Source organism: Rhinopithecus roxellana, chromosome 13 (genome assembly GCF_007565055.1).
Source record: "Rhinopithecus roxellana isolate Shanxi Qingling chromosome 13, ASM756505v1, whole genome shotgun sequence".
NCBI classification, from domain to species: Eukaryota; Metazoa; Chordata; class Mammalia; order Primates; family Cercopithecidae; genus Rhinopithecus; species Rhinopithecus roxellana.
The window spans coordinates 106,158,778-106,402,570 of NC_044561.1; the positions used below are offsets into that span (position 1 = coordinate 106,158,778).

The 243,793-nt window shown below is 45.4% G+C and overlaps 2 protein-coding genes, 1 long non-coding RNA gene and 2 pseudogenes across 7 annotated transcripts; 2 read left to right on the forward strand and 3 right to left on the reverse strand.

Annotated features, from left to right (window-relative positions):
- Positions 1-23,324: 23,324 nt before the first annotated feature.
- LOC104660297 lies at positions 23,325-24,470 on the reverse strand (annotated as a pseudogene).
- A 55,043-nt stretch (positions 24,471-79,513) lies between these two features.
- LOC104660274 lies at positions 79,514-79,840 on the forward strand (annotated as a pseudogene).
- A 29,292-nt stretch (positions 79,841-109,132) lies between these two features.
- On the reverse strand, positions 109,133-110,412 carry LOC104660273. The gene is made up of 2 exons (XR_004052887.1): positions 110,290-110,412; positions 109,133-109,800 (listed from the first exon to the last, which is right to left on the reverse strand). It is a non-coding gene; the product is annotated as an uncharacterized LOC104660273 (long non-coding RNA).
- Positions 110,266-204,023, forward strand: RALY (RALY heterogeneous nuclear ribonucleoprotein). Of its 5 annotated transcripts, none has more exons than XM_030915793.1 (10): positions 110,266-110,789; positions 148,783-148,865; positions 195,900-196,164; positions 197,370-197,442; positions 197,631-197,678; positions 199,634-199,800; positions 200,437-200,550; positions 200,761-201,005; positions 202,271-202,319; positions 203,668-204,023. In XM_030915793.1, exons 3-9 carry the CDS (start codon positions 195,909-195,911, stop codon positions 202,313-202,315), a joined length of 948 nt encoding a protein of 315 aa, XP_030771653.1. In that variant the 5' UTR covers positions 110,266-110,789; positions 148,783-148,865; positions 195,900-195,908; the 3' UTR covers positions 202,316-202,319; positions 203,668-204,023. The 5 variants fall into 5 exon arrangements, with proteins under 5 accessions (XP_030771653.1, XP_030771651.1, XP_030771654.1 ...); XM_030915791.1 differs by lacking the exon at positions 202,271-202,319 and adding an exon at positions 134,344-134,435 and having other exon boundaries at positions 203,668-204,019; XM_030915794.1 differs by lacking the exon at positions 197,631-197,678.
- A 10,616-nt stretch (positions 204,024-214,639) lies between these two features.
- EIF2S2 (eukaryotic translation initiation factor 2 subunit beta) lies at positions 214,640-237,982 on the reverse strand. Its single transcript, XM_010379131.2, has 9 exons — positions 237,722-237,982; positions 231,017-231,194; positions 229,114-229,217; positions 224,317-224,452; positions 222,960-223,060; positions 222,192-222,340; positions 219,205-219,261; positions 215,730-215,815; positions 214,640-215,119 (listed from the first exon to the last, which is right to left on the reverse strand). Exons 1-9 carry the CDS (start codon positions 237,734-237,736, stop codon positions 214,944-214,946), a joined length of 1,002 nt encoding a protein of 333 aa, XP_010377433.2. The 5' UTR covers positions 237,737-237,982; the 3' UTR covers positions 214,640-214,943.
- Positions 237,983-243,793: the final 5,811 nt, after the last annotated feature.

A 243,793-nucleotide genomic window follows, 5' to 3' on the forward strand; every position in this document is an offset into this window, starting at 1 on the left:
CTGCCTCCCCCTACAAAGGCAAGTCATTCAATTGCCTTGCTCACTGGTATAGCCCCAGCTCCTACAACAGAGCTTGGTACATAGTAGGCACTCAATAAATATTCACAGGATGAATGAGCAAATGCTAATTCCATGAAGCAGAGAGTGTCATATGAAGATCCCTCCAACGCTCACAAGCACATGTGTGAACGCACCCACATGTATGCTCAGACGTGTACGTGAAGAGCTGGGCACTCACACACCTGCATCCTGCCCTGTATCTCTGCCTCTGACCGTGTCCACTTTATGGCGAGGGCCATGTACACAGCCTGCAGGCTCAGCAGATGGCATGACTGTGCCTGTTCCAAGCTGGCTGTGCCTCTGAGCTGCCCTCAGAAACCCACACCTGGCACCCCTGTCAGGGGTGTGCTTGGATGCTGGGCCTCCCAGAGGGGTCAGAAGACGGGGAAGAAGAATCTCTTTGCAAATGGAAATCAGAATAAACTCTGGCAGGCACAGAGAACAGGGAAAGCAGTGGGCAGAATATGAGTTTTCCCAGCCCCCAAAGGGGGTCAGAACAATCAGCGAGTTCCTTCTGTGCCAACCACAGGACAAGTGTATTATGCCCTGTGAAGTAGTGAGTTATTCACTCCCATTTTACAGATGAGAACACAGGCTGGTATATCCAAGCATTTTGGGAGGCCGAGGTGAGATGATTACTTGAGCCCAGGAGGTCTGGTTTGCAGTGATCTGTGATCGTACCACAGCACTCCAGCTTGGGAGACAGAGTAAGACTCTCTCTCTCTCTCTCTCTCTCTCTCTCTCTCTCTCTCTCTCTATATATATATATATATATATATATATATATATATACACACACACACACACACACACACAGGATTGGAGAGACCAATTCAACACATAATAGTGAAACTGTCATATACATGTGTGTGTGTGTATATATATATTATTTTATAGAGTATAAAATACTCCCTCAGTATTTTATTTTTTTGAGATGGAGTCTCACTCTGTTGCCCAGGCTGGAGTGAAGTGGCTCGATCTTGGCTCACTACGACCTCTACCTCCTAGGCTCAAGCGATTCTCCTGCCTCAGCCTCCTGAGCAGCTGGAATTACAGGCCCCCACCACCACACCTGGCTAATTTTTGCATTTTCAGTAGAGACGGAGTTTCACCATGTTGGTAAAGCTGGTCTCAAACTCCTGACCTCAAGTGATCTGTGTGCCTTAGCCTCCCAAAGTGTCCCCCAGTATTTTATAGAGGCCCTAGGTATAACAGTGATTACTCACTTATTTTGTTGAAGCAGATGATATGGTGATTAAGAGCCTCAGCTTGGGAGCCAGACAGCCTGGGTTCAAATTCTCGCCTGATAATTACTAGCTGTGTGACTTTGGGCAAATCACATCACCTGTCTGGGCCTTCCTTTATCTATAAAATAGAGTTATAATGGTACCTACTCGCTTGGGTTAAACACATACAGGGCTTCGAATGGGGCCTGGCATATAATAGGCACATTTCTTGAGCAATAAATGTTAGTCCTTATTCCTTATTTCTAATTGCATCATGATGTTGACACTGAATCCTGCTCCTCCTCCAGGGCTGTGCCAGCTGCCTCTCTTTCAGGCAGACCTTGAACCATCTTTGCTGTAACAAGGTATCACAAACTGGAAGGCTTACAGCTACAGGAGTGTATTCAGGAGTGTCAGTGCTGGAGGCCAAAAGTCTGAAATCAAGGTGTGCGCCGGGCCTGCTCCCTCTGAAATCTTCCTTGCCTTTTCCTAGGGGAATCCTTCCTTGCCTCTTCCTGGCTCCTGGTGGTTTCCCGGCAATCCTCAGTGTTCCTCGGTGTGCGGGTGTGTAACTCCAGTCTCTGCCTTCTTCATCACAGGGCATTCTCCCTGACTTCACATAGCTGTCTTCTTAGAAGAAAAGAGTTCTATCAGATTAGGGGCCCATTCTACTCAAGGATAGCCTCATCTTAACTAATTAAACCTGCAAGGACACCATTCTCAAATCAGATCACATTCTGAGGTCCATATCTTTTTTTTTTTTGGAGGGGTTTGGAGAGAACAATTCAACTCATAATAGCAAATCTCTGTTGTCCCTGGGGAAGCCGTATCTTTAAAAAGAGCCAGATGGGCGGGGGGAATAAAGAGATTTCAAAGCCAACAAGAAAAGTGGTTTTGCAAGTGAATGCTCTGGTTCTCCATGTCTCTGGTTTATTGGCTGTACTGAGCTCCCTGTGTAGTTTTATTCTCCGATCGCTGCCGTCACCCGTGTTCTGTCATCCCTGTCCCTTCTTGGGTTGCACGGACTGCCAATCACACTGGAGCATCAGGGAGTCCAGGCCAGTGTGGCCCAGTGGAAAGCCCCACCTCGCCTCTGGGTCAACATGAAGGAGGGAGGGCACAGGGAAAAGGTCTCTCTCCTAATAGCTTCCTGTTGGGGACCCCCTTGCCTCTTGTGGCCTATGCCATCTCTCAGGCCATCCCCAACTGGCCACCAGGGATTTCTGTGTCATTAGGGCCAGATGGTGACTCTGGCATGGGGTGCAGGTCCTTTGGGGGATCCTTGGAGGCCTCTTTACCCTGCATTCTCACAGCTGACTCTCTGTGCCCTCTTTTTCTCCCATAGCTCCCCTTCCTGCCTGTTTTCCTCTGGGCCTCCTTCCCTGGTCAGTAGCCCTCTTTGCTGGCCGAGCAGCAAGATGTCTCCCCTCCATGATGCCCCCTTGGCTCCTGGAAACCTCCCACTCCCTTGCTAACCCAGTTGTTGGGGTGTGGGCTGTTCCATGTGTCCTCTCTGCCTGCCCATATTTTTTCATACTTCATTCACAGTTCTTCTTCCCAAAAAGAGAGGCACAAGAGCAGGGGAGCCCAGGCAGAGCCCCCACTGGAGAACACGGTGCTGGACTCTCCTAAATGCAGCCCTGCTTTCTGAGATTTCGCTTGGAACTCCCTGCATTTGGCTTGAATTGGGGAAGTGAAAGTCCTTCTCCCTTCCCAGGGGAGGGAAAAGTCTTAGTACTGCCTGCCTTCTCCTCAGGCTGGGACACTTAGCTCCAAAGACCTCCCCCAACTCCCCACCTGCTTATTTAAAGGGGGCCCAGGGGAGGTAGAAGAGCTGGTCTGGCTGCCCCTTAATTAGTCCTGAGGTGCCCCCCACCACCATCTTGGTGGTTATCTTGAGAAAGGAGTTCAATGCCCTTTTGTCCTCTGCCCTGGGTCCCATTGCACTTAACAACCCTTGGCATCTGCACTTCAGTGCATCCTCTATAACCTGAAGACTCCAGAAAGGAGGAAGGGCTAAGAGTATGGGATAAGCTACCCCCAAATTATTGGTGCTTCCTCTGTACCAACTTTGTAACAGGTGTTTGTCTCCATGGACCCACTGGATGCTCTGTGAGCTCCATGAAGGTCCCATTTTCCCAGGACCAGGCCTGGATCCTGGTACATTATATATACTCACGAAACATCTGTTGAGAGAGTGACTGTGGTGGCTTTTGTGGTTGTCCTAGGGTTTACAATATACATATTTAATTTGTCAGAGTCTACCTTCAAATAATATCATACTACTTTACATGTAGTATAAGAACCTTACAACAATATACTCTCCATTCCTCTCTCTCATCCACCATGCTACTCTTATCATGCATTTTATGTTTACATTTGCTACAAACACACAGTACTTTGCTACTGTTTTGCTTTAGATGGTCAAATATTTTTTAGAATAACTAAAAATATGAAAAAACAAAATTTATATTTATCTTCTTTTGTGCCATTTCTAGCATATCTTATTTCTTTGTATAGATACAAGTTTCTTTCTGGCATCATACTCCTTCTGCCTGGAGAACATCCTTTAACACATCTTGTAGTGCAGGTCTACTGGTAATTAATGCCCTGATTTTGTTTGACTGAAGAAATCTCACACTTCTTCCTCACTTTTGAGAGATATTTCCACTGGGTATAGAATTTTAGGTTGACAGTTGTTTGCTTTCAGCACTGTTAAGCGGTCACTCCACTCTCTTTTGCTCTGCATAGTTTCTGATGAGAAGTCGGCTGTAATTCTTATCTTTTCCCCTCTGAATGTAATATGCCTTTTTTCTTTGGCTGCCTTCAAGATTTTCTCTTTATCTTTGGTTTTCAGTAGTTTGAATATGATTGTGTCTAGGGTTGTAGGGTTTTTGTTTTCTTTTTCTTTTTTGGTCTTGCTTAGTGTTTTCTGAACTTTCTGGATCTGTGGTTTGGTGTCCATCATTAATTTTGAAAAAATTCCCAGCCGTTATCTCTTCAAATATTTCTTCTGCCCTATTCTCTTTCTATTTTACTTATTGGATTCTAATTATGTATGTTAATTCGTTTGATATTTGACATTCTTTCATAGCTCTTAGATGCTCTGATCTGTTTGTTGGTTCCCCCTGCTCTGCACCTCCCACTGTTTGGATAGTTTTTAACTGACCCATGTTCAAGTCCACTGATTCTGATTCTTTCCTTGGCTGTGTTAAGTCTACTGATGTGCCCATTTAAGATTTTTTTTTTTTTTTTGAGACGGAGTCTCGCTCTGTCGCCCAGGCTGGAGTGCAGTGGCCAGATCTCAGCTCACTGCAAGCTCCGCCTCTCGGGTTTACACCATTCTCCCGCCTCAGCCTCCTGAGTAGCTGGGACTACAGGCGCCCGCCACCTCGCCTGGCTAGTTTTTTGTATTTTTAGTAGAAACGGGGTTTCACCATGTTAGCCAGGATGGTCTCAATCTCCTGACCTCGTGATCCGCCTGTCTCGGCCTCCCAAAGTGCTGGGATTACAGGCTTGAGCCACCGTGCCCAGCAAGATTTTTTTCTTTAAGGGACAAGGTCTTGCTCTGTCACCTAAGGCTGGAGTGCAGTGGTGCGATCATAGCTTACTGAAACTTCAAACTCCTGGGCTCAAGTGATCCTCCCACCTCAGTCTCCAGACTGAGGTGAATACCACCATGTTTAGTGAAGTTTTTATTTTTCATTTTTACAGAGACAGGGTCTTGTTGTGTTGCCTGTGCTGGCCTTGAACTCTTGGGCTCAACTGATCCTCCTGCCTCAGCCTCCCAAGTAGCTAGGATTACAGGTGTCTCCCAAAGTGCTGGGATTACAGCTGCCAAGCCCAGCCCATCTAAGACACTCTTTATTGCTGATACTGTGCTTTATATTTTTGGCATTTACATTTGATATTTTCTTCTAGTTTCTACCTCTTTGCTGAAATTTCCCATTTATTCATGCATGTTGTCTATTTTTTCCATTAGAGCCTTTAACATAGTAATCATAGTTATTTAAAAGTCCACGTATGATAGTCCCAACATCTGGGCCTTATCTGAGTCTGGTTGTTGATTTCTTTTTTCTTTTTCTTTTTCCTTCCTTCCTTCCTTCCTTCCTTCCTTCCTTCCTTCCTTCCTTCCTTCCTTCCTTCCTTCCTTCCTTCCTTCCTTTCTTCCTTCTTTCCTTCCTTTCTTTTTTTTTGACACAATTTCACTCTTGTTGCCCAGGCTGGAGTGCAATGGTGTGGTCTTGGCTCACTGCAACCTCTGAGTCCCAAGTTCAAGCAATTCTCCTGGGGCGGAGACGAGGTGCCATACAACTGGTAAAAATTCAGCTAAAGTTTTAATAAGTTGCTAAGGCTGAGTATGGCTGGGATAGAAATATGGATCCACTGGGAGCAGCAGACACATGGGGAATTTGCACCTGCTCACAGGCTCATCTTCATGGACAGCATTGGGTGCTATGAGAAAGACTGGTGGTAGAGTGAGAGATGAGAGAAAGCTTGCATTGTGGTGCAGGCCTAGGGGAGGGGAGTAGCAGCCACTGCTGGAGAAAAACCATAAGACACTGGGAAAGGTTGGCAAATCCTGTCACCCTCAGTGCCCATTGCAGCTGGGAGAAGGGAAAAGAAAATTCCTGTCCCAGTGGGCAAGGAGCAAGGGTAAGAAGGCCCCACCCACAAGACCCAGAGACACAGTGCCTGCCTAAAACTGAAGCAGTCCCAAGACAGCAGAGAACAATCTCCACACAGTATACACGCACACCTTCCAGCCCCAGGCTAGCAAGTATCAAGTAACAAGTAGCAGTCTGCTGCTGGAGAAGGATCAAGAGCACATAGAGAAGCCAGGCATGGCGGCACGTGCCGGCAGTCCCAGCTACTCGGAAGGTTGAGGCATGAAGATCACTTGAGCCCAGGAGTTCAAGACCAGCCTAGGAGACATAGAGATGCAGGATCTCTGAGGTGCAGGATCATAGACAAAGTCTGGAGCTGAGGGTGGAATAAGATCATTGAGGAAAAAACCCCACCTGGTTCTACCTTAAACACAAAAGAATGCTAGAAGAATTTGAAGCCCACGGTGCACTGATGGTAAGCCAGTAACAACAAAGGCCAAGCCCAGCTCCATTCTTGTCCCCTACACTTAAGGCCTAGCAAAAGAAAAGGCATGCCCATTTCCAGTCGTAAATACCATTTACCTCATCTCCACCATCCTATGCAAGATGTCTGTAAACAAAAAATTAGAAGACATACAAAGAAGCAAGGTAAAATAACATACTGTCAAGAGACAAAGAAATCAACAAACAAGGCCGGGTGCGGTGGCTCATGCCTGTAATCCTAGCAAGTTGGGAGGCAGAGGAGGGTGATTTGCCTTAGCCCAGGAGTTCAAGACGAGCCTGGGAAACACGGCAAAGCCCCTCTCTACAAAAAAAGACAAAAATTAGCCAGGCATGGTGGTGTGCACCTGTGGTCCTAGCTACCTGGGAGGCTGAGGTGGGAGAATCACCTGAACCCAGGGAGGTCGAAGCTGTAGTGAGCTGTGATTGTGCCACTGTACTCCAGCCTGGGCGACAGAGCAAGACCCTGTCCCCCCCCCCCAAAAAAAATAAAAAATAAAATAAATAAATAATAAGAAAAGGTACAAAATTGTAGATTATCTGGCCTTTTCTCGTTGTGAGGGTGGATGTGATACTCTTTTCAGCTTTCTCCATCCTAAGAGGAGGCTGGAGAGGAAACTGGGACAGTGTGCAACATGCACACACATTCTTTGAATGCAGTGGAAGTGACTCTGCATAGCTTCTGAGGTTGTGTCATAGAGGGCGAGGCAGCTTCCACTTTGCTCACTGGAGTTCTGAACTACTATGTCAAAGGTTCAATCACTCCAAGATAGCCATGCTGTGAGGAAGCTGATTCTTAGCTGGTGTATTGACACACCTTATCTTGGAGTTCAAATCAGCTCCTCATCAAATTGGATTTTGTATTTCTGGCCATTAAGAAATCCAGGGAGATCAATAATAATAACAGAGACATTCAGAGAAGCACAGTGCCTCTCTGGAAAAATGAAGGGAGTTTCATCCTACTCAGTCACGGCCCAGACAAAGACAGTTGTGAGCAAATGGAGGTGATGACAGTTTTGTTTAACTGTTCTGGCACATCAAATAGTCATTCCAATTCCCCCACACAACAGGGGAATGCAGAATATCCTGATTGCTCAGTGGGGCCCAACTCTTATCACTAGGGCTGCAGCCATCTAGTGCATGATGTGATCATTAACTAGCCTGTGACAGAACAGCTGATGGGTACAAGCTTTGCTTGAGGGCTGGGAGGAAATCCTCAGGGACTTGAGGAAATCCTGGAATCCTTGCTACAAATTACTTGGTCATCTATCTATGAGGTCCTTTGTAAAGTTTCTGTTCTTTTGGTGGATTCAAAGGAGATTGGAGTGAGCTAGAAGATCCCTTCCTCTGATACTGCTTTTGGGTCCAAGGTGTAGCTGTGTGGTTTCATCTCCTGTGATGAATGGCAGTCTGGAGTGCTGTGTTGAGAAGGATTCTGAGGTTCTGTCCAGGTTCAGCAGGAAAGAACTCTGTGATCAATTCGTGATGTATCCCACCGAGGCAGGGAGTGGAAGAGGCATATTTGCTCCATATTTGTAAGCTGTCTTAGGTTGGTTCCAGGGAAGCAGACTCTGAGGTGGGGATTTGCATGCAGGAAGTTTATTGGGGAGTGCATTCAGGAGCATTTGTGAGAGTGAGAAAGCCAGGTTGGGTAACAGAATCCTCCTCAGTCAATCCTACGGGCTTCTCTGGAGTTGTCTTCCATTGAGGCCAGGCATGAACCAGCCATTGATGCAGCCAACACTCCTGAAAGTTGGGGGAATTAGGTCCTTTTTTGTCTAGGCAATCATGTGCCCAGCTGCAAGGGATGAATGATGGGTGATCCAAATTATTATGACTATTCCATTCCTCCTTGCTAGTGACCAGTCTAGAGGTGGGTGTGTGACCTCATCCCGTCAATGACATTTAAGGGCAAGTATGCTAGGGGCTCCAATAAAGAGTCTCCTTCTTGATAAGGGAGACATTAGAAGGAACGCTTTCTCCTCTCCTTTCTTTGTTGGGATGTGAAGCTTGGAGTTTCAGCAGCTATTTTGAGAGCAGGAAGGAGACATTTCCCACACATCATGGAAGTCAGAGTGAAGGGCCTGAGTCTGGGTGACCTCACTGAACCATCGCACCAATCCTGATACCTCTCACCAGCAGCTTCCTTGGCATGTGAAATTAACAAAGCCTCATAATGTAAGCACTTTAGTCAGGCATTCTGCTATTGCAGTGGAACCCTTCCTAACTGAAGCAGTTTCCTTCATAGCAACACAGTTGAAAGAGTACATGGCTGCCTGCATACAAACTGAGTTCTGTGAGCCATGAAATAAGGGAATGGCTTGAGGATAGGACATCAGGTCTCCTGGAAACATTTCTTATTTTTGTTTTCCTAGCATAGTTTGCATCAGAGAAATGTACCTTCCATACTCCACATAATCCTGGAGGGCTGTCAATCACAGCCCCACAGCCCCAGGCCAACAGGGCAGGCACCGTTACCCAAGATAAATCAATCAGATGTCATCTCCTGGGAATTCAAACCTTAAATGAAGACACAGGGTGGGGACTTCCATGCTGTCTCTCCCAAGAGCCTTTTGTTGGGTCCTTTTCTACCTTCTTTTTCTTTTCTTTTCTTTTTTTTTTAGATGGAGTCTCACTCTGTCACTAGGCTGGAGTGCAGTGGCGCAATCTCAGCTCACTGCAACCTCCGCCTCCCGGGTTCAAGCCATTCTCCTGCCTCAGCCTCCTGAGTAGCTGGGACTACAGGTGCCCGCCACCATGCCTGGCTAGTTTTTTTGTATTTTTAGTAGAGACGGGGTTTCACCATGTTGGCCAGGATGGTCTCGATCTCCTGACCTTGCGATCTGCCCGCCTTGGCCTCCCAAAGTGCCGGTTGCACCCTCTTTTCTCTCTACAAGTCTAACTCCACACGGCAGGCAGAGTGATTATTTAAATGCAAATCTGATCTTGTCACTCTCTTAAAACTCCTCAGTGGCTCCCCAACGCTTTTGGGATCAAGGCCATCATTCTTCTGGTGGGCTGTGGACAAGTTGATGGACATTCTGTGGGATACATCACAGACAGCTGGAGGCATGGTTTTATAGGTGAGGGATGGCAAGGATGTGAGGGTGTTCAAAGGAGGAGAAGGGACCGTGGAATAAATTGTGATGTCATTCAGGACTACAGGGTAGGCATGAATGGAAGGGATATGCGTTGGGTAATTACTTTGTGCCAGGCACCTGTCAAGTACAAGCACACCTGAGTAGCATGACTCTCCTCATTGTGCAGCGGAAGAACCAACACTCAGATGGGTTAGATAACTTGCCCAAGGTCATACAGCTAGTCAGAGGTAGAACCCAAAATTGAACCCAGATCATTGTCCTCAATTTCAGAGTCTGCTCCTTTATCTACAAGTCCTTCCACCGCTTTTGTGACAGACATTGTAATGTGCTCCCCAGGACCCCTTTAGGAATCGCTATGGTTTGAATGTTCACGTCCCCTCCAAAATTTATGTTGAAACTTAATCACCAATGCAACAGTATTAAGAGGTGAGGCCTTTAAGAGGTGGTTAGGCCATGAGGGCTCTGCCTGCAGGGATGGGATTAGTGCTTTATAAAAAGGCTTGAGGGTGTGTGTTCACCCCATGCATTCCTTCTGCCATGTGAGGACAAGGTGTTTGTCCCCTCTGGAGGATGCAACATTCAAGGCGCCATCTCGGAAGTAGAGAGCAGCCCTCACCAGACACTGCATCTGCTGGCACCTTGATCATGGACTTCTCAGCCTCCAGAACATGAGAAGTATATTTTTGTCTTTTATAAATTACTTAGTCTCAGGTTTTTTGTTCCAGCAGCATAAATGGACTGAGACAGAAATGAAGGATTTATTCCCATGGCTTCTGGGAATGCTGCCAGAAGACAGCCCTCAGCTATTAGCCTTCTTTGGAGATTGTCTCAAAAGAAGAAAACAGTCTCATCCCAAAGTCAGGCCTCCTTCCAGAGGCGGCCTTCATCCAGCAACTGACCAAAGCTGGGGTACAGAGACCTGGTCCAGTTGCCCTAGTTCAGGTCAACTCCAAAGGACCATCCCAAATGGAAAGCCCCTTCCAGAGTCAGCTGAACCTGCAGTGAGACACTGCAGCCCCACCGCTCCCTCTGCCCAATCCTGCCTCTGTCCCCTCCCATCCACAGGTGTGAGCCCAACAGCACACCCCGTAAACATCCTGCATACTCATCTCCAAGGTTGCTTCCTGGGGAACCCAGCTTGTGACAGCCCCCAGATTTCTTACCAAGAATTCGTTTCTGCTGTTTCCTCTAACTGAAATGTGGTTCCCCCAGCCTCTCTCTCTTTTTTTTTTTTTTTTTTTTTTTGAGATGGAGTCTCACTCTGTCACCAGGCTGGAGTGCGGTGGCATGATCTTGGCTCACTGCAACCTCTGCCTCCCGGGTTCGAGCGATTCTTCTGTTTCAGCCTCCTGAGTAGCTGGGAATACAATATATTTTTGTCTTTTATAAATTACTTAGTCTCAAGTTTTTTGTTCCAGCAGCATAAATGGACTGAGACAGAAATGAAGGCCACCACACCCAGCTAATTTTTTGTATTTTTAGTAGAGATGGGGTTTCACTGTATTAGCCAGGATGGTCTCGATCTCCTGACCTCGTGATCTGCCCGCCTTGGCCTCCCAAAGTGTTGGGATTACAGGCGTAAGTGACTGCACCCAGCGCAGTCTCTCTTTATCAAGATGTTCCTGCTCATTCTCTGAGTGAGAGTGGTGTGAACACAGCTCTGCCACAGTCAGGCTGGTTTCTAGCCACATAAGCCATGACTGTTCCTACTGTAGTGCCTTAGCTTGTGGTATATCCCCAGTCCTCCTGGAATGTTCCTCACCATCCTAACTCTACCACCTTTGCTGGACTCAGAGGAACAAATATATAGGACTGACAATTACAGTTGCTCAGGATGGTCACTGCACAACTCCCAGGGGGCACCATTCCCAGTTCAGCAATCAACCTGTCCAGCATCACTTTGCAAATTATGCTACAGGAAGTTGAGAGCCAGGCTTTGGGTCAAAAGGACCCAGATATGAATCCTGGTTCTGCTGCTTATTAGCTATGTAGCTTTAGAGAAAACATTAATTCTTGTTTCCTTGGTGTTTTCCTCTGCAAAATGAGGGTACACCATATCGTATTGATCCTTTTGTTTTGTTTTGTTTTGTTTTTTTGAGACAGAGTCTCGCTCTGTCAGCCAGGCTGGAGTGCAGTGGTGCGATCTCGGCTCACTGCAGCCTCTGCCTCCCGGGTTCCAGCGATTCTCCTGCCTCAGCCTCCTGGGTAGCTGGGATTACAGGTGCACACCACCACGCCTGGCTAATTTTTGTATTTTTAGTAGAGACGGAATTTCACCATGTTGGCCAGGCTGGTCTCGAACTCCTAACCTCAGGTGATCCACCTGCCTTGGTCTCCCAAAGTGCTGGAATTATAGGCATGAGCCACCGCATCCAGCCCATATTGTATTGATTCTAAGATGCACAGTTTTTCACTGTCACATCTCTGAAATTAGGCTATGTCTTACAATTGCTGGTATGCTGTATTTCTAATCAGTAGCATTTTTTCTTTCTTCGTGTTGATAAAATCATGGTGCATATTATAATTAATGCCATGGTAGACTTGCTGAAAGATGGAAAGTATCTATCTCACAGGAGGATGGATAAGACCAGCATGGGATGCCCAGGGTCTCACCCAGCTTGTATCCCCTCAGTCTACCCTGAGGGTCACCTGAAGCTTCTTTGGAAGTTCTTGTACACCATGTATATGGGGCAAGTCATTTCCAACCCCTCTTTCTCAGTTTCCTTGTCTATATAAAGGGTACATAATACAGGGTTTTTTTTTTTTTTCTTTCTTTTTTTTTTTTTTTTTGAGGCGGAGTCTCGCTCTGTCACCCAGACTGGAGTGCAGTGGCGCAATCTCGGCTCACTGCAAGCTCCGCCTCCCGGGTTCACGCCATTCTCCTGCCTCAGCCTCCCGAGTAGCTGGGACTACAGGCGGCCGCCACCTCGCCCGGCTAGTTTTTTGTATTTTTAGTAGAGACGGGGTTTCACCATGTTAGCCAGGATGGTCTCGATCTCCTGACCTCGTGATCCACCCGTCTCGGCCTCCCAAAGTGCTGGGATTACAGGCTTGAGCCACCGCGCCCGGCCTTTTTCTTTCTTTTTAAAGAGAGAGTCTTGCTCTGTCACTCAGGCTGGAGTGCAGTGGCACAATCACAGCTCACTGCAGCCTTGAACTCCTGGGCTCAAGCAATCCTCCCACCTCAGCCTCCTGAGTAGCTGAGACTACAGCTAATTAAAAAAACTTTGGTGTGTCTAAATGCTTAGGATGGTCTCGAACTCCTGGGCTCAAGGGAACCTCCCACCTCGACCACCCAAAGTGCTGGGATCACAGGTGTGAGCCACTGTGCCCAACTCTCATACAGTTTCATAAGGACAAAATGAACTCGGTATGGTGAAGTGGGTGTGCCCTGTGTCAGCCTGCATGCCCTGCCAGGTGCAGCTCTCACAGCTTAGGCTGAGGCCAATGGCAATGGCAATACAGTCTCGTCTGTCTGTCTGTCTGCCGGGCTTTGGTTCATCTCTGGCTGTTGGGAGACTCGAGGTGAGGTAGGAGGTAGCTCCTCATCCCAGGTAGGCAGGAGGACCTGGGTGGCAGTCCTCGCCCTGCCAGCGTGGGTGAGTCTCACCACCTCTCTGAGGCCCAGGTTCTTGTCTGTATTACTGATCTCTTGGGCTTATTGTAGGACTAAAAGATCGTGAAGGTAAAGTGCTTGGCGCATGGTAGATGCTCAATTGTAAAACAGAACTTCTGCCTGGCCAAAGGAGAAGACTGGCTGGGGGCTGACATGGAGGCATATTGCCCAGTGGCCTACTCCTGAAGATGGTAAAGATAGCGTAAGTGTAAGAGCCCACATGCAGAACCTGTCCCTACCTGCTGAGACTCCAGGATTAAAAATCTGAAGTACAGCCGGGTATGGTGGCTCACACCTGTAATCCTAGCACTTTGGGAGGCCGACGCGGGAGGATCACCTGAGGTCAGCAGTTCGAGCCCAGCCTGGCCAACATGGTGAAGCCCCATCTCTACTAAAAATACAAAAATTAGCCAGGCGAGGTGGCAGGCACCTGTAACCCAGCTACTTGGGGGGTTGAGGTAGGAGAATCGCTTGAACCTGGGAGGTGGAGGTTGCATTGAGCCAAGATCGTGCCTTTGCACTCCAGCCTGGGCGACAGAGTGAAACTCCATCTCAGAAAAACAAACAAACAAACAAACAAACAAACAAACACCTGAAGTACCACAGGCATCTCAGATCGTTCCTGCCTCCAGACTGGAAGGACTCTGTGAAGCAATATTATCAGAAATACACGTCTGTAATCCTGGCACTTTGGGAGGCTGAGGCAAGCGGATTGCTTGAGCTCAAGAGTTCAAGATCAGCCTGGACAGCATGGCAAAATCCTGTTTCTACAAAAAAAAAAAAAAAAAAAAATACAAAAATTAGCTGGGCATGGTGGCACACACCTGTAGTCCCAGCTACTTGGGAGGCTGAGGCAGGAGGATTGCTTGAGCCTGGGAGGTAGAGGCTGCAGTGAGCTGAGGTCATGCCACTGCACTCCAGCCTGGGCGACAGTGAATATATACGTATTTGGTCTCTGACTATGGTTCCTGAGATAGAACTCCTAAGACCTTGGAGTTTCCTGAGCAATAGGGGAGTGAGGAGAATCTTTTGTTCTGATATTTGGTCTTTGACCCCAGTTCCTGACACAAAGCTCCAAAAACCTTTTTAATTGCCTGAGTAATGGGAGCTCGTGGCACAGCTCCTAAATCCCTCAGGATTCCCCAGGTGATAGGAGCTTCTTTTGTTCTTACCAGGTGATTCTTGGTGGGGGGCTCCTGGACAGCCTCAGAATGGGGGTTGGTTGCCAAGGGAACCAACCATGTGATTAGATAGCTGGAACTTTCAGCCCCACCCCCTATATCCAGGAAGGGGAGGGGGCTGCAGGTTGAGTGGGTAACTGGTGGCCACTGATGTGATCAGTCAAGCCTATGAAATGAAACCTCCATCAAAACCCAAAAGGATTGGGTCCAGGGAGCTTCTAGGTAACAGAACATGTGAAGGTGCCTGGAGGGTGGTGCTCCTGGAGGGCGGGGAAGCTCTGTGCTCCCTTACTCCCACGTGCCTTGCCCTGTTGATTTCTTCACCTGGCTGTTCATCTGTCCTGTGTAATACGCTTTGCAACAAACCTGTAAACATAAGTGCTTCCATGAGCTCTGTGAGCTGTCCCAGCAAGTTAACCTGACTCAAGGAGCGAGCTGTGGGATTCTTAGTTTGCAGCCTATCAGTCAGTGGTGACGACCTATTACTTGCAACTAGCCTCTGAAGTGGGGGCAGAGTTGTGGGACTCTGTGTGATCTGATGCTGTCTTCAGGTAGAGAGCATCAGAATGCATCTGAATTGAATTGAATTAGAGGACACCCAGTTGGTGTCTGCTGGAGAACTGCTTGGTGTGTGGGGAAAACCTCTCACTCACACATCTGGTGTCAGAAGTGTTGTGTTGTGTGGTGTGTGAAAGTTGAAAAAGATTTTTTCCACTTACCTCTTTCTCTCTCTCTCTCTCTCTCTTTTTTTTTTTTTTTGTTTGGAGACAGGGTCTGGCTTTGTCACCCAGGCTGGAGTGCAGTGGCTCGATCTCGGCTCACTGCAGCCTCTATCTCCCAGCCTCCAGCCATCCTCCCACCTCAGTCTCCTGAGTAGCTGGGACTACAGGCACATGCCACCATGCCTGGTTAATTCTTTTTTGTAAAGACAGGATTTTGCAATGAACTCCTGAGGTCAAGCAATTACCCACCTCAGCCTCCCAAAGTGTTGGGATTACATGTGTGAGCCACTGAACCCGGCCTCCACTTACCTCTTTTTTTTTTTTTTTTTTTTTTTTTGAGACAGAGTCTCGCTCTGTCACCCAGGCTGGAGTGCAATGGTGTGATCTCGGCTCACTGCAAGCTCCGCCTCCCAGGTTCAAGTGATTCTTCTGCCTCAGCCTCCTGGGATTACAGGCAAGCACCACTACGCCTAGCTAATTTTTGTATTTTTAGTAGAGATGGGGTTTCACCACGTTGGCCAGGCTGGTCTCGAACTCCTGACCTTGTGATCTGCCCGCCTCGGCCTCCCAAAGTGCTGGGATTAGAGGTGTGAGCCACTAGGCCTGGCCCACTTATCTCTTATAGACCCCAATCCTCCAAACAAGTTTCATCTCTGACCAAAAACTTCTCCTCTACCACCTTGCTGTATGGACCAAGATACCACCATTGTCACTCATGCTTTCCTGGCATCTCAGGCTGGCACATTCCTTATCTATTCTAATCTTCTTTCAGACACCGTTTCTCTCCTGTGATACCATTAACTAGGAGTTGTCCACTCCCTACTTGAATGCTCCTAGCCATGAGGATCTCCCTCCCTCCAGAGACAGCCTCCTTCAGCAGAGTCCAGCTGTCTCCTGTGCAGTTCTTCCTTATATTCAGCTCCTGCCTGCCTCTCCCAGGCCCCCACGCTCAGTCCTAGGTCTATCCCTGGGGCCACCCAGAAGTGGTCTGCTCCGCCTACATCCCCATCCCCACAAGGATGAAATGTTCTGTACAGGACAAGGTTTATCCATCATTTCTTTTTTTTTTTTTTTCTAAGACAGCGTCTCACTTTATCGCCCAGGCTGGAGTGCAGTGGTGCAGTCTCGGCTAACTGCAAGCTTCACCTCCTGGGTTCAAGCGATTCTCCTGCCTCAGCCTCCGGAGTAGCTGGGGCTATAGGCACGTGCCACCACACCTCTTATTTTTGTATTTTTAGTAGAGACAGGATTTCACCTTGTTGGCCAGGCTGGTCTCAAACTCCTGACCTCAGGTGATCTGCCCGCCTTGCCCTCCCAAATGACTGGGATTGCAGGTGTGAGCCACCATGGCCGAGCCATCATTTCTTCAAGAAAATAAAACACCTCTCTCTTTAAATATATGCCTTTCTTTTTTTAAGTGGAAAAGTAATCCATGTGCATTGTGGAAAATATGGGAAATTTATGTCAAAGTAGAAAGATTAAAATTACCCATAATTCCAACTCCCAGAAACAACCACTATTAACTTTTACTTCTGTCTTCCTATTTGTTTTTCCCATAATTGAGTGCATAGTACATAGACAATTTGGTGCTCTGCTTTTTTCCACATGACATTATTACAGGAATATTTCGCTGTACCATTAAAATTTCTTTGCAGACATGATTTTTATTTTTAATGATTATGTAGTACACCATTGTCTAGACAATTTACTGATCGCTCCCAATTGTTAGATATTTGGGTTATATTTAATTTTTAACTATTACGTCACAATGCTGTGGTTAAAAAAAAAGTTGTATATAAAGTATTTTACCACTTTCAAATTATTTCCTTAGACTTATGTCCTAGAAGTGTTACCACTAGGCCCAAGGGTTGTAGGTATTTTAAAGATGACATTCTCCCAACTTTTTTGTCTTTAACAGCTTTAATGGGATGATAAATACAGCTTGGGAAACATATTGTGTGACAAGATGTCACACCAATAGCCAGACTGTAAAAATGTGCACAACATCCTTTTATAAAGTTTTATCATTTGTTTTCAATTTTATAAAGATGTCTTACTGTACTGGTCATTTACAAATCTTATCATTCACACACCAGCAGTACAGATCCCAGGGATAGCACCTAGGACTGAGGTGCTCCAAGGAGGACAGAGGCAAAGACATGGCATTCTGCTGAGAAAAAAAATTGTAAGAGCAATTTATTATTTTATTTTATTATTAAAAAATTTTAAATTATTATTAAATTTTTTTTTTTTTTCATGACTGAGTCTCACTCTGTGGCCCAGGCTAGAGTGCAGTGGCTCCATCACAGCTTACTACAGCCTCCACTTTGAGGGCTCAAGCGATTCTCCTACTTCAGCCTCCTGAAGAGCTAGGACTACAGGCGTGTGCCTCTACGCCTGGGTAATTTGTTTTAGTTTTTGTAGAGATAGGGTCTCACTATGTCGACCAGGCTGCTCTTAAACTCCTGGCCTCCCAAAGTGCTGGGGTTACAGACGTGAGCTACGATGCCCAGCCCAATTCATTACTTTAAAACCAATTTTTACTCATGCTAAAATCATATGAGTGTCCATTATATGTACTTTTTCCAACATTGAATACTGTTTTTCAATATCTGCTAATTTGATAGGTAAAGATGAATACATTTTTCATTTTCTTCAAATGTTTTAAATTTTAATAATATGGAATACTTTAATATTTATTGGTCATTTGTATTTCTTCTTGTGCAAACTGCCAAGGTCACTTGTCTCTTTATCTGCTAGGGGTCTTACTAGGTGTTATACTTGTTGATTTGTAAGAACTCTCTATATATTAAGGATGTTTTGAAACCAACTATTATCTCAACTTGTTTGCCTATATGTTTCATTTGTGAATTGTTTCTGTAGAGATCATTTAAATTTCGTCTATCAGTCTTTTATTTTGTGATTCTTGTGATTCTTTTTTTTTTTTTTTTTTAAGACAGGATCTCACTCCCATTGCTGAGGCTGGACTGCAGTGGTGCATTCACGGCTCACTGCAGCCTCAACTTCCTGGGCTCGGGTGATTCTCTCACCTCAGCCTCCTGAGTAGCTAGGACTGTAGGTACCTAGCACCACCCCTGGCTGATTTTTTGTATTTTTGGTAGAGACAGGGTTTTGCCATGTTGCCCAGGCTGGTCTTGAACTCCTGGACTCAAGTGATTTGCCTGCCTTGGCCTCCCAAAGTGCTGGGATTACAGGTGTAAGCCACTGCACCCTGCCTTCTCCATTGCTTTGGAATTTAGGAAGTCTTCCCCAACTGGATGAATATCTGTTTCTATTTTCTTCTAGGTTTTAAATGTTTGCTTACATTTAACTGGATTCCATCTGGAGTTTATTTTTGTATACATTTTGAGGGGAGGATCTGTGTGGATCTTCTTTTTTGTTTCCCCAAATAGTAAATCAATTATGCACGAAATACTTTTGGGTGCTCCCACCAGCCTCATCACCCATGGAAAAGGCTCTCATTCTTTCGCGTCCTTCCTAAAGTGTGGGGAACAGAACAGGAATAAATAATTCTTTTTTTTTTTTTTTGAGACGGAGTCTCGCTGTGTCGCCCCGGGCTGGACTGCAGTGGCTGGATCTCAGCTCACTGCAAGTTCCGCCTCCCAGGTTTACGCCATTCTCCTGCCTCAGCCTCCTCAGTAGCTGGGACTACAGGCGCCCGCCACCTCACCCGGCTAGTTTTTTGTATTTTTTAGTAGAGACGGGGTTTCACCGTGTTAGCCAGGATGGTCTCGATCTCCTGACCTTCGTGATCTGCCCGTCTCGGCCTCCCAAAGTTCTGGGATTACAGGCTTGAGCCACCGTGCCCGGCCCAGGAATAAATAATTCTTAAAAAATTAAATGAAAGCCTAAGCTAGATTCGTTTCAGCCTTCTTCTAACAACCCTGAGAAGGAGATTGATTGTCAGTCCCATTTATGGATGAGAAAGCTGAGGCTCAGAGATGTAAAGTAACTTTCCCGAGGTAACACAGCTAGTCTGATCTGGAATTAGAACGTACATTGTTTGACTACTATATCCCAGGGCCTCAGCATTTAGAATTGGTTTCAAGTTGATTTAGCTCTGGGTTCTCTTTACAGAGGAACGATCTGACTTCTCTACTGGGAGAGGAGCATCCAGAGCCCAGCCACTCAGAGAATGGCTTGGGAACCTGAGCCCAGAGGAAACACCTGCCAAACCAGTTGGTGAATTTGTTTTTATGTATTTATTTTTTTTGAGACAGAGTCTGGCTCTGTTGCTTAGGCTGGAGTGCAGTGGTGCGATCTCGGTTTGTTGCAACTTCACCTCCTGGGTTCAAGCAATTCTCCTGCCTCAGCCTCCCAAGTAGCTGGGATGACAGGTGCCCACCACCACGCCTGGCTAATTTTTGTATTTTTAGTAGTGATGGGGTTTCACCATGTTGACCAGGCTAGTCTTGAACGCCCGACCTCAGGTGTTCTGCCCGTCTTGGCCTCCCAAAGTGCTGGGATTACAGGTGTGAGCCACCACACCCAGCCAAATTTGTTTTTCTTAAGTTAGCAAAATCCTACATTTTCACTGAAAATATTTTGGGTGTTGCAACAATCTTCACATCTCCAGTTTCCTTTAGGATGAATTTGGTTAGGCTGGTTTGTTTTGTTTTCTTGTTGCAAGGTACACGTTCCCACTCAGTGGTTGTTGCCCAGGCTGGAGTGCAATGGCGTGATCACAGCTCACTACAGCCTTAAGCAATCCTCCCACTTTAGCCTCCTGAGTAGCTAGGACTATCGATGCATACCACCATGGCTGACTAATTTATTTTTTTGTAGTGAGGCAGTCTCATTATTTTGCCCAGGCTGGTCTCGAACTCCTGGGCTCTAGAGATCCTCTCGATCCTCCCACCTCAGCCTCCCAAAATGTTGGGATTACAGGCATGAGCCACCTCATGCAGCTGAGAGTCACTCTTTTTGGTGTGTAGTTCTTTTTTTTTTTTTTTTTGAGACGGAGTCTCGCTCTGTCGCCCAGGCTGGACTGCAGTGGCTGGATCTCAGCTCACTGCAAGCTCCGCCTCCCGGGTTTAGGCCATTCTCCTGCCTCAGCCTCCCGAGTAGCTGGGACTACAGGCGCCTGCTACCTCACCCAGCTAGTTTTTTGTATTTTTTTAGTAGAGACGGGGTTTCACCATATTAGCCAGGATGGTCTCGATCTCCTGACCTCGTGATCCACCCGTCTCGGCCTCCCAAAGTGCTGGGATTACAGGCTTGAGCCACCGCGCCCGGCCTGGTGTGTAGTTCTATGAGTTTTGAAAAATGTGTAGAATCAGAAACCACAACCACAGTCAAGATACAGAGCCAGTTCTGTCATGTGGCCAGGGCCCTCTGAAGCCAAACCTTCTCTTCACCCTGATCCCCTGGCAACCACTGATCTGTTCTTCATCACCATAGTTTTGCCTTTTCCAGAGTGCCATATAAATGAAATCACACAGTATCTTTGGCTTCTTTTAGGTAACACAATATCTTTGAGAGTCAGCCACATTTTTGCTTGTATCCATTGCTTGTCCCTGTGGACGTCTTCAATAATCAAAATGGAGTCACTTATGTTAACCCCTAACAAAATGGAGCCCATGGGCCATGAAGGAAAGGCTCTCATGCACATATGCCTATGATTGGAATGATTGTAAGGACTCTCTGAAAACCACAACAATTTCAAAAATTTCAGATAAGGCTCTTGCACAAGAACATTTGACTGACGATGGCTGCCTTCGCCAATGAGTGGATGCCAACTATCGCAGCAGGCCCCTATAGCCAATCGTCCTTGTTTCAAAGCAGCTTTTGTGAACTTTTCCTTTTGTCTTTAAAACGAAACCCCTCAGTTGCACCTCATATGCCTGTGGTTCACTATAGCATGCATATCCCTCCTCTTATTCCCAAATAAACTGTTTTAGGTAACACAATACATTTGAAGTTTATCCAAGTTTTTGCATGTATCAATTGCTTGTCCTGGAGAACAATTGTTCTGGAGAGCAGGTCTCCTGTTTACTTTAGGTAGACATCGTTTTTTTAATTGCCGAATAGGGTTCCATTGAATAGCTCAACTACAGTTTATCCTTCCTCAATGTGGAAATATTTGGGGTTTCCAGTTTTTCATGATTATAATTAAAGCTGATATGAACATTTTAATATTTTGTTTTGGTTCAACATAGGGTTTTGTTTCACTTGAGTAAATGCCAAAGAGGTTTCTGGGTAGTTTGTTAAGTGGATGTTTATCTTTGTAAGGAACTGCCAAAGTGTTTTCCAGAGAAGTTGAACCATTTGGCCTTCCCACAGCAACGTGAGAGTTCCTATTGCTTAACGTCCTCACCAGTGCTGTACAGTCAGGGTTTGTTTGCTTGTTTGTTTGGGTCTTTTTTCAGACGGACTCATTCTTTCTTTCTTTCTTTCTTTCTTTCTTTTTTTTTTTTTTTTTTTTTTTGGTTTGAGACAGGGTCTTGCTCTCTCGCCCAGGCTGGAGGGCAGTGGTGCAATCTCGGCTCACTGTAACCTCTGCCTCCTGGGTTTAAGCAATTCTCCTGCCTCAGCCTCCTGAGTAACTGGGATTACAGGTATGTGCCACCATGACTGGCCAATTTCTTTGTATTTTGGTTAGTAGAGATGGGGTTTCACCATGTTGGCCAGGCTGGTCTCAAACTCCTGGCCTCAAGTGATCCACCTGCTTTGGCCTCCCAATGTGCAGAGATTACAGGCATAAGCAACCATGCGTGGCCTGGTTCTTTATTTCAAAAAGACACTCATCAGTCTTTAGTATCAAAGCAGTTGCAGTATTGATTTCTCTTTATCCCAATTGTTGTCAAAGAGGCATCAAAGGAGAGTACATTGTAAGCCAATAAGCTGCAGTGTGTACGCCTAACAGACCTCCTAGAAAGTTTACCAAAAAGTGGGGATTAGATAGGGAAAGAAACTTTAAAAGATCAGCAATCTGCCATCCCACAGACTGTAGAGAGCTCTCACAGCCAGAGCGGGTAGCCAGGGTGCCAGAAACCCAAAGAAGCAGAGTTTCAAAATAATACGACATTTAAGAAGTTTTGTACACACTGACTGATACAAAAGCACAACGAGATGGCACTTCTAGAGATAGCAGCTTCAAACCCAGAAAAGGGTAATGAGATGAGTTTCATGTGGCTAAATCAGTGGCAAAAACATAATCTTCTTTCTTTCTTTCAAGGAGGCAGGAGAGCAATCAAGTGGTCACCTCAATCTAAGGGGCACATTAGCCACTCTGTAAGCGGCTGGGAAGGGGGTGGAGATGGGACAAAAATTTGGTCTCGGAGATCTCACTATCTTAATTTGGTCACTTCTTTTTTTTTTTTTTCCCCCAGATGGAGTCTCGCTCTGTCACCCAGCCTGGAGTGCAGTGGTGCGATCTTGGCTCACTGCAACCTCCGCCTCCCAGGTTCAAGCGATTCCCCTGCCTCAGCCTCCTGAATAGCTGGGACTACAGACGCACACCACCATGTCTGGCTAATTTTTGTATGTTTAGTAGAGACAGAGTTTCACCATGTTGGCCAGGCTGGTCTTGCACTCCTGACCTCAAGTGATCTGCCTCCCTTGGCCTCCCAAAGTGCTGGGATTGCAGGTGTGAGCCACCGTGCCTGGCTTAATGTGGTCACTTCTAGTGGAAAAAAAAAAAAAAGTAAAAATAACTTTGTCCAAAGACATCTTAAAGCTGAAAACCTGAACAGCACATTTTTTGTTGCTGTTGTTTTTGGGCTAACTCCTGGAATCACCTTTCTGGTTTGGCTGGTACTTTGTGCAAAGCTATGATTTCTCAGAGTAGAGTCCTTCCCTGGGCTCTGTTTGGTTTTCAGTAAGGCAGGCTCATACCTTTTTCCCTCTTCTCTAGAGGAAGTAATATGCAGTAAGCTAAACAGTCACCTTCCAAAAGGGAGAAAGGGATTAGATAGCTGCTTCAGAGCTGTGGAGCTATTTGGACTGTGTTATCAATGGTTGCTACAAAGCAACAAAAAAGGTAATTACAAAATGTGTACAACACAACATGCTTTTAAAAACATTATGTGTTGCACTCACATTCGCTTCAATGTTGTTCCGGAAGGTGCTCAACCTCTAGCCCAGCTGGAATCTCTGGGAAGAGGCAGAGACAGTTTGGCACAAAAGACACATGGGGGAGGTGGGGGCGGTGAAAGGAGAAAGCAGCCTTCCAGTTAAAGATCAGCTCTCAGTTTAAGAGCAGCTTCGGGCAGGCTGGCCTAGGTGGAGTTGGGGTCAGAGGCAGGAGCAGTGGCAAGGTGGGACTGGGGTGCTCTGCATCTCATTCAGTCAACAGGTCTGGTCCAGCCTCCTTTGTGTGCAGAGGTGCTCCTCTCTGGTGCATTTCAGTTTATCTTCCAAGTCATCAATCATCTCTTCCAGCTTGATTACTGATGTCTTGGCAAACTCAGCCCAGGTCTCTGCCTCCTTGCACTTATCAGTAGGAATCTCGGTTGCTTCCTCATTTCTGTTGTCTTTGTGAGTGTCCTTTTCTTCGGCAGCACTCAGCCACTTCAGGTTCTGGTCCATCGATCTGATCTGCTCATCCATCTCTCGGCCACAGAACTCTGCCAGCTCAGCTCGTTCCTCTCTGCGTCCCAAGTTTCCTTCAACAACCACCAATTTATGAGCCGAGCCCCATCTTCATGCTTCCTGCCTGTCTTCTGCAATGTGCTTAGCTTCTTTGAGTTGGATTTCCTGGAGTTTCATCTTTCCTTCATCTTTTTTTTTTTTTTTTTTTGAGACAGTCTCCCTCTGTTACCCAGGCTAGAGTTCAGTGGCGTGATCTCAGCTCACTGCAACCTCCGCCTCCTGGGTTCAAGTGATTCTCCTGCCTCAGCCTCCGGGGTAGCTGGGATTACAGGTGTGTACCACCGCACCCAGCTAATTTTTGTGTTTTTAGTAGAGTTTTACCATGTTGGCCAGGCTGGTCTTGAACTCCTGACCTCAGGTGATCCACCCACTTCAGCCTCCCAAAGTGCTAGGATTACAGGCATGAGCCACTGTGTCCAGCCTTTTCTTCATTTTTTAAGGCTCGATTTTCAATAACCTTCCTACCTCTCCCACTCTCATCAGCAGCTTTTACCACTTCTTCCAGCTTTTGCAGGGCAGTGGCCAGGCGCGCCTGAGCACAGTTCAGCCCCTTTTCAACCAGCTGGATCCTACGGTTCAAGGAGGCCACCTTGGCCTCAGCCTGTTCCAGGACCGCCTTGCTCCCTCTACTCCCTGCTGGAGGTGCTCAGCTCTCTCCTCTGCATCATCTGCCTGCTGCTGCTGAACCTGGCTCTTACGTTTCACCGCCTCAATGGTGGCGATCCCAGTCACGGTGCCCACCCAGCCCCTGCTTGTGCTCCAGGTCCTGCCTCTCCACTCAGCACTGCAGCCATTTCTCCTACTGTCAATTTTTCCCCCCGTATTCCAATAGGTGTCCTCCATTTTAAAAAATCAGGTCAGTTGGGTCATGCCACTTCTTTGCTTCCACTTTCCAATGACTCATATCATGCTTAGAATAAAACCCGAATCCTTATGTGGCCCGTAGGGTTGACTAGCTCCTGACAGCCCCACTGGCCTCTTCTACTCTCCCAGTCCAGCCATCCTGGTTTCCATGCTGTTGCTCAGACATGCCCAGATGCCCCACCTTGCAGCCAGCGGCCTTGCAGCTTCCTTATCTGGAATGCTCATTCCTCAGGTTTTCCCATGGGCTACCTCCGGAAAAGGTGGCATCTCAAAGCTATGTCTGCAGAAGGGTCTTTGCTGGCTTCTCCGTCTAATACCGCTGCTCCCCCACCCCACCCGCAAGGAACTCCCCATCCTGTGGCATGGTTTTATTTTCTTCATGTCTTTCATCACCATGTGAAATTATCTTAGCTATTTATTATTTTTAAAATTTTTCTTATCTCATTAAAACGTTTGCTTTAATTGAAGTATAATATTAAGTATATAGCTCAATGACTTTTTTTTTTTGAGAGAAAGAGAAAGTTTCGCTCTTGTTGCCCAGGCTGGGCTGCAATGGTGCAATCTCGGCTCACTGCAACCTCTGCCTCCCAGGTTCAAGTGATCATCCTGCCTCAGCCTCCCAAGTAGCGGGAATTACAGGCATATGCCACCATACCAGGCTAATTTTTTGTATTTAGTAGAGATGGGGTTTCACCATGTTGGTCAGGCTGGTTTCAAACTCCTGACCTCAGGTGATCCACCTGCCTCGGCCTCCCAAAGTGTTGAGATTACAGGCGTGAGCCACCGCACCTGGCCTCGATGACTTTTTACATATATGTGCTTGTAACCGTTTCCCATATCTGGACATAGAAGGTTCCCAGACACCCCAGAAAGCTCACTCGTGCCTCTTCTTCCCAAAGGTAGCCACTATTCTAATTTCTATTTGGTTTCTATCATAGATGAGTTTTGCCTGCCTTTGAGCTTCATGTAAGTGGAATTGTATAATCTGGACACTTTTTGCCCAAATTCTTTCTTTCATCATTGTCTGTGAGATACAGCCACATTTTTGCATGTGGATAAATGCAAGAGCAGTTTGTTCTTTTTGTATTGCTGTTCCATGGAGTACTGCATAGCAATACTCCATTGCATAGCAGTGTTCCGTTGTGTCAGTATAACACAATTCGTTTATTCATTCTTCTGCTGGCAGACCGTGGGTTGCTCCTGACTGGTTGCTGTTGAATAATGCTGCTGTGAACATTTTTACACGTCTTTTCATGGAGAGATGCACTCATTTATTTTGGATATATGCCTGAGAGTAGAATTGCTAGATCATTGAGTAGGCATATGTTTATTGGCTATTTTTTCTTTTACTTGTTTATATTATTTTTCTCCTCCTGGACTATAAGTTCCATGAAGGTAGGAAACAAGCTTGTCTTGTTCACTATTGTATTCCCAGTGCATAACACAGTGTCCAGCACATAGTAGCTGCTTAATAAATATTTAATTAATGAACAAACTTAAGCTACTATCAGCTCCAAGTAAGTTGTGACAAAGAACCCAGGACTAGCTACAAATCCTCCTGACATTCGCCCTTCGCAAGCTGATATTTGAGAGCCCAGCTGACTCAGAAGGAGGCAGAGCTGCAGGCGCTGGGTTATTCAGCATCCTGTTATTCTTTGAAGTGGCTCCCCCTCCCTCTCTTGGCCTGCATTGTCACAGCTTGAAATATTCTTTTGATTATGAGAACATTTCCCATTAAGTGTGCATCTCCAGCTTCCCCCCAGCCCCCCAGTATTTATGAGCTCATAACTCCAGGATCTGTCACAATCAGTGTTGCAAAAGTGTATCTGAATGTAATGAAATAATTCGATGAGAAACGTGGCAGGGAGACAGTTGGAATTTTCTCCTGCCTTACAAACCATCCCCAGGGGACGGGTGTACATAAATCAACACCTCCTTTAATTAAGTAAAGCATTTTAGGGAAAAAACAAATTAATTACCACTTCATGGCACCACCCCAGCCGATTACCCAAATGGTTCACATTCCATAAACCTCGCTTGAATTCAGAACTAATTATCAGTCTTTTGGTTTGTTTATGCTTCCCAATCTACAAAGATCTGTATTAAAAGTGGGTAGTGTGGTGTGGCTTTTTCACTTTACTTTCAGGATGATGTAAGCTGTCAAAATAATCAAGAATTAAGTCTTAAAAAAAAAAAGCTGAAAATGAAGGGAATGTAGAATGTGGAACATTTAGGATAGGAAATAAACATCACCTTGGGGTGTTGCTGGGGTGGGGTGGGGAGGAGCCTATAGAGTGCAGGATGTATGGGGTCTTGGCCTGGCTGAGTCCCTGACTTGCTGCGTAAGGTTGGGCAAGAACTGGACGTCTCTGGTCTCTTATCTGGGGACCATTGTCCGTTACCTGCTTGGCCCCCAGGGGGCGCACTCGCCTCCTGGCATGTGATCCCAGCAGGGAGTGAGAATCCTGACATCTTTGAGCCTTCATTGTCCAGCCTGGCCTGATGTCTCTCTTAATTATCCTTCCTGCTGGCTCTGGCCTCCCCCTTGCCCTGTGGGTCCGATCAGTTCTTATCTTTGATCCTGCAGAGCCCCGTGGCCAGGATAGCTGCTGACTAATAGCTTATCCTATTCCCAGTCCGTCCAGCTGCCTTCTGATTGGTCCATTCCCCCAGTGGAGCCCAGGCCTGCCCTTGGCTCTTTTGGGCTATGTGTGGGAGTGGGGGTCTCAATGGCATCAAGCACAGTTGGCCTTGGTAGCCCCCTCCAGCTGTAAGCCTTGTAAGTCAAGAGTCCAGTGCCAGGCTAAGCCAAGGCCTCACCTTCCCTTGTTTCTGCCACTTGCCCCTCTTGAGTGGGTGTGTACATTGTAAGCGCTCAGTCAGTTCTGAATCACTATCCGAATCTTAATGAAGGACATGGATAACTAGAAAGAAACAATCCAACTCTTTAAAAACATTTTTAAGGCATGAATTGCACATAGTAAAGTGCATAAGTTATACATGTACAACTCAGTGAATCTTTACTTTGTGTACACCCGTGTAATTCCAACCCATGGCAAGACACAGGTCATTCCACCTCCCTAAAAGGTTCCCTTCCAGTCAGCACTCCTCAAAAATAACCATTATCCTGACTTCTATCACCATAGATTGGTTTTGTCTGTTCTTGCATTTCATATAAATGGAATAACCTGGTATCTAGCTTTCTGTGTCTGGCTTGTTTTGCTCATTCACTGAGTCTATGAGATTCATTCTTGTTGCAGATAGCAGTAATTCTTGAACTCCTTTTTAGACTGAAGTTTTAAAAAGCGATTGCTCGAGCGATTACTGGTTGTTGGTATCTAGCTTGACAGTATGTTGTCCTTTTAAAAAATAACCACATGCCAAGGTATTTGTGGGTCTAATACTGTCATTACCATATGTACAAAAAGAGTCATTTAGCTCCTGCGAACACGCGAGTGCCTTCAAGTTCCAAATGGAGCAGGGATGAATTTGATTAGGAAGGTGTCTGACTACAGCCCTCCCGTCTTGAGAACCTTCCAGGGCATTTTCTTATTGCTTTACCTCCCATTTGCTGAGTGCTGTGGTTTGAATATTTGTCCCCTGCAAAACTCATGTTGAAATTTAATCTCCAGTGTGGCAATATTGAGAGGTAGGGCCTTCAAGAGGTGATTGGGTCATGAGGGCTCTGCCCTTATGAATGGATTAATCTGGAATAATTCATGGATTCATGGGTTAGTGGATTACTGGGTTATCATGGGAGTCAGACTGGTGGCTTTATAAGCAGAGGAAGAGAGGGGTGAGTGTGGTGGCTTGCATCTGTAATCCCAGCACTTCGAGAGGCCGAGGATAGAGGATTGCTTGAGCCCAGGAGTTTGAGACCAGCCTGGGCAACACAGTGAGACTTCATCTCGAATTTTTTTAAAAAAGAAGAAGAAGAGGAAGAGAGACTTAAGTTAGCACGCTCAGCCCCCTCGCCATGTGTGATGCCCTGCACTGCCTTGGGACACTCCACCAGCAAGAAGGTTCTCAGTAGATGCAGACCCTTAACCTTGGGCTACTCAACTTCCATAACCGTAAGAAGTCAATCCCTTTTCTTTGCAAATTACTCCGTTTCAGGTACTCTGCGATAAGCAAGAGAAAACGAACTGACATTGGGTTACTAGAGAGGTTTAGTATCTTTTCTTAGGGTCGTTTGTTACCTGTGTAACAGGCAGGTCCTGCTGGGACCCTTTCTGAGGACTCCAGGGAGGGCTTGAGGAAGTTGGAGGCTGCTCCCTCCAGGTCATGTGTGAGAGGGTGGGAATAATCTGGGTACACCCTGCAGGGTGTCTCCAAAAGGGTCAGTCACCCCCAAACCCAGGGAACATCAGTGCTGGGGCAGGTGGGGGAAGAGTCAGGGTCTACTGTCTCTTGGGCTAGACCTAGGCAATGTCTGTCCCCATGGAACCCTCAGCTCCAATCCCAGCCTTCAGCCCTGAGAGCTTGTTAGCAAGAGGCTCTGATCTAGCAGGTCTGGGGTGGATCCAGGAATCTGATATTTTCAAGCTCACCAAGTGATTCCAGGGAGTGGCCTGGAGCCAGACTGCTTGCATTTGAATTCCAGCTCTGCCTGTTATCACTGTGACCTCAGCCAAGTAACTTTGCTTCTCTTGCCTTCATTTCTTCATTTGTACAATGGGGATTATAATCGTGTTGGAAGAATAAAATGAATCAATGCATTTATGCTTGAAAAGCACTTAGAAGAGTAGCTGGCACAGAGTAAGCACTCAAAAAGGGTTGGCCACCGCCGCCATCATCACCATCATCAGCCCCGGCAGTGCTAATGCTTCACCAACACTTCTGCTTTACACACAGAAACTGAGAACCACAGAGGCGTGTGGACATAACCAGAGTCACACAGCAAGACACAGGTGGCACAGGGACCAGAAGGCCAGCTCCCTCTCCCCTTGGGACTGTGTTCTCTCACACATGTGGCTGGCTAGCCATCCTGCCCAATGTCCCAGTCACATGCTGGGGGACAGAGTGGGGAAGATAGTCTACAGAGTGGGGACTTTCTGAAAGATTATATTAGGTTGGTGCAAAAGTAATCACGGTTTTTGTCATTAAAAGTAACGGCAAAAACAAAAACTGTGATTACTTTTGCACCAACCTAATAGAACTGGAAGTGTTGGCATTTGCCTTTCGCCCACCATAGCAATTCTCTATCCTCCTCCTCACCCTTGAAGGGACCAGCCAGGCCCTCTTTCACACTTTTGGAGTAGGAGGACGGGAATGACCTGAGTCACCTCTAGATTTCTGAAGTTAGGACGAATGTCATGTCGCCAATGATCAAATCCCACCAATTCCACCTCCACAATGTATTTTGTATCCAAGCCCTCTGCCATACCTGCGGCCAGGCCACCATCATCGTGTGCACCTGGCAGCTGCATCAGCCCCTCCCTGGCCTCCCTGCTGCCAATCTGGCTGCTTCACTTCACTCTACATACCACCCTCCTCACCACCCCTTGGAGGGTTTTTTTAAACCACCCTCATGGGCCGGGCACGGTGGCTCATGCCTGTAATCCCAGCACTTTTGGAGGCCAAGGTGGGTGGATCATGAGGTCAGGAGATCGAGACATCCTGGCTAACACGGTGAAACCCCGTCTCTACTAAAAAATACAAAAAAAAAAAAAAGCCGGGCCTGGTGACGAGCGCCTGTAGTCCCAGCTACTTGGGATGCTGAGGCAGGAGAATGGCGTGAACCCGGGAGGCAGAGCTTGCAGTGAGCTAAGATCGCGCCACTGCACTCCAGCCTAGGTGACAGAGCAGGACTCCGTCTCAGAAAAAAAAAAAAATCCTCATGTATGAGTGGATAAAAATGTCATATCTAAGTAAAATGGAACATTATTCAGCCTTTTTAATTTTATTTTATTTTAGTTTAGTTTGAGACAGGGGCTTCCTCTGACACCCAGGCTGGAGTGCAGTGGTATGATCCCAGTTCATTATAGCCTCGACCTCCTGGGCTGAGGTGATCCTCCCACTTCAGCCTCCCAAGTAGTAGGGACTACAGGCATGCACCACCAAACCCAACTAATTTTTTGTTTTTGTATTTTTTTTTTGTAGAGACAGGTTTTTTTTTTTTTTTTTGAGACGGAATCTCGCTCTGTCGCCCAGGCTGGAGTGCAGTGGCCAGATCTCAGCCTCACTGCAAGCTCCACCTCCTGGGTTTACGCCATTCTTCTGTCTCAGCCTCCCGAGTAGCTGGGACTACAGGCACCCGCCACCTCGCCCGGCTAGTTTTTTGTATTTTTTTAGTAGAGACGGGGTTTCACCGGGTTAGCCAGGATGGTCTTGATCTCCTGACCTAGTGATCCGCCCATCTCGGCCTCCCAAAGTGCTGGGATTACAGGCTTGAGCCACCGCGCCCGGCCCGAGACAGGTTTTTACCATATGGCTCAGGCTGGTCTTGAACTCCTGGGCTCAAATGGTCCCCCTGCCTTGACTTCCCAAAGTGCTGGGATTATAGGCATGAGCCCCCACACCTGGCCTACTTTTTTTCTTTTTCTTTGAGGCAGGGTCTCACTCTGGCACCCAGGCTGGTGTGTAGTGGTGCAATCATAGCTCACTGCAGCCTCAACCTCCTGGATTCAAATAATCCCCCCACCTCAGCCTCCCAAGTGACTGGCACCACAGGTGCACACCACCACTCCCAGCTAATTTTTTACTTTTTTGTAGAGATAGGGGTCTCACTATGTTGCCCAGGTTGTCTCAAGCTCCTGGCCTCAAATGATCCTCCTGCCTCAGCTTCCCAAAGTGCTAGGATTATAGGTGTGAGCCACCATGCCTGACTATTCAGCCTTTAAAAAGAAAGAAATCCTGGCCGGGCGCGGTGGCTCAAGCCTGTAATCCCAGCACTTTGGGAGGCCGAGACGGGTGGATCACGAGGTCAGGAGATCGAGACCATCCTGGCTAACACGGTGAAACCCCGTCTCTACTAAAAAATACAAAACACTAGCTGGGCGAGGTGGCGTGCGCCTGTAGTCCCAGCTACTCGGGAGGCTGAGGCAGGAGAATGGCATGAACCTGGGAGGCGGAGCTTGCAGTGAGCTGAGATCCGGCCACAGCACTCCAACCTGGGTGACAGAGCGAGACTTTGTCTCAAAAAAAAAAAAAAAAAAGAAAGAAATCCTGTCTTATACCCCAAGGTGGATGAACCTTGAAGACATCATGCTAAGTGAATAAGCCAGCCACCTACATGAGGGACCTAAAGTAATTGAACTCCTAGAAACAGAAAACAGAGTGGTGGTTGCCCAGGACGGGGGAAATGGGAAGTTGTTCAAGGGGGAGAGAGTTTCAGTTTTGCAAGATGAAAAAGTTGTAGAGATCTGTTGTGCAAAAAAGGTAAATACACTTAACGCTACTGAACCGTACACTAAAAAATGGTTAAGATGGTAAATTTTATGTTATACGTTTTTTTCTTTCTTTTTTTTTTTTTTTGTATTTTTAGCAGAGCTGAGGTTTCACCATGTTGGTCAGCCTGGTCTCGAACTCCTGACCTCAGGTGATCCACCTGCCTTGGCCTCCCAAAGTGCTGGGATTACAGATGTAAGCCACCATGCCCAGCCTGTTTGTTTGTTTTTTGAGACAGAGTCTGGCTCTGTCACCCAGGCTGGAGTGCAGTCACAGGATCTTGGCTCACTGCAACCTCTGCCTCCCAGGTTCAAGTGATTCTCATGCCTCAGCCTCCCTAGTAGCTGGTATTACAGGCATGTGCCACCACGCCTGGCTAATTTTTTATGTTTTTGGTAGAGATGGGGCTTCGCTATGTTGGCCAGACTGGTCTCAAACTCCTGACCTCAGGTGATCCACCTGCCTCAGCCTCCCAAAGTGCTGGGATTACAGGCATGAGCCACTGTGTCCAGCCTGTTATATGTTTTTTACCACAATTTAAAAAAAACCCAATTAAAAAAAACACCCTGTTATATGTTTTTTACCACAATTTAAAAAAAACCCAAAAAACTCAAAGTCTCCCCATCGCCTTTAGGGTGAACCCAGATCCCTTGCCTGGACTTGGAGACCCTCTGCACTGTTGCCACCCTCCCACCAGGCCCCTCAAGCTGCCATGTCCTCAGCCCACGGAGCTCTTCAACTTTTCCCCGACACGACTCACATTTACTCACCAGTGAATTTCTCCGTGGCAGCTTTCCATCTGGAATGTTCTTCCCTCAACTTGTCAACCTTTTGAAATTCTCATCATCCTTCAAGAACCAGTTCAAATATATTCTCCTCCGTGACACCTTCTCTTAACTCTCTCCTTCAGGAAGAATTAATGCCCAGAGTGTGTGCACCCTGCTTTTTTTTTCTTTTTGAAACAGGGTCTCACTCTATTGCCCAGACTGGAATGCAGTGGTGTGATCACGGTTCACTGCAGCCTCAACCTCCAGGGCTCAAGTGATTCTCCCACCTCAGCCTCCCCATTAGCTGGGACTACAGGCATGCACCATCATGCCTGGCACATTTTTGTAAATTTTTAAGTATAGATGGGGTTTTGTCATGGTGTCCAGGCTGGTCTCGAACTCCTGGGCTGAAGAGATCTGTCCACTTTGGGCTCCCAAAGTGTTGGTTATAGATATGAGCCACCATGCCCAGCCCCCGATAACTTTTTTTTTTTGGGGGGGGGCAGAGTCTTGCTGTGTCGCCAGGCTGGAGTGCAGTGGTGCGATCTCGGCTCACTGCAACCTCTGACTCCTGAGTTCAAGTGATTCTCCTGCCTCAGCCCCCCGAGTAGCTGGGACTACAGGTGTGCACCACCACACCCAGCTAATTTTTGTATTTTTAGTAGAGACAGGGTTTCCCATGTTGGCCAGGATGGTCTTGATCTCTTAACCTCATGATCCACCCACTTTGGCCTCCCAAAGTACTGGGATTACAGGCATGAGCCACCACGCCCGGCCCCTATAACTTTTCACATCACCACCACCACCACCACTGCTGTTGAATGGGGGCTTTCTACATGCTGAGTCCCATGCCAAACAAGCTGTATGCATCAGTGGCTCAGTTAATCTTCATGAAAACCCACACCATCCCCATCTTACAGACGAGAAAACAGAGGTCCAGATAGGGAATGTATCATGCTCAAGATCACACAGCTAGTAAATTGTGGCACTGAGACTTAAATCTTCCTAATTCTAGAGAAAAGCTTCTGACTACTCATTTCTGCTCCCCGACACACCTGAATAATTGCCTTGTCTGTGTAATTATTTGTTTTTCTGCCTGCCCAACTAGGGGAGGGCTGTGCGTGAGCCCTCCTGGCTCTGATGCCCCATGCCTGGCCCCGGGACTGGCACAAAGCAGGTGCTCGTTTTGTGGGAGTTGTTTTGTACCCCTTGGAGTAAATCAGTGTCAGTGCTAACTCCTCTAATTTCACCATTTCTATTTCCCCTCCAGGAATTGGCAGGTCGGGGATTGCAAAAGAAACATCCCCCAGCCGATCAATAAATAATAATGTTGGAGAATTTAAAATAAGAATCTGGATTATTAAAGTTACAAATCTTTGGTCTTTATACCTTTAATAAAACATGCGTCTATTAATAATGAATACTGGTTCTGGCCTGCTTAGGCTGAAAGGGAGAAAAAAATGACCAGTCAAAAGATGCTCATATTTTTTCTCCTTACCCAGTTTGGCTGCCAAGATGCTGCATCCCTGACAAATGGCTCATCATTTAAAAAGGTTTAAAAAGTTTAACTGCACGAAAGGGAAATTGAAGATGGCTTGTTCAGCCTGTGGGCCCTCGGTGAGGAGAGGTTGTTTCTTCTCGAGACATTCTCTCTCTTTGGTTTTGGTGGGCCCACCTTCTGCTGGTCCTTCTCTTTGACCTCTGGTTGTCTTTCTCAGGCTCCTCATGTTTTGGTCTAACTCTATCCTGGGTTCCCTCACCTCCCCTCCCCTCCCCTTCTCTTCCTTCCCCTCCCTTTCCCTTCCCACTCAGCTCCCTTACGCTGAGTGACCTCGCTCACTCCCGTGACCACCAGTCATATCTTTTGCATGAGGGAAGTCACTCAGTAGGAGAGATGGTCACAGCAGTAAACAGGGAGTCAGACCATCTGGGGCCTTATAGGCCAGGATGAACTTTGGCTTTTACTCTAAGAATCCTGGTGCCACTGGAGGCACAGAGGATGGCATGAAACAAATCTCTTTGGAGGCCTTGATTAAAATAGACTAAAGGGTAACAAGGGCAGAATTAGGAAAACCAGTTAGGAGAATATTGCTATAATCCGGGCAAGAGATGATGGTAGTTTGGAATAGAGTGGAAGCAGTGAGGAGCTGAGGTTGGAGACAGGATATATTTTATTTTTTAAAATTTTAATAGAGACAAAATCTCACCCTATCACTCAGGCCGGAGTGCAGTGGCATGATCATGGCTCACTGCAGCCTCGAACTCCTGGGGTCAAGTGATCCTCCCACCTCAGCCTCCCCAGTAGTTGGGACTACAGGTATGTGCCACCGTCCCCAGATCCAGGATATATTTTAAAGGTTGAGGTGATAGGATTTGCTGATGGATTGGAATGGGGTGTGAAAAAAAAAGGGAAAGGAGTTATGGATGTCTCCGGGGTTTTGGTCTGAGCAACCAAAGATGAGTGTTTTCATTTTCTGAGATGAGAAGCCTGTGGTAGAGAAGCTTTGATGATAAGGAGTTGAGTCTCGGATGTGTGTTGTCTGAGATACCTGTTGGATATCTAAGAAGAGACATCAAATTGGCAATTGGATTTACAGGTCTAGAACTCAGGAGAAAGGCCCAGGTTAGAGGTATAAATTTAGGCATCATCATCAAAGATATGGTATTTAAAGTCATGAAGCTAGATAAGGTTGCCAGTGGAAGTGTATGGCAGAGAAGAGCATGAAAAAGGACTGGACTCATGACGTTCCTATGCTTAAAGTTCAGAGAGATGAGGAAGAATCAACGAAGAAGAATGTGAAGAGGCCAGTGAGCTAGGAGTAAAACCAAGAAAGTAAAGGATCCTAGCAGCCAAATGAAGAAAGAGTTTCAAGAGAGAGAATGTCATTATGTATGTCAAATATGGAAAATGGGTTAAATAAGGTGAGGACTGAGGACCGACCATTGGTTCTAGCAACATGGAGGTCATTGGTGATCTTGACGAGGGCATTTAACCTCACTTTGGGCCACTTGATAGTGAAAGTAAAAGGGAAAAAGTCAGTGGATTCCATAACTCTCATTATTGTCCCAAAGGAAATCTACCAATTGTTCAAGACACCCCAACTCGTCCTGGGAGCTTGTCATGTGAGTTCTTCAAAGGAGGCATTGAATAATACAGCTGACCCTTGAACAACACGGGTTTGAACTGCATGGGGCCTCTCATTTGTGGATTTTTTTTCTACCAAATGCAGATTGAAAATACAGTATTCGCAGGATGCCAAATATGCATATATGCAGGGATGACTTTTCCTATGCAGGTTCCTCAGGGTTGACTTCAGGACATGAGATTGTGTGGATTTTGGTGTACACAAGGGAGGGAAGGTATCCTGGAACCAATTTCCCGCGTATACTGAGGGACAACTGCATAATGAATATTGTTAGTAAGAGTTTTACAGCAGAGCCATAGGTCAACATTATACTCCCAGGATATAAGTGGTGCTATGGGAAGCATGGAGTGGGGGAGATTGTCATGTTGATTATTTATCACTCCATTGATACATGGAGTGTTCCATCCAGTTTGAGACTGGGCTCTGCCTCCTGGAGAAGCGACAGCAGCCAGGTGCCACTCTCGTGGAGACCAAGAGTTAGTGACGTATGTGGAGGGCCACAACGCTGCCCTGTTACACAACTCCAGGTGACACATCTACATCATGGTCTATGTGAAATGAGTTTTCTGGTGTTGTGCAGTGCACAAACTGTGCGGCTGTACGAAACAGGCCCGATGTGACAAGAGGCAGCTAAGGGTATCCCCAGAACTCCCAGAGGGATATTGGACACTGTTGTCCGAAGAAGGGAAAGTAAGTGATGGAAGGCAAAACAAAAGATGCTCACATCCTAAAGCGAAGGACGAATTCCAGATGGAAATAAGCCACATGCTGTCTTTATTCTTTAATCTCCCAAACTTCAAAAGAATTTTATTGTTTTCTTCCTGCCATCAAATCTGTGACTTGTCTTAGGGGAAGGGCAAGGTACGTGTGTGTGTGTGTGTGTGTGTGTGTGTGTGTGTGTGTGTGTGTTGGGGCACGGGGTTACATAGCCTCTACCCTTCCCTCTTCTTTCTCTCCAAAATTCCTAACTGGGAGGAATTTTCTAGTCATTGGAGGAGAGGTTTTTGGGAATATATTAATTCGAGCAAGCCTAAGCTGCTGTAATAAAGACGGCACAAAATATAGTGGCTTGAAGAAAATAAAAGTTTATCCACTCTCATGTAACAGCCTCAAGGTAAGTATTGCAGGGTGGGGAGATGGCTCTGTTCCATATGATCACTCAGGTATTAAAGATCCTTTCATCTTGTTTCTCTGTATCCTTCATGGTGTTATCTTCATCTCCATTGTCAGAACTTGGTCACAGCACATCTATGTTCAGGGAAGGAGAAAAAATGTTAGGAAAAAGGTGCCCCATCCCTTCTGTTCATATGCCCTTGGTGACAACTTAGCCATGTGGTCACATGGCCACAAAGAAGTCTGGGGTGTGTTGTCACTAGCTGGAGAATCAGCATTTGTTCAGTTTAAACTCTATTACTATGGAGGAAATTCAGAATGGGTTAAAGTAAGTAACTGGCGAAAACTGGTTCTTTTTGCTCTCATCTCTTTTCTTTTTCTTTTTCTTTTTTTTTTTTTTGAGATGGAGTCTCACTCTGTTGCCCAGGCTGGAGTGCAGTGGCACGATCTCGGCTCATTGCAAGCTCTGCCTCCTGGGTTCACGCCATTCTCATGCCTCAGCCTCCCGAGTAGCTGGGACTACAGGCACCCGCCACCACGCCCGGCTAATATTTTTGTCTTTTTTAGTAGAGACGGGGTTTCAATGTGTTAGCCAGGATGGTCTCAATTTCCTGACCTTGTGATCCGCCCGCCTCAGCCCCCCAAAGTGCTGGGATTACAGGCGTGAGCCACCGTGCCTGGCCACTCTCATCTCTTTTCTAAGCATTTTTATCTCTCAAATTTAGAAATGGAAAATTTGGGCTGGGTGCAGTGATTCACACCTGTAATCCCAGCACTTCAGAAGGCTGAGGCAAGAGGATTGCTTGAGGCCAGGAGTTTGAGACAAACCTGGGCAACAAAGTGAGACCCCATCTCTCCAAAATAACCTTAAAAAATCAGCCAGACTTGGTGGCACATACCTGTGGTCCCAGCTACTCAGAAGGCTGAGGCGAGAGAATCACTTGAGCACAGGAGTTTGAGGTTGTAGTGGGCTGTGACTGCACCACTGTACTCCAGCCTGGATGACAGAGTGAGAACCTGTCTTTAACAAGAAAAGAAAGGAAAGAAAGAGCGAGAAAGCAAGGAAAGGAAGGAAGGAAAGAAGGAAGGAAAGAAAAGGAAAGGAAAGGAAAGGAAAAAGGAAAGAAAGAGGTTGAAAATTTGAAGATTCTTTCCGTGGGTCCCTTTCTGACCATGTGACCTTGGTACACGTGTCAGCCCTATGTATCCATTCCAGTCATAATGTGGAGGGTCCTGGGGTTAAAGGGTACGTGGAAAAAAGTCTATCAGTCAAGCTCACATGTCAACCCACAATAATGACCATAACAATGAATAACAACAGTTGTAATTGTTAACATGTTTAGTTTACAATAGATGTATCACTTATAACGCTCTGTAGTTTATTTTTAGTAATATATACATGACTTCTGCCATAAGTCAAAAGTCGTGAAGGACTGACTTTCTAGGGAGAAGAAGTGACTCACTTTGCCTGGAGAGCTGGGAAAGAGGAGCCACTGAGATGGGCTTTGAGAGGATGACTAGGAATCTCCAGAGAGAAAAAAGAGAGCAAATGGCATTTTACGAATGAGAAATATTAATAGCACGTACAAACTCTAGCATGCACTTTCAGTAAAACAAAATTTTTCTTTTTTTCTCTGTTTTCATGACTTTGTTTCTTTTCCTCTCTCTCTCTCTTATACCCATTAACGGACACACCATGTAACTGTTAGAACTCTTGTTTGCAAGTGACAGAAAACTCACCTCAAAAATATCTTAAATCAACAAAGGGAATTTATTGACTCATGCAATTGCAAAGTCCAAGGGTAAATTTAAGATGTGGCTAAACTCAGGGGCCCAAACAATAGTACCACGACCTGATCTTTCTCCACCATCTGACTTGGCCTTGCTGTGTGCTGGATGAGTGTTCACACTCCACATGGTGCCAGGATGGCTGCCGGCTACGCCAGGTCTAAGTCGTCTTCATCTCAATGGAAATGAATGGAGAGACTCTCTCTCCATTGTGTCCCATTGGCTCTGACTAGGTCAGGTGATCATCCTTGCGATGCTCTCACAGGTTACAACTGAGACACGTGCCAACCCCTACCAGCAGGGGTAGAGTCAACTCTGTCTAAAGCTAGGGATTGAGAACTGGGAGAGAGTGATCTGCTGAAGGAAAAATTTGTTACTGAAGAAGGATGAGGCCAAGTGCATGGTTTATGCCTGTAATCTCGGCACTTTGGGAGGCTGAGCAGAAGGATCACTTGAGGCCAGGAGTTCAAGACCAGGCTGGGCAACAAAGGGAGGCCTTGTCTCTATAAAAAAATTAAAAATTAGCCAGGCATAGTGGTGTGTGCCTGTAGTGCCAGCTACTAGGGAGGCTGAGGTGGGAGGATGGCTTGAGCCCAGGAGGTTGAGGCTGCAGCAAGCTAATTGTGCCACTACACTCCAGCCTGGCAACAGAGCAAGACCCTGTCTCAAAAAAAGTAAAAAAAAAAAAGGCCAGGTGCGGTGGCTCACACCTGTAATCCCAGCACTTTGGGAGGCCGAGGCGGGTGGATCACCTGAGGTCAGGAGTTCAAGACCAGCCTGACCAACATGGTGAAACCCCATTTATACTAAAAATACAAAAAATTAGCTGGGCATGGTGGCGTGTGCCTGTAATCCCATTTACTTGGGAGGCTGAGGCAGAAGAATCACTTGAACCCAGGAGGTGGAAGTTGCAGTAAGCTGAGATCGTGCCACTGCACTCCAGCCTGGGCGACAGAGTGAGATTCCGTCTCAAAAAAAAAAAAGAAGGGTGAATGGCCCTTTGGCCACAAAAGCTGCTTACGTCCACTTTCATGGAGTGGGATGTTGAGGATCTCACTGAGATACTGGATTCCTACCTATTGTGGGGAAACGTCAGTCTTAATGATTGAATGGCCCTCTGAGCAGGGGAACCTGCCCGTGAATTGAGCTCTGAAGCACAAGAAAGTGGAAGGCTGGGAAATGCAGCTGGTCCAGGGCTCAGCAGTCATCCAGCCTTTCCACGGGACAGATGAGGAAACAGATCATAGAGGGTGAGGGACTTGTCTGAGCAAGTCGAGACAGAGCTGGGACCCAAACCCCAGTGATGAAAGCCAGAGCCAGGCTCTGTCTGTGAGTCTGGCAGCTGCCACATTCATTAGCTCCCTGATATCTCCTTGTTTCCTTGTATATTTTTACAAGGTTGTTAATTACCAGCCATAAAGCTCGGCAAACATTTTGATAGGCTTTAAAGGCTCATGAAAACAGCATTACATTTTAAGGCATGGCTTCCTTATTAATCTAATTGTCAGCCTCACATCCTGCTGGTTTCCAGATGAAGCGAGCTGTGCCTTTCAGCTTCCGATTCAGCCCCAGTGGACAAGGCTTGGGGCTGTCATCGTCACAATCTCTGAGCCAGGAAAGCAGCTCACACAGGCCCAAGGTGTAGGTTGCTGAAGCGCTGTCTAGATGCTCAGTGTCATGCCGATTTATATCCCAGGATGATCTATCTCTAGAACAAAGACACGATGGCTTGGAAATAGCCCAGATTACAGCAAGCACATGGATGCCTCAGCTCAGGAGCCTCCCAGGCCACGGTGCAGACACTTTTGGGTGACCTTCCCCAGTGAGGCTCCCTTTCCAGGGCTCTGTCCTCATTTACAACCCTGGCCCTGGCACCCTGCTCTCCCACAGCAGCTGATTGGACTGAGATGGACACCTGACCCAAAGAAGACTCAGTCACCTCTGACCTGTAGCCTGGCTTCAGAGAGGGGTTGGGTCAACCAGAGGCAGAAGTGGAGATGGAGAACTAGAACTGGGAAAGAATGTCTTCGTTTATGAGGGCTGCCATCACAACATACCACAGATTGGGTGGCTTAAACAATAGAAATGGATTTCTCGCAGTTCTGGACACTAGAAGTCTGAGATCACAGTGCCAGCAAGGTTGGCTTCTCCTTTTCTCTCTCTCTCTTTTTTTTAGGTAGGGTCTTGCTCTGTCACCCCTCAACCTTGTCAGGCTCAAGTGATCCTCCCACTTCAGCTTCCTAAGCAGCTGGGGCTGCAGGCATGTGCTACCATACCCAGTTTTCTTTTTCTTTCCTTCCTTCCTTCCTTCCTTCCTTCCTTCCTTCCTTCCTTCCTTCCTTCCTTCCTTCCTTCCTTCCTTCTTTCTTTCTTTCTCTCTCTCTCTCTCTTTCTTTCTTTCTTTCTTTTTCTTTCTTCCTTCCTTCCTTTCTTTTCTTTCCTTCCTTTCCTTTCCTTCCCTTTCTTTCTCTCTCCCTTTCCCTCTCCTCTCCTCTCCTCCCCTCCCCTCCCCTCCCCTCCCCTCCTCTCCTCTCCTTTCTTTCAACTGAGTCTCGCTCTGTTGTCCAGGCTAGAGTGCAGTGGCATGATCTCGGCTCACTACAACCTCCACCTCTTGGGTTCAAGCGATTCTCCTGCCTCAGCCTCCTGAGTAGCTGGGATTACAGGTGTCTGCCACCAGGCCTGGCTAATTTTTTTTTGTATTTTTAGTAGAGACAGGGGTTTCACTGTATTGACCAGGCTGATCTGGAACTCCTGACCTCAAGTGATCCACCTGCCTCAGCTTCCCAAAGTGCTGGGATTACAGGCATGAGCCACTGCGCCCAGTCCCACCTAATTTTTTTAGTTTTGTAGAGACGGAGGTCTCCCTGTGTTGCCTGGGCTTGTCTCAAACTCCTGGGCTCAAGCGATCCTCTCGCCTCGGCCTCCCAAAATGGTGGGAAGACAGGCGTGAGCCACTGTGCCCAGGGATGGCCTCTCTTGAGGCATCCCTCCTTGGCTTGCAAATGGCCACCTTCTCACTACGTCCTCATGGGGTCTTTCCTCTGGGTGCACATCCCTGGTGTCTCTCGTGTGTCCAAATTTTCTCTTCTCACAAGGGGAGTAAGCTCTGATTATGGCTGACACTAACGACCTCATTTTACTCAATCCCCCCGCCCCCTTTTTTTTTATTTTTATTTTTTTAAATGAGATGGAGTTTCACTCTTGTTGCCCAGGCTGGAGTGCAGTGGTGCGATCTCAGCTCACTGACTGCAACCTCTGCCTCCCAGGTTCAAGCGATTCTCCTGCCTCAGCTTCCTGAGTGGCTGGGATTACAGGTGCGTGCCACCATGCCTGGCTAATACAATACCCTCTTTAAAGGCTCTATCTCCAAATATTGTCTTTGGATACGGAGGTACTGGGGATTAAGGCTTCAATATATGAATTTTAGGGGACACAATTCAGCCCATAACAAAGAGTTTGAGATGAAAATTCACATGGCATCTGAGCTGGGGCAAGGGAGCCACCATGACTGCTGCCCTGCTTATGTCTGCAAGACCCTCAGCCCTACCCCCTGAAGGTATAATCGCAAACACCTGCCACCTCCCACCTGCGGGCTTTTATCTGGCTTCTTTCTGCTGAGGGCATGTCCACCTGCGTGCAGGGAAAGCCAGTCTGCTAGAGGGTTAATGGCCAGGAGCCCTCCACCAATGACCGATGGGATACAGACCCAGCTCCCTTGCCTGGGGTGGGGCAACTCCACCTCCATGATCTACACTGTCTCCAGCATCCCCTGGCGGGATTGGGCTCCCATTGCCCATGGGGTAACTGGCTTGATCATGTACCTTTCTTTTCTCTGTCTCACTTTGCCCCTCCCCTACTGGTACTTCCTGGGATCACCTCCCAAGTAAATGACTTGCCCTTGAACCTCTGTCTCAAGGTCGGCTTCTGGGGGAACCCAAACAGTTAGGTGGCATGTGGACATGATGTGGGGGCACGGGCAGAGGAAGCTGGCAGGGGAGGGGAGAGAGGGAAACGTGGACTCCAAGAGAGTGAAAGGGTTTGTGGGTTCCTGGTCCCTGTGAGCACTGCCCTGTGCCTCTCCCTCGTGGCTCTCCAAGTAGTTACGTAAGTGGGATGTTAGGTGTTCTGGAACCTAAGATAGTTTAACCTCTTCCCTATCTAGATGCAGCAAATTCTCTTGGACTCTTCCAGATTCTTCCCTCAAATATGGAATTATCAGGCAAGTTGGTGCCTCTTGCTCTAGGGGAAAGGTACCCCCAAAGACATTCTGTGGCTATGTAAATATGCCCCCCAAAATAAATCCATGGTATGTAGAGTGAAAATTGGCAAATTTGCATACAGGCCAGGAGCTACCTGAAAGGTTAGGAATCGAGGCCCCATGCCCTTTTCTTTTGAGGTAAAACATGATCACAACCTTTCTGGTTAATTGTGATGAGCCCGACCAAAGCCCCTGGAGGGAAAAATGACGTAAAGACCCACAGGGAAAAGAACCATACCTGTGGGATTCTGCACTAATGACCAGGGTTAAATACGAACTTCTTCCAGAGCTGCTTCTGGTTGTGACTTCAAGTATGTTTCTCATTCCCAGTATAATTGAAAGTCGTCAAATGATTAACACCAGAGGTTAATACCTAGAACAATTTTGTGCAACCTGTGGGCTGCAAGCACCCCAGGACAGCTTTGAATGTGGTCCAACTTTCTTAAGATGTTATGAGACATTTTTGTGATATATATAAAAATATAAATAAATAGGCCGGGCGTGGTGGCTCAAGCCTGTAATCCCAGCACTTTGGGAGGCCGAGACGGGCGGATCACGAGGTCAGGAGATCGAGACCATCCTGGCTAACACGGTGAAACCCCGTCTCTACTAAAAATACAAAAAAAAACTAGCCGGGCGAGGTGGCGGGCGCCTGTAGTCCCAGCTACTCGGGAGGCTGAGGCAGGAGAATGGCGTGAACCCGGGAGGCAGAGCTTGCAGTGAGCTGAGGTCTGGCCACTGCACTCCAGCCTGGGTGACAGAGCGAGACTCCGTCTCAAAAAAAAAAAAAATATATATATATATAAATAAATATATAAATATATATATTATATAAGCTCTTCAGTTACCATTAGTGTATTTTACGTGTGGCCCAAGACAATTCTTCTTCTTCCAATGTGACCCAGGGAAGCCAAAAATTGGACACCCCGATCTAGAAGTTAAGAGTCTTTCAGGAAGCTAAGAATAACTTATAGACACCTGATTCTATAACTCTATGAAACTTCTTAGATTTTTTGGTCTTAAAATAGTATTGGCCCAGGTGCGGTGGCTCACACCTGTAATTCCAGCATTTTGGGAGGGTGAGGCGGGTGGATCACCTGAGGTCAGGAGTTTGAGAGCAGCCTGGCCAACATGGCGAAACCCCATCTCTAGTAAAAATACAAAAATTAGCCAGGTGTGGTGGCAGGTGCCTGTAATCCCAGTTACTCAGGAGGCTGAGGCAGAGAATCACTTGAACCCGGGAGGCAGAGGTTACAACGAGTCGAGATCATGCCACTGCACTCCAGCCTGGGTGACAAAACAAGACTCTGACTCAAAAAAAAAAAAAATATTGTAGTATGATCATAATCCCTGTAGGCAAGAGAGAGAAAGCAATGGAGCCAGCAGGGTCTGGAGTCAGAGAGGAGTGGTTGGGTTGGCTGGCTTCAAGACTAGAGGGGTTCTTAATAATATAGGGTGCTCTAGTCACAAGTAGGGGTGCACCCCAGGTGTCAGCAGGGTCCAACCCTTGGGTCTAGGGGTAGCATGATATTTATGACAGTAATGATGGTGAACATGATAATGGGCATGACCACTCCTGTTTACAGGTGAGAACACTTGACTCCTCTCAGCAGGACTGTCAGGTCCAAGGAATAAAATTGGACCCTAAAAAATAGGATTCAACAGTCCTATTTGGGTCCGGGTGAACTCTTGGGCAACAAGGCTGTGGACACTTCGAGGGTGAAGCCAGGTGGGGTGGGGCTGGCTCTGGGGAAGGGCTGGTTCTGGTGGCCTGAGGCGCTGCATGACTAAACAGGACTGTCCTTCCAGTAACCTCCATCCTTCCTCATCGAGCATGTCCCAACTCCAAACCTGTTTGACACTTGCCTGATGGATTTAAATTGATGCCCTCAAAACTGCAAAACTAGGGCCAGTTCTCCCCACTTTCTGTCCATTCACCTTCAAGAATTTAATGAGCTTGTCTAGGTTAAAATGTTTTATTTAAGCCCAATGCTTGTGGTATCACTGAGGAAGTAAATCCCAAACTAATAGAAGTTGAGTGTAATGTAAAATAGCAATTAATCTCCATCATGAAGGGTAAGAAAAATTAACAAACCGCTATTCAAATATTTATTAGCAGGAGAGACTGGACAGATATTCTTAGTCTATTACTGAGGGCAATTGAAATACAGGGAAACTGGGCTGGGCGCGGTGGCTCACGCCTGTAGTCCCAGCACTTTGGGAGGCCGAGGCGGGTGGATTACCTGAGTTCTGGAGTTCAAGACCAGCCTGACCAACATGGAGAAACCCCGTCTCTACTAAAAACACAAAATTAGCTGGGTGTGGTAGTGCATGCCTGTAATCCCAGCTACTTCGGGAGGCTGAGGCAGGAGAATCGCTTGAACCCGGGAGGCAGAGATTGTGGTGAGCCAAGATCCTGCCATTGCACTCCAGTCTGGGTAACAAGAGCGAAACTCCGTTTCAAAAAATAATAATAATAAAAATAGAAGAAATACAAGGAAACTGTCTGGTCCTTAACTGGGCATGGAGATGGGGTGGGCTTAGGAATGATTCCAGTGGGTAAGGGGTTCAGTGCCAGCCTAGGTGGGTGGGGAGGGGTAAGTCCTGTGGTCTCTGACATATTAGAGGGGTGGGCAACATCTGGATGATGCTTCTCCCCTCTTCTTGCTGAAATCAGATTACGGTTGTTCAGCCTGACATGATGGTCACTGACACAGGCAGGAGGATTCTGGCCCCTGCCCCAGCCAGAGGCTTAGCCCTGAACCCCAGCCTTGACCCTCCTACCATTGTCCTGCCTCTATGTTCCCTTCATCTACCTCCTCTTTTTGATGGCCTTGGCAATTCTTTTTTTTTTGAGAGTCTTATTCTGTAGCCCAGGCTGGAGTGCAGTGGTGCAACCTGGGCTCACTGTAACCTCCACCTCCCGGGTTCAAGTGATTCTCCTGCATCAGCTAGAGAATCGAGTAGCTGGGATCACAGGCACCCACCACCACGCCCAGCTAATTTTTTTTGTTTTTTTTGGTATTTTTAGTAGAGATGGGTTTCACCATGTTGGCCAGGCTTGTCTCAAACTCCTGATCTGAAGTGATCCGCCCACCTCGGCCTCCCAAAGTGCTGAGATTACAGGTGTGAGCCACCGCAATTGGCTTAGGCAATTCTTAACCATTCTGGATTTTTCCCTACAAATGCTGGCCCACTCCCACAGGATTAACAACCACCTGTCCTCCTCCTACCAGTACCCCACCTAAGACTTACTTAGATAAAGGTGATGATAAAGGCTGGCACCTGGAAAACAAGTGTTCAGGCTTCCTTTCCCAGCTGAAGGAGATGCCTCCAAAGATGGCCACCAACAATGCCGGGTGTAGTGCTGCACGCCTGTAATCCCAGCTACTTTGGAGGCTGAGGTAGGAGAATCGCTTGAACCCAGGAGGCAGATGTTGTCATGAGCCAGGATCTTGCCATTGCACTCCAGCCTGGATAACAAGAGCGAAACTCCGTCTTGTTGAGCGAAATGCCTCCTGTCCCTGGACACGCAGGCTCCTGTCAAGAGGTGGCACTATTTCTCCTCCCTAGAATCTGGGCTGGCCTTGTGACCTGCTTTCACTTGTGTTGGTTCCACGCCTGGCTTGTAAGAGGCCTAGCAGCTTCCGTTCTCTTGGAGCCCTGGGCCGCTGAGAAGGAAATCCAACTAACCTTCTGGAGAGAGGCCCAGCCAGGGCCCAGCCGGTCCAACTACTCCTTGACAACCAAGGCCTCCACGAAGACAGGGTAGAGGAAGAAACACAGAGACAGGGCAATGGGAGGAGCCGTTTCAGGCTGAGGTTCAGGGATAAGCCCCTGGATAGGGAAGGGGCCAGAACCTTTCTATGTGTGTCTTGAGTGTTCCAGCCCCAGCTGAATGTGGGAGTGATCCCCAAAAATTTCTTGTGGAGCAGAACTTTCCATCTGTGTCTGGACATCCCTTAGAACCATAAGAAATAACTCTAATGGAGGCTGGGCACGGTGGCTCACACCTGTAATCCCAGCACTTTGGGAGGCCAAGGCAGGTGGATCACCTGAGGTCGAGATGTTGAGACCAGCCTGACCAACACGGAGAAACCCAGTCTCTACTAAAAATACAAAATTAGCTGGATGTGGTGGCTCATGCCTCCCAGTTACTCAGGGGCCTGAGGCAGGAGAATCGCTTGAACCTGGGAGGCGGAGGTTGCCGGAGCCGAGGTGGCGCCATTGCCCTACAGCCTGGGCAGAAAAAAAAAAGAAGAAAGAAAGAAAGGAAGGAAGGAAGGAACAAGGAAGGAAGGAACTGCAATGGTTAATAGTGAGTGTCAACTCGATTGGATTGAAGGATACAAAGTATTGATCCTGGGTGTGCCTGTGAGGGTGTGGCCAAAGGAGATTAACATTTGAGTCAGTGGGCTGGGAAAGGCAGACCCACCCTCAATCTGGGTGGATAACATCTAATCAGCTGCCAGCTTGGCTAGAATATAAAGCAGGCAGAAAAATGCGAAAAAGTGAGACGGGCCTATCCTCCCAGCCTACACCTTTCTCCTCTGCTGGACGCTTCCTGCCCTTGAGCATCCAAATTCTTCAGTTTTGGGACTCGGACTGGCTCTCCTTGCTCCCCAGCTTACAGACGGCCTATTGTGGGACCTTGTGATCATGTGAGTTAATACTTAATAAACTCTCCTTTATATATATATATATATATATATATATATATGTATCCCATTTATTCTGACCCTCTAGAGAACCCTGACTAATACAATAACACATCATCATTTTAAGCCACTGAGGTCTGGAGTGGAGTAGCATATTAAATAGCAATAGGTAACTGAGACTCCAGCCCTGCTAGGACCAGAGTCTGGCTCCCCCCTGTCATTTTGCATGCTGCAAACTATTCTTGGCCAACTTCAGGATCCCCAATTGACACTTACGTGGGGTCTCCTGCTGCTGACCACCTGTCAGGGCTGCTCTGCCCACCAAGCTTCAAGCGGAAGCTCATGCCATTGTTCAACAAACATGGAGTCACACCTGCTAGTTAAGCCAAGCCCTGTATTGGCCGCTGAGGATTCAGAGACACACTCCTGGCCTCTGAGGAGGTCACAGGCCCGAGGGGAGTCAGGCAGGAAGATAACATGCTAAAAGTCAGCATGCAGAACGTGAAATAGTAGCAGGACACAGTCCCAGGCGAGTTCAGGAGGTAGGAATGGCAGCTATGCCCCAGTAGGCTTCATGGGGTGGGTTATTTGAGTGGTCAGCAGGGACTTCTCCAGGCAGGTTGATTTTGTGCTGTCCCCTGTGGCCCTTCTCAATGCCGTTGCCTGCCCTCCGACCCCCTGCTCCCCAGCCCTGGGCCTCTGTGCTTCACTCAGGCAGGTTTTGCCCTCGCTGGAGCCAGGCTCTGCAGCCAATGGAGGATTTTAAGCAGAATGACATAGTGGTTGATGTTAGGTGAGGATTGGGAGGAACCAGAGACCTGGCCAGAGATGGGGAGCTCAGTGACAAGGCAGGTGCAGTGGTTAAGGTAAGAGAATCATGGTGGAAAAGGGACAAAGATCTGTGCCGAGAATGGAGAGCCTAGGATTCAGAGGAGCCTGGCAACCAGGTCAAAGTGCGTGGACTCCCAATCCAGTGCTCATTCCACTGTCGAGCGAATAGAGTAATTTTAAAGGTTAAAAATACAGATGCGTATGTGGAGGTAAATACAAGGATGTCCTTGGGAGCTGTGATTGTGATGTTAAGAAGTTGGAAAGAATCTATCGAGAGGAAAATAATTACATAAATTATGGTAATTCTTACAATAGAACATCATCAAGGAGCTAAAAGGAATGAACTCAGGTGTATGTAACAACATGGGTAAGTCTTGCAAATACACTGTTGCATAAAGAAAAGCTGCATAATATATACGGTAAAAAAAATCCACTTATTTACTAAAATATACAAAACAATATTATATTTTTTCTATGGGTTCCTATGAAATGCGTGAATATATTTTTGAAAGCTCTGGAAGGCACTTGCCAAGTTCAATATTTGGAAAGGGGCCGTGGACCAGGATTGCAGGAAGTGGACAAAGAAGACTTGTGCTCCATTTATAATGATTTTTAAAGAACGGTTCCATTTTACTGACATAATTAAATATTAATTAAAAATAGAAAACAATGAATGAAGGTTTGACTCATAGGTACTGTTAATCCCCCAAAATAATCAGCTCAGACCTTCACCCTCTGATTCCTCGCGGAAGCTGAAGCCCTACTACCAGGCACTCATTCTGTGCCAGCGTCTGGGTGGCAGGAGTGTCACTGAGGAAAGGAGGGACGAGAGTGTACGGAGCCCCTGTTGTTTGGCATGTTGTTTGTGGGCCCATGACAAATCTTGTGTCATTGAATTGTCATAGCTACCCTAAGGCGGGGGGGTATGATGATTCTCATTGTACAGATGAGCTGCATACATTGCAGAAATTCAGTCAAATAAATAGTTCAAGATGACCCAGCATGCAAGTGGAAAGACTTGAACCCGGGTCTGTATTGTCCCAAAAGCCATGCCCTTTCCCCTGTACCAAGGAGGAACAAGAGGACAGACAGGCATGAAATCACCTGGGAGCTTTCAAAGCACACAGGTGCCAGATCCTGCCCTCAGAGATGCTGATATGATTGACCTGGGGTGGGGCCTGGGCTTTTTTTTTGCTTTTTTTTTCTTTTTTTAAAGCGGTGACTATGCCCTGCCAGGCTTGAGGACAACTGCCTTAACTGGAATCCAGCTCCTTCCTCTCAGATCAACCACCACGGGGTGACTCTTTCAACCATGCCTCCCATTACTGAAGGGCTGTCCTTTTGGACAATGACTTTGTGAGAAGTAAGTGTTTATTACACTTGGGTGCATTTTTAAAAGGTGGCTCACAAACCCTGTCTCAGATTTGAGTTCCCATTTTCTCAGTGCTTTTTTATTAGAGAATGCGAGATGGGTTCCTCAAAAAAAAAAAAATTACGCTAAGAAATAAATAACCACCTTACAGAAGGAGCAGGATCATGAATTTTAAAAAAAGAAATTAAAAAAATAAATAACCAGTAATAATTTTATGTATTTAATTTAATTTATTTATTTATTTGAGAGTTAGTCTTGCTCTCTTGCTCAAGATGGAGTGCAGTGGATTGCAACCCCCGCTGTAGATCTCGGCTCACTGCAACCTCCACCTCCCGGGTTCAATCGATTCTCCTGCCTCCACCTCCCAAGTAGCTGGGATGACAGATGCACACCACCATGCCTGGCTAATTTTCATATTTTAGTAGAGACGGGGTTTCACCATGTTGGTGAGGCTGGTCTCGAACTCCTGACCTGATCTCAAGTGATCTGCCTGCCTCAGCATCCCAAAGTTCTGGGATTACAGGTGTGAGCCCCCACGCCCAGCCTAATTTTATTTATTTTAAAGTCAGTGTTTCCTAGACCTCAGTCATTTGGGAGGTCTTTTTGCCTTCACATTTGCCATGTTTGTATCACCACTGTTCATTTACTTAGTATTTCACTTTAAATCAACACATATTTCATAAACTTAAAAACCTTTATTTTAAAAGATAACTGTGTATCATTGCTAAAAGTGAAAGGCAAAAATACTTGTAATAAACACATAACCATAAAAATAAAACATGGTTACTTGGTGTCCTACCTAAAATGAGCTCATATACCACCACTGATGTGTGTCCTGTATTTTGGGAAATAGTTATAAATACTAAATTGAAAAGACTGAAACTTTTAGATAAAATCTTAATGACTCCTAGGGCATCTCTCACCTGGATTATTGCCAGATCCTCCTAACTGACCTTCCTATTTCTAAGCTCGCCACCCCGATTCCCCACCTATTTTCCTCCCAGCCAATGGTATCCCCCTTTTTTTTTTCTCTCTTTTTGAGATGGAGTTTTGCTCTTGTTGCCCAGGCTAGAGTGCAATGGCACAATCTTGGCTCATTGCAACCTCCCCACCTCCTGGGTTCAAGCAATTCTCCCGCCTCAGCCTCCCAAGTCACTGGGATTACAGGCATGCGCCACCACACCTAGCTAATTTTTTGTATTTAGTAGAGATGGGGTTTCACCATGTTAGTCAGGCTGGTCTTGAACTCCTGACGTCAGGTGATCCACCCACCTCAGCCTCCCAAAGTGTTGTGATTACAGACGTGTGCCACCATGTCGGGCCTGATGTCCTTTAAAAATGTACATTAGATCATGTAATTTCTCCAAACCCTCCGTTGGCTCTCATCTCATTCAGGGTAAAAGCCATAGAACCTACTATAGCTGATACCTTTTCTACTCAAAGTGCGGTCCATTGGCCAGCAGTATCAATATCATCTGAGAACTGGTTAGGAATGCAGTATCTGGGCATGGTGGCATGCGCCTGTAGTCCCAGCTACTTGGGAGGCTAAGGCAGGAGGATTGCCTGAGCCCAGGAGTTCAAGGCTGCAGTGAGCTATGATTGCACCACCGCACCCCAGCCCGGGTGACAGGGTGAGATCCATCTCTTAAAAAAAAAAAAAAAAAAAAAGCAGAATCTCAGATCCCACCCCAGACCTGAATCACAGCCTGCATTTTAACAAGATCCCCAGGTGATTCATAATACACACTAAAGTTTCAGAGCACCTTAGTGGTCCCCTCACCTACCACAGTCCTTCTCTCTCTGCCTCAGCCACCTTGCTGTTCCTCTACCACACCGATCTTGCTCCTACCTCAGGGCTTTTGTACTTCCTGTTTCCCTGCCTAGAACACTTGCCAGAGCCTGGGTTCCCCAGAGCCAGAAGAAAGCTCATGGTTTGTTTCTTCTTTTTTCTTTTTTTCTGAGATGGCGCCTCACTGTGTTGCCCAGGCTGGAGTGCAGAGGTGTGATCTTGGCTCACTGCAACCTCTGCCTCCTGGGTTCAAGCGATTCTTCTGCCTCAGCCTCCTGAGTAGCTGGGATTATAGGCGCATACCACCATGCCTGGGTACTTTCTGTATTTTTAGTAGAGACAAGGTTTCTCCATGTTGGCCAGGCTGATCTCGAACTCCTGACGTCAAGTGATCCACCTGCCTCAGCCTCCTGAAGTGCTGGGATTATAGGCATGAACCACTGCGCTGGGCCAGCTTATGTTTATTACGTCTGTGTTTACTCGGAGTGCAATCCCAAGGAAGGAGGAAGAGCCAATACAAGGGTGCACCACCAACCAGGTCACCACTTGGTATCAAGCATGACTGCTCGATCTTCTGGCAATGTCTTCCGTGAGACCACACGAATAAAGCCAGCTCAGGACAATCTACCCAAGGGAACAAAGGGAAAGAAATTCATCCACCTGCTTCTGTTCCCACTAGGTAAAGGTTCACTAGTGTTGATAATGGCTTGGATTTGTGTCCCCACCCAAACCTCATGTTGAATTGGAGGAGGGACCTAGTGGGAGGTGACTGGATTGTGGGGGCAGATTTCTCCCTTGCTGTTCTCATCATGGTTATGATGAGAGTGAGTTACTGTGAGATATGATGGTTTAAGTGTGTGACGCTGTCAGATCTGATGGTTTAAAAGCGTGTGATGCTTCCCCCTTCACTGTCTCCTGCCACCATGTGAGGAAGGTCCTTGCTTCTCCTTCGCCCTTCCGCCATGATTGTAAGTTTCCTGAGGCCTTCCAGTCATGCTTTCTGTTAAGCCTGTGGAATTGTGAGTCAATTAAACCTCTTTTCTTAGTGAATTACGAAGAAATTCTTAGGTAGTTCTTTATAGCAGTGTGAAAACAGACTAACACTGGCACTAACCCCCCACTTTCCCAGTAGCTCAGGCACGGGCTCCCAGCAGGTCCCATGTCATCTCCAACCTCAGCGTCAACAGGGAACCTCCAGAGCAGGAGGCGAGGGCAGGTGGCCCAGGCATGAGATCAGTGAGAGCTCACACAGAGCTGGCCACAGAGCAGCGGCAACTAAGCTGGAACCAGTGGCCAAATCTGTGGAGCCAGGGAAGGCCAGGAGGATCCGGAGTGCCCATGAGCAGTACTTGCTACGAAGCTCCTCCCTGAGATGGCTCTTGGCTCGATCCTCACTTTCCTTGTGAGCGCTCAAACGCCGCCCTCGCAGAACCCTTCCCTGATCATTTTTTAATTTTCTTGTCTAATTAAATTTGTTTGTTTTGAGTTGGGGTCTTGCTCTAGCATCCAGGCTGGAGTGCAGTGGTATAATCACAGATCACTGCAGTCTCCATCTCAAACCATCCTCCCATCTCAAACCTCTCAGGTAGCTGGGATTACAGGCATGCAGCACCATGCCAAACTAAATTTTTGATTTTTAGTAGAAAGGAGGTCTTGCTATGTTTCCAGGCTGGTCTCAAGCTCTTGAGCTCAAGCGATCCTCCCACGTTGGCCTCCCAAAGTGCTGGGATTACAGGTGTGAGCCACCGTGCCTGGACCCCCGATCACCCTTTTAAACATTGCAGCTCCCCTGTCTATTTGAGTCTTCTCCAGACCACTCATCACCTTCTGATGAATGTGCAATTTACTTTAAAAGGAATGTGGTCTCATTGGGGAAAGAGATTTTTTCGGCCTGTTTGTTCACTGATGGGTCCTCAGTGCCTTGAACAGTACGCGGCCCCTAGCAGGTGCTTGGTAAATATTTACTGAATAACTCGAACAAAGGGTGGAACTAGATGGAGCTCTTGGAAGTCATTGAGTTTGCCAGTCTTTAGGTGTATTTCCAATGAAATCTGACATGGAAGCCCCATGTTGAAACAGATAAAAGAGAGCAACAGCTGAGGCCTCTCTGCAGGTGTCCTGGATATACCCTCTCCTATGCTGGTGACAGAAAAACTGCCCAGAGAGGGGATGTCCCTTTCCCACATAACTTTACCCTCAAAAATCACGGATATAAATAGGCGAGAGTTGTTTTTTCTGCTTGAAAGTCTTACTTGAAGGCCTAAAAAGAAAACAAGAATGAACACAGACTAAATGAATGTTCCCTGGGCTGAGAATTCTCCTAGTATCTGCAAAATCCTTTCCTGAACAGGAAAGCCCAAGTTCTCTTCACTGAACTAGATTCATAGGAAACCAGAGGGATCAGTTTACTGATGCTAGGAGAAAACTTGTTATTTTATTTTAATTTTTAAATTAAATATTATTATTATTATTATTATTGAGAAGGAGTCTCGCTCTGTTGCCCAGGCTGAAGTGCAGTGGTGCAATATTGGCTCACTGTGATCTCTGCCTCCCCAATTCAAGCGATTCTCATGCCTCAGCCTCCCTAGTAGCTGGGACAACAAGTGTGTGCCACCGTGCCTGGCTAATTTTTGTATTTTGTATTTTTATTTATTTATTTATTGAGATGGAGTTCTGCTCTGTTGCCCAGCCTGGAGTACAGTGGCACAATCTCAGCTCACTGCAGCCTCCACCTGCCGGGTTCAAGCTATTCTCATGCCTCAGCTCCCGAGTAACTGGGATTACAGGAGTGTGCCACCACGCCCAGCTAATTTTTGTATTTTTAGTAGAGACGGAGTTTCACCATGTTGGCCAGGCTGGTCTCAAACTCCTGACCTCAAGTGATCCGCCCACCTCAGCCTCCCAAAGTGCTGGGATTACAGGTGTGAGCCCCCACACCTGGCCTATTAATTTTTTATTATTTATTTATTTATTTTTTGAGACAAGCTCTCTCACTGTTACCCAGGTTGGAGTGCAGTGGCCCAATCACAGATCGCAGCCCCGACTTCCTGTGCTCAAGCGATGCTCCCACTTCAGCCTCCCGAGTCACTGGAGCTGCAGGCTCGCCACCACACCGGGCTGTTTTGTATTTTTAGTAGAGATAGAGTTTCATTGTGTTGCCCAGGCTATTCTCAAACTCCTGGGTTCAAGTGATCCTCTCACATCGGCCTCCCAAAGTGCTGGGATTACAGGCGTGAGCCACTGCACCCGGCCAAAACATGTTATTTATTTATTTATTTATTTTGAGACCGAGTCTCGCTCTGCCGCCCAGGCTGGAGTGCAGTGGCCGGATCTCAGCTCACTGCAAGCTCCACCTCCCGGGTTTACGCCATTCTCCTGCCTCAGCCTCCCGAGTAGCTGGGACTACAGGCGCCCGCCACCTCGCCCAGCTAGTGTTTTGTATTTTTTAGTAGAGACGGGGTTTCACCGTGTTAGCCAGGATGGTCTCGATCTCCTGACCTCGTGATCCGCCCGCCTCGGCCTCCCAAAGTGCTGGGATTACAGGCTTGAGCCACCACACCCAGCCAAAACATGGTATTTTTATTATTATTATTATTTTTGAGACGGAGTCTGGCTCTGTCGCCCAGGCTGGAGTGCAGTGGCCGGATCTCAGCTCACTGCAAGCTCCACCTCCTGGGTTTACGCCATTCTCCTGCCTCAGCCTCCTGAGCAGCTGGGACTACAGGCGCCCGCCATCTCGCCCGGCTAGTTTCTTGTATTTTTTTTTTTTTTTTTAGTAGAGACGGGGTTTCACCGTGTTAGCCAGGATGGTCTCGATCTCCTGAGCTCGTGATCTGCTCGTCTCGGCCTCCCAAAGTGCTGGGATTACAGGCTTGAGCCACCGCACCCAGCCCAAAATATGTTATTTTATATGCAGTGGGCGCATAATACTGTCTATAGGCAGATGTTAGAATTCTTCCTTGAGAAAGAACTCCTCTTGGGTTTGGGAAAATATTTCAAGAGACCTATTGATTATGCAAAGAAATGCCTGGGGAGCAGGTGAGACACCTGCTTGGGGGCCAGTGTTGCTGCGCTTGATTAAAGAACTGGGATTTTCAGCTCTCCCTAAGTACTTAAGTACTGTCTATGGCATTTGCCTCATGTATCTTTGCTCTTTTTTTTTTTTTATTGTTAACCTTTATTTAGCACTTTGTTTTAACTGATTTTTGTAAATGGCATAGAGAGGGGAGATTGGCAACAGGCCACGGTGAAAGGAGTGACATTCCCAGGTGGGGGACGTTGGCTACAGCAGTGTCTAACACTCAGTTCAAGAGATGATTTATTCTGTGATGACACCTCCTTGTGTTTGTTCTCGAATCTTCAGGATCAGTTGTAACTCTAGGGGTGGGTTGAATTGTGGCTCCAAAAAGATATGTTCACATCCAAATCCACAGAAGCTGTGAATATGACTTTTTTTTCTGGAAAAAAAAGACTTTCACAGGTATAATTAAGGATCTTGAGATGAAATCATTCTGGATTATCTGGGTGAGCCCTAAATCTAATGACAAGCGTCCTTATAAGCAACAGAAGCGGCTGGGTGTGGTGGCTCATGGCTGTAATCCCAGCACTTTGGGAAGCTGAGGCAGGCGGATAACTTGAGTCCAGGAGTTCTAGACCAGCCTGGGCAACATGGTGAGACCCTGTTTCTTTTCTTTTCTTTCTTTTTTTTTTTTTTTTTTTTTTTTGAGATGCAGTCTCACTCTGTTGCCCAGGCTGGAGTGCAGTGGCATGATATCAGCTCACTGCAACCTTTGCCTCCCAGGTTCAAGCGATTCTCCTGCCTCAGCCTCCTGAGTAGCTGGGAGCACAGGCGTGTGCCACCACACCCGGCTAATTTTTATATTTTTAGTAGAGACAGGTTTCACCGTGTTGGCCAGGCTGGTCTTGAACTCCCGACCTCAAGTGATCTGCCTGCCTCAGCTTCCCAAAGTGCTGGGATTATAGGCTTGAGCCACTGTGCTCAGCCTGGTGAGACCCTGTTTCTATCTATCTATATATATATATAGATCAGAAACAGAAAAGGAGAAGGCCATGTGAAGGAGGAGGCAGAGACTGGAGTGACACAGCCACAAGCCCAGGAATGCCCTGAGTCACTGGAAGCAGGAAGAGGCAAGGAATGATCCTCCTATGGAGCCTTTGGAGGAAACATGGCTCTGCCGACACCTTGACTTGGGACTTCTGGCCTGGGATCTGTTAGAGAACACATTTTTGTTGTTTTAAGCCACCAACTATATGACAGCCCTAGGAAACTAATCTGCTCTCTGATGGCCTTGTGTGAGTGGAGCCCTGGGAACGCAGGAATAGGCTGGGTGAAGGCTGCCGTGGACATTAGTGAGAAATACATTTTACTGAAGATTTCATGGGAGACAGAAGGTGGGTTGCCTGTTACACACAGCACATGCCAGGGACCTCCCACACTGCTCCCCTGTCTTTCTTTCTCTTCTCCCTCGGGAGTTCTTTAAAGTCCGCCTCTTTTCCAAGCTCTTTGGCCCTGCCCTCAGCTTGCTTACTCCTCTTGGCTGAATGAGAGTCCCATGGTCACCCAGCTGGTGATGATCTCTGACCCTCTCATGTGAACCCTGTTTTTGTTTTTTTTTTTGAGACAGAGTTTCCCTTTGTACCCCAGGCTGGAGTGCAATGACGCGATCTCAGCTCACTACAACCTCTGCCTCCTGGATTCAAGCGATTCTCCTGCTTCAGCCTCCCAAGTAGCTGAGATTACAGGCACCCGTCACTATGCCCGGCTCATTTTTGTATTTTTAGTAGAGATGGGGTTTCACTGTGTTGCCCAGGCTGGTCTCAAACTCCTGACCTTAGGTGATTCACCTGCCTCAGCTTCCCAAAATGCTGGTATTACAGGAGTTAGCCACCGTGCCTGGCCTACCCTCATTTTTGGAGTGTTTTTTTTTCTTCTAACCAGCAGACTCTTTACTAAGGCATGAGAGGTGAAAGGAGTCCAAGTGGAAGGAGGATAGAACCAGAATTGTTTCCTTTTTCTTATTTAATTTTTTGAGACAAGGTCTGGCTCTATCACCCAGGCTAGAGTGTAGTGGCATGATCGTGGCTTGCTGCAACCTCACACTCCTAGGTTCAAGCGATCTTTCTGCCTCAGCCCCTCAAGTAGCTACGACCACAGTTGTGCACCACTACACCAGCTAATTTTTTATTTTTTATTTTTGTAGAGATGAGGGCTTGCTGTGTTGCCCAGGCTGGTCTCAAACTCCTGGGCCCAAGTGATCCTCCTGCTTCAGCCTTGCAAAGTGCTGGGATTATAGGCAGGAAACACCACGCCTGACTGAGACTGACAACCCCAGCTCTGGGTTGGGCTCCTTAGGACGTAGCTCTTTGGGCTTCTCACTTTCTCCACACTCCCCAGCCTCCACCTACTAGCCCTGTCCAGAAACTGAGGTCTTAACAAATGCCTGCAATTCATAGAATACACCTCGGTGTTTCTTGTTATTTCATATTTATTGGAATGGAATGAAATAGTGGATGCAGGGTTTGTAAACAGATTCCTGGATGTATGGATTTCATAAAATGGATTTCGAATCTGTTGGAGAGGACTGGAGGAGTGGAGTGATGATAGGATGTGACCAGCGGGTAACTGCCCTGGTCACACCTCAATATGCAATGTTCTGTGGCCTCACAGATTTCTTATTTGTCTCGACCCAGCACCTGGCATTCAGCAGGTGCTCAGTAAATGTGTCAGGCTGAACTGTGAATCTGGCATGCCATGCACACTCAGTACTGTCCTTAGACCTAGGCAAGTGGGGACCCCTGCCCCAGGCCTCAGGGGCCCCATGCTTTGGAGTGCCTTCCTCAAAGGAAGTCTTTTTCTGGTTTCTGGGACCAGGTGGAGTGCGCAATGCTATTCCAGCCTGGTACCCTATGAGGTACTCAGTCAAGGTCGCCAGAAACACCTACCTCAAAAATTTCCAAAAACCCCTCTGGGGGCTGGGACTGGCAGTGCCATGTGGGCAGAGTCCCCTGAAGCTGAACTAGGCTCCAGAGGGGCTCCTTTTCCTATTTCTCCTCTTTGAAATGGTCTCCAAGGCTGGGCATGGTGGCTTATACCCCTAATCTCAGCACTTTGGAGGCTAAGGTAGGAGGATCGCTTGAGTCCAGGAGTTTGAGACCAGCCTGGGCAGCATGACAAAACTCCGTCTCTACCAAAAATACAAGATTTAGCTGGGCATGGGGGTGCACGTCTCTAATCCTAGCTACTCAGGAGACTGAGGTAGGAGAATCGCTTGAACCCAGGAGTTGGAGGTTGCAGTGAGCAGAGATCGCACCATTGCACTCCAGCCTGGGCAACAGAGTGAGACTCTGTCTCAAAAAAAAAAAAAAAAAAAAAAAGAAAAGAAAATGAAAATGAAAAAGAAAAGAAACCTTGGCATGGCATGCAAATATTTTTCTATCCTATTAGATTCATTATTCTTTTTTTTTTTTTTTTTTGAGAGATGGAGTCTCACTTGCTCTGTTGTCCATATATATATGATCATGCCAGAATGAATGAGTCTCTCGAATGCTCCCAACACACACAGTTTGGGTGACTCTTGGATCAGACCCAGCAATAGTTCAGAGCTCTGGGCTATCAATGGCCTGGCTTACCACTGACCCTTGAGTTTCACTCCTGGGTAGGGCCTATGCACTGGGTCTCACCCATTTGCATTCAGACTGTGATGCCACCTCTGGTCTGTGGCACCCATGGCTGCAGGGTGGCAACAGGCATCCTTACTCTGTGCACTCTCTGCTGCTGGGGCCCCACCCCTCTGTAGGCTTCAAGCCATGTGTCAAACAGTCCTCTGGTGCAGCTAGGACCACTCATTGTTCTGCAGCACCCATGGGCTCTTTCTACCAATGCCCTTTCTTGCCTCTGATTGATATGACAAGTCCTGCTGTTCTGGGTTGGCCTTAAGCTGTGCTGGATTGGAACAAACATTCCTCACATGGATGGTACGGTTCTTGCTCTATTTGTGAGCCCCTCACCTATGCTCCCCACTGGTAGTGGTGTGTGGAAGGCAGGGGATGAGGTCAGCATTGAAACAGATCGCGTTTTAGGAATGCAGTGCTTGTGGCACAAAGAGTTGAAGAGAAGAGATGGTTGGGAAAAGCGCTGTTCTACATTTACATGGTGTGTTCGTCCTTTTGTGTTACGGTATACCTGAGACTGGGTAATGTATAAAGAAGAGAGGTTTAATTGGCTCCTGGTTCTGCAGGCTGTACAGGAAGTGTTGTGCTGGGATCTGCTCCTGGGGTGGGCCTCAGGAAGCTTACAGTCCTGGTGGAAGGCAAAAGGAGCAGGTGCATCACGTGATGATAGCGAAGTGAGAGACAGCTGGGGAGATGTGCCAGGCTCTCTAAACAATCAGCTCTTGCATGAACCATCAGAGCCAGAACTCACTCATTACCATGGGGATGGCACCAAGCCATTCCTGAGGGACCCGTCTCCGTGATACAATCACCTCCCACCAGGCCCCACCTCCAATACTGGGAATTATGCTTCAACGTGAACTTTGGAGGGGACAAACATCCAAACCATATCACACTGTAAAATTCCAAATGGTAAATTTAATATGACCAGAAGACAAATGATCGTTCATATATTCTCCAGACTCTGGGGAAGGCTTCCCTTGTGCTCATCATCAATGAAGCACTGTCTTTGAGTCATTGGAAGCCCAGTACTCCCCAGTAGCACAACGGATGATGCAACGTAATGAGTAACCAGCATTCAATAAATGTTGTCAGGGAAATGCAGAGGCAAGAAGATCTCTATTGTTTCTATATAAACAGAGCCTGAGGAGCCTGGCATTGTGAGCAATAACAATGTTGCTGCTTTTTTCTTGTGCTTTTTCCTTGTTGTGGGCCATATGACACTAGCCCAGGACTGCACATTTGACAGTAAAGAACAGGAGGAGATGGTGCCTAGATACTGCAAAGAATCTTCACATACACTAATTGAAAAATACTCAAATACCTAAGTACTTCTTCCATATTCACAACTCTCAATGTTCATCAATACCTCATCATTCCTCACACGGGCTCAATAATTTTGTAATACATTTTAAAATCAAATTGTTTATATAGGCAGGGCTTCCAAAAACATATTTTCCAGGGTCCTATGCACCTTAGGGACAGCCCTGTTTTCACTTTCAGATGCAATGTCTTCCAGAAGTTCACACGTGGGCCCCACATCCATTTATCCTCCTTCCGGTATCCATGCCCCCATTTTCCTCTGAAAAAAACACTCCCTACCCCATAGTCAGCCTGCATGGAATCTGATGAAGCAGAATTGACCAACTCTGGGGATAAAAGTCCTGACTTAGCCCTAAGCCAGTCAGCATATCTCATCCTCTGGTTCTAACACTTGGTTCAGGAATGGGCATATGACCCCATCAAAGTCAATGAGAGGCAATGAAACTTTTATTTGAGATTCTGGGAAAGGGACACTCTCTTTCCTGCTGTACCTGAAACCTAAGAGCACATAAGAGCTGGGTCTGTTCCTGCCATCTTGTTGTCACATGAGGCCTAGAACTCAAACAGCAGCTGAAGAAGCAAGTGGGGACATGATAAGGGAGCTAGGATCTGGTGAGCTCATCTGTGTTCCTGATCAAGCTGCACCTGGAGCCAGGACACCCGTGGACCATAAGCCAATAACATCCCCTTATGTGGAAGCAGTTTTGGTTGGATTTCTTCTTATGTGCAACCAGATTAAATCAAATGGATTATCATGTCCGAGTGTAGATGCTTTTGTTGTCCATATATGAATGCCTTCTCAATTCTGATTTTTTTGGCTGTCTAACAGAATGATATCCTGAAGTATGCATTGACCTCTGCCTGGTTTTTTCCCTTCCCCTTCCCCTTCCCTTCCCTTCCCTTCCCTTCTTTCTTTCTTTTTTTGATGGAGTCTTGCTCTCTCATCCAGGCTGGAGTGCAGTGGTGTGATCTCGGCTCACTGCAACATCTGCCTCCCAGGTTCAAGCAATCCTCCTGCCTCAGCCTCCCAAGTAGCTGGGATTATAGGTGCCTGCCACCACGCCCGGCTAATTTTTTTTGTATTTTTAGTAGAGATGGGGTTTCACCACCATGTTGGCTGGGCTGGTTTCGAACTCCTGACCTCAGGTGATTTGCCCACGTTGGCCTCCCAAAGGGTTAGGATTACAGGCATGAGGCACCGCACCCGGCCCTGGTTCCTATTTCTGCCTCCTCCCTGCCCCACAACTGAGGCCTCTTGACATCTGCTGCAGACTCAGCCCTTTTCCAATTACCATGGAAAAATCCTGCCCTAAATTGGAGGAATCAATAATTCCAGCCCCAGTACAGACTCAGTTGAGACCTTCTCTCTCATTTCATAGCCTATCCAGCCTTTCCAATTTATAACTGTATTCCCCACTCACCAAACTCTAAGGTCTGAGTTCAAATCATGGTATCTAAGATCTTAAAAATAGAATAATCAGAATGACGCACCTTGCCAGTTTGAAGGTACAAATATAGCCACCTTTATTTCAATTTTCCACTCATTCAAGTTCTCACATACTTTTATTAATGCAAGGTCCCAAAACACCCTCTTTAGGCATCCCCTGATCCCTGGATTTTCAAAGTCTAGGGGATAACTTGGGCTTAGGGCATCAGTATGGTTCCAATGCCACCTACAGAGAGAACTAGTCTATCAGTCCACCACCAATAGTCATTTCTCCTCACTGCCACATGGTGTCGCTGTTGAAGACTGATTCTGCATAGTCTCATGGTCGCTTGTCCATTGCCGCCAGATGTCCTTGCTGGGTTCCTGCACAAGTCACAGTAGTGCCCCCTCTTGGTCTTAGCATTTATTCCAAATTCAATCACATATTTGTTTTCCTGCTTATTGTCTGACTCCCCTATAGGATGTAAGTTCCATGGGTGCAGTTCCTATGTATGCTTTATTCAGCACTACTGAATTTGTACCAGAATAGGTACTTTATAAATACTGCTGAAATCAATGAATGAATGAAGAAATGCATGCGTGCCTGCATGAATAAATGAAGTAAAGTGTCTGAAGCAATGGGGAGACAAGGCAGAGAAAGTGGTTTCCAGAGACAGAATCTCAGCCCACCTCTTGAGAGGGAGATGGCAATATTTGTTACACAAATGCTTCTACTCCCCACTTCTTTGTCCATACGGTCACTAATCAATTATGTCGTTCTTTCTTGCTGAGGTTGGAGACAGTTTCTAAATCCTCAGTACAGAAATCCAGCCATCTCTTGTAATGGATTGGAGGAGGCAGACAACAATGGAACCTTTTGTGGTAACAGGATGCAAGGGAAGGTTCTCACTGTGGCAGTTTTAACATATAGCGCCCAAATTCTTTGACATTCCTCTTATTTAATGGTGGGATACCTGACCCTTGCCCTTGAATCTGGGCTCTGCGAATGCTTGACCAATAGACAACGACAGAAATGATGTTCTATCAGTTTCCAGGAACAGGCGTTAAGAACCTGGTAACTTCCTCTTTCTGTCTCTTTAAACATTCATCTTGAAACCTAGCTGCCATTCTGTGAGGAAGCCCAAGCTGCTTTGGGAAGAGGCCCACCTGAGAGAAAACAGCAGCCAGTGCCAGCTTGCCAGCCATGTGAGTGAGCCACCTTGGCAACGGAGCCTCCAGCTTCAGTAGAGACATCCCTGGTGACATTACATGAACAAAGATGACCTGTCCCCACTGAACCCTGCCCAGACTGCAGTCTCATGAGAAAATAAATGGTCTCTGTCTTATGCCACTAAGTTTAGAGTGTTTTGTTATGCAGCAGTAGTAACTGGGACACTCACCAAACTTCAGCCTCAACTCTCCTACCATGGCTCAGTTCTTCTGTCTCAGTTTCCCCAGCTACACATGCCAGGTCCCCTTATGGGCCTGTGGCTTTGAGAGGAAGCTTACATCCTATCCCACCCATTGAATGGGATAGGAGCTTATTCTGCTCCCTACATTGCCAGTCGTGTAGGGGGATTGCATAGCCTGCGGCCACCACCCACTTGGTCTCTCCAGCAGCCCATGCTGAGAGCCTGAATATTTCATGATAGGCTGCAGCTTTTGAGCTTAGGAAGGAACTGCGGGTGTCATTTCGAGCTAGCTCTCATCCCTTTCATTTCCATGCCTGTATTTGTCAACACTTAGCAGAGGACTCGCCCTTGTGCGCTGTTTGGGAAGCTGTGTGCCATGTCCGATTCACAGCCCCCTGTCACTCCCTGTTACTCCTCACGGATGCAGATGCCCTAGACTCAGGGGGACCATCTTCAGAGCTTCTGCTAAGTGGTTCTCAAACATGTTTAGATGCCATTTAGCCGCTTGGATGAGCCAGTGACTGCCTCATTAATCTGACAAACGTTGGAAACAACTTGCTTCCTTCCCTCTTTCTGACATTAGGCACCAGCAGCTTCCTCACCTCTGGGACACTTTGAATTTTAGGAGGCCAGTGGAGCCTGCCTTTGGAGGTAGACAGAGGTGAATTCAACTTCCAGGTTTATGATGTGAATCTCTCATGTTCTTGTGATCTTGGGCAGGAAATATCATCTCCTTGATCCTGGAGTTTTACATTTTTTAATGGGGATAATGCCAGCCTCAGAAAGCTGCTATGAGGAGTCAGTGAGACAAGCTGCACAACTCATAGCTTAGTGGGGCCTGTTAGCCCCTTGAGATCAGCACAACATGAGTTCAAATCTCTCACTTGCCCTTCTAAGCAAGTTAGTGCTTGTTAGGGCTCAGAATAGTGCCTGTTAGGAAGCACTAGAGAAGCCGGGCATAATGACTCACGCTTGTCATACCAGTACTTTGGGAGGTTTAGGCCAGAGGATCACTTAATCCTAGGAGGTCGAAGCTGCAGGGAGCTATGATTGTGCCACTGCACTCCAGCCTGGCAGACAGAGCAAGACCCTATCTCAAAAAGAAAAAAAAAGAAGGAAAGAAAGAAAGCACTAGAGAAAGTCCTATGAATTTTATGGATCACTTTTGTGTGTCTTCAACTCCAGGCTTCTGGAATGTTTACCTTTGATCATAATTATTTTTCTTTTTTAGAGACAGGATCCCACTATGTTGCCTAGTCTGGTCGCGAACTCCTGGACTCAAGTGATTCTCCTGCCTCAGCCTCCCAAAGTGCTGGTATGACAGGTGTGAGCCACCACACTTGGCCTGGAATGTCTGTCTTGAGTGGTAAAAAGTGTGGATTCTAGACCCAGTAATTTAATAAATACTATTTATGTGATCTTGGGCAAGTGAACCTCTCTGGGCTGCAGTTTCCTCATCTGTAAAGTGGAAATGATAGTAATACCTACTTTTTTTTTTTTTCGAGACAGGGTCCAGTTCTGTCACCCAGGCTGTAATGCAGCGACACAACGACCATGGCTCACTACAGCTTTGACTTCCCATGCTCAAGTGATCCTTCCACCTCAGCCTCCCAAGTAGCTGGGACTAGAGGTGTGCACCACCACTCCTGGATAATTTTCTTTCTTCTTCTTCTTTTTCTTCTGGACATATAGGATCTTGCTATGTTGCTAGGGCTGGTCTTGAACTCCTGGGCTCAAGCAATCCTCCCTCTTCAGCCTCCCAAAGTGCTGAGATTACAGACATGAGCTACTATGCCTGGCTAGTAACACTTCTTAAGGCTGTGATACAGATTAAATAAGTCACTGTGTGTGAAGTACCCAGCACAGACATAGCACTATATAAAAGTTATCCTGCATAATGTTGATCCAGATGTGAAATTCCATCCCTTCCTTAATTCCCACAAACTCTAATTCAAAAACATTTTTTTTGTGTGTGAGTATATTAGAGCTTACAGAAACCTTTGGGTTTGTGCAATGGGTAAAGGAGGGATTTACTGCTTGTTTCACACACTGCTTCAAGTCGAAATGTAGACATGACCATTCATAAACTCCAGCCATGCCTCCATCTGTGGCAGCCCCTCACCATGTCACCCCATGTGGTCCCCACCCTCTCACCTTCTCAATGGTTCCTTGCTTCTCCCTCCCTCTACCTCCATCTCTTCTCCTCAACTCTCCACCCTGGATCATTCTTATCATCCCATCCAAATTCTTCTCCCTTGAGTATGCCAAGCAATTCTGTTCTCCCCAACCCTTACTTTCTGCACAAGCACGTGCAACACCCACCCCCACCTCCCATGTGCTCAGCAGAACACAATGACTGATATGATTTGGCTTTGTTTTCCTACCCAAATCTCATGTTGAATTATGATCTTCAGTGTTGGAGGTGGGGCCTTGTGGGAGGTGACTGGATCATGGCGGGGGAGGGGAGGTGACTGTTGTTCTTGGGATAGTAAGTGAGTTCTCATGAGACCTGGTTGTTTGAATGTGTGTGGCACTGCCAGGCATGGTGGCTCATGTCTGTAATCCCAGCACGTTGGGAGGCCAAGGCAGGTGGATCACAAGGTCAAGAGATCAAGACCAGCCTGGTCAACATGGTGAAACCCTGTCTCTACTAAAAATACAAAAATTAGTTGGGCGTGGTGGCACATGCCTATAGTCCCAGCTACTTAGGAGACTGAGGCAGGAGAATCGCTTGAACCCGGGAGGCAGAGCTTGCAGTGAGCCAAGATTGCACCACTGAACTCCAGCCTGGTGACAGATTCCATCTCAAAAAAAAAAAAAAAAAAAAACAGTAAAAGAAAAAGAAAGGTGTGGCACCTCCCCCTTTGCTCTCTCTCTCTCCTGCCACCATGTGAAGAAGGTGCTTGATTCCCCTTCACTCTTCTGCCATGATTGTAAGTTCCTGAGGCCTCCCCAGTCATGCTTCCTGTACAGCCTGCAGAACTGTGTCAATTAAACCACTTTTCCTCATAAATGACCCAGTCTCAGGTATGTCTTTATAGCAGTGTGAGAATGGACTAATAGAAAGAAAGACCTTCCATTTAAACTGGACCTACCCTCCTTGGAAGGCAGTTTGAGTTATAAAAAGCAATAAGGTTGGGCACAGTGGCTCACGCCTATAATCCCAGCACTTTGGCCAGGCTGAGGTGGGATTGCTTGAGTCTAGAAGTTCAAGACTAGCCTGGGCAACACAGTGAGAACCTGCTTCTACAAAAAAATTAAAACATTAACTGGGTACAGTGGAGTATACCTGTAGCCCCAGTTACATGGGAGGCTGAGGCAGGAAGATTGCTTGAGCCAAGGAAGTCAAGGCTGCAGTGAGCTAAGATCACACCACTGTACTCCAGCCTGGGTGACAGAGCAAGACCCTGTCTCAAAAAATACATGTAACCTCTTGTTATAGGCATGTAAAGACTATCATAGATAGAGTATAAATTACACAGGTTCAACTATTAGCTAAAATATACATGTATTATATTACATTTACCCCTTTACCTTCTCACCCCCTTCCTCACTAGACCTCAGCTCTCACTGTTCCAGGGAAAGGGAGCCATGGCAGAATGCGGAGAGAAACCAAGGAAGTTAATTTCCAAATATCCAGGTCCTGCTGATTAAAAGGCAGTTCACACAGAATCTTAGGATAATTTTGACAATCAGTAATTTTCGCTTTACAGTGTTGAAGTTAGGACATAACTCCCACATGAGATGGGCATCTACAGCTCAAAAAGTGTTGATGGTCTTCTTAGAAAAAAGAAAATTAGGCTTCTAACAGAGCAAGAGAGTAAAAGTGAACATGAAATCTTTGCACAGTTATTTGAAAGAGAAAATTCTGATTTTGGCAACGAGATCTACCATGCTTATGTGGATACTTGTTTCAGCTACAAACATAGGGAAATGTTCAATAAAAGTCTCGAAACAGAGCTGGTGTCTCACTCGGTTGCCCACGTTAGAGTGCAGTGGCAGGATCATAGCTCACTGCAACCTCCAACTCCTGGGCTAAAGGGATCCTCCTGCCTCAGCTTCCCAAGTACCTGGGACTACAGGCGCATGACACCAACCCCGCCTAATATTTTTAAATTTTTTTGTAGAGATGGAGTCTTGCCATGTTGCCCAGGTTGGTCTCAAACTCCTGGGCTCAAGTGATCCTCCCGCCTTGGCCTCCCAAAGTGCTGGGATTACAGGCATGAGATGCCATGCTGGGTCTAAAACACATATTTCTAATACAAAGCTGAGTTGAGAAGGAGGAAAGGGAAATCTCTAAGAGCCTGAAAATAGGAGTGATCTTCAAGCAAGAACAGTAAACTCTCAGCTGCTGTTGTGGCAGCTCCCAGGGCACATCCTTGGACTTTAGGGACAAAGGACAAGGGTTTTAATACCCATGCAGGTCAGGAGATGTGGCCCTGGGGCTCCGTGAAACAGTGATTGGGAACGAAGACCCATTCAAATCCAAGCTGAAGCCTGGAAGGACTCTTTCCCGTGAAATGGGGACCAGAAGTTCTCCAGCCCAGGCCCGGGCCTAACAGGCTGAGGACAGAGCAGATGACAAGGTCAGGAATCCAGACACACGGGCAGAGCACAAGACCATTTATCACAGTGTAGGCACAAGATTGGGGCAAATTTGATGATGAGTCTCAGAGCACAAGATTGAATAATAAGAATGAGAATAACAATGGCCATTTATTGTGCACTCACTGTGTGTCACATGCTAAGTATGTCACTGAATTCTCCTGAAGTAGTTGCTACTACTGACATTGTCACTGCGAAGCTGACCTTGTAGATTTGGACCATGTCAGGATGGGAAAGTGGTGGTCTACTGGCTCCAGCCTGGCAGGGAGCTTTAGTAGAAGAATTAAGAGGATACTTTTTCAACCCGGTGGCTTTTAAACTGCCTCGTGGAAGGTCAGGGGCTGCCTTAGGTAGCAAAGGGAAGGTCTTCTATTTGAAGCATTGTTCCACCCCCTCTTCAACTGAAGCGGTTTCACTTATATCTGTTTTATTATTTATTTATTTATTCTTTTTTTTTTTTGAGCCGGAGTCTTACTCTGTCGCCCAGGCTAGAGTGCAGTGGCGCAATCTCAGCTCACTGCAACTTCCACCTCCTGGGTTCAAGCAATTCTCCTGCCTCAGCCTCCTGATTAGCTGGGATTACAGGCACATACCACCATGCCTGGCTAATTTTTACATTTTTAGTAGAAACGGGGGGGGGGGTCTCATCATGTTGGCCAGGCTGGTCTCGAACTCCTGACCTCAAGTGATCTGCCCACCTTGGCCTGCCAAAATGCTGGAATTACAGGCATGAGCCACCACGCCCGGCCTCTACCTGTTGTATATATTGTGCTTTTTTCTCATGAGATCTGCTTCACTAAGAAGGTTTTGTAGCTAATAAGAATCATCATCATAAATAACATAACATGCCATAAAAGTGACAATCAGACGTGCTGTCTATTGCTGTGCACAGCCTGTCCCTGTCCCTTCCAGCACCTCACGATGCTACATTGTCAGCTCTTGTTTGGCGGCCACTGGACACAGGTTGAGCAGGGACTTTGTTCTCCCAGATTTCCCCAGCATCTGGCCCAGAAGAGATCCTCCACAACTGTGGAAGAGGAAATTACATTGGATTTCCACGCGCCCCAGGCTGACCCAGGAGTCTAAAGGGTATAGACTTGGAACAGGGCTCTGTCCATGGGACATGGGCTGCCCTCCAACCCCTGGGCACCCCACACATAACTAAGAAGAATAAGGGTCTGTTTCCTGCTCATTATATTCACCTAAAAGATAAAATAGGCTCTGCTTCTGGAAGCCCCTTAATTGCGGCTTTATAAAGAGGTCCCACATGCGAAAAAGGGGGGAAATTAATTGGTCTTCCAGGGAGCAGCTGAATGAGGTCTAGTAATTGAATTTCACAATGGATGCCTCCCTCTGGGTGGCCTGCATGTGATCTGGGATGGATATTTGAAGTTTTCCTCATGTAAACGGCTTGGGCTCCTCAAGGTTTATATTTTTTGGTAGGCATTACTCATTCACACTTCTATCTTGGACAAGATGAAGAGGAATTTGTACCATCTTACAAATTCCAAAATGATGGAAGGGAAAGAAGAAGGGGGCAGGGGCCTCTCCTCATCTTGAGATGCAATTTGCTAGATCCTTTGCAAAGGTTGGGGAAGGGCCAATTCAGAGAATAAATTATTACTCAAATGCCGGCTACCCCAGAATGAAGGTGCAGACCCAGCTGGTAGGTACTAGTGCTTGGGAGCTTGGCTCCAAAATGAGTTCTGATAAGTGAGATCCAGAGAGGCAAGAAACACACCATGTCGTGATGATAATTAATACCTTGAACAGGTAGCTTTATACTGAGATGCCCCCTGAAGATGTAACTAGCACCATGACCCAAATGGTTACTTAAGTCTCTAATGGGTAAACAATTAACTTGTGTGTTTTCTGTCTCAATAAAATAGTTACTAGTAAATCATTGTCCTTGGGCTGGACGTGCAAGGTAACCCCCAACCACTGCCACTACCAGGATAGGCATCAGACCTTTGAGGTTTTTAAAATCCAAGTCAGCGCTGAAAATACAGAATATATTTCTAGAATATATCAAATAGATGGAAATATAATACGAGCCACAAATGCAAGTTACATATGTAATTTTAAATTTTCCAGTAGCCATATTTAAAAAGTACCAAAAAGATGATATTAACTTCATAATAGGCTGGGCACAGTGGCTCATGCTTGTAATCCTAGCACTTTGGGAGGCCAAGGTGGGTGGATCTCTTGAGCCCAGGAGTTCAAGACCGGCTTGGGCAACACAATAAGGCCGCATCTCTACAAAACACACACACACACACACACACACGCGCGCACAAATTAGCTGGGTATGGTGGTGCATGCCTGTAGTTCCAGCTACTCTGGAGGCTGAGGTAGGAAGATACCTGAGCCCAGGGGGCTGAGGCTGCAGTGAGATGTGACAGAGCCACTGCACTCCGGCCTGAGTGACAGAGTGAGGCCCCATCTCAAAACAAAAACAAAAACTTAATAATATATTTTATTTAACCCAATATATCAAAAATATCGTTTCAACATGTTATCAGTATAAACATTATTGAGACGTAAACAAATGTAAAATGCGATGTATGTAATGTAAAAGAATTTACATTATTTGAAAATTTTTTGTTTATATTATTTACATGATTTCTTATTATTTGAGGGCTATAAGAGAAGGATCTGTTTCAGGCCTCTGGAATACACTAATTCTTATACTAAATACATTATTTCTTATACTAAGTCTTTGAAATCCAGTGTGCATTTTTTTAAGAGATCAGATCTCACTCTGTTGCCCAGGCTAGAATGCAGTGGAGTCATCAGCTCACTGCAACCTTGAACTCCTTGGCTCGAGTGATCCTCGCATCTCAGCCTTCTGAGCAGTCCAGCATGTATTTTAACTTACAGCACATCTCCTTTCACATGAGCCACATTTCGAATGCTCGATAGCCATGTGTGGCTAGCGCTACAAATTGGAGCATGCAGGTAGAGTCCTTCCTACAGACAGTGAAGCCAAAGAAACAGAATAAACCCTTTGTGATTCAAGGGCCACATAGGAAACTGAAGAGAGTTCTAGGTGAAGAAAGCCAACTGAGGTGGGTGCAGTGGCTGATGTCTGTAATCCCAGCACTTTGGAAGGCTGAGGCGGGTGGATCACCTGAGGTCAGGAGTTCGAGACCAACCTGGCCAACATGGTGAAACCTGTCTCTACTAAAGATACAAAAATTAGCTGGGCGTGGTGGCGCACACCTGTAGTCCCAGCTACTCAGGAGGCGGAGGCACTAGAATTCCTTGAACGCAGGAAGCAGAGGTTGCAGTGAGGGGAGATCGAGCCACTGCATTCCAGCCTGGATGACAGAGTGAGACCCTATCTCAAAAAAGAGATGTAATCTACCACAGTAGTGCCAAGATAACTCAATAAAGGAAGGAATTTTAGTTTAAACAAATGACGCTAGGACAATTGAATATCCACACGTAACGTAAAGTTGGATTCCTATTTGCACCCTAAAAATTAACTCAAAAAGAATCAAACACTTAAATGTAAGAGCTAAAACTATAAAACTCTTAGAAGGAAAAGATGTGAAAATCAGCCGGGTATGGTGGCTCACACCTGTAATCCCAGTACTTTGGAAGGCCAAGGAGGGTGGATCATGAGGTCAGGAGTTCGAGACCAGTCTAGCCAACATGGTGAAACCCCGTCTCTACTAAAAATACGAAAACTAGCCTGGTGTGGTGGTGCGCGCCTGTAATTCCAGCTACTAGGGAGGCCGAGGCAGGAGAATCACTTGAACTTGGGAGGCAGAAGTTGCAGTGAGCCAAGATCATGCCATTGCACTCCAGCCTAGGCAACAGAGTGAGACTCAGTCTCAAAAAAGAAAAAAAAAAAAAAGACGTGAAAATCTTTGTGACTTTGGATTAGGCAATGGTTTCTTAGACATGACATCAAAAGCACAAATGAACCAAAAAACAGATAAAATGGACTTTACCAAAATTTAAAACCTTTGTGCTACAACAGGGAAAAGATAACCCACAGAATGGAAGAAAATATTTCCAAATCATATACCCTTTTTTTTTTTAAAGAGACAGTGTCTCACTTTGTAACCCAGGTTGCAGGGCAGTGGAATGATCATAGCTCATTGCAGCCTTGACCTTCTAAGCTCAAGAGATCCTCCCACCTCAACCTCCCAAGTAGTTGGGACTACAGGCTTATACCACCATGCCTGGCTAATTTTTTAATATATGTTTTGGTAGAGGTTGGGATTTCTCACTATGTTGCCCAGGCCGGTCTTGAACTCCTGGCCTCAAGTGATCCTCCTGTCTCAGTCTCCCAAAGTGCTGGGATTGTGGTCATGAGCCACTACCGTGCCTGGCCTCCAAATCATGTATCTGTCAAGAGTCTAGTATCTAGAATATGTAAAGATCTCTTACAACTCAACAATAAAAAGACAACCCAATTTTTAAATAGGCAAATGATTTGAATAGGCATTGGCTATAAAAATTACCAAGAAGGCCTGGTGTGGTAGTTCACACCTACTAATCCCAGCACTTTGGGAGGCCAAGGCAGGCAGATCACCTGAGATCAGGAGTTCAAGACCAGCCTGGCCAACATGGCGAAACCCCATCTCTACTAAAAATACAAAAATTATCTGGACTTGGTGGCACACACCTTTAGTCCCAGCTACTTGGCAGGCAGAGGCAAGAGAATCGCTTGAACCCTGGAAGTAGAGGTTGCAGTGAGTGAGATGGTGCCACTGCACTCCAGTCTGGGTGACAGAGCAAGACTCCATCTCAAAAAAAGAAAAGAAAAGAAAAAAAAATAGTCAAGAAGTACATGAAAAGATTCTTAATATCATTAGTCATTAGGGAAATGCAAATTAAAACAAAACAGAAAAAATCAACTAACAACAACATTGGGGAGGATGTGGAGAAACTGGGACCCACATACATTGCTGATGGGAAGGTAAAATGGTATAGCCACTTTAGAAAACAGTGTGTTAATTCCTCAAAAGGTTAAACATGTTCATAGTAAAACTCATACACCAATGTTTATGGCAACATGATTCCTAACAGCCAAAAAGTGAAAACAACCCAAATGTCCACCAACTGATGAATGCATAAACAAAACGTTGTATATGCCAGACACAGTGGCTCACACCTGTAATCCCAGCACTTTGGGAGGCTGAGACAGGTGGATTACTTGAGTCCAGGAGTTGGAGACCAGCCTGGGCAACACAGGGTGACATCCTCCCCTTCCCCTGTCTCTACAAAGAACACAAAACTTACCTGGGCATGTTGGTGCGCGCCTGTAGTCCCAGCTACCTGGGAAGCTGAGGTGGAAAGAACACTTGAGCCCAGGAGGCAGAGGTTGCAGTGAGCCAAGATCGCCCCACCGCACTCCAGCCTGGGCGGCAGAGTGAGACCCTGTCTTAAAAAAAAAAACAGTTCTGAGAGGCCAGGCGCGGTAGCTCACGCCTGTAATCCTAGCACTCTGGGAGGCCGAGGCAGGCGGGTCACTTGAGGTCAGAAGTTCCAGACCATCCTGGCCAACATGGTGAAATCCCGTCTCTACTAAAAATACAAAAATTAGCTGGACGTGGTGGTGCACACCTGTAATCCCAGCTACCGGGGAGGCAGATACAGGAGAATCACTTGAATCTGGGAAGCAGAGGTTGCAGTGAGTTGAGATCGTGCCACTGCACTCCAGCCTGGGTGACAGAGCGATAATCCATATCAAAAATAAATAAACAAATCAATAAATAATAGTGATGGTTACACAATCTTATGAATATACTAAAGCCACTCAATTGTACAATCTAAAGTGGTGAATTTTATGGTATATAGATTATATCTCAATGAAAATACATGCATGCAAAAAATCCATGAGACTTCATTAGAAAACAGAGAAAAATTTAAAAATGTAAAAAAAATATAAATAACAAAAATTGGGATGTAAAAAGAGAGGAGGTGAGAGTACTAGTGCCATCATTTTCAAAATGGGGAGACAGACAAAACTAAAACACATGGTTTAAAATAAAAACATAGCGACCACAACTGTAATGTATTTGTAATCTCTCCTTTATAAATTTAGAGGGATATTTCAAAAAGTTATCTCTTGAAGTACAGAAACATTTGTTTGACTTTCAATAATTCCTTTAGTTTCTCTCCAGTTCTTTTTTTGTCTAGTAAATTATAATAAAATGTAATGCTTCTTAATTAAAAATTGAAACTATAATATAATCTCCTTTTAATAAAATATTTCTATCTCATCCTCCTAATTTTAAATTGGCACAAAGAGATGTTTCAAATAACGCACATCTCTTGTAATTTCTAGACCACAAAATATGATTTTTTTCTACTATCACCTTTACCCTTTCCCTTATTGTGTGAATTCTTTATAACAATGTTGTATCAGTTCCCTGAAACAATAGAGTTCAGGTTCTAAATGACTGGAAGAAAACATGCCAAGACAGGCCATGGTGAAATATAGATTATTTTTTTCTTCACATTATTTTGTATTTTTAAAATTGCTACCTCCACCATCCCCAGAGAAAACTGACCCAACCTTTAGGCTGGAAATAGGGAAAAAATAATTGTGGTTTTCATAAGGGAAAGATATCTAAATAGCTTTGGCACAAAACTTCCTGGGCGTCTGTACTCCAGAAGAGAATGGTTGATAGGGTACAAGAGCTGTGCCTTGCACCTAGTGTTAAACATGGCCCCAGAGCAGTGGCGGAACTCTGTCAAAGGACCACAGTGGTCCATGCTGGGACCTGGAAATAGGGACACATTGCTGCAGCCTAGACCAGCAGTACTCAAGGAGGTAGGAGGCTCATCATGTGACAGCAGCTTCTACTGGATGGGAAGTGACTCGGCAGCAATAGCACTCCTGGACTCTCCAACGTTGCTCCCATGGCTTTAGGATTTAATTTAAAGAAATAAAAGAGGGCCGGATGAGGTGGCTCATGCCTGCGATCCTAACACTTTGGGAGGCTGAGGTGGGCAGATTGCCTGAGCTGGGGAGTTCGAGACCATCCTGGGCAACATGGTGAAATCCTGTCTGTACTAAAAATACAAAACATTAGCTGGGAGTGGTGGTGCCCACCTGTAGTCCCAGCTACCCTGAGAGTCGGAGGCACGAGAATCACTTGAACCTCAGGAGGCAGAGGTTGCAGTGAGCTGAGATTGCGCCACTACACCCTGGCCTGGGCTGGAGAGAGAGGGAACCTCTGTCTCAAAAATAAATAAATAAATAAATAAATAAATAATAATAATAATAATAATAATAATAAAAATACGGCTGAGCTCAGTGGCTCACGCCTGTAATCCTAGCACTTTGGGAGGCCAAGGTGGGTGGATCACCTGAGGTCAAGAGTTTGAGACCAGCTTGGCCAACATGGTAAAACCCCGTCTCTACTAAAAAAACAAAACAAAACAAAATGGCTGGCCTTGGTGGCATGGGCCTGTAATCCCAACTACTTGGAAGGCTGAGGCAGGAGAATTGCTTGAACCCAAAAGGCAGAGGTTGCAGTGAGCTGAGATCACGCCACTGCACTCCAGCCTGGGTGACAGAGTGAGACTCCACCTCAAAATAAATAAATAAATAAATTTAAATAAATAAATAAATAAATAAATAAATAAAACAGGCCGGGTGCGGTGGCTCAAGCCTGTAATCCCAGCACTTTGGGAGGCCGAGACGGGCAGGATCACCAGGTCAGGAGATCAAGACCATCCTGGCTAACATGGTGAAACCCCGTCTCTACTAAAAAATACAAAAAAATAGCCGGGCGAGGTGGCTGGCGCCTGTAGTCCCAGCTACTCGGGAGGCTGAGGCAGGAGAATGGTGTAAACCCGGGAGGCGGAGCTTGCAGTGAGCTGAGATCCGGCCACTGCACTCCAGCCTGGGCGACAGAGCGAGACTCCGTCTCAAAAAAAGAAATAAAATAAAATAAATAAATAAATAAATAAATAAATAAATAAATAAATAAATAAAACAATCTATAGCAGTTGCTATCTACAGCTGTTCCATATACAAACTTACAAGTTGCAAGTCCCCTGTAATGTCTGTTATTTTATTGAATCCTTTTAAAACAGTCCTATGGGGGAAGGCAAGGATTAGAATCAGTATTTTATGGGTGAGAAAACTGAGGTTCAACAGAGTTCAGTGACTTGTTCAAGATGACACAGCTAGGCCAGGTGTGGTGGCTCACGCCTGTTACCTCAGCACTTTGGGAGGTCGAGGCTGGTGGAACACTTGAGGTTAGGAGTTCAAGACCATTCAAGACCAGCCTTGACAACATGATGAAACCCCATCTCTACTAAAAATATAAAAAATTAGCTGAGTGTGGTGGCACACGCCTGTAGTCCCGGCTACTTGAGAGGCTGAGGCATGAGAATCGCTTGAACCCGGGAGGCAGAGGTTGCAGTGAGCAGAGATCGTGCCACTGCACTCCAGCCTGTGCCACAGAGTGAGACTGCATCTCAAAAAGAGATCACACAGCTAGTTTGAGACTCAAAGTCAGCTTTGTCTAGGCTAGATGGTGCCTAGCACAGGAATCTGAGGGAAGCATGGCTACATTTAGAGTTTTTGGAGAGAACATGTAGCCAAAGGGACAGTAGGTGAGTGTGAATTAGGCACCCAAAGCGAGCTCGGGTCCCGAGTTGAGACCCGGGGGAATCAGTGAGCCCTCTTAGTGTGGGTCTTTTCTTCATTCTTATCAGAAGCTCCTCTGCTCAGATCTGCCTCTTTTATCAACTAATACTCACAGCTCTCTCATTTCCAGACACTTTCCTTTAATTGTGTGTGGGATCATATACAGTATCAGGGAAAACTATCCATCGCAAGCCTGATTATAGACACTGGGAAATTAGCAAAGAGAGAAGAGGTTCTGTTTTGTTTTGTTTACCATTTGTTTAACATATGTGATCTGCCTACCCGTGGTGTCAGTGCCTGTAACAATTATACATGTAACCCAGATGTTCCCCAGGGTCTCTCACCATAGGCAAGCTCAGTAAGATGGACTCAGATTCCATTTCCATGGCCTATACGTCCACAGAGCCCTTCCCAAGAGTCTGGAGACCCTAGGGGACTCACATGCTTGGTAACATTGCCTCTGGGGTCCTGATTCTGGCATGAATCGCTATGACCCAGATGTGAAACTCAGCCACACACTCAGACAAATAACCAAAAGCATTCATGGGTATAATTGGATTTTTTTTCAGTTGGTAAAAATCATAAATACAGAAAAAATAGAGAGCTGTCTAATAAATACCCATGCCCTCCAACTCTTTGAATTTAATGCTATTATTTTACAAGATCGGCTTTTGATTTTTTTAATCTAATAGGGTTAAAAGTGACATATTTTACGTACGTCTTCCTTCCTGGAAGAATCCACCATAGAGAATTTGGTGTCTGTCTTTCCTAATCTTGTTTTTATACTTTTATGCATAAAATGTATCCATAAATGTTTGTCTTATATGCTTTTATAATGCTATTATATTCCATTTTCTCCAAGTTTCTTTTTTATGCAATAATGTGTGGGTTTTGTTTGTTTGCTTTTGAGACAGTCTCGCTCTATTGCCTCAGCCTCCCAAGTAGCTGGGATTAGAGGCGTGTGCCACCATGCCCCCACTAATTTTTTGTATTTTTAGTAGAAACGAGGTTTCACCATGTTGCCCAGGTTGGTCTTGAGCTCCTGAGCTCAGGCAATCTGCCCTCCTCAGCCTCCCAAAGTGCTGGGATTACAGGTGTGACCCACCGTGCCCGGCCTGGTTCCTGTTTTTGTAAGGAGATTGGAATGAGATGCAAATAAACAGAGAAGAGATTATATCTGAGAAATACAAACAAGTCTCTCTGCCGCCCTCACTACACGGACATAGACCCACCAAGCAATTCCACCTGCTGCTTCAACTCGTATTATTCCCAGTCATTTACCTTCTGGCTGGCAACCTTCTCCTCCTTACCTACTTTTAATGTTCCTACCTCCATTCTGTTCTACCTTCTTCACAGGGGCAAAAAATAAATTCCTCCCATTTTCTCATGGAAAGCTCTTAATCATGTCTTCTGTTACTAGGGGCCTGGTGCTCCTGCCTCCAGTTTGTGGTTCCTCAAACACAGTTCCTTCTTGTATCAGTTAAGGATTGCAACGTAGCAAGCCCACCCCAAAACTTAACTGTCTTAAAACAATACTACTTATTAGCTCATGAATCTCTGGGTCAGCAGTTTCGGCTGGGCTCAGCTAGGTATTATTTCTGGTTCATTCAGGCACTGTGGTTAGCCAGGTGACTCTGCTTCAGGGATTGGTTGACTGTCAGTTGGAACAACAGCAGTGACTTGACCACTCGTCTCTCCTACTCCTGCAGGCTAGCCAGGGCCTGTTCTCACAGTAGCAGCAGGACTCCAAGAGTGACAGAAGCAGCATGCAAGGCTTCTGGAGGTTTAGGCTCAGAACTGGCACAATGTCACCTCTGCCTCATTCTATTGACCAGAGAGAGTCACAGGCCAGCTTAGATTCAAGATGTCAAAAAATAAACTCCATCTCTTGATTGGAGAAGCTGCAAAGTCACATTCTAAGGGGCCTGGAAACAAGGAGGATGGGAGGACTACGGGTTGGATTCTCTGGGAAGCCGAATCTGAGATGGAGTTTAACATGCAGGAAGTTACTCAGGGAGCACTCTTGGGATCAACACCGGGCGAAGAGCAGAGAAGAAAGCAGGATGGAGCAGAGGGAGAAACTGAAGTGCAATGTCAGAGCAAAGGCTTCCACTGATCTCATGGAGACCTCTGAAACTGGAATAGGTCTTCCAAGTTGTCCTGAGTAGAGGTAAGGGGACCAGGCCTCTAAGCTCCCAAGCTGATCAATCATTTATGCAGACTGCCCTGAAAAGGCAGCAGCCAAGGAAATTCCCAAAGAGGGCTTAGAGCCAAGGATCATCTGCCAACACTTCTCCCAGTAGCTGGTGGAATAAATCCTTCATTCCTCAGTGGGGGAGGAGGGGTGCCTGTGCCGAACATCACAGTCCACACGACTGCTACCTCTCCCTAAGAATGCTAATGCTTATGATAAAACGCTTGTCACTTGCTATATATGTATACATTAAATATTTATAATCACTTACTAAATGCATCGCCTAACTTGTACAGATTGTAGAAGATCACAATGCTAAATGTCACTCCTTTGAACTTAGTCGCCATAGTTTCATTGCTCATTTATCTAGGTCATCCACTCGAAACTTTAAGGGATGAGGAGAAACAGCTTCTCCCATCAGAAACCTAGGCAAGAGGCACTCGCTGGCTCCCACCCAGGGGGAGGGTCATCGTGCGCCTGTGCCTGAGTGGGAGGAGCCTTCGCACCTAGGCCTTTCCCTCAATTTTTCTTCTTTCCCCTTCCCCAACCCCACCCCCACTCCCGCTCTGGGGCTTCCTGGTCCGCGCTTGCGCAGGGAACTCGGCGCTGAGACTGTCTAAAGCCCCAGGAAAAATGGTGGAAAATTCACTGCTGCCAGGAAGAGCGATTTATGACTTTGTGCTTCTCTTAAGCTCCCAATCTGGCTTCATACTTTACCTCGTGTGGGCTTTTATTCCTGAATCTTGGCTAAACTCCTTAGGTTTAACCTATTGGCCTCAAAAACATTGGACAGTTGCATTACCTCTCCACCTCCTTATTACTATAGTAATTGGCTATGTGCTCTTGTTTAGGATTAACATGATGAGTACCCCTTCACTCAACTCCATTTGTACAATCACAGACAACTATGCTAAAAATCAACAGCCGAAGAAATACCAAGAGGTGGCCATTCCAGCATGAAGAGTTATTTCTACTAGTGAAGTAAACCAAATGTTATTTCTTGCAGCCAAAGACCTTTACACCAAAAACTGAAATGTATGTGGCCATGCTAATGAGAGGTGAAGCTGGCTGGGCTTCTGGGTCTGGTGGAGACTTGCAGAATTTTCTGTCTAGCTAAAGGATTGTAAACACACCAATCAGCACTCTGTGTCTAGCTAAAGGTTTGAAAATGCACCAATCAGCACTCTGTAAAAACAGACCAATCAGCACTCTGTAAAATGGACCAATCAGTGCTCTGTAAAATGGACCAATCAGCAGGATGTGGACGGGGCCATATAAGGGAATAAAAGCTGGCCACGGAAGCCAGAAGTGGAAACGCCCTGGGGTTGCATTCCCACGCCGTGGAAGCTTAGTTCTTTCCCCCTTCATAATACATCTTACTGCTGCTCACTGTTTGGGTCTGCACTGCCTTTATGAGCTGTAACACTCACTACGAGGCTCTGCGGCTTCATTCCTGAAGTCAGTGAGACCACGAACCCACGGGAAGGAAGAAACAACTCCAGATGCGCCACCCTTATGAGCTGTAACACTTACTGTGAAGGTCTGCGGCTTCACTTCTAAAGTCAGTGAGACTGCGAACCCACCGGAAGGAAGAAACTCTGGACACACCATCTTTAAGGTTTTAAGAGCTGTAACACTCACTGTGAAGATCCGCGGCTTCATTCTTGAAGTCAGCGAGACCAAGAACCCACCGGAATGAATAAATTCCAGACACACTAACACCAAGCATTTATTTATAAGTTTTTGCCATCATAATTTTGACCATAAATTAATTCAACCGTCTCTTATTAATAGAGGAGATGTGAAAAAGTAAGTTGAGCTTCTCTTAGGTTATGTTCAATGAATATTGTAAGTGCTCTCATGTGTTGTTAATGAACAGAATAAATAAAATACTGCATTACCATTAAAAAAAAAAGAAGTCTAAGCAAGAACCGTTTCAAGCCATGCTGGCAACAGAGTCACCAAACTGCAGTTAAGGTGTAGACACGATGTTCTTTGTAGTTTTTTGGAGCAAGAAAGACTGAGATCTGGGTTATGGAGAGATGATCGCTCAACAGGGAATGCGGGAAGCTGGGATAAAATTTGGCTGGCAGATCAGGTCGTGAGAGGAAAAAGAGACCAAGTGAGGCATTGAAAGATAAAGAAACAGACTGGGCAGGGTGGTTCATGCCTGTAACCCCAGCATTTTCAGAGGCCGAGGTGGGCAGATCGCCTGAGGTCAGGAGTTCGAGACCAGGCTGGCCAGCAGGGTGAAGCCCTGTCTCTACTAAAAACACAAAAAAATTAGCCCGGTATGGTGGCAGGTGCCTGTAATCCCAGCTACTCTGGAGGCTGAGGCAGGAGAATCTCTTGAACCCGGGAGGGGGAGGTTGCAATGAGCCGAGATCGCACCATTGCACTCCAGCATGGGCGACGAGAGTGAGACTCCATCTCCAAGAAAGAAAGAGAGAGAGAGAGAGAGAGAGAAAGAAAGAAAAGAAAGAAAAGAAAGAAAAGAAAGAAAGAAAGAAAGAACCCCAGGAGGGCAGCTCTTGAAATATGGGAAGACATTTTATGCCTTACAGAGGCAAGTTGTTTTGGTAAAATTCCAGGAGAGCCGTCAAATCAGAATTTGGGGACCTGGGTGGAGAATTGATTTCACCTGCAACAAAGGAGACTCCCTGTGACCACATAGAAAAGCCTCTGCTTTTTGGAAACCAAAGGCTGAGACCTTCAAATGCAGGCTTATAGATAGGAACAAACTAACAGGTCAGACCAAAAAGGAAGAGATGACAGAGGTGGCCAGTTGGAAAGTTCTGGGAGAACCACAAAATGCCAGAGTCTCTCAGTTAAAGTGGAAAAACTAGCTTACAGTGATTCAATGGAAAGACAAGGATCATGCCATGTGTTGTTAGCTGTTCTGTTTAGTCCTCTAGATCTACCCTTCACCCTCTCCACCAGTGGTGCTGTGCCCCAGAGATTCACTTTAATGGAATATATCAAAAGAATTCTTTACTCACTGGCTTACTATCAGGTTTGACCAATGGGAGACACATGGAGGATACTAGAGGATGGAAGAAGAGAGAAATGAGAGTATTTATTTACCCAGCTCCCCCTCCACTGGGGCCAAGGACTGGAACCATCATGGAAGATCCTTTTCGCAACTCCAGCTCTTTCCACATTCATGGAAGCACTCCTTCTCCCTACCCCATAATGTACCCCCCTCAACAGTTGCAGTCTTTGGGGTACTTCCCCCATTTCTGTTGACTTCCCTTAACCATTCTCACAACTTTATGAATACTTTCCTGGCCAGGCAGGGTGGCTCACACCTGTAATCCCAGAACTTTGGGAGGCTGAAGCAGGAGGATCGCTTGAGTCTGGGAGGTCAAGGCTGCAGTGAGCTGTGATCACACCACTGCACTCCAGCCTGGGAAACAGAGTGAGACTTTGTCTCAAAAAATTAAATAAATAAATAAATACTTTCCTTGATCACTCCACTTGAGTGTTCTCTCTTTTTTGATGCAATTCTAAATGCTAATCACTTGAGCTAGCTTATTGAAAAGGAAACATCATGGATTTTTATGGATAATTGTACCTTTTGGCTGTCCAGCCTCAGAAACGCATACTCACATCTGGAGAATTTCCCATCATATGAGTCTTGGTGGGAAGTAGAGCTCACTTCCCCACATAGAATGTGGAAGTGCTAGCTATTTGCTTTTCAGCCTCCCTTGCAGCTAAGGCTTGGGCACATGACCTAGGCTCAGCCAGTCAGAGGCATAAACTAAACTTTGAATGAGGAGTTGGTGATGTAAAGACATAAGGATAGTGCCGGGCATGGTGGCTCATGCCTGTAATCCTAGCACTTTGGGAGGCTGAGGCAGGTGGATTTCTTGAGGCTAGGAGTTTGAGACCACCCTGGCCAATATAGCGAAATCCCATCTCTACTAAAAAATACAAAAAAAACTAGCCAGGTGTGAAGGCGCGCACTATAGTCCCAGCTACTTGGGAAGCTGAGGCAGGAGAATCACCTGAACCTGGGAGGTGGAGGTTGCAGTGAGCTAAGATCACGCTACTGCACTCCAGCCTTGGCAACAGAGCAAGACTCTTTTTTTTTATTTTTTAAATTTTATTTATTTATTTATTTTTGTGATGGAGTGTCACTCTGTCTCCCAGGCTGGAGTGTAGTGGCATAATCTTGGCTCACTGCAACCTCTGCCTCCTGGGTTCAAGCAATTCTCCTGCCTCAGCCTCCTGAGTAGCTGGGATTATAGGCACGCACCACCATGCCTGGGTACTTTTTGTATTTTTAGTAGAGACGAGATTTCTCCATGTTGGCCAGGCTGGTCTTGAACTCCTGACTTCAAGTGATCTGCCCCCCTTGGCCTCCCAAAGTGCTGGGATTACAGGCGTGAGCCACTGTGCCCGACCAAGACTCTGTCTCTAAACAAAAGAAAACAGACAACACAACACAGCAACAACAACAACCCAACCCAGACCAAACCAAAAAAACAAAAACTTCCACCTAAATCTTAAAAGAAAAAAAAAAAAAGACATAGAGACAGTGGAGAGGCACAGTCTGGTGGTGGTGGCCATAGAAGCAGCAATATCCTGTCTCTGGGGCAGCCCAGGCAGTAGGGCCAGTGACTGTTCCTAGCATCCAGATGTGGAGCTTTAGCAGAGTCAGAGAGGCAAGTGGAAGGGTCTGGTACTCTGCACTGGGGACAGCAGGGTCCTCACAGGCCCTGTGTTTCTGCCATTGCAGTGTCCAGGTCTGGTTCTTCAGCCTTCCCAGCAATGCCAAAAACTCTCTGGTATCTTTTCTATGGATTCCTCTCTTGCTTAAATCTACCACAGTCAGTTTCTGTTGCTTGCATTATGAATCCCAACTGGTGGTTTGCCTGCAACCCGAATGTGGATTACAGCTAGGCTTCATGGGGAAATAGAAAACTGGGGCCAAGGCAGCTACTCACTCTGCTTCCCACTTTGGTGACTTAATTTCTCTCTACCTATCTATCTCTTTCTCTGTCTCTCTCAATACAACTCCCACATACTTCTTTCCAGCTGTGGTTTTGTCTTAATTCATGGAAAGACATTATAGCTTATTGTTTAGGAAGCACCCACTTGGAGGTGAGAATGCCTGGATTCAAATCTCAGATGTGCAGTTTACCAACCACAAGGTTTTGGTCAAGTTACTGATCCCCTTTGGGCTCCGTTTCCTCATCTGTATAATGAGGACAGTAGTAGGGTTTTTCTGTTTTGAGGATGAAATCACACAACGTGTGTAAAGCCCTCACCAAACTACTTAGGGAACCATTAGTAATTGTTGCTATTGTTATCTTCATTATCAGTGTTATTATCAGCATGGTTTGGGGACTTATAGAGACTACTTAGAGCAGACATCTTAAACTTTAAATGCCTACAGGAGCCAACAGGGATGATGAAAAGGAGCCATGTATATGAACACAGGCACACACATTTTCCATAGTCCCAAGGGAAGCTCTCCCAAGGGACTATGGAAAGTGTGTGAGTATGTGCCTGTCTAGAGGGAGCAGTCACTTGCCAGCAACAGCCATTTATTGCCGTGTGGAATATGAGCCCAGTGATGCCAGATTTTCCACTATTTCAAGAGAGGTCAGATATCCAGCTATTTGGGGGAAGCTCGATGTTTTTCAAAAATCTGAAAAAGCACTATCCTGGCCAAAGGAAAGCTTCCTGGGGCCATAGCAGGCTGCAAACGCTAATTTCTATGTTCTAATGCAAATTTCTGGATTGAGTTGAAATTGTCAGGGAGGGAAAGTGGTTAGGCCAGGTTAATTTCATTGGCTCAATCAGGTATGGCCATGGTCCACCACTCACCCAGTGGGGAATGTGGTGGACACTCTGACAATGGGGTGTGGGCAGGAATGTAGTGACAGGCATACTTTAGAGAAGGAGGCAAGGACCAAAGGGGTGCCCCAAGAGATACTTTCCTATGAATGCCAGCGCACTGAAAACAAATGCATCAGGAATGCAATAAGTCCCAATAACTGCAAGGTTAAGATAGGGGCTTGTTTATCTTGTTATTTATTTAAATAACAATGTGTGTGGTGGTAGGGCATAACGGGGCTAGCACAAAGGCTCAGATATATCCATGTGATTCCGGATTACTTCCACCTTTTCACACCTCTGTCCTGGCATGTAGGCCTTTGTCCTCATACTTGTCACCTCATGGTTGCAAGATGGCTGCTGTGACCATCACAACTATATTCCAGGCAGAAGGAGAGGAAATGAGAAGGAGTAAGTAATGACCCTTATGTCAGGACTTTTCTGAAATTCCCAGCATATATATATATTTTCATCTTATTGGCCAGAGCTAGTTCCCATACCCATACCTAGTGACAAAGGAAATTATGAAGGTGAGCATTTTTAGCTTGGTACATTGCAGCCCCAAAGAACATCAGGGTTTTTAAAAACCTTGTTTTGGAAACAAGGAGAGAATAGACCTTGAGTAGGAAATCAGCAGCCTCTGCCACCTCCTCTGAATATGCACCATGTGCCAGACCCCAGCCGAGTACTGAGATACCAGGTGGACAGACAAAGTCTGCACAGCAGAAAGACACAGAAGTGGGCCAGGTGCAGTGGCTCACACCTATAATCCCAGCACTTTGGGAAGCCAAAGCAGGCAGATCACCTGAGGCCAAGAGTTTGAGACCAGCCTGTCCAACATGGCGAAACACTGTCTTTACTAAAAATACAAAAAATTAGCTAGGCATGGTGGTCTGCACCTGTGGTCCCAGCTAGTCGAGGGGCTGAGGCAGGAGAATCACTTGAACCCAGGAGGTGGAGACTATGGTGAGCCGAGATTGCACCATTGCACTCCAGCCTGGGCAACATGAGCAGAACTCCGTCTCAAAAAAAAAAAAAAAAGAGAGAGAGAGATACAGAAGTTGTTGTGGAACCCAACACAGCTGGGCCAGGTTCCAAAGTGAGAAAATCAGCGCTTTGGCTCCTTACAGATCCTGTAGGCCCCCCATCCTTCCTGACCCTTCCCTGACCCTCCTGCTGTCAGTGCAGTCCCACAAAGGGCAGAGTAGGGTGGAAAGAATGTGTGACTAACACCGGTAGCAGTTTCAGGAGGCATCCAAGAGATGTTCCAGAGAGAAATATGTAACTGGCATATCTGGTTTATAATGTGTATTAATTCCTGACATGTAACTTGAGTAATATACGTAAAGCAAAAAGTCCAAGTGCTGATTTAGGGGCCTTATTATTACTCTGTCAGCAGAATTCATGTTCTATTTGTGCAGTGCTCTGGGCCTAGCATCTCGCCTGGGGCAGCAGGAAGGGGAAGGCTTTCTCATAGGTGCCAGTGGATGGTGGAGGCCCCTGCTGATGGCAATAGGGATGTGGATGAGTACTTGGAGCCCCTGGTAGGGTTGGCAGAAGCTCATTTGGCAAAGAAGATCGTGGAGCTAGACCAAGTGCCAGCTAAGGCTAGAAGCAGAGGCAGGCATCCTACCCCTCAGACAAAAGTAACTTAAAGTCTAGAAAACTGTGGGCTGTGGAGTTCAAAGTCAGCTCTGCCACTTCATTGCCATGTGACTTTGAGTAAGTTATTCCAGCTCTCTGAGCCTCAATTTCTGCTTCCGTCAATGAAAACCGTAATAGAGCCTACCTAACCAGACTCTTGTGAGGGTTAAATAAAAATAACAGGTGCTGAGCATTTACTATGGGTCAACGTAGTGTTGCAAGTGTTTGACATGTATTATCTCATCGAATCCTCACAGTAACCTCATGTAGATACTATTGTGATGCCTAATTTACAGTTGAAGAAATGAAGCACAGAGAGGTGAAGTAACTTGCTCGGGGTCACACAGCTAGTGACTGGCAGAGCTGGGGTTCATACCTAGACAATCTGGCCCCAGAGAACACCCACTGAGATGCTTCAACAGACTGCTATGTTTTATAGTAAGCACACAGTAAAGGGTAACTCTCTAGGTCAATGATGTCCAATGGAACTTTCTGTGATGTAAAAGTTTTGTAATTCTGTGCTGTCCAATACACGAGCCACTAGCCACAGATGACTATTTAACATTTGAAATATGGCTAGCTTGACTAAAGATGTGAATTTTTAATTTAATTTAATGTTAATTAACTTAAATTTAAATAGCCAGGCCTGGCACAGAGGCTCACGCCTGGAATCCCAGCACTTTGGGAGGCCAAAGCAGGTGGATTACTTGAGGCCAGGAGTTTGAGAGCAGCCTGGGCAATATGGTGAAACCCTGTCCCTACTGAAAATACAAAAATTAACTGGGCATGTTGGCGCACACCTGTAATCCCAGCCACTTGAGAGGCTGAGGCACGAGAATCACTTGAGCCTAGGAGGCGGAGGTTGCAGTGAGCTGAGATGGTGCCACTGCATTCCAGCTTGGGCGATGGAGCGAGACCCTGTCTCAAAAAAAAAAAAAAAAAAAAGAATTTTGAATATTGAACCAGCCTTGCATACCTGAACAAAATCTCACTTGATCATGGTGTATAATTCTTTTTATCTGTTGCTAGATTTGATTAGCTAATATTTTGTTGAGGACTTTTACATCCAAGTTCATGAGAGCTATTGGTTTGTAGTGTGCCTTCTTCTTTCCACCCTTGAGAATCTTCCTAGGCTTCCTGTGTTATGTCCAGGGATTTTTAGTTGTTAGGGAGAGGTCCTGGGAGAAATGGAGCTATTCTATGTTGGTGGAACTGGAAATCCCACACATTATTTTTTTAAACATATATACTATTATATGGATGTGCTGCAATGGATTAAACCAATTTCCTGATTAACACTTAGATTCTTTCTAATTATTTGTCGTTGTGAACAATGCCACAATGAATAAGTTCATACATTTGTCATTTCATACTTAAAGGTAAAGGTGCTATTATAAATTCTCAGAAATGGGACAAACAGCACATGTATTTTTAATTTTGATGTTTCCAAATTGTCTTCTATGGGCATTGCACCAACTTATATTCCCAATTTTCATGAGACTGCCATGTCCCCTCCACTGACCCTCTGCCAATAGATATCATGTTAGGGTCTTGCTAATCTGATAGTAAAAAAAAAGTCAAGTTTATCTGAGTTTTGAGTCATAATTGGGTAGGCCTTTTCCATACCCTCAAAATAAAGGAAATTTCCTATGTTTTCTTTTAGTATCTTTACTTTTTTTTGGAGACAGTTTTGCTCTGTTGCCAAGGCTGGAATGCAGTGGCGTGATCTCGGCTGACTGCAACCTCCAACTTCCAAGTTCAAGCAATTCTCCTGCCTCAGCCTCCTGAGTAGCTGGGGCTACAGGCATGTGCCACCATGCCTGGCTAATTTTTATATTTTTAGTAGAGACGGGGTTTCACCATGTTGGCCAGGCTGGTCTCGAAATCCTGACCTCAAGTGATGCACCCGCCTGGGCCTCCCAAAGTACGGGGATTACAGATGTGAGCCACTGTGCCCAGCCAACACCTTTACTTTTTTACTTGAATCTTTGATCCATGTAGAAATTATCCTGAGCTGTATGTGGTGGCATGTACCTGTAGTTTCAGCTACTAAGGAGGCTGAGTCAAGAAGATTGCTTAAACCCAGGAGTTGGAATCTAGCCAGGCAGCATCACCAGAGTCCTGTCTATCTTTTAAAAGTTCCCGTATCTTATCACCAGGAACTAGAGACTAAAAAAGAAAAAAATCACCTGGTGATGAGAGGGAGAAATAGATCTAACTTGTTGCTGTTGTTTTCTATCATATGGGTACCCAGTTTTCCCATCAACTCTCTTGGAATAGTCTATCTTATCTCCTCTAGTGTAAGATGCCACTATTATCATACACTTAATTCCTGTGTGTATTTTGGATGTATTCTGGGCTTTCTAGTCTATCCGGCTAGTTGTCTATCTATTCATACAACAACACTATACTGCTGTAATTATTATTTATAAAGATTGAATATTTGATAGCAGTAGTACTCTCTCATTCTCTTCTTATTTATTTATTTTATTATTTCTTTCTCTTTTTTTGAGACAGAGTTTCACTCTTGTTGCCCAGGCTGGAGTGCAATGGCGCCATCTCGGTTCACCACAACCTCCGAATCCTGGGTTCAAGCGATTCTCCTGCCTCAGCCTCCTGAGTAGCTGGGATTACAGGTATGTACCACCATGCCCAGCTGATTTTGTATTTTTTGTAGAGAGCGGGTTCCTCCATGTTGGTCAGGCTGGTCTCGAACTCCCAACCTCAGGTGATCCGTCCCAAGGACTGGTATTACAGGCGTGAGCCACTGTGCCCGGCCTTCTTTTTTAATTTTTTTGTAGAGATGGGGGTCTTGCTTTCTTGACCAGGCTGCTCTTGAACTGGCCTCAAGCGATCCTCCGGCTTCAGCCTCCCAATGTGCTAAGACTACAGATGTGAGCCACCATACCTGTCCTTCTTATTTACATTTTTAAAGTTAACTTTAAAACATCCTCAGGCAGGAACTTCAGGAGGTATTCCCGAATAAGGCATCATTATCATTGGAGTTGACAGCTCTATGCATGTATTGCTGCCGAAGACCTTCCAATGGCACGAGATGTGGGTGGACCTGCAATATGATGGTATTGGTGATCCTGATCCTGTGTGGGCCTAGGCCAATGTGTGTGCTTGTGCCCTGGTTTTTAATTTAAAAGTTTAAAAAATAAAAACAAAAACCTTCAGAATCAAAAAAGCTTATGGAATAAGCGTATAAAGAAGGAAAATAGTTTTGTAGAGCTGTACAATGTGTTTGTGTTTTAAGCTGTGTAACAGTCAATAGGTTTTTAACATTTTTTAAGTTTATAAAGTAAAAAAGTTACAGTGAACTAAATTTATTTTTTAAGAAAAAAAGATACTTTTCATAAATTTAGTGCAGCCTTAGTACCCAGTGTTTATAAAGTCGACAGTAGTGTACAGTAATGTCCTAGGCCTTCACATTCACTCACCACTCACCCACTGAGGCACTCAGAGCAACTTCAGTCTTGCAAGCTCCATTCATGGTAAGTGTCCTATACAGGTGTACAATTTTATCCTTTATACCATATTTTTACTGTACCTTTTCTATGCTTAGATATGTTTATTTATTATTTATTTATTTGGGAGACAGGATCTTGCTCTGTCGCCCAGGCTGGAGGGCAGTGGCGCAATCTCGGCTCACTGCAACCTCTGCCTCCCGGGTTCAAGTGATTGTCTTGCCTCAGCCTCTCGAGTAGCTGGGATTACAGGTGCATGCCACTACACACTGGCTAATTTTTGTATTTTTAGTAGAGACGGTGTTTTGCCATGTTGGCCAGGCTGGTCTTGAACTCCTGACTCAGGAGATACACCTGCCTTGGCCTCCTAAAGTGCTGGGATTACAGGCATGAGCCACCGCGCCCAGCCAACTTTGATATGTTTAATTACACATTACCATACTTACGGTATGGTAATACATACACTTACCATATACATGTCTATGGTATAGCAATAGGGTGTATAGTAGGGTATACCATCTAGGTTTGCATAAGTGCACTCTATGATGTTCTTTGCACAAGGATGAAATCACCTAATGAAGCATTTCTCAATATTTATCCCCATGGTTAAGTGATGTATGACTATTTATATGTACATATATATATAGAGAGAGAGAGAAGGAGAGGGAGAGAGAGAGAGAGCACATAGGGACTGTGTATAATTATATATATATATTTTTCCCTATGCCTTATATATTAAAAAAGAAATATATATATTTTTTATTATTGAGTCATCTTATCCAAGAACATGACACATTTTCCTATTGTTCAACATGTCCTTTGGTAATATTTTAAACTTTTCTTCATATAAATCTCACACCTTTATTCCTAGGTACTTTGTAATGAAGTGTTTAAATTTCTTCATAAATTGAATCCCTGCATCTTTTTTGTTGCTATTGCAAATGGAGTATCTTCTTCCTTTGTGTCTTCTGGTTGACTATTGTTTGCATACATGAAAGCAGTTGATGTTTATTAATTATTTACCATATTATTCCGTGGAATTCATGTATTGTTGTCAGCAGTTTCGCAATTAATTCTCTTGGTGTTTTCGGTTACATAATATTTCCCCCAAATACTGATAGATTTATTTCCTCTTTTCCACATCAATGCCTAATAAGATGACCTAATAAGAAGAGACCTCAGTTCCCTACCCTAGTAGTCTATCTGGAAAAAAAAATCTCAACAAATTAACCATAATAAAGACACAAAGGGCAGAGTCAAGACAAGAAGCAAAGGTGTCTGGAATCCCAGTCTAAGTTCATTTGCAATGTTCTATGCAGCCTAAGAGGTGAGAGCCTGCCTGCTTCACCCCCCAATACTGTTGCTTCTCAAATAGCCAGCTTAGAGCTGCTTCTCAAAACCCAACCATAATTTTTCCAGTCTGGGCTGAACCAATGAAATAAAATATCTGAGAAGTGAGGAGAGAAGAGGAAGGGTGGAAATAATAATGCTGGCTTTCTTGGGTTTGCACTATGGCTTCTGGCTAAAATCTTCATGCCAGAGCTTGCTTAACCTTTCCATGGTCTCAGGAATGGGAGAATCTACTAGAAAGATCCAGAACCTTTGTGCAACAGATCTGTGTCCAAGATATATCACTAAATAACACATTCCTGTTACAAAACAATGTACCAAATAGGCTTATAGTAATACTTTTCAAAAAAGAAAGTATTTTTATTTTGAATAAAATACTTTTTTTGAATATTTTATTTTTTATTATATAAAATATTTATTAAAAATAAATATTTTATTTTTAAAGTATTTTGAATAAAATATTTATTTTGAATAAAAATACTTTATTTTAAATACTATATTGTTTTTACTTCAAAATAAAATACTTTTTTGAAAAGTATGAATATATGCTGGTACATGCATAGAAAAAGAGATCTAGAGGAATATTAGTTAAGATGATGTCAAAAGCAGTTATGAGCCAGGTGCAGTGGCTCACACCTATAATCCCAGCATTTTGGGAGGCCAAAGTGGGAGCACTTTTTGAGTTCAGTAGTTTGAGACTAGCCTTGGGCAGTGTAGAAAGACTCTATCTCTACAAAAAAAAAAAAAAAAAAAAAAAAAAAAAAAATTAACTGGGCATGGTGGTATGTGTCTGTAATCTCAGCTACTTGGGAGGCTGATGAGGGAGAATTGCTTGAGTACAGGCAGGTGAGGCTGCAGTAAGCCCTGATCACACCACTGCACTCCAGCCTAGGTGACAGAGCAAGATCCTGTCTCTAAAGAGAAAAAAGAAAGGAAGCAGTAATGTCTAGAGATTGTGGCTATGAAAGATGTCTTAGTCTGTTTTCTGCTACTATAACAGATCTGCTACTATAACAGAACACCACAGGCTAGATAATATATAAAAAACAGAAGTTTATTTGGCTCATGGTTCTGGAGGCTGGGAAGTCCAAGAACATTGCATTAGCATCTGGTGAGGGTCTTCCCATGGTGGAAGGGCAGAAAGTGGAAGCTAGTGCACAAGACAGAGGGGACATTGGGCTAAACTCTTTGTTTTATCAGGAGCCCACTCCCGTGATAATTAACCCACTCCCTCAAGCCCTCGTGACCTAGTCATCTCTTAAAGGCCTCACTACCCAATACCATCATGTTGGTAAATAAATTTCAACATGAGTTTTGGAAGGGACATTCAAACCATAGCAAGGAATATTTATTTTCCATGTTATCTGTGTCTGTAACATTGGTGTTTTAAAGTAGCAACCAGGTATTGCTTTTGTCATTAAAAAAAGAAAGATAGCTCTACACATACTAAAATGTTTATGAATGAAACAATGTAATTTCTGAGATCTACTTCAAAATAATGTGGGAAGAAAGAAATGGGTGTAGGTAGAGAGAAACCAGACTAGCCATAAATTGATAAACACTGAAGTTGGACGATGGGCAAATGGGAATTTGATATATTATTTCCTCTGCTTTTGTATATACTCAAAATTTTCCATAATAAAAATATTTTAAAAGGAAGTAATTTTATAGACACAGATATGAAGAGACAGCCATGCTGTAATTTTTAAAAGAAACAGTGTTGTATGTATGATATTGCATCTGTGTGCAATGATACTTGTGTCTCTCTCTAGGTTGGTATATATGTAAGAAAAAAAAACTTGGGTCAAGTAATAATAACAAGCAAGTTTACTGAACACTTGTGAGGGTATCAGGGAGCATCTTAACTATAGAAATCTCTACTCTTTTTTTTCTTCAAAATGATGTATTTAAAGCTGAGCGCAGCATGCACCTGTAATCCCAGCACTTTGGGAGGCCAAGGAGGGCCGATCACCTGAGGTCAGGAGTTCGAGACCAGCCTGGCCAACATGGTGAAACCCCGTCTCTACTAAAAACACAAAAATTTGCCTGGTGTGGTGGCATGTGCCTGTAATCTCAGCTACTCAGGGGGTGGAGGCAAAAAAAAGATGTATTTAAAGCCACCACCTGCAGGTCTTTTGGAAATTTAAGTTTTTGCTAGCCCAGTGAATTTTTTGATGTACTTCCCATAAAAGGGTGGTGTTACGTACCCTCCTTTTGAACCTGGATGGGCTTCTGTTTTGACCAACAGAGTACAACAGAAGTCTCACCTACCTAATATTCACACCCTTTCTCTACCACTTGCTAATTGTGACCTGTGGCACAATATGAACTTTACGGCTCTATACCTCTTTTTCCACCTCTGTAAAATGAGAATAATCATAAATACCTCATAGGATCTTTGTGAAGATTAGATGAGTTGTATGTGAAATTCACAGAACAATTTCTGGGCAGGTAGTAATTACTAAATAAATATTTTCTTCATTAACAACAACAACAAGAAAGAGTATAGCAGAAATGATGCAGTGTGATTTCAGAGCCTGAGTCATAAAATACCATGCAGCTGCTGCCTTGTTCACTGGAGTACTTACTCACAGGTCCCTGAGCCACTGTATAAGGAGTTTAACTACCCTGTGCCTGCCATGCTAGGAGGAAGCCCAAGCCACATGGAGAAGCTATGTGTAGGTATTGTGATCTACAGTCCCCACTCTGCCCAGCCTTTGAGTCATCCCAGCCCAGGCACCAGATAGGTGAGCACAGAAGTCTTCAGATGATTCTAGTCCTCACCCTAGGAGTCTTCCTCAATAAGCCCCTAAACATCATGGAGCAGAAATAAATTATCCCTACGGTGCCCTGTGTGAATTCCTGATCCTCATTATCTATGACCAGAATAAAGTTGTTTTTGTTTTACATCACTAAGTGAGATGGTTTGTTATACACAACAGATAACTGGAACATAACATGCAGACTTTCAATTATATGAGATAATTACATTTGGTTCTTACAGTTTAAATCACTGTAAAGAGCATTTTTGTCCTTACTCGCAGTTAATCACAGTCTTACACTGTAGTCTTCTTTACTTATATTTTTAAGTTAATCTATTATTTTTGTTTAAATATGTCTTTAAGAAGAAAAAAGAGTGTTTTTGTAATGCATAGTAGAAACAATTGCTATGAAAATTTTAAATCATGCTTTTCCATGTATCATTTTAAATCATGTTGTGGCTCACCAGGGAGGTATCCCACCTTCTAGGAATTACTGCATTAAGCTTTCTTCTGATCACAAAGGTCTCTTCTAACTTTTACATTTGAGAGTGTATGAGGTTCCTGTTCCCGGGTTGTCATTGCATGCTGCCCCAGGACACCCTCTCTCTGAAGGAGTTCACAGACAGAGTTTCCGTGCAGTGCATGGGAAAGTTAATACTCACGGGAGGTGACCCACATCAGGAACGGTGAAGGGTCTGAGACTTTACCCTACTTACAAACTCATTAGCTGGATTATTTCCCGAATGCTGGCAGAAGACACAGACTCCTGGGTCAGAGATAAGAAACTGTATTACTTACAGAGAAAGTAGAGGCTGACATCAGGCTTACCCTGATTCCCCAAACCTCCAAAGTCCTGAGGATGCGATGCAGGTGGGCCTGCTCACACGGAGTTGTGTCACAGGCAAGGAATATTGAGCTAAGAGAAACTACTGCTTTTACAGTGAGCAGTCACAAACCTTCCCTTTGAAGACATGACTTCATCCCTCAAGGTTGTTTTCTGCAAACACAACCCTGAGAAATAGCCTGAATAAAGGGCAATCAGGGTCTTGCCTTCCTGGTGCACCAGCAAGAACATGCAGGGATGCTCAGAGCTCATGGATATCCTGATCACAAGCTGCATGGCCTAGGTCAGATAGGCTAGGGGGTGCTGTGAGGTCCCAGAGCTGAAACTCCACCACTCCCTTCCCAACTCCTGAAAGCATAGCATAATGTCAGCAAAGCGGAAGGAAGGGTATTAAGGGGATCACCTTGACTCCACTTTAATCAGTAATAATAAAAGGCAAATGATTTGCTCACTTCAGCTTTACTTTATTAGTACAATAATCCAAATGATGCTGAGCTTCCTCAATTTGCACTTTCAAGGAAAATCACACTAACGGGTTTCGTCAATTAGTTATTGCTATAGCAATGCCACGTAACAATCAACCACAACCTCTCAGTAGCATATGACAGTAAGCACTGGGGTTACAAGTTTCCTGATCAGCGGGTGGCCCTGCATCACTCCAGAAGTAGGCTGGGCGGCTCTGCTGCACACAACTCCCATCCTCTTCCTGGAACCAGTGGGCTAACCAGAATATATTTAGCTCTTGGAGATGATGGAATTGCAGGAGAGTATGCCTAGCTGTGCAAGCATATTCCAAGCCCATTTGCTTTATGTCTGGTGCTATGCCATTGGCCAAAGCAAGTCTTATGGCCAAGCCCAAAGTCAAGGGGTGAGGAAGTGTACTCCATCCATGGAGGTGGAGGGGAAGGAGGAAACGTTCCTGACAATGATGGAATCTATTTTCTATCAAAAGCCCATGGTTTCTCTTCCTATTTTTCACTCACACGGGCCTCACACCCTTTTTGCAAAGTTTTCTTCGTATTCTCCCTTCAAGTCCAAAGTACCGAAGTACAATTAATTCTCAAATAACGAATATTCACATGATAGTTCCTCCCTCACCTCTCAGAATTGGGCTATAGAAAAATTTGCACTCATTTTTTCTCAATTAACCAATATTTCTTCCCAAATAATAAAGAAGAAAGAAAACATTGACTCGGAGTTTATGCCTCTTAGCTCCTACTTCTGCCCACCCTGCTGGGATCTGCTCCTGGAGGCTTGACAATGACCCCAGCACTTTATGTTCAAGCTTTTACATGCACACGAGAACTTCTGTTTGAGAGATACGTACTGTGCAATTCCTCATAAAGAATGACTATAGTTTTTATGGTTATATAAGGTTATAAAAGGTAATAAATTAATTTAGGAACAATTCTGAAAGAAGAGCAAGAATAAGAGAACAATAGCTAAAACACCTATTTTCTTTGCTGTCTTGTAGAGTTGAAAAGAACATACTTAGGGAATGAGCTTTACAAAGAGGTTAAACAATACAGTACCTAAGAATGTTGTTATGGTAATATCTTTTCCTTAAAGATATTTTTTCTTTATCCCTGGTGTGTGTGTGTGTGTGTGTGTGTGTGTGTGTGTGTGTGTGTGTGTGAGAGAGAGAGAGAGAGAGAGAGAGAGAGAGAATATCAGGGGATGTGTGTATCCCTAGGAGTCTCTGGAAGGTATTTGTTACATGTTTAAAGACCAGTTATTGGCAGCCATTATTATAGCTCCCCAATATTGTCCCAGCTGTGAACATCCGCTGCCTGGGAGGGCACCTGAAAACTCCTCATCTTTTCCATTGCTGGGGATATCTGTATTCATCAAAATTCATCAAAGATTTTTTGTTGGAAGTGATAGAAACCCAACTGCAACTACTTTGAGCAAGAAAGGGTAGTTCATTCGTTCACATAACCAAACCGTGGACAGCGCCCTGTGGAGCCAATACCCTGGATGACTGGATTCAGCTACACAAAGGCCACCAGGCTGTTCTCTCTTTTTTCTGCGGCTCTTTGCCTGTTGGAGCCATTCTCACCAGTCGCAGGTGGACTTCTCCACAGGGAGGGGAAGACGGACTCTGGCCACTCCAGAATCACAGCCTTTCAGCTTTAGCAACTCTTGGAGTTCAGAGAACATATCTCCCTTAGTTTTGGTGTAAAAAGTTCCAGGAGATATCTCTAATTGGCCTAGCTTGAATGACATGCTCATGGCCCGGACCAATCACTATGGCTCCATTTCCACAACAAAGGTGGGATGTGTTGATATGGCCACCGGGGACATCATAGGGAACTATGAAACCACTTTAATTTGTATTAGCTATGGAGATTCTTATGAGAACTATCAAGTTGGTAGCAAGCCCTCTCTCTTCGTCTGTGCCTTAGGAGGCCCATCAATGGGAGGGAGGGGATCTGGAGGTTCCTCCCATACAGCAGGGTTTGGTCCCTGTGGGTCAGTCAGTGAGTAGGGCTTATAAAATTAAAAGCCAGTCGTGGTGGCTCACGCCTGAAATCCCAGGACTTTGGGAGGCCAAGGCGGGTGGATCACCTGAGGTCAAGAGTTCTAGACCAACCTGGCCAACATGGTGGAAACCTGTCTCTACTAAAAATACAAAAAGTAGCTGGGCGTGGTGGTGGGCGCCTGTAATCCCAGCTACTCAGAAGGGTTAGGCACAAGAATCGCTTGGACCCAGGAGGCGGAGATTGCAGTGAGCCGAGATCGTACCACTGTACTCCAGCATGGGCAACAGAGAGACTCTGTCTCAAAACAAAACAAAACAAAACAAAAAACTAAATGGGTGATGTTTTAGGGTTCTCTCAGTCACACCCCTTGGGACAAGAATCCAAGGCCAGGTAGTTTATTTGGGGGATGATCCCAGGGAACACATTAGCAGATTAGGGAGTGAGACAGGAAGGAAAAGGCTGCCAATAAATCAGGTATGATGAAGAAATTCCCCACTGTGGACAACTGGAGCTCAATCCCACTGGGACCTCCAGGACACAAGAACACTCAGGTTTATCCAGTACAAGGGGAGAGGATACTAACATCATCATCAATTCCCTGTCATTGGCTGAACGATATTTCTGTGGGTACCACATCTCCAGTACTTCTGTCTTGTCCAGTGAGTGGGCCAAGTTTGCCTTGGTGTCAGGAGAAAGCTCTCAGCAGGGTCACAGCTGCAGTCATCATCTTAGGGACTCAGGGCTGAGGAGGCACAGGTGTGGCCCCAGCAGATGACCCCGGATTTTCAGCCCACGAAACCATGATATGCTGGAGTTTCTCCATCCCGCTGCTAAGTCAATGGGAAGGGCCTCTCAGGTCATATTCCCAGAGGACGGCTCAAGGATCCATGTGTGGCCTGGCTGACACCCAGGCCTTCTTGAGGGAGGAAGAGGTGGGAGGAAAGGAAGATGAACCTTTTACTCAAATGGTATGAAATACTCCTTCATGAGACTTTTAAACTGGAAGAGACTCGGTTACAATTAGTAATCAGATTTATATTTTTCTCTATCAGAAAATAAAGGAAGCACACACAAACAAATGATCACTTATGGAAAATAAAGGCTACTCAGGAGACTGAGGTAGGAGGATCACTTAGGCCCGGAGGGTTGAGGCTGCAGTGAGCTGTGATTGCGCCACTGCACTCCAGCCTGGAAGACAGAGGAAGACTCCGTAAAAAATAAATAAATAAATAAATAAATAAATAAATAAATAAATAAATAAATAAAATAAAGTAAAAAAAGAAAGAAAGAAAGTAAAAAGGAGAAAGAAAATAAAGAACTATGCATTTTTTGCACCTGTGAATTGTAGAGGGTAGAATTCAATCCTTCCATAATCTCCATGATTATATTTGGGGAGCCCTTTATCTGCTTTGATCATTGCCATATTCATTGCATGTAGCACTGTACTAGGCACATAAAAGATGCAGACTAATGATTTATTGAATGAATGTATGCTTCTATATTTCCCTACTAGTGACCCCTTCCCTCCTGAGATTCAAGCCATTGAATTTCAATTAGTATATTGCAGCTTCACCCAGAGCTGTGGGAGTGTTGGTATTTTTTCTCGGACAATTAAGTGCTTTAGTGGAGAGTCAGGGGGTGAGCGGTTGTGCTCTGTGCCCCACACAAGCTGCGCTGGCCTCACAGAAAATGGTGAGACTGTCAGAGCACTGGCTGGTGACGGAAGGGCTGTATGTGCCCCTTCAATTTAATGGCCTTTTAATTAGTATCAATAATAGCTAGGCTGTCCCTCGCTGCACTGCCTGTCTGTCTCCAAGGCTCATTATGACCAGGGATGAACAGCGCTCCTCCAATCCCTTATGTCCTCATAGTCATGAGACCCTTTGCTATTACATAATGTTGCAATCCACCATCACACCTGGCCCACAGTAGTTGCTTAATGGATGCTACTTCTTTTCCACTTTTGGCCCTCTTTTGAAGCCCCAGCAACTTTAGGCATTCGAAGCTGGGCCTCTGCACCCCATTCCTTATAGCCAGAGGGGTGGGAGGGCTGGAGATGAGAGTCCTCCAGAGAAAGAGAGTAGCCACACCCAAGGCCTCCCTGGTGTTCGGGCTCTGTGAGTTGGGCTGGGGAGATAGATGGAACTGCTCTGTGTGCATAGGGCAGGGCTGGGACCAGTAGGCATCCTTCTTTGATGTCGGCATAAACTCTAGCAGGACATTTTGAAATAATCTGATCCAGGGTTTCAAACCAGCAGACTGTAGGTTTGAATGGCTGTATATTTTTAAACAATTCAAATTAATTCATAACATTTCTTTTTCTTTTCCCTGCTTTTCCTGAGCTGTATATAACATTTTAATGTTGGGAAATTTAACATCATAACCTACATTTCCTGCTTCTCTAAGGAAAAGAAAAAAATCAGGTGATCTAGCTACACTGGGCCCTAATTCCATATGGTGACAGTTGGTTGAAGCTGGGTAGTGACAACCCCCAAATAGAAGGGCATAGGCTCAGCCACTATAATCCTCACCTGACCTGCTTCCCTTGTCTGTGTTATCTGCCTGGCCTCTGCAAGCATTTCAGTATGCTTCCCCTCTCACTGAACAGCTGGAAAGACGGGCTCAGGAAGGGAAGTGGTTTGAGTTGTCTAAGCACATACAGACAAATAATGGCCAACTTCAAGCCAGGCTATTGTGAATCCCAGTCCAGGGCTCCTACGCCTCACCACTTTCTGCTGCTTCTTATAAGTTTCTTCAACTGGACAGAAGTTACTGCAGTGGGAGGTGCAGTGGAAGGAGTTCACTCAGAAGTGTATGAATGTGACAGCTCTGTCTCTGCTTGACTGGGGCTGTTGCTTCCCATCTTTGGGCCTCAGCTTCCCCATCTGTAAAATGGGGCTAATAACAATCCTAATCTCTTAGATGTGGTAGAGCTCTGAGAACTCTGTGGACGTAGGAAATGTTATTGAACATGATTGTTGTTTCGATTGCTATGTAACCCCAAAACTTTGTGATTTAAAACAATAACCATTTTATTTGCTTATGATTGTTCAATCCGGGCTGGGCTCAGTTGGGTGGTTTTTCTAGTGATCTTGCTGGTGATCACTCTTACAGTTGCATTCAGCTGGCAGGTCGGCTGATGGCTGGGCTGAACAGAGAAGCGGGGATGGCTGGCCTGACTCTCTTCATACAATTTTAGTCTCTTCCCACCATGTGTTCTCTCCATGTAGTCTCTCCAGTAGGGTAGCCAGACTTCTTACATAGTTGTTCAGGGCTCCCAAGAATGAGCATTCCAAGAGGACAAACCCCAGTGTGCAGGCATTTCCCAAGTCTCTGCTTGCATCACAGCTGCTGATATCCCACTGGCCTAAATTTGTCACATTGAGGTAGAAGGCAAGACTCAACTCCAGAGGTGGGGCTCAAACTCTGGACCAGATTGAAGACTAGCTGAACAGGGACGCAGTGAAAGCACCTCTCCATAAGGCATACCCAGCAATGCCATGTCAGTTTACCACTGTGATGGCAACACCTGAAAGTTACCACCCCTTTCCATGGCAATAGCCTGGAAGTACCATCCTTTGTCCAGAAAATTCTGAATAACTGGCACCTTAATTTGCAGGTAATTAAAAGTGGGTGTAAATATGACGACAGAACTACCCCTGAGCTGCTACTCTGGGCATGCTGCCTATGGGGTAGTCCTGTTCCACAAGGAGCAGTACCTCTGCTGCTGTTGTACACTGCTGCTCCAATAAAAGTTGCCATCTAGGCCTGGTGCGGTGGCTCATGCCTGTAATCCCAGCACTTTGGGAGTCCGAGGCAGGTGAATCATGAGGTCAGGAGATCGAGACCATCCTGACCAACATGGTGAAACCCCATCTCTACTAAAATTCAAAAATTAGCTGGGTGTGGTGGTGCTTGCCTCTAATCCCAGTTATTCGGGAGGCTGAGGCAGGAGAATCACTTGAACCAGGGAGTTGGAGACTGCAGTGAGCAGAGATTGTGCCACTGCACTCCAGCCTGGTGGCAGAATAAGATTTCGTATCAAAAAAAAAAAAAAAAAAAAAAAAAAATTGCCATCTAACACCACCTGTTTGCCCTTGAATTCTTTCCTGGATGAACCTTCCCGGGCTAAGCCCCAATTTTGGGGCTTACCTGCCCTGCATCAACATGGCAAAGTCCAGAGTCAATGTGGGAGGGGACTACATAAGAGTATGAATGCCAGAAGCATGGTTCACTGGAAGCCACCAAATTAAGAGTCTACTGCAATCATTTTCATGGGGTCTAACTAATGGCTAGAGTAGGCAGAGTAGGCCTTCACCTGCAAGGTGAAACTTGATAGTTCCCAAATCTTCCTGCTCAGAATGTTCTCTCCTGATGAACCAGCCCAGATTTGATGTTTACCTTTACTTTGCAGCTTTGGCCCAGCATGACCAGGCTTTCAGAGTTCACATTAGGCCACAGCCCTCAGTGCCAATCCAAATGATTAGTATGACTCTCCATGTGTGGAGAAGGATTCCATGGTGGGCAGGGGGATAGAATGTCCTGATTGGCCAGGCCTGGGTCAGGTGCCATCACCGGGGCCGGGGGGAATGAAGTCAGCCCCTTCTGAACTACCAGTAATAATATGAATACTAGATGACATTTGGGGGTGTTTACTATGTGCCAGTCACTCTTTTAAACATTTTATCTGAATTAACTCATATAATCCAACAACTCCATGAGGTAGATACTATTCTCCACATTTCTTATATGAGGCACAGAGAGGTTAAGGAATTTTTCCAGGTTCACACAGCTGGTCAATGGCAGAGCCAGGATTCAAATCTAGGCAGTCAGACTTTAGTTTCCATACTCTTTATGGCCTGGACCAAGAATGGGAGTAGAGGCTCATAGAAAAATCAGATGCTGGCCAGACACAGTGGCTCATGCCTGTAATCTAAGCACTTACAGGGAGTCTGGGATGGACAGATTGCTTAAGCTTAGGAGTTAGGGACCAGCCTGGGGAACATGGTGAAACCCTGTCTGTACGCAAAAATACAAAAATTAGCTGGGCATGGTGGCACAACCTGTGGTCCCAGCTACTCTGGAGGCTGAGGTGGGAGGATCACCTGAGTCTGGGAAGTTGAGGCTGCAGTGAACCATGATCACAGCACTGCACTCCATCCTGGGTGACAAAGGAAGACCCTGTCTCAAAAAAAATTGTTTTAAAAGTCAGATGCTATTAAGAATATTGGGAAATGATACAGCACAGACAAAAATAGTATCTATAACTTGCAACTACCCACTAATAACCATAAAGACATGATGTGCCATGTAAAGCATGATCTAAGGAAAACCTTCATGTTCTTTACGCAGAAACTTGGGCTAGATACGGTGGCTCATGCCTGTAATCCCAGCACTTTGGGAGGCTGAGGTGGGAAGATCTCTTGAGCCCAGGAATTCAAGACCAGCCTTTGCAACATAGTGAAACCCTGTCTTTACAAAAACATTTTTTAAAAAATTAGCTGGGCATGGTGGTACATGCCTATAGTCCCAGCTACTCAGGAGGCTGAGGCAGGAGGACGGCTTAGCCCAGGGGTTCAATGCTGCAGTGAGCTATGATCGCGCCACAGCACTCCAGCCTGGGAAACAGAGAGAGACTCTGTCTCAGAAAACAAACAACAACAGAAAACTGGGTAATTGGGTAACTTCCTCTCTACTCTAGATGGGATTCTTTTAGTCTTAGGTTCCCCTTATTGGATCCAAAGCTGAGAAGTTCTTGGGCCACCCAGTCAAGAATTCCTGAAGTATAGCAAATAAGAACATCTGGGACCACACGTTACCAACATCTGGCCACAAACTCTTAAAATAATATGGAGAAGTAGATTTGGAGAAACAGATGAAGAACATGAGGGGGAAGGTGCTGGGTGAAATGCACCTGGGGAATCATGATCGAAGCAAGGATGATTGAAAAGTCTCTTCAAATATGTGTGACACTTCTAAGTATTGGGGGGTGGGGTGGGGGTGGAAGGCCTCATGTATCTGTTGTTTCCTGGGCACTCAATCCTTTTTGAACAAGATGCTCTAGAGATGGTTTTTCTCATTAGAACAAATGTCACAGACCCAGTGTCTTCCTCGTTTATATTTCTTCTAATGTGCTTCTGCTTGAGCAAGTGAGCCCTTAATGTCAATTTCAATTAACATCACTGCATCTGATCTCAGTGGTGTCTCTCATGGATGCAATGAGGGATGGAGGAGGTCACTGGGAAGTGGGGAGATGTGTCCCCTCTTGTTCGAAGGCTTGAAGGCACCAGTGAGGGAGGTATTGGGAAGGAAGGTGTGGAATGATTTGCTCCCTACTTTTTAAAGACCATACTTTAAAGATGTCAGCCTGTCTTTTGTTTGATAAAACACTAATGTGAAGACCTAGTGGCAAGGCAGAGAGCAGGGACAAGGGCTCTGAGGGCTGAGCCAGGGAGGAATGAGAGACACACAATCTTGTATTGACTTATGAGAGCTTCCTTCATAACCTTGAGCTCCCTAGTGATCAATCACAGCGGGTGGGAACTGTACGCTCCAAGTCTGCTATCCGGTGTCCTGGGGATTCCAGGGATGGCTCAAAGTGGTGGTCCGGCACCACCACTTCTGTGTGTGGCCTGATGTCAGCATGGAAATGGGATGGACCAGAGTTTGGGGTGGGTGTAACAGAGCAAGCCTCAGGGAGAGGTAGAGACAGTCATAACCTGCCAACCCTTCCTCCCTCTTGTTTTCCATCCTTCGTTCCCTTCCTCCCTTCCTTCCTGAGAAGGGAAGTTGTTCCCTTTGTGCCCTTCCAAAGGGAATTTGTTCAGGAAAGAGAAAATATGGATTTATGTTCTCCAAGACACAATCCTCAGGGATGATTCTCCCTCCTTTGAGAAATCAGAGCATTTGTTCTTTCATCCTCTTTGTCATCAATAACAATTATTAGAAGAGCTTACTATTTCTTGAGCACCTTCTGTGTGTCAGGGGACACTACATATATTATTTCTAGCCTTCACAGCAACCCTCAAGGTAAACATAATTTATGCCCACTTTACAGAGGAGGAAATTGGGGCTCAGAGTGCTTGAGGAGTTTGTCCAGTAAGTTGATTGAACTGGGCCTGGTTCATTCGATTTCTGGCTCCAATGTCATCAATTACTTGCAATATATACTTGCAAGGGACTGGCTCCTGGCTAAGACCTGCTAATGGATGCATCTGAAACGAGAAATGTCTTCTATTCAAGTCCCAGACATCCACATCAACAAGGATTAAACACAGAGTTTAACCTGCATCAACTGGCAGTCAAGATGCAAGGGCCGTAATCCTGGTTCTGCAACTCTTTTGATGGGCAGCTTTCAGTGTATATGATGTGTGAACTCCCCTCTCCAGACCTCATTTCTCCATATGCACAATGGGCAAGTTGGACTAAATATGTCCAAGAGTCAGTTCAGTGCAATCTAATCTGACAGCACTCATGGGGCTTTCCTGTGTGACTGTGCCAGAAGGATATAAAGATGGACAAGGTAGACCTCCATTCTCTAGGTGAGCTAGATGCATGCTCTAATACTTATACATAAAGAGCAAGAAGCTTGGAGAGCACGGCATCTCATTTAGACTCGGCCAGTGGCAATGTGTGTGGCACAGGAGATGAGGCAGGCTTCAGGGTAGAGGCGCCATTGGCACTTGGGCTTGAAAAGGAAATAGAACATGTGGAGGTGGAGACAGGAGGAAGCTTTTCCCAGCCAACACCACATGGAGCAGAAGAACCACCTGGTCATTCCATAAAATTGTGAGAAGTAACAAATCATTGTTGTTTTAAGTCACTACATTTTCAAGGTGATTTCTTACGTAGTAATAGAAAATAGACCCCAAAGGTGGGTGTGTGATTATAGGCTTTATCCTATAAAGGTCAGAGATTGCCCATTTTTAGACCACAGCCTACAATAATTGGCCTGCAGACATAATTCATTTGGCTTGCACAAGGTTTTTAAAAATAGTTGAGCCAACATTTAGAAATTGGGAGATTTTATATGAAAATCCAGATTTGGGGGCTCTCTTGAAGAATCCTACATCTCAGCACCTGCATTCTAGGAACAGTATGCAACACACATCCTCCAGTTCATGACAGTGCTCTCCACTCCCTATTGTCTCATGCCTAATCTTTCTAGCCCCTGTAGACACTTGAGGGTTTGCTATTGTTGTTGTTTATTTGTTTTGAGAAGGGTCTCACTCTGTTGCCTAGGCTGGAGTGCAGTGGTGTGAGCATGTCTCACTGTAGCCTTGGCCTCCTGGGCTCAAGTGATCCTCTGGCCTCAGCCTCCCAAGTAGCTGGAAGTACAGGCACGTGCTACCATGCTGGCTGGTTTTTTTTTTTTTTTCAGAGACAGGGTCTCACTATGTTGCCCAAGCTGGTCTCAAACTCCGGGGTTCAAGTAATCCTCCTGCCTCAGCCTCCCAGAACTCTGGGATTTCAGGCATGAGCCACTGTGCCCGGCATGACATTTGAGTTTTTGATCCACGCCGATGACATGGCAGTGGGAGGCCATTGAAGGTTTTTTTGTTTTGTTTTTCTGTTTTTGAGACAGAGTCTCTGTCTCTCAGGCTGGAATGCAGTGGCATGATCTCGGCTCACTGCAACCTCCACCTCCCAGGTTCAAGTGATTATTCCGCCTCAGCCTCCTGAGTAGCTGGGATTACAGATGCCCTTCACCACACCTAGTTAATTTTTATATTTTTAGTAGAGATGGGGTTTCACCATGTTGCTCAGGCTGGTCTTGAACTCCTGACCTCAAGTAATCCCCCCACCTCGGCCTCCCAAAGTGCTGGGATTACAGGCGTGAGCCACTGCGCCCAGCCCACTAAAGGGTTTTGAGCAGAGAAGGGATGAGAGTTGGACAGTAAGTAATGTATTGGTTGGGGGTGACTCTGGGGCAGGTGCAGTAAAAATCTATTATTCAATCTGCCCCAGACCATGAACTCCATCTTTTGGGAAATGCATCTTTCTCTGACCATACGGTTCCGATGGGGCTGCCATCTCCCTGTACATCCCACTTCCCTATTCACAGTGATTGGTTAGAGAGTGGCACCTGGCTTAAGTTGGGCCAGTCACAGCACCTGGTTTTCCAGCCATAGATGATTGGTACAGGGACGGGGACTTACCCATGTTGGACCAACCAAAGTTTTTCCCTAAAATTTTGTCCTTCATACCAGAAGCAGAAATCCTCAGTCTCTCTCCAGTGGAGCGGGTGAGAGTTGTGAGTGGTGAGTGCTGCTGCAGCCAGGTGCCTAGCCTTGAGGAGAAAAACTCATATACAGAGGCAAGAAGAGATAAAGGACTGGGAGGAGAGTCCTGGCAACATTCAAGCCTCTGCGCTCACCACTTCTGTGCATTTTCTGGGCCTGGTTCTCCAGCCCTCCCATCAGTTCTGGGAGCTCCCCATTCCTTCCTGATAAATTCATTTGCTGCGTCTGTTAGCCTGAGTTTATTTATGTTTCGTAATTTGCAACCGAGAACACCAGGGGCTTTGAGACAATTCCAGGAGGGCTACTTCTCACCCCAGTCAGGGAGGAGCCAAGACAGGGTTTATCCTCAAATGCAGAGCAGGAAGAAGATAGTGCTATTCCCACTGGAAAGTGAATTATCCTGTGAGGCAGGTATCCCTTCCTGCCACTGACTTCCTCCAGAACCATTAAGTAAATATCTATGCCTTTCTGAGCCTCCATTTCCCTATCTGTAAAACAGGACCTGGGAAAGAATGGTGATTCTTTTTTTTTTTTTTTTTCTTTTTGAGACAGAGTCTTGCTCTGTTGCCCAGGCTGGAGTGCAGTGGCCGGATCTCAGCTCACTGCAAGCTCTGCCTCCCGGGTTTACGCCATTCTCCCGCCTCAGCCTCCCGAGTAGCTGGGACTACAGGCGCCCGCCACCTCGACCGGCTAGTTTTTTTTTTTTTTTTAGTAGAGACGAGGTTTCACCGTGTTAGCCAAGATGGTCTCGATCTCCTGACCTCGTGATCCACCCGTCTCGGCCTCCCAAAGTGCTGGGATTACAGGCTTAAGCCACCACGCCCGGCAAGAATGGTGATTCTTAAACTGTATTCTGTAACACCCTGGGATTTTGTGGAGGGATCACTGCTTAAGAAGGGTGGCCTGTGGCTGGGGTGGGAAGGTCTAGCAGGAAGGACTCTGGGTTCCTCTCCCCTACTTCAAGCAAAGCCATCTCTTCTCCCTCATCTGTTTCATGCCTTGCCTTTCCGTGAAAGGTCTTGCGTAAGAAAGGTGGACAGCTTGAGAAGTTTGAAAACCCCTAGATGAAGTGTCTTGGAGGAACTTTCCAATTATAAATAGTTCATGATTTTATGGATTCCAAGAGAAAGCAGAATAACTTTTCTTTTGTTTTGTTTTTGAGGCAGAGTCTCGCTCTGTTACCGAGGCTGGAGTGAAGTGGTGTGATCTTGGCTCACTGCAAACTCCACCTCCCGGGTTCAAGCAATTCTCCTGCTTCAGCCTCCTGTGTAGCCCTACATTGGCCATATCACATTTCCTCATCTGTGAAATGGGGGAAAAAAACAGAACTAACCTTGTAGGATTACTAAGGGGATTAAAAATGCAGTCAAACCAAATTACATTATATTCTTCCAATCTTGACACTTTATCATTTATTATCTCCACCTGTTGAACTGTACTTATCTGTTTTAGTTAGGAAATTATGGCTGCAGGTTATAAAAATCACAACTCAAATTACTATAAAAATGTATTTGTTCATGTTAAGGTCCAGAGGTGGGTCAAGCTTCAGGAATGGCTGCACCAGTCTCTGGTTCATTTTTTTCTGTAATGTTTTTTGTCTTGCCCTCCTCCGTGTGATGGTTGTGTCTTCTGGCTGGCTTCCCTCATAATGGCTAAAAATAAAAAAAAAATCTGCTGCAACTCTAGGTAGGGATCGTACCCTATGCCACACTATCCAGAAAGCGAAAGAATGTGGCATCTTCATTCTTCACCTTATTGGACTAATGACCCTAGGTCCTTAATAATTAGGGAGTAGGAAATAAAGTAATTCAGCATGCAGGACCCAAAGTTGGACTCCATCACCAGCTGTGTGACCTTGGGAAAGTTAACCTCTTTGTGCCACAGTTTCCTCATCTGTACAATGGGGTAAGAACAATACCTACCACATAGGGGTGTTGTGGAAATTAAATACGATTGAAAAGCACTTAGCAGACTGCATGGCAATTAGTAAATTCTCACTAAGTGTTAGCTAGTGTTGCCAGCATATTTCCTTAGAAATGTCTCCCTTCTGCTGGGTGTGGAGGCTCACGCCTGTAAGGCCAAGGCAGGAGGATCACTTCAGCTCAGGAGTTCAAGACCAGCTTGGACAGTATAGTGAACAGCCCAGAGTGATAGCACATGCCTGTAGTTCCAGCTACTAGGGAGGCTGAGGTGGGAGGATTGAGTTTGGGAGGTCGAGGCTGCAGTGAGTCTTGATCATGCCACTGCACTCCAGCCTGGGCAACAGAATAAGATCGTGTCTCAAAAACTGTACAAACATGGCAGGGCGTGAGGTAGCTCACGCCTCTAATCTCAGCACTTTGGGAGGCCAAGGCGGATCCCCTGAGGTCAGGAGTTAGAGCCCAGCTTGGCCAATATGGTGAAAACCCATATCCACTAAAAACACAAAAATTAGCCGGGCATGGTGTTACACGCTTGTATTCCAGCTACTTGGGAGGCTGAGGCACAAGAATCGCTTTGAACCCAGGAGGCAGAGGTTGCAGAGAGCCGAGATCGTGCCACTGCACTCCAGCCTAGGCGACAGAGTGAGACTCCATCGCAAAAAACACACAATGAACAAATAAATGACAGAACAAGAAGATAAACTAGAGAACATCTTGAGACAAGGTGTTCAGGGAAGATTTCTTTTGAGGAGGTGATATTAAAGCAGAGTTTGGGGAATAACGTCCGAGGCCTTGCGCTCAGGGTCGTCAACTCTTTAATTTGATTTCTCTTCCTTTTGAAGCAGGGCAGGGAGTCATTAAACAACAGAAGGGCAAATATAACTGCTGGTATGGCAAAGCCAGGACTCTGAATTCAAATTCTGCTCCATTCTCAGGAATCCCTTCTGTTAAGCAGGTTCTGGGGAAGCGATGTGAGTCGTGAAATCACAGGTCAGAGCAGGCATAGAGAATATGGTCAGTTCTCAACTTTCAGGGAAGTCCATAGCTGAGGAATGAAGGACAACGGGCCTCTTGTGCACTCGTTAGGAAGACTCTGGTTCACTGGAGGCTGGAACACTGATTCAAGTGAGAGATCCCGAGAGGAGAAATGTGTAGGAGGGACGACTAGCACCTGGATCAAGTTATAAAACATCTCCTGCATCTTTTTCGGACATCACCCTCAGCGCGGCCTCTTCGCCCAGTCCCAGATTAGGCAGCGAAGAGCTATGCTCACCCTAAGTGCCACGTCCCTTGAAGCGAAAGGACCAGGAGTTTCTTCCTGCCTCGTCTCTTCCGGATCCCTCCTGCACCGCCCGCATCCTGCAGGTTTCAGCGCCATCTCCAGGCCCCGCCCACCTCAAGCACCACCCCTCAGTCCTTCCTTGGGGCTCGCCTCCTTCCGGCACCCACCCAGAGTAGGCACCCCTGGGGCCCCTCCTCCCCTCCCTGCTTCCGGGCCCGCCTCCTTCAGGCCCGCTTCTATCTTCCTCCCACTCTAGGCTTCTCTTCAGCCCCGCCTCCCTCCGTCCGTGGCTCCGCTCTCTGGGCGGTTCTCCATTTAGCCCCGCCCACAGCATCTCCTTTCAAGCACTGCCCTGGCTCCCAGCTCTCCATCGCCTGCACCGCCTTCCCTGCCTGTCCGGCGACCCTCTTCCCAGGGCCTCATCACCCTCTTAGCTCCGCCCCTACTTCGGCTCCAAACCTGTGCGACTCTCTCTTCCCGCCCCAGCCCCGCCTCCCCAAGCCGCGTCTCAGTCCCTCCTCCCTTTCAGGCCCCGCCTTCCTCCTGTCCCCGCCGAAGCTCTGGACCTTTCCAAAGCCAGGCTGAGAGGGTGGGGAGAGCCCATGCGCTTGAGAAGCCAGGCTGTTTCTGGGCGGGGCTGCAGACTCCTCGTGCTGGTGTCACCGTGTCCTTCCGGGGAGACAGAGAGAGGGGGAGAGCCCGGGACCAGGGCCGGAGCGGCGGGCGGGGCTGAGCAGCGGGGAGCCGCTCCGGGTGCCCCCACCCCCGCGCGCCTCAGTGGTGCCGGCCGAGGGCAGGGCTCGCGGCTGCGGGGCTCGCGCCGCTGTCAGTGCGGCGGGGCGCGCGAGCGGCGCGGGCGCGGGGCAGCGGAACCTGGAGAAGCTGAGGGGGCGGTAGCGGCGGCGGAGGCGGCGGCGGCGACGACGACGACGACGACGACTCCCCCGCGCGTGTGCCCAGCCTCCTCCCGCCGCAGCTGCCCTTTTCCTCCCTCCCTTACGTCCCCGAGTGCGACAGTACCGCCTCCTTCCCAGCCGCGCGGCTTCCTCCAGACCTCTCGGCGCGGGTGAGTGGGGGCTGCGGGCGTCTCCTTAGGGGTGCGGGGAGGGTGTGTGCTTTGTACCTTTCCGTTCACTCACTTCTTCAGGCAGGCCGCTGCCTATATTTAGAAACTCTTATTTCTGCCCTTCGGGGAGTTCCCGGGAGCCCGAGTAACTCTAGGCCCCCTCCGCCGCTCCTTTCTCCCACTGGGACCCGCCGCCCCGGGTCGCCGGCCCCAGCCCTCTGCGCCCGGTCCCGCTCCCGGCCGCCCTGGCGTTCCCTGCCTGCTCCTTTCCCGCGGGCCAAGTCCGGGCCAGTAGTTGGCTGGGTGGGCCCGCGCCCGCTCGGAAGTTGGAGTCTTTTGTGCTCGTGCCCCGCCCCGCCCGACGAGGGGCGGAGGGAGGGGGAACGGAGGCAGCTCCAGGGAGGCCTCGGGCGGGCCCGGCCGCGGCTGCTTCCGGCTCTCCTCCCCGGGCTGGGTCTACGGGCTCCCGGAGGCGCCCAGAGCTGACCCTGCCTCGGCTCCCGCCTCTTCTGGGCTGTTCGCACGCCTTGGGGTCGGAGAGAAACAACAACGGGCCCTCGAACTGGGGCCGTATCCGCGTTTTCCTCAGCCCCCTTGGCGGCCGAGCCTTAGTTTGCCTCTCGGTGACATGGGGGGAAAGGGAAACCCGCCTCGCGGGGTGTTCATGGATTCAGGGAGGGAACTAATATGTGAAAGAAGTGGTTAACACCAACAGGGAGCATTTAATGAGACTTCACCCGGGAACTTCCCAAGCCTTATTTTATTTAATGCTCACAACGGCCTTCTGGTTTATCCTCGTTTACAGAAGCAGAAATCAAGGCACAGAGGGGTCAGGTAATTTTCTCCGAGTCACAGTAGCCACAGAAGTGCAAAGGAGCGGTGCCAGTACCTGTTATTTATTAATATTTCCTGGTGTGAACATATATCATCTCTTAGTGCAGAGGGCATTTTTACCTAGCCTTGGGTCACACCATTTAATTAGGGACATAACTGGGTTTTCCCTGACTTCTGGGCCGTTGTCCAGTATACTATGGATGAAATTCCATTCTGGGGTTACCATAGCTCCAAAGGAAAAGGTTTGGATGAATTCCTTGCTGGAATTGCGACAATTAGAAGTTGATGGATGCAGACTCCAGGACTCAAACACAACTCAGATTCCCGGGGGTTTTGGCTCAAGGAAGGTTTGAGATTGTAAACGGTGGGATCCACCCTTTAGTTTGTGTGTAGCGTGTTCCTCCTCCCAGACCTTGCAGGTTCTCTATGTTTAGATTTATCAGTCCTAGTTTGATGGGGGTTAGGGGGAATCGCTCAAGTCATCTGCTTTCAAACAAATATTTCTCCTATTTTCAGATAAGGCCCAGAGTGGTTAAAGTGAACTAAAATTAACTTTGGCAAATGTTCCAGTTTTTCAATGTGATCCGGTTTGAGGGAGTGTCTAAAAATCAGGCAAGGGAGTTTCTGGGCCAGGTCTTGAGGAGTCTCTTGATGTTCACATTAGTTCTTTGGAGTCTGGTAGGTCTGTGGTGCCTGGCCAGGATTCTGGATTTAGGAGTCCTATGTAGGAGTTGAAAGGGGTCTTACAGACCATCTGGTCCACCTTTTTCCATACCTGCCTTTCCCTGCTTCCCTGCTAACAGAACCTTGGAAAGGGGAAGTAAGTTGTCTGAATTCAGACTGCCTTGTCAGAGTGAGAACTGAAATTCCCAGTCTTACTCCTAATCCAGTAATACTTTTATTTCTCCCATACCTTGCCACTTCTTAAAAGGGCACGAAATCACTTATTCAGGTCTTAAGGTCAGGAATCCTGAGTAATTGGAAATCCCAAGGAAGTTTTGTAGTCCCCACTACTTTCTGTGCCTTATGGTTAGTATTAAGAGGAGGCCAGGTTTAAGCACAGGTGTACTAGTTCTCACAAGTCACCACTTCGGTTTTATGTGTTTATGGCTTATATACTTTTCCATAACCATTATGTGGTTTAATTTCTAATCCATTTCTGTGAGGGAGTTTGTAGAGCTTGATTTATGTCTCTTTTACTGTGAGGGAATGGAGACATAGCATAGCACTTGCCTTAGATGACAGAATGAGTAAGTAGTGAGGACAAAACACCTCTCTGAAGCAGAGGATTTGATTTGGCATCATAAACTGAGCCACTCGTGGCTCTCTGAGCCTCAGTTTCCTTATATGTAAACTCTCATAGGATTGTTGTGGGGATTATTAAAAAAAAGGCTGTGAAAGTGCTTTATAGTGGCAGTAGTAATAGCTAAATTTATTAAGTACTTAACGTGTGCCACCAGCCAATGGACTGAGGACTTTATGGACGATATTACTTAATTTTCAGAGCAACCTGTGAATTAAGTACTATTATTATCCCTGTTTTATAGAAGAAACAGGCTTAGAGAGGTTACATTACCTGCCTCAGGGTCATGTAACTGGTAAGTGGCCAAGGCAGTATTCAGACTGCAGACAGTATAACCTTAAAACTGGCATGCTTTTTAAAAAAAAATTGTGGTAAAAAATATATAACATAAAATTAACCATTTAACCATTTCAAAGTGTACGTTATGTGACATTAAGTACATTCACATGGTTATGCAACCATCATCACTGTCCATTATCTTCCCCAACTGAAATTCTGTACCCATTAAACTAACTCCCCATTCCCTCCTCCCTCCAGCCTCCTGAAAACTATCATTCTACTTTCTATGAATTTGACTACTCTAGGAACCTCATGTAAGTGGAATCATGCAATATTTGTCCTTTTGTGACTGCAAAGCTGGCACACTTAATGTCTTCTTTAGTCTCAGCGTGCATTGTAAATGCAAAATATTAGTCCTCGCCTGCAGCAGAGATGTGGCATGCAGCTCCAGAGCAGGAACCCAGGCCTGGTTGTATCTCTGAGTAAGACCTACTTTTCTCCCCCTTAGGTTGAGCTTCCTTATCACTGAAGCCTGTTTTGAATCTCTGCTGGCTCCCTCAGTATCCGCAGAAGAGACCTTATACCCTGTGTTTTTGGAGACGGAGTCTGACTCCGTCGCCCAGGCTGGATTGCGGTGGCACAATCTTGGCTCCCTGCAACCTCAGCCTGCTGGGTTCAAGGGATTCTCTTGCCTCAGCCTCCCGAGTAGCTGGAACTACAGGCTTGCACCACCACGCCTGGGTAATTTTTATATTTTTAATAGAGATGGGGTTTTACCATGTTAGCTAGGCTGGCTTCGAACTCCTGAATCTCAGGTGATCCCCCTGTCTTGGCCTTCCAAAGTGCTGGGATTATAGGTGTGAGCCACCACACCAAGCTATTACACCCTTAAAATAGAACCTAGATAACTTCCCAGCCTCACCTTGTTTGCAGCTGCCTTTCTGACAGTCTAGGGTTTGGGGATATGGGGCTGCAATTATCAGGAATAACAGTGCAGTGACAGCAGCTTGGATCAAAACTACTCAGGATGATTAAGTAGATCACCTTTATGAAATGTTCCCTCTTTCGTCCCCCTCTTTCCATAAAGACACACAGGAGGGATTAGCTTTTGGGTTCTTAGAGGATGTTTATGGATCCTCACTGCTTGCAGTTGGTTAAGATGAAGTTAGATGCTGCATATAGCCTGTCAAAATGTCCTTTGACCATTTTTTGTGTTGGTGTATTTAGGGGAGTGGGCTTTTTATGTTTATGAAGATGGTTGGAATTTTGTCCTGATAACAACGGGGGGTTGGGAGAGGTGGTGTCTCAGAGATGGGTAATGTGTGTCTGGTCATGTCACACTCTCCTTAAAAATCTGATGGCCCCAACATTGCCTACATATTAAAGTTAAAACAAATGTGACCCATGAGGTCAATGTGTTGAATTTATTGGATAGAATCTTGTAGTTGAGGGACCTTATAGTCATTTAGACCAGCTACTTGGCTGACATTTGAGTTGGTTACTTGTTGAGACTTTCATTGGATACCTCATTTTTGGAAAGTTTTTCATTCACTGAACAATTAGTAAGCATCTGTCAGACCTGGTACTACGCTCAGGGATTTGGGTTCGTATAGCCTAGTGGGAAAGATAGGCAAGGAAACAGGCAGTGTGAGAAGTGTTGTGACAGGGACAGGTACCAGGAGAGCACAGAAAAATGATGCCTAACCCAGCACTGGAAGGTCAGGGAAGGCTTCTTTGGAGGAGAAGTTGGTTAAGCCTAGCCCTCAGGAGAAGAACAGACATAAGCCAGGAAAAGAAGAGATCTGGGGAGTCAGGAAGGAGGCAGAGATAAGACTGCTGTAGGTAGAAGGAACAGCAAGTTCCAAAATGGTGATAATAGGTTAAGACTTTTGGCCATTTACCATATCCATTATGTACTATTCTAAGAATTTAATTTGTATTAACTTATTTCTTCCCATAACCATCCTGAAAGTAAGTACTATTATTATTCCCATTCTGTAGTTGAAGAAACGGGCCAAGAGGGCTAAACAAATTTCTCAGGATTCTTGGGTGGAGCATAATGCTTGAGGTGGGTGGATGTGGCCAGACAGGAGACTTTCAAGGTAGGCAGAGCAGAAGCCAAGTCAGGAAAGGGCCTTCTTGCCTGTGTTGAGGAGTTTGGACTTCATCCCAAGGTGAGGGGGCCATGATTCAATGTGCATTTTGGAAGGATATCTCTGGCTGCCTGTTCAGGAGTGGACTGGAGAGCTAGAGCACTGTGGGCAGAGAGACCAGTTAGGAGGTTGGCAAGAGGTGATGGTGTTTCAAATGAAGGTGGTGGGAGAGCATGTGCAAGAGTGTGTGTAGAAAAAAGATGAAATTGCTGGGCCTGGTGGCTCATGTTTGTAGTCCCAGCACTTTGGGAGGCCAAAGTGGGTGGATCACCTGAGGTCAGGAGTTTGAGACTAGCCTGGCCAACATGGTGAAACCCCGTCTCTACTAAAAATACAGAAAAAAATTAGCCGGGTGTGGTGGCAGCACCTGTAATCCCACCTGCGTGGGAAGCTAAGGCAGGAGAATCACTTGGACCTGGGAAGTGGAGGTTGCAATGAGCTGAGATCGAACCACTGCACTCCAGCCCGGGTGTGAGACTCTGTCTCAAAAAAAAAAAAAAAAAAAAAAAAAAAAGGGAAAGAAAAAAGGTGGAATTGAGTCATGAGACAAAGATTATTGGTGTGGAGGGTAAGGAAAGAATCAGGATGACATCCGGTTTCTACCTGGTGCAGTTTTGTAAATGGGTGCTGTTTATTGAGGTGGGGACACAGGAGAAGAAGGAGCACGTAAGGGAGGGGGTAGGGTTTCTTATGCAGGGTCTCCTTACATGTGCTTTTACTTACCTCTAGTTGTGGATTCCAGTTCTTTGTGTCAGATCTGAAAGGGAGAGAGTGAGAGTATGGCACAACTGGTCATGTTCCTGGCTAAACTGGATGATGCGAACATTAGGAAGAGAGGAAATATTCAATCCTAGACATCCGGGCATGGCACAACCTGGAAACTACTTACGTTAAGCCAAGAAAAGCTTACATTTTCTCCAGGCTACGTCCTTTGGCACTGGTCTTTTCATATATTAGTGTATTCCTCTCTAAGTCGAAGCCACTTCTCTGCTTACTCTCTGCTAGGCACTGGGACAACAAAGATGAGTAAAACTTATCCTAAGGAACTCATAATCCAGAAGGGCAGAAATCTCAGTAGCTTGGATACAGCAGTGGCCTGGGGAGAGGGTGGATGGGGCAGGGCAGGGTAGGACAGGATGGAGAGGGACCCGGAAGGGTTTTTATTAGGGATAGGAGTCAGGAGACCCCACTGTGTGCGCCAGTCTTTTTCTCAGGTGGCAGGTGTCTAGGTTTATTCATCCAAATAATGACTAGATGACCCACAAGGTCCCTTCTAGCAATTACATTTTAGGATTCTAGGTGGTGGTTTAGATAATATATCTTTAGGAGAGGTATTTTCTTTCTTCCTCTCCCCCTTCTTAGTTTGGCATTGGTGAGGGGGGAATGGGGGTGGAGATAGCAAGGTTTTCACTTGAGTGTCTTGGTCTTATCCAATTTTGGCTTCATGCATAAAATGTATAGCTGGAAGGGAGAAAATGACAGCCGTTAACCTGCTTGTCCTGCAACTTCCCCCTGGATACTGTAAGGATAGTTTCAGACCTGTGCTCAGGATGCAGCTCACAGACCCTTAGGAATAGAGACAGTGTGCAGTGGAATAAATAGGAAGTCTTGTCACTAGCCTGAGCATCGTTTGGTCAATGTGTGGGCTGGACTAAGGCCCTTTTTATAGCCTTGTTTCCTCATAAAATCATCTGGGGAGTCCCTGAAATTCTGTAAAGGTCCAAAAAGTGGGGGTGGGGAGGTGGGGTCAGAAAAAGTGCTGGAGGTCCCTCTCTCTCTCACTTCTCCCCTCTCTTCGAATGAATAAGTAGAAGCAGGTATCTGGCCAAGTATTAATGTTTATCATCTTTTGTTTCCACAGCCTTGCCTTAATTTTCTCAGTGTTAGCGTCTTCTGTCATTTCATAATGGCTTTCATGGTAATCAATGTCCTGTACCTCCTGGGAGGAAGGAAGGAAAGATGGGATATTGTCCCTGGGCTCTAGTCTCCATCTCCAGAAGAACCATTTAAGACACCCACTGCCCCCTGTTCTTTATTCTGGGGTTGGGATAGGGGGTTGTGGCTGAATACTTGGGTTTCCTAGAGGGTACATACTTGAGTTTCCCAGGGAGTGCTCTACTAACTAAAGTGCAAATCTGGCTATCTTCCCAACACACCAGTGAGTTTGGGGAAAACAGCCGTCAGTGGGCTTTTGATGCTTACCAAACCCATGTTGATTGTAGGTATCTAATAGTCTCTGGGATCTCTGTCTTCCTGTCTGTGAAACAAGGGAATTGGACTAGATAATCTTAAGTGATATTTCTACCTTTTTACAGTTTTGTGGAAATGGCTTGAGAATTTCTCTCTGGAAGGAGAAAGGACTTTGCTAAAGTATTGAGAGGATCTCAGAGGGTTAAATTCTGGGTTCACAGACGATACCTTTCAGTATATAAACAGATGGATATTGCTTTTTAGAATAGACAGCTTGCTGAAAAATTGCTTGTGAGATGAATTTATCAAATTGTATGCTGAGTTCCATTATAAACTTGGAGCTGTAGCCTCATGGGACAAACTTGGAGTCTAAGACTATAAAAAAATTACATTTAAATATGTAGCAAACTTTAAAGTCACATAATAAAGGAAAAAAAAAACACTTTAAGATTCTCACGCAGCGGTAGTAATGAAAAAACACTGGACCAGAAACTTGCATTTCTTGAGAGCTTTAGCTTTTGGAGTATATACCCCTACTGGGGTTACCTGCCCCTTGAAGTGCCATCTGTAGAGACTGAATAGTTCTGTTTGTCACTGCTTTATTCCAAGTAAATATTTTCTTTTAGAATGCCAGATTTAGAAGCTTAATGTTATTGGCCAGATTTTCTTCATTTCCAGAAGCATTTATCTGGTATTTAGCTGTCTCCTGTTTGTTTATTTTATTAAGGATTTTAATAAGCTTAGTTAATGGTACTGTTTACATGGTGTCTGTTGATCTTTTTGTCTAGTTTCCTTTGAAATTATTTGTTAGTGAAAGCAAGCCCAGCAGTAGATTTAAAAGGGTCATTTCCATAACTTCATTTATCTAGATCTGGGTTTTCTTTGTAAGAGATATTACCACACTATACTGAGAAGTCAAATGTTACCTTTTTTTTTGAGACAGAGTCTTGCTCTGTCACCCAAGCTGGAGTGCAGTGGTATGATCTCGGCTCACTGCAAGCTCCTCCTCCTGGGTTCACGCCATTCTCCTGCCTTAGCCTCCAGAGTAGCTGGGACTGTAGGCGCCCGCCACCACGCCTGGCTAATTTTTTGTGTTTTTAGTAGAGACGGGGTTTCACAGTGTTTGCCAGGATGGTCTCAATCTCCTGACCTCGTAATCTGCCCGCCTGTGCCTCCCAAGGTGTTGGGATTACAGGTGTGAGCCACCGCGCCCAGCCATGTTATTTCCTTTTTATCCAGAACATTAATTTAAGGCTTTGGAATTTTGTTCTTGCGGATACCTGTAAGGTGGTACTGAGGAATGGTGTTGCTGCCAGTGTAATAATGAGGGCTGTGCGTGACTCAGTTGAACACAAGAATAACTTCTCGGCCAGGCTCGGTGTCTCAAGCCTGTAATCCCGGCACTTTGGGAGGCCGAGACGGGCGGATCACGAGGTCAGGAGATCGAGACCATCCTGGCTAACATGTTGAAACCCCGTCTCTACTAAAAATACAAAAAACTAGCTGGGCGAGGTGGCAGGTGCCTGTAGTCCCAGCTACTCGGGAGGCTGAGGGAGGAGAATGGCGTAAACCCGGGAGGCAGAGCTTGCAGTGAGCTGAGATCCGGCCACTCCATTCCAGCCTGGGCGACAGAGCGAGACTTCCGTCTCAAAAAAAAAAAAAAAGAATAACTTCTCTTCAGACTTTTAAAGATTCACCCTAAATTGATTCTTACACCAATTAAAATCAACCCTTCCTCAAATTAGGGTTCAGAGGAAGTTACTTAGTTGCTGTGGCATGATTATTTATGCTTGGGAGTCCAACAGCCTTCCATCCCTAATCTCAACCATTCGTTCCAGGAATTTGGAGTACCCCCTATGTGTTCTCCTTGTGGAGAACATAAAAACCAACAAGACATAATTCCTGTCCACAAATTACTTTGAGTCTTGAGAGGAAGACAGAGAAGTAATTCAAATCCAGCCTGCTGCCCTGGCTGGTATATTTGGATTGAGAGTTCAAACGGAAAATAACCATAATTGATGGCTACGTCAGTAGACAAGGAGACCAGTTTGATAATCTGACTTCCAGTGTGTAGACTTTTTTTTTTTTTTTTTGGCATTCCCTTCTCTCCCTTCTGTTTTTTACAGATATTTATCCTCCGCTGCTAAGGTGTCCAACACCCAGTGTGTAAAGGCAGGAATGTTAGAATAGGGGACAACATTGCCCTTCAGGTTTGGGTGGCCAGATACCTGCATCTGGACACCCAAACAGTTCTCTGGCTGGCTTCAAGAAGATTTGGTATTGTTTTGCTTCTTATGAAGAAATGAAGAAAATTAAGTTTCATACTGAATTATTTTAAGTTTTATTACACTCTATTTTGAAATAAAATTGCTCTGTTTTGTATGCAAGTGGAGTTATCTGAGGTGTGGTTTCTGGCATTCGATCAGTCTGTGGTTTAATAATTGTGATTATTTTGTAGTTTGTGAAGCCCATTGCCACTGCCTCTGCTAGCCGCCTTTGAACACTTCGCAGCAAGGAGCCCTAGCAAATGGAAATGGTGGGCACATTGAGGCTCTCCTGGTTTTGAAGGGCTCATCCCTCTTTCCTACCCTTCAGAGAGAAATGTTACTTGGGATGCTGTGTTGTGCTCCCTATTTCTTCCAACAATTTAGCATTGCCTGTGGGGTCTGGAATAATAAGGCCATGTAAACTGGAGATGTCATCTCTCACTCTGAAGTTCCATTTTCTCGTCTATGAAGTGCGGTTAATACTTCATATCTTGCCTTCCTCACAATGTTATTGTGAGGAGCAAATTAGAACATTGTAAAATCACGAGACAATTTATATGTGAAGAATCCATTAATCATTTGTCAGAGGTGAAAGGTAAGTGGCAGAATTTTCCATAGGAGGGGAGATCGATCTCTTTGTAGGGAGCAGGGAGAGTGATCTCAGCTGGTCTCTGGGATTGGGAAAAGGTGTGATGAAAGCATTTGGACAGGGGCAATGATGAAGCAAAAGACTAGAGGTGAACTGTGTAGCGGGAACAGTGAGTGAGTGTTCTCTAACCTCATACTCGAAGTCCTAGGTTAGGCATATGTTTAGCTTTAGTAAATACGCCACAGTTTTAAAAGGCCTGCCAGATTACATGGTTAGCGATGAGAAAATTGCTGCTGTTCTGTGTCCTTGTAAATGCTTGGGATTAGCTGTCTTTTTCATTTGAAGCCATTCTGGTTAGTATAGATGTGAATTTTAAGAACCATAATATGAATTCTCACATAGCAAGTACCATAAAGGGGTACAGTGATTGGGAAGGTCAGAAGGGGAAGAGATTGCTTCCTTTGTACATGGAGGAGGGGCAGAGGGGGAGTTCCCAAGGAACATTTGTGGACCAGTGAGTATTTGTGCTGGACCTTGCAGGATAAGGATAATGACCATCTGTTGTCCAGGACCATTTTAATTTCTAATATTCTGTCTGGTTGTACTTACAGATTATGAAATACCAGTATTGCCATGTCTGTACTGTATCTCCCATACTGCTTAGAAGCAACAGCCAGGTATCTTTTCCTCAACTGATGTACTTCCCTTCCCCCCTTTTCCAGAAAGAGTGTTCACAGGTGATTAGGCTGCAGAAATAGAGAACATTCTGTGCAATGGGGACAACTTGAGTAGAGGCACAGATGAATGACTAGACTGAGTAGCATCCATATTTCTGCTAATGAGCAGGTGGTGGAAGTGTCCCACACTTTGGAGATGGGTGATACCTTCTCATAGCCTCTCAGAGCAGAGCAAGGTCATGTGGTTATGAAGCCAGTTTGTATTTAAACTGGATAAAAGGATGAGAATGATCTCTTTGCTTATAATTACATCATTTCAGGAAGGAAATTAATCCAGTAAACAGTCATACTTGAAGTATATCAAAAGAGAGTTTTTCTTCTTAAAATTGTTGGGGAGGGAAGGGAATACTGAAACCTACAGAACTTAATCTCTCAGAGCTCATCTATTACTTGTATATTTGCTCAGGGAAAAAATTGCCATTTCTTTGTCAGCTTTTATCCTGCCAGTGGACCCTAGCTGGGTGTTTATTTTGTGTAGTTTTACCAAATCACTTTGAAGGTTGGCATGAACATTGATCATGTCTTAGAGCCTTTCTTTGTTCTGTCAGCAAATATTAGAAAATGTACCTTAAATTACTTGGTTGGGGAAAATAAGGTGGCGCTGCCTGCTTCCAGAGAACAGCACTTTCATGTTAAACATTAGTCAGCTTCTGATCCTGTGTCAGGTCATGGGGTGTTTGTCAAGATAGACATGGTGCTAGAGCTGCCACTAGGGACTTTCACTAGAGAATTTCTAGGCCCCCTGTCGAGGAGACTAGTTGAGTAGTTGATTTAAAAATCTGATGGGCCGGGCACAGTGGCTCACAGCCTGTAATCCCAACACTTTGGGAGGCCGAGGGAGGCAGATCATGAGGTAAGGTCATGAGGTAAGGAGATCGAGACCATCCTGGCCAACATGGTGAAACCCCATCTTTACTAAAAATACCAAAATTAGCTGGGCGTGGTGGCGCCTGCCTGTAATCCCAGCTACTCGTGAGGCCGAGACAGGAGAATCACTTGAACCAGGGAGGTGGAGGTTGCAGTGAGCTGAGATCCGGCCACTGCACTCCAGCCTGGGCGACAGAGCAAGACTCCGTCTCAAAAAAAAAAAAAAAAAAAATCTGACCTGGATTTTAAATGTTAGCGCAGCCTTGCATATTAGTGATATTAATTGGGTGTCCACTGTGTTGAGATACTGTACTTAATACCTTGTGTTTATACTAATACAGCTCATATTTACTGAAGGTTACTATGTGTGAAGCGTTTTATATATATAAAATATTATTTAATTCTCACCTCAAACCTAAGAAGTAGGTTGTGTTGATCGTGATCATGCAGTTAGGAAATCGAGACAGAGGGAGGTTAAGAGATATGCCGTGGTCGGCCGGGCGTGGTGGCTCACGCCTGTAATCCCAGCACTTCGGAAGGCTGAGGCGGGTGGATCATGAGGTCAGGAGATTGAGACCACTGTGAAACACCATCTCTACTAAAAATACAAAAAGTTAGCTGGGCGTGGTGGTGGGCGCCTGTAGTCCCAGCTACTCGGGAGGCTGAGGCAGGAGAATGGCGTGAACCCGGGAGGCGGAGCTTGCAGTGAGCCGAGATCACACTGCTGCACTCCAGCCTGGGGCGACAGAGCGAGACTCTGTCTCAGAAAAAAAAAAAAAAAAATGCTGTGGTCACGCTGCTGATAGATGGAGTTGCTAGGATTGAAACCTAACCAATTCCTCTTTATTTTTAATATGGAAAATTTCAAATATATACAAAGTTGAATAGGTTATAAAATATGATTTATCCATCACTTGACTTCAACAGTTAGCAGTTCATGGTCAGTCTTGTTTCATTTATACCCCTATCTACTTTTTTTCATTCTGTGCTTTGAAGAAAATCTCAGCTATCATATTTTGTCTTTAAATATTTCACAGTGTGTCTCTAAAAGATGACTTCTAAAAACAATTGTAATGCCATTACCATCTTTATAAAGTTTAACAGTAACTTAATAAAATAAAAATCCACATGATTGTGTTCAAATGTTCGATTGTTTTGTAAATGTCACAACCTTATTTTGATAGTTTGATTCAGGATTCATATAAAGTCTACACATGGTTCTTAAGTCTTTTAAGTCTCATATAACTTATATGTTCCCTTCTACAGTCACGCTTTGCATAGAGATGTTTCAGTCAATGATGGGCCGCAGATATGACAGTGGTCTAGTATGATTGTAATTTTTTTTTTTACTGTACCCATTGTATGTTCTAGGTGCACAAATACTTACCATTGTGTTACAGTTGCCTACAGTATTCAACACAGTAATATGCTGTATAGGTTTGTAGCCTAGAAGCAACTCTATACAGCGTATACTATGTAGTCTAGGTGTGCAGTAGGCTATACCACCCAGGACTGTGTAAGTGCACACTGGTGTTTGCACAAGGACGAAATCGCCTAATGATGCATTTCTCAGAATGTATCCCCGTTGCTAAGTGATGCATGACTGTAGTTATCCCCCATTTATTTGTTGAAGAAGCTGGGTGTTTTTTTCTATAGATTTTTCCTAAAATGTTCTGGATTTTGCTCATTGCATTCCTATGGTGTGTTTTCTGTATTTGTCCTCTGTATTTCCTGTCAATTGTTGGTTAAGGACAATATCTCTTTTTTTTTGAGATAGAGTCTCGCTCTGTCACCCAGGCTGGAGTGCAGTGGTGTGATCTCAGTTCACTGCAAGCTCCGCCTCCCAGGTTCACGCCATTCTCCTGCCTCAGCCTCCTGAGTAGCTGGGACTACAGGTGCCCGCCACCACACTTGGCTAATTTTTTGTATTTTTACTAGAGACGGGATTTCACCATGTTAGCCAGGATGGTCTCAATCTCCTGACTTCGTGATTCGTCCACCTCGGCCTCCCAAAGTGTTGGGATTACAGGCGTGAGCCACCACACCCGGCCAGAACAATATCTCTTAACCCTCATGACAACCCTACAAAAATAGGTATTGTTCTTATTTTGTAGGTCAGAAAACAGACTGAGAGAGGTTGGGTGGCTTGTCCAAAGCCACACCTGGATTTGAACACAGGCCTACCTGTCTGCAAAGCTTTTGTTCCTTCATCACTAAACCACTCTCTGACCTTAGGCAAATCATTTTAAGTTCTCTGGGTCAGCCAGGTACACCTGTAATCCCAGGACTTTGGGAGGCCAAGGCGGGCGGATCATGAGGTCACGAGATCGAGACCATCCTGGCCAACATGGTGAAAGCCCATCTCTACTAAAAATACAAAAAATTAGCTGGGCATGGTGGCATCCGCCTGTAGTCCCAGCTACTCAGGAGGCTGAGGCAGGAGAGTTGCTTAAACCCAGGAGGCGGAGGTTGCAGTGAGCTGAGATCACGCCACTGCACTCCAGCCTTGGTGACAGAGCGAGACTCCGTCTCAAAAAACAAAACAAAACAAAAGCCAGGTGCAGTGGCTCACACCTGTAATCCCAGCACTTTGGGAGGCCAAGGAGGGTGGATCACCTGAGGTCAGGAGTTTGAGACCAGCCTGACCAATATGGTGAAACCCCATCTCTACTAAAATACAAAAAATTAGCTGGGCGTGGTGGTAGGCACCTGTAATCCCAGCTACTTGGGAGGCTGAGGCAGGAGAATCGCTTGAACCCAGGAGGGAGAGGTTGCAGTGAGCCAGGATTGCACCATTGCACTCCAGCCTGGGCAGTAAGAGCGAAACTCCGTCTCAAAAAAAAAAAAAAAAAAAAGGCCGGGCGCGGTGGCTCAAGCCTGTAATCCCAGCACTTTGGGAGGCCGAGACGGGCGGATCACGAGGTCAGGAGATCGAGACCATCCTGGCTAACACGGTGAAACCCCGTCTCTACTAAAAATACAAAAAACTAGCCGGGCGAGGTGGCGGGCGCCTGTAGTCCCAGCTACTCGGGAGGCTGAGGCAGGAGAATGGCGTGAACCCGGGAGGCGGAGCTTGCAGTGAGCTGAGATCCGGCCACTGCACTCCAGCCTGGGTGACAGAGCAAGACTCCGTCTCAAAAAAAAAAAAAAAAAAAAAGTTCTCTGGGCCTTCACTTCTTTCTTTGTGACCGTTTGAGTGCCTACCATGTTATGGTATGGTACTAGATGGTGTGAATAATACCCATATGAGTAAGACTGTCTTCAAGGAGCATGTAGTCAATCAGGGACTGCAAGACCATATGCTATTTCAGACAAGGTCATTGTGGGGCTATGGGATCCTTAATCTCCCTTAAGAGTTTCCTGCCTCCCTGCCATCCTGTCTTGCTGTTTTCTGTGCCATGCTCTTCACTGCTGCCTGGTACCTTTTCCTACAAACCAGTTTTGTTGTATTCTCCCTGCTGTAAGTCTAGCATAGGAGTTTTGGTAAATAAACAAAACTTTTTCCAGCAATAAACTTTTCTTTGGATTGAGTTACTATTTCAAGGGCAGCTACTCTATTTTTCTCTTGTGTTTGGCAAAGGTGTTATTACTTTTATGGAGATGCTGAAGGAATCTGGGGAAGATAGAATAATGATGGAATGAAGCATGGGGAATGCCATCCTGCATCAGGGGAGAACATATATTTAGCATTGTACTGTTCACTCCCAAGGGCATCTAATGGGGTAATTTTGCTCTTTTGCAAAGACAAGGAGCTTTTAGTTGTGATGTTCAGGGAGCAGAATTTTAAAGGTATTCCATTTAGGGGAACCAAGCTGCTGAACTTTCATCTTCATTGGGCAGTCCTTGGGGCACTCTTAAATCCTTTCTGTTCCAGATCTGTTCAGTCTTATCCTCTAGATCAGAGGTCACATACTGGTAGCCCCTTGGACTCTGTCTGGCCTGTGTACATATTTTGTTTGGCCTGCAGCGGCAGTGTCGTTTTTTAAATTGAGACAGGGTCTTGCTCTGTTACCCAGGCTGGAGTGCAGTGGCACAATTGTAGCTTACTGCAGCCTCGAACTCTTAGGCTCAAGCTATCCTCACGCCTCAATCTCCTGAGTAGCTGGAATGACAGAGACATGCCACTACACCCAAGTGTTTTTTAAAGCTTTTTGTAGAGATAAGGTCTTGCTTTGTTACCCAGGCTGGTCTCACACTCTTGGCTCAAGCAATTCTGCTATCTTGGCCTCCCAAAGTGCTGGGATTATGTGTGAGCCATTGCACCCAGCCTCTGTTATTATTTTGAGTGGAATAAAAGCCTGGGGAGATTGAAACTGCTTTTCAGTGGAGATTGTATGTATGTGTGAGATGAGAGGTCCTATCATGGGACTATGAAGGTGACTGATTCTCATGAAAAAGGAGGATGATTTTTGAGAAAGTAGCAGAGACTAGAACCTGACGCTGACCATGAGCAATTTTTCCATTTATAAGAGTGGGAGTAGGCCTGTCTTCACTCTCTGAGTACTCTACCTGGGATTTGTTTTGTTTTGGTGTTTTTTTTTTTTTTTTTTTTTTGAGACAGAGTCTCGCTCTGTCACCCAGGCTGCAGTCAGTGACTTGATCTCGGCTCACTGCAACCTCTGCCTCTTGGGTTCAAGCAGTTCTCCTTTCTCAGCCTCCCAACTAGCTGGGACTATAGATGCGCGCCACCACGCCTGGCTAATTTTGTATTTTTAGTAGAGACAGGGTTTCACCAATTTGGCTAGGCTGATCTGGAACTCCTGACCTTGTGATCTGCCTGCCTCAGCCTCCCAAAGTGCCAGGATTACAGACGTGAGCTGCCACGCCCCGGCCTCTACCAGGGTTGTTGTATTGTGACTCCTTGTACACTGGCTAGTCCATGCTTTAGAAGCTTGTAACCTGAAGCAAAGAGACATGGCTTGGATCTTTGGGCAATGCTTTGAAGCATTGGCCCAATTTGGCAGAAGCTTTGAGTTTACAACTTTATGTACTTAATGTTCTTCATTTCTCTACTTTTTTCCACTTTCTGCTTCCTTACTGACTGGCTTCTTTAGACAGCATATTTGTTCTCAAGTTTGTCAAAGTCACACCATTTCCTATTGTTTCTTTGATACTCAAGCCCAGTGTCAGTTGCCATTTGTCACCAGAGTAGCACTTTTTTTGGGAAACACTTGATCAGCTCATTTTTGCTAGCTGCTTGCCACCAAGGTCCAACCCAACTCTAGAAGGAACGCTAATATTGAAGAGACTTTTACCCAGTTAAGGTGCTGGTGAATCCCCTGCGACTAAGTAAATTATCTTCATTTTACTGGGAACTTTTGGTGCCCTTATTGGCTGGTAAATCCGTCTCCTGGCCTATCTTAGGACTTCATATGGACAGCAAACTAGTCAAGGCTCAGTGCATCATGACCTTGTCAAGTTGGCATTTTTTGCAATCCTTGTTATATATTTGTAAGGTAGAGTGGAAGTGAGTCTGATGCGTCATGAAGGAAACCATGGACATTAATTCAAAATCAAAACTGTTTTACTTATGAGTTGGTACCTGGTCTTTTTTTCTTCCAGTGGCACTCTGTTGCCCAAACTGGAATGCAGTGGCGCAATCTCAGCTCACTGCAGCCTCTACCTCCCAGTCTCAAGTGATTCTCCCACCTCAGCCTCCTGAGTAGCTGGGACTACAGGCACGCACCACCACGTCCTGTTGTTTTTATGTTTTATTTTGTAGAGATAGGGTCTTGCTCTTTTACAAACCAGGCTGGTCTTGAACTCCTGGGCTCAAGCCATCCTCCTGCCTTGGCCTCCCAAAGTGCTGGGATTAGAGGCCTGAGCCACTGCACCGGGCCTGAAAGTAGGCAAAAGAATCACCCAGAAAGTCACCTGCTGGTTCCCTTTGACTTCTTGTGATTACTATAACATCATCCAGTATGTGGAGTACTGTGGTAATTTCCATGACAACTGATCCTGATTTCCAGATAAAGAGAGGAAGCTAATAAGTGTTAGGAACTCAAAAAGGGTAGTAGGCTAAGTTCTTGTGATGCTAAGTAGAATTTTTAGCTGAAAGGCTGTTTTAGCGGCAACTGCCTGATTAAACCTCTTGCTCTTGTAGGTCTGGAGAGGTTAAGCAACTTGCCTAAGGGATTGCTGTGTTTGTGGAATAAACTGTGGATCCTCAGCTTAGTATCTCTCTGTGCCTTCTATTCTGCATAACTTTTTTCATTATATCTCGGCTGAACTGCGAGCTCTATGAAGGCAGAAACCATGTCTGTCTTGTTGATGAGTGTTTTTCCAGAGCCTCGCATAGGATCTAAGTATTTTTTGAGTGAATGAATAAACCGGGGGGGGGGGCGGGGCGGTTCTCAAACTGGAACACATGGCTGCATAGTAGATGATAGATGAAATCACAGGGTAAAGCATACGTCTTCCTGAAGTGTCAGTATACTTAGATTTTCTTGGAGTTGGATTAGTTTAAATATTATTGGTAATTTAAAGTTTGCTTTTAACTTTAAATATCTTTATGGAATGAATGATAAATTAGCATGAATTGTTTAGATAAAGTGAGAAAGCATTAAATAAGTTACAGGATTATAGCAGGCCCTTTGAATTCTACCCCAGGGTGAGTCTGGCATCATCAGATCTCTGACATTTTTAAGAGCAGCTAGAAATCTAATTTTTTAAAAAGTGAGATCTGATTTTGAAAGTTGGCAATTAACTCAGAGGTTTTTAAGTAAATTTGTACATATCAGACATATTCTTGGGCCTAAACATCAGCTTGTGACCTTTGAGATAAAATACAGGTCTGAGTAGGAACTAGACTTTGGATAGGGCCAAGATAGGTGGTGGTATCAGGGATAGCTCCTATTCTGAGTCTGGCTCCTTCAGATTTCAAACTAACCATAAGCAGGAGTGGAAAGAGTAAAGCCAGAGACTTGATCAGAACAAATTCCCACAGTAAACATCCTCTGTAGGAAACTGCTTCTGTAACTCACAGGCTACCGTATCCCTTCTCATTTACTCCCCTTGTTTTGCAGATAAAACTAAGGTCCAGAGAAGGAACCAGAGTTTTCTTCTAGGACCCTAAGAAGCAGCCATGGGACCAGATGCGGTGGTTCACGCCTATATTCCCAGCATTTTGGGAGGCCGAGGCAGGCAGATCATTTGAGGTCAGGAGTTCGAGACCAGCCTGGCCAACATGATGAAACCCCATCTCTACCAAAAATACAAAAAGTAGCTGGGTGTAGTGGCACACGCCTGTAGTCCCAGCTGCTCGGGAGGCTTAGGCATGAGAATCGCTTGAACCCAAGAGGCAGAGTTGCAGTGAGCTGAGATTGTGTCACTTCGCACTTCAGCCTGAGCGACAGAGCGAGACCTTGTCTCAAAAGAAAGAAAGAAAGAAAAGAAGCAGCCTTGGGTCCTGGGCAGGCTTCACTTCAAACTCCTGAGCTTTGTTTGGTTTTCCTGCCTCACACACTCTTGGGCCATGGGGCAGTGGCTTCTGGCATAGCCCGCGGTGGTTGGGAGAGCTGGGTTAAGGCTTCTTGGGGCAGCCCTATCATCATAAAGTGGCGGAAGGTTGAAGTGGCAGGTGGTAATGTGCTGAGCCTCTTCTTGGTGCAAAGGGTCTATTTCTGTCACTAGCATCAGATTGACTTTTTTTTTTTTTTTTTTTTTTTGCCGAGAAGGATGTAGAAGACAGCTCAGCAAAAAGAAGCCTCAGGGCCCAGATAGAGCTATCCCTCCTTGTGCCTTCCTTGCCTCTTATCTTCCTCTTCTTTTTCCTTTCCTCCACCTCCTTTTTTTGAGCCCTACTTACCCTCTCTTCTGCATCCTCCCCAACCCCCCATCCTTTGTCTTTTTCCTCACTGTTGCCCTTCTTGAGAAATTCTTGTATTGCTACTGTAGTGCGCAGAGCTTGGGATTGAACCTATTTTCTTTGTTTTTAAAGGAAACTTGCAGTAAAAAGTAGGGCATCTAAAATAGGGAGACTAGACATCTTGAAACTGTCCCCTCTTCTTCTCCATTCCCACCTCAAGTCATAAAGAATGAAATCTAAACTCTGGCCTTGGCCACAAGGCTCATGCAGTCTGGTGCCATATCACTTTGCTGCCGTTTGTCAGCAGCAAAGTGCTTAATACCTGCTGTTTCCCTGTGTTTCTGCCCAGTAGGAGGTTCCCTGAATGTGCCAGGCTGTATCATGACTTTGACTACAGACAGTCCCTGGTTTACAGTTTGACTTACTGATTTTTTGACTTTATGTTGGTGTGAAAGTGATATGCATTCAGTGGAAACCGTACTTGGACTACTCATACAACTAGTCTGTTTTCACTTTCAGTACAGTATTCAATAAATAATATGAGCTATTCAACACTGTATTATGAAATAGGCTTTGTGTTAGTTGATTTTGCTCACCTGAAGGCTAGTGTTAATGTTCTGAGCATATTCAAGGTAGGCTAAGCTAAGCTACGGTGTTTGGTAAGTGCATTTTCCCAGCCTGGGCAACATAGACTTCATCTCTTAAAAAAACAAAACAAAACAAAACAAAAAAACTAGCTCATGTAATGGGGCATTCCTGTAGTTTCAGCATCTACTTGGGAGGCTGGGGTGGGAAGATCGCTGGAGCCTGGGAGGTTGAGGCTGTAGTAAGCCTTGATTGTGTCACTATACTCCAGCCTAGGCATCAGAACAAGACCTTGTCTCAAAAAAGAAAAAAAAAAAAGCCTTTCAACTTAACGATATTTTCAGCTTACAATGGGCTTATTGGGACGTAACCCTGTTGTAAATTGAGCAGCATCTGTATTTCCCCTAAGTAGAAATCCCCTTATCTTCTTATCTCTTTTACCTGACAGACTCCTACTTATCTTTCATATCAGTTCCAATGCCACTTCCTCAGGGAAGCCTTCCCTGATCACTACAGAAGCAGAATTAATTTTGATCAAATAAAATACAGGATTTATAGCAGACCCTTTGACTTCTAGGACTGCTGTAGTTGTACTCTAGTGCTGTGTCACAACCAAATCCTCTCTCATTCATTAGATCGAGACATTACAGACCAGGGGACAGTGTGCTACTTACCTCTATTTCCCTTGTGTCTCTGAAATAGGCTTGGCACAAATAGTACTTGCAAAATGAATGATGGAAATGTGTATGCATTGGTACTCATAATATAGTTTGGTGTTAAGTGCTACAGATGAAATATGACAAAGTGTGCTTTGAAAGAAGAGGCTTAATTTGGGGGTGACTAAAATCAAAAGAAATTGACTTGAGGGTCTCTGTTTTGTAAGAATACATAATTAGCTTAAATAAGCAGCAAAAGGTTAGTTTTAATTATGTAGTTTCTGTTAATAAGTGTTTTTGTCTCTTTTACCTCAATTTGAACAGGTAAGTTTGCCTGCTTGCTGGACATGCCTCAGAACACATGAATAGCCCATACTAGATCTTGGGAACGTGTATCTTAGTGTCACTTTGGAATAAGTTCTTATATAAATACCCCCAGCCTTTTGAGAACGGGGCTTATTGAAGGACGCATATGTAGGGCCAGTACCTACTGGCAGTTGGGTTCAGGGAAATGGGATTGACGTTTTAAAAAGCAATCTGATTCTTAACTCTTGAAACTATTGTTAACTTAAATTTCCAGTAATTAAAAATTTTAAATTTTAAAATTAGAATTGCCAATACTTTGACCTTTGAGAAGGGTTTCTTAGAAATAAATTTAGTAATGTCCTTAAGACGTTAGTCTTACATTTAAACTTTTTTCTTTAAAACTTGGTATTGGTTGTTAACTTTTACACAGTTCTGAGTACTGTTAATATCTGGAAAGTATCTTGAGATATCAGTGGAAAGCTAAACAATCTAAATTTAACATGAAATACTTCATGATTTAGAAAATAAAATCAGATTTTTTCAAAGTCAGAAAAAGAAATATGACGAAGTGCTCTGGAAATTTACTGGAATTCTTGAGAGAGAACTAACTGGAAGAAATGTTGGAAGCTTCTAGAAGCTGGTAGCATTTGAGCTTGTCCTTAAAGATTTAGCAGTTCAGTTGGCAGAGATGGTGGGAAGAACCTTCTAGATGGAAGGAATGGTTGGAGTAAAAGTAATGAGGAAATAACAGAAGTCAGGCTAATGTACCCGTCCCCCTTATTCAGAATTTCTGTGAAATGTATGCTAAATCTCTGTGGGCCAGCCTAAAGGAAATTTACTTTTCTTCCTATTCTTTCCTTCCCTTCTTCCTACCTCTTTTGTCCTTTTTGCCTTTTATTTTTTGTTTCTTCTCAATGTTTCCCTTTTTTTAATCTCCCCATTTCTCTAGTCCTTTAAAAAAAAAAACCCCAAAAAACAAAAAACTTTATTTACCTTTCTGTACCTACTTCTTTTTTGCACTCTTGCTAGGTAACCCAAGAAATTCAAGCCTTTGGGTGGAGATGTGAATCAGCCATACAATATTTAACTCCAAATAACACCTCCCCTTGTGAAGCTGAGAAGTAATTGAGTCATAATTGCTTCTCATCTGTCTCTTGTGTTTTATTGGCATAGACTTTTTTTTTTTTAACCTCCCACAGTGCTGGGGTGTCATTATCATTTTATTTTTCATAGTTGTCAAAATGTCAATTTTAATGAGAAATTTCTGCAGATAGGTCTGCCCTTGAGTGGTAGGAGCCTTCAGGCAAAGCCAGGGCTAGATGAGTCAGAAATGTTCATGGATCTGTTTTCTCATGCATGCAGGTGTATAGGCCACACAGAGACAGACACACACTTTTCCCCATCCCTACAGGCTCAGTGCTTTGCAACATGTGCACACATACACACAGTTGAGTCATGATGGTGCATATACGTCCTCTCTTCTATACACATTCAAAGTATCTCCCTTACACTTTCAAGCCATCTATCCCTCCCGTATGTGCACACATTTACCTTCTTACACCCCTGTCCCACTGTCTTCTACCCAGATACCCAGAATTGTGTGTGCTACAAAAGTATCTGCAAGCCTAACGCAGACACCACACTGTTCACTCCCTTACATATATGCGCAAGTCCTCCCCTCCACACATGCCCACATATACTCAGACATCTCTACCCATGCCAGATGCCACACACCGAGTACCACAGCATCGTCCACATTTCTTTATACCCAGGTGCTATCACCACCACCCCTTAGGGGGGTGTATCTTCATAACAGACATTTTAGTTTCAGACTCGTTTTGAAAGGAAATGTTCTTTGCCTACAGCCAAGCTAGCAGACTGTTAGGAAGTTGGAACCATTTATGACAGATCCTTTGGATTCAGGCCCCTAGTATAATGATGGGGGTAGGGGAGGACTGGATTAGACAACAGTGGGCTACCTCTGTTACTGTTTATGACCCAAGGTGAGTTTGAACCTGAGTTCACTACTATTGGAAGGCGATCCCATACTTAGCACGAGAGCCAAAGCCACTGCATGTGTTCCAAATCAGAATCTCTGGGGTCTGGCATAGAAACTGATGTTTTTAATGAATTCCCTGAGTCCTTCTGTTGTGTAGCCAGGTTGGGAAACACTTATCTAGAGAAAGAACTAGAAGTAAAAAGATACGCATTATCTTCTGATACCACCTTGGATAAGTTTCTTTTCTGGACCTCAGCTTTCTCCACTGAGATATAAAAAACCTTTACTCATAAAGGACCCTTTTAGTTCTAAAATTTCATGCTGCTTTATGATGAGTTTAGTCTGGGATCTTTTTCTATCTCATGGTGTCCGTTCTCTGTGTCTGCCTGGGGCAGAGCATTTGGCCAGAAACCAGCGAGGCAGCCCAGGCCCTGACCTTCTGCCAGAAGCACTGACACAGCTCCTAATTAGAAATGGATCAATATGGGCCTGCAGCCAGGCCTGGGGAGCCTGGGAGGAGGCTGGAGTCCTGCTCCTAGGTAAGGAGAATGATTACCATGAAATGGATCTGGTTACACTTGTCAATACAACAGTTCTGCTGGTGTAGCCCACCTCCCCTGGGGACCAGCAGGCAGGGCTACCCTGAGCAAATGGGGAAATGGTTAACTTGTATCCCTATTTGGTGTGTTTTCCTCACCTTTTAAACTCTTACCTAATGTGATGCTAGGTACATAGTATAGGCCCCCTATTCAGATGGAAAAATCACTTACCTACTAAGTGTTAAATACTGAGCCTCATTGTGTTTATTTCTCCTTGCAACCTACTGGCATAGGAGGGAAAGGAAACTGAAGCTCAGAAAAGTCAAAGTGAAATGACTTGGCTGCCCATTGTCATATAGCATAATCTCTATTGTACTGTGCTATTAATATATTTCTGAGCATTTGCAACACCAATTCCAATCTGATGAACTGTTTTCTACCAGGGCCCTCCTTTACCCTTCTACAGACTGAACTGGAGCTCAGGCTGTCTCCCTGGAGCTGTTCAAAGACTGGAGGAAATTCTTTAAAATCTGTGGTAAGGCAGGTGCGGCGGATGGGGAGGGATGCTCTGCTTGCTTTTGCTTTCTCATCTCCTTTCCAAGGTCCCTAAGGAGTGAGCAGGCTCTAATGGGAGAGATCAGTCATCATTTGGGATCAATGAGAAGGTTTTCTCCTCTGCGGAGTGCAGAGTCAGGTTTCTGAACTGGCCTTGTGCAAGGAGGGGGAAGGGATTCATAACTGGATGCATTGGAGAACCTGCAGGCTTAACATGCTCAGCAGCCAGTGTGGTCAGACCAAATTCCTCCTATAGTTGGTCATTCAGCAGATACTTGTTGAGTGTCTCCTGTGTGTCAGGCTTGTGCTAGTGCTAGGGATTCTTACATGACCTCACAATCTAGCATCAGAGTCAGACAAAGATACAAACCACAGTATAATGTATGTTCCTTAGAAGAGTGTATAAGGGATTCTGAGATTCCAAAGGCATGAATGGGGGTTCTCCTAGGGGATATACTTTTGATCTGTGTTTTGAAGGAAGAATGAAGAGTAAGAGTTAAGCCAGGAAGGGCACTCCAGACCAGGGAACCAGCACAAACAAAAGCATAAAGATGTGTCTGGGAATTCTTGATAAAAGGGTGGGCATTAGGCCGGGCGCAGTGGCTCAAGCCTGTAATCCCAGCACTTTGGGAGGCCGAGACGGGCGGATCACGAGGTCAGGAGATCGAGACCATCCTGGCTAACACGGTGAAACTCTGTCTCTACTAAAAAAATACAAAAAACTAGCCGGGCGACGTGGCGGGTGCCTGTAGTCCCAGCTACTCGGGAGGCTGAGGCAGGAGAATGGCGTAAACCCAGGAGGCGGAGCTTGCAGTGAGCTGAGATCCTGCCACTGCACTCCAGCCTGGGCGGCAGAGTGAGACTCTGTCTCAAAAAAAAAAAAAAAGGGTGGGCATTAAAGTAGTACCTAACATGTAGCAAAACAGATTGACTGCCCTGAGCCCTTATCCTTTGCCAGATTTAAGGCTGTAGTAGTAGCTGTTGGATGGCAGTAATGCAGGAGCAGCAGGTAGGGAGGAGGAGATCGATTTATTAGCAAGTGCCGACTGAAACTTATTTCTAGACTGCTGTGGGGAAGAAGGGAGGAAGCCTGAAGAGCAGCAGCCCTCTGTCCTCTGGGCCAGACCTGCAGAGGTGTTGTGGTTCTTGGCAGTGGTTTGAAAGTTCATCTGGTCCAGGCAAATAGCTTTGCTTCTCTCATGGCAAAGTCCTCTGCTTCACACAGTCTGCCCCTCCTTTCTGTGTTCTTTTAAAGAGAGAAATTAATGGAATCTGTTCAAAATACCCCTGAAATGAAATTACATTTTTAACTCTAATTACCCTAATTAAAACTTGACAGCCATAATCCTGGAATGGCAGATATGCCTGTGACAAGCTCAGTTACCCAGATGGAATGTTGTTCTGTTGTGGGTTTAGAAGAAAATTTCTTTTGGTGTTTGTTTTGTTTTTTCCATCAGCAATTTAGTCTTTGACCCCACAAATTCCACAAGATAGGATAGCTGTACTTTTGGACTACAGGCTTGCCCAGGACCCATAATCTCAACAGAGGTTCCTTTGCATCCAGAGATAGAGCTCCTAATGATTCTTACTACATACCTTTGAGTTTTTTCTTCAGTTGAGATTGAATTGCAGCCTTTCCCTCAATGAAATCACCTGCCTTGGGGAACCAAGGATCTGTACTTGTTAGAAGGCTGTCTTCTGGTCTAGGGCTAAATACGTATTGCTGGTACTTAGGATACAGTTTGAGGCTGGGGACAAGGAGGTCTGAAAATAGGATCCCTTGGCTGGGCGCAGTGGCTCACGCCTGTAATCCCACCATTTTGGGAGGCTGAGGCAGGCAGATCACTTGAGGTCAGGAGTTCAAGAGCAGCCTGGCCAAGCTGGTGAAACCCTGTCTATACTAAAAATGTTTTTAAAATTAGCCAGGCATGGTGGCGGGCACCTGTAATCCCGGCTACTCGGGAGACTAAGGCAGGAGAATCGCTTGAACCCGAGAGGTGGAGGTTGCAGTGAGTCGAGATCGTGCCACTTGCACTCCAGCCTGAGCGACACAGTGAGACTCCGTCTCAAAAAAAAAGATCCTTCTGCTCTTCACATAGTTCCAGTTCCTTTAATGCAGCACAGGTGAGAGCAACCTAGTGCGATGCCTGGTCTTGGCCTCTGCTTTAAGTGGTTACCTGGCCGGACCCAAAAACATGATGGTATGGGAGGTAGGGGCAAGCCCATAAAGCAGATTGAAGGGTTCTTTGATGCTGTGGGTCGTCTCATGGTTCTGCTAGAACCAAAGATCCCCATGTTCTAGTAATCCATTCGGCCTAGAAGCCTGTTCAGTAGGCAGACACTGGGTGCTCTGTTAGGTACTGCAGGGGACACAGAATTGAGTAAGATACAGTCCCTGCCCTTGAGAAACTTAGAATTCTGGAGGAGTGGGGAGGTAGTGGGTGGGTGAGGGACAACCATATACATAACAAATTATGTAAGACAGAGCAAACTTTATTCGGTAGATAGGAAGCTTGAGTGCCCACTGTGTACCAGGTTCTGAAAATAGTGTATAGACATATGAGACACAGTTCCTGTTTTTCAAGTACTTCCAGTAAATTAGATAGGCATGTGAAGGTTCACTGTAACACATATAAGTGGAGGATGTGCTGGACAGATTACCTGGGAAGGAAGCTAGTCAGGGAAAGTGAAGGTTAACTCCCATGGGGGTGGGGGTGGGGGGATCATTGGCAAAGACTTCTCCCAGGTGTTGGCATTTGGACTTGTCTCTAAGTAGGTAATATTGGCAAAGGGATGGAGAAAGTTATTGTGGATGTTAGGGAACAGCATGAGGAATGGTAGAAGCTGCCAGTACAACTCAGTGTGATTGGAATGCAGTGCGCAGGAAAAGGATGTAGAGGATGAATAAGGGTAGAGTTTAAACCATCCTGTAGGCAAAGGGGATCCACTGAAGTTGCAGGACTGTGATAGGAATAATGAATTAGGCGACAGAGGTGATTGGAGACAAATTAGTTAGAACAGGTGTCAGCAAACTAGTGGGCCAAATCTAGCCCACTGCCTCGTTTGTAAAGTTTTACTGGAACACAGTCACACTTGTTTGTTCATCCATGATTGCTTTTGCACTACAATGGCAAAGTTGAATACCACACAGACTATGGTAGCCCACAAAGCCTAATTACTATCTGATCCTATACAGAAAAAGTTTGCTGACCTGTAAATAAGAAGGTAGTTATGCAGGTTCTGTAAGAGAAGATAAATGTCAGAACTAGGCCTGAAATGGATTGCAGGTATTTGAAGAAGGGACATGATTTAGCAGAGAACACCTGTCCTACCTACCTCTCAAAACTTTATAAAAATCAAATTTGCTGAAAGTCACTGTCTTTTTCTTTTTCTTTTTAATTATTTTGTTTTTTGAGACAGAGTCTCACTCTGTCACCCAGACTGGAGTACAGTGGCGCAGTCTTGGCTCACTGCAACCTCCGCCTCCTGGGTTCAAGTGATTCTTGTGCCTCAGCTTCCCAAGTAGCTGGGATTACAGGTGTGCACCACCATGCCCAGCTAATTTTTGTATTTTTAGTAGAGATGGGGTTTTGCCATGTTGGCCAGGCTGGTCTTGAACTCCTGACCTCAAGTGATCTGCCTGCCTGGACCTCCCAAAGTGCTGGGATTATAGGCATGAGCCACTGTGCCAGGCTGAAAGTCACCGTCTTAGTCCATTTTGTGCTTCTGTAACAGAATACCATAGACTGAGTAATTTACAAACAATATAAGTTTGTTTGACTCATGCTTCTGGAGGCGGGGAAGTCCAGGGCCCCTCACCAGGGGCCGCATCTGGTGAGGGCCTTGTTGCTGCATAAAAACGTGGCAGAAGGCATCACATGGTGAGAGCGGGAGGGCCGAACTCACTTTTATAATAAACCCACTCTCAAGATAGCAAACACTTTCCTGCAATAATGACATTAATCCATTCATGAAGGCAGAGCCCTCATGCCCTAATTTTGCCTCTCAGAGTCCCCCCTCTCAACATTGTTGCTTTAGGGATTAAGTTTCCAACACATGAGCTTTAGGGGACACATTCAAACCATAGCAGCCATGGCCATAAAAGGATACTTGATACACAGGCAAGTCCTAATTTGTCTTTATTAGCTGTGTGACCTTGGGCCAGTCCCTTAACTCAGAAGTTCGGGTGAATATAATGAGTACAATAAAGAAAAGACTTATCAACCAGATCTTCCTCAGGAGACGAAACTCTTTGTTAAAAATTTGTTCTTTTAAACTTTATTATTAATTTTTTTTTAAAAATAGAGACGGGTCTTGCTCTGTTGCCCAGGCTGGTCCTCAACTCCTGACCTCCCAAAGTGATCCTTCCACCTTGGCCACCCAAAGTGGTGGGATTACAGGCATGAGCCACCACACTCAGCCTTCTCTTTCTTTTTTTTTTTTTTTTTAATAAAGACAGTATCTCACTTGGCTGCCCATGCTGGTCTTGAACTCCTGGGCTCAAGTGATCTCCTGTCTCTGCCTCCCAAACTGCTGGGATTATAGATGGGAGCCACCACACACAGCCCGGACAAAGGTCTTATTCTCTTCTCCATACCTTATACCTAACCCCTAGTTTTTAAGTTTGAGGGCCCTCTAGTGGAAAAGACAGATACCATAGAAAATCTGGAACATAGTATGAGTTGAGAAGTTGGAGATGGGTAGGCAGAAGGTTTTGATGACTCAAAGCAGCTGATGTTGTGGGTGGAGGGGCTTATGATACTTTGAGACACCCTATTCCTTTTCCCTCCGTAACTGTTGACACTTGTTCTGTCCAGTTTGAACTTGTTTCTGCCCCTCAACTACCAGAGCACATAAGGCCCCTATGAAACTAAAGGCTGGCTTTATCCGTCAGTCACCTTTACCAAACAGAAACTGTGTAAGTGCCACTTGACATCCCTGTGTGCCTCTCCCTGCCACTCTACTCAGCCTCCTATGCCTCACTTCCTTTTTTCTTCAGCACTGTGCATCTGGCCTGAAGGATGGAAAAAGTACCATCTAGGGAGACCACAGTGGTGAGTTTTAAGCTCATTTCTGCCTTCAGCTTCCTATGTGACCTAAGGCAATTCATTTCATGTCTCTGGCCCTTCTGCAGGCTCCAGTGCAGGTATCTTCAGCCACTTTTTGGGACTTGGGATTTCTTCTCTAAGGCTCCAGCTTCATAGCATAGCATTTTTCCCCCCAAAGTTTCCCTCTCTTTTCAATCTAGAATATTAGTATATGCTCAGAGATCATTTGCTTGAAATTCACTACCTTCACCCATGAGGAGAGTAGTCATATCTGTTTTTATTGGTAGGGTTCCAGGAACTGGCAGTCAATCTGATTACTAGAGTGGAACAGACCCTGTCAGCAAGTCATGATGTCTCCAGGATGGGTGGTGTAGTTCAGTACAGGCAAACTTTTGCTCTGGGAATCCAAGATACAGTGGAGGAAGAAGGGCCAGGCAGTAGTCTAGGCAGTTTACATACTTTCCCCCCCTCATTTGTCTTCACTATTCTGAGGTAGGTGATTTAATTACCATTTTACAAATGTGACAACTTCAGTTTTAGAGAGTATCATTCAGTAGACAATGACTGACTCATTGCAAATACGGGAAAACAACTAAATATTTCTTGCTCCCAAGTAGGGAAGAGTGGTAGAAGAGACAGGCAGGTAAACAGTGGTCAGAGCACTAAGGATACCCAGTTTTGGTGGCAGAGCCAGGACTTAAACCTAGGTCTGTCTGCTGGTTGTTTCTATTATATGCTGCCTTCCTTACAGAGGGGTGGAGAGAGCAGCAAGCCCAAGTGGACATCTAGGCTGGCAGGCAGTCTCTGGACAATGGCCGTTCGTGGGGAGGCCTGTCCTTGGATTTTGAGCTGGGCTTTAGTTCGGGGGGGGGGGGTGGGGGTGGCAGAGGCTAAAGTCTTAGGCGGGTGACTAAGACGAGGGATCTCATGTGGAACTGAGCCCATTTATAGAATAAAGCACCTAATTTTGTGTACTCCAGAAAGTGAAGCCTTATGGTAAGCACTGATCATATGCTGGAGTATCACAAGAGCCCCACAGTCAGTCTATGGTATAATAACAGGGAGGAAGAGTTGGTATCTAGGTACATGGATGGGGTCCAGAGTTTTCTTTAAAAATGAATGTTGGGGCCGGGCGCGGTGGCTCAAGCCTGTAATCCCAGCACTTTGGGAGGCCGAGACGGGCGGATCACGAGGTCAGGAGATCGAGACCATCCTGGCTAACACGGTGAAACCCCGTCTCTACTAAAAATACAAAAACTAGCCGGGCGAAGTGGCGGGCGCCTGTAGTCCCAGCTACTCGGGAGGCTGAGGCAGGAGAATGGCGTAAACTCGGGAGGCGGAGCTTGCAGTGAGCTGAGATCTGGCCACTGCACTCCAGTCCGGGCGACAGAGCGAGACTCCGCCTCAAAAAAAAAAAAAAAAAAAATGAATGTTGGGTCTGGTGGATAAATGAGCTCTCGAGTATAGAACATTGGGCACTGGGACCTCAGTCTACTAGTCCAATCCCCTTAGTTCACAGATGAAGAAACTGAACCTAGCATTATCAGCGGCTTTTACTGAAGAGTGCCCAAGGTAAAACAGGAGGACTGAAGGAAGCTCTAGCCCAGAGCTAACTAGCCACGGTCAGAGAAAAAGGAAGACATGGCCTCTGGGGAAAGGAACCAGCATTTGCAAACGCTGTGCTAAGAGGAAAATGGTTCAAATTTTTAAGCTGAAATAATTTGTAGACTCTAACAAGGCTTATTTTTTTAACCCGAAGACTGCCTCCCTATCAGCTTCTAAAGTCCCTCGCCTCTCTCACTTCAGGTGGGATTCAGCAATTCAAATCCAGTTCTCAGGCTAATTCTGATTCCAGGCAGGAAATGAAACAGTCTTACCCTTAACTCCCATCTATGTACCTACACTGAAACTGAATCCTTATTGAATTTTTCACAGATTCCGTTTTGCCTGACCATCCACTTATGATTTTAATTTTTGGGTGAAATTGGTATTATCTCTCAGATCCTAGCCCTCCACCCTGGAACCGGAGTTCCTGGACTGAATCTACATCTGCAGTTAGAGCAATGTCATTGCTTTTTTGTTGATGTTGTTGTTGAGATGAAGTCTCACTCCTGCCTCCGCCTCTTGAGTAGCTGGGACTACAGGTGCGTGTCACCATGCCTGGCTAATTTTTTTTTTTTTTTTTGTATTTTTAGTAGAGTCGGCGGTTGACCATGTTGGCCAGGCTGGTCTTGAACTCCTGATAATCTCAGGTGATCCGCCCGCCTTGGCCTCCCAAAGTGCTGGGATTACAGGCGTGAGCCACCACACCCAGCCTGTCATTGGTTTTTGAATACCTATTCAAAAATTGATATGTAAACTTGAAATTTGCAGTTCCAGCCTCCACATTGAGGTCCCCTCCAAAGTTATTCCATACTGTATGAAGTCTGAGTGAGGTGAGAGGTGGCTTGGTTAGGAATAAGGAGACTGGGTTCTGGCCCTGCCACTGACCTCCCCTCTGTGTGACTTTGGACAGATTCCCCTCCCTGCTCTGGTCTTACCTCCCTTTTTGTAAAATGGTTGAACCCTTCCAGCTCTGGTCTCATCAGGGGCATGAAAGCCATTTCTACATGGTCTCAATTGCACAGAGCAGTGTTTGGTGGGAGCTTTGGTGTGTTGGTTACTGATTATAAAGCTTTAGATTCTCACTTCCAGCTCGAGAGGGGGAAGGGGAACCATCCAACTGTCTCATTAGCATGGAGAAAAGAAAACAGTAATTACTTGTGCCTCCCTTGGTAATTCCTGCGGGTTGGATCTTCTAGGGAAAGAGGAAGAGAAAACTAGAGATAGCTTCAGCTGAGAAAGGAGAAATGCTGTTAGCTACCCAGAAAATGCAGAGGCAAGAATGATTGTCTTGCACATCTGTTGTATTCTGTGGACGTTCCTCCAGGCAGCTTGGAGACTGCCTAGATTGAGTTTCATCTATTTATGGCATGCATTATGTTCTCATACGTGAACATGGGTTGGGCTCAAGACCCCTAATGTCACCTGTCGTTAAGAAACCAGCTGTCCTCTAGGGCCTACTTTTTGGTACACTGGGCATCCTGACACCTGTCTTTGTTTGGGAGTATGGGAGGGTTTTACTGAGCCATTTTGTGTTCTGGCTGCATTTTTTATTATGTTGTGAGGTCATTTTCTTTACCCCCACAGCAACACAACCAGTTGTTTTATTATGCCTGAGCGTAGGCAACCATACAGTAGAGCCAGTTACAAGAGTCAAGGTCAGGTATCCTTGTGAGGGGAGGAGTGTGGAAGAACTGCAAGACCACGGGGTTTAGTAAAGCCTGGGATAAGCAAGTCTTAGAGAAGGGTTGAGGCAGTTTTGAGGCTGAGAGGTTAGGGGAGCTGGAACCCAACTATCAAATAGATTGGCAAGTTAGCTTGTGGGACGAGGGCCATTTGCCCTGTGCCTTTGCCTTGTGCCAGTCTTTTACTCCCTGTGTGTGGTCAGTTGTGAGCCCTCGAGTGCTGACTGTAGCAGAAATGGGTTGGAGACTGCCCTCAGGGGAGCCCTTCCTGAGGGAGCCTGGAGCCATTAGGCTGAGATTATCTCCTGTGGCTGTGGCTGCTCACTCGTGCCTTGGTTGCCACCCCAGAGGCCTGGGGAACCCAGCTTCCCTTTCTCTTCCTGTCTCTTGAGGAAGATAACCCTTCAGCAACCTGTCTCTCTCTCTCTCTCTTTTTTTTTAAGACAGTCTCACTCTGTTGCCCAGGCTGGAGTGCAGTAGTGCGAATTCAGCTCACTGCATCCTCTGCCGCCTGGATTCAAGCTCTTCTGCCTCAGCCTCCGGAGTAGCTGGGACTACAGGCATGCACCACCACACCCAGCTAATTTTTTTTATGTTTTTAGTAGAGACGGAGTTTCGCCGTGTTGGCCGGGCTGGTGTTGAACTCCTGACCTCAGGTGATCCGCCCACCTCAGCTTCCCAAAGTGCTGGAATTACAGGCGTGAGCCACCTCATCTGGCCCAGCACCTCTTTCAGCCAGTCTTCCTATGGGCTCTGGAGCTTGCTTATTCTAAACAGCAAGAGTTCTGTAGGGACATGTAGGAGATTATTTCCTCTACCAAAATCTTTTGTCTTCGGCCCACTGGGAATGCTCCTTTTCTCTTGTCCCAGACCTTTTGCTTGATTCCCCACTCTTTGATGTCCAGATCCAGGCTTCCTATAATTTTTCACTCTTCATTCACTTCCTGGCTCCTTTCCCTAGCCTCCAGTAGTAGATTCCTGGGTTTTCTTTTTTTAGAGGATAAGGAGGGTTTTTCAACAGAGCTTTCATGACAGGGAGCTATTGGGGAAAGGTCCAGAGGATGTCAGTAACTTCTTAACCACAAGGAAGGATATACTCCCAGGGCTTGTTAGCTTGGAATAATGCTGATAGAGGAGGAAGCTGTGACAAGAGAAAGAACCTGCTTGTCTTCTGACCTCTGCAGGCTTCAGCTTAAACCAGGCAGAGGTTGGGCTGGGGCAGGGCAATAGTGAGGACTGAGGGTTGGAGCCCTGAGCAACTTGTCGATAAGTGCTTCACTTTACCTCCTGTTGACAAATTTAGTTTGGAGTTTGCACAAGCACACTCCCTTCATTTAACATTTATAAAGAGAAATTCCTGCTGCTTCTCTTTTGAATAAAAGTCCTTGGTTCTGGTACCAGAAGTAAAAAGATCTTTTCCAAAGTCTAGACCTCAGACATTTTATTTATTTTATTTTATTTTATTATTTTTTTTGAGACAGAGTCTTGCTCTGTCGCCCATGCTGGAGCGCATGGTGCGTTCTCGGCTCACTGCAAGCTCTGCCTCCTGGGTTCACGCCATTCTCCTGCCTCAGCCTCCCAAGTGGCTGGGACTACAGGCGCCTACCATCACGCCCGGCTAATGTGTGTGTGTGTGTGTGTGTGTATTTTTAGTAGAGACGGGGTTTCACCGTGTTAGCCAGGATGGTCTCGATCTCCTGACCTCATGATCCACCCACCTCGGCCTCCCAAACCTTAGACATTTTAAACCTGTTCAGGTGTCTCCTTCCTTACCTATTCTCCCTTCACCCCTTTCCCATCCTCTTTTCTCTGCTCCCTGCCTTTTCACTCCTCACATCTCCCTTAACTTACGAAAACAAGAATGGGAAAAGGACACCTTAAGCCAACAGATTAGTAGGTATTTGGTTGATACAGATACTGGGGCTGAGACTCTGAATATGGAGCTTGAGATTTTGGACTTTACTTCTAGTCCTCAGAATAAGAGTTACTGGGCAGGTTTTGTTTATTCCTTGATTAACTCACATGTCAGATACTTAGACTGACACAGAGCCTGGCAGGTAGTTCAGAAGACCCTAATCCTACATCACCCAAGACCAACATGACAGTTTATAAGACCCTAATCCTGCCATAAGGTCACAATCTTATGGAGAAGACGTAGCAGCATTGAGCACACAACCCCCACTCCCTCCACATCCCCCATTCAATCATTTAATTTTGAGGATAGAAAGAACTTTAGTTTATCTGGTCTTCTTTCATGTTGCTATGTAATAAAGTAAGGCAGATCATGAGAGTAGGTAGGCTCTGGAGTAAAGTAAAGCAGACCTGGGTTCAAATTCTAGCCTTGTTGCTTACTAGCTGTTTGACCTTGAATGGCACACTTAGCCTCACCTGTCTTCAGTTACCTTGGTTGTAAAATGGGCATGTCATCACCTACTTCAGAGGGTATCATAAGGATTAACAGTTTAACACCCAGCCTCATGCCTGAGGCATAGTAGCAGCCCATGTCTTTCTGTCACCCTGCATCAAGGCTTGGCTTAAATCTTTGCTTCTTCTGTGAAGCTTCTGAGACAACCCCAGGTCAGACTGATTTGTTTCTTCACTTTCACAATATATAACATTCTTTGAACTGTTAGATCCTGCCTAATATTCTTAGTAATTTTTTTGTGGGACATCATAGTCCCATCCTGAATGCCAAGTGCCTAAGTATAAAGACTGTTCTCAATCATCTGTGCGTCCTCCATAACCCCTCACTCAGAGCTGTGTACACAGCAAAGCCAACCAGTACAGCTAGTATCAGGAAATATTTTTTGACTAATTAGATAGAAGGTTTGTGTATGTACTCTGTTTTTCAGCTTACAAGAAGAACTATAAAAAACCTGGCTGGGACTCTCCCATCCTAACTCTGCTGTTTTCCTCACCTGTTATCACATTGATAAAAACATGTGATCATAAAATCCTTGTGTTGGCAGTATAGGAATTCCCATTTTGCAGATGAGGGATCTGAGATGAAGATTAGAACTCAGGTCTCTTGTTGGGAGATAGATCCAGACTAAGTAGGAGGAATAGAAACAGAAATCTTATAACTGGCTGGGCGCAGTGACTCACACCTGTGATCCCAGCACTTTGGGAGGCCGAGGCAATTAGATAATTTGAGGTCAGGAGTTTGAGACTAGCCTGGCCAACATGGTGAAACTCCGTCTCCACTAAAAACAAAAATTAGCCAGACTTGGTGGCATGTGCCTGTAATCCCAGCTACTTGAGTGGCTGATACAGGAGAATCACTTGTACCCGGGAGGTGGAGGTTGCAGTGAGCTGAGATTGCACTACTGCACTCCAGCCTGGGCAGCAGAGCAAGACCCTATCTTAAAAAATAAAAAAGAAATCTTGTAACTGACTAGGTCTCCATTCTTTGGAAGAAGCAGGAATTTTTACAAGGAAGAAGGGGAACCAGGGGTACTGTATTCCTGAGGCCTTAGCTAATGGTGAGACCAGAAGTGAATATACCCACAAGCCGGAGATGTTTCAAGAACATGGCAGAGAGAGTGGCGAGAAAAGGATTCAGGATAACGTCATAGATTCACTAGGCCTTGAAAATTAAGAAGGGTTTGAATGTGTATAAATGAAGAAGGGCAATTCCAGTGAGATAACAGTATAGACAAAAAATATGGGAGGTGGAAAGCCCACAGTAGAAGTAAGGCAGATGATGACCAGATACTGGCATACCTAAGAGCAAGGCTGAGGTGACTGGGATCCATGACTTTTTTTGAGCAGGGAAGTGGCATTAGGACCATTAGTCTGGCAGTGTGGATCTCATGGATTGGAGTAAGAGGTATAGGGGAGACTAGTGAAACAGAGACCAGGCAAGAGACTCCTGTAACAGTCTGCCTTTGTAATGTCAGTAAGTTTTGAGAAATATTCCAGTAGTGCAAGCAAGAGATAATGTGATCCTGAACCAAGAGGAAGTTGACAAAGTAGGGAATAAATAATACTTTGGGAGGCCAAGGCAGGTGGATCACCTGAGGTCGGGAGTTCGAGACCAGCCTGACTAACATGGAGAAACCCCGTCTCTACTAAAAATACAAAATTAGCCGGGCGTGGTGGCTGGCGCCTGTAATCCGAGCTACTTGGGAGGCTGAAGCAGGAGAATTGCTTGAACCTGGGGGGCCAGAGGTTACAGTGAGCCGAGATTGTGCCATTACACTCCAGTCTGGGCGACAGAGTGAGACTATGTTGAAAAAAAAAAAAAGAAAATAATGATTTGGATGAGCTCTTAGAGAGGAAAAAAGTAGAGCTCTCAGAGGGGAAAAAAAAACCCACAAGGATTTGGCTGTTGTAGGAATGGGGCAGAGAGAGAAAGAGGGGTTGAGACCATGAATATTTGGAGTCTTGAGTACCTGGGAGAATGGTTATGCCATTCTCTGAATCATAGAGGCTGGGAAATAGAAGATGAATTGAGTTTGTTGACTTGTTGATTGGAGGTGTTGATAGTCCAGTCCCTTTAGCACCCGACTCCCTGGTGCCTCTGCCTTTGTCTTTTGATCCAGAGCTACAGAGATCCTTCGATTCCTTGTGCTTGCTGCTTTGTTCCAGACCTGGAGGCCCCCCGCACCCTCAATCCCTCTACTCATGACTTGGAGCAACTTTCACTCCCTCTGAAATAAAATAGTCCTTAGGCCAGTACCTACTCTGTTTCCAACTGTGCAGTAAATGCATAGTTGTTATTAAATGGGTGGGGGACTGTGAGCCATGTAAACTAGAACAAGAGAACATGTTTCCTGCAATGAGCAAATGTACTTAATTTCTTTGTGCCTCAATTTCCCCATTAGCAAAATAACACACCAACCTTAAAATATTGTGAAGATTAAATGCGTTAATACAAATAAAAGGTTTCTATCAGTGCCTAGTATGTGCTAAGTATGTGCTACTATTGTTCTAGAGTCTGCTCTATTCCATTCCACATTCCTGGGAATGAATATATAGGGATTTCTCTTCACCGTCCTCACCGAACAGAGGAGGGATCTGAGCACAGAAAACTGAAATAAATCTCAGAATGCTTGAAAGTTTGTCTCAGCTAGAATCTAGGTTATCTAAGCCTGGAGGAGCCTGGGCCACAAGTGAGAGTTAGAGTTGTCTGGAAGACCTGAGTTTGACTCCCAGTTTTACCACTTGACTTATTTTGATCTTGGGCAAGTAACCTAGTCTCCAAACCTTAATTTTCTCATACATAAAATACAGAACAAATTCCTTCTTGTGTCTCTAGTATACCTCATTTTCCTTATGACTCCATTCTAGCTATATTATTAGTCTTCTTGTTCCTTAAACATACCAAGGCCACAGGGCCTTTGTACTTGCTGTTCTCTCCGTGGAACACTCTTCCCTCAGATCTTTGCATGTCTTACCCCCTCACTTCATTCAAATCTCTCTGGATGTCACCCCTTATAGAGGCCCCTCCCTGACCATTTTATCTAAAATAGACTTCACCCTTACCTTTTGTCATTCTTTATTCCCTTACCTTGCTTTCCTTTCCCTTTTTTTTTTTTTTTTGAGATGGAGTCTCGCTCTTGTCGCCCAGGCTGGAGTGCAGTGGCGTGATCTCGGCTCACTGGAACCTCCCCCTCCCAGGTTCGAGTGATTCTCCTGCCTGAGCCTCCCGAGTAGCTGGGATTACAGGCACCCACCACCATGCCTGGCTAATTTTTTTTTGTATTTTTAGTAAAGGCAGGGCTTCACCATGTTGGCCAGGCTGGTCTTGAACTTTTGACTTCAGGTGATCCGCCCCCCTCGGCCTCCCAAAGTGCTGGGATTACAGGCATGAGCCACCACGCCAGGCCTGCTCTATTTTTCTTTATGACACTTAGCACTACTTGAAATTATATGCTATAAATAATTGACCTGTCTTTTGCTAGGATGCAAAATGTGTGAGGGCAGAAATTTTGAATGCCTGCTGCCTGTTCTGAGCAGCACCCCTAATGGACTTTTCTCTCTATTATAGGTGAGCCCTATTCCTGGAGGCAGGTGGTGCTGACCCTGTAACCCAAAGGAGGAAACGGCTGGCTAAGCTCAGCATTGTTACTGGTGAGTGAGGGTGCCTGGGAAAGCTCTGGGCAAGCTTAGGCCAACATGGTGGGTAACTAGTTTGGGGATTGTTTTTACCTTCAGTACAGATAACTCATAAGTGATTATCTTCCTACTCCATGTCTTAAGAGATCGGATGTTGCACAGGTAACTTTCTGAACTGGGAGGAGGGTTGAGACTGCTCTCCTAGAGCTGCCACAAGAATGTCTGGGATCATTTGCCATGAGTAAGGTCTGTTTCCTTCTAGCTGCTTTCTACTGGGATGTGGCGGGTGGGGAGCTATCCTGGGACCTGGCGGCTGTACCTGTCCTCTCACAAGCTCTTTAACATGACCTCACAGCCCTTAGATACTTTTTTTTTTGGGGGTGGCGGGGGGGCGGGTACAGAGTTTCGCTCTTGTTGCCCAGGCTGGAGTGCAATGGTGTGATCTTGGCTCACTGCAACCTCTGCCTCCAGGTTCAAGCAATTCTCCTGCCTCAGTCTCCTGAGTAACTAGGATTACAGGCATGACCACCATGCCTGGCTAATTTCATATTTTTTAGTAGAGATGGGGTTTCTCCACGTTGGTCAGACTAGTCTCGAACTCCCGACCTCAGGTGATCTGCCTGCCTCAGCCTCCCAAAGTGGTGGGATTACAGGCGTGAGCCACCGCGCCCGGCACCCTAGAGACTTTCTTAGCTTTAGTTTTTACTGTAATCTGCCAAGCTCATAGGTCAGCTCCAGAAAATCCTGTAGTTTCTTCAGTTCTGCAAAATGTCGTATGAATAATGGTGAGAGTGGAGTGATTAAGGCTTTATAAGTGGGATGTCAGGGGAACCTGACAGATGGTGAGAAGGAAGGAAAATCCACACATTAAGAACTTACTGTGTTACTGATGTCAATCTAGACAAATCCCTTTTTGTTTGTGTGTGGGGGGTTTTATTTTTGTTTTTGGGAGACAGGTGTCACTGTGTTGCCCAGGCTGGTCTCAAACTCCTAGGCTCAAGTGATCCTCCTGCCTCAGCCTCCTGAGTAGCTGGGATTATAGGCATGTACCACCACAGCCTGCTCTGAAACCTCATTTTATAGATGAGGAAATTGAGGCTCAGGAACTGAAATAATTTGCCCAGGGTTCACACCTGGGAATCCATAAAGCTGATGTTAGAACCCAGGTCAGTCTGACCATAAATGCCATTGTTCTTCTGACCTGACAGGCTTTCCTTGGGCCGCTAATTTCCCTCTCTAATTCTGAATTTTCTTACAAAGTTCAAGAAGGCAGACTTAGGAATTCAGAAAGGAGATTCAGTTGAGGGGCTGAACAGGGCAGGTAGGAGTTGGAGGTCCCTCTGAGCAGTGGTATTTCTAGTGAAGGGAGCTACTAGACTGAAAGATAGGAAGAACCTTCAAGCAGGCAGAGGCCCAGGCTAAAGTGACCAGAACAAGAAGAATACCTCTGTAACACATGGTATCTCATAAACACTTGGGCCAGTACAGGATAAGGACCTGAGTACTGGCTTGAAGTTGAGAAACCTGGGTTTTTATCTTCTCTCAACGTGTGCCCTTGGACAGTCTTCATTCCCCTATTTGTAAAGTCGGAGTGCCTCCCTGTCCCCTCATGTCTCTCATGTGTGTACACCAATCATGCAGGTATGTTACAGAGAATCAAATGAGAAATGCAAGTTGGAAAGCTTTGTGAATTGTAAAGCAGCATGAATGAAACAAGAAAGTGAGAGGAAAGCGTTTTAAGTGTCTGTCTTAGCTCGTTTTATGTTGTTATAAAGGAGTACCTGAGCCGAGTAATTTATAAAGAAGAAAGGTTTATTTGTCTCACAATTTGGATGTCGGGAAAAGTTCAAGATTGGGTGTCTGCACCCAGTGAGGGCCTTAGGCTGCTTCTACTGTGGTGGAAAAGGAACTGCTGTGGCTAGAAATCAGATGGTAAGAGAGGGAGAAGGGAGATGCTAGGCTCTTCTTAACAGCCGTCTCTTACAGGAACAAAAAGAGTGAGAATTAACTCGCTTCCCCTACCCTCCTTCCAGGGAGGGGATTAATCTGTTCATGAGGGATCTGCCCCCAGCAATCCAAACCCCTCCCATTAGGTCCCACCTTAAACATTGGGGATCAGATTTCAGCAAGAGGTTTGGAGAAGTCCAGCGTCCAAAATATAATAGTATCTGTGGCGTCTCAGTCCCTGACCTGTTTGCCGCCCCATTCCCCAAAAGTAAACGGGAGGATTTTCCTCTGGAAATTTTCACTGTAAATCTTCTCTTATATGCCCTTCTCCTCCTCTCCTTTCTTTTGCGGGCCCTACCCATAGCTTAGTTTTTCCTTAAGGAAAAGGATTCCAGGGCACAGATGACAAAGCCAGGTAGCACAGGCAGCCACGATTTGCAATGTGTAGGCTGCAGAGTGCAGATTTAAGTGCACTCATGAACCCTGGCATAGGATACTACAGCAGTTCCCAAGAGCCCATCCCAACAGGAGTTGGCACTCCACTGAGGTGTTGCCTTGTTCCCTGCTGTCATCTCTTGAAGAAGGCTATTCCTCCTTTGGCCCTAGGTTCCCTGCCTGCCCCTGCTTACTGCTAGTGAAAAAGGCTCTTGTACTGTAGCCTCACATTTTATGGAGGCCATGGTCATTCCAGTTTTTCTACCATCTTGTTCTCCCCCTTTACCAACAATGGAGACCATTCTCTTCATACTGTGTTTTAACAATGGATATTCTGTTCTTCTATCTGCCTGAGAGTGCACAGAGGGTTTTGACCCCTACCTTCCCTCCTACTCTGAATATCCAGGCTCTTGCTGACACTTCTTTTTGCCTTGTTAATGTAAAGTTCTACAGCTTCTGGCCTTTCCCTGGCCTGGGTGCCAAGCTTGGATCTTATACGCTTCCTGTAATAACTGCTCTGTGAAGAAGCTCCACTATTAACTTTTAAAATATGAATGATTCCATGTAAATCAGTGTATAATATATACATTTATATATGATAAGCTACCCATATAATATCTTATTTATCTAACAGCCTCATTTTTCCAGAGTCCAACTGAAAAACAAGAGGGAAGTAAAGCATTGTCATCCTTAAGTATTTGCACAGTGCTAATTTATTCTTATTTTTTATTTATTTATTTTTTTTGAGACGGAGTCTCACTCTGTTGCCCAGGCTGGACTGCAGTGGCGCGATCTCCACTCACTGCAAGCTCTGCCTCCTGGGTTCACGCCTTTCTCCTGCCTCAGCCTCCTGTGTAGCTGGGACTACAGGCGCCCGCCACCACGCCCAGATAATTTTTGTATTTTTAGTAGAGACGGGGTTTCACCGTGTTAGCCAGGGTGGTCTCAATCTCCTGACCTCGTGATCCGCCCGTCTTGGCCTCCCAAAGTGCTGAGATTACAGGCGTGAGCCACCGCGCCCGGCCATTTATTCTTATTTTTACGTGTTGTTGTAACAAGCTTAGCATTTGGTTTCTAAAACCCCATAAGATTAAAAGCAGCATATCAAAAAAGGGAGAAGAGCTGCTGTATTAATACCATCTAGGGTTGAGAGCTGAAAGCTGACTGAAAGGGGAGGGGTGAAAGAAGAATAAGTTAAAACAACAGCCTGGAGGCCACTTAATTTAGGAGCAGCACCTCCACAACTATGTCCCTCAGTAAGATGAGGGTGGGGCTGGGTAATTCTGTGGTGGTTTTGGGTTCCTCTTGAAAGCCAAAGTTTTCAGAAAATGTTAAATTAAGTATTTATAGTGTCTACTGTATATTATCAAGCACTATACTGAATGCTTTACATAAATATATTTCATTTTCATAGCAACTTGGGAGGTAGGTGGTGATATTCTTATTTAATAAATTACTTGAGAGTTAGAGAGGGACGTGTAAGCAGTGATCAGAAGAGCTAAGCTTAGAACCCAGAAGAATCTGGCTCCAGAAAACCAAGTTTTTTTCTATTATATCCTACATTGGCTCTTTCCCCACTACCTAAAACCCTGGTCCTTCTCAGGCTCTTAAGCTGGTAGTCCCCCACTACTCCTTTTTCATTTTCCTATAGACATTTTTCGTTTCCTATAGACACATTTATTCATTCATTCAGTGAGTATTGGAGTGTCTGTCATATACCAGTCACAGTTTGAAGTGTTTGAGGTGTAGCAGTGAATAGAATAGTTTTCTCTCTGTAGTTTACGTTCTAGTAGAGAAAAGTAGATAAACGAATAAATCTGAAGGAAAATAAAGCAGAGTAAGGGAATAGGGAGACACTGGATTATTAAGGAAGGCCTCTCAGAAAGTAAAATTTGTGCTGAAATATGTAAGAATTGGAGTAGTGAGCTATGTGTATCTTTGGGGGAATAACATTCTAGGCATAGAGTTCAGCAAGTTCAGAGGTCCTGAAATACGAGCATGCTTGTTGTGTCTGAGGAACGAAAGGAGGCCATGTGGCTACAGGTGTGGTAAGAGCAGACAGCCTTCCTTACCTTGTTCCCAATTTTAGGAGGAAAGTATTCCATCGTGTGGGGTTCAGGCTAAGGAAGTTCCCTTTTATTCCTAGTTTATTAAGGGGTTTCATTATGGATGGGTGTTAGATTTTGTTGATTTCATGGTCTTTGTTCTTTATTCTGCATTGACATTACGTTAATTGATTTTCAGATACTAAATCAACTTCACATTCCTAGAATAAATCCCACATGGTTGTAGTGTATAATCCTTTTTATATGGAGTTAGATTTGATTTGCTGGGGAATACTATTCTGTAGTTTTCTTAGGTCTTTATCTGCTTTTGGCATTAGGGTGACCTCATGGAATGAATTGATATGTTCCCTCCTCCTCTGTTTTCTGAAAGAGTTTGTAAAGGATTGGTATTATTTCTTCTTTAATTGTTTGATAGAATTCATCAGTGAAGCCACATGGGCCTGGGCTTGTCTTTGTTGGACGAGTTTAAAATTACTAATTCAAATGTCTTACTTGTTAAATCTACTTAGATTTTCTATTTCTTTTTGAGTCACTTTTGATAATTTGTGTATTTTAGGAATGTTTCCATTTCACCCAAGTTGTCTAATTTGTTGGTAATTTGTGTCTTTTTTTTTTTTTCTTGGTCAGTCTAGATACAGGTTTGTTCATTTTGCTTGTGTTTTCAAAGAACCAACTTTTAGTTTCATTGTTTTTCTTTTCCATTGAGTTTTTTTTACTATTTTTTACTATTTTTATTATTTTCTAATTTCTGCTGCTTTGGGTCTAGTTTGCTCTTTTCTAGTTTCTTAAGGATTAGTTTATTGAATTTTGAGGCACAGTACACCCCAAACCAAACAATTCTTCGGGCTTGACTATACCAGTGGACTGTCAGTTTGCTCTTTCTGATACAGTAGCCTCTGGAGAAGTATCAAACTTCAGAGGGGGCCTGATTCAGAAACAATAGGGAAGACAAGTGGCCTACAATGTATATGTGTTACCAGTAGAGCGAGTGCTAGGGCTAGACCCATAGCGCTTGGCAGCCTGGACCCTACCTCCCCGAAATCAGCACTGAGCAGGCAGTGAGGCAGGCTGAGCTTCGAGTAAGACATATGGGGGTGGTGTAGCAGGAAGTCAGGTGACACTTGGCAAGCCAGGGCCTCCCAGGCTTCTGAGGAAAGTTCCCTGATAAAGAGCTAGAAGAGACAGCTGCCTACCTCATGGACTTCAGAGGCTTCACAGTGGCTTTTGGGGGACCTTTCTGAACACCTCTTTTACCTGTTACAACTGAAATTCTAAGCAGAGATTTGATTCCATTAAATAAGGGTTATAGTGCAGATGCCATAGGTAACATTGAGGTGGGAGGGGCTCGAGCAATGCCTGGCTTGCTGGGGACTTACTCGTGACCTTTAGTTTCCTCATCTATAAACAAGGAATAATAGTTTCTACCCAGCCTACTGTGTAAAGCACATTTCAGATAAGTGCTATATAAGACCATTGGATAGTGTACAAATGTACAAGACTATTAATGTTAGTAATTATAGTGTTAGGGACCTGGGATAGAGTCTGAGAAGGTCTAGGAGCAGTAGCAGTGCATCATTGTCCTTCAAGGTATGGGGATGAATGTTTGACCAAGGTGGACCTGGTGGCTTAGAAAGGGCAGGAGACTCGTTGTCTGCCAGTGTAATCATCAGATGGCTCCTAGAGAATTCTGTGGAGGAGTGGGGATCTGAGGGGGAGGCTGCCAGGGCAGCTCATGTAAGAAACAGCTGTTCCTCTTCACTCTCCACCCAAGGATTTTGGCCATATTTTATTACTTTGGTTCCAGAAACAGCTGGCTTGCTTGAGGATTGCTGTCATAGCAAAGCAATAACCTACAGCTTGCTTGGGGCAAAGGAATCGCATGCAAAGGGCTCTGAGCGCTATGAGGTCCTGGGTTCCCCTGCTTCCTTCCCCAGTTTTCATTAAAACTAAAGAAGATCCTTTTGTCCCTTTGGAGCAGCAGGCCAGAGCAGAACAGCTAAACAGGAGAGGGACCTATAGGTTAGATTAACTGGAGGGCAGTTCTAGGGATTTTGGCTGTGGCAGTGAGATAGGGTCCTGAGCCTAAGAACATGGCCAAGAGAACAAAATCTAAGCTGGATAACAAAGCTCAAGAAACCATGGTCTGTGAGCAATGGTGTTTCTAGAACTTTGAGATGAGTAAGAAGTGAATAAAGGGGACTTATTGAATGGGACAGATTGGGGGGTGCTCAAAACCTACTTTACCCCATTAACACAAAGCAGAAATTGCTTCTTTGAAATTATCTGTCATTGTATTATTTGAGTCTCCACTATTCATCCTTCCCCTCATTGCCACCTCCCATATCCCTAATTAGCGTAATCTGTCAAGAGTCAACAATTCTGAGTACATAGGGCAAGAGGTAAAAGATAAAAGATATCTGTGACATAACTCGTCTTTAGGAAGATTAAGTAACTGCATCTTTCCCACTATTGTGTGTATTCTTAATACCAAGATTTGGGTCCTTGATCTGACATTTATTTTCTATGTGACTGACTTGTCTGAGCTGTAGTTTCCTCATATAAAGTAATGCCTACTTTATATAGTGATTGTGTTGCTAGTAGGAGATGATGAAGAAAATACCTGGCTTGGCTTGGTGTTCAGTCACCAGTGATTGGAATAAATTCTGATACCATGTGTTGAGTGTCAGATTGAAGTAGGAGAGTGTGGCGACCCAGGCTCTTAACCCTGTCTACTGACTCAAACCTGGGAAAGCATTTTATACCTGGGCCTCTTTTTCCTCAGTTCTACAAACAGGGAATGAGGTGGAAAGTTGGTCCATAATTGCTGATGTTTCTTCCTGTTCTGTGTCTCCAAGGGCACATTGTTCTGTGGTCCAAAAACATTAAAGAGTCAACAGGGACCTAAGAGAAGTCTCAGCTTCGGTCCTGCTTAAGCCTGCAGCAGGAACAGTTAAAAACAAAGAGCCGCTATCTATAGTAAGGTGTTAGAAGTGGCTGGGAGTCTGCTGCAGGGCAGTGACCTGCCTGTCACCCAGCATTTGGAAAGTAAATGTCAAAAAAAAGATCATAATGGCCTAGAAGGTTGGAAACTGAGTAGCTAGCAAGTGTGAGAGAGGGGCCATGAGGCATAGGACCCAGATTGTGCTCTATCACCCACTCACTGGGTGTTCCCAGTCAAGCTGTTTCTCTTTGCATCCTCCATATCCCCATCTGTAAAAATGAGTTAGGCATTGTATTCTCCAAGGGCCTCTTCAGGACTAGCTTTCTGAAATTTCATTGGCCCCTTTTTTCTGGCTCTTCTGTTTGTACTCTAGTTTTTGCCTTTGGTACTGAGGATTTCATTTATGAGAAGGCTTTTTAACCAGACAGGGTTTGTCTAGCCCTAGAGTATTCAGAATGCTCTTGAAACTATAATTTGAGGCCATTCAGTTTTCATCTAGAGATGCCTTGGTTCACCTGATCCTACTCCCTCATTTAACACTGAGAGATAATGCAACAGAGAAGAAAGACTACAGGCTTGACAGCTGACCCTGAATTCAAATTCCTGCCGGTATTAGCTTAATCTTTCTGAACCATATCATCATCATTTAAAAGTGCAATAATGGGTTGGGCATGGTGGCTCATACCTGTAATCCAGCACTTTGGGAGACCAAGGAGGAAGGATCACGAGGTCAAGAGGCCGAGACCATCCTGGCCTACATGGTGAAACCCCGTCTCTACTAAAAATACAAAAATTAGCTGGGCGTGGTGGCATGTGCCAGTAATCCCAGCTACTTGGGAGGCTGGGGCAGGAGAATCGCTTGAACCCAGGAGGCGGAGGTTGCAGTGAGCAGAGATCCTGCCACTGTACTGCAGCCTGGGCAACAGAGTGAGACTCCATCTCAAAAAAAAAAAAAAAAAAAAAGTGCAATGGTGATAATAGATTCAGCACACAGAATTATTTTAGAAGAGGAAAGAAAAAACTGAGGCCCAAGAGGTGAAGTCAGGTTCAGGTTCTCACCCAAATCCAAATCTCTTGTGTCTCGTTCCAGAGTTTTTTTCCCCTCTAGAGCCAAGGTCAGTTGTGCCCATATGGATATGGTAGCAAAGATTGGAACTGAAAGCATGTCAGCTTTTTTAACATCTCCGCCAACAGCCCTCTCAATTCCCCTGTGGCGTGTGTCAATAACACAGCCCGTACTTGTTTTAGAAACAAGCGCTCCATAAGCACTCCTGTTTGATTTGCTTTGGCTGGTACAGGATCCAGATGCTCTTAGAATAGCACGACACTCTCCAAATCAGCCCATTCCCATTCTGAGCCACTCACAGCTCTGATCTGCTGCTGGCTGGGGTTCATCCCTGAGTCTTCCCTACCTATCATGTGAATCACATTCAAACTTTCGCTAGTTTGCCCTTTCCCTCTTGAGTAACATTTATTGTGTGCATACTGTGTGCCAGGTATTGTGACAGATACTTTAAATAGATTATCTCCCTTAATCTTTATAACTCATTAAGCTATTAATAGCTCCAGAGGGGATAGCTGAGGCTCAGTGAAGTGAATGAATTTACTGAAGCCATATCTAGTCTCTAAAAGAGCTAGAGTTTGAACTGAGTCCTGACCCTATCGACTAAGCCTTAAGGTAAGCTCTTTCCTGAGTATCACACTGCCTCCCTGGCCTCTGACCACTGCCCTTCCAGGAGTGTAGAGTGTTTGGGAGTACCCAAGAAGAGGCGTTTGGTGCCCTGAGTGTAATAGGAATGTCTTCCATGCCTTCAGTGTATTTTCCTGAGAGTTTCTGCACTCTTTGCCTCAAACCAACTTCTCCAGAACCCAGGTATAGAGCCCAGAGATCCAAGCACTAAGTGAGAGAGGCCATGTTTCTGTCGTGATCATGGAACTGAGTCCCTAGTGAAAAGTATATTTGTCCTTTTCAAAGTTGAATGGAAAGAGTATTTCAAGCAATAACCCCTACTTGTATGCCCAACTCTGAAGTACAGGGAAGGAAAGGGAAAGGGTCTGTACTCCTTGACTGTGATAAGTCTCCTCCAGTGACCTGGCAGGAGCAGAGACATGCACACACAAAAGATGTTAGGACTAAGATTGTTCTGATAGGTTCTCAAATCTGTACTCAACAGTTTGCAAAGCGATTTACCTTCAAGAAACCGTACTGTGAAGAAACTGAAGGATCTGCCTTTATGTGACAGAACCAGGGGCTAGAGTCCAAATCTTTAGTCTTGATAATGCCAGTGAGGCTAAGTCTTCCCTGAGAGGGCTTTCTCCCTGGCGTTGGGCCTACCCAGTCTCCAGTTGCAAAAGGAGCAGGCCCTTAGTCTCTGTCTTTTTCTGAACCTTCCTCTGCCCTCTTGTCCCCCTCCTCACTCATTCATACTCAATTGCTAGGGACTTACTTTGAACCCTTATAGGGTGTTATTTTTAGGCACAGGGTGATAGGAGATATTTTTTGTCTCTGTATTTTCCCCAGGATCAGTTGCCATAAAATCATGGAATTTTAGGATATCAGAGTGGGAAGGGACCTTAATTGACAGTCATCAAGTTTACATAGTAACCCTTTTTTAAAACATGTAAATCCAAAACAGAGCTTCTGGCTGGGTGCGGTGGCTCATGCCTGTAATGCCAGCACTTTGGGAGGCTGAGGCGGGTGGATCATCTGAGGTGAGGAGTTCAAGACCAGCCTGGTCAACATGGCAAAACCCTGTCTCTACTAAAATACAAAAATTAGCTAGGCATGGTGGCACACGTCTGTAATCCCAGCTATTTGGGAGGCTGAGGTGGGAGGATCGCTTGAGCGGCGGAGGGGCGGGGTGGGGGAGGTTGCAGTGAGGCGAGATCAAGACACTGCAATCCAGCCTGGGCAACAGAGCAAGACACTGTCTGAAAAAAAAAAAAAAAAAACCACCACCAAAGACTGCTGCTTTGGCTGAAGCAGCAGCAAGAGGGCTAGTAGCTCAGCCTCCCCACTACCCTTACCAAACAAAGACAACCCCCCAAGGCAGCTGCCTTAAACTTCAGGGTTCCCAGGATCACAGTTTGTAAAACAACACTGACCTGAACCAACTTTCCCATTTTATCATTGTTAAATTGAAGCCCAGCAAAGGAGAATAATGTGCCAGGGTCACAGAGTGAATTAGTGGCAGGTGCCCTGACTCTCTGCCTTGTGTCCTTTTTACTGTTCTGAGCTTTATGTCATTATGTCATTTCATTAAGTGACCACTTCTAACACTTGACTAGCATCCTGTGCCTGGGTGTCAGGCTTCTCTTGCCTCATGACATCTGGTTCTTGTGAGGTAGGCAGGCTTGTGAATGTGTGTGCCTCGGTCAGGGCATAATTTTCATACATAGAGTGAGCGTGTGTCAAGTTTTGTTTAATTGTTTCATGTGGAAACCAGCAGAAGTAGAATAGCTGCGAAACTGGATTTAGGTTGTTAATGAAAGAAGGACTGCTGAAATAAGATTGTTTTGGTTAGTGCCCTGATGAAAATATAACCTTTGAAATTATTTTGTCTGCATATAAAAGGTATACCTTCTTAGTTTTTTACACATTAACCTCTACCTGCAGAGTTTTAAAACATTTGGACCCTAATCATTTGTGAAGAATAACAAAATTCCATTTCCCAAGAGTGTCAGATGACTCCGTTCATAATAAACAATGTGTCTAACATGACTTTAAGTGGTCACACAATCATCTTTTTGCCTTACTTCCGAATTTTGGATAATTTTCCTTAACATACAACCACTGAAAATGATCAGAACCTCTTGTGTTAAAGCCAGCTAGAGCCATCCCAACCCAGGAAGGCAGCTTTCTGCTTAGGGAACAGACCTGACCTCTTTACTAAGGTTTCTGCAGTCAGCAGCCATCAGCAAGATCTTGAGTTCGCTCTCCTTGCAGCCCTGCTCAGTGGCCTGGAATTTGGCCTTTGCTAACCCTAGACTTGCTTCTTTTTCTTCCCCTGTTCAAGGAGGCTCTTTTCTTGCTTGTGGTCTCACCCTCAGGACCATCTTGGATGCAAAGAGGTTACAGATTTCCATTTGGAAGAATTTTGTTTTATGTGCAGAGCCAGTTCTACTCAGAATAAGCAGCTGCTTTCATTATGTGGTTTTGTCTCTGAACATGTTTTGTCCATCTTTCCATCCCCACTGCTACCACCCAAGGCCAGATCTTAATAATCTGTCTCTGGCAGCGTTTTAATTACCAACTCACTTGCCGCTCCGTGTCTAGTCTCTACCCTGAAATACAACTTTTTCTCTCTCCATAGCTTTTAAGACACAGATCTTATTCCTATGACTTCCTTGCTCATGAAACCTCTAAAATCTAATCTTTGTAGCATGAAATTTGAGGTTCTGCAAAGACTGTTTCTCCCTTTTCTTTCCAGTCCTTTCTCCAACCCTCTTCTCGTACCCTGTTCCATAGGGGTTCATACTAGTGGTAGGAATATTAGAGAAACCATCTTTGGGACAATATGAAGGTTAGGAAGCATTCTTTGTTGTGGGGCCATGTTAAGATTTAATTTGGTAAACCTTTGTGCTGGGCACAGAAATAAGTTTTAGGAATAAGGAGTAACCAAACACATGGTTAAGGCTTTTGGAGCCTGTAGTTGATGAAGGACAGGAAGGTAAAGTAAGTAGGCTAGAGCGATAATCACTCTGAATGGAAACATGGAGAGTGCTTTAGGAGCTTGGAGGGGACCACTACCTGAGAGATGAAGAAATACCTCCCAGAAGAGGTAATATTTGAGTTGGACTTCAAAGATGAGGCATTTGGTAATTGTAAAGGGGAGACTGTAACTTCTAAGCAGAGAGACCAGTGAGGACAGAGGCACAGAAGCTTATGTGTGTGTTTCAGAGAAGGGAAAACAGTCCATTGTAGCCAGAGTATAAGAGTTCAGGAATAGGACTGTGGTTAGGGTTAAAGTTACCAAAGTAAGTTGGGGTCAAACTCTGAAGGACCTAATGTTGGAGGCTATTGTGTATGTACTGTGTTTCACACATAGCATACAGTAATACTTCATTAATTAGGTGATATATCTTTGTCTATTTGTACGAGTATGTAGCTCTGTGTTAGTATGTGCATTACTTTTTTTTTTTTTTTTTTTTTTTTGAGATGGAGTTTTGCTCTTGTTGCCCAGACTGGAGTGGCAATGGCGTGATTTCGACTCACTGCAACCTCCTGCGTTCAAGTGAATCTTCTGTCTCAGCCTCCCTAGTAGCTGGGATTACAGGCATGTGCCACCACACCTGGCTGATTTCGTATTTTTAGTAGAGATGGGGTTTCCCCATGTTGGTCAGGCTGGTCTTGAATTCCCAACCTCAGGTCATCTGCCAACTTCAGGTGATCACCCGCCTCGGCCTCCCAAAGTGCTGGGATTACAGGCGTGAGCCACCACACCTGGCATGTGTGTTAACATTTGAAGAACCATTGAGGCCAAGCAAATATCAAAAATTGAAGCCAGAAAGACAGATTGGACCTAAGCTTACCTAGGCTTGGAACTCCTGAGATGTTCCCCAGTCCCACAAGCCAATATGTTAGTCACAGAAAGCCAGCATTGGAAGGGACCTTAGGGACAGTATTTATACTTACGTACATTCAGTTATCCATTCAACAGATGCCTGATACTGCCCATAGAACTGGGATACAGTAGTGAACAAAATGAGGACTGCCTATTTATTTATTGAGACAGGGTTTCACTCTGTCACCCAGGCTGGAGTGCAGTGACGTGATCATGGCTCACTGCAGCCTTGACGTTCTGAGCTTAAGCAGTCCTCCTACCTCAGCCTCCTGAGTAGCTGGGACTACAGGCATGCACCACTACACCTAGCTAATTTTTAAATTTTTTTATAGAACCAGGGTCTCCCTATGTTGCCTAGGATGGTCTCAATGTCTTGGGCTTAAGCGATCCTCCTGCCTCGGAGGCCTCCCAAAGTGTTGGGATTACAGGTGTGAGCCACTGTGCCCAGCATAGAACTTGTTTTAATGGGGGAGACAATAAAAAAATTAGTAAATCAATTATGTAATTCCATATGCATTATGAAGAAAGATAAGCAGGAGTAAAGTGTTAAAAAGTGGCCAGAGTAGACCTCTCTAAGGAGGAAGATCATTACCAGCTGAGAGAAGAGCAGGTGAAAAGCCCTGATGCAAGAACGTGTTTGTAGAATAATTAGAAGGCAGCCAGTGTGGCTGGAGCAGCAGCAGTAAAGAGGAAAGAGGCAGGAGATAAGGTTGGAGAGTGGGCAGCTGAGGCCAGAACATAGGGCCCTGAGGTCCACTGGGCTGATGAGGAAATGAGGTTGGCATGTAGCCAGGATCACACAGCAAGTTAAGAGCCAGGCCAGGATTGGTATGGTTCTGGTTCAGCCTCCCTGCCTTTGCTCCCTGCCATCTTCTGTATTTTGGCCAAGATTAACTTGAATCCAATTTAATACCTTCATTTTCATCTCCCTCATGCAGCTCTCTGTCATTTCTCAGACCTACATTTGCTCACATGACTTGGTAATAAAGTGATTTCTGGAAGGTCATGGCTAGAGTGGTCCTTGGACATCTTTTAGTTCAATCCCTGGTATTAGAAATCCAGAGAGGGAAATTGGCCTGCCCAAGGCTACTTACCTAGTTAGGAGTAGAACTTGATTTCCTTTCCCCAGTTCTCTTGCTGTCTGGCTCTTCATTTTCTGTGTGCTGTTCCCTTTTTCTTACAGTTTACAGCGGAAGGGAATCAAGTTGTGACCCATGTAATTGACACAAGCAGCTAGTAGCATTCCAGGACCCTCTGCCACCTGCCCTCACTTTAGCTTTTTATTTGGTCTTTGTCATGTGAATTTACTGTTCGATTCAGGCCAGTGTCTTTGAACTACTACCCTCTACAAAGACATGTTGCTAACTCTGCATCCTTGCTCATGCTGTTGTTTCCACACCTGAACTGGCAGCCTGCTCTTAACCACTGGTCTGTATCCAGGAGGCTTGTCTTTGAAGCCCAGCCCCAGTCTTATCTCCAAAGAAGCAATGTGGAAAGAGGATAAAGTTTGGAGTTGGATATAGTTGGATTTGAATCCCAGCTTTGGCACATGCTGGGACCAAAGAAATCTTAGGCAACTTGACTTCTGAGAGTGGTTTTCCTGTTTGTAAATGAGGCTACTAATACCTGCTTTGTGGGGTCCTTGGAAGGATTATTTAAGGTATTGTATATGTACATACTTTAAGCACTGGGTAAAGAGAAATTCTTATTCACTGCTCCTCAAAGGTGCCTTCTGAATGCCCTTTCCCTTTTTCCTAATACCTAATAGGTAACATTTCTTGGGAGGGTTTCTGTGTGACCGGCACTTTGCTAAGTGTCCAGTACTTTTAAAAGGCACTTAACTCTGCACGTGATTCCATAGTTGTCGCCAAATAAGTTAATTTTTAAAAAGCACTGATCTCATTTTTTATATATTGGTGTTATTCTTGTTGTATGTAGATAGAGGCCAGGTTAGGTATATGCCTGTGTTCCAGTTGTTGCTCTGTGATTTTCTAACTGTGTAAACTTGAACAAGCCACTTGACCTCCACTCTTTTTTCTTTCTTTCTTTCTTTCTTTTTTTTTTTTTTTTGAGGTGGAGTTTCACTCTTGTTGCCCAGGCTGGAGTGCAATCCCAGGCTGGAGTGCAATGGTACGATCTTGGCTTGCTGCGGCCTCCGCCTCTTGGGTTGAAGTGATTCTCCTACCTCAGCCTCCCAAGTAGCTGGGATTATAGACATGCACCACCATGCCTAATATTGTATTTTTAGTAGTGATGAGGTTTCTCCACGTTGGTCAGGCTGGTCTCGAACTCCGGACCTCAGGTGATCCTCCCGCCTCGGTCTCCCAAAGTGCTGGGATTACAGGCATGAGCCACTGCGCCCGGTCTTGACCTCTACTCTTAATGTGTTTTTCCCACTAGAGCCCTGAAATTCAACACTAGTTACATTTGGAAACCTGACTTGCTTATCTGCTCACCTTGGAAAATGTATCTTTGTTGAGTACAGAGCAGTAGCACCTGGGCTGGCCCTGTGTGACTTAGAGCGGACAGTATGGGAGGTGGAGAACTGGGTGCATGGGAACCATTAGATCAAGGATTGAAAATTCCTCACAAATCAAATAAATCAAAGGTTTCTGAGGTGGGAGCAGGGGGCAATGTTGATGGTGACTCTGCTTGGATTATCTTCTAGGGATGGAGGATTGCCAGCTCCACCGAGTGGAAGGACTGGTGATACACAGCCACTCTTGCATGTGCCTGGGCAAAAGACAGTGTGTTGGTGGCAAATGCCTAATGTGTCTATGGCTGACCATGGGCTATCTCTGCTGTTCAAGACATCAGCTGCTGGCAGGGTTGTATTGGTTTGATAGAGCTTTAGTCTTCGGAGTCACACAGACCTGAATTCAAATCCTTCTCTGACATTTACTATAATAATTGTGTTCCTTAGGCTGATCCTTTCTTTATCTCTCAGATCCTCTTTTTCCTTTTCTGTAAAATGGTATGGTTGATACCTGCTTTTGAGGTTGTGAGGATTTAAAATAACTTAGGTAAATAGGTACCACACAATGCCAGATACTTAGCTGGGTGAATAGCCTGGTGATCTGTGACTGTTAGCTCTTTGAAGACCAGTATCTCTAGCAGGTAGCAGTAACGTCAGCACTGCTCTGATTCCCTGACCAACCCCCAACCCCACCTTTGCCTCAGAGTTGTATCTGAGTAAGCAGGATTGTTACACAGCAGAGATACAGGAGCAGAGCAGGTAGCTCAGGAGCCGCTGATGAACAAAAGGCTTCTTCTCTCTGTTCCCAATAAATTGGTCCTTGGGGATCCTAGCTTTGAAATTCTAATTGACACAGGAAGGAAAAGATTCATTAGGCTCTGGACTCGTTAAAATGCTCTGCTGCTCACCTACAATTTATTCTTGGCACTTCATCAAGAGGAATTAAGTAAACCAACGGACTGGGAGGCTGCTGACAGCAGAGTCGCATGTCTCTTGTGCTCCTGGGGGGATGAGAGTATTGGGCCTTCTGTGCTATGGAGCATATAGCTGGCTTTAGAATCTCCTCACCCCTAGGACTTCACATGAGTCTAAGTCTCATGTGCTTTTAACAATGGAGGGACCTTCTGAGATCATGCAGTATAACTTATTTATAGATGGTCCAAAGAAGAACTAGGATTTGCTCAAGGTCATGAACACATTAGTAGTGGAGTTAGAATTAGAATCAGTCAGGCAGCATGACTTCCAGGTCAAGAATATTTTCTCTGCATCACCTTTGGATTTCTACACCCAGTGTTTCATTCATTCAGCCTTCAGCAGATACTTGTAATGCATTCTGTGTGCCAGGAGTCTGTGATAACGAAACAGCCATGGAGGAAAGTAAATACCTGATCCAGTATTAGGAGAGATTAGAAAGGCCTCCATGTCTGAGAGAGGGATAGGAATTAACTCAGCAAGGAGGGATGAGGAAGGTTAAGACTGAGGAACTGGCATCTTTGAAAGCCAGGCTCTGAAGGGGAAATTGAATCTTGCTAGAGTGGAGGAATTGAGGAAGAGATGAGATGTTAGGGCAAGTCGAGTCTATGAGGTTTGGGCCACTGCATGGTTGTAAAGAACCCTAGACCTGGGATTAGGAGTCCTGAGTTCTAGTTACGTTTCTGCTACCAATATGTTAGTCATCATTCTAGTAACACTTCACATTTTTTAGATGTGCCATGATGGGCACTGGGGTACAAAAACGCATAAGGTGTATGTAGTCCCTTCCCTCAGAGATCTGTCAGTTTAATGAGGCAAGCAGGCTAATTAACAACCCTTATAATAAAGGAACAGTTACCTCTGCTGTAGGAAGTCAGAATTGAGCTGTGTGTTACTTTCAGCACTTTCTCTGGGCTTTGATGATCTCACCTGTTAAATGGTAAATAACCACTGTCTTATGTAGCTCATAATCTGATGGGAAGACAGACAACTTTGTAATAATTGGCGTTTGTTTGGCATTTTGTGGATTTCAAAACACTTTTGACATCATCAATTCATTGAACCTTAATTGCAATCTTATGACTTAGGAAATTTCCCCACAGTGTACAGATGAGGAAACTGAGAGAGGTTGAGGCTTGTTCATAGTTTTCACAGCTTTTGATTAACAAAATTTTGGATTATAAATTTAAATCCCATGCTGTTATTTTGAAAAGTATAAAGATGGCAACCTTTCTATCCCCTACTTAGTGGCAAATTGTCCCCTTCTTCCCCCTTTTCACAGTCACTAGAAATGCAGAGAATGTCTACTCTGTATAAAAAGCAGATCTAAGCTGACTGGGGAGAAAGAAAGGAGCTTATTTCAGGTGTTCTTCAGACTGGACTCTAAACTTTTAAGATCATGTGCTCCTGTGCTCCCATCAGCTTCTGCTGTTCCATCTCATGCCATTTACAGAGCGCTCTCTGAGCCACTATTTCGTTGGCTACTCATAGCAACTTGTGGGGTAGAAAAAGTGTGCAAACTGGGGTCCAGAGTCCCTGAATTGTACATAGCAGAACCAGGATTGAATCTAGAAGTCTTGGGCTCCTGACACCAAACAGGTGCTCTTAACTTACAGAATATAGGCTCCTTTGATTCAGTTCAGTTCAAACAATCCTTGAATAGAACCCATGTGCCAGAGACTTTGCTATGCAAGAGAGCCTCAAGATGGTTAGGCTCAAACCACCTCGGTCCAGTACCTTACTTAAGAACAGGGACTTGTGTTATTTACTTCTCTGTCCACAGTCAGGACCTTGATCCAGAAATGCTTTGCTGTTGTTTTTGGCCTTAATCTGCCAGAAACTAGAGGGAGCAGATGGCCACAGCAATGTTATGAGGATGTGATCTCAGGCAGGGCTAAAGGATGAATTGAGAGTCCTGCACCCAACTACTTCTGTGTCTGTGCCTAGGCCCTTGTCAGGGTAGTCTCTGTCTCAAAGGAGAATGCAGCTGGTCAGCCTGGTCCCATTTCTCATTTCCAGTCACCTCCTCATCTTGCCATCCCATATAATGGGATTAGTCTCCTGGACAGATCTCATACAGAGGTTGCTAGGATTTGCTGTCCAAATGACCCTTTGGACCTATTTCCCAGGCATGTTCCAAGATGATGGTAAGGAGTCTAGCCCCACAACCAGTGTGACATTTCTATCCAGATAACTCCTGGCTCACAGGCCTCCTACCAGGCTCTTACCCACTCCGAAGTTTTCACCCTGACTCCTAAGAAGCAGATTGGCAATTTAGTGTGAGTCTGTCAGACAGCCTAGCAACTAATCAATACTGTGAGAAATGGACATATTTCCTGTTTATTCAAAATCCTAATGAAAATTTTAAGGAGCACTATTTGGGAAGGGATGATTGGGAACCTTGCAAGAACAAACAGCTTAGAATTCATGAACAGAAATAGCAACGTTTATTCATAATGTTTCAGATGCTCCTAATATTCACATCTTTATATATTACAGACCCCTTTCATATGTGTTACTGCTTTTGAACCTTAGAGCAACTCTCTGAGGGAAGCAATGTAAGGATTACTATTCCCACTTGATAGTTGAGAAAACTAAGGCCCAGGGAGCTTTAAAGAGAGTTAGGGACCATTTGATAGTCATGGTGGCAGAGCCCAAAACAGAACGATGATTTGGAAAATGAGTACTCCTGGGTTTGAAATCTGGTGCTTGCCACTTTCTAGTTGTGTGACCTCGGGCAAGTTACTTGGCCTGTCTGAGCTCATTTTCCTTCTCTGTAATACGAGGATAACAATGTCTACCCCTTATGATTGTGTACGGATTTAATGATATAATTAATGGAAAATGCTAGCACAGTACAGAGCATGTGTTAGGAGCTCAGTAACTGCAGGTGTCCTATCTCATAGGATAGTGTTTTCAGTATGTTGTTTTCTGAGTCTTTGAAAATTGATACTTTCACTGCAGTAAAATAGACTACATACAATAAATTCTCATTAACCAGAGTATCATTTAAGTGCCTCACTAGGTTAAGAGAACTGGATAAGAAGGGAAGCAGGGTGCTCCAGGCACTGGCTAAGTACTCCTGATGCAAATCACAGTAGGTTAGAGCTGACAGGGACCCTAGAGGTCTGTCCCAGTGTGTCTTCCTCAAATTGTGTCTTTCTCAGAAGAGATGTTAATAATTTGGGAAACATCAGATTGAATAATGCTAATAAGTACATTTCTTAACTGCTGACTTCTCAGACCCTTATTGTGTGTGTCTCTTGGGAACGAGTTGAGAGTGGAATATGCCAAATTTCCTCTTCTTATTTGACCTTGGAGCCCCTTTTTTGAGGAACTCTCATTAATGTCTTTAGGAACCCTGGTTTTCCATGGAAGATTTCATGTAACGGACTCAGTCCAGTTCTTCAGTTTTTAAGATGAGGCCAGCTTAAGGTCTCTAACCAAGGTCTACAGCCCATGGCAGAACCAAGTCTAAATCTCAGGGTGCCTAACTCTTTCCTAGGCCACATTATAATTTGTACTCCATCATTGTTCCTTTTCTAGCCAGCAAATCCTAAAATTACAGAGGATCCTGCAAACCACTAATCAGAGAGCATTGTTAGAGCGTCAAGCTTTCTGTTTTGATGTGTTTATCTCAGTAGGCAGGAAAATGAGGAAACAACAGGCTTAATGGCCATCAGATGTTTCCAAACAGTTGAAGGACCAGGGGTCAGGTAATTATCTCAGTAACTGGAAAGGTGCCCTTACCCTGCAAAGTCGAACTCTGTTCTTCCTGCTGTAAGAGGTTTGAGTTACATCTGGGGGACTCATCCAGTAGGCCCACAGTCCAGCTCCTACTAAGAACCAAGCTCTGACACCAGTAATATAAAAAAGATCCTTAGAGGGGTTTGAAGAGAATGTGTCAAATTTCTGCTCCTCTGTCACCATCTCCATCACAAAATTGAGTGGGTAGGAATATCCTGCTGGATTTCTATCCAGACAGTGGCAGAGGAAGTTGGCTTGGGCATTTGGTGAGGCTATCCTTGCATTTTACTAAGCCTTCTAGTTCAGATCAAGTTTTTCTTTTCTTTTTTCTTTTCTTTTCTTTTTTTTTTTTTTGAGACAGAGTCTCACTCTGTTGCCCAGGCTGGAGTGCAGTGGTGCAATTGCGACTCACTGCAACCTCCCCCTCCTTGGTTCAAGTGATTCTTGTGCCTTAGCCTCCCGAGTAGCTGGGGCTACAGGCATGCACCACCACACCTGGCTAATTTTTTTGTATTTTTAGTAGAGATGGGGTTTCGCCATGTTAGCCAGGCTGATCTCGAACTCCTGACCTCAGGTGATCCACCCGTCTCGGCCTCCCGAAGTGCTGGGATTACAGGTGTGAGCCACTGTGTCCCTCCCAAAAATGCCACCTTGGCCGGACGCGGTGGCTCATGCCTGTAATCCCAGCACTTTGGGAGGCCGAGGTGGGCGGATCATGAGGTCAGGAGATTGAGACCATCCTGGCTAACACGGTGAAACCCGTCTCTACTAAAAATACAAAAAAGTTAGCTGGGCATCATGGTGCACACCTGTAGTCCCAGCTACTCAGGAGGCTGAGGCAGGAGAATGGCGTGAACCCGGGAGGCGGAGCTTGCAGTGAGCCGAGATCGCGCCACTGCACTCCAGCCTGGGTGACAAAGCGAGACTGTCTCAAAAAAAACAAAACAAAAAAAAAACACCTTTAACTTTGCAAGTTTATACGGTAGATTGTTCAAAGCACATCTGATCTCAACACAATCCTGTGACATAGAGGTTCTTTTCCAGGTATCATATGAGGACGTTAAGGCTCAGAAAAGAGATGGTGAGTTGTCCAGAGTTTGACAGCAAATTAGTGATAGACCCTTTTCACAGATGCTTAGTGCAAGGCCGACATTTAGTAGATGTTCAATAATTTTTTTTTTTTGAGACAAGGCCTCACTGTGTCACCCTGGCTATAGTGCAGTGGCACAGTCATGGCTCACTGCAGGCTCAACCTTCTGGGCTCAAGCAATCCTCCCACCTCACCCTCCCAAGTAACTGGGACTACAAACATGTACCGCCATGCCCGGCTAATTTTTTAATTGTTTTTAGAGACAGAGTCTCACTATATTGCCCAAATTAGTCTTGAACTCCTGAGCTCAAGCAGTCCTCCTGCTTTGGCCTCCCAAAGTATTAGGATTACAGGCGTGAGCCACCATGCGTGGCCAAAAAATATTTATTAATTGAAAATTTTAATATATTCTCAGGGATCAACTTAAGGTCTCCTAACTCTTTGCCCAGTATTCTTTCCATTAAGATCACTTGGTGGGGCCAGTGGTTGGGTTTCATCTCAGGGTGACCAGATAGTAAAGAGAGGGAGGGCTGGATCTCTGTCACTATTGATATGCTGACAAGGATGGCATTTTCTGGCCTTTGCTGCAGTCCTTATACATACTCCCCACTACAGAAAGCCCAGATTCAGTAGTCTCTGGGCTGCAGACTCAAGCTTTTATTGCCTTTGCTCCCTGTAGTATACTGAACAATGACACCAGTGACCCCCAGCTTCTCACTCTGCCTTCTCCTTTGTTTTCTGTCTTATCAGTGTCTTGCCTCTCCTTCTATTCTGCTGATGGATGAGGAACTTGAGCTCATCTCACAAACATCAGCTACAAGGTTCACTGTTAAGGAGTTGTTGTGTCACATACCTTGGGAAACCATTTACTGAAAAACGCCCACCTAGGATTCTTTCACTTGTTCGGTAGCAGAAATTTCACTGGTTGCCAGGGTAATGCTGGAGGCTGGGATTGCAAAGATTAATAAAACAGTCTCTGCCTTCAAGGAGTTCAGAATTTAACGGAGGGAGACAGATATGCAAATACAAAAGTGCAGCAGATGTTGCAGTAGAGGTCAGCAGAGAGTATCTGGGTCCAGAGGAGGGAGTGGCTGGATCTGCCTACAGGGTGGGAAACAAAAGCTTTCCCAAAGAGTGTTCTATAGGGACATCACATCAGTGAGTTTGTACTCAGAACACTCATGGCCCCAGCCACACCACCAGGTCAGAAATTGGTTCCAGGCTGGGCATGGTGGCTTACGCCTGTAATCCCAGCACTTCAGGAGGCCAAGGCAGGTGGATCATTTGAGGTCAGGAATTCGAGACCAGTCTGACAAACGTGATGAAACCTTGTCTCTACTAAAAATACAAAAATTAGCTGAGCGTGGTGGCGCATTCCTGTAGTCCCAGCTACTTGGGGGGCTGAGGCACAAGAATCGCTTGAACCTGGGAGGTGGAGGTTGCAGTGAGCCGAGGTCGCACTCCAGCCTGGGCGACGGAGTGAGACTGTCTCAAGAAAAAAGAGAAAGAAATTGGTTCCAGTCTTAGTTTATTGATGAAGCTGTCTCTCTCTCAATCTTACTCAATGTTTAGAGTATGATATTTTGAGCTATCTGTTAAATGGGGGCAATAGTAATACCATTTTCATTTAGAAAATTCTTGAGCATTTAGCTTGCATTATCTTAACATTATCTCATTGAATTCTCACAACAGCCTTAGGGAGAAAGTACTGTAATATTCCCATTTTACAAATGAGAAAACCAGGCACAGAGAGGTTAAATCATTTACCTAGCATCATACAGCCAATATATAGCAGAGCTGGGATTTGAACCCCAGGTAGTCTGATTCCAGAGTCATTTTCCTAAAACAGCCCCAAAAAGAGCCATTATGACCTTGATGTAATTCTTACCTCAAAGAGTTGTTTAAGGATGAGAATTTAAATACTTAGCAATGTATCTTCCATGTAATAAGCAATTAATGTAATGATCATTTATATTACAAAACATTCTTTCCTAAATGCTGGGGTGGATTGGGCTGTTGCAAAGATATCCCCTTCCTGTCTCTCTCCAACTTTTCCTGGCTTTAGCATCTGTGCAGCCTGCCGCTTTGTATCTTAAACAGCATAGATAAGGAAGGAGGTGGGGGTAGGGCATGGGGGCTGTGGTATGTGGCTCTGCTGGAGTTCAATTCAGCAGATACTCCCTAAGCATCCACTCTGGGCTAGAGCCTGTCCTGATGGCAGTGGGGATGCCAAGATGAAATAGATTGTGGTCCCTGCTGTCCAGGAATTCACAGTCAGTCTGGGAGGAGAGATGACACCGAAACAGATTATTTTAATACAGTCTCCTCAGATGGATCTTAGCCAGCACATCAGACCCCACTGCCCACAGCTCATACCACAACTAGCAAGGCAAGAATGCCTTACTATTATATTGATTGTGAAAATAATAATCCTGTTAATATCTTTGACATCATTAAAGTCACTGTTATTAATGTAGAAAGTAGTAATATCTTAGAGAAGGTCAGCAGCTACTCGAAAGAGACTTTTAACATGCTCAATTGGAAAAACCTATTTTATTTTTATGGGTAGGAGTGTTCCAAAACTGCCGGTAGGGCTAAGGGTGTCCTTGGCTTGGGGACTATACTGTGGGGAAGGATTTATGTCCACCCAGCCTCCCTCCTGGCCACCCGATGTGCTCCATAGTTATCACATACTTTATAGCTTCTTGTACCCAGGCACATTTTTTTATTTGGCAGAATGAGCAAGAACGGGGGAGGTAGCTTTCTGAGGCAAGACATCTGTCAGGAGAGGCAGTGACTGAGTGCTGAGATTGGCAGGGGCTATTGCCAGGGCAGCTAGGGCTTTGTGGAGTGTCTGTCTTATTGCATATGTTACCTCCAATTAATGGATCCATGGACACCATCAGTGCTTCCACCACATGCCTAGCAGTGTGCCCCAAAATCTCTGTGCTGCTTGAGGAGAGAAGACTAACACATGAGACAAAAAGGGTTTGGCACAAGATGGGATGCTTTTCTCAGGGGTTGGATTGGTGGTTCAGATGCTCAAAAGCTATAGGGACTTAAGAGTGCCTCCTTACTGAGCACTGGGCTGCACGACATCAGAATGGGTGATGGCCCTCTCTTAGTGTCCACAAAGCCCTTTCTGATCTGATCTCAGCTAGGCGCTCTAGTATCATCGGCACCATTTCTTCTTACATCCTGGACCCTGGGCAAACCACAGTACATCATATTATTCACTAAATGTGGGATCTCTTTCAAGCTTCTGTAACTTTCCTTATGCTGTTTCCTCTTAATTGTACTCTCTTCCTGTGTGGGGGTTAACTTCAACTCATCCTTCAGGACAAGGTTGGAACTTATTGATGACTCTTCTTGTCTGAGTCTTCTCCCTTTCTTTCTGTGCCTTAGGTAATTGACATGCCTCCAAGTTCCTAGTTGCTCCTGTCATAGACCTCATCAAGATGAAACATAGGTTCTGGTTTTCTTGAGGTCTCCACCACTGACTGAACTATAAATTCTTCTGGGGGAAGATTGTACTTTATTTATTAGCCTCTGTACTTTTATACAGTATCTGGCAGTAATAGGTGGACAATAAATGATTGATAAATGAGTAAATCTTTCTAGCATGTTACTCCTCTACCTAGGAACCCACAGTAACTTCATGGCACTCAAAACTTTGTAGACTCAAAAATTAGTAAACATAGTAGACTATGTATCTTCACATGTACATAAAAACAGCAATGAGGATTTGATTTTCCCTACTAATTTAACTCTACCCTCCGTACCCACCACCTGCCCAATATGGCAATACATGATGCTGCGAGGTTGCCATGAAAGTGACATTCATTGGAAATAACAGTGTAAATTGGTATAACTCTTTTGGAAAGCAGTTAAGCAATGTCTTGCCAGAGCCAATAAAATATTCATATATTGGACCAGTAATTCCACTTCTGGGAGTCTGTCCTAAGGAAATAGTCTAGTTTATACAATAAGCTTTCCCTCAGATGCTATTGTTTATAATGGTGAGAAATTGGAAAAAGCCTAAAAGACCACCAGTCTAAACTATGATAAATCTACTCAGGGAAAACTACAAGCTTTTAAAGCAGTAGTGTAAAAAATGATGCTTACCGAAAACTGTGCGGCAATAAGGACAAATATGCTATAATATATATAATAAATGTATTATAATGCTAATTGAAAAAATTAGACTACAGAGTTGAATGAGGGATCTAACCATGTAATCCAAACATAATGTGCAAGAAAAACACTGGAAGGAAATACACCAACATGCTAACAGTTATGTCCCATAAAGGATTGGGCGTTTAACAGATGATTTCATATGGTAATTTCAAATAATAAACTTACTAAATATAATAGCACAAATTCTTACCCAAATTATTGGTTAAGAATTTTGAAATAATAAACCAACCAGGTGTAGTGGCTCACGCCTGTAATCCCAGCACTTTGGGAGGCCAGGGTGGGCAGATCACGAGGTCAGTAGATTGAGACCATCCTGGCTAACACGGTGAAACCTGTCTCTACTGAAAATACAAAAAATTAGCTGGACATGGTGGCGGGCATCTGTAGTCTCAGCCTCTGATCTTAATTTCTGTTTTAAACAAAGAAGTGATATGGTAATATATTACTCTGGTGACAGTAGAGGATTATTTAAAGAATGGTAATAAGAATGAAGACAAGGGGGCTACATTCTAAAAATACTGAGGCCAGATATGCAGGGCGTGGTGAATAACTCAGTATGTGGGGGAAACATATGTGCCTGATAGAGAACATTGGCTCAAGGAGTTTAATGAGATGTCCAAGGTCACACAGATAGTAAGTGGCTGATCCTGTTCTGTCTGTCCAAAGCCATGTCCTTTCTCCTGCAGCTGAGACACCTATCACAGTTTTGGAGAAACTTTTTTTTTTCTTTTAACCAGTTGCAGTGTAGAAGCTTGTTTAGCGTAGCGCCTCCTTTTTGAGGGGAAGGGGGCCAGGAAGGGTTAATTCTTTCTAAGACAATGACAAGGGGGAAAGACCATAGATACCAAAGCTGCTTCTGTCAAGATCAGTTGAACTGATGAGAAGTTCAGTAGGCATTGGGTGTGTCATACCTGTCGTTTTGAGGGCTGTTTTTTGTGAAGTTGCAGTGGTTCATTGGTTGGCTTTTGTTTGATGCTTAGCTTATGGTAGCAGGGCCTCTTGGACATAAGCATGCATATGTGTACTGTATTACATGCTAATGAACATTTTGTTCATTGCACCAAGTTTATTAATGCTGCTGCTGCTGCTGCTGTGGGAGTGAGAGAGGGGTCAGGGTGGCAGCTTCAAACAAGGGACAATGTCTAAGCTGCTCTCTGGAAGGAAGGGTTCACCTGACCATACAATGCCCTATCCCCATACTTACCTCTCAATGACTAATCCAAGAAAAGTTGATTTTTGAACTTGAGTCTATCCTTTGAAGTATGATACTTATCCCTTCGGAAGAACCTGTTTCATATTGACGTGTTCACTCTCTGACCTTGGGTTTACTCTCTGCACTAGGGTTTGCCTAATAGAAAACATTGGTTCAAGGAGTTTAATGAGATGTCCAAGGTCACACAGCTAGTAAGTGACTGATCCTGAATTTAAACCCACTAGGGTTTACTCATTTATAAAGTGAATGACACATAACTACTCAGAGGATTGTTGTGTATAGATTCATTAGCCTTAACTCCTGAAGAGGCTTGTAAGCCACATTAAAGGATTTGAACTTGGTTCTTTATGGTGGGAAGCCCCTGAAGGATTTTAAGCAGGAGGCGGCAGGGGCACACTTGATTGATCACACAGGAGGCAGATGCTTAGTTATGTTTGTGGAGTTAGTGTTGTTACCAGGGAGACAAAGGCAGGGTGGCTGCGACTGTGGCATCATTCTCAGTGGTCCCCTTTAGACCAAACATGTGGCACTGTGGGAGATGATGCTTAGAGCCCTAAGTTATGTTTGGATCAGCACCCTGGAGAGAGGTCACCCCTTCCTTCCTTCCCCTGCCTGAATGTGGGAAATTTAAAATATATGTTGATGCATATGCTGTCTTGTAGGGTCAAGCCTTTGGGGCTGTGAGGGGTGCCACTTAGTGTGTTCAAGAAGGATTGTTGTAATGAGGAAAATACTGATTCCGCATGAAAGGATTTTAATCAACTGCCCTGATACCTGAGGGACACAGTACTTGGCTGGAGTGCTGAGTTTTGCACCATCCAGCCCTTGCTTCCAGCCTGTTGGCTTCCTGCCTGGGTGCCTCTGTCTAGGAAGACGTGCAGCAGCTATCCATCCTGGGAATATTCCTGTCCATGCTTATGTAGCACATCTCAGGGAACAGAACATGTTATCTCCTTTGACCCTCACAACAACCTGTGTTACAGGGATTTTTATCCCCATTTTACAGGTGGGGAACTGTGAACCTCAGAGAAGTCAAGTGCCTTTTCAGGGTCATACAGCTAGTGGAGACGGGATTCAGGCCCCAGCGCTCCACAGGCAAGGAGAAATCCAAAGCTAATAAGCCCCCATTACTATTTTAACGTAGAGCTGTGCTTGTTGTGGGAGGAGTTAGGCCTTCCTCTTACACGGGTTGGGAAATGAGAACAGGATGCGCTACCACAGCACAGCCTTCTGCACTGACTCAGAATACAGCAGCCACAGAATGTAGAAGTTCCATCAGAGACACAGAATAGTGAGCAACTGGGGGCTTCTTGCAGTATCAGTCCCTGGGGCCCTGTTGCCCAGCAGGGGAGCTTAATCTGCTCTATAGGGTCCTCAAAGCACAAGGAGGCCTTGGTGGAAACCTTTGCTTAGGGTCCTCTTCCTGCCTAATTTCTCAAGTTGTATTCCTTATGAGCTCTGGCAGCTGCAGTGTTCCAGATGCTCATTTATTTATTCATTCATTCAGCACTTAATAAGTACCTATTCCGGTCTTTCCTTTTATGTTCAAGGCACGTTGCCAAATACTAGAGTTTTGGTGATACACTTGAAGAGACTTTATTGCATCCACAGTCATAGTATTTTTTTCCTTGATCACAGTTCAGCTCTAGATTAATGTTCCATTAGAACTGACTACCTTCTTTTTATACTCACATGGAAAAGTTGTTGCAGGTTCCAACAACAGCAATAATAATTGAGATTGAGCATCCCTAAGTTGAAAATCCAAAATTCTCCAAAATCGGAAACTTTCTGAGTGCCAACATCACATTCAAAGGAAATGCTCATTGGAGCATTTCAGATTAGGGATGCTCACTCAGCTAGTTAAGTATCTGCAGATATTCCAAAATCCCTAATCTGAAACACTTCTTGTCCCAAGCATTTGGATAAGGAATACTCAACCTGTAGCATCAGGAGCTAATATATTTGCATGCTTTCTGTTGTGCTGGACACTATTCTGAATGTTTGCATGAATTATTTTACCCTCTAACAACCCTAGAGATATGTATTGCTGTCTGCGTCTTACAGGTGAGATAGACACTTCCCGAAGGTCATGCCATAGCCAGTTCAGTAACAGAATGAAGGCGTTTGGTTTCAGTTCTCTCCTGATGACATTCCATGTCCTCTCACACAGGAGTAAAGATTCAGGCTTTGGCTTCTGCTTGATGGGAAGCCATGTATTTAACTCCTACACACAGCAAGCTTTACCTCTTTCTACACTGTGTCGTATGACCCACTCAGCTCTGAGTTATGCTGAAAGATAACACTACATAAGCTCAAAGCAAAAAGCAGTTTTGTACACTGATGAAAATTTGACCGCACACGTGGAAGATTGAAGGTGCACTATTGTACCTTTGAACACTGGTGAAGAGCTACTCAATTTGCCCCATCATAGTCTTAGGTAAGTACAGTAGCATTCAGGAATGAATCTGGTTTCCATCCCTCTCAACTCCCTAGATGGAGAGAGAAGACTGGTTTGTAAACAGCCATGATACAAGACAGAAAATGAGAAAACCTTTTATTCCTTTCACTCTGCTGGCTAGTTTCGTCGTGTTCTTCAAAGTATGGAGAGAGAGTCTGGAATACCAGATTCTTCAGAAATACATACTCAGGCTCCAGGAGAGTGGTTCCAGTCCCCCATAAGCCTAGATCGTCTTCCCTTGCAGGATGTAGCATGATGTAGAGCAGAGACCAAGAAAATCACCACTCGAAGTTCTAGGTGGCAAGTCCTTAGTCTGCCTGTCCCCTTCCCTCGAGAGAGAGAGAGAGAGGAGAGAGAGAGAGAGAGAGGAAGAGGAAAAAAAATTGGATAGTTTTTGTAAATTAGTCTGACACCAATATCTAAAAACAATCAGGCTCAAGGACTTGGAAAGAAATGAAGTAAACTTCATGCTTTCTTTGCTTTGGTTTCATAGAAGTTCACAGTTGGGCAAGAGTGGCTTAGAGCTATGTTACTCAAAGTGAAGTTTAAAAAGCAAAACAAAAGAAAAAACTGCTTCTTCACCACAAATAGTTTTGAGAAGTACTGACTTATTTAGTGTGACAATGTGAAAAATAACCTCAGTCTTTTGATTGTAAAATGAGATTAATAATACTTGCCTCAAAGTGCTGCTTTGGGGATTATTTGATGGTAAATAATGTTTTGAGTACTTAGTATTTGCCTACTGCTGTGCACTGTACGTGTATTATTTAATCTTCTCCCCAATTCTGTAGTAAATTTTCTGAAACTTTGGATAGGTTATAGGATTTGCCAGAGATCAAAGGTGTGGTAAGTAAGCAAGTAGGTAGGATTTGAATGGGAGTTATGTGGCGTGTTCTGTGTAAGGAGCCTGTTCCCCATGTGGGCTCCCTTGTCACTGTATCACTAATGGTAGAGATCTGCTTTCTTTTTTTTTTATCACTGACTCTAACTTACTTTGTTACCTTGGCCAAGTCCCTTTCTCTGAGCCTTAATTTTTCTTATTTACCCTCAAGGGTATGCCACATGACCTAGGTTTTTTTGTTCCCTAGATCACATGGCATATCCTAGGAACCAGGGACTTTATTCATCTCTGGTTCCACAGCATCTAGCTAGATAGGCCTGGCATATAATGAGTATTCAGTACTGAGGCCATTGGTTACTCTAGAGGATCTGTAAGATTCCTTTTACTCACTACTTTCTTTGAACATCCTACATACTTTATCCTCTGCCTTCCCCACCCTTCCTCAACATCATATTTCCTGCCTAGTTCATAGGACAGCATGACCTTATTTCCTTATGTCTGCCTGTCGTAAGCAGTCTTGATCCTGCTGTACTTTCAGACAGCCCACGTGGTACCCATGTTTTTATTGTCTGTGAAATGTGTCTAGGATAAACCACCAGGGATATAAGTTAAGGGGTAGAAGGGGCCTGCTCACAAAATCAGAAGAACACTCTTATTCCATTCCTACCCAGTTGGGCCTGGGCCTACGGCAGCCCTGCCAGGCCTGAGTAATGGCCATAGCTTGGAGCAGGGTTTTCTTTGAGCTCCATCGGGATTTCCAGTAATTGGAACATGGCACCTTCCAACTTGTAATGGATGGCAAAACAAGAGGGGCATTTGTCACTGCCTGACTTCCCTGTGGGAAAGAGGCTCATAAGTCACAGCCAACAAACCCTTTGATGACTTTTAAACTTCATTTACAGAAAAGAATAGCTATAATCAACCAACAGCAAGCAGTGACTAATCTTGCCACATTATCACTGTGAGGAGCCAACCCTTAAGGCATAGGAAGGGGGCAGGGGTCATCCCCAATGCTCACAGCAAGTGCTGATTGGCTCTTGGACTTGAGAGTATGCCTTCAGCTAGGCCCTGTGAGTTTATGCTCAAAGGATCGGTGTTAGGAGGTAGAGGAAGAAACTGACCAGGCAGATACAGGGCATGCCCAGTTTTGAAGCCGTTCTGGGCCAAGATTATGAGATCAGCTCTGGTGTCACACATATTCATCCTACCTCTGCCATTTCCTGGCTTGAGTGAGACCAAACACCAAGCCTTAGTTTCCTCATATGTGAAATGGTCATAACATATATCATCACTATCTCATAGCAAAAGCCTTAGTGCAGTTCCTGGCATGTAAGTACTCCTCAAGTATTGATGATGATTATCATGATCACATGTTTGGGCCTGGAGTACCTTTTGTGGTCACATGGTTTAAAACCTAGGTTATATGGCATGTCAGCAAAGCCAGGACCATTCTTCCTGTGGATGGGGGCTCAGTGGGAGCAATCTAATGGAACGGGAATAACACAGGCTTTAGAATCAGACAAGCCTTTGGGTCTTTCCATCCAAAGCATGCAACTTAATGTGACTGTAGACAAATTAAGTTGTTTCTGAGTCTCAGTTGTATCTGTAGAGTGCAGGTGATACTACATATCTCAATAGATTGTGATCAGGATTACAAGCGATTATGCCTGTAAAGTTTTCAACTCAGTGCCTGGTATAAAGTTCTACATATTAAATTGTGTGTTCCCTTTTTGTTCTCCCTCAAGGCAAGAATAAGTGTGCATCTCTCCAGGGAAGCAGGAGACAACAGTGAAGACATTCTTGTATTTCAAACTTCTATTTCCAGCTCCATGTACAGGAGGAAGAGGAGAATAAGGGGATAAAAGAGGAGAAAGGGATACCTTTTGTATATTGTTCCTTCCTCCTGCCAGGCCTCTCCCGCTGTCACTACTCAATGGGAATTCCTCTTAAACACTCTCCCTTTTGGTAGAGCCTTCCATGCTGCTCCTACCCCTTCTCTGATCTCCCAGACTACTTTGCTTGGACAGTAGACCATCTCAGGGCATGTGTGCCTTGTGGCCATGATAGATGTCCCCTGCTGGACGGGGAGTTGCTTGAGGTCCCAGACCCAACTGCTGAATAAATAAATAAATGATTGATTTGTTAGTTATTTGATAATACCCAGTCCATAGTTAGCTCCATATTTGGATATTTATAATTACGATCAGATGGACAAGTAGGTGTTTGGATGACTTCTATGGCAAAAAATAAAGAGGCTGACAATCATTTGTAGGTCCTTAATTCTAACCTAGTATCAGGGATTATAGGCATAAGTTACCTACCCATCCCTCCTTAACTTGTCCCCTTCCTGGAACTAGGAAGGGGAGCTTGTTACAGATGGTAAGCCTCAGCCTAAGGCCCCAGACAAGAGTAGAGTTAGTGTTCAGGATGCAGAAGGGTGGGATTATATACCCAGACAATGCTATGGGGAGATAACTGAGGCCTGCCTTCTGTTTCTGCTTTGGGGTGTCCTCTCAGGGCCTATCAGATATGGATACCAATGTCAGTAGTATAGGACCTCATAGTACAGTTGAGGGGTGAGAATGACTCAGCAAGGCTGGAACCCCTCCTGGCCGGTATTCCCTTCTCTCCCAGCCCCATACAGTAGTGGTTTGACAGGAATGGGGCGGGGACACCTTTATGAAGTTTCTAGGTTTGGTTGCAGATACTAGGACAAGGGAGAACATGCATAGGCTGCCCACTCCCTACCCCCAGCTCCCTTAGTCTCAGGCAAAGTGTGGTGCACAGGGAGATGACATAGTAAAGAACATGTCATCTTAGGGCTAGGATGTGGAGGAGCTAGAGTGCCAGGCTAGGTTCATCTGTTTTCATAGAGCATTTGGGTTATCCAGTTTCTTAATACCTACTAGTCCTACCCATTATACCGGCACTTTACTCATATTGTCTCCAGGAGGTTGGTATAATTTCCATTTTACAGTTGAGGATTTTCAGGCCCAGCAAGGTGAAAGGATATGGCCACAGTTACAGTTTTAAGTGATAGATCTCGGATTGGAGCTCAGTCCTGTCTGACTAGAGCCTGAGCTATTTTTGCTATTTCATATGCATTTGTCCTTTGTTACTACGATACCGTCTTTAAAAACAGGTTCCCAGAGAGAGGGCTTCTTGAAAAGCAAGTAGAGCAGAAGACTGGGGAGCGCTGTGTTTCCCAGCATCTCCACAGTGCCAGCACAGAGGAGGACATTCAGGAAATGTTTGTTAAATGAGTGAAGGAGATAGGAACTGGGTAATAATAGAAATTGGCATAATCCGTATCCTTTGATAGTATATTACAGATGCAACAGAGCACTTTCACATCAGTTAGCCTAGTTGATTCTTATATTGGACCTGAAAGGTAATCAGGGAAGAGATTATTTCTGTTTTCGGATTAAAGACGAGAAGGCCTAGAGAAGTTACGTGACTTGTTGCAGGTCACATGACTAAGAACAGCAGAGCCAAGGCCAAGCCTTCTGGACCTGTAGCCTCTAGTGTTTACACTTCACCCATTCAGGAGCTTTTGCTGTTTGACATGCAGGGAGCTGACTCTTGAGAATGGTCAGGAACTAAAGAGCATTCCTTGGGAAATTAGTCCTGTCTGGCCAGTAATAATCATTTGGGCACTGCTAATGAGCCAGGACTTGGCCAGTTTAATGAGATTAATAGATGTTCTGTCATCCCTGGCTGCCTGATAAAAGCAGAAGCCTCTAGACCAAGGAGGCCCTGGACACTGATGAGTCTAATTGCTTGACTTTCTCCAGAAATAGCCTTCCCATCACTAGTAGCTATTTTCCTTCTGAACCACCCGGATGTCCCCAGGGTTATCTACGGGCAGAGAGCTGGCCACAGGCTGCTGTTACCCTCATCCCCGTGCTGGAGAGTAAGGCCAGAGGTGCCCAGCAAGACTGAACCAAGACAGAGACTATAAATAGCACTGGGGGCATCAAGACCTAAAGCAGCAGCTCCTCCCTTGAAATGAGCATTTCAAGAGGAAGAGATTCAGTGCTGGGGAGGATTTACAGAGTTCTCTGAGTGCCTGAGACTAGACTTGATCTGATAGGCATTATTGGGAGCACATGAGGGGTGACATGGCAGAGTTATAGAGTGTTAAGACAGCCATTGAGACAGTGGAATGGAGAGTGTCGAGTAAGAAGCCTTGATTCAGGACCCCTAGCTACACTCCCCTCACCAGCTGGTTGACCTTAAGTAAGTCACTTATCTTTGCTGATCCTTTTTTTTTTTTTTTCACTTATACAGTGGGATGGGATGGGTGCAGTGGCTCATGCCTGTAATCCCAGCACTTCGGGAGGCCAAGGCGGATGGATCAGGAGTTCAAGACCAGCCTGACTAGCATGGTGAAACGCCATCTCTACTAAAAATACAAAAATTAGTTGGCTATAGTGGTGGGCACCTGTAGTCCCAGCTACTCAGGAGGCTGAGGCAGGAGAATTGCTTGAACCCAGGAGGCAGAGGTTGCAGTGAACCAAGATCATGCCATTGTACTCTAGCCTGGGCTACAGATGTCTGGTGAGAGCCCTCTTACAGGTTCATGGACAACCATCTTTTCATTGTGTTCGCACATGGTGAAAGATGCAAAGTAGCTGTCTGGGCCTTTTATTTATTTTGTGGAGATGGGGTCTTGTGATGTAGCCTAGGCTGGTCTCCAACTCCTGGCCTCAAAGGATCCTCCCACCTTGGCTTTCCAAAGTGCGGGGATTACTTGCATGAGCCACTTCCTGGCCTGGGGCTCTTTTTCTTTAAAGGCATTAAACTCATTCTTGAGGGCTTTCCCTTCCCTTTGGGACCTAATCACTCCCAAAGCCCCACTTCCTAATACCATCACAGTAGGGATTAGGTTTCAACACAGATTTGGGGGAGGAGGCACACTCATACTACAAGAGATATAAACTGGCTTTGTTCACTAAAATTCTGTGCAACCATGGGGAATTGTAGTAGAAAAGGGAAAGGGCAAGGACCAAGGAGAGCGTGAGTGGCTGACGCAAGGTAACATAATCTTGCTGGGGAAGTCAGAACCCAGGGCATCCCTGTGCCATGTGCAAGATATCTGCAGATACCTGTTTCTGAGGTCCTGATTCCAGTTCTGGCTTTGCTCTGTTAACCAATTACCTTGCTTCTCTGAACCTGTCTCAGTTTCCCTATGTCAAACAGCTCCTCACAGGGCTGTTGTGAGGATTAAATACTGTAATACCATGCAGCATTCAGTAATTAGTGGCTGTTCTTTTTTTTTTTGAGGCAGAGTCTCGCTCTGTCGCCCGGACTGGAGTGCAGTGGCCGGATCTCAGCTCACTGCAAGCTCCATCTCCTGGGTTTACGCCATTCTCCTGCCTTAGCCTCCCTAGTAGCTGGGACTACAGGCGCCCGCCACCTCGCCCGGCTAGTTTTTTTTTGTATTTTTAGTAGAGACGGGGTTTCACCATGTTAGCCAGGATGGTCTCGATCTCCTGACCTCGTGATCCATCCGTCTCGGCCTCCCAAAGTGCTGGGATTACAGGCTTGAGCCACCGCGCCCGGCCTTTTTTTTTTTTTTTTTTTTTTGATGGGAAGTCTCGCTCTGTTGCCTAGGCTGGAGTGCAGTGGCGTGATCAAACAGTTCTCCTTCCTCAGCTTCCCAAGTAGCTGGGATTACAGACATACACCACCATGCCTGGCTTTTTTATTTTTCCTTTGTTTTAAGTAGAGACGGGATTTTGCCATGTTAGATAGGCTGGTCCTGAGCTCCTGACCTCAAGTGATCCACCCGTCTTGGCCTCTCAAAGTGCTGGGATTACGGGCGTAAACCACTGTGCCCAGCCAGTGGCTGTTTTTACTGTGACGGCTCTTGGGGTATCTCATTTACCGAAAGTTCAGAGGTAACTTTTAGGACTTTTCTACCTTTGCAAACCCCTGTCACTTTTCTCCATGTTCAGGCTTGGCTCTCCTGTGTTCAAAAACAATTTCTAGCTGAAATGTTTCAACTGGAAAAAAATGAATTTGTTTTTGCCACGTTTCTTCTGCTCTTACTAGCCTGGAGAAGCAGGCCTATCCCTTTGAGCTGTAAATTGCATTTCAAAGCCTCTGTCCCTAGTGGATTTTAACTAACTTAAAAGGCCCAGCTTTTACGCAGCAATTGTTTGTCCTGCAGGTATAGGTGAAGGCACTTATTGGGGAGCCAGTCCCCAGTTTTCTGAAACATGGCTTTTTTTTTTTTTTTTTTTTTTTGGAGACACTGTGGTCTCTCCCAACTCCGCACTGTCTTGGGGCCTGTCTCTCACCAGCCCAAAATGAAATACGGAATATAAGGACCCTAGACTTAGCGTCGGAGGACCCATGGGGTAATCTTGGCTCTGCTACTCACTAGCTGTGGCATCCTGGCCAAGTTTTTACTGTGGGTAAAACTTCCGTTCCTCCGAGTGAGAGCATTTATAAGCTCCATGTGCACACAGGTCTCTGCTCATCTGACATTGCAGAAGTCTCTAGGAACAAATTTGCTTCTCTCCCTTCCCCCAACCACCAAGAACAGTCCTTTAGCTCATTGCTAAACCTAGGACCCCTGGGGGCTGCAGACACCTTGCTCTCAATTACACAGCTAATCTGAGAGGCAGAAGCTTGGCCCTGGGCAGGAAATAGCTTACCAAGTCAAGTAGCTCCTGCTGAATGGATGTCAATATTTTCTAGAGCTGCCACTCTAAGCTAGGTGGAAGCCTTGAAAAGCATAACAAGAATTGGGTGGGAGGGATTGAGTTGGTCTGTGGAGGTAGGTGTTTGGGTCAAAGATTAGAAAAAGGTATCTGGGACCTCTGCCCCAGTGGTCCTCACCACTTAAGGCAGTCCACAGCTAGACCTTCTCACCACCTCCTGGGACATATGTTGAACCACTCCCTCCCTAATATTGATTGAACACTTACTGTACCTCAAGTTTTGTCAGGCCTGCCCTGTAACATTTGCAGGGCAGAGTAATAAGAGTACAAATAGAGACCCATGTACCATATGTTTAAACATTTGAAGGTTCTAAGTGAAGCTAATAAATTGTGATGTCCCTAACAACTTGGAATACCATGTCTGAATTTAGAATTCTTGGACTCATTAGGATTCTGTACCTGAACCTAGCAGTTCAGGGAGACCTAGTCTGGCCCCACCTCCTTTTCATTCCATTTCCCAATTCTATTCCTCACTTAGAGGAGCCTCATCAACATGTGTGTGGTCACTCAAGCCTTTCCACACCCCCATAGATACCTGTCTCTTTGGGCTGAGGGAGTCCACACAGCAGTAGCACATCCTGCCCATCCTGCTTCCAGAGGAGTGTGCAGGGCGTGAAAGTGGATAGGGGGCTGTTTAGACGAGGAGCTCAGAGGTTGGGTGCCTAGAGCATGCCATAGGTGAGCATTTCTCCTTTTAACTGCAGACTTCTCACCCAGAGCAGCACTTGCAACCACACACATACACTTCCCAAGTCTCTCCTCTACAGATCAGAAAACTGATGTTCATATGCCATGGCTTCTGGCTGCCCCTCCTTGGCATTATACAGAATGTGTTCCACTCTGACCTTTACCCTCATCTAGAATGGGGCTTGCAGATGGCAGTATTGGAATAAAGAGGTGCAAGCCAGTGTAATTACAAGATCTTGTGAAAGACTTTAAGGTTTGCAAAGTTCTTTTATGTGCATCATTCCAAACCCCAGGGAATGAGAGAAAAGACTGGCAGAGCCAAACCTTAAAAACTTGGCTCACCAGTCAGGGAGGTGAGTACTGATCTTGTCACAATACCATGAACAGCTGTTCCGCAAATGCTTCCTGCTCAGTGGTGCTTGTGGCTCCCAGTAGAGGTCACTCTGTCTCCATCCACACCCCAGGCTTGGTTGACTCCCTGTAGGCAAAGCAGGTGGCTTCTCCCTGGGCCAAAACTGTAGCTCTTTGAGCTGAACTACCTAGGAGAGAATCATCTGATGCCCACACAGGGGCCCTATTAACTTCTTGTATACCCATGGATAGACAAAGAATTAACCCTTGAGTGGCTTGGCATCCATGTAGGAGAGGGACTGTCAGCGAGAACTGTGAGGAATGGCAAGCCCATGGGAACAACAAGCATTGAGCATTTCCTGCCGCATATGCTATGCACAGTGTGTTATTCTTTGTGTCCCTCACTGCCTAATAAGTGTAGATGAGTGGAACCACAGGTAAACTAACCAGAGTCTGTCTCTTTCCAAGTCAGTTCCAAAGCTGGAACCAGCCCCTTCATCAGTAGCAGTGATGGGACCCTCTCAGCCCCTTTTCTTTATCTGAGATAATGCACTCCTGACTCCAGTATATCCATTAGGTAAGCCTAACCCCAGGAGCAGTGTCTTCCCAAGTTGGGCTCAGGTCCAGCCTATGATTTCGTTGTAAACAGTACCACTTGCTGGTCAGAACATGCCAGCTTCCAGGCAGGGAGGATTTAGGAGAAAAGTCTCTTGTGGGATAAGAGATACAGATTTATTTTTTCCAGTTCACTGAAAAGAAAATCCCCCAAAGTATTAGGTAAGTAGGCTGGCAGACTGATGAAAGTTTTTATATATGCTCTTTGGAGTCTTCTATCACCTGAAATGGTCCTAAGGTTAGGTTATTGAGATAGAAGGGTTCCAAAAGAGAGCGGCATCAACCCATACCCATGAGCAGAAGACTGGGCCGGGAACCGCGAATGCCAAGGCTTAAGTTAGGCTTTTCCTACTGAAACTGAGCTTTTCTCCTTTTCCCTTTCCCCATGGTGCCAATGCCTAGCCATAAACTGTGCGGGAAAAATTTGTACAGCCCTTTGGGGTAAAAGACCTGACCAGAATATAGAGAGCAAAGGGTAGGTGCAGTCTTATGTCTAAGCCAAACAGAAAAATATTTGAACGAGTTAGTATTAATATGGGTAACTAAAAAATAAATTTATTAAAAATAATTCTCAGGTGAATGTGCTGACTTTCTGTGGTATCTAAATCGGCTTTGGCTCTGGGAAGCAAAATGATAAAGTTGAAAGAAATAGACTTTAGGGACGGACTGACCTGGGTTTGAATGCTCGTTACTAGTAAGTTAATGAACTTGTCAATTAATTTCTGGTAAAATATGAGTAAACATGACATTCATTTGTGGGATCTTGGGATTATTCAGTATTGTATGCCACCCTTAGCCCACAGCGAGTACCTGGTGAGGCTTTGTTTTTTTTTTTTTTTCATAGGATGAAAGGCATACAAATTTTATTTTAACATGCATAGCATGAGGGAATCACAGAAGGATGATTACCCAGTAATCCAATGGGGTACAGATGTTTATAAACCCTTCTTTATAGGGGTAGGGAGAAATGTGGCAATTTGAGGCATGGTGAAATTTTTTTTTTTTTTTTTTAATTTAAGTTCTAGGGTACATGTGCATAATGTGCAGGTTTGTTACATATGTATACTTGTGCCATGTTGGTGTGCTGCACCCATCAACTCGTCAGCACCCATCAATTCGTCATTTATATCAGGTATAACTCCCAATGCAATCCCTCCCCCCTCCCGGTGATAGGGCCCGATGTGTGATGTTCCCTTTCCCGAGTCCAAGTGATCTCATTGTTCAGTTCCCATCTATGAGTGAGAACATGCGGTGTTTGGTTTTCTGTTCTTGTGATAGTTTGCTAAGAATGATGGTTTCCAGCTGCATCCATGTCCCTACAAAGGATGCAAACTCATCCTTTTTTATGGCTGCATAATATTCCATGGTGTATATGTGCCACATTTTCTTAATCCAGTCTGTCACAGATGGACATTTGGGTTGATTCCAAGTCTTTGCTATTGTGAATAGTGCCGCAATAAACATACGTGTGCATGTGTCTTTATAGCAGCATGATTTATAATCCTTTGGGTATATACCCAGTAGTGGGATGGCTGGGTCATATGGTACATCTGGTTCTAGATCCTTGAGGAATTGCCATACTGTTTTCCATAATGGTTGAACTAGTTTACAATCCCACCAACAGTGTAAAAGTGTTCCTATTTCTCCACATCCTCTCCAGCACCTGTTGTTTCCTGACTTTTTAATGATTGCCATTCTAACTGGTGTGAGATGGTATCTCATTGTGGTTTTGATTTGCATTTCTCTGATGGCCAGTGATGATGAGCATTTTTTCATGTGTCTGTTGGCTGTATGAATGTCTTCTTTTGAGAAATGTCTGTTCATATCCTTTGCCCACTTTTTGATGGGGTTGTTTGTTTTTTTCTTGTAAATTTGTTTTGAGTTCTTTGTAGATTCTGGATATTAGCCCTTTGTCAGATGAGTAGATTGCAAAAATTTTCTGCCATTCTGTAGGTTGCCTGTTCACTCTGATGGTAGTTTCTTTTGCTGTGCAGAAGCTCTTTAGTTTAATCATATCCCATTTGTCAATTTTGGCTTTTGCTGCCGTTGCTTTTGGTGTTTTAGACATGAAGTCCTTGCCCATGCCTATGTCCTGAATGGTACTACCTAGGTTTTCTTCTAGGGTTTTTATGGTATTAGGTCTAACATTTAAGTCTCTAATCCATCTTGAATTAATCTTCGTATAAGGAGTAAGGAAAGGATCCAGTTTCAGCTTTCTACTTATGGCTAGCCAATTTTCCCAGCACCATTTATTAAATAGGGAGTCCTTTCCCCATTTCTTGTTTCTCTCAGGTTTGTCAAAGATTAGATGGCTGTAGATGTGTGGTATTATTTCTGAGGACTCTGTTCTGTTCCATTGGTCTATAGCTCTGTTTTGGTACCAGTACCATGCTGTTTTGGTTACTGTAGCCTTGTGGTATAGTTTGAAGTCAGGTAGCGTGATGCCTCCAGCTTTGTTCTTTTGACTTAGGATTGTCTTGGCAATGCGGGCTCTTTTTTGGTTCCATATGAACTTTAAAGCCGTTTTTTCCAGTTCTGTAAATAAACTCATTGGTAGCTTGATGGGGATGGCATTGAATCTATAAATAACCTTGGGCAATATGGCCATTTTCACGATATTGATTCTTCCTATCCGTGAGCATGGTATGTTCTTCCATTTGTTAGTGTCCTTTTTTATTTCACTGAGCAGTGGTTTGTAGTTCTCCTTGAAGAGGTCCTTTACATCCCTTGTAAGTTGAATTCCTAGGTATTTTATTCTCTTTGAAGCAATTGTGAATGGAAGTTCATTCATGATTTGGCTCTCTGTTTGTCTGTTACTGGTGTATAAGAATGCTTGTGATTTTTGCACATTGATTTTGTATCCTGAGACTTTGCTGAAGTTGCTTATCAGCTTAAGGAGATTTTGGGCTGAGACAATGGGGTTTTCTAAATATACAATCATGTCATCTGCAAACAGGGACAATTTGACTTCTTCTTTTCCTAACTGGATACCCTTTATTTCTTTCTCTTGCCTGATTGCCCTAGCCAGAACTTCCAAGACTATGTTGAATAGGAGTGGTGAGAGAGGGCATCCCTGTCTTGTGCCAGTTTTCAAAGGGAATTTTTCCAGTTTTTGCCCATTCAGTATGATATTGGCTGTGGGTTTGCAATTTATTGAGCATTTTTAGCATGAAGGGCTGTTGAATTTTGTCAAAAGCCTTTTCTGCATCTATTGAGATAATCATGTGGTTCTTGTCTTTGGTTCTGTTTATATGCTGGATTACATTTATTGATTTGCGAATGTTGAACCAGCCTTGCATCCCAGGGATGAAGCCCACTTGATCATGGTGGATAAGCTTTTTGATGTGCTGCTGAATCCGGTTTGCCAGTATTTTATTGAGGATTTTTGCATCGATGTTCATCAGGGATATTGGTCTAAAATTTTCTTTTTTTGTTGTGTCTCTGCCAGGCTTTGGTATCAGGATGATGTTGGCCTCATAAAATGAGTTAGGGAGGATTCCCTCTTTTTCAATTGATTGGAATAGTTTCAGAAGGAATGGTACCAGCTCCTCTTTGTACCTCTGGTAGAGTTCAGCTGTGAATCCATCTGGTCCTGGACTTTTTTTGGTTGGTAGGCTATTAATTATTGCCTCAATTTCAGATCCTGCTATTGGTCTATTCAGGGATTCAACTTCTTCCTGGTTTAGTCTTGGAAGAGTGTAAGTGTCCAGGAAATTACCCATTTCTTCTAGATTTTCTAGTTGATTTGCGTAGAGGTGTTTATAGTATTCTCTGATGGTAGTTTGTATTTCTGTGGGGTCCGTGGTGATATCCCCTTTATCATTTTTTATTGCATCTATTTGATTCCTCTCTCTTTTCTTCTTTATTAGTCTTGCTAGCGGTCTGTCAATTTTGTTGATCTTTTCAAAAAACCAGCTCCTGGATTCATTGATTTTTTGGAGGGTTTTTTGTGTCTCAATCTCCTTCAGTTCTGCTCTGATCTTAGTTATTTCTTGCCTTCTGCTAGCTTTTGAATGTGTTTGCTCTTGCTTCTCCAGTTCTTTTAATTGTGATGTTAGAGTGTCAATTTTAAATCTTTCCTGCTTTCTCTTGTGGGCATTTAGTGCTATAAATTTCCCTTTACACACTGCTTTAAATGTGTCCCAGAGATTCTGGTATGTTGTATCTTTGTTCTCATTGGTTTCAAAGAACATCTTTATTTCTGCCTTCATTTCGTTATGTACCCAGTAGTCATTCAGGAGCAGGTTGTTCAGTTTCCATGTAGTTGAGCGGTTTTGATTGACTTTCTTAGTCCTGAGTTCTAGTTTGATTGCACTGTGGTCTGAGAGACAGTTTGTTATAATTTCTGTTCTTTTACATTTGCTAAGGCGTGCTTTACTTCCAATTATGTGGTCAATTTTGGAATAAGTGCGATGTGGTGCTGAGAAGAATGTATATTCTGTTGATTTGGGGTGGAGAGTTCTATAGATGTCTATTAGGTCCGCTTGGTGCAGAGATGAGTTCAATTCCTGGATATCCTTGTTAACTTTCTGTCTCGTTGATCTGTCTAATGTTGACAGTGGAGTGTTGAAGTCTCCCATTATTATTGTATGGGAGTCTAAGTCTCTTTGTAAGTCTCTGAGGACTTGCTTTATGAATCTGGGTGCTCCTGTATTGGGTGCATATATATTTAGGATAGTTAGCTCTTCCTGTTGAATTGATCCCTTTACCATTATGTAATGGCCTTCTTTGTCTCTTTTGATCTTTGATGGTTTAAAGTCTATTTTATCAGAGACTAGGATTGCAACCTCCGCTTTTTTTTGTTCTCCATTTGCTTGGTAGATCTTCCTCCATCCCTTTATTTTGAGCCTATGTATGTCTCTGCATGTGAGATGGGTCTCCTGAATACAGCAGACTGATGGGTCTTGACTCTTTATCCAGTTTGCCAGTCTGTGTCTTTTAATTGGAGTATTTAGTCCATTAACATTTAAGGTTAATATTGTTATGTGTGAACTTGATCCTGCCATTATGATATTAACTGGTTATTTTGCTCGTTAGTTGATGCAGTTTCTTCCTAGCCTCGATGGTCTTTACATTTTGGCATGTTTTTGCAATGGCTGGTACCGGTTGTTCCTTTCCATGTTTAGTGCTTCCTTCAGGGTCTCTTGTAAGGCAGGCCTGGTGGTGACAAAATCTCTAAGCATTTGCTTATCTGTAAAGGATTTTATTTCTCCTTCACTTATGAAACTTAGTTTGGCTGGATATGAAATTTTGGGTTTAAAATTCTTTAAGAACGTTGAATATTGGCCCCCACTCTCTTCTGGCTTGGAGAGTTTCTGCCGAGAGGTCTGCTGTTAGTCTGATGGGCTTCCCTTTGTGGGTAACCCGACCTTTCTCTCTGGCTGCCCTTAAGATTTTTTCCTTCATTTCAACTTTGGTGAATCTGGCAATTATGTGTCTTGGAGTTGCTCTTCTGGAGGAGTATCTTTGTGGTGTTCTCTGTATTTCCTGAATTTGAATGTTGGCCTGCCCTACTAGGTTGGGGAAGTTCTCCTGTATGATATCCTGAAGAGTGTTTCCCAACTTGGTTCCATTTTCCCCCTCACTTTCAGGCATCCCAATCAGACGTAGATTTGGTCTTTTTACATAATCCCATACTTCTTGCAGGCTTTGTTCATTTCTTTTTCTTCTTTTTTCTTGTGGTTTCTCTTCTCGCTTCATTTCATTCATTTGAGCCTCAATCGCTGATACTCTTTCTTCGAGTTGATCGAGTCGGTTACTGAAGCTTGTGGATTTGTCACGTATTTCTCGTGTCATGGTTTTCATCTCTGTCATTTCATTTATGACCTTCTCTGCATTAATTATTCTAGCTATCAATTCTTCCACTCTTTTTTTCAAGATTTTTAGTTTATTTGCGCTGGGTACGTAATTCCTCCTTTAGCTCTGAGAAGTTTGATGGACTGAAGCCTTCTTCTCTCATCTCGTCAAAGTCATTCTCTGACCAGCTTTGATCCGTTGCTGGCGATGAGCTGCGCTCCTTTGCAGGGGGAGATGCGCTCTTATTTTTTGAATTTCCAGCTTTTCTGCCCTGCTTCTTCCCCATCTTTGTGGTTTTATCTGCCACTGGTCTTTGATGATGGTGATGTACTGATGGGGTTTTGGTATAGGTGTTCTTCCTGTTTGATAGTTTTCCTTCTAATAGTCAGGACCCTCAGCTGTAGGTCTGTTGGAGATTGCTTGAGGTCCACTCCAGACCCTGTTTGCCTGGGTATCAGCAGCAGAGGTTGCAGAAGATAGAATATGCTGAACAGCGAGTGTACCTGTCTGATTCTTACTTTGGAAGCTTCCTCTCAGGGGTGTACTCCACCCTGTGAGGTGTGGGGTGTCAGACTGCCCCTAGTGGGGGATGTCTTCCAGTTAGGCTACTCAGGGGTCAGGGACCCACTTGAGCAGGCAGTCTGTCCGTTCTCAGATCTCAACCTCCGTGTTGGGAGATCCACTGCTCTCTTCAAAGCTGTCAGACAGAGTCGTTCGCATCTGCACAGGCCTCTGCTGTTTCCCCTGTTGTTTTTTAGCTGTGCCCTGTCCCCAGAGGTGGAGTCTACAGAGACAGGCAGGTTTCCTTGAGCTGCTGTGAGCTCCACCCAGTTCGCGCTTCCCAGCGGCTTTGTTTACCTACTTAAGCCTCAGCAATGGCGGGCGCCCCTCCCCCAGCCTCGCTGCTGCCTTGCAGTTAGATAGCAGACTGCTGTGCTAGCAATGAGGGAGGCTCCATGGGCGTGGGACCCTCCCGGCCAGGTGTGGGTATAATCTCCTGGTGTGCCCGTTTGCTTAAAGCGCAGTATTGGGGTGGGAATTACCCGATTTTCCAGGTGTTGTGTGTCTCAGTTCGCCTGGCTAGGAAAAGGGATTCCCTTCCCCCTTGCGCTTCCCAGGTGAGGCAATGCCTCGCCCTGCTTCAGCTCTCGCTGGTTGGGCTGCAGCAGCTGACCAGCACCGATTGTCTGGCACTCCCCAGTGAGATGACCCCAGTACCTCAGTTGAAAATGCAGAAATCACCGGTCTTCTGTGTTGCTTGCGCCGGGAGTTGGAGACTGGAGCTGTTCCTATTCGGCCATCTTGCTCCGCCCCCTCGAGGCTTTGTATTAGTCCATTCTTGCACTGTTATAAAGAAATACCTGAGATTGGGTAATTTATAATGAAAAGTTTAATTGGCTCACAGTTCTGCAGGCGGTATCGGACTCTGCTTCTCAGGAGGCCTCAGGAAATTTGCAATTGTAGTGGAAGAAGAAGGGGAAGTAGACATGTCTTCATATGGCCAGGGCAGGAGGAAAAGAGACAGTAGGAGATACTACACTCTTCTAAACAACCAGATCTTACGAGTACTCACTCACTATCACGAGAGGAGCACCGAGGGGGAAATCCATGATTTCAGTCACCATGATCCAGTCACCTCCCACCAGGCCCCACCTCCAACACTGGGGATTACAATTAGACATGAGATTTGGGCACAGACACAAATTCAAACCGTATCAGGCTTAGCTAGCATACCCTTTTCAAAATGGCTGGTAGCGGCCGGGCGCGGTGGCTCAAGCCTGTAATCCCAGCACTTTGGGAGGCCGAGATGGGCGGATCACGAGCTCAGGAGATCGAGACCATGCTGGCTAACACGGTAAAACCCCATCTCTACTAAAAAATACAAAAAAAAAAAAAAAAAAAAAAAAAAATTAACCGGGCCCGGTGGCGGGCGCCTGTAGTCCCAGCTACTCGGGAGGCTGAGGCAGGAGAATGGCGTAAACCCGGGAGGCGGAGCTTGCAGTGAGCTGAGATCTGGCCACTGCACTTCAGCCTGGGCGACAGAGCGAGACTCCGTCTCAAAAAAAAAAAAAAAATGGCTGGTAGCAATTCAGACAGGTCTGTGTCTGGATCAGACTAAGCAGTTTTGTTTTCTTTGTTTTATTTTTTTGAGACAGAGTCTTGCTCTGTCACCCAGGCTGGAGTGCAGTGGCACAATCTCAGCTCACTGCAACCTCTGCCTCCCGGGTTCAAGCGATTTTCCTGCCTCAGCCTCCCAAGTAGCTGGGATTATAGGTGCCTGCCACCACGCCTGGCTAATTTTTTGTATTTTTAGTAGAGACAGAGTTTCACCATGTTTGCCAGGCTGGTTTCAAACTCCTGATGCACCTGTCAGGTGATGCACGTGTCTCGGCCTCCAAAGTGCTGGGATTACAGGTGTGAGCCACCACGCCCGGACTCTGCAATTTTCATCATGTGGTGGTCTAGAGTAAACATCACTTGCAAATACCATGTGACCATGGTTCTGCATTGAAGATCTTCAAATTTAGATCCTGAATGGAATAACATTTGAGATGAGCATTAAAGTAGACTCAGAAGAATTAGAGTCAAGCAGATGAGGGGGTTACATCCCAGCCCTGCCATTCACTAGCATCGTGGCCTCTCTGAATGTGAGATTTCTCCCTTGTAAAATGTTGTGGTTCTGCATATCATGTGAGTACCAAATGAGGGGATGTATGTAAAGCACCTGGCATGAGGTCAGCAGCCAGTATGTGGCAACTCTTGGTACCATGACAAGAAAATAAGATGCTTCTGAAACAGGTAAGCTGGATGCTGTAAGGGTTAAGGAAGGTAAGAGGCAATTCATTTATCCAGGATATGGGCCGTGGGCAGTCCTTGAGCCCAGCCCAGGGACCCAACTTCACAGCAGCTCTCTCTCTTCAGGTAGGCACCATGTCCTTGAAGATGCAGGCAAGCAACGTAACCAACAAGAATGACCCCAAGTCCATCAACTCTCGAGTGTTCATTGGAAACCTCAACACAGCTCTGGTGAAGAAGTCAGATGTGGAGACCATCTTCTCTAAGTATGGCCGTGTGGCCGGCTGTTCTGTGCACAAGGGCTATGCCTTTGTTCAGTACTCCAACGAGCGCCATGCCCGGGCAGCTGTGCTGGGAGAGAATGGGCGGGTGCTGGCCGGGCAGACCCTGGGTAAGCCTCTCTCCACTATATTCTCCTAGTATTCTCTAGAGTAGCTGCTATCACTATCCAGTTCTTAACCCCCTTCTCTGTTTCTCTCACCACTACCACTGCTCTGAGATTGTATAAATTTATAAGGTATGTTTAAGTAGTTATGAAATTAATCCCTGTAGGGAAGAATTTTAGAAGCCTCTGGAAAACACTTCTGACCTATCTCTGCTTTCTCAGAGCTTCTTAGTTACACGCTTTACAGTTCCAGTTAAAATGCAGATTCTCCAGAGAAAGGGACCAGAATGGCCTAGAACAGCCTGTTACACCAGGTGCAGATCCCTTAGGTTAGAACTCTTTCTGAGAGCAAGCAGGAGGGTCTGGGAGCACAAGGACAATGCGAATACGCTTGGCTTTGGTGTCACGTCCATGTGATAGACTATGCTAGTGGTCTCTCTTGAAGTATGTACGGTGTTCATGTATGTGCATTTACTCCTGTGTATATGTGTATGTTTGAAAAGGAGTATCTATATGTGTTTTTTTCCTGAACAAGAAGTATATGGATTGACTGAACATGTGGAGATATGTGGACACATACCTTTGTATGTGTAGGTGTAGTGTGTGTGTGAGAGAGAATATATTTGAATGTGTCAGCAGATACGCATATATTTACCAGGTATTTATTGAGACCTTTTCATGTAGTAAGCATTATTCTAGGCATGAAGGTGTTTGGTAGAACATCTATGTGAATGTGCATTGGCTCATTTGCATGTGGGTAGTTGTCTATACTGAGTGTACTTGAGAGTACACATTATCTGTGTGTGATTTTCTTACCTGGATATGTGAACGTGTGTGTGAGGGTGGCTCTATGTATGTGTTCCCATGTAGCTGAAGTGTTATGCATTTACATGAGTGTATTTCAGAATGTGTATGGGAATACTCGACATGTGTGTGGGTGGGGTGGGGTGGGGGAGGACATGTTTATGAGTGTGTATGGATGGATCTGAAAGTGTACGGACATGTAAACAGGCATATCCATGTGATATCTGGATATGAATCTAATGTTTGAAGACTAGATGTGTGAAGACCTTTGTTGGCGCCATCAGTGAGCAGAATCCATGTGTATACCATGTAAGCACATGAATTGCTGTGTGTGTGCATGAGGGTGATGGGTGTGGGCACACTACTGTCATGCTAGCATTCCAACTCTGCCTTCTCCCTCCACACAGACATCAACATGGCTGGAGAGCCTAAGCCTGACAGACCCAAGGGGCTAAAGAGAGCAGCATCTGCCATATACAGGTGGGGCTGTCTGTCTGTCTGTCTGTCTGTCTGGGTGGGATGGCTCTCTCTTTCCACAGAGGGAGTAAATGCTGGTGTGACAGTGTGCTGAGTCTAGAACTTGGGGAGGTGTTTGGAGATGAGGGCCTGTGGAAAGTGGGCTGAGTGGCCGTCCCTAAGCTCCAGCCCTCTCCCCTTTGTTTCCCCAGTGGCTACATCTTTGACTATGATTACTACCGGGACGACTTCTACGACAGGTGAGCAGGGGAGGGGCGTGCCCAGGCGTGAAACAGCCAAGCTGGAAGGGTCCTGAGAGATTGTTGGTGCAGCCCACTCAGTTCTCCAAATGAGAACCAAAGCCCAGAGGTTTGCCTAGGGTTGCTCCGCCAGTCAGTGGCAGAGCTGAGACTGGGGTCCTGTTCTGCAGATACCCAGGCCAGAGCTCCTACTGCCATAGCACACTGTCTACCACGCTAACTACCCTTTTTCCTTTTTGTCCTTGGTTGAGACTCAAGGAGACTGTACAGCCAAGAGCTGTATAAATGTGGCCAGTTGGAATACACAACAGGGTACAGCGCTGATTGCAGGGAGTTGGAGCCTTTCCCTCTGTGAAGTACCCAAGCAGCTGGTAGGAACCCCAGAGCTCAGTCTAAGCCTCTTGGGTTTATATTTAGAGACAAGAGGCCAGCAGCCATTTGGAAGTCTGATTAGTCCCTGATGGGCTGTGGCCTACCCTCTACTCCCAAGCCCTACCCAGACTCCAGCCCGGAGGCTGTGGGCTCCCACTACAACAGCACTAGCCACATTCTTGAGTAGAAATCATGGTAGAGTCTAACTCAAATCTCTCCTCCTACCTCCTTCTCTCCTTCTGTCCATCTTAGCCCACCCCAGGCAGCCCAAGAAGAACAGTGCCTCTCTGAGTACCAGTCGTCCACCCCAACCCCCTGTGAATGGTTTCAGGAGACAGTGTGGTGTATGGGAAATACCCTGGGAGTTGGAAGATTTAGGTGCTAATCTCAGCTCTGCCACTGAATGGATTGTGTGACCTTGGGCAAATTCCCTTCCCAGTTTGTGAAATGGGTTTGCACCAAGTGATCTCTCCAGGCTCCTCCAGCTCTGGGATTCTGTGGTTCAGTGATTCTGACCAAGGCCAGAGCCGTCCCCTCCCCTTGGGGGGCAGAAATGCAGGGTCTGGGATTGGATCCATTCCCAGAGACTCTCCATCTGCAGCCATCACCACCTCCAGGGAGGGGCTCCCTGAACAAAGGAGCCTCAAGGAATGGGGCTTTGGCCCACTGGTGACAGATTTCCTGGCTATTGTCAGGAAAAATGATACGGAGTATACCCCCTACAGCCACAATTCCCTGAAAAAGGTGTAGGAGCAGATGTGGGAAAGACTGCTTCTCAGCCTACTGAGTTTCTGCCTGGTCAGCTGGAAAGGAAGCCCTCCGGGAGAGGGCTGGGAGATGACTTTGGTTGGGAGCAATGCACAGCCTGGGAGCCTTGGGGGGTCTGATTGAGCTGCCCGACCTTGATACTGTCGCAGGCCGCTGGCCTTTGTCTCTGGAATGGAGCATGAAGGGTGTGGTGATTAAGGAGGTCAAGTAAGGAAAGGGCTTAGACTTCAGTCTTACGCCTCTGAGGTCATGGCCTCGTGAGCTGAGGGTCTCAGTACCCTGACCTTTCATCTATTAACACATTCTAAAGTGTGTTTTTAACCAAATTCTTTCATGCTGTACCCTTGGGTGGACACTGAATTTGGGTAGCTGTCCTCATTTGGCATATGGGGAAACTGAGGCTTAGGCAGGATCAGTTGACCCCCACTTCCATACCTCTCTATTCCTAGCTGGGGATTTGTGCTGCTTTTGAGATTTGCTGCAAACTCTGAGCAGAGGTTGGGGTGGCAGTTGACCAAGCAGAAGTCAGGTCATGTAATAGAGCAGGCCTGGGTGTTAGGGGACCTGCTGCCTTGCCTGCCCTTACTTGGCCTGGATGGTTGGAGAGGTTGTAGTGAGGTCGTGAGGATCCCAACAGCCATCAGGGTCCGAAAAGCCCTTCCTCTTCACTCCAGGGCTAGCTGGGAGCCTGCAGAGTTGTGTTTAGTGTAGGCCTCCCAGCCCCTCACCAGCCACACACATTTGGAGCTGGAGCTGCAATACCTGCCTGGTGGCCACAAGCCATGCTGCAGCCTCTGGCCCATCTGCCCTCACAGGCTCTTCGACTACCGGGGCCGTCTGTCGCCGGTGCCGGTGCCCAGGGCAGTCCCTGTGAAGCGACCCCGGGTCACAGTCCCTTTGGTCCGGCGTGTCAAAACTAACATACCTGTCAAGCTCTTTGCCCGCTCCACAGCCATCACCACCGGCTCAGCCAAGATCAAGTGTGAGTAACTGTATCATCTTTTTTTATCATTAGCAAAATAATAGAGTCACATTTTTTTACATTGGAAAATAGATAAAAGAACAAATCTTCCACAGTTCTGCTGCTCTAACACAACCAAGTATTTTCATGCATTTCTATGAGGAGACAGCTGTTTTAGGAGGAGGGGGTGGGTTGGGTAGGGTACAGAGGGTCCAGTGCTGGATATGGTGCCCAGTGAAGAAATGATGCCATCTTTTCTCTAGGAAGGATAAGGACGGGTCTACACAGGCCCACTACTCCACATTCACTCTGGTACACACATACTGCTTAACTAAGCACACAGGAATTCAGATTGCAGAAGACATATGTTCTTGCTCAGGTATGCACAGAAGAGCACACCACACATACACACCTGTGCTCCTGTCTTTCCTTGGTCCCTTTCAGAGTTGAGATACCGGGAGAAAAAGCCAGGTTCAGAAGTGTTCACTGTCACTGTAGGGATGGATGCCAGTTAGTCTAAGGAGGAGGCCTTTTCCCTGAGTAGGGAAAAAAATAATAATAACTGCTTTCCTGGTTGAAAGAACAGGGCTGAGGTTTTATGCTACTGTCAAGCCTCTAGCCCCATAGATGACAGCCCTGTCCCCCCTCCACTCCCAGTAAAGAGCAGTGAGCTGCAGGCCATCAAGACGGAGCTGACACAGATCAAGTCCAATATCGATGCCCTGCTGAGCCGCTTGGAGCAGATCGCTGCGGAGCAAAAGGCCAATCCAGGTCAGCCTCTGAGGATTCTCACCCACCTCCATGACCAGGGCACAGGGCAGAGCATGGGGAAATAATACATGGGAGAGGAGCTAGAGTGGCCCTGCAGATGCCGAGCCACCTGCACTCACCATGCTGAGGCCAGCTTCTGCTAAGGTGCTGCCCTAGGCAGCTGCCCCAGGCTGAGTTTTATTCTCCCCTCCTCCACCCCTTCTCCTCAAGATGGCAAGAAGAAGGGTGATGGAGGTGGTGCCAGCAGCGGTGGTGGTGGTGGCAGCAGCGGCGGTGGCGGTGGTGGTGGCGGCGGCGGCGGCGGCGGTGGCGGTGGTGGTGGTGGCGGTAGCGGCAGTCGGCCACCAGCCCCCCAAGAGAACACGACTTCTGAGGCAGGCCTGCCCCAGGGAGAAGTACGGACCCGAGACGACGGCGATGAGGAGGGGCTGCTGACACACAGTGAGGAAGAGCTGGTGAGGGCCTGGCCAGGGGCACAACTGGGACTTGACTGCGCTCCTACTCTCAGGAGACCAGCAGGGCAACGGGCAGCCTGAACTGGTTGCCCCCACTGTGAACTCCCTCTTCTCTCCTTCCCAGGGGTTCTGGTCCTGGGGGAAAGAGGGAAGAATGAGCAGGGGGCACTTGCCTATCTCAGACACCATCAGAAGTGCCACTGAGGCCTAGGGCAGACCTCCCGTAAGTGCAGATGCATTCTGGCCTCCGGTTTCCGCATGAGTTGGAGAAGGGGAGATTCGGACATAAGAGCACACACAGCCTGCAGAGCGTCAGAGCAGGGCTGGGGTGGCTTATGGAGGCCACACCCAGGAGGTGGTTGTCACCTTCACATGAGGATTTTCTAAAAGCCGTTGTTGCTCAAGCACGAAGCAAAAGCTGTCTCATAAGGGAATGAGCTCCCCACCTATTACTGGAACTATTCAGGCTGAGGGTAGGAGGCCATTTGACAAGGAGCTTATGTTGAGTGGGAGGGTAGACCAAACTCTGAGTCTGTGGGATACGGGTTGTATACTTGCTCCTCATTTACTTAATGAACTCTCATTCAGCACCAAGACCCAGACCATACTCTCTAACTTCACATAACCTTAACAAGAGCCCTGTACTATGCAGAGTATTCTGTTCCCACATTTTACCCTGTGAGGAAACTGAGACTCAAAGACTTGAGTGACGTGCTTAGGGCATCAGCTCATAGGGACTGAAACAGGGTTGGAGTCTAGACTGACTTGCTGGGTCTGCAGCTTTCTCCTTTTCAGCACTGCTAGGTTCTATCATGAGAACAGATGGGCTCATGGCCATGACAGTTAGGAGGTCTGCCTTATGCCCAACTCATCTCTCCTTTCAGTGTAGCCTGATCCTTCATCTTATTTGCTCAGGCATAGCAGTGTCCATAAAGGCTCTAACAAAGACTTAGATGCCGCCAGGGATGGGGAGCTCACCAGTCTATAAGGCTTTCAGTCTTCTCCAGTGCAGGCTGTCTATGCACAGAAATGGGGCTCCTACGACTCCCAGAACATCCTTCACTGGCCCGTGTGGGGTCCTCAGACCACCCTCACAAGCTTCCAAGCCAGCTTTGTTGGCTGGTCCCATAGTCATTCCCCTTGGCTGTTCCTGCCTCTTCTGTGTCCTCTAGATGCTCTCTGGACCCTGAAGTTTTTCTGGACAGATGGCTCAGGGCAGAGCTGCAGTGAGTGATGTGTGGTCTCTCTTACCTCCTCCCTATCAGGAACACAGCCAGGACACAGACGCGGATGATGGGGCCTTGCAGTAAGCAGGTACAGGGGTCCTGTCCTGATGGGCAGAGGGTGGGGAAGCAGTGAAGTGGAGGTTATTGCTTTTTCCCTGGATTGTGCAGGAAGTGTCATGAAGCATACCTGGCCTGGTAGCACTGACTGTGCCCAAGAATGAAGTCCCCTCCATATCTAGCCATCCCATCACACCCCTTCATTCCTAGGGCTTGCCATGCTGAGGAAGCAGGTGCCGTAGATGGGCCAGCTGGGCCCACCTAGCAAGGATTCCTTCCCTCAGCACACTCAGCCGTGTTGCCTGTCTCCGCTCTTGAGAGCTCCTAGTCTGGTAGAGGAAGATATAAGCCATTACCACCTAGTGTGAGTAGGATAACAATAGAGCGAGGCCAGGTCATGGAAGAGATGATGTGTAGCTGAGCCTGCTAGTGATTGAGGGAGCAATGTTGCACACCAGGGGAATGGCCTTAGCCATACAGAGCTGTGACAGTCTTTGGTATGTGGTGAGGCCAAGAGCCTCCTGTGGCTGCAGTGCCCGCCTAGTTGGTAGAGGACTCTGCTTAGCATCAGAGGGTCATTGTGAAGGATGTATGTGTCAGGCTTAGGGGCTGGGATTTGATTCTTTCATGGGGAGGAAATGCCCTGTATGACAGGAGTTACACCTGCTTTCTCTAAGTTCATCTTCAGTCCCACAAGCTGATGATTGTACCAATATAATAGATGTGGAAACAGATACTAACGGGGGCAGGGAGATAAGGTAGTAATTGATGGAGCCTGGATTTCAGCCCAGTGGTGTTAGGCTTCAAAGCCGACTCTCTGGCCACTGTACCATCTACTCTGCCCTACCTTGAAGGAAAGCCAGGCCACACCTAGCTCTGCCTACTCTCTGACGCATTCCTTTGGGGTGGCTTGGGTGGAGAAAGGTCACAAACACCAGTGTTCCAAGGGAGGTGTCTGGATAGATGACACATTTATGCTGTAGTAAGATATTCCACCAGCAAAGGCCTCAAGAAGAACTTTAGAAAATTCTACATATGCTGCAGTCTTCTTTTGGAACTTCTTGGTTTGTTTTGTCTGGAATGCAAACAAACCTCCATATCCAGCCATCCTGCTGTACCCGTTTGTGCCTGATGCTTGCCAAAGCTTGTTAAAATAGTTCACAGGTGAGTTACATGGGCTCAGGTGAGGAAATGGAGGTTCAAAGAGCAGGTGAGACTTGCCCAAGGTTACATGGCCAGGAAATTATGAGGCCACAGCCAGAGTGCAAGAGTATCTCTGTCTCCAGACATCATTCTACCCTTTCTTCCCTACCCCTGTTATCAGCACCAGGGTCTCTTCCTCTCGGCCTTAGTCTCTTCTTTGTCTCTCTCTCTCTCAGCCTGACAGGAGCAATGGCCACCAGCAGGTGAAGGGCATCGCTGCCCCAGGCCTCAAGCCGGGCACCCAACCCTGGATGCCACCCCCCAGCGGGTACCAGAGGAAAGCTGGCAGCAGGTGCCTCCTCCCCCAACGCATCCCAGCCAGTGCCATGTCCTCTGCAGATGGAGTTACTGGCCTACTCCTTCCCCATGAGCCCTCCCTGTCTGCACTGCCCAGGCCAGAGGGTAGAGCACAGGAGTTTCCCCACACTGCCTCCCCTCCCCAGGACACTCCCAGGCTTGGGTTTTTTCTGTAGGTTTGGCGGGGGGCCACAGGGAGGGGACCCTGACAATAAAGAGATTGGATCCCAACCTGCTCTGAGATGGGATGATTTGTGTTTTCTCATGAAGATATCCCAGCCCTTCTGCCCACCAAAAAGCTGGTCTGGGGTGCCTAATACTGATCCGTCTGGATTTTAGTGTCCTTGGGGGTGATTAAAATGGCCAGTGGGGCCACTGGGGAGGGTTGGATATGCTGGCCCATGAGCAGCTTGCTGGCTGAAGTGTCAAGCAATTGTGACCCACTTGGTTTACTCCATAGTAGGTCAAGACCCTATCTCTTTCCCCAGCTTCTAAGTCTGGTCTTTCCCAGCTCTTAAAAGGATTCTAGAGTCTGCCACTATGTACCTTCTCTCTTCTGACTTAGGACACTATAATTTTTTCACTTGGACTTTGTCCTCCCACCAGCCTCCCAATCTCCTGCTTCTGCCCTATACCATCTCCCAGCAGCCATGCCGTCTTTCTGAAACGTATCCCTTCCCTGCCTAAAATCCCTTTACTGACTCTTCATCATCAGGACAAAACCCTTCCTCCTGAATGTGGGGTGTAAGATCCTGCTTACTCCAGCCTCTCCTGTTTTTGTCACCACCCCTTTCCTGCCCCTGACACAAAGCCTACATCTCAGCCTCACAAACCACACAAGTTCTTCACACTCCAGGCAGGTTTGGTAGCAAGGAATAGAGTTGCACTCCACTGACAGCAAGCAGTAGGAAGTTTGCATCAAGAGACACACAGCCTGTCTGCCCCTGTCTTGGGCCACCTGTCTAGACATTTGTTCTCTAATCAACCAGGTTCCTTCAAACGTGTGCTGCTTATACATATTCATTGTGTACTGCTAATGTCACCTCCTTCCCCCTTAACTCCCCACAATGAATGGATCCATTTTCCCCACGTTCAAGTTCCCAAGAGAGAATCAGCTGCCACTGCAATTTTTTTTTTTCCTGATCACTCGTAGGTTACAAGTTCCCACTCTGTTCCAGTGAGCTGCGGGATTCATATGTGGCCACTTAGGCTGGTCTCGTTGATATGGAACTGTGGGAGGGCAGTACCCAGAAACAGGCTTTGTTCCAGGCCTGGCACGCACTCTTCCTGCTCCTACTTTCTCTACCTGGGAAATAGCCGCTCAGGATGAAGCTGCTGCTGTGGTGTCGCCACCTCTAAGAAGTCTCGCAGACCCTCCGACTGCTCGTTAATTGCTCGTTCTCTCCTCTGGAAGCCTTCCCCTAACACAAAATTCAATCCCATCATCAGAAAGGGCTTTAGGTTTTCCCTCCATCTTTACGTGTTGCTCAGAGTTCGCAGATCTGCTGGAGTCCTTACTGAAAACTCCCCGTTTCAAACCAACCTGATCTACAGCCTCCAAGGAAGCTTCCCCCTGGGCTTTGGCTCTAGGTTTTGGTAGAGGGTGGAGGCTTTGGGCAGTGCTCAGACTCCACAGGGAAGTCTTTGTTGTCCATGTCTCTCTCACTGAGCAGTCCTCCTGCCTGTCATCCTTGGCAGGCCAGCACTTTTTTGAGGTCCCAGTGTAGCTCTGCGCTTTGGTCTTCCCAAGCTCTGCTGGGGCCTGACTAGGCCAGCCCCAAGGCGGCCAGAGTTCTGGCCTCATACCTGAGCCAAAGGCCCCAATCCCTGCTTGGCCATTGCCTGAGTATTAGCTGCCCCAGGAGGATCACAGTCCCCATACGTCTGCCTGCTAGGGACCCTGGGCAGCAGGGAGAGAGCTGAGATTTGGAGGATCTACCTTCCTTGGAGGCTGTAGATCAGGTTGGTTTGAAACGGGGAGTTTTCAGTAAGGACTCCAGCAGATCTGCAAACTCAGGAGCCCATGGTGGAGGCTGAGACCTTAAGGCCATGAGATCCAGGCATGGGGTGAGAAACAGGCCCCTTGGAATTGGGCTGGGACTTGGCCCAGCTTAGTCAAATCCAAAGGCTTCAATTTGGAGAGATGAAGAGGGTGTACGGAGGAAGGGGCTCGGTCCACAACGAGTGCCTCATCTCCCTGAAGAGCTCTCAGTGGAACATACTTCACCAATCTACGTACCCACATCTTTGCTTGTCCAGAAGGCCAGAGTCAGCTCTAGCACACCCATTTCAATACCCTGGCGAGTCATTACTGCCCTTTGCTCCTGGTGTCCCCATCTGTAAAACATGGGGGACAGCTGCCAGCCTGTATTAGAATTTGGGCAAAGTTCAAAGAACGGGATTTAGAGCTGAATGAACCTCTCACTGAGGGCATAACAGCACTAGGGCACTATCCCTGTGCCCCCAGAGCCTAGTGCTCTATGCCTGCTGCAGGCCCTACCCAAACGTGCTTTACTGAGGAACTCGGTGTTTCTCAGAGCTTGACGGTCAAGTTGATCATGGGCTTGTGACCATGGGCTTCCTTAGTATGCCAGGCTTGGAGGACCGTGAGAAAAGCAGGGAAGACACTTTAAGGGGTAGCAGGCATCAGCTCTACTCACTCCTACCCATAAGGCCTTGCCTAGTCATGCTGGCACCAGGTCATAGGCTGGACAAGGAGAATAAGAGTCCCATCCAGGTGCTCCAGAAAAGCCCCTGGATGCTCCAGCCCCTGGGAAAGCACAGCCGGACCCTCGGGTAGGAGGTTCACTTCCAACACTGCATACACGTGCCGTTCCACCGAGTTGGGGCAGCAAAAACATCCATTCTGCTGTGCAACAGTTGTCATTTTTCTAACATCTGAAAACTCCAAAAGGAGATGGTAATAAATGTGGTACCAGATTCTGCCCAAAGGACCAGTCTTTAGATGTTTTCAAGATGGGAAACCTCATTTTTGATCCTCACAGCTATCTTGAAAGAATAGAGCAGCCAGTGGGTATACTGGATTGTGAGCTAAGGGGCCTGGGGCTTTCCCCCTGTTGCTGCCAGCCAGGTTGATGACTCTGGGCAAGTCTTTTTCCTTTCTAGGTCTGTTTCCTTGGCTGTAAAACGAGAGGTTGATCCAGATCAGGGATAGTAAATGGGCCTTTGTTCAGTTACTGACTGTTGTATAACAAACCACCCCCAAATTTAGTAGCTTTAATAAACATTAGCTCCCGATTGTGTGGCTTGGCAATTTGAGCTATGTTCAGTGTGGCGGTTCTTATCTGGACCCTCGTGGCTGAAGTGAACTGGCAGATCAGCTGTGGACTAGCTGGTCTCAGATAGCCTCCCTCGCATGTCAGGTGGTTGGCTGGGCAAGTGGGCCACATGTTCCAGCACCTAGCAGGCTGACCCAGGATTCTAGACATCATGGCTGAGTTCCAAAAGCCACAAGAGAACACAAGCTCAGTGTCAAGTGCTTTTGAGGATCTTGCTATGTCGTATCTTTAAGGTTCCATTGGCCAAAGTCACATGGCTAAGCCCAAATTCTTCTTAACAGGAGGAGCTTCAAAATAGGGCCATATTTTAAAAATCTACCTCAGGTCTCAATTCATTTGCCGGCTCAGAACTTTTAGTAGTGGCTGCCTGGAGTGCCTTTTGAGGATCTGCAGCAATTTTTAGACTGTTTGGAAATACTGATGTGATAGGTTGGCAATGTCTCTTATGGGCATGGAATTCAATTGTGGGCACGTGAGTGTCAGGTATTTGCCAGCCCTGGCCAGGTTGACCCATAAGGTCATAACCTGCCCCATAGGATGTTATATGCAGTGGGCCTGTCTGACAAGACCACAGAAATACAGAAGGCAGAACAGGGCAAAAGATTCTGAGCCAGGCATCCTTGGTTTTCATCCCAACCAGATCATAGATTCATTGAGGTTTTAGGCAAATCAAAATCCCTCCACCAGTAGCCAGACTCTTCATAATAAACTTCATCCATAACAGTAAACCATTTCCTGAAAACTTGCTGTCAAAAAGCACATTTTATACTTATTTAATCTCTATAACCACCTCAGTAGGTGTAGTAAGGACTTTTGGTTACAAGTTACAGAAACTGAATTCAGTCCTGCTTTAGTGGAAGTTTATTGGCTAACAAATTGTAAAGTCCATGGATGGATCTTCAGACACGGGGATTTGGGTTCAAAAGCTGCCCTCAAGAGTCTGGTTAGCCAGGCATGGTGACACGTGTCTGTAGTCCCCGCTACTTGGGGGACTACAGTGGGAGGATCATTTGCACCTAGGAGGTTAATGCTGCAGTGAGCCATGATCCTGCCACTGCACTCCAGCCTGGATGACAAAGCGAGACCCTATCTCAAGGAAAAAAAATCTGGTTTTAAGGCAGGTTCCAAGTAGTGGTAGAGAATGGCCATAGGGCCTGTGAGGGTAGAGGGACGGAGAAGAGAATTCCCAAAAGGAGGACAAGCCTTGGTTAACAAAAACATCAGGAGTTCACTGTGTGGTTATGACTATTCTATAGATTTTGTAGATGAGATTTAAAAGCATGGCCCCAAGTAAAGGTGGCATCTCTATCCTTCTATCCTCGCCTTTATCTAAACTCTGACCGATCTATAGCATATGATGGTGGTGGTGCTCTGCCAGTCTCCCAGTCCAGGACTTAAGCACTAGCAGCTTCCACTTACCATCTCTTGGGACCCAACCACCGTGCTGTGAAGCAGCCCAGGCCACACAGAGAGGCCACGTGTACATGTTCAGCTGACAGCAGTATCAAATGTCAGACATGAGTGAGGAAGGCTTCAAGATGACTCCAGCCCAGCCACTGTCTGAGGACAAAGTAAGTACTGCCTCAATGATCCCATTCAAAGTCCAGCACGACGAGAGAGAATAAAATGTTGTTTGCAGATGCTAACATTCAGAGTGATTTGTTATATCAGTAACCAGGACACAGGCCCAGAGGTTCAGTAGCTTGCTGTGCTGCTCATAGGACTAGGTTAAGAGTATAGATTTTGTTGCCGGGCGCAGTGGCTCACGCCTGTAATCCCAACACTTTGGGAGGCCAAGGCGGGCGAATCACGAGGTCAGGAGATCAAGACCATCCTGGCTAACACGGTGAAACCCTGTCTCTACTAAAAATACAAAAAAATTAGCCAGGCGTGGTGGCGGGCACCTGTAGTCCCAGCTACTTTGGAGGCTGAGGCAGGAGAATGGCGAGAACCCGGGAGGCGGAGCTTGCAGTGAGCTGAGATCACGTCACTGCACTCCAACCTGGTTTGGACAGAGTTCCTAACCAAATTATTTGTTGTGTGACCATAGGCAAATCATTAGCCTCTCTGAGCCTCATCTTTCTCATCTAAAAACCAAAAGACCACATCCTATTATGAAAATAAATGAGAACGTTTACCACCACCTAATCCAATGCAGATTCAGGTGATTTTCCCTGGAACAAAGTAACAGACCATAATTTCCTCTTTTTTTTCCTCTACTTATTCATACCCACCTTGTTCCAAAACATTTCAGGCATCTTACAAGGAGAAAATGAATAAAATATAAAAATGAGGTAAAGGAAGATAATGGCAAGAAGGCATTTTTTTGATGTTCCAGCATCTTTTGAGTTATAGTCAAGAGTGGTGTGTCGGTTGGTCACTAAACCTCGTAGGGCAACCCAGCTGGCCCTCTGCACTTGAGTGAATGGACACCTCCCGCCAACTGATGTGTAGGCTCCTGGCATGCACACATCCCCTCACTGCACCTCCTGCGGGAGCCCAGATGACCTGTCCTTCTGCAGAGGTGCAGTAGCTGGGTCCTCTTTGGACAAGTGCATGGGTTTGGCTCTCCCGGGTGCACGGAACAGAAACGGGCAGGGTTACCCATTATCCCTGACCTGCACCTTTTTTCTTCCCCGTCCTCTAGTCTCTAACAGTTAAGCCCCCTCATCCCTCAAACTCCACCTTCAGCGTTTCCATCTTCCTGACCATGCAGTGAAGCTGCTTAAGGCCAGAGACTGTCTCATTCATCCTTGCCTGTAAGTCTTTTACACATGTATTTGTGATGTGGTCAACTATTTATGAAACATACAATAAAGTATTTATCTTTGTGTTAATTTTTTTGAGACAGGGTCTTGTTCTGCTGCCCAGTCTGGAGTGCAGTGGGCTCAAGCAATCCTCCCACCTCAGTTTCCCAAAGCAGCTGGGACCACCGGTGTGCGCCACCACACGCAGCTAATTTTAAAACTATTTGTAGAGATGGGGGTTTCCCTATGTTGCCCAGGCTGCTCTCGAACTCCTGGGCTCAAGCGATCCTCCTGCCTCAGCCTCCCACGGTGCTGGAATTACAGGCATAAGCTGCCACACTCAGCTACCTTTGTGTTCTTAATTGTATTCCACCTCCACAGCAGCATTAGGCTCTACAGAAAGAGATGTGTGCATATATACATATATGTAGCATTTACTCGTGTCTTAGAAGTTCTGCACACACATTACATTATTTATCCCTCACAATTGGGAAATTGAAATTTAAGGTTGAGTAATTTGCCCAAAATCATGTCACTTGAAGGAGGTAGAGGCAGGATGCAAACCTTCCCTGACCCTGTCAGAATAAACAACTCTGAAATTCCTCTCTTGGTTTTTGTGACAACAGTCTTTCCTGGCTCTCCTCTGAGCACTCCTGTTTCCCTTGCTGACTCTTTCCCTTGTGCCTGCATCTCTCTACCCTCTTTTCTCTGTATGCGCTCCCTGGATGACGTCATCCATGGCTTCAGACTCCACTCATGGCTCCATGATCTTCACCTCTAACTGATTTTCCCCCCAAGAACACCAGGGGAGTAGGTACAGATGCCCATCTAATAACTGTACTTCGATGTCCACAAAGACTCTTCCAGCCCCACTTGCCTGTGTCAGCCTCCTCCACTGCTCCATTTTTCCCTGTTAATTTTTCCCTGGTACCTTAGGTCCTTTCTGTGTCTTACTTGGACTTTTGCAGTAACCTCTAACTAGTCTCCCTGCTGCTCTTCCTACTCGGCTATCCCCTTTATCACCATCCCATTGAGTGAGATCCATACCCCTTAGTATGACAGAGAAGACATCCGAGATATGATTGACCCCTTCTTCTCAACACCTCCCCTCCCACAGTCTGCCTTTTCGTCTCAAGCCACATGGAATAAGTTGTGGAAAGACCTGTGCTGTCTGGCTTGTGCCTTTACACGTGCTGTTGTCTCTACCTCAAATGCTGTCTGTCTTCCCCCACTGGCTAACCCTCGTTATCCTTTATAACAGCTCAGAAGTTGCCTGCTCAAAAACACCTTCCTGGCCTGAATTAGAACGGCCCTCCCACGTGCTGCTTCCATCACAGATCTTACCATCTATTATTACACACACACACACGAGATGTGTGTATTTTGAGATGGGAGTCTCACCCAGGTTGGAGTGCAGTGGCACAATCTTGGCTCACTGCAACCTTTGTCTCCCAGGCTCAAGCAATCCTCCCACCTCAGCCTCCTGAGTAGCTGAGACACTAGACATGTGCCACCACGCCTGGCTAATTTTTTTGTATATTTGGTACAGATGGGGTTTCACCATGTTGCCCAGGCTGGTCTTGAACTCCTGAGCTCAGACAATCCTGATCCTGAAATTCCATCCTGGAAATTCAGCCCAATAAAAGGAAAATAGTTCTATGTGCCAGGCAGGCCTGGGTTAAACATACTATCTTACCAATACCTCTTTAAAGTGGATATTTTCCCACTTTATAGCTGAGAATATAGGATGATGATAATCAGTGGCATTGGGAGACTGCCACTGTGGACTGTTCAAAGCCCATGCTCAGCATTATCAAGAATTAGCAAGCACTTGCCTTTAGGATACTGACTTAACAAACTATGGCATAATATGGATAGACTCTTACGTGGTCTTTTAAAATTAAGAAGCCTGTAATGTGGAAAAATGGTCTTGATACTAAAAAGTTATATGGTGGTAGGATTATGGGAATTTAACATTTTAAATTACAATCTCCCTACCTCACCTGCTACAAAGTCCAGCTTCTAAGAACACATTGCAAAATTTAATGTTCTGTTCAATTGTGAAGCCTCAGTATTGTCAGAGCAAAGATATGGAAGGGGGAGTCCAGGTGCAGAGCTGGGACTTCACATACCACAGAAGCACTTCCTCCAGACTGGCCCAGCATGTTTTCTGCAGAACCTGTCCTGTGTTCGTCAGGTGAGGGGAGAGGTATGCAAAATTCTGCATATTTTTTACTCCCTTGAAAGAAACTAATTCAAATACGTATCACCTACAACTTTCTAGGCATTGCCTGCTCTCAGTATGAATGAGTGAACAAAATAAAAGTGTCTGTGCTCAACACTTAACATTATGGTGTGCTGGAGAAACCATCTTTATAGTGGGCAGGGACCCAAGGAAGTGTGGGAGTGAGCCAGGTAGACACCTGGGGAAAAGCTTTTCAGACTTTCTCTAGGTGGGAGTGGGGGGCATGCAAACAAGGTTTTCTAAAAACTAGAGCTACAACTGCATGTTTTCTACATGCTGATGAAAATGCACAGCACTGGCCAGGTATGGTGGCTCACGCCTATAATCCCAGCACTTTGGGGGGCCAAGGTGGGCCGATCGCTTGAGGTCAGGAGTTTGAGACCAGCCCAGCCAACAATGGTGAAACCCCATCTCCATTAAAAACAAAAATTAGCTGGTGAGGTGGCGGGTGCCTGTAATCCCAGCTACTCAGGAGGCTGAGGCAGGAGAATCGCTTGAACCCAGGAGGTGGAGATTGCAGTGACCTGAGATCTTACCACTGCACTCCAGCCTGGGTGACAGCGAGATTCCATCTCAAAAAACAGCAACAAAAGAAAATGCACATCACCACATTAAAGACTTGTCAGGCAGTTATGAAACCCACTTACTCTGACTTTTTTTCTTTGAGACGGAGACCGGCTCTGTCGCCCAGGGTGGAGTGCAGTGGAGGCGATCTCGCCTCACTGCAACCTCCACCTCCTGGGTTCAAGCAGTTCTCCTGCCTCAGCCTCCAGAGTAGCGGGATTATAGGCCACCATGCCCAGCTAGTTTTTGTGTTTTGGTTTCTTTTTAGTAGAGATGCGGCTTTCACGTGTTGGCCAGGCTGGTCATGAACTCCTGACCTTGTGATCCGCCCACCTCGGCCTCACCACCACGCCCAGCCTACTCTGACTTTTCTTTACCATTGAACCCCCCTCTTCCTTTGTATAATTAGGAACAGTCCTCAACATTGTTTCCTAAGACACTTTGGAAATGATGGTCTGGTTCCCTTCCAAAACTAGAAAGTGGCTCTTGATCAGAAGCTCTTGATTGCCTTTGTCTTGTCACCACAGTGCAAGGTTCGTTTAGCTGAACTGTTTGGTGAGAGACAGTGGAAACAGAAGAGGTTAGTGCTGCTGTGTCTGAGTAACATTTAGGGACAACCCATTACTTTTCATGCGCTTTCAATCCAATTCAGTCAGTTATCGCAACTGGACTAACGGGCTGCATCAGTCCTGAGACTCTGCTTCGAGAATGAAGTTAAAAACGGGTTGAAATCACCAATCTATTTGTCAACCTGTCACCAAACTGAAGAGTATCATTCCTTCCCCTAAGGGGTCCCACTAAATAAATAAACCAAACACACATACATACACAAAAGCAACAGAGTGCTAATTACGTAAGAGGCACCGATCCTTGCTTTATTCATGTAGAAATATCCAACATTGGGAATTGTGTGGGTGTAGATACAAAAAAAGGAAAATGGGGACATAAACAGCAGTTGGGTTCATTGTGGCAGTGGCAGTTCAGCCAGTGTGTGGGTTGAGGGAAAGCACCCTCTATTGCTTTACCCACCACCCTCCACTGTTTTAGCCAAGGTAATTTGACAACACTTGGCCTATACTTTAAAATTAAGAGTCACAGTGATTAAAAACAACATGGTCAAGACATTTGGGTCTGAGTGACTGCTCCCGGGCTGCTTAGTACGAAGTCTGGCAACAAGAAACCGAGGAGCAACGTGTATGCCCTTATCCTCAGCAAGTGAGAACAAGGCCAATCACAGCACAGACACAGAAGATGGCCTTCTCCCATGTGCCAGCGGAGAATCCCCTTCCAGCAAATCCTCAGGAAGCAGAGCACCACACAAGCAGCATTTCTTGGTTTCTCATGGTCATATTCAAAAGCAACTTTTAAATCAGAAAATAGAAAAGCATTTGTGGTGGGTCTTTTTCAAACCCAGAACACAAGTTGGCTAGGAAAACAGCTTCCTCTAGCAACCCTGTTTGGACTCCTCTTGGAGGAGTTTTACATTGCTTCCTCACCAACAGAGATGCTCAACTAGGATCTTAGTGTGCCAGTTACAAGACACATTTACAGGCTATGTTTCTAAGACCTCTTAGTGGTCAACGAGGAAGGAGGATACCTAGCACCTTGTATTCCTTCATGTGGTAATAGCTGGGGGAGGACTTGGCGGTGAGGTAGTAGCAACCATCCTCACATAGGGAAAAGAATTCAAATCTATGGAGTCATTCCCTGGACACTGACAACAGGCAGTCCTCTCAAGTCTCAAGGTCCCACCACACACGCGTGGGAGGCCGTGTCTGCTTTAACTATGTATCTCAAGAGAAGCAGAGAAGAAGAGAAATGGCTGCCCAGATGAAGTGCCTGCCGTTTTCAGAAACTGGAAGTGCCTGTCCAGCTTCTCAGGACAAGGACACAGAGACTGTCAGAGCCCAGGCCCACACAGTTTTCTATGGTTGGTTTTTTGCTGATTTCACCAAGCACAACTTTTACAGAAAAGAAAACTGAAGGACAAACCAAATTGAAAGAATCACTGTTATAATAACTTTAATTTATCTTGCATTTTACAGAAGTCTATGAACGATTTTAAAAAAGCACCTCCTTACCCCATATCACGTTTCTCTGACAGGTGTTAAAAGTAGGCAATGAGTATGTCAACAGCTTGAACATCAGCGTCTTGCAAGGACTTCAGACCAACCAACCAGTCGCCAAAAATATTGGCAGCTTTTTAATCTTGTTTTTAATAGAACGGTATATCCACTCTGATGGCAAACCTGTCCAGCCACATCTCCACAACACGCTTTGCAAAATCAGTGATTAGCAAATTAGTTAGCTTTGGCACGGAGCTGTGCTCGCTTGCCCGTGACAGCCTGGAAGCCGGTTTTGATGCTGGCAACAGAACATCTAGAATGACAAGTTTCGCACTGTAGGAAATAGAGTCGTGTGTCCTTCTGTAGGATTGTGTCCGGTGATCGGCATGTGTGACAAGTGACATATTCCTCTGCAAATAAAGCAACACACAGAGTTACCTCGTGGCCACAGTGAGGTAGAGAAGTTTCTGCCTTCTTAAATGTATCTCCTACAAAGAACTCCATAAGCCCAGGCTGAGAATTTACCTGAGCACCCAGACCAGGGAAGCTCAGCTATCCAAGGGATAAGAAAACACAAGCTGTCTGCTGTGGCGTTTCTGGCACTAAACATGGGCTGATACTCAATGCCCCAGGATACAGGGAAGCCTGCCAGCTTGCTTATTCTTGTTTCTGTGTACAGGAGAACCACTCAAACGTGTTAGCAGACATGCCAATTTTAAATAACTAGGAACAAAAGGGGGCCATGGCCAGGCCTGAATCACAGGCAGGTTTCTCTGACTTGGCCTTTAGCCCTACAATCAACCAGCAGCTTCAATCAGCTGGGCTTTCTTTAAAAATCCAAATCCTTCCCTATACCCCTAGTTAGTAGTCAAGAGCCACCTCCCTTTCACTATCATTTTGTCTCTGATCTTTTTAAGGCCAGCTTTTCCCAGCTCACTGCAATCAAATGGATCTTCCTACAACACTGCAGCCTGATGAGAACATTTCAGGGTGATCTAATGAAATTAATTACACACTTACTGATATATCTTCTCAAGACATTTTCTATCTGTTTCTGTTGGAATCTTCCTTTGATTACAAGTTGGTTATTACCATCTATAGAACCACTATGAAAGAAAACAAAAATATCTCCATTATTATTGTTTTTTTCTAAAGGAACCAAATTCCAGCACCTTTAAACTTAATGAATTTAAAATATATTCAGTAGCATAGGATAAACTCTAGTACTGGTGCTATACTACTTAGTTTCCCAAAATTTATTTATTTATTTATGACACAGGGGTCTCACTCTGTCACCCAGACTTGAGTGCAGTGGCGCAATCATGGCTCACTGCACCTTCAATCTCCCAAGCTGAAGCAATCCTAGCCTGCCAAGAAGCTAGGATACAGGCACTCCCCACTGTGAACTGCTAATTTTTTTTTTTTTTTTTTTGGTAGAGATGGAGGAAGTCTCCCTATGTTGCCCAGGCTGGTCTCGAACTACTGGACTCAAGTGATCCTCCCACTATGGCCTCCCAAAGTGCTTGGGATTAAAGGCGTAAACCACCATGCCCAGCCTCAAAATTTATTTTTAATTAAACAGTTTGTGTCTAATGATGTGCCCATACTAACATCAAATCCAATTAAATCTCCAGTGATAACAATCAGATTTATAATTGATTTTAAGTCTAAAACAAACTGATTCCTTCATTGTGTGTGAAGTCCATCCAACAAAAGAAAAAAAACTTTTACGAATCATACCATGTACAAAGTAAGGGAAAGGAGAGAACTAGAAATACAAAAACATGAAAGGGGCTACATTTGTTTTTTAAAATTCTAAGCACCAAATATTTTGATTCAGTCATGGTTAAAAGTATAGTTGATGAAAATATATACTAAAATTGATTGTGGTAGCAGTTATACATATTAATTTTAACATGTGATATTAAAAACCACTGGAGCCAGGCGTGGTGGCTCACACCTGCAATCCCAGCACTTTGGGAGGCTGAGGCAAGCTGATCACCTGAGGTCAGGAGTTCGAAACCAGCCTGACCAATATGGTGAAAACCCATCTCTACTACAAATACAAAAAAATTAGCCAGGTGTAGTGGTGTGCGCCTATAGTCCCAGCTACTGGGGAGGCTGAGACAGGAGAATTGCTTGAACCTGGGAGGCAGAGGTTGCAGTGAGCCACTGCACTCCAGCCTGGGCAACAGAGCACAACTCCATCTCAAAAATAAAAAAACAGGCCGGGCGCGGTGGCTCAAGCCTGTAATCCCAGCACTTTGGGAGGCCGAGACGGGCGGATCACAAGGTCAGGAGATCGAGACCATCCTGGCTAACCCGGTGAAACCCCGTCTCTACTAAAAAAATATAAAAAACTAGCCGGGCGAGGTGGCGGGCGCTTGTAGTCCCAGCTACTCGGGAGGCTGAGGCAGGAGAATGGCGTAAACCCGGGAGGCGGAGCTTGCAGTGAGCTGAGATCCGGCCACTGCACTCCAGCCTGGGCGACAGAGCGAGACTCCGTCTCAAGAAAAATAAATAAATAAAATAAAATAAAAAAACAAACAAAAAAAAAACATTGGATTGTATATTTTATTTTTATATTCTTTTTGGCAGGGGGCGGGGGGGGTGTCCAGGGGTGGAGGTTTAATAGGCAAAAGAGAAAAGAGAATAGCTCGCTCTCTCTTGCGAAAGAGACGGATGTCCGAGTGGAACTCCCCTGGATTATATACTTTAAATTTGTAAGCTGTTATTTCAATAAAGCTGTTTCAAGAAAAAACAAGGATAGTTGAATCACAATCCAGAAACTGTCAATGGTACTTAATGATAAACTGTTTGACAGGAAACTGTTGACAGGCACTTTTGAGAAAGGAAAGCTCTAGGCTAGAAATCATTCATTCAAAATTATAAATCATAAAGTGAAACAACAAAATTCAGTCAGGCAGGGTTAAATTTCCTCCTCCACAGATTGGAACCCTTAATCTCCAGGCTACAGTGATTCCAATGCTTAATGCAGAAATTTCATTCACTGTCAAAAGAAATGGAATTTTCTCAAAAACCCATTTAACCCACTTGACCGTAAGTTTACTGGCCACAACTTGTTATAATAGTTTATCCCACCTCTACAAAACCTCTAGATTATTCTAACAATAGAAAAAAACAACACTAGCTTTTGCTTCTTCATTAGTTTGTGCAAGTTACAAATAAACAACGGTGGTAACAAATTTATATTTAAAACACGCTGGGCGCAGTGGCTCATGCCTGTAATCCCAGCACTTTGGGAGGCCGAGACAGGCGGATCACCAGGTCAGGAGATCAAGACCATCCTGGCTAACATAGTGAAACCCCGTCTCTACTAAAAATACAAAAAATTAGCCGGGCGTGGTGGCGGGCACCGCTACTCAGGAGGCTGAGGCAGGAGAATGGCGTGAACCCGGGAGGCGGAGCTTGCAGTGAGCAGAGATCACCGCATTCCAGCCTGGGTGACAAAATGAGACTCCATCTCAAAAAACAAACAAAAAAACACAATTATTCTACAACAGAGTCAATGTATCCACCACGGTCAAGTAAATTATTCCTTAACCCCACACCAAGGGTAGCAAATCCCAACAGTTTAAAGAGAGTAGGAAGAGAACACTTTAATTATCTCTGTGCTGCCAGTGAGGCACAGGGGTCAAGCCTGCTAGGTGATCAAGCTGCAGGGAAAGATAGACCTGATTGTATCTATCTTGACTTTGCCACTAAGCTAGCTAGCTATGTGACCAACTACAACTTCACTTTACTGAACCTGTTTCTAAATGTGAAGACAGGAATATTACTTTCTACTTCATAGAACTATTGTGAAGATTAATTGAGATGGCACCCAAAAAAGCACTTGGCTCACAAGAGGTGCTCAATATGCATTAGTCAGCATTATCATAACCTACTCTACATTACTTATTGTTAAAGGGACATTAGGCTTCCAGATAGTAGTCAAACTCACTGGCACGGGCCAATGAGATCTTGGCCTTCCTGAATGGGTGGGAATGACGTGCTCAGTGCCTTCAAAAGGTGAGCCCTGAAGACAGGTAAATACCTATTTCATCACAGATCCCTGTTTCAATGGTTTCTAAAGTGCCACTCATCAACTTCCTAGCTGTATTTCTTCAATAGCCTGTTACCAATTTAGGAAAAAATAGTCTGACCTTAAAAAAACTGATTCCTCTAAAGATCTAATATTTGCTCCATAAAAAGACTCATGAGTTTCAAATTAGTAACAGGAAAGTCTAAACATGGCAGTTCTGTGGTCCTCTCATTGGTACACCAGCAGGCCTGTTCAGATGTCAACTCTGTGCCCTATTCCTAAGCAGTCAAGCTCTCCCACAGAAACAAAGTGATTTCACTCCTCCACTGGCCTAAAAGTTTCTCTAATAATCAGGTGAACATTTTCTCTAAGTGTGTTACATATCCTTTTCAAGAAAGGTTCTTATGAAATGTCCAGCAATACTGTATGTAAACATATATAGTTTCTTACCTTGTACCCAATTCAGCCAACAAAAATGCAAGGAGATGTTTGGGCTGACGATGTAATCTAAAAAGAAAATCAAAATACATAAACCTTATCTTTCATGGAAATCTCACCAAACTTCTAAAAAATCTGTTCATTGTTTTGATCTGTGATTATTTAGCTATTAGGTGAATTTCACTGCATCGTTTATTTAAACTTTGAAATAAAGATAAAGTATATGACACCACTTTTTTTATTGTTAAGAGATGGGGTCTTGTTGTGTTGCCCAGGCTGGAGTGCAGTGATGATCATAGCTCACTGTAACCTCAAACTCCTGAGTTCAAGCCATCCTCCCATCTCAGCCTCCCAAGTAGCTAGGACTACAGGTGTGTGCCACCACGCTGTCTAACTCTTTAGTTTTGTGTAGAGATGGGGTCTCACTACATTGACCAGACTGGTACAGAACTCATGGCTTCAAATGATCCTCCTGTCTCAGCTTCCCAAAGTGCCAGGATTAGAAGTGTGAGCCAAGCCGGATACCACTTGTTTACACTTCAATGCCCATAAGACCATATTACATTTTATGACTACATACATATGAGTAAGTGTCTAGAAACAAGGATGGAAAACATAAACAATAAACACCAACTTTAAAGAATAACAACTTCCTCTGGGAAGGAAAAAGGGGCCAGGAAAACATACAAAGGTGGCCTTAATTATAACTATAAAACCACCTTTTTTTCTTTTGTTTTTGAGACTATCGTAAAATAGCATAAAACTTTCTTTTTAAAGAGGTAGGCCGGGCGCAGTGGCCAGCACTTTGGGAGGCCGAGGTGGGTGGATCACGAGGTCAGGGGATCGAGACCATCCTGGCGAACATGGTGAAACCCCGTCTCTACTAAAAAATACAAAAAACTAGCCGGGCGAGGTGGCGGGCGCCTGTAGTCCCAGCTACTCGGGAGGCTGACGCAGGAGAATGGCATGAACCCGGGAGGCGGAGCTTGCAGTGAGCTGAGATCCGGCCACTGCACTCCAGCCTGGGCGACAGAGCGAGACTCCGTCTCAAAAAAAAAAAAAAAAAAAAAAAAAAAGAAGTAAAAAAATCTGAAGCAAATGTGTCAAAAGTTCAGCATACACCAAACCTAGGTGATGTTATCAAACAGGCTAATAAATATATATATTAATCCATATATATTTCCTGTTTAAAATTTCCATTAAAAGAAAGTGTATGTCTAGAAGGGTTCCGTGGTAGCACAACAGCAAAAAATGGAAACATCTTAAATATTCACCAACTAGAGGAATGGTTAAATAAATACATTCCAGGGTGTATTCTACTTTTAGAAATATCTCAATATACAAAAAAAAAAAAGATGTACACATACATATAAAATAAAAAACACAAATATAGAGCAATGCTATTCAATAGTTTCATTTTTTAAATCTATAGTGTGGTACTGTTTGAACTTGTTCCAACAAGCAGGTGCTACTACAACAATTTTAAGCTATTTTTCCCCAAAATGCAATGGGTGAGAACTGGTAAAAATATAGTAAAATAGGTAAGCTCCTACATTGCTGGCGGGAGTATGAACTGGCACAACCTTGCTAGAAAGCAATGTGCTAATATTTGCCATAAAAATATCCATTCCTTTTTTTTTTTTGTGAGACAGAGTCTCACACTACTGCCCAGGCTGGAGTGCAATGGCACAATCTCAGCTCACTGCAACCTCCGCCTCCCAGGTTCAAGCTATTCTCCCCGTCTCAGCCTCCGGAGTAGCCGGGATTACAGGGACCTGCCACCACGCCTGGCTTATTTTTTGTATTTTTTAGTAGAGATGGGGTTTCACTATGTTTGCCAGCCTGGTCCTGAATTCCTGACCTTGTGATCCGCCCACCTCGGCCTCCCAAAGTGCTGGGATTACAGGTGTGAGCTACCGCGTGAGCTACCCAGCCAGTTATCTACCTCCTAATGGTGGACTTTGCAGATGATTATTCATTTTCTTTAAGCATGTCTTCATCTTCTAATTTTTCTGCAATGAGCATATACTACTACTGTCACTAGCCAAAAAAACTAAACTATTTAAATATATGTAAGTAATGAAAACAAGCAGTTATCTCCGGGTAGTAAAATTTTGAGTGAATATTCTCTCTTTTGTGTTTACCGTATTTTCTACAACAAGCATGTATCACTTAGGAAACTGAAGAACAAAGAGTAGATAAGGTCAGTCGTCCTAAGGAACCTGCCAGAAAACATGCAGCTGAGGAGCTCAGAGAAAAGCCATTCCCAGACAGTAACCTAGGGCTGACTCTGGCATAGAATGTGATGGTAACTAACAAAGGCAGTTTCATCAATTGTGTCCTGGCAATGATCATCCAAGGAAGAGGCTCACCAAATTCAGGCACTTTCCCTGAGCTCACTGCTTGCTTGGGAGGCCTGTCCTAGACCGACTGATGAGCCTTTCCACTCCCTGGGCTCCCAAGGCTCCTGTCTGAGGACTACACTGAGACTCCTCATTCTTCACTACATCTAGTTAGGATCCATCCTCAATGGGTCAGCATGAGTTGATTTCTGTCACCTCTGAATGCACTAATAAAACAAGCACTCCTGGGCAACACAGCAAGACCCACGTTTCTACCAAAAAAATAAATAAATAAATAAATAAATAAATTTTTAAAAATTGGTCTGGCACAGTGGTGTGCACCTGCAGTCTCAGCTACTTAGGAGGCTGAGGCAGGAGGATTGCTGAAGCCCAGGAGATTGAGGCTGCAGTGAGCCATGACCACTCCACTGTATTCCAGCCTGGGCGACAAAGCAGACCGTATCTTTAATAAAATAAAATAGCCCCGAGACTTATGAATTGAAGAAAATGACAGACTTGAACTGTGAACTCCCTCAACCCCTACACTTGTGTGTTCTTTCCATCTATAATGAAGTCCACAATAAGGACATTTAGCACTCTTAAAATTGCATTGAGAATCTGGTATTTGGGATGAAGGTACTCCATTAACCAACTTACAGTTTACAGATATCTGTAAAGTTGACAAAAGAAGTTTTCTTGGTTCCTACTCGGACGACCTGTGGAGGTTTCATGACAAATTTCCTTTTCTCCCCAGCAACCATATCTGGATTCTTTTCCCTCATGATGTTGAATACTCGATTCAGCAGCTATAAAAATAAAGTGGTATTCATGAACACACTTAGTAACTGCAGGGGTACAAAGTTCCCCTTTGAGTCACATTGCTTAACAGCAAATACTTCACTTCTGATTAAATATACACATGCATTACTACAAGTCTGGGAGCTCCTTGAGGGCAGAGGTTCATCCCCAACCAGCATTTGGTTCGTTATAGATGTTCAGCAACTCCTTATCCAAAGTGAAATGAATGAACAACTACTCATTCTGTTGTTTCTATGGGAAAGTACATGATACATGGAAAAGTAAGATTCAAGAAAGCCCAAACTAGCAAACTCCAGAATACCCTGGCCCCAAATTAGCTAGTCTGTCACCACTGCCCTCCTGATTCCTAGAGGGCTGAATGCACTCAGCAGTCTGCAAATTCAGGTGGGGACAGTCAGTAGTACTACAATGACTGCTGCACTCTGGGCAGGCTGCCCCACGGGTGCACACCAGGAACTGCTGTGCACTGGCTGTGTGACCGCTCTGCATTTGTTCCACCATCAGTCATTACTTTAATGGCCCTTCCAATTCAAGGAAGATTTATCTTGCTCTTCTTTGAGCACTAGTGAATAGCTTAGCCCCTTTTCACAACAGATTTTGTCTTACCTCCTCGTATGTGTAGTCTCTTTCTGAGCCTGCCCAAGCAGGGCCTGTCTGATTACTGAATGAGATACCATCATCTTTTTTGCTGTCTTCATCTTCTAGAGCTACAGATAATAAAGATTTTAAGAATGAAGGGTGGGCCCTACTATCATACAAAAGTGGGGGTGGGTCTAGAAAAATGGAAAGTTTCAAAGACATTTGTCTTCCCTTCCACAGCTGCATTCACAACAGCCTTACGCATAAACCAAAGCTCACAACCCTTTTCCTTAGAAACAGGGATATTATGACTTTCAAAAAGACCCTTAATAGAGACCTCTCTAATTAGGAGTTAACATACAGAAATGTTTCTTAATTTAACAAGCCAAAGATAAAATAATGCGTTAGAATAATTAGAGGAAAGAGTTCAACTGTTCTGAGCACCTAAGAAACAGCAACATCCATAAAACTCATCTACTGACAAAAGTTCTCTAAAGACCCCATAGCATTTAGAAACTAATGAAACTGTAAACAAAACTTAAAAAAAAAATTTTATTAAAAAATTGGGGCCGGGTGCTGTGGCTCACGCCTGTAATCCCAGCACTTTGGGAGGCCGAGGTGGGCAGATCACCTAAGGTTGAGAGTTTGAGACCAGTATGACCAACATGGAGAAACCCTGTCTCTACTAAAAATACAAAATTAGCCAGGTGGGAGGCTGAGGTGGGAGAATCGCTTGAACCTGGTATGTGGAGGTTGTGGTGAGCCAAGATAGTGCCATTGCACTCCAGCATGGGCAACAAGGGCAAAACTCAGAATCAAACCAAACAAACAAAAAATCAGGCCAGACACGGTGGTTCACGTCTGTAATCCCAGCACTTTGGGTGGCCAAGGCGGGTGGATCACAAGGTCAAGAGTTCAAGACCAACCTGGCCAAGATGATGAAACCCTGTCTCTACTAAAAATAAAAATAAAAAATATTAGCTGGGCGTGGTGATGGGTGCCTGTAATCCCAGCTACTTGGGAGGCTGAGGCAGAGAACTGCTTGAACCTGGGAGATGGAGGCTGCAGTGAGCTGAGATCGCACCACTGCACTCTAGCCTGGGTGACAAGAGTGAGACTCCGTCTCAAAAAAAAAAAAAAAAAAAAAAATCGGTTACAGTAATTTTCCCAAGCCTGATTCAGTATGTTCTTAATGTAATCACAACTGACAAATTCTTTAACTGCCATTATCAAGCCAGACACTGTTTCCTTTCAGCTTCTATTATCAGGCAGTAGAAATAAGGGGCAAGAAAAAAATTATAAAAGCACCCCCCACCCCCATCAAGGAGACTAGGGCCAAAGGCTTGAGTAACCTCTGAATGTGCTGCTGGGTCCTCAGCATTACCTTCATCTTTCTCTAGTATTTCATCCTCATCTGGGAACTTAACATTCTTCTTTTTCTTCTTTTTATTGCCAAGCATAATGTCAAGGTCATCCTCTGGTTCAGTTGGTTCTTGAACATCACTTTCAATCTTAAGATCCTAAGAAAGTGAGATGAGTCTGAACATTTGATACTGGGACTATTCTTTTTATTTATTTTACTACATTTTCTGTTGAGATGAAGAGTCTTGCTTTGTTGCTCAGGCTAGTCTCAAACTCCTGGCCTCAAGAGATCCTCCTGCCCTGGCCTCCCAAAATGCTGGGATTACAGGCATGAGCCATCACACCCAGCCTGTTCTTTTTTTAAATTGACATGGGCTGACATTATTTTGGTGCGGGAAAAAAGTCACATATTCAAAATTGAAGTTACAGATAACTTTGGTCAGAGATGGACCAAACTGGCTCACAGAGACTCTGCCATTTAAACTGTGAATGCTTCAAAATACTTTTGGGATCTCTACCTCTCATTCATCTCTTTATTCTTCAACCTTAGGATCTTATAATTATTGTCCTTGTTTCCAAACCAGGCTACTGTCAGAATCACGGCAGAGGCCAGGCGCCTTGGCTCATGCCTGTAATCCCAGCACTTTGGGAGGTCAGATCCCTGAGGTCAGGAGTTCAAAACCAGCCTGGGCAACATGGTGAAACCCCATCTCTACTAAAGATGCAAAAATTAGCTGGGTGTGGTGGTGGGCACCTGTAATCCCAGCTACTTGGGAGGAATCACTTGAACCCAGGAAGCAGGGGTTGCACTGAGTTGAGATCATGCCACTGTGCCACTGCACTCCAGCCTGGGCAACAAGTGGGAAACTGTGTCTCAAAAAAAAAAAAAAAAATTCACTTGAGAAACTTTTAAAAGTTTAAATCGGATTGACAATCTTCAGGAGGAACAGGATTCTGGAGTATTTTAAAGAAGTTTCTAAGTGATTTTGTCACTGGGAAAGATTTTTCTGGGTGACACCAAATATGTGGTGGTCTTCCACACAGACCCTCCAATGCCAATTAGGTGTCCTCCAGTTTAATTAAGACACACACTATCCAGAGTTATCAGATTTCACAGGTTTAACAGCTCAGTTCCTCAAGACTGCCTTCACTTCAGATGCCAGTCACCACGCACTGGGTCCCCATGCTGCCTGCTTCTGTCCAACGTGGCTATAAACTCGAAGTTCCCACATTCCCTGCCAAGAGTCAATAATTTGCTAAAACGAGTCATGGAACTTAGGAAAGTACTTACTATTGCCAGTTTATTATAAAGGATGCAACTCAGAAACAGCCAAACATAAGCAATGCATAAGACAAGGTATTGGGGTGGAAGCTGAGGGGTAGCAAGGAAGGTAGGCGTGGAGCTGCCAAGCCAGGGACACCACCCTCCTAGCACCTTGTTGTGCTCACCAGCATGGTAGCTCTCCGAACCCATGTCTAGGGGTTTCATTACAAAGGCATGACTGACTGATTACATTATTTATTTATTATTTTTATTTTTTTTTGAGACAGAGTCTCACTCTGTAACCCAGGCTGGAGTGCAGTGGTGCGGTCTCAGCTCACTACAACCTCTTGCCTCTCAGGTTCAAGTGATTCTTCTACCTCAGCCTCCTGAGTAACTGGATCTAGAGGCACATGCCACCACACCTAGCTAATTTTTATATTTTTAGTAGAAATGGGGTTTCACCATATTGGCCAGGCTGGTCTCAAACTCCTGACCTCAGGTGATCCACCCGCCTAGGCCTCCCAAAGTGCTGGGATTACAGGTGTGAGCCACCACGCCCGGCCAACTGATTACATTATTAAGTGGTGGCTGAACTCAATTTCCAGACCATCCCTCTCTGGAGGTGGCAGAGGGACCATTGGAAGTCCCAACCCTCTAAAATCACAGCTTTGTCCTTCTGGTGACCAGCCCCCATCCTAAGGCTGTCTAGGGATCCCCAGCCACCAGTCATATCAGTAGCATACCAATGACCCTGTTATCACTTTGAAGATTCCAAGGATTTTAGCAGTTGTGAGCCAAGAACATAAAGAACAAATATTTTTTATTATACCACAGTCAGCCCGGCACCCGTCTGTGGCGTGGTCTTTGGGCATCACTCCAATAGATGACATTATCAAAGAGGGAAAGGCAGAAGCTATGGGGAATTCGGATCAAGTGATAAATAGAGACAAAGTAAAGCTTGACCCCAAGATTAGCTGCCAGAGGCATGGATGTAAACGGCATATTAAAACCTAGAAATGAGTCATAAACATCCCAGAAGGGCAGAAAAGGCCAGTCTCAGTTTCCAGCTTTCTGATTTCTCCTTCCTTCTACCAGCTTATTCAGCTCCCTATCCTGAAGTGCGCTGTCAACCTTACTTATTAATTAATATCTATTAATCAGGATGTGTGCCTACATCCTGAACTGGGACAATGGCTACAGTCATTTCAGAAATCTTACCAGCAGAAAAGCTGGAATAGCTGGGAGTAAATAAAGCTCAGAGTCGGAATCCCAAATCCGGCTGTGTAGTCTTACTGCCACATGTGGCTACAAGACCAATCTGCCAGCTGGGCGCAGTGGCTCACAACTGTAATCCCAGCACTTTGGGAGGCCAAGACAGGCGGATCACCTAAGGTCAGGAGTTTGAGACCAGCCTGGCTAACAGGTGAAACCCCCTCTCTACTAAAAATACAAAAATTAGCCTGGCGTAGTGGCGGGTGCCTGTAAACCCAGCTATTTGGGAGGCTGAGGGAAGCCTGAGCCCAGGAGATGGAGGTTGCAGTGAACCGAGATCACGCCATTGCACTCCAGCCTGGGTGACAGAGTGAGACTTTGTCTCAAAAAAATAAATAAATAAATCTGCCCATGGTATCCATTAGCCACATACCATACAAACAGGACACCAAATACTCACCCAGTCTCTAAGTCAATAAATAAGAACTTAGAAATGCTGAATGTAAGTTAGCACGCACTAGCCAACTTCTATGCTGTAATATTATTATTTTATCCCAGTAAGATCTACTTCCATACTGACACCAAGACACAGCAGAAGGCAGAGAATGGCAAAAAGTATTTTTCTTTTTTCTTGAGACGGAGTCTCACTCTGTCGCCCAGGCTGGAGTGCAGTGGTGCTATCTCGACTTACTGCAACCTCTACCTGCTGGGTTCAAGTGATTCTCCTGCCTCAGCCTCCTGAGTAGCTGGGACTACAGGTGCACACCACCATACCCAGCTAATTTTTGTATTTTCAGTACAGATGGAGTTTCACCATGTTGGCCAGGTTGGTCTTGAACTCCTGTCCTCAGGTGATCTGCCCGCCTCGGCCTCCCAAAATGCTGGGATTACAGGCGTGAGACAGCACGCCCAGTCTGCAAAAAGTATTTTTAAAGGCTTTTCAAAAGCCCTGGAATAGTCTGAAAATTCAGGTGGGAGAGTAGCCCAAGATCTCAAAAACCCTTCAAGTGAATGTCCATCCTGATGACCAGGATACCTCTAACATCCTCTTATGTTATGACTTCAACAATAGTATTCAAGCACTTATTTAGAGCTAATCTCCCAATAAAAGCTATTGGAGGAATCAACCAACAAAGCCTTGTCAACCAAAACTTTGTTACCCAGGATATTTAAATCCCATTTCTCATTATAATCTGAGCATTTTTCTCAATTTCCCTATAGTAGAAAGAAAAGAGAATCCCCAAACAGGGAGAGAACAAGATGAATCCAGATAAAACCAGCTTGTTCTCAAGGATTCTACATTATCCTTGAATCAAAATATCTTTGCAAACAGGAAAAATATCTTACTCATGTCAGTACTCTAGCAATTACCACACAATGCTTCAAATGCTTGACTCGCTGTAATCACTTACATATTTACTGAATTAACTGTCATAAAATTATGACACTATTTCTAAAACCCAATGAATTACTGTATACATTTCCTGCTACAAGTGGGATATACTTTATTCACTTGAGTTTGAGCAAATAAACTACTTACCAAAGAAAATTTTGAGTAGAGGGCACGAGATATTTGGTGTATGTTTGCTGTTGTGTGCGCACGTGCTTTCTCTCTCTCTGAGTGTGTATTGCTATTACCTTGGGTTTTATAAATAGATGTGTGGATTCTGCTAAGGTGATTCCTAAGCAGCATCTTTAAAATGGTTAACTCTAGGGAGGAGAACAGATCTTCAGCTCCTTCCCCTTTCATCCATCCACCTACCCTCCCTCCTGTTCACCTTCCTGTCCACCTGTTACTCCCCGTCCAAAAGAATTTTGAGATATTTGTATTAGAAATCAATTCGGCAATAAGACTCACAGCGTCTCAAGTACCCACAAGATCAGATCATAAAACTAGCCTGAATACTCTGGTTTGCCTACAGGCCACACTATCATCAGCTACCAACCACCACTGTGGTTCATTCTTTGCTGCTTAGAAGTACATGTATGAATTTGTGTATGTTCTATGTTACCAAAAGTTTAAGAAACCAAAGGAATATTTGCTCAAAAGGATTTCTCCCTCATAGAAATAGTTCTCTGCAGCCAAAAATCTCAGTATGGTTAAGGACAAGGGACATTTTGTGATCATTTTAATGGCACACAATACAATAAGTAAGACCTAAATTTAAATTCCTTGAACTACAATCCCTTTAAGAACCTAGTCAGACACACTCCCAAGAAAAGCAATTAAGTGCTAATAACAAAAGCACAGCTAGTAAGACGTGAGTCAAAGGGAGGGAAACATCAGCCATTAGCAACCTTGCAAGAGGCCAAATTTTACCTTCAACAAGAAAGCAATACTACCTTTACACCTTCTTCAGCTTCATCAATATCAAATATCTTTTTAGTTTTTTTCTTCTTTTTCTTTTGATTAAAGAAGTTCAAGTCATCTAGATCATCAGAAGCATCTAAAAAGACCAATGCATAATCATTAACAACTAAAAGGCAAAGCATCAAATTATGAGTTACATAAACATAGCTCAGCAATTACTCAAGTCACCAGAAAAGACTGACTGAGTATTAATTAGTCCCTCCACAATCACAAAAGTTACTGTTTTTTTTTTTTTTTTTTTTGAGACCAAGTCTTGCTCTGTTGCTCAGGCTGGAGTGCAGTGGCACAATCTCGGCTCACTGCAACCTCTGCCTCCTGGGTTCAGGCGGTTCTCCTGCCTCAGCCTCCCGAGTAGCTGAGACTACAGGTGTGTGCCACCATGCCCAGCTAATTTTTTTATCTTTTTTAGTAGAGACAGGGTTTCACCATGTTAGCCAGGATTGTCTCGATCTCCTGACTTCATGATCAGCCCACCTCCGCCTCCCAAACTGCTGGGATTACAGATGCTAGCCACCGCACCTGGCCACAAAAGTTATGGTTCTGAAAAACAAAATGGTGGGTCATCTCAAAGATCTATAGGAAAAATCTGGTTAGGGGACCATGTTGAGAATATTTATTTAGTAATCTGACCATATCACTCTCCTCATTGTTCCCAAGACAAAGTCAGAGCTCTAACACAATTTCCAACTCTCCAACTTTATCTCCCACTTCTGCTTCTTGCCTTCCTCACTTCAATTTCTGGTTCTAACCCTAGTGAACTACTTTCAGTTCCGAGTGCAATATACGTGAGGTCTCTCACCTCCAAACCTTCCTGTGGGCCCTCTTACCTCCATCTCACAGGATCTTGGTTAAATTACTTCCACCAAAGCCTTCTCTAAGCTTATCCATCTTTCCCTGCAACTTGGTTAGGTATCCCCAGAATGCTTGTATAGTATCTTCTGCTTACCCCAACTGAGGAACTTACTACCAGCTTGCTTATCTATCTCCCTACTAGATACTAAGAGCCTATGCCTTGTTCACCTAAATTCTACCGCCTAGCTCAACATTTTATTGCATCTATTAATCATCAAAAGGCCTAACAAATTATTTCACATTTATTAAAATAAGGCTGCACAGTAAATACAAGTTATCAGTGAAATTTTACCTACCATTAATGAGTAGGCTCTGTTCAACAAATTTTCCATTTGACCTGCCATGTTATAAACTAGAAATATTTTAGGATCCCTCTGCTACAAAGTTTTTCAAGAAACTACTTACAAATCCATTTTATCTTATTACAACAGGAATGAGTTACTTTCCAAGTTTGTTTTAAACATGTAGAACACACTTAGCACAGGGCAGATGCTCAGCGAATGTCAGCTGTCTCTATCCTGGCACAGAGTTAAATTCAACAGACACAAATAATGTTTATAGAATCATTTCTCTCTAATAGTCAAATTATGTCTATGTTACAGCACAGGGGTAACTAAAGCTGATGTCTAACCCCAAATACTTTAGGCTATCATTTTAATCTCTCATATATATTTTCAGACTTGCTAAGACACAAAACTGCCTATCTTAGTACTATTTCTTTCTGCCCACACTCAAATACAACTACTGTTAAAGTTAGAGAAGAGACCTGATGGGTTAAACTGGAAAACCAGCTCTGGAACAGCAAGGTTTCATCATCTTTGCAACTTGTGAATTAAATGGGAACTTCCCTGCAACAAGCCTATCAGAAATCGAAAATGGTCCACTGCATACAGCCTACTGATGGCCTTGACTTCACTGGAGCAGCCTAATCAGGCTGAGAGGTGACTGCATATACAAAAGCCAAAATGCTCATAGAACCAGGGCTTCTAGGACAACAGTAACTCTCTCACATCAACCACTCACCTTTTTTCCTAGTGTCCTCTTCATCAGCTTCCAAATCTTTGTCCTCAGTTGGCTCTGGCTCCACTTCTTTTGTTTCTGAAGGCTGGGTTTCCTCTGTTTGGGTATCCCCTTCCTCATCTAACATAAAAGGCTTCTTCTTCTTCTTTTTCTTCTTGCTCATAGTAGGATCAAAAATCATCTGTTTAAAAGACAAAAAACAAAAAGGGACCAAATGATTGTTTTTAATGATGCTCACATTCCAAATATGCTTTATCCTCAAAAGGCATACTCTTAAAAGTAAAAGAGTATCTGATACATTAAAACACCAAAGGAGAATTTACCAAAAAATAAAATAAAATGTCCACCCAACCTTCCTGACACTATTAAACATCAGGGGAATTGAAACATGTACACGTCTTTCACTTTGCAAAGTATCACAGATACTTCACTTTCAGTTTCATGAGCAAATATGGACGTTTGAATGAATCATGGAATTTAGGGAATGGACTTTCACAACAACCTATGCTATGCCTCTTACTTTATAGATATAGGAAAACAATACCTAAGCAGGATGTAAATTTTTTTTGTACTGTTTTTTTTCTTTCTTGAGATGGTCTCACTGTCGCCCATGATGGAATACAGTGGCACGATCACAGCTCACTGCAACCTCAACCTCCTAGACTCAAGTGATCCTACCATCTTAGCTCCCCAAGTAACTGGGACCACAAGCATGTGCTACCATGCCCAGCTAATTTTTTCATTTTGGAGAGACGGGGTCTCCCTCTGTTGTCCTGGGTGGTCACAAACTGCCAGAGGCAAACAGTCCTCCCACCTCGGCCACTCAAAGCAATGGAATAACAGGTGTAAGCCACCGCACCTGGTCAGGGGTATAAATGTTTTATTCAAGGCTGGTAACTTGGGGCTGCTACAGAGAGACTTGAAAGACTTCTGACCTGATTAAAAAAACAAATTTTTTAAAACTTTATCCTGAAGTTCAGACAGATCTTCAAGGAAACCCATCCGCAACTCCTCATGTGTAAAACATTTCACTCCGCTTTTTGCTTGTGGAACATTAAAGGTTCCATTTTCTTTTTAACGAAACAGGGTCTGGCTCTGCTGCCCAGGTTGGAGTGCAGTAGCATGATCTCAGCTGAATCCAACCTTGACCTCCCAGTCATGCCATCCTTCCACCTCAACTTCCTGAGTAGCTGGAATTACAGGCGTGCGCCACCACACCCAGCTAATTTTTGTATTTTTAGTAGAGACAGGGTTTCACCATGCTGCCCAGGCTGGTCTTGAACTCCTGGACTCAAATGATCCACCAGCTTCAGCCTCCCAGTGTTAGGATTACAGGTGTGAGGACCATGCCTTGCCCCCAAATTCTCTTATTTTTATCTAAACATCCACTATAGAATAGGTGGAAAACTAATTTATAATTTGTAGACTATCTGCTTGCACTGATCACTTGAAGAAAGAAAAGTTCAGACATCATACAGGCCAGACACCTGATAGAGTAGAAAGTGCAGGAGGCCAGGCGCGGTGGCTCACGCCTATAATCCCAGTACTTTGGGAGGCCAAGGTGGGCGGATCACAAGGTCAGGAGATCAAAACCATACTGGCTAACATGGTAAAACTCCGTCTCTACTAAAAATACAAAAAATTAGCGGAAGGTGGCGGGTGCCTGTAGTCGCAGCTGCTCGGGAGGCTGAAGCAGAATGGTGTGAACCTGGGCAGTGGAGCTTGCTGTAAGCCGAGATCGCACCACTGCACTCCAGCCTGGGTGACAGAGCAAGACTCAGTCTCAAAAACAAAAAAAAAGAAAGTGCAGGGTCTTTGAAGTCAAATAGAACTGGATTCAAATACCAAGTTTTTTTTTCTGAGCCCCTTACCAATCTCTCTCCACATTCTATTAATATCATGCTTAAATTCAGCATTTTGCCCAGTGATCTGCTGTGGACAGTGTAGTAGTAAAGTGTTTAAAAGCACAAGTCTGGAGCCCATCTGACTGGATTCAAATTCTGACTCTGGCTTGTACCTATGTTATTCCACGGCTCATCTGTAAAATGGAGACAAGTAGCAGAATGACAACAAACCACACAAGGTTACTGGGAGGGTTAAAGAAGTATGTAAATGTAAAACCCTTGCCGTAGTGCCTGGCACATAAGTACTCGATAAATATTAGCAACTGTAATTTATATAATACTTTACCATTCACAGAGTATGGTTTTCTCTTGATTCCTATCACTGAAATTTCATCAACTCAGGTACTCTAATTTCCCAAACATATAAAACTCTCAAAAGCTTCCAAAAATTGATTCTAACATAAACTTATTTATGTCCCAAGATCATTAAGGAAACTAGACTGAAATCAAGCCACAGTCTGTAATAAGGTAATATAGTTACTGTCCTTGCCCAGTAGAGAAGTATGGTATTTGCAAAGTATTTTCAAAGTTAGTCTTTTTTCCCTTAACAAGGATCCAATCGTATAAATAATTAAATCTGAAATGTAGTCAGTCTGAAGAACATTATCTGGCCAACTTAAAGAAGTGTCCCTACCACGGTAGAAGAGCAAAGAGGAAGGAGTCCCCCACTGCTGACCCACTATTGAGCACCGGGTCACCCTGCAAGGAGCACTGCAATCATACAGGGAAGTAGCTACATTTCATCCTCATTCTTGAAATAGGGAGACTTGGCTAAGGTTCTGGAAGGGATTACAATCCATTCATTACATTTTTTCAAGCATCAAGTTCCCTAGAATATTCATTGCCTTTTAACCATCATTCATCAAGACAGACTAAAGATGGAAAGGATCCTGGTATCATCAGAGGACAGCCTCACAAGTGCCTTCTTATCCCCTGAAAAACCTTATGGTCTACAAGTAAACAGTTTGGTTGTAGCCTTGTAATGGATAATAAACATGCAAGAATCATAAACTGAAATAATTAACCTCTCTCTCAATTACTGTCTGCATACTTAACATACATACTCATTGCCTTATTTTATTCATACCATCCTGCAAAGTACAGTTTACAAATAAGGACCAGGGATCCCGAAGCAGCACCCAAAGAACGAGGCCATGACTAAAATCATGGCTAAAATCATGGCTTTTTAAGACTTTCATCTCTAACTTCCAAATTATAAGCTGACTACACTCCAAATTGGTTTTCTTTTATGAGACTAGTTTGGATTTGAAAAGCAAATAGCTGTTGACAGTGCACTTATGGAAAACTACAGAATCACTTGAGTTATATTTTAGGTTCACAACAAAGCCTTCAAAAGCATACATTTTCTATTTTCAACTTCTCACGTTTGGTTGGAGAGGGCAAAGAAAAGGTATACCAGCTAAAATTACCCTGAAATGCTTCATCGAATTAGAAGCCTCTTCTCATAGATCATACCTTACCCAAGAAATCAACTTTATAGTCATACTATACCCAGAAGCAGGTGTGAGTCACAAAAGAACCCACAGAGAAGCAAGACATTGATCTAAAAGTTCCTTCCAAAGGTGACCAGAACAAATGCCAAGTGTCGCCCTCTCTGTGTGATAAGATTGCGGGATTTTTTTTTTTTTAAAGGATGGGAGTCTCATTATGTTGCCCAGGCTGAAATGTAGTGACTACACTCAATTCTAATTATAGTGCACTGCAGCCTCGAACTCCTGGCCTCAGCCTCCTGAGTAGCTGAGACTACAGGTGAATGCCACCATGCCTGGCTTAGATTCTGCTATTTTTCTTTGTATTCTTTTGTGTTTCATAAACTTTACACAACACACATCCCATTTTGAATCAAAAAAAAATTTTTTTTAATTTAAAGCTTCTTTTTGCAAAAACACCTTACCATATTTTATGAAAACCCAATGTTCTGACTCCTTGTGAATGGGACCCAGTAGTAAACAGGCAAGTATTAAATGTTGATGCTGCTTTTAACAAATGTGAAAATACTGAATGCCTGTTGATTAGAGGATTTTTCTTTTCCCTTACCAGGGAGCAGCCATATCTGTAGGATTCTGCTTTTTAAAGATCATGGTTCCATGTTGGGAGGCTGAGCCAGGAAGACTGCCTGAGGCCAGAGGTTCAAGACTAGCTTGGGCAACAAAGCAAGACCTCATTTCTACAAAAAATTAAAAAGTTAGCAGGTGCGAGAGCATGTGCATGCAGTCCCAGCTACTTGTGAGGCTGAGGGAGGAGGATCCCTTGAGCCCAGGTGACAGAGGCCGCAGTGAGGTATGATTGTGCCACCGCACTCCAGCCTGGGCAACAAGAGCAAGAACCTGTCTCTAAAAAAACTAAAAAAAAAAAAAAAAAAATCATAGTTCCACTAGGTTGAAAAGGGTTCTGTTTTGGTGAGTTTTTGGCTTAATTACCAGGTTTAAAAATAAACGTGTGCAATGTCTTTCAATTATGCACCCTAAAAAAAAAAAAACCACCCAAAAACAGAAGATTGGGCGTGGTGGCTCACGCCTGTAATCCCAACACTTCAGGAGGCCGAGGCAGGCGAATCACGAGGTCAGGAGTTCCAGACCAACATGGTGAAACCCCATCTCTACTAAAACTACAAAAAAAAATAATTAGCTGGGCATGGTGGCGGGCGCCTGTAATCCCAGCTATTTGGGAGGCTGAGGCAGGAGAACTACTTGAACCCAGGAGGCAGAGGATGCGGTGAGCCGAGATCACGCCACTGCACTCCAGCCCAGGCGACAGTGCAAAATTCCATCTTAAAAAAAAAAAAAACAGAAATATGAAGGAAACAGAAAATTACTTTTTAATAGTAGCCTCTTTAATCGTCTAGCCTGATGACCACCAGGCAGGATTACTTCCACTCTGGGAAGTCCCTCGCAGTTTATAAATCATTTTCAAGTAGAGTTTCATCTGATCCTCACAAGCCTGTACAGTAGCCAGATGTTAAAGGAATGGCCTAAAAATACTTACCTAGTCAATAGCACTAGAGGAACCAGGCCCTACATCCTATTCTTCATACCTTGTCTCCATTACTAACTTCTGCCTGGCAGAATGGAAGCCAAAGACCAGGGTTCTAGTCCTACTAACTAGAACCTTTCTGCATGATCTTGGACAAGTTAATCTCCCTCGGCCCTGGTTTCCTGTAAAATGCAGTTGGACTGGCACCCCTAAGTGGCCAAACTGTCTAATACTTCATTGGTTTCCAAAGTCCTATGCTAAAATGCTAGTTCTGCCATCTTTGCGTCACAAAATTCTGTTCATCCATCAGTAATGTATTCATATTCCATTTCTTTCAAAACCTAATCCCACTGCTAAAAATGAACCCTCTAGCCCTCCAAGTCACTATGTTGACGGCCCTATTTCTACCTTGTGTGTCAACTAGTTGACCATACACAGAATAACACCCCATGGAATCTTGCACTACGTAAGTACTGTATTTGCCAAAGGTTATGAGAAGTTTGAAAAATGAGTAGAAACGAAACAAGTGTGAAACACTGCCACTCTCAGAACATTTGAAATACAGCAGCCTAGAGCAATGTCTATCATAACTGCCAAGGACCATCTACAAACTTTCAGTTTCTCTAAGCCATTAAGATCCTAGTCAATCTGGAATTCTACTGGCTCAGCCACTTAGTATTTGATCATAGGCATTACACAACTCTGAAACACTCAATTTTTTCATCTCTAAAATGGGCACAACAGACCTATTTTACAGGACTGTTGTAAGAACCAAGTCTAAGAGACTGGAATCCCCTCCAGAATACATTCCAAATTCCTTAACTTCGTCTTCACAGCCCTCCATGAACTAATCATTACCTGTTTGTCAAGTGTTCACCCCTTAACTGTCACCAAACTGGAGATTATTCTACTTCCTGTGAGCACATTTACTGGCCTTTCTCGGCCATTCCTTTGCCCTTGTGATCAAGGCTTCCTATTGCCTGAGGAAATTCTCAGCACCGTACAGGGACTCCCCCAATGTTAAGCAACACCTACTGAGAGTACTTAAAATCAACTTAATTTTAAGTCGGTAGATATTATATCAACTAGGCTATATCTGGGGGAAAGGGATTTGAGGAAATTCACTGAGTTCCAAGCACCAGGGCAGAAAAAGATCCAGCCAGTTTCACAGCCCGGACTTCCCGCTCACGTCGCTGGGAGCCCTCTGTTAAGGGAAGCTCCGGGGCTCACCCGGAAACTTTCCGGGAAGGTCAGTCACTTCCTGAGGCTGCAGAATCTTTTTCTCTCGTTCTAACCCCATCACCCCCTCGTCTTTTTAAAAAGCAATGCTAGGAAGGCAAACGAGGGCGGGATACCGGCCCCGACAAGACAGCCTAGAAAGTTTTAACGAGGGCGTTCTACCAAGCTAAGAGAGCTCCTCGCGGCACCCCCGGCACCCAGTGAGGCGAGCTGGGGCGGCAGTGCCAAGCAGAAAGGAATGCAGGGATCGCCAGCCCCAATCTCGTTCGGGGCATTAACCGGGCATTCGAGCCCCTTCAGGGAGGGCGACTCAACGTGTGCTCTCCATTCCGGAAACGCCAGCCACGGCAGGAGGTCCGCCTCGGCGCCGCCGCCCTGAGGAAATCGCGCTGCAGCCAAGCCTGCGGCTCCGGAGTCCTCGCCGGCTCTGCCGCTCCGGGCCGCCTAGGCCCGGCTGCCCCACATGGCGGCGGCCAGCTGCTAGGCCGCAGGCCCGGTCTCCCACACTAGAGTGGGTTCGGCTTTTCGCCTCAGTCCTTAGTTAGCCCTAACGCCGGGCTCAGACCCTCACCTCGTCCCCAGACATGGCTGCGGCTCGAGTGGGCTCGGCACGGACAGGAAGTCAGACGGGTCACCCCCAGGCCCCGGCGGCAGCGCTGCTCCTGCCGATACCTCTCCCACCACCGCACTAGGCTCTTGCATCAGCGAAAGGGAACGACACCCCGCCCTCTCCTCCAAGCGTTGGAAATGCGCCTGCGCAGAGCTCGCCAAGGCGCAGGCGCGCAGAAGAGCCAACCTAGCGCGCTTCGTGTGGCGCGAGTTACCAGGCGACGCCGCGTCGCCAGGCATGCCGGGACTTGTAGTCCACCTATAAGAGGATTGCGCTTGCGCGGTAGCCTCCCAGCGACCTGTGCGTGACGACCGAGCGAGCGGCAGCCGGAAGAAGGTTAGGTTGTTGATACTGCCTCAGCGTTTTGGAGCGTTCTCTTGTGCTGCTTGTAGAGTGAATTGGGGTCCCTTCCTCCTGGATTAGGGTAGTGCTTAGACACTGAGTCGTATGAACCCGCTCGACCTTTAGTTTCCCACTTGACCCTGGGGGGTCATGGTGTTTGAGAAGTTCTGAGTTGGAGCTGGAGGCGCTCACCTCCCTGAGGGTTTTTACTTCATGAGAAATTTGACGGCTGGTTTTCTGCTTAGGAGGTCAGAAACCAAAGTATCTTCCCGGTCTTCTCCCAGGAGATATAACATCTCCTGAGGAGAAACAACCACGCAAGAGGCAACTGTCGGGAAGCCTCAAAATACTTGTTTATGAAATCTGAACGCTCTGGCTGCACCACAGAATTTCCTTTTAGACCTAAAAACAGTAGAGACCCTTTAGGGAGCTCTCACTGCGGCAGTGCCCTCCAGCCAAAGACCGTCAAGAACACTCCTGTAGTTGGAAAAAGTGGGGTTTATGGTCTTGCAGGGAGGGCAGTACACCGTGGAAAACACCGAGACGTCTTGAGAAGAGGGTGTTGGAAAGAATGTACAGGGTTTGGGCAGGGTTTAAGGAAGCAGAGCTTCTCTCTGGATTAGATGCAGTCAGGAGGTGGGGGTAATTCTATGATTGGGTAATTTAATAATTTTTTTTTTTTTTTTTTTTTTTGAGACTCGCTCTGTCTGTCGCCCAGGCTGGAGTGCAGTGGCGCGATATCGGTTCATTGCAAGCTCTGCCTCCCAAATTCAAGCGATTCTCCTGCTTCAGCCTCCCGAGTAGCTGGGATTACAGGTATGAGCCACCTCGCCAGGCCTATAATTCTTACATAATAAGAAAGTAGAACTGGCCGGGCGTGGTGGCTCACGCCTGTAATCCCAGCACTTTGGGAGGCCAAGGCCGGCGGATCACCTGAGGTCAGGAGTTCAAGACCAACCTGGCCAACATGGCGAAACCTCATCCCTACTAAAAATACAAAAATTTGCCGCGTGTGGCAGTAGGCACCTATGATCCCAGCTATTCTGGAGTCTGAGGCAGGAGAATCGCTTGAATTCGGGAGGCAGAGGTTGTAGTGAACCGAGATCGCGCCACTGCACACCAGCCTGGGCGACAGAGTGAGACTCAGTCTCAAAAAGAAGATTAAAAAAAAAAGAAGAAAGTGGAACCAAGCGAGGCTAAAACTGCAATTGGTTTAAAAAAAAAAGAAAAAGAAAAAAGTGACTGGGCGCGGTGGCTCACACCTGTAATCCCAGCACTTTGAGAGGCGAGGCGGACGAATCACGAGGTCAAGAGATCGAGACCATCCTAGTCAACATGGTGAAAGCCCGTCTCTACTAAAAATACAAAAATTAGCTGGGGGTGGTGGTGCGCACCTGTGTCCCAGCTACTCAGGAGGCTGAGGCAGAGAGTCACTTGAACCCAGGAGGCGGAGGTGGCAGTGAGCCGAGATCAAGCCACTGCACTCCAGCCTGGCGACAGAGCGAGACTCCATCTCAAAATAATGATAATAATAAGAAAGCCTGGGCGCAGTGGCTCACACCTGTAATCCCAGCACTTGGGAGGCGAGGCAGGCGGATCATGAGATAAGGGGTTTGAGACCAACCTGACCAACATGGTGAAACCCCATCTCTACTAAAAATACAAAGATTAGCCGGGCATGGTGGTGTGCTCCTGTAATCCCAGCTACTCAGGTGGCTGAGGCAGGAAAATCGCTTGAACCCGGGAGGCAGAGATTGCAGTGAGCCGAGATTGCACCACTGAACTCCAGCCTGGGCGACAGAGTGAGACTCCATCTCAAAAAAAGAAAAAAAAAGGATAGAGATAGGAGCATATCTGGTTGTTTTGTTTTGTTTTGTTTTTTGAGACAGAATTTCGCTCTTGTTGCCAGGTTGGTGTATAATGGCATGATCTTGACTCACTACAACTCCGCCTCCTGGGTTCAAGCAATTCTGCCTCAGTCTCCCAAGTAGCTGGAGTTACAGGCATGCACCACCACACCCGGCTAATTTTGTGTTTTTAGTAGAGACAGGGTTTCTCTGTGTTGATCAAACTGGTCTCGAACTACCGACCTCAGGTGATCCACCCACCTTGGCCTCCCAAAGTGCTGGGATTACAGGTGTGAGCCACCATGCCCGGCCTTATATCTGGTCATTTTTTTGTGGTTGGCACAATGTTTCTTTTTGTTTGTTTATATTCAGACATCATTGTGGAGTGGTTTTGTTTTTGTTTGGACCCATCGTGGTCACAGAATGACCTTGTCTGACGTTGGTGTTCTGAAATTATTAGTGTTCAGCAGGGCAGCACATCCTAGTTAACAGTGCCAGCCAGCTTCCTGCTATCATGGACTGCATCTCTTCACTGTGTTCCACATTACTAAATCATATTTGCTGCTTTAGGCCTCAACACAACTGTGTGAGATAATCCACAGATACCTAGTACTCTCTACTGGATACTAGACCCTAATCTAAGCATGGCAGTTCCTTGCCTCCAAGGAGCTTACATCTTAGTGAGTTGGCTGGTTTATTAGCCCCTTTTTCCAGATGAGGAAACTGCTTTTGTGGCACTGAATAATTAGTCAGAAGCCATATGCAGCCAGCAAAACAGGTAACCTGGGAATCCAAGTCCAGACAATCTGATGCCAGTGGCTGCCACTTTCCCACCTTGAGAATCTGAATCCCTAAAGAGCCTGGACTGGTGCCACCAAATATCAGCTACTGATATTTGTGCATATCAGAGTTACTCAATGGCAGCATTATTGACATATTGGCAGACAATTTTTTGTCAGGCCAGATAATTCTTTGTTGTGGGATGTTGTTCTGTGCATTGTAAGATGTCTAGCAGCATCCCAGCCTCTATATAATAAATGCCAGTGACACCCTCCCCCTAGTTGTGACAACCAAAAATGTCTCCAGATGCTCCCAAATATTCCCTGGGAGGGACAGAATCACCCCTCTTTGATCATTTTTTGGATCTTTGAGAGAGAAACATTTGGTATATGACAGTCCCCAAATCATTTTAAGTGGGAGGCCTTGGAGAGAAGAGAAGGAAACAGTGTGGCCTAAGTTTTGGAAAAGGCTGTTCAAATACAAAAATGACAGAGAAAGGAAAAATAAATGAAATGGAAAAACAAAAGAAGACAAGTGATAGAGGTAAAGAAAAGGAACTTATGAAATGATCTGTGGGCCAGGCATGGTGGCTCACATCTGTAATCCCAGCACTTTGGGAGGCCCAGGTGAGAGGATTGCTTGAGCTCAGGAGTTTGAGACCAGCCTGCCCAACATAGACCCATCTCTACAAAAAAAAAAAAGTGTATATATATATATAATATTATATTTGTGGGATGTTGTGTGTATATATATATATAATATATATAGTATAAAATATATTTTTTAATTAAAAAGTTACTCAGATCATACCAAGGAAGCTAGTTCATTAGTTCACACTAACGAAGACACTAAGAATTTTTTTTTTTTTTTTTTTTTTTGAGACAGAGTCTTGCTCTGTTGCCCAGGCTGGAGGGCAGTGGTGCAATCTCGGCTCACTGCAAGGTCCGCCTCCTGGGTTCACGCCGTTCTCCTGCCTCAGCCTCCCGAGTAGCTGGGACTACAGGCACCCGGCACCGCGCCCGGCTAATTTTTTGTATTTTTAGTAGAGACGGGGTTTCACCGTGGTCTTGATCTCCTGACCTCGTGATCCACCTGCCTCAGCCTCCCAAAGTGCTGGGATTACAGGCGTGAGCCACCGTGCCCAGCCTATACCACAATCTCTTATGAAATTGCTTATTGTGAATCAATCCTCAAGTATCTGTTCCATGATACATGCTTTAGGAAAATCTGATTTCTGGCTTTGGAGGCCAAATACATGAGGTCCTGAGCTCTGGTGCTCTAACTCCAAGGGTCTCTGAATGGCTGGGCATGGTGACTTACGCCTGTAATCCCAGCACTTTGGGAGGCTGAGGAAGGAGGATCACTTGAACTCAGGAGTTTGAGAGCAGCCTGGGCAATATAATGAGACCCTGTCTCTGTAACAAATAAAAAGCTCTGGGTATTTTTCACAGCAAGTCATTCTCATGACTGCTATGGGACAAAACAAGGGTCTTTGAGATCTTATTTGGTTAGTTCCTGACCTCCTTCTCACATATCTTTTTCTTGGTTCTCTTATAACTCCAGTTCATCCTCCATCGAGCCCATCGAGTTTCCTGGGGCAGGGGGAAAAAAAAAAAAAACAATCAAACTGCTCCCTTTCTAAAAATCAGTTAATTCTCAGTTACCTTCAGAATAGATTGCCAGTCTGCCTCCAAGCCCCCCTCACCATGTTGCTGTCTACCCTTCTTACCACTCTCCATTGTGTGTGCTAAGTTCCAGTCATACTAAATCATTTAATATTTCATAAACATGCTGTGCCCTTTCATTTGTTCCATGCTGTTCCCTCTTTAGAATGTCCTTTCCCTCCTGTTCCTGGAATCTGATGAACTCCTGTCATCCTTTAAGATCCAGATCTAGGCCGGGCGCGGTGGCTCAAGCCTGTAATCCCAGCACTTTGGGAGGCCGAGACGGGCGGATCACGAGATCAGGAGATCGAGACCATCCTGGCTAACATGGTGAAACCCCGTCTCTACTAAAAAATACAAAAAAAACTAGCCGGGCGAGGTGGCGGGCGCCTGTAGTCCCAGCTAGTCGGGAGGCTGAGGCAGGAGAATGGCGTAAACCCGGGAGGCGGAGCTTGCAGTGAGCCGAGATCCGGCCACTGCACTCCAGCCTGGGTGACAGAGTGAGACTCCGTCTCAAAAAAAAAAAAAAAGATCCAGATCTAGACTTTACTTTTTTAAAGAAGCCTTTGATTTCTCCACGAGGGAAAAGAATGATTCCTTTCTTTCTACTTGTCTTTTTTCTATTACAGCCCTTATTGTATTATGTTGTAGCTGTCCTTGAGATCCTGGAGGGCGGGATCTGTGCCTTACTCATATTTCTTTGCTTCCCCAAAACCTAGCACATGTTTGTGCATGCAGGCACCCATGTGGGGTGATAGGTATAAGCGCTAATTACTAACTTGCACCAGTCTTCACTTCCCAAGAGAGGATGGGAAACCTCCTAGCTGTATTCTGTTTGGAATAATTGGGTGTGAACGTAGGAAATAAATATGTTTTACATACTCCTTTTTTGATTCACGGTAAAAGGAGATGATCAATTTTTGTTTTTGCTTTTTTGAGACAGGGTCTCACTTTGTCACCTAGGCTGGAGTACAATGGCATGATCATGACTCACTGCAACCTCAAACTCCTGGGCTCAGGCAGTCCTCCTGCCTCATCCTCTCAAGTAGCTAGGACTACAGGCATGTACCTCCACACCCAGCTAATTAAAAAAAAAAAAAAAATTTGTAGAGATGGGGTCTCACTGTGTTGCCCCAGTGGTCTCAAAGTCCTGTGCTCAAGTGATTCTCCCACCTCAGCCTCCCAATGTGTTGGGATTACAGGCGTGAGCCATAAAAGCACCTGATAGTCTTCTTGAAAGATTAGCAGGCTTTCCGTAAGGAGTGATTCAGTGTACCTTGAATATACTCAGCACCTTGGTCACTATTCATTGCCCATCTTTCTCCCTTGCTCTTAAGAGATTTATAACCCTAGTACCCAGCACAGTGCCTAGCACCTATTAGGAGCTCAGTAAACATTTG

Coding starts and splice junctions, on each gene's coding strand:
- EIF2S2 (XM_010379131.2), bottom strand. Junction 223,061..224,316: donor AATACTAGAGAAAGATGAAG/GTAATGCTGAGG, acceptor TATTATCTGTAG/CTCTAGAAGATGAAGACAGC. Junction 215,816..219,204: donor TTGGCTGAATTGGGTACAAG/GTAAGAAACTAT, acceptor TTTCTTTCATAG/TGGTTCTATAGATGGTAATA.
- RALY (XM_030915791.1), top strand. CDS start 195,909: ATGTCCTTGAAGATGCAGGCAAGCAACGTAACCAACAAGAATGACCCC. Junction 196,165..197,369: donor GCTGGCCGGGCAGACCCTGG/GTAAGCCTCTCT, acceptor CCCTCCACACAG/ACATCAACATGGCTGGAGAG. Junction 199,801..200,436: donor CGGCTCAGCCAAGATCAAGT/GTGAGTAACTGT, acceptor CTCCACTCCCAG/TAAAGAGCAGTGAGCTGCAG.